This window comes from Oncorhynchus clarkii, chromosome 23, assembly GCF_045791955.1.
Source record: "Oncorhynchus clarkii lewisi isolate Uvic-CL-2024 chromosome 23, UVic_Ocla_1.0, whole genome shotgun sequence".
In the NCBI taxonomy this organism is placed as follows: domain Eukaryota; kingdom Metazoa; phylum Chordata; class Actinopteri; order Salmoniformes; family Salmonidae; genus Oncorhynchus; species Oncorhynchus clarkii.
The window spans coordinates 20995083-21283440 of NC_092169.1; the positions used below are offsets into that span (position 1 = coordinate 20995083).

At 42.5% G+C, this 288358-nt stretch overlaps 7 protein-coding genes and 1 pseudogene across 31 annotated transcripts; 3 read left to right on the plus strand and 5 right to left on the minus strand.

Moving 5' to 3' along the window:
* Positions 1 to 182: 182 nt before the first annotated feature.
* LOC139381992 (atlastin-2-like) lies at positions 183 to 20409 on the minus strand. Of its 3 annotated transcripts, none has more exons than XM_071125900.1 (13): positions 20241 to 20409; positions 13888 to 14255; positions 6844 to 6984; positions 6575 to 6679; positions 6335 to 6385; positions 6167 to 6223; positions 5960 to 6052; positions 5362 to 5500; positions 5040 to 5167; positions 4870 to 4926; positions 4682 to 4753; positions 4179 to 4610; positions 183 to 1428 (listed from the first exon to the last, which is right to left on the minus strand). In XM_071125900.1, the coding sequence occupies exons 1-13, from the start codon at positions 20317 to 20319 to the stop codon at positions 1315 to 1317; spliced, it is 1836 nt and encodes a 611-aa protein (XP_070982001.1). In that variant the 5' UTR covers positions 20320 to 20409; the 3' UTR covers positions 183 to 1314. The 3 variants fall into 3 exon arrangements, with proteins under 3 accessions (XP_070982001.1, XP_070982000.1, XP_070982002.1); XM_071125899.1 differs by having other exon boundaries at positions 6844 to 6987; XM_071125901.1 differs by having other exon boundaries at positions 6844 to 6987; positions 13888 to 14249; positions 20241 to 20382.
* A 15450-nt stretch (positions 20410 to 35859) lies between these two features.
* Positions 35860 to 92427, minus strand: LOC139381566 (heterogeneous nuclear ribonucleoprotein L-like). Its single transcript, XM_071125201.1, has 13 exons — positions 92053 to 92427; positions 53557 to 53675; positions 52218 to 52455; positions 45234 to 45319; positions 44880 to 44976; positions 44677 to 44749; positions 40597 to 40668; positions 39869 to 40080; positions 39530 to 39651; positions 38935 to 39136; positions 38315 to 38372; positions 38109 to 38207; positions 35860 to 37478 (listed from the first exon to the last, which is right to left on the minus strand). The coding sequence occupies exons 1-13, from the start codon at positions 92254 to 92256 to the stop codon at positions 37423 to 37425; spliced, it is 1638 nt and encodes a 545-aa protein (XP_070981302.1). The 5' UTR covers positions 92257 to 92427; the 3' UTR covers positions 35860 to 37422.
* Positions 92428 to 104151: 11724 nt separating this feature from the next.
* Positions 104152 to 126036, minus strand: LOC139381643 (galactose mutarotase). Of its 3 annotated transcripts, XR_011628569.1 has the most exons (8): positions 125633 to 126036; positions 124229 to 124383; positions 121178 to 121384; positions 120625 to 120706; positions 117678 to 117828; positions 117316 to 117490; positions 107006 to 107586; positions 104152 to 105926 (listed from the first exon to the last, which is right to left on the minus strand). XR_011628569.1 is itself a non-coding variant. In XM_071125321.1 (7 exons), exons 1-7 carry the CDS (start codon positions 125817 to 125819, stop codon positions 107509 to 107511), a joined length of 1035 nt encoding a protein of 344 aa, XP_070981422.1. In that variant the 5' UTR covers positions 125820 to 126036; the 3' UTR covers positions 105585 to 107508. The 3 variants fall into 3 exon arrangements, 2 of the variants coding, with proteins under 2 accessions (XP_070981422.1, XP_070981421.1); XM_071125321.1 differs by having other exon boundaries at positions 105585 to 107586; XM_071125320.1 differs by lacking the exons at positions 104152 to 105926; positions 107006 to 107586 and adding an exon at positions 107805 to 108023.
* A 4858-nt stretch (positions 126037 to 130894) lies between these two features.
* On the minus strand, positions 130895 to 143390 carry LOC139381257 (putative ATP-dependent RNA helicase DHX57; annotated as a pseudogene).
* Positions 143391 to 143841: 451 nt separating this feature from the next.
* Positions 143842 to 145710, plus strand: LOC139381811 (MORN repeat containing 2). 2 transcript variants are annotated; one of them, XM_071125587.1, is made up of 6 exons: positions 143842 to 144039; positions 144138 to 144170; positions 144301 to 144351; positions 144434 to 144540; positions 144673 to 144809; positions 144923 to 145710. In XM_071125587.1, the coding sequence occupies exons 1-6, from the start codon at positions 144033 to 144035 to the stop codon at positions 145023 to 145025; spliced, it is 438 nt and encodes a 145-aa protein (XP_070981688.1). In that variant the 5' UTR covers positions 143842 to 144032; the 3' UTR covers positions 145026 to 145710. The 2 variants fall into 2 exon arrangements, with proteins under 2 accessions (XP_070981688.1, XP_070981689.1); XM_071125588.1 differs by having other exon boundaries at positions 143859 to 144039; positions 144437 to 144540.
* A 2053-nt stretch (positions 145711 to 147763) lies between these two features.
* On the plus strand, positions 147764 to 170434 carry LOC139381825 (rho guanine nucleotide exchange factor 33-like). 4 transcript variants are annotated; one of them, XM_071125624.1, is made up of 15 exons: positions 147764 to 147908; positions 148856 to 148899; positions 150078 to 150242; positions 151342 to 151463; positions 151553 to 151686; positions 152029 to 152151; positions 158715 to 158841; positions 161443 to 161575; positions 164869 to 164976; positions 165461 to 165556; positions 167617 to 167801; positions 168098 to 168193; positions 168282 to 169101; positions 169358 to 169494; positions 169687 to 170434. In XM_071125624.1, the coding sequence occupies exons 1-15, from the start codon at positions 147887 to 147889 to the stop codon at positions 169796 to 169798; spliced, it is 2424 nt and encodes an 807-aa protein (XP_070981725.1). In that variant the 5' UTR covers positions 147764 to 147886; the 3' UTR covers positions 169799 to 170434. The 4 variants fall into 4 exon arrangements, with proteins under 4 accessions (XP_070981725.1, XP_070981726.1, XP_070981727.1 ...); XM_071125625.1 differs by having other exon boundaries at positions 168303 to 169101; XM_071125626.1 differs by having other exon boundaries at positions 167617 to 167765.
* On the minus strand, positions 170426 to 239886 carry LOC139381823 (mitogen-activated protein kinase kinase kinase kinase 3-like). 17 transcript variants are annotated; one of them, XM_071125608.1, is made up of 35 exons: positions 239647 to 239879; positions 206329 to 206386; positions 191902 to 191992; positions 191441 to 191505; positions 191075 to 191130; positions 190938 to 190985; positions 190757 to 190799; positions 190547 to 190619; positions 190194 to 190325; positions 189774 to 189836; positions 189567 to 189648; positions 189354 to 189470; positions 185613 to 185691; positions 184069 to 184127; positions 183575 to 183637; positions 181750 to 181802; positions 180782 to 180820; positions 180114 to 180176; positions 179064 to 179115; positions 177334 to 177640; positions 176761 to 176867; positions 176542 to 176583; positions 176292 to 176376; positions 176083 to 176162; positions 175921 to 175981; positions 175495 to 175612; positions 175337 to 175395; positions 175000 to 175103; positions 174581 to 174752; positions 174424 to 174492; positions 174202 to 174294; positions 173863 to 173933; positions 173665 to 173720; positions 173363 to 173413; positions 170434 to 172316 (listed from the first exon to the last, which is right to left on the minus strand). In XM_071125608.1, exons 1-35 carry the CDS (start codon positions 239740 to 239742, stop codon positions 172229 to 172231), a joined length of 2895 nt encoding a protein of 964 aa, XP_070981709.1. In that variant the 5' UTR covers positions 239743 to 239879; the 3' UTR covers positions 170434 to 172228. The 17 variants fall into 17 exon arrangements, with proteins under 17 accessions (XP_070981718.1, XP_070981717.1, XP_070981720.1 ...); XM_071125607.1 differs by lacking the exon at positions 173363 to 173413 and adding an exon at positions 189063 to 189137; XM_071125617.1 differs by lacking the exon at positions 183575 to 183637 and having other exon boundaries at positions 170426 to 172316; positions 177472 to 177640.
* Positions 239887 to 251178: 11292 nt separating this feature from the next.
* Positions 251179 to 255496, plus strand: LOC139381694 (transmembrane protein 178A-like). The gene is made up of 4 exons (XM_071125396.1): positions 251179 to 251791; positions 253011 to 253124; positions 255004 to 255141; positions 255243 to 255496. Exons 1-4 carry the CDS (start codon positions 251284 to 251286, stop codon positions 255494 to 255496), a joined length of 1014 nt encoding a protein of 337 aa, XP_070981497.1. The 5' UTR covers positions 251179 to 251283.
* The last annotated feature ends 32862 nt before the right edge of the window (positions 255497 to 288358 follow it).

Sequence of the window (288358 nt, forward strand, 5' to 3'; positions counted from 1 at the left end):
GTTCTTTACTTATGTATCAATAAAACCAGTGTAAATTGGGTGGGAGGTAGGTCAAAAACAAAGCTCTACGATGGTAAACCTCACTTTGGTGTTGAACTTCCACAGCTTCCTACTTAGTGTATTGACAACGTCAACTAGACTGCTGTGAAATCTGCCTTTGTCCCAATAAACAAAAAGTAATGAACAGTATATTGATTTTAATCATTAAGCTCAATGTACTCATTATTGAAAAATAAATTACAGTGAATTTAAAATGCAAAAAAGACATTCGGCCCACTCAAATTCCAGAAAGCGTTGTTCGAGGTGGAATTGAAGTGCTCTAGCCTCAAGTTTGTTTACATACTGGTATAGTAGAAAGAATATACGCAATTTTACATGTAAGACCAATCACAAAACATTCCATAACAAGTCACTTTTAGGCCAATTCCCCCCCCCCAAAAAGCCATAACACCAGAAAAATGTATATAAAGTTGCAATGTCAAAAACATCATGCCTTATTTGTAAAACAAAAGAAGACTGTACAAACTGGCACGTTCCTAGGCGAGACAGCTGTGGATGGAATTTGTACTAGGGTGTTGGCATAAATGATCAGTGCTGTATTAAGAGAAAAACATGCTAGATTTGCAATACCTTTGATCACTCCCACTATACTTGTGGGTTTTAGAAAAACAAGTTAAATGGTCTGAATACTTCCCCCCTAACCAATAGCTTGAACTCTAGGACCTATTCTAGCACTATGCTATGTTGACCTAATACCATGCAGTGGGTAATACTGGTAGGTAGACACTAAAGCAAGTTCAGTACCTTAACAATGAGACTCAAATGCTTCCTAAATCCACCACAGTTAAAAACCAAACAATATCAGAAGAGAGGGAGGAACAGACTGGCTTGGCTACAGTATATGACCATGCAGATAGTTCAGCTTGCTTCCAAAGGCACAGCGTCAGAGCTGCATTTCCCTGAATTTCCCTTGAAACCAAAGCAACTGCAATCAGTTTAATTACAGTATTAGAAACTAAAACCGGGCCAGCAAAACTGACAACTCTTCATAATTTAAAATCCTGGGTAGGGGTGGGGTTGCATCTACAAAATGGCACATTTGAGAAATGGGTCCAATTTTGGTAAAGGCAGGAGAAGACTGGCAAACTCCACTTAACTCACTGATTGTCCACCTCCCAACAGAAGGGATCTGATAGAGAAGCCAGCAGTAATACAGGACACTACAGCAGACGAGGCTGGCTATACTTTGGTTTGCACAGTTCTAGGACTTAGCACACTGAGTGGGTGAGCGGATGGCAGGGAGAAGGGGGGGGGTCAGTGTGACTTGACGTGCTGCGTGACCTGTTCTGTCAGACTGGCTCTGATGGAGTTGACCACAGTCTGTCTAACGTTATCCTCCATATATTGCTCACTCAGAGGCTTCAACACCTGGAGAGGAGAGAGCACAGGGGGACATGACAATCAAAATCAATAGAAAAGAACATGACAATAAGGACAAAGGGAGCGAAAGAAAGGAGCGAGAATATTTACCATCCAACATGCAGACCGAAAACAATCGTTTAAAACAAGAATGCAACTGAAAAAATATCTATGAAGTGTCAAGATGATTTATGCTGTATTTACAATCAGAAGAGTAGGTAGAGTGCCAACCTGCGCTCTACATGTAGGGTGAACCAGGCAGACAGCATCCCTATAATTAAGACCAGCCCCATAGGCCACAAGGAATGACAAGAGCGGAATGCAGATGCATTTGGAAATAAAGAGCCAAGCAGCTAGCCAGAAAGGCTAGTTAGTCAGTCTTGTCATTGTTGTTTGAGGATAGTCTCGTTCTCTGTGCTGCTGGTAGGAAAAAGCTCCATGTGATTTGACTCTTGGTCGACTCGAAGAGTTTGGAAAGCACCTGGAGACGGGAGGTAAGGAATTAGCAGAGAAGAGCAACGTCAGCAGAGACAACCAAACACTGAGTACACTGAACTGCACCAGGTACATGGGCAGGATTGGAAACCTCCACCTCACCTTTCCGGAAGTCCTCTGTGAGGCAGAGAGGAGAGGGAGAGCAAGATCAGATTAAAGAAGAAAACAGATCACCAGCCGATTGGACAGGGAAAGGGCAGGCTGAAGGCTGATTGGATAGTAAAGAAAGACAGTTAAACCTCACATGCACAAGTATACTTAAATGTCTTTCTTGCAAGCTCTAAACGCAACAATGCAGTAACCAATAAAGTACAACAAAAATAAAGTTAATAAAAACAAGTAGTAAGCCATAAAGTATTCAGACCCCATTTTTTCACGATATGGCCTTATTCTAAAATGGATTAAATTGCCCCCCCCCCTCAATCTACACACAGTACCCCATAATGACAAGGCAGAAACAGGTTTTGAATTTTAAGCAAATGTATAAAAATGAAATCACATTTCCTTAAGTACTTTGTTGAAGCACTGTTGGCAGAGATTACAGCCTTGAGTATAATGCTTCAAGCTTAGCACACCTGTATTTGGAGAGTTTCTCCCATTCTCTGCAGATCCTATCAAGGGCTGTCAGGGCGCTGCACAGATATTTTCAGGTCTTTCCAGAGACGTTAGATCAGGTTCAAGTCCGGTTCTGGCTGGGCCACTCAAGGACATTCAGAAACTTGCCCTGAAGCCACTCCCGCTTTGTCTTGGCTGTATGCTTAGGTTCATTGTCCTGGTGGAAGGTGAACAGTTGCCCCAGTCTGAGGTCCTGAGCACTCTAGAGCAGGTTTTCATCAAGGAACTCGCTGTACTTCGCGCCGTTCATTTTCCCTTTGATCCTGACTAGTCTCCCAGTCCCTGCCGCTGAAAAACATCCCCACAGCATGATGCTGCCACCACAGTTCCCCCTAGGGATGGTATTGGCCATGTGATGAGCAGTGCCTGGTTTCCTCGAGACGTGACACTTAGCATTAAGGGCAAAGAGTTCAATCTTGGTTTCATCAGAGCAGAGAATCTTGTTTCTCATCGTCAGAGTCCTTTAAGTGCCTTTTGACAAACTCCAAGCAGGCTGTCATGTGCCTTCTACTCAGGAGTGGCTTCCGTCTGGCCACTACCATAAAAGGCTTGATTGTTGAGAGTGCTGCAGAGATAGGAAAAACTTCCAGAAGCACAACCATCTCCAGAGATGAGCTCTGTCAGAGTGACCATTGTGTTCTTGGTCACCTCTCTGACCAAGGCCCTTCTCCCCCGATTGCTCAGTTTGGCTGGGCGGCCAGCTCTAAGAGCCTTGGTGGTTCCAAACTTCCTCCATCATTCATAAATGGAAGCCACTGTGTTCTTAGGGACCTTCAATGCTGCAATGTTTAAGATCTGTGCCTCGACAATCCTGTCTCAGAGCTCTATGGACAATTTCACCGACCTCATGGCTTGGTTTTTGCACGGACATGCACTGCCAACTGTGGGACCTTAAATAGACAGGTGTGCCCCTTTCCAACTCATGTCCAATCAATTGAATTTACCACAGGTGGACTCTAATCAAGTCGTATAAACATTAAGGATGAGCAATGGAAACAGGATTCACCTGAGCTCAATTTCAAGTCCCATAGCAAAGGGTCTGAATACTTATGTAAAGACTTTATTTTTAATACATTTTGTAAAAACTTCTATACCCGTTTTTGCTTTGACATTATTGGGGTATTGTTTGTAGAGTGAGGATTTTTTATTTATTGTTAAAATAGATGTCACAATTGGGCTGCATTGTAACAAAATCTGGAAAAAGTGAAGGGGTCTGAATACTCTCCGACTGCACACAGGGTCAGTTCCAATTCTATATTTACAATGTGCAGGGATACTGGACAGCTAGATGTAGATATGTATAGGGGGGGTGATGTGACAAGGCTAAACAGAGAGATGCAGTAGCATATATGATTGTATGGGAGTGTGTGTGTGCGTAGAGTCCTGAATGTGTGAATAGAGACAGGGCAACAACAACAAAAATACAAGGGTCAACTCAGTCCATGTAGCCATTTTGTTAGCTAGATCGAGTTCAGGGCCAATGGGGAACTAGAGGGCCACTAGAAATCTGGAATCTGAGGGAAGGGAATCAACGTCACAGACAGGGGAGACAACGAGGAATTCTGCAAAGTCACTCGTCCTAAATAAAAACACTTACAGTACTCTAATTCACTTATCCATACTTCTATCTTTAACATGAAAACACCCACCTGTTCCCAGAGTGTCTCTGCCAACAGGTCTATGATGGTGCCCACATCTCTGAACTCCCCTGAGTATTTTACATAGGCCCACATGCAGAGCATCATGAGGGCCACGCCCATGACCAGGTTGGCCAGCATGGCAATAGTGTTCATGCCGATGAAGCCGGTCAGCCCTGAGACGATGTAGGTGGCGAACATGACGACGAACAGCGTTGCAGGTGTGCGTGCGGCATAGAAGATGTTCTTGCCCTCGTTGTGCTTGTGGAAGTTGGAGTAGGCCTCATCCAGCTCACCCGCCAGCTGCTCCTGGTATTTCTTGCAGAAGTCCTCTCCGCCCATCTTCTTCACGGAGCGGAACTGACGCAACGAGCACTCCTTGACCTCCTCGTGGCAACGTTCCAGGTCTGCAGGGGCGATGTAGGGCTTGTCCCCTCCACACACCTACCAGCGAAACACCACAGTTCAGAAATCAAACAATATTACACTGACAAACTAGGGGTGAACAAACCTACCATCTCCATGCTTTTGCTGTACATGTCTTTTGCTCCAGCAACTGCTGTAAGGTTGTTGGCTTCAGCCGTTGCCTAGGTAACATGGAAGAAAATGTGAGCAAAGTCAAACTGAAGGTTTGAGCAGAATAAGAGACTCCACAGGCTTGCTCAAAACTATTAACATCAATGTTGAACAAACCAATACAGACCTGTAACATGGACTTGGGATGAGGAAGCTCCTCCCCTTGATAAATCTTTATATAGGCCTGGGAAGTAAATGTAGAGAAATTAATGTGTTGTAAAGAGAAGACATTTTTAGAATACTTTCAGGCATTTCCAGTATTCTTGTCGCCATGGGAGAGGCAGAGCGCTTACTCACCTTAAAATACTCCACTAGATCTCTGCAGGTCACTTTCGCCCCTCCAATCTCCTTCTCCACCAGGTTCTCAGGAGCCAGCAGTAAGGGCACCAGATTGCCCAGCGCCTCCTTGAAGTCACCATCAATGTCTACACAAACAGTCAGAAGCATCGTAAAGCCCAGAGCGGTCTCCTGCCGGGGTTAACTAAGCTTCCTCTCCACTTCAGTATTTCAGAAAAGGGTCAGGGAGTCACTGAGGATGGGATAATGTCAGGTGGATGGGATGTCATATGGACAGGGGTCAGGGGTGGAAAGGATAATTCTCTGTAGTGCAAGGCCTCACCTTTTAATCTTCCGTCAAACATGGGGTTGGTGGCCACCTTGAGGCCAGGGTGGGGCAGTAGGAAGCAACCGATGTTGGAGAAGCAGGAGTGGATATGTTTCCTCACGGTCTGCAGCTCCTCGTGCTGGTTCTGTTTCACCTGCAGAACCAATCGACACAGCTGTTACATAATATCCAAGACAGACACTGGTCTTCTGTCCAATGCTACCCCACAAGCGGCCGTTGGCCCAATTGGAACACGATACCAAACATAACACAAGTCAACGCTTCCATACACAAGGCTCAGCTGTTACATGCTACCCAATAAGACGGCTCAGCTGTTGCATGCTACCCAACACATGGCATAAGGTGGTATGATAGCTACACTTCCAGATCCTCTAAGAAGTGATACTGCAAGTCTCCTTCCATTCAGAGCTAAACTGAACAAAATTACTCATTGAATTCAAAATCTTGAACGAATTGTAAACTAATTTTGTTCAAAACTGTAGTGGAAATTCCTCTCCTGAAAAGCCACACTGGACTAGATACTATGTTTAAATTTGGAGCAGCCCATTTTAAAATTCTCCTTCACAGGCCTCATTCTCTCATCCAGACATACCTGCAGTCTCTTCTCTAGAAAGCGGTTCCCTCCCTCCAGTCCATAGTTGTGTTCGTATGGATAGCTCCAGTCTCGGATCAGGAACATGAGTGACTGGAACACAAACACAGGGTTACTGAGAATCAGTGCTCAGAAAGGACAAATGTGCTCGTCAAAACTGTTGAGTATATTGAAGAAAGCATATCCATTTTCAGGACAGTAACATACCTGAAAGGGTTTAAGATAGATTTCCTCCAAAGCAAGCCGGCCGTATTCTGTGAAGAGCTAAACATATGGAGTAAAGACAATGGATGTTAGTCATCATAGCACCAACATTGTTTTCAAACACTAACAAATGTGTAACCTTCTTATTGAGGTGAGGAATGACAAACATACCTGGAGATGCTGAAGGTCATCCTCCTGAATATTCTGAGACAGGTTATACACCTGAAAACACAATAATACCATTAAATATATTTTGTACATAAGCCAATTCATGACAACATACCATTTCAAATCAGCAACGAACAAATCAGGAACTCAACTGGCACAATGTGTGTGCGTGCACTCTTCTGAGTACATGATCAGTAAAACACTAATAACTCAGTCACAGGCAGGTCCATCCCATAGACTCACCTGTACAGAGCTGGTCATGGTGCTCAGGGCAAAAACAGTTGCACAGTCCTTTATGGTGGACTGGCTGTCAAAGGCTCCCTGTGTGTCCACTAACAGAACAGCAACCTGTCGAGGGTTAGGATACTGCAAGTCACCTTTAGATGATCAAGACATGATGGAAATCCACTTAAAGTACAGCCAATATGAGTTGCAGAGATGGACATAAGATCATAAACATATTAAGACTGTTCCTCTCAATTTCAATGGTTGTGTGTCAGAGTAAGGTTCACCTTGCTCCCATCTGGCTTGTTGACAACAAACACTTGACTCCAGACCTGGATCCCTGTGGTCTCCCTCTCACAGCCTCCTCTCCAGCTGAACCCTGTCAGAGGATCATCATCACCCCCCACCCACGAGTCTGACTGCTCCTGCTGCTGTGAGAGGACAACAAGAAAACAGTCATAGGTATAAACCTCAAATAAATAAGTTATTGATTTCTGTGGGAAAGTGTAGGTCATGTAGGTAGTGGTGAAAGCCCTACAGATTTATAAATAAAAATAAATAAAAGGAATTTAGTACATGCATTTGCAAATTACCACCGGAGGTCACTGTAGTATCATTCTTAGTACTAGTCCGCCTGAGATATCGGGGTAATTTTACAGAACAGCCTGTGCTGAATGCAACATGTCAGACTCCGTTCAGTCTAGGCAAACGTGTCAAACCCATTCCACGGAGGGCTGAGTGTCCACAGTCATCCCGTGTAATTGATTGATGAATTAAGTCCACTAATTATTAAAGAACTCCCCTCACCTTCACTTTAATAACTACCTACACGTACATATTACCTCAACACCTGTGCCCACGCACATCGACTCTGTACCGGTACCCCCCGTATATAGCCCCGCTATTGTTATTTACTGCCGCTCTTTGTTATTCTTACTTAAGGCATTTTCTTAACTACATTGTTGGTTAAGGGCTGGTATGTAAGCATTTCACGGTATGGTCTACACCGGATGTAGTCGGCACATGTGATAACATTTGATTTGACCTGGTTGTCTAGGTCTTAAGTTTTAAAAAATACAGACACTAGGCCTTCCATGGAATTCATTTGAACCCCCGGTCCAAAAAAACAACTTACGTCTGAAGAACACCAACAGGATAACAGCTGCTGTTAAGAAAACAAGGCCATTAGAAGTGTGCGTGTTACTCTACAAGTGCCGACAAATCCCTGTAGAAAATGGAAGAGTAATGCAATGTTGCAGGAGTAGTAGGCTTACAATGTGATTTGACTGACAAAGTAACTAATTATACAAAACTGTAGCTCCTTGGTGCGACAAGAGTATGCGGCCCAGTGTTTCCCCTTCTAAGCTAACACACTCAATTGTTTTAAGATGGTATGACCAAGGAACATTTAGACATAAGATTTGGAATTTTAGGACCCCTTTAAGTAGATTGTATGCGTTTTCTATTTGATTAAACATTCAGCCTCACTGCTATTAGCACATAACGCATTGAATAACAGATTCATGCACGGAAAAACAGAAGTAAAAAAAAATATATATATTCTAAAAGGAAGTTTGTTTTGAAGTGTCTGTACTATATCTGAGATGTATACCATAGACAAAAGGGTAACCCAGCCATGTCACAGGGCTATAATGCTAAAGCATCCATTTGAAATCTAGTGGCTTGCGAAAGTATTCACCCTCCTTGGCATTTTTCCTATTTTGTTGCCTTACAAACTGGAATTAAAAATATATTTTGAGGGGTTTGTATCATTTGATTTACACAACATGCAAAATCTTTGTGAAACACAAGAAAATAAGACAAAAACTTGAGCGTGCATAACTATTCACTCCCCCCCAAAAGTCAATACTTTGTAGAGCCAACTTTTGCAGCAATTACAGCTGCAAGTCTCTTGGGGTATGTCTCTATAGGCTTCGTACATCTAGACACTGGGACTTTTGCCCATTCAAAAACTGCTCCAGTGCCTTCAAATTGGATGGGTTCCGCTGGTGTACAGCAATCTAAGTCATACCACAGATTCTCAATTGGATTGAAGTCTGGGCTTTGACTAGGCCATTCCAAGACATTTAAAATGTTTTCCCTCAACTTCTTCGATATAGGGGGCGCTCTTTTAATTTTTGGATAAAAAAAACGTTCCCGTTTTAAACCAGATATTTTGTCACGAAAAGATGCTCGACTATGCATATAATTGACAGCTTTGGAAAGAAAACACTGACGTTTCCAAAACTGCAAAGATATTGTCTGTGAGTGCCACAGAACTGATGCTACAGGCGAAACCAAGATGAAATTTCAAACAGGAAACAGGAATGCCCCAGATTTTGAAGGCGCTGTGTTCCAATGTCTCCTTATATGGCTGTGAATGCGCAAGGAATGAGCCTACACTGTCGTTTCCCCAAGGTGTCTGCAGCATTGTGACGTATTTGTAGGCATATCATTGGAAGATTGACCATAAGACTACATTTACCAGGTGCTCGCTTGGTGTCCTCCGTTGCAATTATTGCGTAATCTCCAGCTGCGTGTATTTTTCCATTTGCTTCAGAGGAGAAACCCAACTGCCACGAATTACTTATCATCGAATAGATATGTGAAAAACACCTTGAGGATTGATTCTAAACAACGTTTGCCATGTTTCTGTCGATATTGGAGTTAATTTGGAAAAAAAGTTTGGCGTTGTAATGACTGAATTTTTTTTTTTTTCTTAGCCAAACATGAACAAAATGGAGCGATTTCTCCTACACAAATAATATTTTTGGAAAAACTGAACATTTGTTATCTAACTGAGTCTCCTCAATGAAAACATCCGAAGTTCTTCAAAGGTAAATTTTATTTGAATGCTTTTCTTGTTTTTGTGAAAATGTTGCCTGCTGAATGCTAGGCTTAATGCTATGCTAGCTATCAATACCTCTTACACAAATGCTTGTGTAGCTATAGTTGAAAAGCATATTTTGAAAATCTGAGATGACAGTGTTGTTAACAAAAGGCTAAGCTTGTGAGCCAATATATTTTTTTCATTTCATTTGCAATTTTCATGAATAGTTAACGTTGCGTTATGGTAATGAGCTTGAGGCTATGATTACGCTCCCGGATACGGGATTGCTCGATGCAAGAAGTTAAACCACTCGGATGATGCTTTAGCACTCTGCTTAGGGTCATTGTCCTACTGGAAGGTAGCCAGACGTGCTCAATGGGATTGAGATCCGGGCTCTTCACTGGCCATGGCAGAACACTGACATTCCTTTCTTACAGGAAAATCAGCCATACTACTCGTTCTGTGCGTGGTGGCATTGTCATGCTGGAGGGTCATATCAGCCTGCAGGAAGGGTACCCCATTTATTTCGGTGTTTTTCCAGACAGTAGAAAGGCCTCTTCAGTGTCCTAAGTTTTCATAACTGTGACCTTAATTGCCTACCGTCTGTAAGCTGTTAGGGTCTTAATGACCGTTCCACAGGTGCATGTTCATTAATTGTTTATGATTCATTGAACAAGCATGGGCAACAGTGTTTAAACTCTTCACAATTAAGATTAGGATTTTTACGAATTCTTTGAAAGAAGAAAAAGTTAAACTGATTTTTGTATTATGCTAATTAGAAGTGCATCACTAAGCTAAGGATCCTGGGACTAAACACCTCCCTCTGCAACTGGATCCTGGACTTCCTGATGGGCCACCCCAGGTGGTGAGGGTAGGTAGCAACGCATCTGCCATGCTGATCCTCAACACTGGAGCTCCCCAGGGGTGCGTGCTCAGTCTCCTCCTGTACTCCCTGTTCACCCACGACTGCATGGCCAGGCACGACTCAAACACCATCATTAAGTTTGCAGACGACACAACAGTGGTAGGCCTGATCAGACAACAACCAGACTATAGGGAGGAAGTCAGAGACCTGGCCGTGTGGTGCCAGAATAACAACCTATCCCTCAATGTAACCAAGACTAAGGAGATGATTGTGGACTACAGGAAAAGGAGGACCGAGCACGCCCCCAATCTCATCGACGGAGCCGTTGTGGAGTAGGTTGAGAGCTTCAAGTTCCTCGGTGTCCACATCAACAAACTAGACTGGTCCAAACACACCAAGACAGTCGTGAAGAGGGCACGACAAAGCCTATTCCCCCTCAGGAAACTAAAAAGGATTTGGCATGGGTCCTGAGATCCTCAAACGGTTCTACAGCTGCAACATTGAGAACATCCTGACTGGTTGCATCACTGCCTGGTACAGCAATTGCTCGGCCTCTGACCGTAAGGCACTACAGAGGGTAGCGCGTACAGCCCAGAACATCACTGGGGGTAAGCTGCATGCCATCCAGGACCTCGACACCAGGCCGTGTCAGAAGAAGGCCCTAAAAATGGTCAAGACTGTTCTCTCTACTACCGCATGGCAAGCGGTACCGGAGTGCCAAGTCTATGACAAAACGGCTTCTCAACAGTTTTTACTCCCAAGCCATAAGACTCCCGAACTGGTAATCAAATGCCTACCCGGATGATTTACATTGTGTACCCCCCTGTGATTTCAACAGGACCGCAGATATTGACTCGAGGGTTAAAAAGAGATCCTACAGTACAATTAAACAAGGATATTACAGTGTGTGCAAGAGCAGACTTTAGATAACAAGCTTTAGTTCTATTGTCTCTCAGTCTCCTCCCTCTGTGTATGTCAACCAGTCCAGTCAGTCAATCTAACTGCCACACACACAGAAGAGCAGACTCTCTCCAGCAGGAAACGTGACTGGAATGGAGTGTTCAAATTGTAGGCCGTAAAAAGAGCACAGATGTGCAGAGACCAGGAGGAAATTAAATGATTAATCTAAAGGTTATAACCTGCTGGAGAATAACATGGGGGACAATCCATGATCTCTGCAGTTCTTTCGGTTCATTCTGGACTAGAACTAGTGCAACACAGAGCAATCCTGAAAACCTGACCCTGGATGAGATTGAGTGCATCATCGTCTCAAAGAAACAATAAGCAATCACTGCTCCTCTGAGCCCACTGTGAGCCGTTTTTTCAGACTTTATTTCTGTCCTCAGCTCAGTCAGTGTGACTTGAGATGAACAGACCCAGGCAGGCAGGGAATCTAGCAGGAGTCTACAGTGACATTGAGTGTGAGGCTGCTTCAAATCAAATGTTTTGTCACATGTACTGAATACAACTAGTGTAGACCTTCCTGTGAAATGCTTACTTACAAGCCCTTAACCAACAATGCAGTAAAAAAAAAAAATGGTCAAGAAAATATTTAAAAATAAATAAACCATCAATAACGGGGGGGGGGGGGGGGGGGGGGTACCGATACCGAGTCAATATGCAGGGGTACTGGTTAGTCAAGATCATTTGTACATGTTGGTATGTGTAAATTGGATAAATAATTAACAGCAGTGTAAAAACAAGGGGGCGGGGAGAAATCAATTAAAAAAGACCGGGTGGCCATTTTATTCATTTTTAAGCAGTCTTATGGCTTAGGGGTAGCAGCTGATAAGGTGACTGGAGTATGAAAAAACTATTTATAGAGCAGAATATAACGATATCCCTTTCCCAAGTTCCCTGACATACACTACATCACTACATGACCAAAAGTATGCGGACACCTGCTTATCAGACATCTCATTCCAAAATCATGGACATTAATATAGAGTTGGTCCTCCCTTTGTTGCTGTAACAGCCTCCACTTTTCTGGGAAGGCTTTCCACTAGATGTTGGAACATTGCTACGGAGACTTGCTTTCATTCAGCAACAAGAGCATTAGTGAGGTCGGGCACAGATACTGGGCGTTTAAGCTTGGCTTGTAGTCAGCGTTCCAATTCATCCTAAAGGTGTTCGATGGGGTTTGTGCACAGGGGCATTGTCATGCTGCAACAGGGAAGTGCCTTCCCAAACTGTTGCCATAAAGTTGGAAGCATGAATCTAGAATGGCATTGTATTCTGTAGCGTTAAGATCTCCCTTCACTGGAACTAAGGGGCCTAGCCCGAACCATAAAAATAAAATACATTTAAAAAACAGCCCCAGACCATTATTCCTCATCCACCAAACTTTACAATTGGCACTATGCAGTCGGGCATGTAGCATTCTCCTGGCATCCGCCAAACCCAGATTTGTCTGTCGGACTGCCAGATGAAGCGTGACGCATCAAACCAGAGAACGCACTTCCACTGCTACAGAGTCCACTGGCAGGGAGCGTTACACCACTCCAGCCGGAGCTTGGCATTGTGCATGGTGATTTTAGACTTGTGTGCAGCTGCTCGGCCATGGAACCCCCATTTCATGAAGCTCCCGACAAAGTTATTGTGCTGAAGTTGCTTCCAGAGTCCGTTTGGAACTCTGTAGTCAGTGCGGCAACAGAGGACAACCGATTTTTACGTGCTATGCACTTCAGCACTCGGTGGTCTACCACTTTGCGGCTGAGCCGTTGTTGCTCCTAAATGTGCACTTCCAGTTGACCGGGGCAGCTCTAGCAGGGCAGAAATTTGGCATCCTATGACAGTGCCACCTGAAAGTCAGTGCCACCTGAAAGTCAGTGAGCTTGTCAGTAAGGCCTTCTACTGCCAATATTTTTCAATGTCTATGAAGATTGCATGGCTGTGTGCTCGATTTTATACACCTGTCAGCAACGCATGTGGCTGAAATAGCCAAACCCACTAATTTAAAAAAGGGGTGTCCGCATCCATTTTTATATATAGTGTGTGTGAAATGACATGAAGATAGCAATAATCTAGCAGTCTAGGAATGGAAGATGTATTTTGTGGGGAGTAAAGAGCCTGAAGGAATTTCACACCACTAAATTATTCCCAATGGATTTTTTTTATTTTTTTTTATAATATCCATGTAGAGCCATTAGCGGACTTTCCGTTTACAGCGGTTTTATAAACCCCTAGATGGACATTATGTGCAGCAGACAATAAGGTGTGTAAGTGTCTCATTAATCTGGGAATACAGGACTCTAATAAAGGGTTTATTCAGGATCTCCAAACTTCTTTACAAATGTTAGTATTGAACCAACAACCGAGAGATGACCCTGAAAAGGTGAGCAGCGTTACATAACACGTTTTAATTCACACTACCCTCGGGGTTATGTTAATGACTTGAAAATAGATTGTCTTTTCGCTGTGAACTGTGGTTAAAAGCACTTGCTAGCAGCATCAGTTGTTAAATTGGTCCTTGCTTAACAAAATCGTCAACCGGACCTGCCCTGAGTTTATTTAGCCTAATCTAGAAGTAGGGCCAGTTTTTTTTCCAGGTCAGGTCACATGGTCAGAAATATCAGTATTCTATATAAATACAGTGAATTGTATGTACTGTAGGTATGAGTGTGAACCTGGATATACCTGGTTGAGCATGTATCGGAGCATGAAGTCCAGCAGGAAGGACTTGCCCTTGCGGAAGGCCCCGGCGACAGACACCACCACCACATTGAGGTCTCTGACATCCTCCTGCAGTAGGAGCTTCTCCAGGGCCTCAGTGTCCAGCTCAAATTTGTGGTCGTCCTCGTGGGCCAGGACTATCTGGATGGGCCGAGCCTTCTCGGCCAACCCCACCACAGGCTCCTCTTCAATCGGCTGCTCCTTAACATGACTCAGCTCTGGGGCCTGTTCCCACTCGTCTGTTTCGCTGTCAGCCTCTGCCCGAGGCGCTATCCTGGAATGAGGTCTCCGATCTGGCAGGGACAGAGGAACATCCTCCACACCACCTGCACCTGACAGAACAGGACACACAGGTTTCATGCTGTTAAGAGCAGGGAGAGGTCAACAGTGCACATGGCGTTGTTTAAACTTTACACATCACAAGGAAAGGTTTCAGAGAGAAGTGTAGTCTGTCCTCTCAAAAAAAGTTAGTCATTAGTCTTATCTTAGAGGATTCCAGCATCTGAACTTCAAATCCCCAAGACATTTTCCATATTATTGAACATTCCATGGCAATTCCTGGCCATGGTATTTGTTGCATGCTGCCAGTACATTGCCACAGGCCTGCACTGCACACACTTGGGTATTAGGAAACGTATTGGCGAAAGGGAGACAAAAGCCAGGGGTATTGTGAGATGAATGTACTAGGCCTTCATATTTGGCCCCATGTCTATAGCACCTACACTACGCAGTATATTTTATGTATCAAGGCTATGACCTCAGGGAGATCAACGTCACAAAAGGAAAGCATTTCAAACAGCTTTCAGTTTTACCTTTACCAATATTTCCCGGAAAGGGTGTCTAATGGAAGGCATTCCCTTTCTAGAAACGTGTGGGAATCGCTCTACATCAGAGACGTCACTTTATCACAGTAGACAAACACCTAAACCAACACCCTGGGAACTGGTATGACAGGTAATTGGGACTGCTAGTGCTCATGCAAACAAGCATCCTACAACTGCCATCGCAATTAGACAAAAAAAAAAAAAGTTCTGTTTCAAGGAGACCTTTGGAAAGTATTGTTCACAACATACCAGAAACACCAAGCAAGACTCCAAGGAAAACATCAATCTGCCCATTGACATTTTCCTCAGAGCTGACAGTCTTACAAGACGTGTGATTTGAACACGAAGAAAAACCATCATACCTAATAACAACCCCATCCAAAGCTCAGAGTGAGGATTTGGTGTAAGGCAGGTTTGAACGCTGGGTGCTGGGCTGTCCTCTGCCGAACAGCAGTGGGCTGACTGGGAACTATGGCTGATGCCAGGAGAGGGTTTGCCGAACAGAAGGTATGAGAGAACAGGACAGCATTCTGTGGAGCATTCTCCGGAGCAGAGCTTACACCGAAGAGGCATCCTGCGGATTCTGGTATAATGACTGTCTCGTCTGCCAACAGACAGCATTCACTGTGGGTTTGAGACCGCTAGATAAACGCTGTACAAAAAAAAAAAAGACACTAAAATCACACCAAACAATAAGCCAGAGACTAACAGTGGTTTTATGAATGTATTCTACAGCTAGACAGACATCCATATCACAGAGTTTGTTTTTTAGCCTCAGTGACAGTAAAGCTGAATTTATATACAAACAAGTCAGGACAAAAGCTCCAGCTCCTGACACCTCAGTATTTCCACACATGGGCAGACAAGCAATTAACACCAGTCTGATTATTAATCACCTGCAACACATGCAGAGTAGCATGATAGCGGGTCAGGATGAGAAATAGAAGACTCGCTGGGAGAATCGGGTAAGGCCATCTAACTTGTTGCCAGACTGCTCTGAACTGAATTCACATATAAAAACGACAGTACTTAACATCCCGCGTCAGCCCAGCTTAAAAAGGATAACCCAAACATACACCTCTCTTAGCCCAATATTGGAATAAAGGACCCTAACGTTACTCCAAGGACACTACATATTCTGTTTAAAGGGTGAATTGGCTATGGAAGACAAAAACAGCCAAATTCACCATCTAAAATGTGAATGATTCTCAATTGCAGTAAGGTTCTAGAAAAAAATCTCTACACATCACAACAAAATCATTTCACAAATGAAAAGTAGTTTTAGCAGATGCAGCCAACAGTATTTTTCAGTGACCACACGTCTGGTGTCTGTCTTCGGTTTACACACAGGTGTTCAGAAAAGTAGATTGCCAATTAGCACAGGTAGTCCACCGATTTCCTTCTGTTTTCCCTAAACAAGCACTGTAACATGGAAATATGGCCATGTGGGTATCCTAACCCTATAAAGTTATGTATCAATTTAACCTTAATAACATGTCTCACCGATATGAAAGAGAAGGTTATTATGCTTCCAAAACCGTACCCCAAGTGATGTGTGTTAATGTTTAGACCGAGCGTCGCAGCGCTTGACAAAACTCCCCCCTATAGAAGACGCCTTCGTCCAATGACTCGAGTAATGTAACCGAGTCATGATCAAGGATTAGGCCCCTCTATGCATCTATCAAGGCAGTGGAATAAGTAGCTGTAGTCAGCAGAATGAAGTGCCAATGATGTTATAGGAGACATAGGAGATAGACAAAACAGTCACTACTCTACAGGGACTGGGCTGCTGAGAATTCCTATAGGGCTGATGGGAAGAAACCATTTACTGCGAGTGCTGCCGAGGGAAGCTAGAGGTCAGGCTAATACAGTCCAATCCCTCTACCTTTGAGCAAACAGACGTATCCAAAATTGTGCAGGCTTATCATTACTTTTATCTTTCCATAGTTCTCTCCTGTTGCATCGTATCAGCCCTGATCAGGGTCTATTGGCAGGCCATGTATGCAGGCAGTGGAGGTCTACATCTCAGTTCAGTATGTGAAACAGCTATCTCCCCTTTACTACATCTGAAGCCTTGAGAAGCCACGACAACACACTTAGCCACGTGTCTGTGGGAATTTTCTTCAGAGGAAAGGAACATTTCATACAACGCAAAACCCCAGTCCCACTCTCCTTTTTGGCGACACTGCGGACTGTTGCCAACTCCAGGAGACTACTCCCTCTCTGGACTGGAGTCAAGGAGGGTAAATGCTCAACTGCATTCTTGTTTTATTTTTTTATGAATAATCTATCATATCCCCCTTTTGCACAAAATACTTACTTTCCAACACGCAATACAATATTTCAACCACAAGCAGATGTGCATACGCATGGTCTAAAGTTTGCGGTGAGGTGAGCACATTCTCACTTCAAGTTAAATTGTTATAAAAGCCAACTTTTGCGTGAAAACTGGCGCATGCACATTTTGGGCTATATTTTATACATACGCACAGCTTATAAAATGAAGCTCATTTAACTCAAGGACAAAGTGCAGCCCCAGTGAGTGTTAAATATTGCCACAAACAAAGCCAGCTGTATTTTGCACTTATACAAGTGGCATGTCACAAGGCTAAAAGGATTTAAGAGACACACGTTACTGAAATGTCAAAAATAACCTGGGTTCTCTTCAGAATCTTCCATTTTCCTGCTGACTGATTTCTGTACACATCAACATTGGTACACAAATAATTGTGCCAGATTGTGACTGCTGTTCAGTGAGAAAGATGTTAGGTAGGGTTGAAAGGAATTTTCCCCATGTGTAACCAATAGATTAGAACAGCTGAGAAAATCTAGTTAAGGCTACACATCTATCACGTTACAATAGAGTTGACAGCCGTTACACCTGAGGGGGAGAGAAAACGCATCTGATGTTTTCTCCTTGCTTCAATCAAGGAATCTGACGCAAGGACACAGAATGGGCATACAAAACCAGAGAGGCAAAGATGTTCCTTTTCTATATATTAAGCCTACTTTGGTGACCAGTTAACATTAGGCCTAGTTGAACTGGGTTTCAGTTGCACTGCAAGAAGACTAAAGTCGTCACTGTCTATTTCAAGAGGGGAACATTAGATTCAAAGAAAAGCCAGAGGGTCCCTAACTTTACACAAATAACTTAAGAATGACTGGTTGTCTAAATCAAAAAGAAGTTCAAACTAATAACACCCCACTTTTAATATCCCAAACAGCAGAGTTAATAACTAGAAAATGTTAGCTAGCAAGAAAAGAAAGCTTGTTGTGCCAAGCTAGCCTGAAGAGGGATGTCATTGTTGTCATTGTTTTCAATTAGAGCATGACAGCAAATGCCGTTGAGGCTGGCGGTAAATGCAGTCAGACGCTAAGGTAGATGGGACTTGCCGCCAGACTTTAAATATTTCAACTTTTGCTGCAGCGTTGTTTTCTACTGGATGTTGATTTGCACTGTGTTTACTGAAATCACCATAGCAGCGCATAGCGTCGTGCCATCACCATCTTTCTTGTCCTGTTATGTCGACTGGTAGGACGTTTTTGCGGCCCTTGTCTAAAAGCAGCATCATGCTCTCAGATGTCAAATCTTATTAGCCAATGTCAGTCACGTGATCGGGTCATTCTCACAGGCATCACAGCTTCGAAGTAGGCTAATAGTAAAGACCGACACGTCGGTGATGCAACGGCGTGCGTCCTTCTCGATTTCTGAGGCACATATTGAAGACAGAAGAACTGTCCACATTGTCAGCAAACAAGAGTAATGAACAGCAAAAGCAGCAGCCTATGTCAGTCTACTATCCTCATATAGAATAGGTCAACTTTTGTACTTAGTATATTGGAATATTTATTTCTCGAATAGAACAAACAGACTCTGGGACAGATCCCAAATGAATACAACCACAGTATACAAAAAATAAGAATGTTTAAAAGCAATGAGGCTGATGCAACAGATCAAAACATTTAGCTTAAAATTAAAAACATAAAGGGCAGCAATGCTGCACACGGCTGGCTAAGCGTGAAGGTTCCAAAATGCAACTGGCAGGAAAACACCGTTCTCCAATGCGCCCCACAACTGTTTCATGAGAGATGAAAATATAATTTCTAAATGTTAAAAATGGGAAGATCTAAAGATGCAACTACCATGGGTTGTTCATATGACTAGGAGTGTGTATTTGGCTGCTGGACAATGAAAGAATGTTGAGAACATGAGAAATACTGGCGTCAATGGTATGAGGAAGTGTTCAAATAATCCTATTAACATGCCTGTGGTCGGAACACAGTAAGACATACCTCAAAAACATCCAGGTTTTATACAATTACGTTTCAATAGTGTAAACATTTTGACTCTAGGGCGAGGTGGTCGATGTTGCGGTGCACAACAGGCACTACCTTTCCTCTCCTATCTGAACAAACAGTGCCTCGAGTATGACATAATCAAGGCTTCAGAGTGGTCACCAACCTGTGTAGAGGACTTTTGCAGTCAAAAAGCAAACAGATCTACCATTCAACATTTATTTTTATTTTTAACTAGTCTTCAATTTTGACATGAATCTAATTAAAACAGTTCAGTTCTGTGCAGCATGCAGGACTAATACATTATCACAGCATATTGGCTATATGCCTGGTCTGACAATATCGTTCTTCTCAGATCATATTTCAAAACTCAAGCTATGATAACAAAATTGATCAGTTGGTGTAGCACTTGCAATGCACAGCTGAGTATAAGTTGAAATAATTTGCTTTTTTATTATACTGGTCTGATGGTACCTGCATCGGATGGTCATGGTGCTTTTCAAGAAAAACAACTAGGTTAAAAATATACATTTTAATAAAGTCAGTGATTTTCAGGTCGGAAAGTCGGGGCGTGTAAGCGTAACTGGGGAAGAAGTGTAGTTCATCAACTGGAGGCACACAGGGTATGTTTCTGCTACATTAATTGTATATTATCCTACTGATATGAAAGATATGGGCAGTATATTTTGAAAACGGCTTTGCAAGTGATTGACGTTTATAAACGTTGAACCCCAGTGAAACTAACCGCTGAAAACCCTATGGAGAAAACGGTTTTCGAGAGGGCTTGCTGCAAGGAAACTGTTACTGACAGCTGGTTCGATAACGTTACATTATTTAGCCAACACATGTCCCTACAACCATAGATGCATGTCAATTACAACTCTCGTATGAAATGCAAAAAGTACCCCAATGTCTGGGGCTGAACCACGGAACAGCGGGCAACACGCGCAGTCTGAAATGACAGACCAGGCCAGGTGAGGTGAGTCACGGTTGGTCTGCACAAGCGGGGACGAAATAGCTAGCCAGCTAAGCTACACAATACACCTTTCACTGGCCGGGTCCCTGAAAAGTAAAAACATAGCTTGGCTACTGGAGGTTGCGACACTCAGGAGAAGCAACGCCAAACGAGGTAGATTTCAGTTCGTCAGTCTCAAGCACATATCCAACTCCATATTTTCTTGTTATATAAAACGTTACCTTCGTCAAAGACGTGTCTTTTGTGGTTTTGTTCGAAATGATTCCTCTTACTCAGCCCGCTCAATCTCACCTCCGCCATCTTGTCCTGTTTAAATTGAAATAGTCACACGTAGCTGACGTCAAAGAACCCAGTTTCGCTGCTTTCTTTTAGGAAGTTCTCGTTGCCTGATGGTTATCCGCAGGGTCCTAAGAAAGATCCAGTGCAGTACACCATCAGTGGCTGATGTCCAATCAGTGTTTTAAAGTAACTAAGTAAAAATACTTTGAAGTACTACTTAAGTCGTTTTTGGGGGTATCTGTACTTGACTTTACTATTTATATTTTGACTAGGTCTAATTTTACTCCACTACATCAGTAAAGAAAGGGAACCGTGGTATATTGGCTATGTACTACAAACCCTGAGGTGCCTTAGTGCTATTATAAACTGGTTACCAATGCAATTAGAGCAGTAAAAATAAATGTTTCGTCATACTGGTGGTATACGGTCTGATATACCACGGCTTTCAGCCAATCAGCATTCAGGACCCGAACCACCCAGTTTTTAAGGAGCTATACAGAGCCCTCCTCTTTGTTACATAATACGGGAGGCGCACAGCGACGCGGTAGGGAGCTCAATTTGGCCTCTGCATGCCTTCAAAGGCTCCGCAATTGGAACCGCTGACCACATTTTCGGATCAAGCAGAAATAGCCTTTTATGCACTGATGCAATATAGCCTAAAATAACGAAAGACAAACTTAAATGCACAAGAATGATACCTTCATGGATTTTTTTAAGGTATTGTTTTTTCTTTATTCAACCCGGCCGCATCCCACCTTCCCTTCGTCCACACAATATGTAATGATCCTAAACCTGCCTGCCCTGCGGCAGGTTGAGTCAACCCGCGCACCACTAATGTTATCAATATATCAGTATACGGCCTCTTGTGGACTCTAAACACAAAATCCTGTGAGTGTTGGAGTGTGCCCCTGGCTGTCCATAAAATAAAAACAATACAATTGTGAGGGTAGAAGGAAGGATAGGAGTAATAACAAACAAAATATAACTACTGTAAAATAGATTGTGTCCGTAATATGTACAGTACCAGCCAAAAGTTTTGACAAGCCTACTCATTCCAGGGTTTTTCTTTATTTTTACTATTTTCTACATTGTAGAATAATAGTGAAGACATCAAAACAATGAAATAATACATATTTATATGTATTATAGATCCATCCCCATTAGCTGCTGCTCTTCCTGGAATCATGAAGTAACCAAAAAAAGTATTAAACGTTTTGATGTCTTCACTATTATTCTACAATGTGGAAAATAATTTTAAAAAAAATAAAAACCTTGAATGAGTAGGTGTGTCCAAATGTTTAACTGGTACAAAACTCAGCAAAAAAAGAAACGTCCTCTCATTGTCAACTGCGTTTAGTTTCAGCAAACTTAACATGTGTAAATATTTGTATGAACATAACAAGATTCAACAACCGAGACATAAACTGAACAAGTTCCACAGACATGTGACTAACAGGAATTGAATAATGTGTCCCTGAACAAAGTGGGGGTCAAAATCAAAAGTAACAGTCAGTATCTGGTGTGGCCACCAGATGCATTAAGTACTGCAGTGCATCTCCTCCTCATATACTGCACCAGATTTGCCAGTTCTTGCTGTGAGATGTTACCCCACTCTTCCACCAAGGCACCTGCAAGTTCCCAGACATTTCTGGGGGGAATGGCCCTAGCCCTCACCCTCCGATCCAACAGGTCCCAGTATAATGCTATTTTCTTCGACGATGAACGCAAATCCGACCATCACCCCGGTGAGACAAAACCGCGACTCGTCAGTGAAGAGCACTTTTTGCCAGTCCTGTCTGGTCCAGTGACGGTGGGTTTGTGCCCATAGGCAATGTTGTTGCCGGTGATGTCTGGTGAGGACTTGCCTTACAACAGGCCTACGAGCCCTCAGTCCAGCCTCTCTCAGCCTATTGCGGACAGTCTGAGCACTGATGGAGGGATTGTGCATTCCTGGTGTAACTCGGGAAGTTGTTGTTGCCATCCTGTACCTGCCCTGCAGGTGTGATGTTCGGATGTACCAATCCTGTGCAGGTGTTGTTACACGTGTTACACGATCAGCTGTCCGTCCTGTCTCCCTGTAGCACTGTCTTAGGCGTCTCACAGTACGGACATTGCAATTTATTGCAGCATGCCAAAGGCACGTTCACTCAGATGAGCAGGGACCCTGGGCATCTTTCTTTTGGTGTTTTTCCAGAGTCAGTAGAAAGGCCTCTTTAGTGTCCTAAGTTTTCATAACTGTGACCTTAATTGCCTACCATCTGTAAGCTGTTAGTGTCTTAACGACCGTTCCACAGGTGCATGTTCATTAATTGTTTATGGTTCATTGAACAAGCATGGGAAACAGTGTTTAAACCCTTTACAATGAAGATCTGTGAAGTTATTTTGATTTTTACAAATTATCTTTGAAAGACAGGGTCCTGAAAAGTGACTTTTTGCTGAGTTCATATATATATATATATATATATATATATATACAGTGGCAAGAAAAAGTATGTGAACCCTTTGGAATTACCCGGATTTCTGCATAAATTGGTCATACAATTTGATCTGATCTTCATCTAAGTCACAACAATAGACAAACACAGTCTGGTTAAACTAATAACACACTAAAAATGATATGTTTTCATGTCTTTATTGAACACAACTTGTAAACATTCACAGTGTAGGGTGGAAAAAATATGTGACCCTTTGGATTTAATAACTGGTTGACCCTCCTTTGGCAGCAATAAACTCAACATTTTCTGTAGTTGCGGATCAGACCTGCACAATGGTCAGGAGGAATTTTGGACCTTTCATCTTTACAAAACTGTTTCAGTTTAGAAATATTCTTGGGATGTTTGGTGTGAACCGCTCTCGAGGTCATGCCACAGCATTTGAAATCGGGTTGAGGTCAGAACTCTGACTGGGCCACTCCAGAAAGCGTATTTTCTTCTGTTGAAGCCATTCTGTTGTTGATTTACTTCTGTGTTTTGGGTCGTTGTCCTGTTGCACCAGCCAACTTCTGTTGAGCTTCAATTGGCGGACAGATAGCCTTACATTCTCTTTCAAAATGTCTTGATAAACTTGGGAATTCATTTTTCCATCGATGATATCAAGCTTTCCAAGCCCTGAGGCAGCAAAGCAGCCCCAAACCATGATGCTCCCTCCACCATACTTTACAGCTGGGATGAGGTTTTGATGTTGGTGTGCTGTGCCTTTTTTTCTCCACACATAGTGTTGTGTGTTCCTTCCAAACAACTCAACTTTAGTTTAATCTGTCCACAGAATATGTTACCAGAAGCGCTGTGGAACATCCATGTGCTTTTTTGCGAACTTCAGACGTGCAGCAATGTTTTTTTTGGACAGCAGTGGCTTCTTCCGTGGTGTCCTCCTAGGAACACCATTCTTGTTTAGTGTTTTATGTATCGTAGACTCGTCAACAGAGATGTGAGCATGTTCCAGAGATTTCTGTAAGTGTTTAGCTGACCCTCTAGGATTCTTCTTAACCTCATTGAGCATTCTGCTCTGTGCTCTTGCAGTCATCTTTGCAGGACGGCCACTCCTAGGGACGATAGCAACAGCGCTGAACTTTCTCCATTTATATACAATTTGTCTTACCGTGGACTGATGAACATCAAGGCTTTTAGAGATACTTTTGTAACCCTTTCCAGCTTTATGCAAGTCAATAATTCTTCATCTTAGGTCTTCTGAGATATATTTTGTTCGAGGCCTAGGGATTAACATACTTTTTCCAACCTACACTGTGAATGTTTAAACAATTTATTCAATATAGACAAGAAAAATACAACAATTTGTGTGTTATTAGTATAAGCACACTGTGTTTGTCTATTGTTGTGACTAAGATGAAGATCAGATAAAATGTTATGACTAATTTATGCAGAAAACCACGTAATTCCAAAGGATTCACATACTTTTTCTTGCCACTGTATGTATATACACTACCATTCAAAAGTTTGGGGTCACTTAGAAATGTCCTTGTTTTTGAAAGAAAAGCACATTTTTTGTCCATTAAAATAACATAAAATTGATCAGCAATACAGTGTAGACATTGTTAATGTTGTAAATGACTATTGTAGCTGGAAACGACAGATTTTTAAAGGAATATCTACGTAGGCGTACAGAGGCCCATTATCAGCAACCATCACTCCTGTGTTCCAATGGCACATTGTGTTAGCTAATCCAAGTTTATCATTTTAAAAGGCTAATTGATCATTAGAAAATCCTTTTGCAATTATGTTAGCACAGCTGAAAACTGTTATTCTGATTAAAGAAGCAATAAAACTGGTTGAGTATCTGGAGCAATGGTTGCTGATAATGGGACTCTGTACGCCTATGTAGATATTCAATAAAAAATCTGCCATTTCCAGCTACAATAGTAATTTAGAACATTAACAATGTCTACACTGTATTTCTGATCGTTATTTTCATGGACAAAAAAATGGCTTTTCTTTCAAAAACAAGGACATTTCTAAGTGAACCCAAACTTCACTTAAAAAAAACAATTGAATCCATTTTAGAATAAGTCTGTAATGTGAAAGAAGTCAAGGGATGTGAATACAATCTGAAGGCACTGTATGTGTATATATATTTTCCCCAAAATATACAGGACATTGGAAATGATGCAAACAATTACATTGATAGAGGCTTCAATCTATCTGCAATATTAAAGCTGATCTACACCCTAAAAAATGTATAATAATAATTGTGCTGACTGGTTTGCTTCTTATAAGGAATTTGATGTAGGGTATAGCATTTGCTTTTGACAATTGAACTTTATTTGTTTATTTTGGTTAGCTTTAATTTTAGATACCTAATTTCTAATATAGACTAATGTCTATAGAAGAGTCTCCTAAAAAATACAAATAATTTAGACTCTACACACCGATAGCTTTAGTTATTTAAGTTTCCAAATGCCTTTCTCGCATTCATAAATATCAGATGTGGAGGTGATTCTCAAATGAGAAGTTGCAGAGGAGACTGGGTCATTCAAACCAGGCCACACAGAAATTAAGTCTCGGTTTGGTTGAATAATGCTTCAGGCTTAGCAGAGCATTTTTAGAGGCAGAGGAGAGAATGAAATGAGTGCACTGTAGGCTACAAGTGTGGGATCTTAATTTGATCACCCCTTTGTTGCTGACACGTGGTTATATGAGCAGTATTGCTCTCTTCATGTAGTCAAAGTTTGGCCAGCTAATAGCATAACCACCACAGTATGTAGGTGTTCCTTCTGTATATACACCCAGAGAAGACTTAAAAGCTGAAGTTGTCTCTAAATGTACCCATATTTTTTACTTGGCCTATTGATTCTAGCAGCAGTGGCAGGTGGGGTTTGTGTTGAGGGGGAGAGAGAAAGAAACCCTTTTGTATTCTTCAAAGAGTAGACCAAGGATTGCTAGTACCCGCAGTGCACTTGAGAGAAACTGATAGATCTACTTACATCACTGTCCTCTGCTCACACTGCTCTCTAGACAATTAGAGGAGACAATTAGGTCAGAGAGGATGAGGTGGGAACTTGAGAGCTCTGTAGACCCACCATAGACCTACCATAGAGGGACTAAGGAAATCACATAGTCTACTGAAAAATGTGTATACTGTATATAGCCCATGGAACTGACTGGATTCTGTATCGGTTTATCTTTGTCTAGCCATTGTTGTTAGCAGTAGAACACATTGAAGCACTTTAAAAACCAGTACAACTCTTTGGTTTAGAGGTGCATTCTGCTATTTACCTCACTTCATATAATCTGCTTCCTGCTATCACTATTTGGATAAGAGCAGTAAACATCTAGTAACGTTGATTGAGGAAATGGTCTCCTTGTGGAACAGAACAAACACAATAAAACAGGAGCTGGCCCTCAAGATTGTTCAGGTCTTCACCTAATTCTGCTTCAGTTGTTTGAAAGTCAACAAAGTCATGGCATGGCAAAATAAATAAAATGTATGGAATGATGTCTATTGTTTATCTATCTATCTATCTATCTATCTATCTATCTATCTATCTATCTATCTATCTATCTATCTATCTATCTATATCTCTCTATATATCTATATCTCTTTCTCTCTCTCTCTCTCTCTCTCTCTCTCTCTCTCTCTCTCTCTCTCTCTCTCTCTCTCTCTCTCTCTCTCTCTCTCTCTCTCTCTCTCTCTCTCTCTATATATATATGTTAAGTTTGAATTAAATCAACAATACAATACAAAAACAATACGAATGGCCGCTCCCATCCGTCGATGCTCTGCCCAGTGGGTGAGCTTGGGCCACCCGCCCAGTGATGCCAGCAGCGCGAAGCCCCTGGCCAAAGTGATTTTTCAAGGGCGGGAAGGACCAAGCCTTGCCCGACGCCCGGGTGGACATGGAAGCAAGGGCACCCATAACCACCAGGACCAGCACACACACCGCTCACAGCATCAAACCAAAACACAAAACATAAATAACTAAACACAAAACATACAATAATCACAGCCCCACCTTCACCTCTGATTGGAGGACCTCTAACATTTGTTTGCAAAGCTGTCATCAAGTGTGCAAAGCTGTCATCAACGCAAAAGGTGGCTATTTGAAGAATCTCAAATAAAAAATATATTTAGATTTGTTTACCACTTTTTTGGTTACTACATGATTCCATATGTGTTATTTCATAGTTTTGATGTCTTCACTATTATTCTACAATGTAGAAAATAGTAAAAATAAAGATAAACCCTTGAATGAGTAGGTGTTCTAAAACCTTTGACTTGTAGTGTATGTGTAGGCTATGCATTTATCCAAACACTCATTAATTCTAACCTTCAGACAGCCACAGATAAATACCATCTTTCCCAGTAAATCATCATTCTAATATTTCCTCTTGCAATACATCCCTCCATTCTACCATGGTGTCTCGCTAAGGACTTGAATCTCCCCATCTGCAACATTTCTGCCGAAAATGCCCTGAACATTTTTTTTTTACCCAAGATCACAATATTTCCTATTAACTGACTATAGGTCTTCAAATCCCCCAACAATACAGTTTGGAGGTCCTGATGTGATGACATAACAATCATTCTTGGAGCTGACTACCAAAAAAAAGCAACCTATGGACAGTAGCCTACCAAAAGAGAGGCTCTATTGATTCTGTTTCCACTGACAGAGTCTGCACCGGTCTGACTGTTTGATGCCCCACATACTGAGCGTTCTTTTTGTAGCGATAATTTCATATAATAGCTTATATTGAAAATAACAAATTGATCCATCAATTGTTGTTTTGTTTATCAGTTCCTAGACCAAATGCCATGGTATTGGGATATCGAAAATCTGTTCCCAACTATCTTGAATTTTATGAGGCTATTGTTCGTGTTCACACTCGATTTCTTCTCTTGTGGAAAAAACAAGGGCAAGGACAAACCTCTGTCATAAATTCATTCTGAATAGGAGAGGTGACACAGAAGGGCATGCTAAATGTGATGATCAGTCACTGTACAGTGAGTGGTAGGTGTGGAGGTCCATAATGTAATGAATAGCTGTGAGTGTTTTCCAAAATGTGAGACATATGCATTATAATCCTTCACCACTGACACAATAAAAAGAACAAGCACAAGATAACCCTCTATTTGATTAATTTCAGCTAGTCAGACATCCACAAACTTGCTTTCGTAGCCTAATTTGTCAGATAGTGTGTTTGTATTGGCAGGGCTTGAACTTGGCTCTCTCCCCAGGGTTCATGGGAGTTATATAAATGAGTTCATTAAAAGTTGGGCAGAGGGTTATTAGGAAGTGAATATTTCTCCTTAAAGCTGTATCAACCCATTCACTTACCTCCAGTAGTCCTCTTTGACACTAGGGCCCAGCTTCACCCTGTCCATACAAAGTCTGCATTGCCGCACACACTGTAACGCTGCGTGCACACAGGATGCTCATTACATTGGCGTACGGTACATTTTGCGTAATTGTCGCAATCCTTGTGCCGCATTACAACAAAAAGGATCACGCTACACATTAGCACCTTCTGCAGTGGCTTATCTACTTTGTTTCTGATACCACACTGCAAAGCAACGCACAAGTTGTAAAAACCCAACACCTGCGACATACTGCACACACCACAACCTGGCAGATGAGTCGCAGCTGTGCGGCTTGCCTCTGAAATGAATGAACTTCCTGACCAGAGCTCACTGGTGAGTGATGCTGGACTGGCGTGGTATGACTGTCTGCCGGATGGCTCAAGGTGGGATTCACAGCTGCCCTCAAATAACCTCTCACAGTGCTATAAAAGATTTACTCAACCCAAGATAAAGGCTGCGGTCGGGTATCCGGGCAGGTGGCACTGGACCAACACACACTCTCAGGATACAGTAAACACACACATGTGATAAACTCACACATATGCCTACGCACACACACACACACACACACACCCAAAGGCCAGGACAACTGAGCCAGGATTAAATGTGGCATTTTGGTTCTCCTGAAGGACTTTTCCCATGTGTAACATGCTCCTCTGCCGTTATAAAATGTCAGCTTACAGGAGAGCCATCAAGCCTTGTACATGAGGCTAGAATCACAATGGATTTGTTACTGGGAATCTACTGTATGAAGAGACAAGGATCTCTTTGTGTATCTCTGGGCTCAACGGCACCTGTTTACGTAGATAGGTCTGGCTCCCCTATAAAACTGGGCCACATAGAGCTGAAGGACATCTGTGCTAATTTTGACTTCCTCATTGGAGTCCCTCTCTGCGCTCTTGTGAAGTCTGTGTAAGTTCATAGCTAATATCTTCCTCCTAAATCCTTGCTCTTGGTTTATATCACTCATAATACTTTAAGTGCTGACCATAAGACGCAGTGATGATAAAAACATGCATACAGCCTTAATATGCTAATGAGTCTTTGACCTGCACTGCGTTCCAAAGAGAAATGATGAGTGGGTCAGTGGCTAAATAAAGAAAATCAGGGAACTGGAAAAGGCCTCAGCAGAGAGAGGCTCAGGCTGGACTAATCTGTTCTACTTCTATTCTTAGAGTGTCGCAGCAGGCTAAAGAAATATGAGAGACCCACACAGGGAGAGCAACAGGCGCTGTTAATTTAGAGGGTCACTAGAGAGACCAGCACCCCCCAACGGGTTACTGGGTACCAGGGGTGATTTTAATAATAAAAATAATAATAAAAGAAAATGAGTGTGCAGAAAACAACATTTTTGTAATGTAACACATAATGTTCCCCTAATGTTTGAGTGTCCAGTTTTTCGTTAGTTAGGTGGAACATTCTATCTATGTTAGCAAAAACCTTCTAAGAACATTTGTAGCATGTTTTGGTGGTAAAGTTAGGAGAACATTGCCTTAATGTCAAACATAAATGATCTACAACGTGGTTACCATTTTCTAAGAATATACAACAGTAATGTCCTAAACACGTTTAAGGGACGTTGCAAGAACATGAGGTTGGCGGCGCCATAATTGGGGAGGACAGGCTTGTGGTAACAGCTGGAGCGGAATCAGTGGAATGGTATCAAATACATCAGTTTTCTGGGGGTTAGGAGAGCATTACATCAACGTCGCATCAAACATACACAGGACATGGTTGTCATGTTTTCACAATAGAAGATATTAATGTTCTAGACACGTTTCATAAAAACATTTCTTTGTATCAGTCCCAAATAAATATTCTTCCTCCCAAACAATTACAGTACACCTTGTTACTGTTTCCACAGCCATGAAGGACTTGAATGGTGAACTACTGATCCATTCACAGCTCTTTTTGCACGTTGGCAAGGTTAGGAATACTCACACACAGTGCTTTTAACTTGACATATTTGACACATGATTACATTCTGCATGTTCATTTATACAATCACTATTCTTCAATATGTGCCTAGGGGGGAGGGGTTAGGGTTTCTTCTAGACAGGGCCTAACTATACTGGCCCGATAAGCACATGACCTAAAGATGACTCTTTTTGGGACAGGTCATTGGTGCTGGTGGCCTGGGTTTGAGACCTGCTAGGGGAGTCACCCTACTCTTGCATTCTTAGTAATATATGTTTATATCATTATTTGGCAACAGTTACAACACACCTATCTTATCTAGAAAGATGGAAATCAGCAGTGGTGTGGATTCACGGATGCCAAAGAAAGCCAGGCTTCCCCAAAAATGTACCAATAAAAAATAAAAAAAGTTTTTCTTTTGTCTCTCTGTGTTTCATCATTTTCCTACAATTCACAAGAGATTGAATGTATCTCACAGGAAAAAGCAATACAGCGCCTCTCTGTCTTTCTATGTGTAAGACATCTATTTGATGTTGTCAGGTCCAAACGACTATGACCAAACAAGTTGCCGCCCATAGCATTGAAGGCAAGGGAAGCTGGCAAGCATCTGGCCTTCCTTGACAAAAGTATAAAAAATGTGCCAATCAGCGTTGAGCTCAACTGTGAAAAGTCCTGGCACACCAAAAACAATTGTCATGGGAAGCCATCTTGGATTTGGCATCACTCCTATCAAATACCATTGAGAGCATACATCGTTGACAGATATACTTGAATTGTTGCATCTCTGTTGTTGTCCTCCAGTGGCTAGCTTGTCACATATACATGTTTAGCAGATTATATTGTGGGTGTAGTGGAATGCTTGTGTTTCTAGCTCTAACAGTGCAGTAATTTCTAAGAAGTAATATCTAACAATTTCACGACAATACACACAATACACACAAGTCTAAAGTGAAGGAATGGAATTAAGAAAAATAAATATTTGGGCGAGCAATGTCAGAGCGGCATAGACTAAGATACTGTAGAATAGGATAGAATACAGTATATATATACAGTGGGGCAAAAAAGTATTTAGTCAGCCACCAATTGTGCAAGTTCTCCTACTTAAAAAGATGAGAGAGGCCTGTAATTTTCATCATAGGTACACTTCAACTATGACAGACAAAATGAGAAAAAAAATCCAGAAAATCACATTGTAGGATTTTTAATGAATTTATTTGCAAATTATGGTGGAAAATAAGTAGAGAGGAGGTTGGCATTGACATTTCTCTACAAGTAGGGTGAGTCAATATGTTTTTCTACTTGCACGAACACGCACGTACGTACACACACACACACACACACACACACACACACACACACACACACACACACACACACACACACACACACACACACACACACACACACACACACACACACACACACACAGAGAAATCAGAACCATGGACAGCCACATCATATTTAACTTATGTGGATTGGACTAAATTGTTTTTGGTATCTTTTATTTGCCACTGTATTAGACTAAGCAGAGGTGATTTGGTGATGTTGAAATGTTGAAGTTGAAATGGTGCTGGAATAGTGGAGGCAGCTCTTGTTTTCTTTGCGACTTGCGGTAACCAGTGTATTACTTACCTGCGAGTGTATGTATACATTATTTATTAAAGCCTTGTCTCATGCTAACGAAATTCGTGCTGTTGTCTAACTAATTTCCAATAGGCTATCAAGCTGAAAAAAATCTAAGAAAGATGGCAGCTGTATTACTGTCCCGTGTGCTCCCTCTACGGCCTCTAGGTCACCAGGCTACTCGTTTATGGCGCACACCTGTCACCAGCATTGCGTGCATTTGCGCATAATGACACTCACCTGGACTCCATCACCTCCTTGATTACCTGCCCTTTATATGTCACTCCCTTTGGTTTCTTCCCCAGTCGTCATTTTTTTTCTGTTTCTTGTCGGTGCGCTGTTTGTGTTTCTTGTTTTGTTTAGAACAGAACAGTTGAAACTGGAGCAGCAGCACAGTCAGGTGGACTGGGGACAGCAAGGAGTCATCATGTCAGGTATTCCTGGGGCATGGTCCTAGGGCTCAGGTCCTCCGAGAGAGAGAAAGAAAGAGAGAATTAGAGAGAGCATATGTGGGATGGCCAGTCCTCTTCTGGCTGTGCCGGGTGGAGATTATAACAGAACATGGCCAAGATGTTCAAATGTTCATAAATGACCAGCACGGTCGAATAATAATAAGGCAGAACAGTTGAAACTGGAGCAGCAGCACGGCCAGGTGGACTGGTGACAGCAAGGAGTCATCATGTCAGGTAGTCCTGGGGCATGGTCCTAGGGCTCAGGTCCTCCGAGAGAGAGAAAGAGAGAAGGAGAGAATTAGAGAACGCACACTTAGATTCACACAGGACACCGAATAGGACAGGAGAAGTACTCCAGATATAACAAACTGACCCTAGCCCCCCGACACATAAACTACTGCAGCATAAATACTGCATAAATATAGCAGAAACACATCAAACCTAATCAAGCTTCTGGAGGTTGTGCACAAAGGCATAAAGCTGGAAGCCAAAGTTCCATAAATGTGTGAAAGAGGAGACATCTATACACATTATTGTAATAAACAAAGATGCATAAATAATATTTCCAATTTCTAATGACATTTCCATATAAACAATCAAAATGTCTGATAAATGCAATTCAAAACATCAATAATGACATTAACATATACTGAACAAAAGTATAAACGCAACATTAAATCATTTCCACGATTTTACTGAGTTACAGTTAGCCTGCGGCTATGGAACCCTGACCTGTTCACCGGACGTGCTACCTGTCCCAGACCTGCTGTTTTCAACTCTCTTGAGACAGCAGGAGCGGTAGAGATACTCTCAATGATCGGCTATGAAAAGCCAACTGACATTTACTCCTGAGGTGCTGACTTGTTGCACCCTCGACAACTACTGTGATTATTATTATTTGACAATGCTGGTAATTTATGAACGTTTATGAACAGAACTTGGCCATATTATGTTATAATCTCCACCCGGCACAGTCAGAAGAGGACTGGCCACCCCTCATAGCCTGGTTCCTCTTAGGTTTCTTCCTAGGTTTTGGCCTTTCTAGGGAGTTTTTCCTAGCCACCGTGCTTCTACACCTGCATTGCTTGCTGTTTAGGGTTTTAGGCTGGGTTTCTGTACAGCACTTTGATATATCAGCTGATGTAAGAAGGGCTATATAAATACATTTGATTTGATTAGGACCTCATTTATGGATTTCACGACTGGGCAGGGGCGCAGCCATGGGTGGGCCTGGTAGGGCATAGGCCCAACCAGTCAGAATACTATTTTTTTCTTCCCTACAAAAAGGGCTTTATTACAGACATAAATAGTCCTCAGCGCCACGGTTGTGAGGCCAGTTGGATGTACTGCCAAATTCTTTAAAACAACTTATTGTTGTAGAGAAATTAACATTAAATTATCTGGCAACAGCTCTGTTGGAGATTCCTGCAGTCAGCATGCCAATTGCACGCTCCCTCAAAACTTGAGACATCTGTGGCATTGTGTTGTGTGACAAAAGTGCCCATTTTAGTGTGGCCTTTTATTGTCCCCAGCACAAGGTGCACCTGTGTAATGATCAGGCTATTTAATCAGCTTCTTGAAATGCCACACCTGTCAGGTGAATGGATTATCTTGGCAAAGGAGAAATGCTCACTAACAGTGATATAAACAAATTTGTGCACAACATTTGAGAGAAATAAGCTTTTTGTGCGTGTGGAACATTTTCTGGATCTTCTATTTCAGCTCATGACAAATGAGACCCACACTTTACATGATGCGTTTATATTTTTGTTCAGTATGTATTGCTAAGAATGTGAGAGTAGGGTGACTCCCCTAGCAGGTCTCAAACCCAGGCCACCAATTCCAAACACCCTAACCACTGCCCTAATAAGGATATCTGTAGGGAATGTGCTTATTGGGACAGTGTAGTTAGGCCCTGTCTAGAAGAAAACCTAACCCAATATTTCCCAAACTCGGTCCTAGGTACCCCAAGGGCTGCACGTTTTGGTTTTTGCCCTGGCATTACACAGCTGATTCAAATTATCAAAGCTTGATAATTAGATGATTATTTGAATCAGCTGTGTAGTGCTAGGGCAAAAAAACAAAATGTGCAGCCCTTGGGGTACCTAGGACCGAGTTTGGGAAACACTGCCCTAACCCCTCCTTCCTACAGTAGGCACTTGTGTAGATCTGAAACAACTCGATAGGTGTAAGCAATAGGGTGAATACACTTTGAAGTAAATCTCAGCTCTGTTAAAAGTACACTCAAGAAAATAGTTTATTGATCCTAGTGATTCAGGAGTGTCATTAAAACAGGTTGATATGCACCACCAAAATTAGACAACTATACGGAAAGCCCTTAAATTGTTGAAATAAGTAAATAAAATCAATGATGAGAGAATAGCCAGACTAACTGATACCTGGCATGGGCATGGTGGCGTAGCAGAAGGATCAGGATACCACGAACAAAGATGGTGTGACTGTAAATCATAGGTGAGGACATGTTGAAGAATGATTACTGTATAAATGAACATGCACAATGCAATTGTGTGTCAAATGCGTAAGTTTAAAAGACTGTATGTTAAAAACGATCCCTTGCCAACAGACAAAGAGCTATGAATGCATCAGTGGTTCATCAATCAGGGCATCGATTGGCTCGGCAACAGTGATGGGTAAAGACATTTCTTTTGGGACACATACAAGCTCTTGCAACGTTCCTGTGAAACATGAATATCTTGTGTTCTGAGAACATGACAACCATGTTCTGTGTAATGTATGTTTGGTGGGATGTTGATGGAGTATTCTCCTAACCCTCAGAAAAATGGACAAAGGATTGTTCTTGCAATATTCTCATGAAACACGCCTAGAACATTCATATTTTTTATTCTGAGAACATGGCAACCCTGTTATGTGTATGTTCAGTGGGACGTTGATGGGAGTATTCTCCTAACCCTCAGAAAACTGGACACATGAATGTTCTTGCAACGTTCCCAGTAAATGTCTCTATCACATTCATATCTTAAGTTCTGTGAGCATGGTAACCATGGTGTGGGTAAGTTCTATTTGACATTAAGGGAACCGTCTCTTGGGAACTTTCCTTGCACATCACGGGAACATTTCTGAGAGAACGTTAGTTAATATGACCTAATGAGACTGAAGGGAACATTCTCTAAAGTTGTGGGTAGAGACCAGGCTGGAGTGTGAAAGAGAGAGATTGTGTGGGGGTGGAGAGAGGTGTTTGTGAGTGTGTGCCACCTTGGGTTTGTATAAGTTTATGTTTTTCTTGGTTTTTCAGTTAAGAGAGCAAGACATGTTTGTTATTTCAGTACATGTCACTAGCTGTGCACAGTATCTCATCTGAAAGGAAAAATAACTAGCATGAAATGTTACTGTGTGTGTGTATGCCTCCGTTTCCATCCTTCCGTTTCCTCTTCTTTTGTCCCTTCCTCCCAACCAGCTCTCTCCACATTTAAATGTACATCTATGTTTTCTCAAGTCATGAAAAGCAAAGCTTTCGCTGTGTTTTTGACAATGTGGCTCTAGAAAGCCAGGCGGCTGCATTATTCTATTTGAACAAGTTATTCCCTCAGAGATACATTTGTGGGCAGAGGGATCCTCTGAAGTTTGTTAAAGAGGATTCGTGGGAGTGTGTTCTCAAAGCTCATAGGGCTGGAGACTACACAATCAGTAGTGTTCATGAAGATTTTATTCTGGTGTCACTCCAATGACTATCACTGGCACAGATTACCAAACTCAAACACAAAATCCACCACAAAGACACAGACACAACGCCATTTAATGACCAGTCAGACATGGACATCATGGGTACTACCTATCTGAACATGCGTGTAGTGAGAATTTTAATACCCTCCTTACGTTTGATGATACCATTAAATGAAGCACAAGACTGCTGTTTATGGGAACTCAAGCCTTTTGAAATGTAACTCACGACGTGGAACAATTATCGAATCATAAAGATGTAAGAGGATCTGAAGACTGCTGAATGTTTAATGAGTGTCACGCTCACAGCATGCATCCAGATCCAACCAAACCCTGATCCTGATGCCTGGATAACCCTTCACTGTAGTGGCAAAAACTACAATCTGCTACTTGCAGAAAGGTTTGAATAACACCTATGTATTTGCTCACGTTATACAGTAAAATATACAGAGTAGACCCATGGAATATGCTGTTAACGTGTCAGTTCCTTATTTTGCAAGTAAAATGGAATTCCACAATTCTTGTACAAAGCATCTGTACAATCATATTATTTGTTACCCTCTTTGGCAGGGCTGTTCCCAAATAACCTTAGGTATTTGAGGGTTTTAAAAATAAAACATATCTCTATAACATTGTTGCTATATTTGCTAATTAATCAGGAAAAGAGCTAGGGATGATGTACAATGATTATGGATACAGCCATTTGTGAACATAAGACATATCGGCGTGCCACTAAACACTAAAACAATCCGAATGTGCTAAACTACTGACACTGAACCAGTGCAGGCGAGCCATGATACTAACACAGTACTAACACTCAAACAGAGTGCCCCAAAACACTGACATACGACACAGACCATGGGCTCTTCATGTGTAAACATCATACAAAGGCGTCATTAAACAGTCCACTCCAAAGCAAAACACCTGCTGACACAATGTCTCCAAATAAGATTGATATTCCCCCTTCCCCCCCGTCCCACCCCTCCATAACAGAACTTCCATTTCAATTCTATACACCTTTACATATTATCACATTACAGTGTGATTTAAAATTCATATTGACACATTGTTCCACTGAAGTAACGACTGAGTTTTTGCTGCTCAACAGAATGTGCCGAGCATAAAAGCAGCGCTGTCAACCCATAAATATGGCGACCATCTTAGATATTCTTCCACAGCATGGGCATAATAGATGTCCTCTATCCAGTCTTCAAACACAACGCAAAAATGAACAAGTCATCTTATTCTGTCCACAACAAGTATTTTCAGGGGTCACCTGTTAAGGTACCATGCTCAGCCCCAATGGATGCCGGGAAGAGACAGGGTGTCATCTCTCAGTTCTTAGTTCTGATTGGCTCTCTCTATACAGAGAAAACAAAAAACGAAGAGGACAAAAAATACTCCAAAATAAGAGGTGCAAGATAAAAAACCTCTTCAGCAATCTCCAGTGTTTCACACATCTGTGTTTCAGTAGTCTTCTCCTCTTCAAGAGGAGCCAGTCAGTCTGGATGAGGGCCCTCTTTATCAGTGTCTTGTCAGCTTAGTAGTCTGTCCCTCCCAGTACCATCGCTTCTCCTTCTCTCCATCTCCATCTCTCCCTCTCCTGCTGGTGCACTGGTCTTTAGAGGTGAGAGGACGTGGAGAAGCACAGCTTCAGGGTGTAGGGGTTAGAGCCATCTGGAAAAGGTCAGACACACGAGGTTACACACATACTACACACAAACTCACACATATCTCCGCACATAAACAAACACACATGATCATATGGCATGCCCACACACATGCACACTCTGTTGGGGACATTGGCAGGGAGAGTTCTGAAGACGGGAGCGTTAAGTCCGGTCTGGGAAGAGAAAAGGTGTGCAGCAGATGGTGCAGACTCCTGTCCTAGTGTGCTCCCTCTATCTCACTTCAAGCACACACACACACAAGCACACACACACATCTAATCTCCCTCTCTGACAGCGACTGATTCCACAGGGCCAGGCTGAAACACCTGTGGTGCCAACCAACACAGACAGGAGAAATAATGTAAAAAAGAACCACCTGCTGCTAGAACAGACAGCATTGACAGCTTTCTCCCCTTTGGATTTTATAACATGTCCCTCATGCTATTTCACCCAGGAAAAATATATTTATTATTTTCAGGTCTTCATGTAAGTTTGGTCTAAATCCAATTTTATGGGCATTTCTCCGACTGTATGTGGCACTATCAGTTCTCATGCTGAGAGTGACTACTAACGGTTGAGTGTTTGGTGCTAGTATGCGGTCACTGTTGAGGAAAGCAAGGCCATCTTGGTCACTTACTTGGTATTCTGATCTGGTAGTGGTTTAGGACGGTCAAGACCTCGACAGCGTGTGTCTTGGAGTCAAACTCTAACAAGCCAGAAATGGTTTTGGAGGAGGCTGACAAGAAGAGAGGAGAAAAGGACAACTTAAGTATGACGGTACACTTATCTCCTTCAACAGCCGAACACACACAAATAGAAAAAGTAAAAAAAGCCCAAACTTACGCTTTGCATCAAACATCTTGAACTTGGTGAAACCTGGCACATCATGCTCTGAGCATAACTGTAAAAAAAAAAAAAAAGAACAGCTGAGATAAAGGTTGTTGCGAGACAATACTTCTGTTTTAACCACAACCACATGGTGGAGCTCTTTAGTCTCAGTCAAACTACAAACATATTTGACAGTGAGTGACAGGCAGAACCATCAGCGGTCGTCTTCTTCTATGCAAGCTATTTTAATTGTGCAGCAAAAGAGTAGCAGGCTAATTTCACCTCTTAGCCCTATTGACAAAATATTAGATATGCACCCTCATCCCAACCACCTATCCAAGATCCAGCTGGGCCTCTGAAATGTAGGGGGAGGGGCTTGTAATAGTTCAGCACACAGGATGAGTCCATGCTAAACCTTACCCCATACGGACCTCAGAAACCCTTCCCAATACCCTACCCTGCCATCCCAGCCATACCCTCAGCAGCTGCTTTCAGATGCCAGTACAAAGGATGGACTTCTGGGAGTTAATCGTTACCTTACTCCCTACATCCCGTCCCCTAGCCTTGACCTTCAACCCCTCTGTTCAGGCCTCTGCTCACACCCTCTCCACCAAAAAACCTTATCACAGCCCTACCCTCAGCAGCTGGTCCTCTGAGATGCAGGGGGGGACGTTGTAGTAGTGCAACACACAGGAGGGTGGCTGGATGATGTTCTTGGAGGCCTGGCCTTGGCTGGTGAAGCGGTTGTTCCTGGTCATGGCAAAGTCCTTATAGCTGCTGCTGCCGTCCTCCAGCTCAAACACCTGACTGGGAATGACCGCATGCTGCTTGGACACACTGGAGAGGGGGAGAGAGAGAGAGAGAGAAAAAGGAGGAAGAGAGAAATGGAGAGGGAGGGAGTTGAAGTCCAGGTCCAAAAAGCTCCTTAACAACTTCTACCCCCAAGCCATAAGACTACTGAACAATTCATCAAATGGTCACGCAGACTATTTACATTGTTTTTACAATGCTGCTACTCTCTGTTTATTATCTATGCATCGTCACTTGACCCCTACCTACATGTAAAAATTACCTCGACTAACCTGTACCCCCGCACACTGATTCTGTACCGGTAATTAGATTTGATAACAGAGAAAGAGTAATAAGATACTAGTAGGCAATAATATTAATTACGTGGTTGAATACTGCAGGTCCTAAGCTTCCCTGTAATGTACTAACAAGGACACTCACCAGACGTTGAGCCTCTTGCCAAACACCTTGATGCTGTTGAGGTGAGTGATTGCCCTGTCCACTGCATACTCATCCCCCATCTCTACTAGGGCAGTGCCTGGGACACTCTTCATGAACTTCACCTGCCACACACACAGTTTCAAACATTGTGTGCATAGCAATCCTCAAATAGATTCACGCACCTTCAGCTACACCTACTTCAAACATAAATACTTCAAACAGAATAACACCCCCCTCTCCCCCCAAAAAATATAAAATAAATGTTCATTCACAGACAAACTACCACAACACACACATGGATGCCCTTAAGTTCTTCCTCAGGTGGGTCCCCCTGCTGACCTTTTCAATGTTGCCATAGAGACAGAAGAGGTTGAAGATGCGGGTGCAGTTCATCTTGGCGGGGTGCAGGCCGCTCACCATGGCGACAGAGCTGGAGCCGTGGTTGTAGGAGGAACTCTGGGGCAGGGGGTAGGCCACCACCTCTGGGATGTCGTGGGAGCTCAGCTTGTACCTGCTGTTCCCTGGGAGAGGCAACAGGGGGCAGTGTGACCCTGGAATACATAACAAAAGGGGAAAGGAGGAGCAGGGGTTATAACTTTCACTTCCACCTGGGTTGTGCTCAGCAGGCACGAAACGGGAGAAAGCATTTTGAAATGAAGGAGATCAGCTACTACTTTATTGTCCTGTTCGGTCATCATGAACACAACCCTGATGGTGAAAGGAGTGTGGAGGTGTGTTTTATTTTTCTCTACTAGCCTCTTGGGAGGTCTCTACTCCTCTCACCTTCAGATAGGGTTGAGAATCTACACCCTCCATCTGAGCAGAAGGGGTGTGTGGGAAGTGTGGACAGAGTGTGGATAGTGTGGATAATGTGGCAGTCCGGGTGTGGTAACTCGTACGTCTAAAGTTTAGTAATGATGTTAGGTACAGTGGGACTTTTTGTAAAAGGGCTTTTTAAATGAAAACATAGCTATGTATCAACCTGCGTGACATCAAAGGGGGATATGGTTGGCACACTGAGTAATAGGGTAGTGTTTTGGTGCTGGGGTTAGGAGGGGGGACCTTACCGTATCCGTTGTCTCCGTAAGAGGACGGGTGCTCCCCTAGTATGGCCTGTCTCTGTCTGCCCTTCCCACGCTCTGAAACATCAACACATTGACAGCATAGGGAGAGAGTATGAGGAAAATGACTCTGGGCTACACATTCAAATAGGAGCTATTCAAATAGACATGCTGATAAAAAGGTCATTGGAGGTAAATAAGCCAAATATAATTAGAGAAGCGACAGAAGACCTGTGACATTACAGGTGAGTCTGAATACACTGGTGATACCCCAAGTCTGTTGACATTTAACATTCATTTACATAGTAACAGTACTATAGCCATTAGGCAACATATGGAAACAATGCTATTGATTAACACATGTTAGAATATAAATCCTGGTAATACTGTGCATTAGAAGGACTTCAATGCATCCACAGTTGTACCTTTACCATGCATTAGTACTATGTTGTACTATTTGAACAGTAGTACTATGTTGTACTATTTGAACAGTAGTACTATGTTGTACTATTACATACAGAGAGAAGGAGACACCAAGACACGTAGGCCTAAAGTAGGTCTACTGTTAACCACAATGGCAATTTACTTTACTAAATACAGTTGACATCCTTCAGCAATCTATAGACAAGGAACAGTGGAGAGAAGATTCAAAAATAGAAAGAAAAAACAAAGGGCACATTTTAAACAGGGGGGAAACGTTGTTACATTTTTATACAAAGATTGGTGGAGGAAAAGTACCTGAATTACATCACTAGGGTGAACAGTCAGCAACCCCTCTCACTGAGGTCTTGGCTTTACTGGCACAGGCTGTCTCTTTCAGGACAAGTGAAACAACATCAACCTGTGTTGCATCATCAGATAGTCAGTTCACAACTGGCACAGAATCACAGAGAGATACATGGAGGCACAGGATGGACAAAGAGCAGCTGCAGTTCCATCTCCCACAAGAGCAGTCCCAACTGAGCCCTAATTAGAAGACTAACAATACAGATGAAAAGATCAAAGAAACCTACTAGGCACAGAGGTCAATTCAGCATCTTTTCCACGTTGGTTCAAATGACGTTGATTCAACCAGTGTGTGCCCAGTGGGAACCTTCCATGTTCCATGAATCAGAGCTCCTGTTTTTCTACGTGGAAACGCAGATAATATCACTCCAATTATTCAGTTCAATAAGTTTACCTCTACAACTGAAAAGCCCCTCTATAACTTACAAGTAACCAGATCTCCTTTATTAGTCAGTAATGCTCCACTATAGCTTACAGGAACCCATCTATGTAACTATTGCAGCCAGGTCAGCTCTGTGGTTGGGGGGTTGGGAGATGCCGTGTGGTATCCACAACAGTCCCCCCAGGCCAAGTCACAAGACACTCTACTGAAATGCTACATGGGTGTAAAATGATAAGGGGGATTATTAAGAGAGAGAGCTTTCATCAGATAGTCAAAGTGACCTTCACTCACAGATTAGGGGTGTACAGCAGGGTTCACCGCCCTGTTTGCTGTGCCAGCGGAACTCATCATTACCCCCCCCCCCCCATCTCACCCTATGCCTCCCTCCACAATCAGGCCTCAAACAGCATCTATTATTATACCCTGAGATCCACCCCCACCCCCCATGCCTCACAAAAACCCTCTCTCCTCTGGTCGTCCTCTGGGGGGGAGAAGAAGGGAAAACTATCCATCATTAACAACATCCTCGGAGAGACTGCAGTCTCATGCTGTGCACTCAACCTTTATTTATCCAGGTAAAGTTACCAGAGAACAGATTTGCTTTGGCAATCATAATTCCCTGGCCAACTGGTGCACTGAGCATGATTAGAGAATTAAAGCGCTGCTTCTCTTCTTGGCTGACTATTCTCCCGTTTTTTACGGAATGATTCGTTAGAATTTCAGTTGAAATTGCTAGTTATTTACCCCACCCAAGTCGACTGCTATTTCCCCCAAAGGGGCCAGGGGATGAGAGTCACAGCAAAGTCTCCTTGCAGAGGACTGCTAGCTAAAAAGGCAGCTAATCTTCGCCGTGGGCAACAGCAATATGAACCCTGCTTTGGCTAAGGCAACTCACAGGGGACGTGATGTCACAGACAGCCTCTCTGGCTGGTCCCCATGGGATGTGAACCAGACACCATGTTGTTGCACGTAGAGCATCGAACTCTAACGTGTTGTAACACCACGTTGACACCTGTTCCTAAATGCCAGGGATATAGATTCTCTATAAGGAAAGGTGCTACAGACCAGATCACACAGTATATACTGTACGCGTGGGATACTTCATTATACAGCAGCTGATAGAACCATGACTTATACTTATGCTGATATACAATCCAATACCCAGTATAATAAAAGTGTGAGGGTGATTTAAAGTGAATCAAATATAAGTTCCTCTCAGGTAAGCGGAGAGCGGCATGGTACTGAAGCAGTCATTCCCGAGGCGAGGTGAGAGACGTCCACAGAGGACGCTGGAGGAAAACATTTGAGTGTCCTAAGAACGGCGCCACAGCAGGAGGCTAACTCACTCTCACAGGGCTTTCAAATGAGTTAGCATCTCGCCTGACTTCTCATTTAGCCATGTAGTAAAGGGTGATATTCATCATAGGGTGAACCCCCTCAGCAGTCGACTGTGTCCCCTGGTTAATTTGAGGAGATGGATGCACTAGGAGAAAAGGGGCTGACTTTCACAGGGCAATGCCTTTCAGATAGCGATATAAAGGTTGGGTCTCTGATAGAGGGCCTCTAAGGAACTGTGACTCTCTTCATCCACACGATGTACCCCCATTAACAGTGCATTCAAGAATAGACATTCAATGTTCAGGATTTAATCTAAGCAGTTCTCTTCTACTACAGTAGGCATTTCAACACATTGACACTGACAGAAATGCTATAATATCAAGTAGTTTACAGTAGAAGATAGTGTCACCTTGGTGTTTAAGTAGATTACAGAGCAGAGATGTTTTGCTTATTGTCTGACTTAAGACAAACGCCTAGAAGACAAAGAGAGAAATACACTCTTATGTTCACATGTCCAGACTAGAGATAGTATAGACTAATACATCGATATTTCTACTACTGATTATTTGGTGAGAGAATATAAAGGGTTTTAACCAGTCAGATAACTGACTGAATATGATCAGGACGCAAGCAAGAGAAGGAAATTGGTCCAGTCTAAAAAGTCTAAAAGCAGCCAGTCCTCCAGCCATGAGGTGGCACTGGCGGGTTGTCCTGGGCGTGTTGATGTTGAGGTTGCATGAGGTCAGGATGAATGAGTAGTCTCGCTTCCTCTCTCTTGAGGTTTGGGTGAAGATGGATGCATGTTGCTGTGCAGGGTCAGCCTGTCGTCCATCCCTCTTTTTTCCTCTCTCTCCCTCTATTCCCATGGGCGGCAGGTGCAGGCTTGTGAGAGACGGATGTGAGAGTGTGTTGCTTGGAGAAGGACGCGCAGTGGGTCGGTCTTGTGTTGGCTTGGTTGACTGCAGGTCTGTGGTCCATACTGGTCCTTAACCACCTCACAATAGGGGGCGCTACAGTCACAATGATGACTTCACATAGACGGGGTGGGATGGGGGGAGGGTGGTAAAGAGGGGTAGCCAACAACAGGCCATTTCTCTGCACTTTTTTCAAACGGCATCTTTGCTACTATAACATTCCTCATGCAATGATACAACCACAGTGCTCTCCTCAGCCTCTGACTCAGTATCTGGCTGTCTCAAGTTAGCATATTTAGCACAGGATAATGAGAAGTATCACAACTTCTCTGTCTCATTTCAGCTGACGCAGACTAAACTCAGGACAAACAGTCCAGTTCTCTCTCTCTCTCTCAGCTCAGAGTGTATCTATCTACAGCTTGTGAGGAATGAGAAGAGAAACAGCCACACTTCTTTGATATCCTTACCTCTCCTGCTATTCTGTTTGCAGCCTGGGCAGATTTCAGATAAAGGGCAAGGAAAACCTGACTCTGCCCTGCAGGCTGCCCATGGACACTCTGACACAATGGCAGCCCTATATGGCAGCCCATAGCCCTAACTCAGCAGCTTCTACACAATGAGATCACTCCATAGCCTACATACACAGAACAAGGAGCAGAATCTTACCTCTTCGAACCAGGTAAGGCTTTGTGTAGTCCCAGCTCTCGTTGTCATTTCTGATCACATTCAAGCGAGTTGGCTGTAGGAGGGAAACAACAGATATGTTGTTGCATGCTGAGGCTGATCATCAGGAAGTGTTCCAGCGTTTTAAAGAAAATCTATTTGCTAAGCGTTATGTATGTGATTGTGTGTGGTGAATACAGACTTACCCTTGCATATTCGATTTTTAAGGTGCAGCAGCCAGCATAGATGTCAGCTCCATTGAGAGCAGCCTTAGCTTTCTGAGCACACTCGATGGACTCAAATGTTAGGGGGGGCAGTTAAGGACAACAGCAACACAACCAAATAATCTCAAGCCTCAATCTACAATTACAAGTCCCCACATAGAAGATATAAAACCTCTAAAACCACCAACAAAAACAAATCTACGCTGGTTGAATAATTTGACCTGTGGATACCTTTTTTATGGTTACACCCTCCACACTCACACTCTAACAGGCAGCCAGGCAGCCAGGCAGCCAGCCAGCCAGCCAGCCAGCCAACCAGCTAGACAGAAAGGATATTCCACCATGGCCTGGATGCCGTTGCGTTTGAAGATGACGATGCGCATCACACTGCCTATGGGGTTGCACACTGTGTAGAGAACATCCTTGGAGACAAGAGACGGAGACACACGGAAGGCTTTAGTCAGCTCTCACCAAGGCTGCAGCTGGAAGATACATGTTCCAATTAAAACGGCACTTCTCCCTGACACCTACAACACCGGAGACAATACACCAGGCGGTGACAAATTTGTTCACAATATTTGAGAGGTTCCTGTGTGAAATTGGTGGAATAATGAGAACCAGTGTTTATGTGAGACTTCATCAAGTAGGAACATCTGTGTGTCCTTCGAGTAGAGAGGATGCAGCCTGGATGCAGGAACCTAAACTCAGCAAAAAAAGAAACGTCCTATCACTGTCAAATTTGTTTATTTTCAGCAAACTTAACATGTGTAAATATTTGTATGAACATAACAAGATTCAACAACTGAGACATAAACTGAACAAGTTCCACAGACATGCGACTAACAGAAATGGAATAATGTGTCCCTGAACAAAGGGGGGGGGTCAAAATCGAAAGCAACAGTCAGTATCTGGTGTGGCCACCACCTGCATCTCCTCCTCATGGACTGCACCTGATTTGCCAGTTCTTGCTGTGAGATGTTACCCCACTCTTCCACCAAGGCACCTGCAACTTCCTGGACATTTCTGGGGGGAATGGCCCTAGTCCTCACCCTCCGATCCAACAGGTCCCAGACGTGCTCAATGGGATTGAGATCCAGGCACTTCGCTGGCCATGGCAGAACACTGACATTCCTGTCTTGCAGGAAATCACGCACAGAATGAGCAGTATGGCTGATGGCATTGTCAAGCTGGAGGGTCATGTCAGGGTGAGCCTGCAGGAAGGGTACCACATGAGGGAGGAGGATCTCTTCCCTGTAACGCACAGCGTTGAGATTGCCTGCAATGACAACAAGCTCAGTCCGATGATGCTGTGACACACCGCCCCAGACCATGACGGACCCTCCAGAGTACAGGCCTCGGTGTAACGCTAATTCCTTCGACGATAAACGCAAATTCGACCATCACCCCATGTGAGACAAAACCTCAACTCGTTAGTGAAGAGCACTTTTTGCCAGTCCTGTCTGGTCCAGCGACGGTGGGTTTGTGCCCATAGGCGACGTTGTTGCCGGTGATGTCTGGTGAGGACCTGCCTCACAACAGGCCTACAAGCCCTCAGTCCAGCCTTTCTCAGCCTATTGCGGACAGTCTGAGCACTGATGGATGGATTGTGCGTTCCTGGTGTAACATTAAAGAATAATAGTGAAGACATCAAAACTTTGAAATAACAGATATGGAATCATGTAGTAACCAAAAAAGTGTTAAAGAAATCTAAATATATTTTATATTTGAGTAGTAGCCGCCCTTTCCCTTGATGACAGCTTTGCACACTCTTGACATTCTCTCAACCAGCTTCACCTGGAATGCATTTCAATTAACAGGTGTGGATTGAACTTTGACATTTTCTTCAAGTGCAGTCGCAAAAATCATCAAGCGCTATGATGAAACTGTCTCTCATGAGGACCGCCACGGGAAAGGAAGACCCAGAGTTACCTCTGCTGCAGAGGATAAGTTCATTAGAGTTACCAGCCTCAGAAATTGCAGCCCAAATAAATGTTTCAGAGTTCAAGTAACAGACACATCTCAACATCAACTGTTCAGAGGAGACTGTGTGAATCAGGCCTTCATGGTCGAATTGCTGCATAGAAACCACTACTAAAGGACACTAATAAGAAGAAGATACTTTCTTGGGTCAAGAAACACGGGAAATGGACATTAGACCAGTAGAAATCTGTCTTTTGGTTTGATGAGTCCAAATTTGAGATTTTTGGTTCTTTGTGAGACGTAGAGTAGGTGAACGGATGATCTCTGCATGTGTGGTTCCCACCGTGAAGCATGGAGGAGATTGTGTGGGGGTGCTTTGCTGGTGACCCTGTTGGTGATTTATTTAGAATTCAAGGCACACTTAACCAGCATGGCTACCACAGCATTCTGTAGCAATACGCCATTCCATCTGGTTTGCAATTAGTGGGTCTATCATTTGTTTTTCAACAGGACAATGACCCAACACACCTCCAGGCTGTGTAAGGGCTATTTGACCAAGAAGGTGAGTGATGGAGTGCTGCATTAGATGACCTGGTCTCCACAATCCCCCAATCTCAAACCAATTGAAATGGTTTGGGATGAGTTGGACTGCAGAGTGAAGGAAAAGCAGCCAACATGTGATCAGCATATGTGAGAACTCATTCAAGACTGTTGGAAAAGCATTCCAGGTGAAGCTGGTTGAGAGAATGTCATCAAGGCAAAGGGTGGCTACTTTGAAGAATCTAAAATCTAAAATATATTTGTTTAACACTTTTTTGGTTTCTACATGATTCCATGTGTGTTATTTCGTAGTTTTTTTACAATTATTATACAATGTTGAAAATAGTAAAAGTAAAGAAAATCCCTTGAATGAGTAGGTGTGTCCAAACTTTTGACTGGTACTTTACATTTATCAGTACTTTAGTGTGTGCTGTTATACTTCTAACACAGTGACTGTCTCTCTAATCAGACAGTTTGTCTCTGTTTGACTTAATAATAACACAATTCAACCCTATCTAGGTCTCTGCACATTTATCTTGGTTGTTGCGTGTGTTATTTATTCTCTGCTCACCTGGAGTGAGACAGCATAAGGCTGGATCCTTTCTCAGCCTATTTGTGCATCCCATATCTGAGGGAGACTGATATACCTGAGCTTCCTGGTATTCTTATCATCAGCCTAGGGCTGTCCTCGACCCAAAAAAAAGAATTGGTCGACCGAGAGTCGTCTGTTCTTTCGACCAATTTTTCCATATGTGTTTTAATTAAATCAACTATATGCACTGAGCTTGTCTGATGCTTTAAGGCAACTGTTTGATGAAATAATTAAGACACACAGATGACAAGAGGTAGTCCGACCGCAATTGACTTGATTGTTCCAGGCGAGGCTCAGAATTGATGCTCTGTGTTGATAAAAAAGAAAGCGAGTGACTGTGTGACTAGCACCCATTGTCACTCTCTCCTCCCTGCTGCAGCGACAACAGTGTTTATCGCGCTGTCCGTGTTGCTGAACCTGAAAAATAATTACAGCCATTTCTGACGGAAAAGTTTGGTTTCTGAAATCCCTCATTTGTCTCGGTTAAACATTCCCTATTCCCTCAACCCTTACTCTCGTTACCTGACACACGTATGCATCGCATGCACATGACCAAGAGGGCCTGACCTATAGCACAAACTCTGAACGCCAAAACACAAAATGTATGCAGATGAAGTGAGGAATAAACTCAAACTGTTTGGTTGCTCAGGAGGTAAAGGGGAAGTCAGATGTGTGGAATAAATTTGACTAATTGCTGAAAATAATGGAGATCAAGAAAAATAAGGTAAGGTGTGCCAAACAGGTGCTGTTAGATTACAATATAATTTTTCAGACTGTTTGAAACAATGTAAACAACAGTAATTCAATTATAAGCATACCAAAGAGTCTTTTGTAAGTCTTTTTTCATTAATTTTTTGAAAGCCTTTATTACAGCAAAGACTAAAAACAGTCGCATGAATTTGTGAATGCAATCGCCGAAATGGAACGGTTTATTTATTGTTTCCGCTAATTATTCAAGGTTTGCTTTGTTATTTGAAAACTAAAATGCTTGATTGCATTTCAAGTCATGAATGACTCGTATGCTGTGTGATGACATAAACGAATGAATTATTGATTGATACAGTAGCCTATATAAGTATTGAAATTACAGGCCTAAATTACGGGATTAAGACTAAACAGGATGTACTCTTTGGCCTACAGCTTGATGGTGGTTATACAAGGCTGCTATACTAAGCCTACTAATGATAATAACATTACTTATTATAATGATCATAATAATAATAGTAATAATAACAATAAGGAGATTAAAAAGGAGGGTTTATTATTATTATTATTTTTACTAAATGCAGCCGGAAATAACTTTTGGATATCAGAGCAGCGGTAACTCACCAGCATTACAACCAGGAATATGACTTTCCCAAATTGGATCCTTTGTTCGTAACCCCCAGGGCAATTGAACTTATTCCAGAAGCTACTCCAAAACACCTCCGGCGGAGAAGAGGTATTCGGAGTGGACTTCTAGTCAGGAGGCGTGTACACCATCTACCGCTCCGAGTTTATATCTCGCTAATGTTCAGTCTCTGGATAATAAAGTAGATGAACTCAGGGCGAGGATCTCCTTCCAAAGAGACATCAGGGATTGTAACATACTCTGTTTCACGGAAACATAGCTGTCTCGGGATATACTGTCCCCATCCATACAGCCAGCTGGGTTCTCAGTACATCGCGCAGATAGGAATAAAGAACTCTCCGGGAAGAAGAAAGGCGGGGGTGTCTGTTTAATGATTAACTACCCATGGTGTGATTGTGATAACACACAGAAACTCAAGTTCTTTTGTTCACCCGAACTAGAATACCTCACAATCAAATGCCGACCATAAGTGATTCGGTTATAGTCACATCTGTGTATATTACCCTTAAGATGATACCCCGACAGCCCTCAAAGAACTACACTGGACTTTATGCAAAATGGAAACCAAACATCCTGAGGCCGCATTTATTGTAGCTGGGGATTTTAACAAGGCACAGTTGAGGAAAACGCTACCTAAGTTCTACCATCACATTGACTGTAGTACTCGCTCTGGAAAAACATTGGACCACTGCTACTCAACTTTTCCAAATGCTTCCAAGGCCCTCCCCCGCCCTCCCTTCAGAAAATCTGATCACGACTCCATTTTTCTCCTCCCTTCATATAGGCAGAAACTAAAACAGGAAGTACTAAGGTTTATTAAATGCTGGTCTGACCAGTTGGAATCCATGCTTCAAGATAGTTTTGATCACGCGGACTGGGATATGTTCCGGGTAGCCTCTGAGAATAACATTGATGAATACATGGATACAGTGACTGAATTCATCAGGAAGTGTAAAGGAGATGTTGTGACTATTAAAACCTACCCAAACCTGAAACCATGGATAGATGGCAGCATTTGCTCAAAACTGAAAACACGAACCACCGCATTTAACCATGGCAAGGTGACGGGGAATATGGCCGAATACAAACAGTGTACACTAGTTATTCCCTCCATAAGGCAATCAAACAGGCAAAACGTCAGTACAGAGACAAAGTGGAATCGCAATTCAACGACTCAGACACAAGACGTCTGCTGTCCCCACTTGCTTCAAGATGTCATTCATTGTTCCTGTGCCCAAGAAAGCAAAGGTAACTGAACTTAATGACTAGCACTCATTTCTGTCATCATGAAGTGCTTTGAGAGGCTAGTTTTAAGGATCATATCACCTCTACCTTACCTGACACCCTAGACCCACTTCAATTTGCTTACAACCCCAATAGATCTGCAGCCAAAACCCTCACAAACCGTTACAGATGCACAATTGAGAGCATCCTGTCGAGCTCTATCACCGCCTGGTACGGCAACTGCACCGCCTGCAACCGCAGGGCTCTCCAGAGGGTAGTGCGGTCTGCACAACGCATCACCGGGGGCAAACTACCTGCCCTTCAGGGCACCTACAGCATCAGATGTCACAGGAAGGCCAAAAAGCTCATCAAGGACATCAACCACCCAAGCCACTGCCTGTTCACCCGCTTTCATCCAACAAAGCTGGGACCAAGAGACTGAAAAACAGCTTCAACCTCAAGGCCATCAGACTGTTAAATAGCCATCACTAGCCGGCTTCCACCCGGTTACTCAACTCTGCACCTTAGAGGCTGCTGCCCTATATACATAGACTTGGACTCACTGCCCACTTTAAAAATGGAACACTTGTTACTTTAATAATGTTTACATTTTGCTTTACTCATGTCATATGTATGTACTGCATTATATTCTACTGAATTTTAGTCAATGCCACAAGCATTTCACTACACCCACAATAATATGTGCTAAATATGTGTATATGAACCATAACATTTTATTTTATTTGGCTTTATTATGCACATAGCAACATGGTCTAGGATTTGGCAACAATTAAACAGCGCACTGATGTTTCAGAACCGCGGATATCGACCGCTATCAAACGCGGGAGAAAGCGCATTTGTTTTAAAATATTACATTTTTTATTGTTCTTATGTAATATAACCATACACATTTTCAGTAGCAAATGTCTTAGACTGATGGACTATACCATCCCCATGGCCTCCACAATGGATCAGTCCACTCAGACAGGCGCAAATCAGACAGGTGTCTTGTACACCATGACATTTTTATTTTGTGTTTGCTATATGCTCGACTAAAGAAATCTCGGTCGACCAACCGCCTATCGACCAGTCGACTAAATGGGGTCAGCCCTACATCAGACACATGCTATCTGAACACTACAGGTACCCCGCGGAGAGCCCTCTCTATCTTTCAATGCAACCTGAGAGGGAGGGAGGGGGAGAGAAAGAGAGCAGAGGGAGATGACAGAGAAAGGTGGCGATAGATGGGTGTTGGCAGGAGATATGTACAAACTCAGGGGGAAATAAACCTTGAAACAGCCACAAGATGCTTTTAAGCACTACTTTCTAAATGTAGCCTGACTGCTCCCATTAGGGGAGAGAGGTAGACAGAGAGAGAGAAAGAAAGAATGAAAGAGAGGGTAACATAGAGAGATAGAAAGGGAGCGAGAAAGCAAGAAAGAGTACAAATATAAACCCTGTAGTTCTATGATTATACACAATGTTTATAATTCATATATTCACATGACTACTGTTAACATGGGCAATAATGAGGTACTCTTGGTCAGTACTGTTACCATGGTGACAGTATAGCATGCATACAGTGCCAGGCGGGTGGCAACTACTGTTACTGCTGTGATGCTATTGTGTAATACAGTATGTATTTTCAGCACTGACTCATGCCAGGAGTCACGTACTGTTACCATGTTCTTACCGTGGTGATGGGGTAGAGGGGATTCTGGATCGAAAGGAGCAGGACTTTGTTGCCACTGTTGGGGTTGTCTGAGTTGGTGGGGCGAGTGATCCTCTTGCTGGTGGAGTAGTTGAAGAAGGCCTGCTGGCCTGCGATGTAGACGGCCTCGCTACTCCCACACGCCACACACTTATCAGCACTCTCCACCATCTCAAACTCCACCAGCGCCTGCCGCTTAAAGGGCATCATCATCACATAGCTGCCATCAACACAGAACAACAAGGAAGTCCATTAGAATTCAATTCACTGAGTAGAAAAATGGTCTATTACTCTAAATGGACAGTGGCTCAAATAAAACCACATTCCCTCTCTACCGTAGGGAACGACATTTGGTGCTAAAAGTAGAACACTATTGGAAATAGGGTGTCTTTGAAATTTGCCCGATGAGAACTCATGTCCTGAACTGACAGAATGAAAACTTTGCAAGTTTGTAATGTAAAACATTTCCTAGTTCAATTCTGAGGTTATGAGGTTATATTCTCAAACAATTCTACAAGAAAGGAAACCGCTCTATTTGTTTGTGGGGCTTTTTGTTTATACTTCCCCCCAAAATCACCTATGTTGGCTCAACATAGATGCACAAAAACAGAAGAGGGGAGGGAGTAAGTGCAGTTGTTACCATACTGTGGGCAGTGCTGGTCTAATTGGACAGTTACCATAGTTTCTACAGTTACCATGGTACGGTAGATTGTCTCTATGTTGTGGGTTAACCATGCTGTCGCAGCTCTCCTAGGTTTGATGGGACGTTACGTAATTAATATTGCACCACATAACGAGCCTGATTAACACTGAGCTCTCTCTGTTACTCAAGGTCTCTGTGATGTAAAAGCTTGGTTTGGCCACAAACACCTCCACTCCATGTGCGTGCTGGTATGTGTGTGTGTGAGTCGACTGTATACTGACGTGTGACTGTGAAAATGTTTGCGTGTGTCTGTGAGTATGTGTGTAGTTCTTCAAAGGAAGTGAGTTGAGCCTTCAGTATATGCTGATATACGTTTTTATTTCTACAGAACCCCCCAATGACTTCAACAGGATGAAAGGCAAGTCACTGGGGAGGCCTGAGGGGAAATGCCTCACACATATCCACACCACATTTACATGATCCATGTAGCTACACTCTAATCCACAGTCTTCCAAGTCACAGTACAGTGCATGTTCCATATTCGTTTCCCTTCTGTTTAACTAAAAGATGAGATAAAAGCCTTTTTATTTCTATGTCTTACAATGACGAAAACAGGGGGTTAAGGGGTGGGGGGTGGGGGGGGAACATATCATCCAACATATGTGAGTGGATTCTTACCATATAGGGCCAAACTTTTCCAGGGCCTCCACCAGGTCAGCTTCCACCACGGCCTCACACAGCCCCCTGACATGGACCACTGGGGACTGGGCAATTCTGTGGGAGTCATCCCCACTGTCCTGCAACACACACACACAATATTGGTTAGAGATCAGAACAAATACAATTCCTAGAATAGGGGCAGAGGTTCTGTTGATCATAAATCAACTGGCAACTCAAGTGCAATGCACTGTATAATACCTATCTAAAAAAGGAGTCATTTTGAAAAGAGTGGGTGTAGGGAGGAGGTTTCAGGCTGAATAATTTAACTGCAGCTCAAAATGGATGACCTCCAGTACAGCCTAACCTTCCCTAACTGGGACTGTACCCCTCTATGTGAGAGAGTGAGAGTGCATTGGAGAGTGCAAATGGGTGCCTTTTCATCCCTTTGATATTTTAAGTAGAAATTGTGCACCAATATTGAATTTTAAAAGCCTGTTATATTAAATGAAGTGCCCTTTACTATAGACCACATGCATAATTCAATAAATCAGATTTTTAATATGAATAAAGTAAATTCAGCACTTTGACATGTCCCTCCATCAACCCTGTGTCACCTTGAGGTAGATTTGAACCCACTTAACCCAACATTTCTCCAAGTTTCACCATCATTGTAAAACCCTAGTTATTTTGTTGTTTTGACAAAGTCATTTCTGAAGACTATTATTTTTTTCATGTGATTAGTGATTAATTTATTTGATGTGATTAGTGTCCCTCATTTTAAGGTCAACCCTGTTACATTAACTGAATTCTCATTTTAATTCATTTTAATTTAATGAAACTTTTCCTTTGTAAATAACATTTAAAAAAATGTTGAACATCTAATAGTCAAATCCTAGTGTAAAAGCAGGTGAGCTGGTTCTACTCTTTTTGGCCATTTTCTGTTGTTTTGTGGTGGAAAACTGTGCGGGCCGAGCATAACACATCAACCCTGATACCCATAGATAGACAGGCTAGAATAACACATCAACCCTGATACCCATAGATAGACAGGCTAGAATAACACATCAACCCTGATACCCATAGATAGACAGGCTAGAATAACACATCAACCCTGATACCCATAGATAGACAGGCTAGAATAACACATCAACCCTGATACCCATAGATAGACAGGCTAGAATAACACATCAACCCTGATACCCATAGATAGACAGGCTAGAATAACACATCAACCCTGATACCCATAGATAGACAGGCTAGAATAACACATCAACCCTGATACCCATAGATAGACAGGCTAGAATAACACATCAACCCTGATACCCATAGATAGACAGGCTAGAATAACACATCAACCCTGATACCCATAGATAGACAGGCTAGAATAACACATCAACCCTGATACCCATAGATAGACAGGCTAGAATAACACATCAACCCTGATACCCATAGATAGACAGGCTAGAATAACACATCAACCCTGATACCCATAGATAGACAGGCTAGAATTTTTTTAACAATTTCCTTGTTTTTTGTTGTGAAGCTTACATTTAATTGCAACTCCCTGTTGTGCACAACAAGCTTCCATTCCCTCTGTCACAAGGGGATGTATGGCTGATATCAGATTAAATCGTCAACCCTGTTATGGTCAACCCTGTTATGGTCAACCCTGTTATGGTCAACCCTGTTATTTTATTTAGCACTTAATCGGCACTTACTATAGTATTTTTTAAATTTAACCTCTTGAGATGGGAAAATGTGTTTTTAATTACATTGAGCATGTGATCTTTATGATAGAATGTTAAAATTAGGTGAAAACATGTATTTTTTTTGGAACAGGGAACAGGGATTCCTGACTGAACTGAAGGGTTAGTTCCACAGGTGAAAATGGTCAAATCAGCAAAAAATGCTCTCATATTTAAAGGCAAGATAAAATATTTAGAAGAAAAACCATGGCCTGCTCGGGGAATCTCAGATGAGTCTTTATTTCAGGCTGTAGCAACAGAACGATGCTTACACTACCTCTGTGATCTAATAGCCTCAGGACTGGGCGGGCTGAGTAACTGTAACTGGGCGGGCTGAGCTGAGCTGTAACTGGGCGGGCTGAGCTGAGCTGTAACTGGGCGGGCTGAGTAACTGTAACTGGGCGGGCTGAGTAACTGTAACTGGGCGGGCTGAGTAACTGTAACTGGGCGGGCTGAGTAACTGTAACTGGGCGGGCTGAGTAACTGTAACTGGGCGGGCTGAGCTGAGCTGTAACTGGGCGGGCTGAGCTGAGCTGTAACTGGGCGGGCTGAGTAACTGTAACTGGGCGGGCTGAGTAACTGTAACTGGGCGGGTTGAGTAACTGTAACTGGGCGGGCTGAGCTGAGCTGTAACTGGGCGGGCTGAGCTGAGCTGTAACTGGGCGGGCTGAGTAACTGTAACTGGGCGGGCTGAGTAACTGTAACTGGGCGGGCTGAGTAACTGTAACTGGGCGGGCTGAGCTGAGCTGTAACTGGGCGGGCTGAGCTGAGCTGTAACTGGGCGGGCTGAGTAACTGTAACTGGGCGGGCTGAGTAATTGTAACTGGGCGGGCTGAGTAACTGTAACTGGGCGGGCTGAGTAACTGTAACTGGGCGGGCTGAGCTGAGCTGTAACTGGGCGGGCTGAGTAACTGTAACTGGGCGGGCTGAGTAACTGTAACTGGGCGGGCTGAGTAACTGTAACTGGGCGGGCTGAGTAACTGTAACTGGGCGGGCTGAGTAACTGTAACTGGGCGGGCTGAGCTGAGCTGTAACTGGGCGGGCTGAGTAACTGTAACTGGGCGGGCTGAGTAACTGTAACTGGGCGGGCTGAGTAACTGTAACTGGGCGGGCTGAGTAACTGTAACTGGGCGGGCTGAGCTGAGCTGTAACTGGGCGGGCTGAGTAACTGTAACTGGGCGGGCTGAGTAACTGTAACTGGGCGGGCTGAGTAACTGTAACTGGGCGGGCTGAGCTGAGCTGTAACTGGGCGGGCTGAGTAACTGTAACTGGGCGGGCTGAGTAACTGTAACTGGGCGGGCTGAGTAACTGTAACTGGGCGGGCTGAGCTGGATTTCTCTAGTGGTAGTGGGCGGGACTCTATCTCTCTCTGATAGTGATATCCCGATGTTAACATGCATTCAATATGTGACATGCAGGAATAACGGTCAGGACCTATGCCGAATGGACAAGGTGGTTGTGCAGCATAGTGTTAAAGCTCACTTCTCTTTCAAACACCTCTCTTTGATTGATTTAGCAATACACATCCATTCCTATAGTGCAACAAAAACCTCCCACTCTTCCCTTTCAGATGTCCTATTCTACTCAAAGTCTATGAGGGGGAGCCAGGAAGAGGAAGAGGAAGCAAGGCAGGATGAGGAGGTTGAAAGTCAAAAGACAGCACTAAGAGAGACAGCTAGGGGTTAACGAAGAGATGCGAGTAGTTCAAGGAAGAGAGGCAAAGAGAGGGAAGGTTTTAGTTGTACAAATGAAGAGAGAGAAAGAAAGAGACTACAGCCTGTGCGGAGAGAGAGAGAGAGAGAGAGAGAGAGAGAGAAAGAGAAAGACTACTGACAAGGTAGTAAGATTAAATCCTTACTGGCAGGCTCTGTTCCCAAAATGAGATTGATTTCAAATGGCCGACAGTTCAGTCTCTGCAGACTCTGATAATCTATAACATCACATTAAATCATGTTATTCTTTCCATATCAATGTATTCATTCCCAGGGTCATGGAGAAGTTCCATTACATTCTCTTTCATACGGATAAGGGGGAGGCAAGGCTATATCATCAGTTTCTCTGAGCTAAAGAACCAATTAAATGACTCAGCTACTTGGTGACAATTAGGTAAATAGAATGTGGTGCCTTTAAGTGATGAAAATAGCGGAATAACACTCCTCTTTCTTGGGCTTTCTAGCTTAGTTGGTCCTCTCCTCTCCCCCTGTTCTATCTACATTCCCCATCACTTCTCTGTGAAATACCAACCTAGTGTGCAAGGATCAGTTGGCTGCCCAAGTGTGTGTATGTGTATGTGTATGTGTATGTGTATGTGTATGTGTATGTGTATGTGTGTGTGTATGTGTGTGTGTGTATGTGTGAGTGTATGTGAGTGTATGTACTGTATGTGCAGGCATGGCCAGATGGTTCCCAAGGTTAAGTGGCAGTCCTATCCATCAGCTGATTCATTTTCCCAGAGCGCAGTTTTTTTCAGTGTGTGTTAAAGTGGTGAGTGAGAGTGGCCTACTGGCCTTGTATTCCAGCTCATTCCTCACTCTAATCCTGAATAATCTCCACCCCAGCGCAGGTGACCAGGGCTAAAATGAGGTTAAATTACTCTTACCTTCTCACTCTCTCTACAGCACTTTATCTTTCTCTCTCTCCTCTCTTATGATGTGTGGATCCCACTTTCTTGCCGATGTCCTCAGTCTATTGTGTGTGCGAGTGTTTTACTGTGTGTTCACTAAGCCCCTGGCAGTCTCATAGGGAGGTGACCCCTGGCAGTCTCATAGGGAGGTGACCCCCTGGCAGTCTCATAGGGAGGTGACCCCCTGGCAGTCTCATAGGGAGGTGACTCCCTGGCAGTCTCATAGGGAGGTGACCCCCTGGCACACACATCAGAGCCTGGCGTTTAGTGAGTGCATGGCACCAGTATGCGCATTGAGAGACAGAATACATGTGTCTTCCCCTACACTCTTAGAAAAAAAGGTGCTATCTACAACCTATAAGGGTTCTTCGGCTGTTCCCATAAGATAACCCTTTGAAGAACCCTTTTTGTTTCAAGGTAGAACCCTTTTTGAGTTCCATGTAGAACACTTTCCACAGAAGAACCCAGAAGTTCTTCTACCTGGAACCAAAAAGAGATCTCCTACGGGGACAGCCGAAGAACCCTTTCGGAACCCTTTTTTCTAAGAGTGTACCCTCACTGTGTGTGTGTGTGTGTGTGTGTGTGTGTGTGTGTGTGTGTGTGTGTGTGTGTGTGTGTGTGTGTGTGTGTGTGTGTGTGTGTGTGTGTGTGTGTGTGTGTGTGTTCCTCTTCCCTCTCTCTAGTATTTATAGCACATTTCAGGACTGGCTTCAGAAAAAATGTAGGCCATGCAGGAAAAGAGCTGTTGCAGTGTATTGTGATAGACGACCAATTAGCTTCCTGTATAGGGAGGTGTGTGTGTTGTGTGTGTGTGGACGTGTTTAACTATTCTATAGTAAACTAACAAACATTTGACCAACTGGGGACATTTTGTTAGTCCCCACAAGGTCAAATGCTATTTCTAGGGGGTTTAACCCTAACCCCAATCTTAACCCAAAAACCTTAACCCTAACCCTAGCACCTAACCCTTAATGTAATTATAACCATAACGGTTAGAGTTAGCATACTAGTATGCTAATAAACCAGGGGTCAAAAAAACAAAGGTATTGTCATACAGCAAACATTTAATGAATTTAATTTACTTAAATCTTAGTATTATATTAACAATACTGACAGTTTTGCACGATTGCTGATATATTCCTATGTATCTTTGCTTTCAGAATAGCTGTTTTTAGTTGCTATATCGACAAGCGTCTATTTTGTAATAATCAATCCATGATTAAAGAGAATTACCATGAGCATGAGCAGTAATTGAAGTGGCAATTACTAAATGGCATACTTTCCTATATTTCCCTCACTGTAAAGAATAGGAAAACTTGCATATGATGTGATTATGTTTCTTTCAACCTCATCTTGTGTAGTAAGCAACAATCAACGCTAAAAACCAAACAATATAACACCATTTACATTTGCAGTAGCCAATGGCAAAACATTCCACCAATCATATTCACCTTCAGCATAAACTCTAAGGTTAGAGCTCAATGTGTGGGAAACATCCCAGACAGGCCCATGTGATAGCAGGACAAAAAAAGATTCAAGGCGTATTTTTGGGTTGGTGCTGTAGGTCTTCAGGCTCTATGGTGATTCTCTCTTCGGGATAGAATCGTACATCGAGAGGCGAGAGTCTCTCTGAAGGGCTGTGTAGGTGTCATCCTGTATGTCATCGTACTCATCAATGCCACCCTGTATGTCATCATAGTCATCAGGGTGAGCGTAGAGAGTATCTACGCTCTCCTCCTCACTCACAGCGGAGTTGGAGGCATCATTACTGACATAATGGACTCTCGGTGTATCAGCTCTTTCTCTGCGGTTTCTCTGTTTCAGTGTGTAGTAGCTGAGAATGAGAAGAGTTCCAGCAGTCAGGACAGCCACAACGCACAGTACAGGAGTCAAGACATTCACTAGTCTATCATCTGTGGTCAGGTCCCAGGTAGAGTTCTGAGCTCCAATCTCATTCTTAGCTTCACAGAAGTACTGGTCAATGTACCCAAGACTGACACTGGGGATGGTGTAACTTTCTGTTTCTCCCTGTAAGACGCTCACTTTAGTTCCGTTCCTTTTGTACCAGGTGTATTTCTCCATTGGTGGATTGGCATCGCTGCTACAGGTCAGAGTCACTGAACTGCCTTCCACTATTTTATTCTGATCTGTGCTGACCGTCACGGTGGTGGACCTTGGAGGATATCTCACAGTGAGTGTAGCTCCAAGGGAGGGCTGATTCTCAAGGCCAACCAATACACAGGAGTAGCTGCCTGCATCCTCACTGCTGACTGGGTCAAGGTACAAGACCCAGTGTCTGTTAGAGCTAGGTAGGCGAAGTTTGTCCTTGTAGAAGATGTAGTCAGTAGAGTTTTGCTTCAGAACGCAGGACGTTGAGCACGAGATCCAGACTTTCTCTCCCTCTATGACGATGTCGGGTCTAACCTTTACAAATACATCTGTGACAGACAGAGTGACCTGAAATGGGTCATTGTAGCTCCCCTGTTGTGTTTTGAATCTGAAACGGTAGTTGGCTGAGTCTCTCTCTCTGAGCTCTGTGATTCTCAGGGTGCAGTCAGTCTTCTTGTCTCCACGGTACTGCACACTATCTCCATACTCCAAGTCTTCAGGCTTCCCTTTAGCATCCACAGTTTTTGACCAGAGAGTCTGTGTGATGGTCTGACCACTGGGGTATGTGTAAGTGCAAGGCAGATCCACAGATGACCCGGTTATGGCGCAGATTGTCTTCTTTGCGTATTTCACCTCCCAACAGTTATCCAGGAGACAAAGTGAAGGAGAACGGAGATCATTTACAGCACAGGAGTAACTGCCAGAATCCGTAATGCTGAATGGGTCTAGGTACAGGCTGGTCTTCAGGGTCTTTGGGTTGGTTAGTCGTCGTCCATTCTTATACCAGATGTAAGTAAGGTTGGGGTTGTTACTCAGGATACACATGGTACTGCAGGTCAGTGTTACTTTTTGTCCCTCTTTCACAGTGTCCGGATTCTTAATCACCTTCAGACCTGTGACAAAAACAGTTGTTCCAGATTCGCTGTTCTTCCATCCTGAGTTCTGTGTGTTAAGTCTAAACTTATACTCAGCAGAGTCACTTGGTCTCAAATTTATGATCGTAGTAGTTAGGGAATATTGACTGAAACCCCCAACAGCACCATGTAACAAACGACCATAATACTCTGGGTCTTCACTCAGATCCTCCGGAATAGTTGTGTCCTTCCATTTCTTCCTGTTGTTGTTGTTAAACCAGTAGAATTCTTTTAATTTACGTCTGGTATCTTGGATTGTGAAACCGCAGGACAATTTTACAGACAATCCTTCTAAGACGCAAACACTCTTCTTTCTACAAAATAAAACTGCCACATCTTCAGCCAGTAGAACTGGTATAAAGAGGAGAAGTCCTGCAAACATACTTCCTGCCAAACGTCCACGGAATCCTAAACGTTTTGGCGGTGCAGTTGAACTAAATTCAAGTGTGAGGCAGGTAATGTTCTTTTTTAATACTTATTGGAGGCAGAGTGAACTGTAACTTCCTTCCCTTAAATGATCAAGTCATATCATGCTTCCTTACATGGTGAAGAGAAATTGAGAAATGCATCTTACATTCATTTTCTCAGAACTTTGATGAAACGATCAAAATGAGGATGAGATAAAGAGTACGGACTTGTTGAACATTCTTAATACTGTTGAACTTAATAATGTTGAACACTTAATACTGTTGAACATTCTTAATATTGTTGAACATTCTTCATACTGTTGAACATTCTTAATACTGTTGAACATTCTTAATACTGTTGAACACTTAATACTGTTGAACATTCTTTATACTTTTGAACTTAATACTGTTGAAAAATCTTAATACTGTTGAACATTCTTTATACTGTTGAACTTAATACTGTTGAACATTCTTAATACTGTTGAACATTCTTAATACTGTTGAACTTAATACTGTTGAACACTTAATAATGTTGAACACTTAATACTGTTGAACATTCTTAATACTGTTGAACTTAATACTGTTGAACATTCTTAATACTGTTGAAGTTAATACTGTTGAACATTCTTAATACTGTTGAACTTAATACTGTTGAACATTAATACTGTTGAACTTAATACTGTTGAACTTAATACTGTTGAACATTCTTAATACTGTTGAACATTAATACTGTTGAACTTAATACTGTTGAACACTTAATAATGTTGAACACTTAATACTGTTGAACATTAATACTGTTGAACTTAATACTGTTGAACACTTAATAATGTTGAACACTTAATACTGTTGAACATTCTTAATACTGTTGAACTTAATACTGTTGAACACTTAATACTGTTGAACACTTAATACTGTTGAACACTTAATACTGTTGAACTTAATAATGTTGAACACTTAATACTGTTGAACACTTAATAATGTTGAACACTTCATACTGTTGAACACTTCATACTGTTAATATTTATACACGTCATCATAATAAACCTAATACAACATACTGAGATAGTCTCTGAGATATGCGTACAGAATGTAAACGTAGTTAAATGTCCTTCATTTTTACTACCCTGAATTGACTGAAAACTGAATTGATGCCAATCCTGTAATCAACATCCAGATACACACATCCAGACACACACACACACACACACACATGCACACACACACACACACACACACACACAATACAACAATTACATAAGTAATCCACAGGTGGGGATTGGATTTTACATCAAACTTTCAAAGGCTCAAATTGAGTCCTGAAAGCTCATCCTTGTGAGAGCTTTGTGAGCCTTAAAGTCTCTATAGTCTCCTTCTCAGACCAGTCTCTCTACACACAGTAGCTAGATTAACTATACAGTATGTTGTCCTGGGAATACAAAGCAGATCAGATGCATACATCTATGTCAGAAAATCTATTAAAGCATGTAAGCTGATGGGAGAGAGAAATACAACAGATAAATGGTGAAGAGAGTCTAGAGAGACATATTGAGAATGATTAAAAGCAGTAAAGTAGCATAGTCTGTTTAAGAGGAGAGAGTGTGTAAGCGTGTTGGGACTCTGTAGTGAGATATACTGAACATGGGTTAACTTGGGGGAGTCTGTTAGCATGTTGAGAATCTATGAGGTCCAGGCCAGAGAGTACAGAGTAATGTTCCATGGACTGTGAACATCAGCTTTCCAGGCTTTCCAAGTGTGTGTGAGTAAGAGAGAGTTTGTGTTCAAAATCAGCTTTCCAGGGTTTGTTTCCTGGGGGCTTGAGCATGTTTGTTTATGTGTGTCTGTGTGTGTCTGTGTGTGTGTGTGTGTGTGTGCGCGCGAGCATGTGCAAATACGAGAAACATGAGTGCGTGTCTGTGTCCCTCCGTATGTGTTTGAGTGTTGAACATCGACTGTTGACGTTTTGCCTCCCAGGAGTCCCACCCCCCTCCCCTAAACGTCTGAGAGGAATATTATATCATCCACAGGTCAGGGATGTGTAAAAAACAAACTTCCCAGTGACAGCCCTACATTGCTCACTGAGACATATTCCTTAAGAATATGATTATTCTACTACAATATCCCATCCCTCTCCAATTCCACCTCAGAGTTCAACCAGGCTTTCGTTTAAATTAAACCATTTCATTCTGTACCAGACTGCATCCCTGAAACACACAAGGCCTTCACATTGAGCTTCGCCCTAAAAACAACATTTCCAAATGGACATTTTGGGGTATGGTTAAAATGAGGCTCAAAGGTAGCTTACCATACCATTTCACATGCCTGTCATGAATTGTTTAGAATCCCTCTATGTTACACGATGAGCCTTACAGCATGTGGACTAACAGACCTCTGCTTCAACAGAAATCTTCCCTGAATAATGATCATGATCCATCCTCAACTTCCTTGTACGAACAATAACACTTTCAAATGAAAGGTAGAGCAGGTGATAATTATTTGTACAAATTAGACTTTGACGTAATTTGTCATTCTGACATTCATGGTGCCAAAAACACTAACCATTTAATCAACAGAACACCACACTCAGAAGAAGCAGCTTTAAAGGGTAATGTTTCAGCCCAACCCTGCTCTAACACCTGCATAATTGTCTGAGAAGATTAGCCGTATTAGCAATCAAGTCTCATCAAGCCTGCGACAATAACTGGCCTCTCTCTGGCCTTTTCATAACTCTTTATTCTGAGTATGCACCTGGCAACGTTTGACATTCACGAATTCAATCAAATTCAGACCCATCGTTTACTATAGCAGCCAATTACTAGTGTTGTGCTGTTTTGGCTGAGAAGAGTCCTGCCGTTATCTGAACACGGGCGTACATTTTTAATGGTGTTTTCCTGATGCCTGTCAGGATGCCTCACTAAGGTGTAATGTCACATTAATTCTGCCTGGACACGCTGAGAGGGCAGCTGTTGTGAACAGACACACACGCATGCACACACACTTTCTTTTACACACATGTAATGTGACAGCATGAGTGGATGTGACTTTAATTGAATCCCTTCTTGCTCCACAGCACTGGGTGGCAAACACAGCCCCTCCATTTGACACCTGCAGCTTCTGTTAGGAGAGACATTTTGAAGGCATGTGGCGTGTGCCGAACACACTCAGTCTATCATGTATATACAGTGTTCCATTACCAAGAGAGAGAGAGAGAGAGAGAGAGATAGAGAGGCACACACACACACACACACACACACACACACACACACACACACACACACACCCTATATTAGTGTCAATCAATAAAATGGACTTTCTCCAGCAGGCCAAGGCTGGTGTAGAGTGAGGAGGGAGAAGGGAGAAAGCCTAGACACACAGACGACTCCACATCATAAACACAATGACCAGAGCAGGCAGAATGATAGGTCAACTTTACCATTAATAAAGACCAGGAAGGATAAAGAGAAACCTCCAGAAATATGTGTTAGATACAGTGCCTTGCGAAAGTATTCGGCCCCCTTGAACTTTGCGACCTTTTGCCACATTTCAGGCTTCAAACATAAAGATATAAAACTGTATTTTTTTGTGAAGAATCAACAACAAGTGGGACACAATCATGAAGTGGAACGACATTTATTGGATATTTCAAACTTTTTTAACAAATCAGAAACTGAAAAATTGGGCGTGCAAAATTATTCAGCCCCCTTAAGTTAATACTTTGTAGCGCCACCTTTTGCTGCGATTACAGCTGTAAGTCGCTTGGGGTATGTCTCTATCAGTTTTGCACATCGAGAGACTGACATTTTTTCCCATTCCTCCTTGCAAAACAGCTCAAGCTCAGTGAGGTTGGATGGAGAGCATTTGTGAACAGCAGTTTTCAGTTCTTTCCACAGATTCTCGATTGGATTCAGGTCTGGACTTTGACTTGGCCATTCTAACACCTGGATATGTTTATTTTTGAACCATTCCATTGTAGATTTTGCTTTATGTTTTGGATCATTGTCTTGTTGGAAGACAAATCTCCGTCCCAGTCTCAGGTCTTTTGCAGACTCCATCAGGTTTTCTTCCAGAATGGTCCTGTATTTGGCTCCATCCATCTTCCCATCAATTTTAACCATCTTCCCTGTCCCTGCTGAAGAAAAGCAGGCCCAAACCATGATGCTGCCACCACCATGTTTGACAGTGGGGATGGTGTGTTCAAGGTGATGAGCTGTGTTGCTTTTACGCCAAACATAACGTTTTGCATTGTTGCCAAAAAGTTCAATTTTGGTTTCATCTGACCAGAGCACCTTCTTCCACATGTTTGGTGTGTCTCCCAGGTGGCTTGTGGCAAACTTTAAACTACACTTTTTATGGATATCTTTAAGAAATGGCTTTCTTCTTGCCACTCTTCCATAAAGGCCAGATTTGTGCAATATACGACTGATTGTTGTCCTATGGACAGAGTCTCCCACCTCAGCTGTAGATCTCTGCAGTTCATCCAGAGTGATCATGGGCCTCTTGGCTGCATCTCTGATCAGTCTTCTCCTTGTCTGAGCTGAAAGTTTAGAGGGACGGCCAGGTCTTGGTAGATTTGCAGTGGTCTGATACTCCTTCAATTTCAATATTATCGCTTGCACAGTGCTCCTTGGGATGTTTAAAGCTTGGGAAATCTTTTTGTATCCAAATCCGGCTTTAAACTTCTTCACAACAGTATCTCGGACCTGCCTGGTGTGTTCCTTGTTCTTCATGATGCTCTCTGCGCTTTTAACGGACCTCTGAGACTATCACAGTGCAGGTGCATTGATACGGAGACTTGATTACACACAGGTGGATTGTATTTATCATCATTAGTCATTTAGGTCAACATTGGATCATTCAGAGATCCTCACTGAACCTCTGGAGACAGTTTGCTGCACTGAAAGTAAAGGGGCTGAATAATTTTGCACGCCCAATTTTTCAGTTTTTGATTTGTTACAAAAGTTTGAAATATCCAATAAATGTCGTTCCACTTCATGATTGTGTCCCACTTGTTGTTGATTCTTCACAAAAAATACAGTTTTATATATTTATGTTTGAAGCCTGAAATGTGGCAAAAGGTCGCAAAGTTCAAGGGGGCCGAATACTTTCGCAAGGCACTGTATGTGTATCAGAGTCATCTACTCAGGAGGACATTGTGTGGTGTCAAGTTGTATCAGCTGAATTAAAATGAGAAACTGATACTGATATACTTTCATATACACTAAGAAATACCATTAAGCATGAATACACAAAATATTTACACATACTATACAGACATTGGCTACGCACGTACATACACGTACAGTTGAAGTCAGAAGTTTACACATACTTAGGTTGGAGTCATTAAAACTTGTTTTTCAACCACTCCACACAACCACACAGAATGAAACAATGTGGGTAACAGGCAACTATCGCATAAATCATGGCCCTATACACACATGCACGTACGCAAACACACCTCCTAATAACCCATCCGCTAATAACCCATCCTCAACCGCCCAACTATATGTGATAAAGTGAAAATCTGAGGCCCGCACCGACCCTAACCCGCAAATCGAGAAAATTAGAAAATGCGCTGTAGCCTACAGTCAGAGAAGGCGGAACATTTTTTTTTTTACGTGGGGTGCAGTATTTTGTTGTTGTCTAATTTTTATATGTTTCCGCTTATAATACCAAACATTTTGGCAGGTTATTTGTTAGTCCTCTTGTCTATAATTAGATACATTACATGCGGCTTCTCTTCTGTCATTGTATGTTGCCCTAGAAGACTAAATAAACCCGTGCTCACCAGAATAATGTCATAAATTGATAGAATGAATGTGTCACTCTATTCAACACTGGTAAAGCCTCTGTCATCACTGCTTCTTTCACGATTTTCTGCAAAATTTCCAAATGACATCGGTTTGATCAGTTGTAAGGAAATAGAAAGCTGTGAAAACAACCCAACGTGTTTCTGACAAGATTTCAGATCGGCTTGGATGCATATTTTATGTGGTAGAAATACTATCAGCTTTTATGATGCTGATAAAGAAAGCATCTCTACAGACATCTACAGACAGGTATGTGACATAGGCCTATTTGAAGTCTAGTCTTACGGCTGTCGAATTTGTATAGCGCCTCACAATAATCACACATAACATCGCCGGCACTGGTATCATCCTCTTTTACCACTTCACCAAATCTTTCCCAAACATGACTTTTCTGGCCCTCCCTTCTCTTTATTTTCAAGCCTCCATTGTACAGCTTTTCTCTTACTGAATGAAACTCTGACATTGTCCTTTTTGCATCAGTGGATCCAACTTTTTCTGCCTGTTCCCAAAAGCCTTTAGGCTATTTTGTGCCGGTAAAGTTAGGCTCTGAAGTTTAGGCTTACGCACTAATGCCAGATAGCCTAAAGATAATGAAACTAAAACCTCAATGTAGTCTATAGATATAAATTGCACAATGATGGTACATTTATTACTTTTTTTAATGTACTGTTTTCTCTTTATTCAACCCGACCACATCACTGCTGAACACACACTATACACACGTACACATGGCAGCATTTGGATTTGCCGATCTGCAGTCAAGAACGCAGAGTTAATCTCAGCCTATGCTGCCCTTCAGTCGCTTGACTTTTTGGCCTGACGGAGACATGGATCACCCCAGAGAACACTGATATCCTAGCTGCTCTTTCTTCATCTGACCATGTTTTCTCTGATAGTGCAAGAGCATCTGGTTGTGTCGGTGTTGGCACAGGGCTACTCATTTCTCCTAACTGGATATTTTCTCTTTTCTCTCTCTCTCATCTGTCCATCTCCTCATTTTAATTCCATGCTGTCACTGTCACTTGTCCACTCAAGCTTATAATTGTTGTCATCTATCGCCCACCAGGTGCCCTTGGAGAGTTCCTCAATGAGCTTGACACCTTTATAAGTGAAAATGGAAGAAAACAAAACTTCTGGAGGACCTATCCTGCTGTCACTCCCTCCTCTCTAGCTTCTCTTCCTCTGTATCCACTGCTAAAGCCATTTTATATCAGTCTAAATTCCAAGCATTTGCCTCTAACCCTAAGAAATTATTTTCCACATTCTCCTCCCTCCTTAATCCTCTCCTCATTCACTCAGCCTATTGAGTCCACTGGTCCCACTCACACAGAACCCTATGCCTTGACCTCTTTCTCCACTCTCTCTCTCCAAATGAAATCCTGCGACTTGTGAGGTCTGGCCGCCCAACAACCTGCTCGCTTGACCCCATCCGCTTCTCCCTTCTTCCTACTTCCCTCATCAACTCATCCCTGACCACTGGCTGCATCCTCTCTGACTTCAAAATGGCCAGAGTCGCTCCCCTACTCAAGAAACCAACACTCAACTCATCTGACCCTAAACAGTCAGGCTTCAAGACAGATCACTCAACCAAAGCTGACTCTCTGTCCTCTGTTCTCATTCTCCTAGATCTATCCACTGCATTAGACACGGTAAACCATCAGATCCTCTTCTCAGGGCTGGGCGTCTCAGGCTCTGAACACGCTTGGATTCCATCCTACCTGGCAGGCCGCTCCTACCAGGTGACGTGGAGAGGATCTGTGTCTGCAACACGTACTCTCACTACTGGTGTGCCCCAGGGCTCAGTTCTAGTCCCTCTTCTCTCTATACATCAAGTCACTCGGCGCTGTCCTATCATTGCTATGTGGATTACACTCAACTACTTTTCTCCTTCCCGCCTACTGACACCCAGGTGGCAGCCCACCACTTCAAGCTCAACCTTGACAAGACGGAGCTGCTCTTCTTCCCAGGGAAGGCTTGCCTGCTCAATGACCTCTCCACCACGGTTGACAACTGCTCAGTGTCCCCTCCTAGAGTTCAAAAAACCTTGGTGTGACCTTGGACAACACCCTGTCGTTCTCTGCAAACATCAAAGCAGTGACTCGCTCCTGCATGTTCATGATTTACAACATCCATAGAGTACGACCCTGCCTCACACAGGAAGCGGCACAGGTCCTAATCCAGGCACTTGTCATTGCCCATCAACTTGCTGTTGGCTGGGCTCAGCACTTGTGCCATCAAACCCCTGCAAATGATCCAGAATGCTGCAGCCCACCTGGTTTTCAACCTTCCCAAGCTCTCCCATGCCACCCAGCTGCTCCGCACACTCCACTGGCTTCCACTTGAAGCTCGCATCCACTACAAGACCATGGTGCTTGCCTACGGAGCAGCAACAGGAACTGCCCCTCCATACCTTTAGGCAATGCTCAAACCCTACATCCCAACCCGAGCACTACGTTCTGCCACCTCTTGTCTCTTGGCTCCCGCTCAGCCCAGACAAAGTTCTTCTCTGTCCTGTCACCCCAATGGTGGAACCAGCTTCCCCCTGAAGCTAGGACAGGTGGGACCTTGCTGAAAAGTGTATTTACTATGCCTGTGATATGTGGCTGTCCCACCTAGCTATTTTAACATTAATAAATGTAAAATGTAAAAATACACACTCAATCCTTTCTCTGTTTGAAAACGTATTCAAGCCCGTGGGAAATCTAACACATATTTGCCCTGTTCTAATATTGGCAATCGTAGCTAGGTTTCCATCCAATTGGCGACTGATTTTAATCTGAATATTCTAAAATCTACATAAAAACAAGATGCGCATTTTCACACCAGAGATGTGTTTCCATCAAATTGCAGATAAAAGGCTGTGTGTGATGACGTAGTGCACATAAAAATACCTTTTGTGGTTAAATTCCCATGTACCGAATAAAAATACCAAAAAAGTAATGGGTTTCAAACGTATTTAACTCTACTAATGGTTTTCTCACAATAGTTTTTTGCCTTATATAGTGAATGTCTGATATTGGCATAATGTCTGATATCGCTCAAGCCAACAGCGTGCAGGATGCAGATACAGTATTGTATCTGCATGCTGTTGGCTTGAGAGCACGTACTGTGCATTTGGAAAGTATTCAGACCCACTTTTTATTATTTATTCTAAAATTGAATAAATAGTTTGTTCCCCCCATCAAATAGAGGTTCAATAATTTTTGTTTATGAAATTACCAATCTACACACAATGTATTTGGGGAGTTTCTCCCAGTCTTCTCTGCAGATCCTCTCAACTCTGTCAGGATTTGCAGTATTTCGTTTTTTATGTATTATTTCTTACATTGTTAGTCCAGAACAGCCAGGAAGAACTATTAGATTTCAGAGCGGCGTCAACTTACCAGCACTACGACCAGGAATACAACTTTCCCGAAGCGGATCCTTTGTTCGCACCACCCAGGGCATTGGAACTGCTTCCAGAGGCCGACCCAAAACAACGCAACCGGAGAAGAGGAATTCGGAGCGGTCTTCTAATTAGACACCACCCACCGCTTCTGAGTATATTACTCGCTAATGTCCAGTCCCTAGATGACAAAGTTGACGAGATCAGTTGAGTATCTGGAGTATCTGGACGAGTTGAGTATCTGGAGCATCAACATTTGTGGGTTCAATTACAGGCTCAAAATGTCCGGAAACAAATAACTTTCTTCTGAAACTCGTCAGTCTATTCTTGTTCTGAAAAATGAAGGCTGTTCCATGCGAGAAATTGCCAAGAAACTGAAGATCTCGTACAACGCTGTGTACTACTCCCTTCACAGAAAAGCGAGTACATTAGAGTACATTAGAGTGTCTAGTTTGAGAAACAGGCGCCTCACAAGTCCTCAACTGGCAGCTTCATTAAATAGTACCCGCAAAACACCAGTCTAAATGTCAACAGTGAAGAGGTGACTCTAGGATGCTGGACTTCTAAGCAGAGTTTCTCTGTCCAGTGTCTGTGTTCTTTTGCCCATCTTAATCTTTTTTTTATTTGCCAGTCTGAAATATGGCTTTTTCTTTGCAACTCTGCCTAGAAGGCCAGCATCCCGGAGTCGCCTCTTAACTGTTGACGTTGAGACTGGTGTTTTCCACAAAATGTGGAAAAAGTCAAGGGGTCTGAATACTTTCCAAAGGCACTGTATAGCCTGCATGATGAGATTATTATCGACAAAAAAGCAATATTATTTTTAGTTATCAAATGGCAGTCAAGCATCGATGATCATGTCAACAGGATAAGACCCTCAATATTTATTGGAAAGCAGCATCAAGCTCATCACCTTGCACTTTCACCACCCTGTGAAGTCACCACCCTCATAACTTATTTCATCTGTAGCCTAATAAACTGCATGCTTCTCCACGAGTCGTAGTGGGAGGACCACACAACATCACACAACATCGCGTGACTCCAAGTTTACAGACACAAAAAAATCCCACTTTGTCTGGCGTATTTTGTTTTGTCAACATTTAGAAAGTTTACCGAAACATGTACTTTATCTGACATGTACTTTACATGCATAAAAAGGTCGGATGGAAACCTGGTTAGAGGAAGACTTGAGATGATGTAGGAGAGGTCAGGAGGTCACTTTACAGCATGAAGGAGCAAAACTGGAGCAATATGAGAATATAGTTCCCTCTCACACTCTCTTTAACCTTACAGTGTTTAGGGAGAAGAGGAGATGAGGAGAGAGAGCACTGGATTCTGTCACTGAGGGAAGTCCCTTGGAGGAGCTTGTAATGAGAGGGGTGCGTAACAGCAAGAGGCTCCACTAGGGCTGTCCCCAACCCCAAAAATAATGGTAGACTGAAAGTCGTCTGTTCTTTCGACCAATCAATTGGTGGAAAGATACATTATTTATTGTATTATTTTCTTACCCCCTTTTTCTCCCAATATTGTGACTACGATGTTGTCTCATCGCTGCAACTCCCCAACGGGCTCAGAAGAGGCGAAGGTCGAGTCATGCGTCCTCCGAAACATGACCTGCCAAACCGCACTTCCTGCTCGCTTAACCCGGAAGCCAGCTGCACCAATGTGTCGAAGGAAACACTGTTCAACTGACCACCGAAGTCAGCCTGCAGGCGCCCGGCCAGCCACAAGGAGTCGCTAGAGCGCGATGAGCCAAGTAAAGCCCCCCCGGCCAAACCCTTCCCTAACCCGTGCGCCGCCCTATGGGACTCCCAGTCACCGCCAGTAATGACACAGCCCCAGGCTGTAGTGACACCGCAACACTGCGATGCACTGCCTTACAGTGCTGAGCCACTCAGGAGGCTGGAAAGATTTGTCAAAACATTGAGGAATTATTGTCATTCTCAATTGATGTAAAAACAGACTTTGTTTACTTGCTGTTTGATGTGAAGAAAACATTACTTTGAGAAGCTCCACAGCTCATTAGTGGTGGTGCGTTAAGCAAATCAGAAATAGGCGTACTATCAGATCCCCAAATGGGCACATTTATATGACTACATTTGCGAGCAGGTCAAGTAGCCTATAGGCCTACTTTTATGTGTAATCAGGTGCGCGTCCTTACTCAACATTGACAGGAGCGCTCAAAACAAAAGACGATGACTAAATTGACATAACTCGTAGATAAAATCTGCAAACCACGTGTCCACTCCGACAATGAGAACGGTAAAAGACTGGAATAATAATATTTGAATGCATTAACACTCATTACTGTAACCAAACACATATTGTAAATGAGAAATTATAGGAATTCATGGTAAATGTACTACTGGTGATATACAGTATATCACAAAAGTGAGTAGACCCCTCACATTTTTGTAAATATTTGAGTATATCTTTTCATGTGACAACACTGAAGAAATGACACTTTGCTACATTGTAAAGTAGTGAGTGTACAGCTTGTATAACAGTGTAAATTTGCTGTCCCCTCAAAATAACTCAACACACAGCCATTAATGTCTAAACCGCTGGCAACAAAAGTGAGTACACCCCTAAGTGAAAATGTCCAAATCGGGCCCAATTAGCCATTTTCCCTCCCCAGTGTCATGTGACTCGTTAGTGTTACAAGGTCTCAGGTGTGAATGGGGAGCAGGTGTGTTACATTTGGTGTCATCGCTCTCACACTCACTCATACTGACTGGTCACTGGAAGTTCAACATGGCACCTCATTGCAAAGAACTCTGAGGATCTGAAAAAAATAATTGTTGCTCTACATAAAGATGGCCTGGGCTATAAGAACATTGCCAAGACCCTGAAACTGAGCTGCAGCACGGTGGCCAAGACCATACAACGGTTTAACTGGACAGGTTCCACTCAGAACAGGCCTCGCCATGGTTGACCAAAGAAGTTGAGTGCACGTGCTCAGCGTCATATCCAGAGGTTGTCTTTGGGAAATAGACGTATGAGTACTGCCAGCATTGCTGCAGAGGTTGAAGGGGTGGGGGGGTCGGCCTATCAGTGCTCAGACCATATGCCGTACACTGCATCAAATTGGTCTGCATGGCTGTCATCCCAGAAGGAAGCCTCTTCTAAAGATGATGCACAAGAAAGCCCGCAAACAGTTTGCTGAAGATAAGCAGACTAAGGACATGGATTACTGGAACCATGTCCTGTGGTCTGATGAGACCAAGATAAACTTATTTGGTTCAGATGGTGTCAAGCGTGTTTGGAGGCAACCAGGTGAGGAGTACAAAGACAAGTGTGTCTTGCCTACAGTCAAGCATGGTGGTGGGAGTGTCATGGTCTGGGGCTGCATGAGTGCTGCCGGCACTGGGGAGCTACAGTTCATTGAGGGAACCATGAATACCAACATGTACTGTGACATACTGAAGCAGAGCATGATCCCCTCCCTTCGGAGACAGGGCCACAGGGCAGTATTCCAACATGATAACGACCCCAAACACACCTCCAAGACGACCACTGCTTTGCTAAAGAATCTGAGGGTAAAGGTGATGAACTGGCCAAGCATGTCTCCAGACCTAAACCCTATTGAGCATCTGTGGGGCATCCTCAAACAGAAGGTGGAGGAGTGCAAGGTCTCTAACATCCACCAGCTCCGTGATGTCGTCATGGAGGAGTGGAAGAGGACTGCAGTGGCAACCTGTGAAGCTCTGGTGAACTCCATGCCCAAGGGGGGTAAGGCAGTGCTGGAAAATTATGGTGGCCACACAAAACATTGACACTGGGCCCAATTTGGACATTTTCACTTAGGGGTGTACTCACTTTTGTTGCCAGCGGTTTAGACATTCATGGCTGTGTGTTGAGTTATTTTGAGGGGACAGCAAATTTACACTGTTATACAAGCTGTACACTCACTACTTTACACTGTAGCAAAGTGTCATTTCTTCAGTGTTGTCACATGAAAAGATATACTGAAATATTTACAAAAATGTGAGGGGTTTACTCACTTTTGTGATATACTGTATGTAATGGGGAAATTATAGACACTAACAGTCAAACGGAAACAACTCACACAATGAAGTTATGAAACAATGAATGTGCACAAATTGGCGGGAGTGAGTGCATTCTGGAGAGAGACGTGCATTGTGCAGCCACACTCCCCTTCTTCTTGAACTGTGCCCTTCCCATTCCCTCCGCAATGGATCAGTTTGCTAAAATGGGCGCAAATAAGACAGGTGTCTCGCTGCCCCATTAAAAAAGTGTGTGTATATAGATATATATTTGCTACTGCTCAACAAAAGAAATCTTGGTCGACCAACAGCCTAACGACCAAACAATTGACCAGTCGAATAATTGTGGTCAGCCCTAGGCTCCACACGCACGCATGCACACACGCGCACACACACACAAGCACTCTCTGTCAGCACTGCTAGAATTATCCAGGGCAGATTGGCTTTTACACCACTCCAAGTTTTAAGCACCTTTGTCTGAGGCAAACAAACAAAAAATACCTAAACCTAAAAAGACAAACTTAAAACTGTTTCTTTGCCCTTATGTTTTTTTATTCAATCTTTGATCCTTTGTTGTGCCTTGGATTTGAATGTCAATGTTTAATATATTCTGGCACACTAGGTAGGATACAAGGTCAATATCAATACTGTTGAGCCAGGTCACTTACCTCTCACACACAAACTAAACAAATACACAAAACTACACCACTGCACAAACCATAAATACAAATAACCACATTCGCACTACAAAAGCATACACTAATGTGCTCAGCAGTCATCAAAACAGTGTTTAAAGTGGAAATCAAACAAGACATCCAATATTGTTTTTCACTAATCTTGTTTTCACTGTTAAAGCGTCTTCCACTGTCACGTTCTGACCTTAGTTCCTTTATTATGTCTTTGTTAGTTTGGTCAGGGCGTGAGTTGGGGTGTGTAGTCTATGTTCTTTTTTCTATGTTGTATTTCTGTGTTTGGCCTTGTATGGTTCTCAATCAGAGGCAGCTGTCGATCGTTGTCTCTGATTGGGAATCATACTTAGGTAGCCTGTTTTCCCCATTTTGGTTGTGGGTGATTGTTTTCTGTGGTTTCCACACAGAACTGTTTCATTTTCAGTTTGTGTAGTGGTCAGTTTTGATAAAAAATATGACGAACACTTACCATGCTGCGTATTGGTCCGATCCTTCCTACTCCTCCTCAGAGGAGGACGAAAACATCCACAGACTTTTTAGACAACTTCAAAAGGTGCTGTGTTCTCTACTCGGTGCAGACTGTCTGTCTGTCTGTCTATAGCTTTAACCTCTCCCTTTATCAGACGCTCTCTCTTTTCCATCCTCTTCAAAGACGGTGTGAAATATAAAGACATTTTATGCCACAGGCTCAAACACCTTTAAATATATTTTTCTTAATAGTTTAGGTGTGACATTTAGTCATGGACTAAGTCATACGTCTCTGTCGCTATGCTGATAGGGAGCTCATTGACTTCCTGTATATCAAAATAAAATGCTTTATCCCCCTCTCTCTCTCATACCTCTCTTTCTACTTATTTCTCTCTCTCATACCTCTCTTTCTACTTATTTCTCTCTCTCATACCTCTCTTTCTACTTATTTCTCTCTCTCATACCTCTACTTATTTCTCTCTCTCTACCTCTCTACCTCTTTCTCTCTCTCTCTACCTACTTGTCTCTCTCTCTCTATGCCTTTCTCTCTGTCTTTCTCTCCGTCTTCCTGTCTCCAGTGTACGCTGGTTTTCAGTATCAGTCCCAGTTGTCATATTATCAGTAGTGATGACTCAGAACACACTCTCACATCCAGACTCTGTCCATATACCCTGTCACTCTGCATCACACAGCAGCACCCAGCCCACACACAAACACTGCAGGCAAACCTGGTATGTCTGCAGTCCACACTGCCCACAAGGTCGCTCTCTCTCTCTCTCCCTCTCTCTCACACACACCACACACACACACACACATCATCAATGAGGGGAGGGCCTAGCTTTTTCTGGACACTTTTAAGACACTCCAGGACTTACAGAGTGATTGTGTATAAATCATTGTTCATCTTTCTATCTGTGAAATACTAAAGACACGTACATAAAATTAATTTGACAACATATCCACAATTCCTTCAATACAAGTCTGGAGAATATATCTAAAGATAAGCCCACAAAATTAGATTTCATGAATATAGATGCTTCTGAAGAGTTCTGATGACTTGATGTGTGGGAAGGGTCTAACTTTCAGTGAACGGCAGTTAAAGAGAAATGCAATGAATTGTGCCTACCAATCGCCAAATGCCTATATAGACCCAATCACAATCTCTTCAAAATATGTTACTACATATTGTTAATTTTGTAACATTGTCTATGAAATGGGCTTTTAAATTATGCATGATTAAATGTAGTGAGCTTTGAAATGATGGATTTATGTCCATTTGAATGTGGTTAAAATGCATGACATTTCTATGACGGTGGCATGATAAACTGACAAGAAAGAAGAAACCCACACACTGCTCTTGATACACTGCTCTTGATAGTATCACTGCTCTTGATAGTATCACTGCTCTTTAATAAGTTTTACGTATCGGCCTCACGGCCTTCGTCAGAGCTTTTTTGTAGCACGATAAACAAAAGAAAATCTACATTTTTCATCAAATGTTGAAATAATTAATATTTAGGGACCAAAATACTCCAAAATAGATGTAAAAAAATGTCCTTTTAAACTGTGGTGCCTCGTCTTAAAGGAAAAATACACCCAAAACCTCATTCCTATTATTTACGGTGTTAAATAACACTAGCATCAGCATCCAGCACTCAGAAAGGCTCTCAGGGTAGGCCTACTGTATGCTACCTAATTGGGATGAATTGGATAGGCCTACAAAATAAAAACAGATTATCAATGGAGCCTATTTGACAGCATCTCATTTAAATGAAGGCTACGTTAAATTACACATGTGCATTGAAGCGCAAAAGGTAAAAAGGCGTGTTTTCTCCACATAGAATCACATTAGCATATAGAGCGCAATAGTAATGGGGTCTTTTTGTAGGCCTATGGGGAAATGAATGTTTTTTAGTTTTTTTTGGGGGGGGGGGTTTGGATAAATGCTGGACATATGGTCTGTGTAACACACAGGCTTAGGAAATCTTATGTTTTATTTTACAAGATAATCTTCATCGGCCAACGTCACTTTTTATGAATTCTGAAGCGTTTATTTAATCGTAACAAGCACATACAGTAAAGACTTCATCTATATATATATATTTTTAAAGATTTGTCACATGCTTGGTAAACAACAGGTGTAGACAAACAGTGTAAGGGTTTCTAGAATAAAAAATGATAGAACTTTGCTATATGCACGGGGTAACTGTACCGAGTCGATGTGCAGGGCTGTATGTACAGATACCTGTATGTACATATAGATAGGGGTAAAGTGACTAGGTAACAGGATAGATAATAAGCAGTAGTAGTAGCATATGTGATGAGTCAAAACAGTTAGTGCAAAAGTGAGTCAACGCAGATCGTCCAGGTAGCTATTTGGTTAACTATTCAGCTGCCTTATGGCTTGGTAGTAGAAGGTTTTCAGGGTCCTGTTGGTTCCAGACTTGGAATCAGACTTGGTGCATCGGTACCTTGGTGCATCGGTACCGCTTGCCGGTAGCAGAGAGAACTGTCTATGACTTGGGTGGCTGGAGTCTTTGACAATCTTTAGGACCTTCTTCTGACACCACCTGGTATAGAGGTCCTGGATGGCAGGGACCTCGGTCCCAGTGCTATATTGGGTCATACGTCTTACACTCTGTAGCGTCTTGCGGTCGGATGACAAGCAGTTGCCATTCCAAGTAGTAATAGTCATTCAAGATGCTTTCAATGGTGCAGATGCAGAACCTGTTGAGGATCTGTGGGCCCATGCCAAATCCTTTTTAGCCTCTTGAGGGGAGGAAGAGGCATTGTCGTGTCTTCTTCATGACTGTGTTGGTGTGTGTGGACAAGGTTAACTAATTAGTAATGTGGACTCAGAGGAACTTTAAGCTTTCAACTCACTCCACTACAGCACTGTCGATGTGGATGGGGACGTCCTCGGCCCTCCATTTCCTGTAGTCCACGATCAGCTCCTTTGTCTTGCTGATGTTGAGGGAGATGTTTTCCTGGCACCACACTGCCACACCACTGATCGCCTCCCTATAGGATGTCTCATTGTCGTCTGTGATCAGGCCTACCATCGTCGTGTTGTCAGCAAACGTAATGATGGTGTTGCATTCGTGCGCGGCCACTCAGTCGTGGGTGAATAGAGAGTATAGGAGGGGACAAAGCGTGCACCCCTGAAGGGCCCCCCTGTTGAGGGTCAGCGTGGCGGATGTGTTGTTGCCTACCCTCAGCACCTGAAGGCTGCCCGTCAGGAAGCCCAGGATGCAGTTGCAGAGGGAGGTGTTCAGTCGCAGGGTCCTGGGCTTAGTGATGAGCTTGGAGTGCACTCTGGTGTTGAACGCTCAACTGTAGTTGAACTGTAGTTGAACAACATTCTCACATAGATGTTCCTCTTTTCCATGTGGGACAGGGCAGTGTGGATTGCAATAGAGATTGCATCATCTGTGCATCTGTTGGGGCACCAATGCGAATTGGAGTGGGTCCAGGGTGTCTGGGATGATGGTGTTGTGAGTCATGACCAGCCTTTCAAAGTATTTCATGGCAACAGTTGTGAGTGCTATGGGGCGATAGTCATTCAGACAGGTTACCTTGGCGTTCTTGGGTACAGTGACTATGGTGGTCTGCTTAGAATATGTAGCTATTATAGATTGGGTCAGGGAGAGGTTGAAAATGTCAGTGAAGTCACTTGCCAGCTGGTCTGCGCATGCTCTGACTACGCGTCCTGGTAATCTGTCTGAATGTTAACCTGTTTAAAGGTCTTACATCGGCTACGGAGAGCAAGATCACACAGTTGTCCAGAACAGCTGGTGCTCTCATGCATGGTTCAGTGTTGCTTGCCTCGAAGCAATCATAGAAGGCATTTAACAGGTCTGGTAGACTCTCGTCACTGGGAAGCTCGCATCTGGGTTTCCCCTTTGTAAACCATGATAGTTTTCATGCCCTGCCACATCCGATGAGCGTAGGTGCCAGCGTAGCTGGATTTGATCTTAGTCCTGTATTGATGCTTTGCCTATTTGATGGCTCATTGTAGGCCATAGTGGGATTTCTTATAGGCGCCCGAATTAGTGTCCCGCTCCTTGAAAACAGCAGCTCTAGGCTTTAGCTCAGTACGGATGTTGCCTGTAATCCATGGCTGCTGGTTGGGATATGTACAGTACGTATGGCCACTGTGGGGATGACGTCACCGATACACTTAATAATGAAGCCGGTGACTGATGTGGTAAACGCCTCAATTTTATCAGATGAATCCCAGAACATATTCCAGTCTGTGCAAGTAAAACAGTCCTGTAGCTTAGCATCCACCTTCATCGGTCCACTTCCAGGTTTGAGTTTTTGCTTGTAAGCAGGAATCAGGAGGATAGAGTTATGGTCAGATTTTCCAAAGGGAGGGCGAGGGAGAGCTTTGTATATGTTTCTGTGTGTGGAGTAAAGGTGAATAAGAGTTTTGTCACCTCTAGTTACACTGGTGACATGATGGTACAAATTTGGTAAAATGTATTTCAGTTTTCCTGCATTAAAATCACCGGCAAAAAAAGCGCCGCCTCTTGATGTGCATTTTCTTGTTTGCTTATGGCCCTATAGATCTTGTTGAGTGTGGTCTTAGTGCCAGCATCAGTTTGTGGTGGTAAATAAACAGCTACGAAAAATAAAATTAAAACTATCTTTGAAAATATTATGGTCTGTAGATTATTATGAGGTACTCGGAACTCAAGCGAGCAAAAAATCTACACTTAACGTTAGAAATCGACACATCCCTCCCCTTTGTCTTACCCAAGGCTGGAGTCTTGTCTAGACGACCGTGGACTGTAGTGTGAAATTTTATTTATGTATTTATGGTTTGTGCAGTGGTGTAGTTTTGTGTAACTTTATTTATTATTTTGTTTTATTTCACCTTTATTTAACCAGGTAGGCCAGTTGAGAACAAGTTCTCATTTACAACTGCGACCTGGCCAAGATAAAGCAAAGCAATGCGACAAAAACAGCAACACAGAGTTACACATGTGATAAACATTGTATAAACACTAGTTTAGTTCCCAAACATTTAGTTCCCAACTAATGTTTAGCACCCAAACATTAGTTGGGAGTAGGGCTGACCACATTTACTCGACTGGTCGATTGTCTGGTCGACCAAGATTTTTTTTAGTCAAGCAGTGGCAAATACAGTGCCTTGCGAAAGTATTCGGCCCCCTTGAACTTTGCGACCTTTTGCCACATTTCAGGCTTCAAACATAAAGATATAAAACTGTATTTGTTTGTGAAGAATCAACAACAAGTGGGACACAATCATGAAGTGGAACGACATTTATTGGATATTTCAAACTTTTTTAACAAATCAAAAACTGAAAAATTGGGCGTGCAAAATTATTCAGCCCCCTTAATTATGCTAATACTTTGTAGCGCCACCTTTTGCTGCGATTACAGCTGTAAGTCGCTTGGGGTATGTCTCTATCAGTTTTGCACATCGAGAGACTGACATTTTTTCCCATTCCTCCTTGCAAAACAGCTCGAGCTCAGTGAGGTTGGATGGAGAGCATTTGTGAACAGCAGTTTTCAGTTCTTTCCACAGATTCTCGATTGGATTCAGGTCTGGACTTTGACTTGGCCATTCTAACACCTGGATATGTTTATTTTTGAACCATTCCATTGTAGATTTTGCTTTATGTTTTGGATCATTGTCTTGTTGGAAGACAAATCTCCGTCCTAGTCTCAGGTCTTTTGCAGACTCCATCAGGTTTTCTTCCAGAATGGTCCTGTATTTGGCTCCATCCATCTTCCCATCAATTTTAACCATCTTCCCTGTCACTGCTGAAGAAAATCAGGCCCAAACCATGATGCTGCCACCACCATGTTTGACAGTGGGGATGGTGTGTTCAGCTGTGTTGCTTTTACGCCAAACATAACGTTTTGCATTGTTGCCAAAAAGTTCAATTTTGGTTTCATCTGACCAGAGCACCTTCTTCCACATGTTTGGTGTGTCTCCCAGGTGGCTTGTGGCAAACTTTAAACAACACTTTTTATGGATATCTTTAAGAAATGGCTTTCTTCTTGCCACTCTTCCATAAAGGCCAGATTTGTGCAATATACGACTGATTGTTGTCCTATAGACAGAGTCTCCCACCTCAGCTGTAGATCTCTGCAGTTCATCCAGAGTGATCATGGGCCTCTTGGCTGCATCTCTGATCAGTCTTCTCCTTGTATGAGCTGAAAGTTTAGAGGGACGGCCAGGTCTTGGTAGATTTGCAGTGGTCTGATACTCCTTCCATTTCAATATTATCGCTTGCACAGTGCTCCTTGGGATGTTTAAAGCTTGGGAAATCTTTTTGTATCCAAATCCGGCTTTAAACTTCTTCACAACAGTATCTCGGACCTGCCTGGTGTGTTCCTTGTTCTTCATGATGCTCTCTGCGCTTTTAACGGACCTCTGAGACTATCACAGTGCATGTGCATTTATACGGAGACTTGATTACACACAGGTGGATTGTATTTATCATCATTAGTCATTTAGGTCAACATTGGATCAATCAGAGATCCTCACTGAACTTCTGGAGAGAGTTTGCTGCACTGAAAGTAAAGGGGCTGAATAATTTTGCACGCCCAATTTTTCAGTTTTTGATTTGTTAAAAATGTTTGAAATATCCAATAAATGTCGTTCCACTTCATGATTGTGTCCCACTTGTTGTTGATTCTTCACAAAAAAATACAGTTTTATATCTTTATGTTTGAAGCCTGAAATGTGGCAAAAGGTCGCAAAGTTCAAGGGGGCCGAATACTTTCGCAAGGCACTGTATATATAACAAATGATGGCACACGAGACACTTGTCTGATTCACGCCTGTCTAAGTGGACCAAACCATTGAGGAGGCCGCGGGGATGGCACACCAATATCACCAGTAGTACATTTACCGTTAATTCCCAATTTTTCTAATCTACAATGTTTGTTTGGTTACAGTCATTTCTGTTAATGCATTCAATATATTATTATTACAGTCTTACCTTTGTCATTGCAGGACTGGACACGTTGTTTGCAGAGAGTACAACCTAGGCTACACTTGTGAGAAAAATGTGTTGGTTTATTTCATTCCATTTATCGGTTGTCAATGTATTCATTGTGTTTTGTTTGGAGCGCTCCTGACCATCTTGAGTAAGGACACGCACCTGATTACACATAGAACTAGGCCTAGGCTACCTGGCCTGCTCACAAATGTAGACTTGTAAATGTGCCCATTTGGGGATCTGATACTATTTCTGATTGTCTTAACTCACCATCACTGTGGAGCTTTTCAAAGTAATTAGTTCTTCACCTCAAACAGCAAGTAAATAAAGCCTGTTTTTACATCCATTGAGAATGACAATAGTTCCTCGACGTAGCCTATTTGAAAAATCTTTCCAGCTCTTTCTCTCCCCTTCGATTACCACTCAGCATGAAAGGGGAAAAAAATATCATGCTCTGATCTGGTGGAAACGTTATAAAATAGTCCTACCTGATTACTTCTTATCCCTTGCCCAACAGCCTACAGTAGTGACTGTCTGTCCGGAGCTCACTGGTCTAGGAAACTCTGAAGGCCCAGAATATTTTATACAATGTTGCAAGTTTGCTAGCAGGAGTTTCAGGCCTGACCAAGTTAATACAATAGTTGATCATGTTTCAAGTTCCTTGCAGACAGGCCATGTGTAGCCAATGTGATTCATAGGACATTTATTTTTATCAGGATATTTTCTCCCTGTGGGCTGCAATGTTTTTATTTGGCTATCTTTACATATTGGCAATAGAAGTTACTTTTAGATGTGTCATTTTCATTTAGATTTTTATTAACCACCATTCAAGAAATTTAAAACCAGGAACAGATATAGCCCTTGGTTCTCTCCAGACCTGACTGCCCTTAACTTCTTGATTCTACTTGAGACGCATATGTCTCAAGTAGGCACCTGGAAATGCAAATGCGCTACGCTAAATGCTAAATGTACTCGTTAAAACTCAAACCTTGATCAAAATTCACAAGCAGGGTATTGAATTAAAGCTACACTCGTTGTGAACCTAGCCAACAAGTCAGATTTTTAAAATGCTTTTCGGCGAAAGCATGAGAAGGTATTATCTGATAGCATGCACCACCTGAAAATGCCTGAATGCGACGTAAACAAAGACTCTGCTTATCCGACGCAGCACAAAACGCAGAAATAAAATATAAAACATTCATTACCTTTGACGAGCTTCTTTCTTGGCACTCCTATATGCCCCATAAACATCACTATTGGGTCTTTTTTTCGTTTAAATCGGTCCATATATACCCAAAATAGCTTTCTATGGAAGCTGTGTCATTCAGAAAAAAACATTGTTTTTTAACGCTGCATCATTTTTTAAAATTAAAAAAGTCGACGATAAACTTTCACAAAACACTTCGAAATCCTTTTGTAATCCAACTTTAGGTATTAGTAAACGTTTATAATCTATCAAAATGATTACAGGGCGATGTATATTCAATAGCTCCTCGTCTGCAAATCAATGGCTGCCATTGTCCACATTTACAGCGTCCTGGTGGAGACTGGAAGAAACGGATGCCAGATACTTGGATTTTCCAACAAAAAATTCAATTGAAAATGACGACAATGGCGACATCGTGTGGAATTTGTATGAATTGCATGCAGGTCGATATTAAATTTTGTCCTCTTTTAACAACCCATGAAAGTGACTTATGGAAATTATTTTTAGCTTTCAGAGAGCAGTTTTTCTTGCGTTTTTCAATGAAACACACAATCTGTTATAGTCACAGCCGTGATTTAACCAGTTTTAGAAACTTCAGAGTGTTTTCTATCCACACATACTAATCATATGCATATACTATATTCCTGGCATGAGTAGCAGGACGCTGAAAAGTTGCGCGATTTTTAACAGAATGTTCGAAAAAGGAGGGGGTAGAAGTAAGAGGTTTTAACCAACACAAAAACATCCCATGGCGTTCTGCATTAGCATCGAACAGCCCCCGTGATATGCAACTTTTCAGGGAAGCTAGAAACCAATATACACAGGCAGTTAGAAAAGCCAAGGCAAGCTTTTTCAAGCAGAAATTTGCTTCCTGCAACACAAACTCAAAAGTTCTGGGACACTGTAAAGTCCATGGAGAATAAGAGCACCTCCTCCCAGCTGCCCACTGCACTGAGAATAGGAAACACTGTCACCACTGATAAATCCACTATAATTGAGAATTTCAATAAGCATTTTTCAACGGCTGGCCATGTTTTCCACCTGGCTACCCCTACCCCGGTGAACAGCACTGCACCCCCCACAGCAACTCGCCCAAGTCTTCCCCATTTCTCCTTCTCCCAAATCATGTCAGATGATGTTCTGAAAGAGCTGCAAAAGTCTGGACCCCTACAAATCAGCCAGGCTAGACAATCTGGACCCTCTCTTTCTAAAATGATCTGCCGAAATTGTTGCAACCCCTATTATTAGCCTGTTCAACCTCTCTTTCGTGTCGTCTGAGATTCCCAAAGATTGGAAAGCAGCTGCCGTCATCCCCCTCTTCAAAAGGGGTGACACTCTTGACCCAAACTGCAACAGACCTATATCTATCCTACCCTGCCTTTCTAAGGTCTTTGAAAGCCAAGTCAACAAACAGATTACCGACCATTTCGAATCCCACTGCACCTTCTCCGCTATGCAGTCTGGTTTCAGAGCTGGTCATGGGTGCACCTCAGCCACGCTCAAGGTCCTAAGCGATATCTTAACCGCCATCGATAAGAAACAATACTGTGCAGCCGTATTCATTGACCTGGCCAAGGCTTTCGACTCTGTTAATCACCACATCCTCATCAGCAGACTCGATAGCCTTGGTTTCTCAAATGATTGCCTCGCCTGGTTCACCAACTATAGAGTTCAGTGTGTCAAATCGGAGGGCCTGTTGTCCGGGCCTCTGGCAGTCTTTATGGGGGTGGCACAGGGTTCAATTCTTGGACCGACTCTATTCTCTGTATACATCAATGATGTCGCTCTTGCTGCTTGGTGAGTCTCTGATCCACCTCTATGCAGATGACACCATTCTGAATACTTCTGGCCCTTCTTTGGACACTGTGTTAACAACCCTCCAGACAAACTTCAATGCCATACAACTCTCCTTACATGGCCTCCAATTGCTCTTAAATACAAGTAAAACTAAATGCATGCTCTTCAACCGATCGCTGCCTGCACCTGCCCGCCCTTCCAACATCACTACTCTGGACAGTTCTGACTTAGAATATGTGGACAACTACAAATACCTAAGTGTCTGATTAGACTGTAAACTCTCCTTCCAGACTCACATCAAACATATCCAATCCAAAGTTAAATATAGAATTGGCTTCCTATTTCGCAATAAAGTATCCTTAACTCATGCTGCCAAACATACCCTTGTAAAACTGACCATCCTACCGCTCCTCGACTTTGGTGATGTCATTTACAAAATAACCTCCAATACCCTACTCAATAAATTGGATGCAGTCCATCACAGTGCCATCCGTTTTGTCACCAAAGCCCCATATACTACCCACCACTGCGACCTGTACGCTCTCGTTGGCTGGCCCTCGCTTCATACTCGTCGCCAAACCCACTGGCTCCAGGTCATCTACAAGACCCTGCTAGGTAAAGTCCTCCCTTATCTCAGCTCGCTGGTCACCGTAGCAGCACCCACCTGTAGCACGCGCTCCAGCAGGTATATCTCTCTGGACACCCCCAAAACCAATTCTTCCTTTGGCCGTCTCTCCTTCCAGTTCTCTGCTGCCAATGACTGGAACAAACTACAAAATTCTCTGAAACTGGAAACACTTATCTCGCTCACTAGCTTTAAGCACCAGCTGTCAGAGCAGCTCACATATTACTGCACCTGTACATAGCCCATCTATAATTTAGCCCAAACAACTACCTCTCCCCCTACTGTATTTATTTATTTTGCTCCTTTGCACCCCATTATTTCTATCTCTACTTTGCACATTCTTCCACTGCAAATCTACCATTCCAGTGTTTTACTTGCTATATTGTATTTACTTCGCCACCATGTATATAGGCTTCTTTTTCTACTGTATTATTGACTGTATGTTTGTTTTACTCCATGTGTAACTCTGTGTTGTTGTATGTGTCGAACTGCTTTGCTTTATCTTGGCCAGGTCGCAATTGAAAATGAGAACTTGTTCTCAACTTGCCTACCTGGTTAAATAAAGGTGAAACATTTTTTTTCTTTTTTTAAACACATGACATAGATTTTGAGATATGAAGACTTTATTATATATTAAATTAAACTGTTCCACGAAAATATGCATTCGAAAAACATTACTGGCACGCAAAGCAGATCAGTAGAAGTGGTACGGTAACTTAGCACTCCAAATGGAAAAGGTTGCTGACCACAGGTGTAGCCTAATACCGGCAACTTTAGGAGCATGACGAGGCCAGCAAGCTGCAGAGGGAGAAGTATGGTCGGGAACAGGATTTTTTCTATTGATCTCTGACACCCTCTTTAGTAATCTGTGTGTCTTCATTTTTAACCGCAGTGCTTAAAGCATCTGACAAGCTCGGTAGCCTAAATATAGTTGATTTTATTCAAACATAGGGTGTGTCTACAGTGGGGCAAAAAAGTATTTAGTCAGCCACCAATTGTAAAAGTTCTCCCACTTAAAAAGATGAGAGGCCTGTAATTTTCATCATAGGTACACTTCAACTATGACAGACAAAATGAGAAAAAAAAATCCAGAAAATCACATTGTAGGATTTTTAATGAATTTATTTGCAAATTATGGTGGAAAATAAGTATTTGGTCACCTACAAACAAGCAAGATTTCTGGCTCTCACAGACCTGTAACTTCTGTTATATAGGCCCTTTGTCCTGTTACCTGTACAGAGGTCACCTGTTTGAACTTGTTATCAAGGTTTAAAAGACCACAACCTCAAACAGCACACTCCAACTCACTATGGCCCGGGCGAGCTGTCAGAGGACACCATTGAAACAAAATTGTAGACCTGCACCACATTTCATCTTCAATGCCCTTGCTGATAGGTAAGGATGATCTCACCCCGTGGGGTCAAAATCTCACGATACATGGTGAGCAAAAATTCAGAACCACACGGGGGGACCTAGTGAATGACCTGCAGAGAACAGCCCCAAAGCATGAAGCCTACCATCAGTAACACACTAGTAGGTATAGTGTTCTTTGGATGCTTAAGCCAGTACATGTCCAGGCCCTCCAAAAATGACGAGTTGAGCATTTTGATCCAGAAAAGTTAAATTTTGGTCAGATGAAACCAAAATATAACTTTTTGGTAAAAACTCAACTCTTCATTTTTGGATCATCAAAAATGCTAAGTTGCATCCAAAGAACACTGGACCTACTGTGAAGCATGGGGGGAAACATCATGCACTGCAGGATTTGAGTCCCTGGCGGCGTAGGTGACCATGGTAGGCTTTGACTGATCCCAGCTCTCTGAAGGAATGAATGGGACCATGTGGTTCGTGAGATTTTGCTCACCGTTCATGTGATCATCCTTCCCCAGCAAGGGCATTGAAGATGAAATGTGGCTGGGTCTTTCAGCCATGCAGGACAATGTTTCTGGTGTCCTCAAACACTCGTCTTGGCCATAGTGAGTTTGGAGTGTGACTGTTTGAGGTTGTGGACAGGTGTCTTTTATACTGAAACCTTTCAAACAGGTGCCATTAATACAGAAAACGTTTGACCTCTGTCATTGCCAACAAAGGGTATATAACAAAGTATGTGAGATAAACTTTTGTTTGTAGGTGACCAAATACTTATTTTCCACCATAATTTGCAAATAAATTCATTACAAATCCTACAATGTGATTTTCTGGATTTTTTTTTCTCATTTTGTCTGTCATAGTTGAAGTGTACCTATGATGAAAATTACAAGCCTCTCTCATCTTTTTAAGTGGGAGAACTTGCACAACTGGTGGCTGACTAAATATTTTTTTGCCCCACTGTATATATGGAAAAATGCACGTTTTAAAATGTCGACCAATCTATTGGTTGAAAGTACAGGCAACCCTAGCTGGGAGAGAGTACAGATAAGGGGCATGCTCCACAGCCGGTTGTGACATCAGGCAGCTGAATCTGTCTTGCCGGTGGCGGATTCGCAGCTTTTTCTTGGTGATAAGGGGAAAAGCCGACCAACAGACTAAAGATCTGCACCGCCTGAGCTAGCAAAGACCAAAACACTGCATAGCTAATCTAGATAATGCGTTCAATGCCTCCTCATGCCGGGACCGTTCTTATGATAATCTGCTGAGAAGATGTAGCGGAGATAGGCCTATGCACAAAGAGCAGGGAGCTGGTTTCTCTTCCTGCATCTCAAAGCAAGGCACATACTGGGCTGCATTATGCACCCCGCAGAGGTTGAGATGACCTAAATCAGATCTAAAACATGAGTGAAAATCAGGATGCTCATTTTCACTGGACAATTCAGAAGATTATGGTTAACAATCCAAATACTCAGCTCCCCTTTACGCACTATTATACGTTTATAGACTATTTACTCTTAATAATAGTCAACTATTCATGTCCTGGTAAAGTCAGAGTTGCAGAGCATGAGCAGGCCTTCACATAATTTAATTCCAGACGTTAGACATCAGAAGTGGAGATGTTGACATTCGCATAACCTATCCAACCGAGCGACCCATGGATCACCATCAATAATGCACTGTCTAATGGTGACAGGTGTACAAGACTAGACTATACTCTGACAGTGTAGCACAGTCTACAGACTTAGCCTATGTAAGCCGTGCAAATCACCTTCACTGAAAAGATGTCATGTCACTATGCACTTTTACAAAAAGCAGCAGGTAGAGGACATTTCCAAACACACTGGGGATAATGAATAGCTCATGATCATGATATTAGGCTAAGGATATGACGGATATTACCTAACTTCACGAATGTCAGTCAATATTCATGTCACGGTTACAATAGTAGGCATACTACTACTATAGTCTATATAGGGTTCAGTATGTTTGTTGCAACATGATCTCAGAGCATTTCATATTATTCTGTATGTAAAACCAAGACACTCCATTTAGTGTGATATGTTAAGTTTCATATGGTGTGTACAATAGAAGTCGGATGTTTACATACACTTAGGTTGGAGTCATTAAAACTCATTTTTCAACCACTCCACAAATTTCCTGTTAATAAACTTTAGTTTTCGCTAGTTGGTTAGGATATCTAATTTGTACATGATCATTTTTCCAGCAATTGTTTACAGACAGATTATTTCACTTATAATTCACTGTATCACAATTCCAGTGGGTCAGAAGTTTACATACACTAAGATGACTGTGCCTTTAAACAGCTTGGAAAATTCCAGACAATGACGTCATGGCTTTAGAAGCTTCTGATAGGCTAATTTACATAATTTGAGTCAATTGGAGGTGTACCTGTGGATGTATTTCAAGGCCTACCTTCAAACTCAGTGTCTCTTTGCTTGACATCATGAGAAAATCTAAAGAAATAAGCCAAGACCTCAGAAAACAAATTGTAGACCTCCACAAGTCTGGTTCATCCTTGGGAGCATTTTCCAAATGCCTGAAGGTACCACATTCACCTGTACAAACAATAGTACACAAGTATAAACACCATGGGACCACGCAGCCATCATACCGCTCAGGAAGGAGTCGCGTTCTGTCTCCTAGTCGAAAAGTGCAAATCAATCCCAGAACAACAGCAAAGGACCTTGTGAAGATGCTGGAGGAAACAGGTGCAAACGTATCTGTATCCACAGTAAAACAAGTCCTATATCGACATAACCTGAAAGGCCGTTCAGCAAGGAAGAAGCCACTGCTCCACAACTGCCATAAAATATCCAGACTACGGTTTGCAACTGCACATGGGGACAAAGATCGTACATTTTGGAGAAATGTCCTCTGGTCTGATGAAACAAAAATAGAACTGTTTGGCCATAATGACCATTGTTATGTTTGAAGTAAAAAGGGGGAGGCTTGCAAGCCGAAGAATACCATCTCAACTGTGAAACACAGGGGTGGCAGCATCACTTTGTGGGGGTGCTTTGCTGCAGGAGAAACTGGGGCACTTCACAAAATAGATGACATCATGAGGCAGTAGAATGATGTGGATATATTGAAGCAACATCTCAAAACATCAGTCAGGAAGTTAAAGCTTGGTCTCAAATGGGTCTTCCAAATGGACAATGACCCCAAGCATTCTTCCAAAGTTGGGGAAGAATGGCTTAAGGACAACAAAGTCAATGTATTGGAGTGGCCATCACAAAGCCCTGAATCCTATAGAAAATGTGTGGACAGAACTGAAAAAGTGTGTGAGAGCAAGGAGGCCTACAAACCTGACTCAGTTACACCAGCTCTGTCAGGAGGAATGGGCCAAATTTCACCCAACTTATTGTGGGAAGCTTGTGGAAGGCTACCCGAAACGTTTGACCTAAGTTAAACGATTTAAAGGCAATGCTACCAAATACTAATTGAGTGTATGTACATTTCTGACCCACTGGGTGTGTGATGAAATAAATAAAAGCTGAAATAAATCATTCTCTCTACTATTATTCTGACATTTCATATTCTTAAAATAAAGTGGTGATCCTAACTGACCTAAAGCAGGGCATTTTTACTAGGATTAAATGTTAGGAATTGTGTAAAACTGAGTTTAAATGTATTTGGCTAAGGTGTATGTAAACTTCCGACTTCAACTGTTTTCATTTGTGGCTGTCCATCGCCCATTTCTTTTGATATGTTACGAATTACAATTCCTATTACATTATTATAAATAAGTAAGTAGTTGAAAAGTTGCTAATTAGCCTTTGCTAGATTGCTAGATGTTTGTGTTATATGCCCACCCATCCACCCTGACCGAATCTGTTTTATGTAACCATACCAAATGTCATTTCACTGTCCCAGATTTACATGTGCTATGTTACCTCTAGTCTATGAGACCAGGCTGGTTGAAACTCTGCAAAACACTTTTCTTTTTTTATGCAGTTTGATGTTATGCATAAACTGTCCAATAAATCAGTTATAATCCATGTCATGTGGATCATATTGCAATCCCGTTTTACTTCAACAAGTGTGCATCTTTTCTTAACAAGATTTACACCTTGTCAGAGTAGAAAATAACTGTAGTCTGCCAACGCATTGTATGATTTTTAGCTGGACAGTACCCTTCAATTTTACATGTAGTGCTTCAGACTGTCAACTGATATATTGACTGCAAAGGACTGACAGATTATCAATCGCAGAGGAACCCAATGAATTAATAAACTATATATAGGCTAGGCTACTATTCCAATAGCAACATTGTGATCATTGCCAGTTATTTCCAGTAATATTGCGAAACATTGTAAAAGATCAGATTCAGATGTTATATTATAATAAGGTCGCTTCCCTTACCCGTCTTTCAGGTCCGTATTTCGTTGCGGTCCACCGGGGCCTTTTATCGGCTCCTACATTCTCCACATCTCCGAGCAGCCCTGCAGACTCCGAGTCCGAATCCTCTCCCTCCTCCAGCTCCTCGCCCTCCTCCACCTCAGTGGTCTTCAGTCGCTTCGGCGCCCTCCCATACTCCCCTTCTTCGTATTCTTCAATAAGCGACATGCCTCTTCAAATGGAGAGATTGAATCCTTCTTGGACACAAGGCGTGAAGACGGACTAGTCGTTCGTCGAAAAGTCCTTCTCGTTCTTTTTTTCTAATGGTCTCTGGCGTTGTGTGCATCAAGAAAACCTGTATGTCATTCTGTAACGCGCCCTCCTTCGCGATTCTGTACCAGAGTGGCCCCGAGAAGGTGTGTGTGGAGAACCCACCCAGAACGTCCCTCATTGGACAGTCTGTGCTTGCTAATTAGGAATACAGATACCGATTGGCCAGTCTTAGTCGTTCAACAGAGAAAGCAAGCGCTCTCCAGTCTCCACATTCTGCAGCAAAGTACGCAGAGATTATTGCCACTACTCGAGCTGTCATATCAGTGCTTCTGCTGCAACAGAAAAAAATGTTTAAATTCGTAAAGTGTAACATTCTTACCGCAAGGTATCAGTGTTTAGCCAACAATAACCACTGAAATATATATATATATCAGTTCTAGTTTTCCATTTACACTTTTCTGAATAACTGAAGTGTATTCAAACTTGAGTAAAAGAAAGGGTTGAGTGGCAAACGTGTGACCGCTTGCACGATTTTCATTTACGCAAATATTCGTAATCAAAATGGGTATTTGCACTCCAACATTTCCATGCAAATAGGCGGTATGGTCACTACAGCTTCTCAGTCATTACTGCTACTCATGCACTGCACTATTAAACAACTGTTAAAATATTGTTGTAAATAAACAATAGGCTATTCAGCTAGGTGTCAATAGATGTCCTCAAATCACGAACAGCTGAGGTTCAATGACCACCACAAACAGATTGCTGATGTGAAATCTCTCTGAAACTCTCAATGCACCCATAATGATAACGATTTGACCTTATTTGATTCAATGATTCAATAGGCTACAGCCTCTATTATAAGTCAAACTCTTTTGGCAGCATGCATTTGACCCCCAAGCTCAGAGCACTGCTGTGACATGCCTCTCTCACACTGTTTTAAAAAAAAGGTTGGAGTAAGAAATGATAATGGAGCCTCCTCTCACTGTCTCTGGGGTTTGTACATTTGTGCTGTTTATCCTAGGGTCTCTGTGGGTTTCCTTCACTTCTTGTCTCACTCACTGCCGTCTGACACTCACTGTTATAAACCACACCTCATTCACACCATCGTCCTTGATATTAGATGCTGTGTAGGCTACCAGAGGGAATATCCGTTAGAGTGTGTTGCATTAGTCAAACTGATCATGATGAACATCCTGAACATACTCAGATTGTCATGTTGTTTGAAACCCTTTGACTCCCACTAGGGTACTGGATAGGGTACTGGATAGGGGGTCTGAGGGTAGTGTCCCCAACCTGTTGGTTAGCTGTTGCAGGTATATTCAGGAAGGAATCAGACTTGTTACACACCCACACACACACGTTCCACACCCTTCTTTACCCACACACTCTGTTATGTTAAGACAGAAAAAAACAACGGATTTCATAGATCTGATAAGCCATTCAATGGGCATTGGGCAGGAATGTCTTGTTGGAGGCTGAGATTGTGTAAGGACAATACCCATATATAGTAACAGGTGGGTGGAGTGAGTGATACACGAGCATGGATTAAAGCTATACTCAGTCAACCCCCCCACCGGTGTAAGCCTTTCACACTTGACTGCCATTGTTTAGAGCTGAGATTTCAAAACGTGTGTGAGACATGCTAGTCACACTTGTTGAGATCTACGTGGGAAGAAGTAAGACACATCAAGAAAAAGCATCTGAGCATGTAGGTTTGATAACGTTATTCTAACGTTATTAACAGTATCGTTATTCAAGGATCTTGAAATATCTTCAGATATGCACGTCTCAGGTTGAGATGAAGACATATAATCTATGCAAAAGTTCAAGTTAATATTAGGATTTCGGCCCTAATGTTTAAGTCATCCAACTGAGGAACTGCAACTGGATGAAAAAACATCTAGCACACACACTGAAGAGGAAGTGAAGAAATAGATGTCTTCACCATGTGTATCTGCGGTATCTGTATCTGTGGTATCTGTTTCTGTGTGTGTGTATTGTAGCACATTGTGATAAAACAAAGTTCACAACTCAAACTAAATTCTTCCGCTGCTCTATGTTCTCTACATTCTTCAGTCTGAAACTGCCATCATTGAAGTCGTTTGTGGTGACGTCAGAATTAGGGGTGTTGTACAACACAGTCATCAGCGATTGGATAATCTCTAACCAATCAGAGTATCAAAGACAATTACGAATTTTCACAATGCCACTTTAACCATTTGTCTTCTGGCTCTGGCCCAAACCATTGGTTTCTGGGGCCAATCAGAATGGTTAGAATGTGTTTGCGTTCTAAAAATCATTGAGTAGGTACTCAGACCCAGACTCATTGAGGAGAAAAAACTAACGACTGTGGCCATGGCTTAGCGTTTGGCCAGAACAAAGAGTTTGGGTAGCCAGGCAAGACTTCAAGGTCCTAGGGTCACACAGTACTCTGACGCATGCAGCTCGATACCTGACAAGTATCTCAAGAGGGAAGAGAAACAGGTGGACCATAAACGAAAAAGAACATGCGGGAAAGAGAGAGTGGGTGTAAACAGGCATAAGAGCTTTAAATATCACACTGTAACATTGCTTGGGTTTTTCTGACAATAGACCTATGTGTGTAAAAATCAAAACCTCAAATTTGTGGAGCGCATTGTGCCGTTGAGGAACAATGACACAAGGATTAAAGCTTTGATCTTGAAGATCTTGAATATCCTTTCAACGGCTCCTACATCAATGAGAGGAAATGAATTGTACAGACCTTTCGTACAACACTTATATGTAGTTCCTCTAGCCTCCACGCTACCGCCCCTACAATTTAGGCCTATATAACAGAACAGTGCTATACAATACATTTCAATGCAACACCTGCTTCCCTTTGTGCTAAGGTGTAACTCCACACTGACCCTGATTCTCAGGTCATGATGAGAGTTGGCATCAGAGCCAGGACTGAGAGACTGCGAGACTGAGAGACGTGGTCCTGGCATCAGAAAGACTGAGAAACTCTATCACTAGGCCATCAGTGTCACGTTCTGACCTTAGTTATTTTATTATGTCTTTGTTTTAGTATGGTCAGGGCGTGAGTTGGGTGGGTTGTCTATGTTCTGTTTTCTATGTTGTGTTTGCGTTTGGCCTGGTATGGTTCTCAATCAGAGGCAGGTGTCGTTAGTTGTCTCTGATTGAGATTCATTCTTAGGTAGCCTTTTTCCACCTGTATTTCATGGGTGTTTATTTTCTGTCTTTGTGTATGTCACCAGACAGGACTGTTTCGTGTTTCGTTTCGTATCAGTCTCGTTGTTATTTTTGTTTTAGTGTTCTGAGTTGAATAAATATCGTCATGAACACGTACCAGGTTGCGCTTTGGTCCGATCCTTGCGACTCCTCGTCAGAAGAAGAGGACGAGCGTTACAATCAGACTGTTGAACAGCCATCACTAGCCAGCTACCTGCCTGGTACTCAGCCCTGCACCTTGAGACTAATGCCTCATGTATATAAAGTAATTGAACACTGGTCACCTCATATTCTGTTTATACACTGTTTACCCACTGTGTACTGTATGTATATACTGTATTCTCGACATAGGTCATCCTATTATATACACCAGTGTACATACCATTTTATTTTCCAAATGACATTCGGTCTATACACACCACATTTATTTTATCGCTCTAATATATTCAATTGGAATGTTATTTCTTGTTTCAATTTTTTTGATTATTGTGTATTTGCGAGACATTCTACTGCACTTTTGAAGCTACAGTAGTAACATAAGCATTTCACTGCACCTGCAATAACACCTTCAAATCTATGTACGTGATCAATAAACTTTGATTTGATTAAAGCGGTTTTGTTTGAAGAGATAAAGGAAACAACCCAGTTGGTTGGCTCCTCTGTGTACAGGGCCATAGGATGCATTTGATGAGGTGATATCTCTCGCTTTAACAGGGTCTACTGGGGAGTGTCTCAGGGGTTTCAACATGACCCAGTTTATCACACTGAAGCCTCTGAAGCTTAACAAGCACCGCTTCCATGTCATCCTGGGACAGCTAGGCTCTCTCTGTGAAGAAGATAGGGTGGACATTGAATAAACATAAGGCATAGATTGGCAATTTAAACTAGTGTGTTTAGTGTTACTGAGGTGGGCAAAGAATCGAAAGTACACAAGGACAGCATATAAAACTAAAAAGGTGAGGAAATATTGGGTTTCATAATGTTACTGTACATGTGAACTGGACACACCCAAGCTTGAAGCATAGAGAGTCTGAATCCTTCTGTTTAGAGCTATTGATTTTGCAGAGGAGGACATTGGTAATGTGTGTTTCAGCAGAGCAAAACACCTTGGACATGTTCAGAATCAGGAGGCCCAATGCCCAATTTAAAACATTGGTTAGATAGACAGAGACCTGCCACATTTACTAGTTTAGTACTGAGGGAAGCACAGGTGCCTGTTGGGAACTTAATTAGGGAGGAAGAAATCATAGTAATGGCTGGAACGAAATGATTGGAATGGTCTCAAACACATGGTTACTCTTCACTTCATTCCAGCTATTATTTAGAGCTGTCTTCCCCTCACCAGCCTCCTATGGAGGGAAGGCTTCCTCCTGACTGTAGTTATGATTCTCAGTCAATAATATACCACTGTCTATAAGCCTATGGAGTGGAAAGCTGTTCGACTAAGCTGGAGGACCTTCTCAGCTATAGGATACATTCAAGTCTAGCATCTTAGTGGGAACTTTAGAGAACTAGATAACAGACTAAAGTATGCAACATATAGCAGGAGCCTTACAAATATGTGAACTCTAAATCGTGTGCTGTGGTAACACTTTAGGAAGTTTTGAAAATGGGTCCCAGTATGGTGCCTGAGGCTACGTTGGAGATTGGTTTGGTAGAAGGCCTGTGGTCTACCAGAGGAGGTGGATGGTGCTGTGATCGTTATCTCTCCCCAGCTGGGAGAAAAACAGCTTCTTCTGACACTTTTAGGAGATTCTCATCTCTGCCGCTATAACTTGGGGCAGGAGAGTTGTGTCAGAACTTCAGATCTTCTATCCCATCTGTGAAAGGCCCAAAGAATCATCACTGATTGCATTATGGCCGCTGCATTTCTAAATGTTTATCTTGTTAACAGCACCGACTTACATATACAGTATATCCCTGACAAATGAGGATTAAGTCAAAAGAGAGCAGTTACTGTTTCAGTAAGTGTGACATCATTTATGGTCCCCAAACAGTTACTCATACTGACCGCACAGTCAAACATTATATGAGTTAACTGTTAGTGCAGGAGAAGTCTTAATCTTCTTTTAGAAATGCATATGTAACTGAAGGCCACCGTGTCCTACTTGTTTGTCTCGGGCAGGAAAACCGTGCTAATATATCCTCCAAACACCGACTTCGAGGGCATTATCACTTGGATACAACGGGTTACCAACATATTCAAATAATGATTGACATATTTGCCTTAAATTTTTTATTTTAAAATTAATTTATTCATACTATTTCATCCTTCCACAAGATATAGTCCCGAAACAAATCTAGGGTTGCTACCCAAGCCGGCTGGTCGTTCGTTCTATTGGTTCGGTTGCCAGAGGCGCGACCCAGTCGTTCAGTCGTTTTGTTCTGTATCTATGGATGCGACCCAGTCATGCGTTCTAAATGTTGCATTGCCATACTGGCTGGCAACGTTCTTATTATTGCTAGCTAGCTAGCCAACTACGGCTAACTTACAGTCACGTCAAACAGTACAGACAGAATAACAACAGTAGCTACATTTGTTTAAACTGTTTTCTAGTGACATTTATTTGGATACATCCATAACAATGAGCTAATGGGGCACGATTTCGCCTGGCATAAAAAGTGCTCTCTCGTTAGGACACTGTTGTTCAGAGGAGCTAGACAACAACACAGCTAACAAAACAACTTCAAACTGAAGCTAGGAAGACTGTAAACTAGCTGCACTTCGTTTTGTTTGACCCTTTTCAATTTACATTTATTTGTATATATCCATAAAAATGATGCCAGCTGATTCATGATTTTGACTGGCTGAGAAACGCTGCCTGCCTCACTCTCTCATCCCGACTCCCGAACCCTACACGATCATTGCTATGGGACAGTCATAGATTGAATTGGAATATTGAAACAATGTTGCAAATGTCGGAGAGACAGACAGCAAGGTTAATACAAATGAAAAGGTGAGGAAATATTGGGTTTCATAATGTTACTGTACATGTGAACTGGACACACCCAAGCTTGAAGCATAGAGAGTCTAAATCTTTCTGTTTAGAGCTATTGATTTAGCAGAGGAGGACATTGGTAATGTGTGTTTCAGCAGAGCAAAACACCTTGGACATGTTTAGAATCAGGAGGCCCAATGCCCAATTTAAAACATTGGTTAGATAGACAGAGACCTGCCACATTTACTAGTTTAGTACTGAGGGAAGCACAGGTGCCTGTTGGGAACTTAATTAGGGAGGAAGAAATCATAGTAATGGCTGGAACGAAATGATTGGAATGGTCTCAAACACATGGTTACTCTTCACTTCATTCCAGCTATTATTTAGAGCTGTCTTCCCCTCACCAGCCTCCTATGGAGGGAAGGCTTCCTCCTGACTGTAGTTATGATTCTCAGTCAATAATACACCACTGTCTATAAGCCTATGAAGTGGAAAGCTGTTCGACTAAGCTGGAGGACCTTCTCAGCTCTAGGATGCATTCAAGACTAGCATCTTAGTGGGAACTTTAGAGAACTAGATAACAGACTAAAGTATGCAACATATAGCAGGAGCCTTACAAATATGTGAACTCTAAATCGTGTGCTGTGGTAACACTTTAGGAAGTTTTGAAAATGGGTCCCAGTATGGTGCCTGAGGCTACGTTGGAGATTGGTTTGGTAGAAGGCCTGTGGTCTACCAGAGGAGGTGGATGGTGCTGTGATCGTTATCTCTCCCCAGCTGGGAGAAAAACAGCTTCTTCTGACACTTTTAGGAGATTCTCATCTCTGCCGCTATAACTTGGGGCAGGAGAGTTGTGTCAGAACTTCAGATCTTCTATCCCATCTGTGAAAGGCCCAAAGAATCATCACTGATTGCATTATGGCCGCTGCATTTCTAAATGTTTATCTTGTTAACAGCACCGACTTACATATACAGTATATCCCTGACAAATGAGGATTAAGTCAAAAGAGAGCAGTTACTGTTTCAGTAAGTGTGACATCATTTATGGTCCCCAAACAGTTACTCATACTGACCGCACAGTCAAACATTATATGAGTTAACTGTTAGTGCAGGAGAGGTCTTAATCTTCTTCTAGAAACGCATATGTAACTGAAGGCCACCGAGATCGAATTGGAATATTGAAACAATGTTGCAAATGTCGGAGGACAGACAGCAAGGTTTATACAAATCCCTGCTGTAGAAAACTAAATGTTAGTCTGAAAGAAATGTGACATAATGTCTCGATGCTTTTTATAGTGGAGATCAAGTTTATAACTTCCCTGTCTGGGCTGATGAGACAGTGGATTGCGCAGTTAGTAAATAGGTATTTTCTGACTTTATTGAACAGATAGAGGATGACAGTGGGGAGAGATAGAGACAGGTTGTGTCAAAGAGCAGTAGGCCGGATTCAAACCTATGCCGACCGTGTAGACATGTGCCGCAGGCAGGCGGCTTAGACCGTTGGACCACCGTAGTCCATGAAAGTAGTACACTTAGTACATTTAGGATGTCTACATAGTGAAGAAAATGTATAGCAAACTTGTCTATTTATTTGACCAAAGAGACAATAATTCCCTCATAATTCGTTATATGGAATTTTACTAGACTATCTAGGTTATGTGATTATCTTCCATATTTCATATATCATGACTCTATACCATGGGTCATCAGCCAGTTTTATGTGAGTCAGGGGATTTTTTTAATGACGTGTTCAAACAACATATCCAGTGACAAACTCTCTTTCTAATCCCCTACACAGCACCACCAGTGTGTTGATGTGGTTCCTATAGTAACAGCTGTCATTTTCAAACTTCCATCGCCCACTCATCTGCTTTCTGAATAGTAATTTAAATATACAGTACCAGTCAAAAGTTTGGACACACCTACTCATTCAAGGGCTTTTCTTTATTTTAATTATGAAATAACACATATAGTGTTATGTAGTAACCAAAAAAGTGTTAAACAAATCAAATATATTTTAGATTTTAGTTTCTTCAAATAGCCACCCTTTGCCTTGATGACAGCTTTGCACACTCTTGGCATTCTCTCAACCAGCTTCACCTGGGATTCTTTTCCAACAGTCTTGAAGGAGTTCCCACATATGCTGAGCACTTGTTGGCTGCTTTTCCTTCACTCTGCGGTCCAACTCATCCTAAACTATCTCAATTGGGTTGAGGTCGGGTGATTGTGGAGGCCAGATCATCTGATGCAGCAATCCATCTCTCTCCTTCTTGGTTAAATAGCCCTTACACAGCCTGGAGGTGTTTTGGGTCATTGTCCTGTTGAAAAATAAATGCTTGTCCCATCAAGCGCAAACCAGATGGGATGGAGAATCGCTGCAGAATTCTGTGGTAGCCATGCTGGTTAAGTGTGCCTTGAATTCAAAATAAATCACAGTGTCACCAACAAAGCACCCCCACACAATCACTGCCTCTGACCACAAGGCACTACAGAGCGTAGTGCGTACGGGCCCAGTGCATCACTGGGGCTAAGCCCCCTGCCATCCAGGACCTCTACACCAGGCGGTGTCAGAAGAAGGCCCTAAAAATGGTCAAAGACCCCAGCCACAGACTGTTCTCTCTACTACCGCATGGCAAGCGGTACCGAAGTGCCAAGTCTAGGACAAAAAGGCTTCTCAACAGTTTACCCCCAAGCCATAAGACTCCTGAACAGGTAATCAAATGGCTACCCGGACTATTTGCATTGTGCCCCCCCTCCCCCTGCTGTTACCCTCTGATTACCATATATGCATAGTCACTTTAACTATAGATTCATGCACATACTACCTCAATTGGGCCGACCAATCAGTTCTCCCGCACAGTGGCTAACCGGGCTATCTGCATTGTGACCCACCACCCGCCAACCCCTTTTTTACGCTACTGCTACTCTCTGTTCATCATATATGCAGTCACTTTAACCATATCTACCTGTACATACTACCTCAATTTGCCTGACTAACCGGTGTCTGTATGTAGCCTCGCTACTTGTATAGCCTCGCTACTGTATATAGCCTGTCTTTTTACTCGTTTTATTTCTTTACCTACCTATTGTTCACCTAATACCTTTTTTGCACTATTGGTTAGAGCCTGTAAGTAAGCATTTCACTGTAGGTCTACACCTGTTGTATTCAGCGCACGTGAAAAATAAACTTTGATTTGATTTGATTACCTCCTCCTCCATGCTTCATGGTGGGAACCACACATGCAGAGATCATCCGTTCACCTACTCTGCATCTCACAAAGACACGCACATTTAGACTCATCAGACCGAAGGACAGATTTCCACCGGTCTAATGTCCATTGCTCGTTGTTTCTTGGCCCAAGCAAGTCTCTTCTTCTTCTTAGTGTCCTTTAGTAGTGGTTTCTTTGCAGCAATTCAACCATGAAGGCCTGATTCACACAGTCTCCTCTGAACAGTCAAAGCTGTGTAGAAATTATAATGGACCTTTGCAGCTCGCTAATAATCACCAAAATTAAAAATAGACAGTCAGGGATTATTGACAATTCCACAAATTATGGATTAAGGACAATCTTTTGCAAATTTTGGCTGTGAGGATAAATCAGTGCGGCCCTCCGGACCTTGTAGAAGACCGAATGCTGCCCCCGGGCAAAATTAGTTTGGCACCCCTGCTTTAGCTTACTTAAGTGAAATCAGTTTAGACTGTAATGGCACTCTTATCTCTGATGTTGGACACTGTTTTATGACAACAATGAATAATCATATTTACTTTCATAAAGTTAAGACCAACACAAATTCTACAGGTCACATTCTTTAGATTCAACCATTCAGAGCAACCTCAGAGCACCCGACTGAATAATATACTCTACAAATCTTGCCATTAGCCCGATGCAATAAAATATATATAGGTTCAAGAACAAGAATGGTATTCTAATCCAATTAAATCCAGCCCAACCACACACACCTTGTCTTCCTCCATGCTAGGAAGATGAACAGTGAAGCAAAAGTAGATTTAGCAACCTGTTAAAATTCAACACCCCCATCTCTCCAAGAGACTAAAAAGGCTTAGGACTGACTTCAGAATTTAAAGTTTTTGTAAATTGAACCAAGGAGAGTTACTATAGCAACACTGCTGCCAATGGCCTTTGACTTGAGTCTCTTAGCAGATTTGACAAAAGGGTAGTACTCACTTGGTTCAGATGAGAATGAACTCACACTGCTTACAGCTAGAGTAGCCACAAATTGAAATAGGCCACGTGAGATGAATCCAAAAGTGTGACAGGCGCAGACGGAAAAAATACTACTGGGATTTCATTTGTATTCAATGATGTGCTGAAGGAAGTTAGTTTGACAGGCAACTCATTTAGGATGCCACCCTTTCCATTTTGTCCATGATGGTATGGCACAACGAAACACTCCACCCTATATCTGAGGAGACTCACTGACTTGTATTTGCTCATTGGTTAGAGTGCCTTGGTTCAGCCTTTGCCTAAGATACACAATGTTATTTTACTTGTGGTAGAAAACAAACACAAGTAGCCATTCTTAGGCCAGATAGGCAGGTGTTTTCTCCTGATTTCCCCAACAATTCTCAACTTCTCCTGAGGCTTTTCCTTACACAGCCCATCACTGTAATACAATTTTTAAAACAAACTACAACCACCAGACAGACCTGCCGTGGTGATATTTCATGTTTTCCAGTTGAACGAGGAATAATTAATGTTTTCTGCTCTGACAATGAAGAACTCCAATTAAAAGATTGTAGCAAGTGAATGTTAAATTGTAGTTCTAGAAATGAGACAAATATATACAAACATTGCCATCTACAGCATATCAAATTGAGCTTTTTAAAATTGGATAAACGGTCCTTCTTGCCAGACAGTGACTGTGGGAAGAGAGACTACACTAGGGCTCTCCAACCGTTCCTCGAGAGCTACCGTCCTATAGGTTCACTCCAACCCTTATCATCACACATTATTCTAATAATTAGCTGGTTGATAAACTGAATGCTGTTAGTTACAACTTGGGTTGGAGCGAAAACCTACAGGAGGGTAGCTCTCCAGGGATAGGGTTGGAGAGCCCTGGACTAGACAAGTACTGCCATTCAGAGGAACAAAACACAAAACATGTAATTTAATTCTCTGAAGGCTCCCAACAGTAGTTTGATATGGATTCATTCAGAATCATTCAGTTAAGAAGTTTGTGGAACTGCAACCTGATTTACCATCCATTGAGTATATGGGCCCCTACACACTGGTTATACCAATGCTTAGAAGTGTATTCTAGTTCTATTGCCCAAAAACAGTCATTTCTCCCTTTTTATGGGCATTTTTCTGGTCTCTGGACTAAATGGAGAAGTCAGAGAAATGTTGAAAAGGGGAAGGAAGGGGAAACATAACGCTCCCACAAACCTGATGGTTCATTTACTAGAATGTGCCTTCAGAAAATATTCACACCCTTGACTTGTTTCACATTTTGCTGTGTTACAAGTTAGGATTCAAATGTATTTAATTGTATTTTTTTTGTAAATGATCTACACAAAATACTCTGTAATGTCAAAGTGGAAGAAAAAATATAATATTTATATTCCGTATCTTTATAATACATATTTTTTTAAAGTCCTAGTCCTTGTCGATGACAAGCATACACATAACATGATGCAGCCAACACGCTTGAAAATAAGAAGAGCGGTACTCAGTGACACTCAGTGTTTATTTTATTTGATTGAACATATAAAACATACAATCTACTTGCAGTGAAGCCACTCAATATATACATCACATTAGTCATCAACAGTGTCCCATCCAGAGCGACCCACAGATGAAACCAGTGTCAAAAATTCAAAAACCAAAGGACAACAAAAATCATAACAGCAAGGCCAACTGAATATGTTTGAGTGCATTTGTGGCACTATTTACATGTGTGCACGTGTTTGCATTTGAATGAGTGTGTGTGTGTATATGCATGTGTACAAACACCTGCACGGTATCAGCCTCAGGCAAACAGGCATTAACTCTAACAACACTGCCTCTCAGTGTCTTTCAAACATACTTTTTGTTATGTTTTATTTAGACTTTTATCTTTGACCGTCATTCTAGCCCAGCAACTCCACTCCCACTTGTCTCCAATTCCACATCCCAACCCTCAGCTTCTCTCAGCCCCTCCCATCTATCTCTGCTGGCCACCCTCTTCAGATTTCTTCGCACAATTTGAATCTAATTTAATAGAATCCACAGATTGCAAGTTAAAGATAAATACTTTCACTAAGATTATTAGTATATTAGTAATTGACTGACCCGGTCTCTCCAGATCTCCCAACAATGCTATTTCTACAGTTAATTTTAGATCAATGTTATTCATTTTCAGCCATTCCTGAACCTGAGACCAGAAACAGGCTGAGGGCAATACCAAAACAAATGGTCTATTGATTCTGTATCCTCACAACAAAATCTGCAGAGCTGCGATGATTGTATGCCACAAATATTCAACATTTTGTTGGTGGCAAGAATTCTGTACAATAATTTTAGCTGAAAAGCAAAAAGGCTTAAATCTTGTGTCATTTTATATATCAACGGATACTACCTGTACCATGGAATTGGTTCATCAAAAATCTCTTCCCAACTATTTTGCAATCTGTATGGCATAGCTGTCAACATGTGTTGTGTTGAATTTACCCCAAATATAACCCTTTGTATTCAGGACATCAAGTTAAAAAACAAATGACCACATTTTTTGCAGTGTTACTTTAGTGCCTTGTTGCAAACAGGATGCATGTTTTGGAATATTTTTATTCTGTACAGGCTTCCTTCTTTTCACTGTCATTTAGGCTACTATTGTGGAGTAACTAAAATGTTTCATTTTTACCCATCTACCAATAGGTTCCCTTATTTGCGAGGCATTGGAAAACCTACCTGGTCTTTGTGGTTGAATCTGTGTTTTAAATTCACTGCTCAACTGAGGGACCTTAAAATTATCTGTGAGTGTGGGGGGTACAAAGATGAGGTAGTCATTCAAAAATCTTGTTAAACACTTATTGCACACAAGTGAGTCCATGAAACTTATTAAGCACATTTTGACTCACATACTTATTTGGGCTTGCCATAAAGGAATTGAACACTTGTTGATTCAAGATATTTCAGCTTTCATTTTTTATTAATTTGGAAAACTTTCTACAAACATAATTCCACTGACATTATGCGGTATTGTATTGACACAACATCTCAATTTAATCCATGTTAAATTCAGGCTGTAACGCAACAAAAAGTGTAAAAAGTCAAGGTTTGTGAATACTTTCTGAAGGCTCTGTACGTCAAGGTAGAAGAGGTAATATAATGGGTGTTTTCATTGAATTGCAATATAGTCCAATATTGAGTCCCATAATCAAAGATCACTCCAGTGAATACCAATGAGATACACAATTAATACATTCCAGGGAGTTGAATACATACAGTAGCTGCCAAATAGATTGTCACCCTTGCACTTTTCCTAAATAATTCTCTATTTATTTTCAAATAAATTACATTTAAATAAAACTGTCACCACACCTTATTGGATTTTCAACATTGCGAAACCAAATGTATTTTTGCTAGCTTAAGTTACAAATTCATTGTAGCCATCAATGATCTTGTTGCACCTTTCTACTGGCAATTTGGCCCAATCTTCAGTTTTTGGACGCTGGGTTGAACATTGGACTCAAACACCTGATAATCTGCTGATTTCATGATGCCATGCGCACTTTCAAGGCCCCCAGTATCAGAGGCAGCAAAGCAAACCCACAGCATTATCAAACCACCCTCATCTTTAATTGTGCTCTTTTCATTGAATGCTTAATTTGGTCGTCAATAAACACAGCACTGATCTGTATTGCCAAAGAGCTTTCATTTTGTTTCATTTGTCCACAGAACATTTTCCACAGGATTAAGGCTTGTTGAGATGGGTTTTTGAGAAATTCAATCAGGCTATCTTGTGTCTCCTTCAGCAGTTTAGTCTTCCTATTTTTACCTATGACCAAATTAAGCTTACAAAGAAAAGAACACCCTCCCTACAATCAAACATGGGGGAGGTTTGATAGTGCTGTGGGGTTACTTTGCTGTCTCTGGTACTGGGGGCCTCGAATGTGTGCAAGACACAGTATCATGAAATCAGCAGACTACCAATGTTCGACCCAGGGTCCAAAAACATACTCTGTTGAAGGTTGTGGGTCTTCCAGAAGGACAACGGCCCTAAACACACATCAACAACACCATGGAATGGTTTAAGAAGAAACACTGGACTGTTTTAGAGTGGCCAGCGAAGAGATGAGGTCTGAATCACATCCATAACCTATGGCGAGAGCTGAAAACAGCAGTTGGTGGAGGGCATCCCTCAAACATTGAAGAATTAGAACAGTTTTCTGCTGAAGATTGGGCCAAATTGCCAGTAGAAAGGTGCAGCAAGCTCACTGATGGCTACAATAAGCATTTGTTGGCAGTTATCAAAAGTTATTCTAAATATAAAATGATTTGATAAGAAATAGGGAGAAAAAGTCCAAGGGTGACAATATTTTGGGCCACAACTGTAAGAGTAATGGAGCAAAAGAGACCCTGTCTACCCAAAAACAAAGGAAAGTGGAAACTAATTTACTTATGCATGTACTGTACTATTTATGTAAGTTTAAAGCCTAATTTGAACAGGGCCCAAAGCCAACTTCAAATGGTAGTGGATATTACAATGTTTAATGCAGTAAAAGTCCAGCTGTAAAGAGGGGAACAAAGCAATGTGGAGGATATTGAGAGTCAAATTGGTACTGTACCTGTGCGTCTTTATAAACTCATCACCTCTAATCATATCATCATCATCATCATCATCATTTTCATTTCAAAATCATTACCTGTCCATCTCAGATTGGTTCTTGAATACTACAAAATCAACCTTCTGATTTGAGTGTAGACAACTCCTGTTCCGTGTTGCTCCATCCTTTCATCAGCAAAGGATCAGCTCTGATCAGTGGCTGGGATTCTGATTGGTCGCTCCCTGCTTGATGCTGACCCCTGATCCCCCCCCCCCCCCCTCTCCGTCAGGCGGTGGAGAAGGTGAAGCGGGTGACATGGCGGTACTGCTCCCCTGGTCTCAGCAGAGCATCGGGGAAAGAGGCCTGTACATAAACATAGGGTCACAACGTCAAGGTCCCACCTGAAGAACAGGACACAGGAGGGTCACATTGAAGACAGAACCAAGGTTTCTGTCTGTGTCGTCTTTTGGGAGACTCATTGGCAGGCTAAAACTGGTTGCTAGGTGCATGCAACTGTAGAATTGGTTGCTAGGAGGTTAGGAGTGAATATGGAGGAGGTATTTCTGTTGGCCCAATGTGTGACATGACAGACAGCTACATTGAGTCAGTATCTCAATGTGAGGTTCAATGGATGTGCTGAACGAACAAACACACCCCACTGGGCACAGACCTCAATTCAACGTGTATTCCACGTTGGTTCAACCAGTGTGCGCCCAGTGGGACACAAACAAACGTACACCCGCACCCATGGTGTTTCCCATCACATGGACATGGTCAGGTTTAAGGAACTGGAGAAGTATCTGAACAGAAAAAGGGAACTGAGGTTAAAACATGGACTGGCTGACATTGTTCAGTCTGAAGAAGACAAGAGGCAGAGTTCAGTTCAAACCTCTCCATGTGAGGGTGTGTGTGTGTGGCTACCACTCTCTCCTCATCTCCTGTTTTGACTCATCCTGCACCCTGTGTTCCCACCCACACTCTCCTTTCCTCCCCCTCACCCTGTTTGCTCCAACTGCAGTGTTCTCCTGCTCCCGTATGCGCAGCGGTTTGATACTGTATGTATGTATGCATGTATGCAAATAGAAGTGCTTCTCAATCTGTCATTTGCCTGTGCACTTTGTTCTTGAGCTCAATCCAATGCAAATGGCCGTATCTCTGCATGGGTCCCTGCCTCTCCTACAGTACAGAAGGGCAGGGGCCAGACCTGGCGCTAGCGAACTCTGAATGTGACCCACGTAGCGGCAGGCAACTCAAATGGCTGTAATTACCGGACAGCAAACCCACCAGCAGCTGTTAAAATCTCAAGCTGACAGCACTTTTGCACTGTTTTCACTGTAGCTGTATCCAATCTACCAAGACGGCAATATTTTAAGGGTACTGTACACAAGTCCTCTACTGGCAGCTTCATTAAATAGTACCCGCAAAACATCCGTCTCAACGCCAACAGTGAAGAGGCGACTCTAGGATGCTGGACTTCAAGGCAGAGTTCCTCTGTCCAGTGTCTGTGTTCTTTAGCCCATCTTAATCTTTTTTTTTTTTGGCCAGTCTGAGATTTCTTTGCAACTCTGCCTAGAAGGCCAGCATCCCGGAGTCGCCTCTTCACTGTTGAGGTTGAGATTGGTGTTTTGCAGGTACTATTTAATGAAGCTGCAAGTTGAGGACTTGTGAGGTGTCTGTTTCTCAAACTAGACACTCTAATGTACTTGTCCTCTTGCTCAGTTGTGCACCGGGGCCTCCCACTCATCTTTCTATTCTAGTTAGAGACGTTTGCGCTGTTCTGTGAAGGCAGTAGTACACAGTGTTATAAGAGATCTTCAGTTTCTTGGCAATTTCTCGCATGGAATATCCTTCATTTCCCAGAACAAGAATAGACTGACGAGTTTCAGAAGAAAGTTATTTGCTTTTTGCCATTTTGAGTCTGTAATCGAATCCACAAATGCTGATGCTCCAGATACTCAACTAGTCTAAAGGCCAGTTTTTTTGCTTCTTTAATCAGAACAACAGTTTTCAGCTGTGCTAACATAATTGTAAAAGGGTTGCTGATAATGGGCCTCTGTATGCCTATGTAGATATTCCATAAAATCTGTAGCTTAAAAACTACAATAGTAATTTACAACATTAACAATGTCTACACTGTATTTCTGATCAATTTTATGTTATTTTAATGGACAAAAAAAGAAGCTTTTCTTTAAAAAACAAGGACATTTCTAAGTGACAACAAACTTTTGAACGGCAGTGTATGTATTTAGGGATGTGTGTGTGCATGCCTTCATGAGTGCTTGTGATTCCCTCTGTTTAAGCTAGCCTTGTTAGCCAGGTTTCAAACACTCTTCTTGCCTATATGCAAATACCCACATAGAGTACGTAAACACTTACGTAAACGACAGAAATGGGGCTCATAGACCTGTACAGTTCAAATAAAATGTTATTGGTCACATACACGTGTTTAGCACTCATGAAGGCATGGCAAGCGGTACCGGAGCACCAAGTCTAGGTCCAAGAGGCTTCTAAACAGCTTCTACCCCCAAACCATAAGACTCCTGAACACCTAGTCAAATGGCTACCCAGACTATTTGCATTGTTGGTTAAGGGCTTGTAAGTAAGCATTTCACTGTAAGATCTGTTGTATTCGGCGCATGTGACAAATAAAATTGGATTTGTTATTGTGGGTGTAGCGAAATGCTTGTGTTTCTAGTTCCGACAGTGCAGTAATATCTAACAATTTCACAACAAATACCTAATACACATCTAAGTAAAGGAATGGAATTAAGAATATCTAAATATATGAATGAGCAATGTCAGAGCGGCATAGACTAAGATACAGTACATAGTATAGAATACAGTTGTACTGGTCCTTCCTGCTGCTCATATTTAATTCACTCTACTGACACTGTGGGCAAGAAGAGAAGCTGTGAAACTAATCTCCACAAGGCTAGCACAGCAAGAGGAATGGAGCGGCATAGACTAAGATACAGTACATAGTATAGAATACAGTTGTACTGGTCCTTCCTGCTGCTCATATTTAATTCACTCTACTGACACTGTGGGCAAGAAGAGAAGCTGTGAAACTAATCTCCACAAGGCTAGCACAGCAAGAGGAATGGAGGAACAGGATTTATGGAAATCAACCTCATGCAGCCTTCTCCTACTTAAAAGGCCAGTCTTCCAGCCCAGAATTCAATTTCTCAGAGTTTGATATGGATGGATGTAAAGACAAAGAGAGCCTAGAGAGAAAGATGGATAGAGGTGAGGCAATAACGTGCAGGGCAGGCGAGAAAGAAGAACAGAGAGAGGGAGAAACAGTGATGGAGAGAGAAAGAGAGAGATGGGGAGGAGAGAGAAGAGACAGTCCAGGCGAGGGAATGAGTTACAGTGAGGACAGAAGAGAGGAGTATACAGTGCTCAGTAAATCTTTCATGGTCTCCATAGCAGGCACTCCCGTTATAAGCTGATGCTGTGATTACTCAAGCAACAATTACTGCCATATATCTGCTGGCAGCACAGGGGGCCAGCAGAAAGAGAGGGGCAGAGTGCATTATAACTACAGAGGAGGATTGGACAGCCTTCACATTTTGCTGCCTTAAAATGAAATCTAATAAGGTATTACATTATATTGTTTGTCCTATAGATTTACACAACCTACTCCACAAGTGAAAGAAAGTTAGAGAACATTTTCCAATTAATAAAATAAATGAAGATGTCTTAATTGCGTGTCTTATTGTCTTCACACCCCAGAGCTAATACTTGGTGGAAGCACCTTTGGGAGCCATTACAGCTGTGAATCATTTTGAATCAGATTCTACCAACTTTGCACAACTCTTAGCTAGGGCTGTGGCGGGCACGAAATTGTCAGCCGATGATTGTCAAGCAAATAACTGGTCGGCCTCACGGTAATTGACCTCTAATTAACATAAACACATTTAGCTTCTCCTGGCTTCCACACATTAGAGTTAAGAGAATGCCAAAGCTGTCAAGGCAAAGGTGGCTACACTGAATGATCTAAAATAGATTTAGATTTGTTTAACACTTTTCTGGTTACTACATGATTCCATATGTGTTATTTCATAGTTTTGATGTCTTAACTATTATTCTACAATCTAGAAAATAGTAAAAATAAAGAAAAACCATTGAATGAGTAGATGTCCAAACTTTTGACTGGAACTGTATATTCCTGACGTAAATCTGCTTAAAACAAATGAAAGACAAGCTTTGCATATTGCTGTCCATCAATGATTCCCAACCAAATTTACTGAGCTTGATCAATTTTTACAAAGTGTGCCTTCAGAAAATATTCATACCACTTTGACTTATCCCACATTTTGTTTTGTTACAAAATGGACTTAATATATGTTTTTCCTCACCCATCTATACACAATACCCCAGTGAAAACATGTTTAGACATTTTTGCAAATCTATTTCAAATTAAATACAGAAATATCTCATTTATATAAGCATTCACACCCCTGAGTCAATACTTTGTATTAACACTTTTGTAGAGATTACAGCTGTGAGTGTTTCTGGGTAAGTCTTGGGTAAGAGCCTTCCACACAGATTGTACAACATTTACCTATTATTCACATCAAAATTCCTCTGTCAAATTGGTTGTTGATCATTGCTAGACAACCATTTTCAGGTCTTTCCATAGATTATCATGTAGATTTAAGTAAAAACTGTAACTCGGCCACTCAGGAACATTCACGGTCTTCTTGGTAATCAACTCCAGTGTAGATTTGGCCATGTATTTTAGGTTATTGCCCTGCTGAAAAATAAATGAAATGAATCTCCCAGTGTCTGATGGAAAGCAGACTGAATCAGGTTAATCTCTAGGATTTTGCCGGTGCTTAGCTCCATTCTATAGATTCTTTATCCTGAAAAACTTCCCAGTCCTTAATGACTTCAAGCATACCCATGTAATATGTTCTATTGGACTGAACACTTTGTATTCAGGACACAAACAGATGTATTGCTTTGCCACATTTTTTGAAGTATTACTTTAGTGTCTTGATGCAAACAGGATGCACGCTTTGGAATGTTTATATTGTGTACAGGCTTCCTTCTTTTCACTCTGTCAATTAGGTTAGTAATGTGGAGTAACTACAATGTTGTTGATCCATCCTCAGTTTTCTCCTATCACAGCCAATAAACTCTGTAACTGTTTTAAAGTCACCATTGGCCTCATGGTGAAATCCCTGAGCAGTTTCCTTCCTCTCCAGCAACTGAGTTAGGAAGGACGTCTGTATCTTTGTAGTAACTGGGTGTATTGATACACCATCCAAAGTCTAATGAATAACTTCACCATGCTCAAATGGATATTCAATGTCTGCTTTAAAAAAAAACTCATCTACCAGCAGAATACCACCCTGTATCCCACTGCTGGCTTGCTTCTGAAGCTAAGCAGGGTTGTGGTGGTTGGTCCCTGGATGGGAGACCAGAAGCTAAATACCCAATCTAGCACTCATATGGTCACCTAATCATCCCCAGCTTACAATTGGCTCATTCATCCCCCTCTCCCTTGTAACTACCCCCCAGGTCATTAATGTGAATTTCTTCTCAGTCAACTTGCTTGGTTAAATAAAACTCAACCAATAGGTGGCCTTCTTTGCGAGGCATTGGAAAACCTCTCTGGTCTTTGTGGCTGAATCTGTGTTTGAAATTCACTGCTTGACTGAGGGACCTTACAGATAATTGTATGTGTGGGTTACAGAGGTGAGGTAGTTAAAGCCAGCACCATCCCACTGCTGGCTTGCTTCTGAAGCTAAGCAGGGTTGGTCCTGGTCAGTCCCTGGATGGGAGACCAGATGGTGTAGGAGGGCCAGTAGGAGGCACTTTTTCCTCTGGTCTAAAATAAAATATCCCAGGGCAGTGAGTGGGGACACTGCCCTGTGTAGGGTGGGATGTTAAACAGGTGTCATTAAAGATCCCATGGCACTTATTGTAGGGGTGTTAACCCTGGCTGAATTCCCAAGCTGTCCTTCAGACCATCGCAGTCACCTAATCATCCCCAGCTTACAATTGGCTCGTTCATCCTCCTCTCCCTTGTAACTATTCCCCAGGTTGTTGCTGTAAATGAGAATGTGTTCTCAGTCAACTTACCTGATAAATAAATAATTAAAAAATCATGTGAAACACTTATTGCACAAAGAGTGAGTTCATGGGACTTCTTAAACACATTTTTGCCCTAACAAAGGGGTTGAATACTTGTTGACTGAAAACACTTCAGCTTTTCATTTTTAATTAATTTGTACAAATTTCAAAAAACATCATTCCACTTCGACATTATGGGATATTGCGTGTAGGGCAATGACAAAAAAGCTCAATGTAATCCATTTTAAATTCGGGCTTTAACACAACAAAATGTGGAAAAAGTCAAGGGGTGTGAATGCTTTCTGAAGGCACTGTATGTTGCCCTAACAGTTGTGCAAGGTTGGTAGAATCTGAATCAAAATGTTTCACAGCTGTAATGGCTGCCAAATGCGCCATTAGTATTACCTCTGGGTTGTAAGCACATATGCAATCAATACATCTTTCACTTTGAAAATGTGAACTAGGTTGTGTAGATTGATAAAAACATTTACTGTGCAAGGGGTTTGTTGACTTTCACTAGTGACTGTATGCTGTCTATATGGGCAGTATACATATGGGCAGAATATCAAACATTAGGAACGCCTTCCCTCACAACCGCTTTAATTCGTCGGGGTATGGACTCTATAAGGTGTCGAAAGCGTTCCACAGGGATGCTGGCCGATGATTCCAATGCTTCCAACAGTTGTGTCAAGTTGGCTGGATGGCCTTTGGGTGGTGAACTATTCTTGATACACATAGGAAACTGTTGAGCGTGAAAAACCCAGCAGCATTGCAGTTCTTGACACAAACCGGTGTGCCTGGCACCTACTACCATACCCGGTTCAAAGGCACTTCAATATTTTATCTTGCCTATTCACCCTCTGAATGGCACACATACACAATCCATGTCTCAAGGCTTAAAAATCCTTATTTAACCTGTCTCCTCCCTTTCATCTACACTGATTGAAGTGGATTTAACAAGTGACATCAAGAAGGGATCATGGCTTTCACCTGGTCAGTCTATGTCATGGAAAGAGCAGGTGTTTTTAATGTTTTGTATAATCAGTGTATATGATTTGCTGCGTTCTGCAGCACACAAACACAACCTCAGATGTAAAAAGTATATCAATAACAAATGTCTGGTTCTTTAAAATGCATGATTACAGGGGCCAAAGTGTACATGTACAGAGCAAGGGCAAATGTTTCAATAATAATTCCATGAAGTCCATGAGGCTCTCATCTCTCTATACTGTATTTCCAACCTATGTGTAAAACTGTACTAGTGAACTGCCGGTCAGCTCAGCCATGCAGGAGTGTAACTCTAGCCAAGGGCAGCCAGCTCACTGATAAGCTGAAGGTGCCCAATGAATCAAGAGCACAAGAAGTCAAAGCACTCTATTACATTGCATGCTACAGGGGTTAGGGGCTCTGGCGACAAGGAGAAAACTCAATACTTGGGCTGTCCCCGACTAAAAAAAAAAAATATTGACCAATCGATTGGTCGAAATGTTTAAACTTATTTTTGCATATATAGGCAGACACACCCTATGTGTTTGAATAAAATCAACTACATATGCACTGAGCTTGTCTGATGCTTTAATAAGCACACGGTTTTATCAAATAATTAAGACACACAAATGACTCAAGAACGAGCCCAACAGTCACACCATGTTAAAAAAATAACAGTGAGTCTGCTCTAACGGGAAAAAATTGTAAAGCCTTTATTATAACATATCAAATATTAAAAACAGCCAAATCTGTGACATTGCTTTATCCGACATTTTGCCGTTGCATGAGGCTTGGTGCTCACGGAATCACTAGGCTATTAAACAAACACTCAAACAGGTAACAGAAGCTAGCCTTATTTCTATAGATATACATGGACGATTTATAAAGCCAGGAAGTCTATTGATTATAAACCTAATTAAATTGGGGTTACCTCTCTCCTCAATTTTCTTAGACAATTAGGCTAAGGCCAGGGCTGTTTCCTCATCTCTGCTGCTGCTGCCTCATTGTTCTCAATCCTAATGTGCTGATTTGTTATAAAATAATATTCTATTTATTAGTGTTGAACACACCCAGTCACACACGCGCACCTACACACTTTCCACCCGTTCTCCATTCCCATTTTACTGCCTATACACCAACTACAATCTCCACATTATGTTTTTACTGCCTATACACCAACTACAATCTCCACATTATGTTTTTACTGCCTATACACCAACTACAATCTCCACATTATGTTTTTACTGCCTATACACCAACTACAATCTCCACATTATGCTTTTACTGCCTATACACCAACTACAATCTCCATATTATGCTTTTACTGCCTATACACCAACTACAATCTCTACATTATGCTTTTACTGCCTATATACCAACTACAATCTCTACATTATGCTTTTACTGCCTATACACCAACTACAATCTCTACATTATGTTTTTACTGCCTATACACCAACTACAATCTCTACATTATGTTTTTACTGCCTATACACCAACTACAATCTCTACATTATGTTTTTACTGCCTATACACCAACTACAATCTCTACATTATGCTTTTACTGCCTATATACCAACTACAATCTCTACATTATGTTTTTACTGCCTATACACCAACTACAATCGAGTCACGCCAATCGAGCCGTGAAACGTTTCTGCTCTCATGTATACCATCTTCTAACTATAACTGACTGCCATTGCCTTTAGGTTCTGCTTTACACGGAACCCAAACCGGCTGTGCGCGTGCGACATCGTGCATAAATGTATTTTGTCCCCCCACACCAAATGTGATTACTACACGCAGGTTAAAATATAAAAAAACAAACTCTGAACCAATTAAATTAATTTGGGGACAGGTCGAAAAGCATTCAACATTTATGGCAATTTAGCTAGTTAGCTTGCACTTGCTAGCTAATTTGTCCTATTTAGCTAGCTTGCTGTTGCTAGCTAATTTGTCTTGGGATATAAACATTGAGTTGTTATTTTACCTGAAATGCACAAGGTCCTCTACTCCGCCAATTAATCCACACATAAAACGGTCAACCAAATAGTTTCTAGTCATCTCTCCTCCTTCCAGGCTTTTTTGTCTCTTGACTTTATATTGCGATTGGCAACTTTCATAAATTATATGCATTACCGCCACTGACCTCGTTCGTATAACCAATGAGGAGATGGCACGTGGGTACCTGCTTCTATAAACCAATGAGGAGATGGGAGAGGCAGGACTTGCAGCGCGATCTGCGTCACTATTTCAGCCCATGGCAATGCAGACGCTCGTTGTCGTGTGCGAACAGTGTTGTCAGCCTGTTAGACTTCAACTCACCCGTTACAGCTCATCAAAGCATTACACATAATTACAAAGCAAGAATGATGAGGATGATTCCCCATATGAAGGTCTGTTGATCAGTATAAGTCCATTTGATTTTACTTTCATGAGAAACATCTGTATGTAACTAAACTGCTGTGCATTTACAATGTTAGATACAAAGATAATCTAATGAATTTCTAGGATTAATTTTTCAGTAGCAGTGTCATTTATCATTTAGTTAATGGACACATCATTAATGTCGTACCTTAACAGTAGTTATTCAAAAAAAATACTAGAGTGGTGAATTAAGACGTCAAGTCTTATTAGAGATAATGGGCTGTGAGGAGAAGGCTCAGGAACAATTCAAATGTGTGTGTGTGTGTGTGTGTCTTAGCAGCCTGCCTTGCAGTGATTAAAATACATGTCGACCCACCAGACTTAAATAGGAGAACAGTACTGACAGTGTGTAATGTTCCTTGTCAATACAAAGTCTACAGCAGCAGTAGTTAAGCTCATAGGCCATTTGCAAACCACGACTGTGGCTAAACATCAACTTTCATTCTGCAAGTATTTCCATAGTTGATCTCTATGGTTGCAGCCTACACAGACTACTATTATTGAACCATGGCCAAGTTAGCTGGCTCTTGCTCTCCCCTCTACCGCTGATCTACTCCATGCATTAGTGAAGGACTACCTTAAAGGACAGCGTACCTGGTTGACAGCGTCAGGCCAGTTCTGTGTTTCCAGGCAGAAGGCACTGTGTTTAGGATAAGAGGCTCCACCCTTTCCTTTAAAAGAGCCATCCAAGAAGTTGGCTGTGTAGAACTGGACGCCGGGCTGAGTGGTGCTGACCTCCATAACACACCCACTCGCTGGGTGAAATACCCTAAAAAGAGAGAGGGAGGGCAGAGGTGAGGGTATGGTAGGAGAGAGACAGTCACTCAGTTATCCAAGGTTGTAGCTCGGGCACTGTGCAGTGTTCATGCATTTTCTATGCTCTGAAAGAGCACTACTGATGCTTTATCAAGAAACAGCAAGACTGCACTGTACAGCCCAACATAGTTTGGCCTCACCTTGCACACATGCGCTCTGTCCAAGCATCTCCAGGTGATGACAGGCAGAAGTTGTGGTCGAACCCAGGCCCAGGCACTTCTTTCAGCCGTGGGCCAATCAGAACTGGCCTCCGAAGGTCAAAGGGTGTGTGCTCCACTGGTCTGACCTCGCCTGTAGACAGAGCAGGGATAGAGCTGGGTATGACAGTTATGACATGAATAGGGCTGAGGACCTGGACACATCACCTAAATTAACTGGCAAACATCCAACGCCAATAGGCTTTCAAATTCATTAGCAAGGAGACAGAAAATGAACTGAGAACGACACACATCACTATTGAAACAGGATATTTGATTATGTCAAACCATCTAAAATAAACCAACATTAAGCTCCCAATTCCTTTGAATGTATTCTCTCTTTCCTTTAGGAAATACCTTTGTAACATATAGAGTGACTTTAGGAGGTGGTATGAAGGACAAACAGCCCCTTTCTCCTTGACAGCATACTAATGTCAGATCACATTCTCGGTCTTATTAAATGCTGAGCAACTCAAAGGCTTCTCAGAGAGCCTGCCCACCCCCAAACCACCTCCTCGTTGATCCCCTTGCAATTTCACAGGCCAAAAATATCGCCATGACGAAAGTGGCTATCAATCAGATCGGCTTCCTCATTTATCCAGTGTCTCAACAGGAACTGAGACAGGAAATTAAACTAGTGACATGATACAGAGGGCCTTTTACATGCACAACAAAAAACTATCCAAACAGACAACACAGAGAAGAAACAAATACAACCACAAAGATGACTTAATTAAGTGATTACGTTTGAAGAAAAATAACGTGAAGGCTCCTCAAGGTTCTATCAAGTGGCAAACTGGTTTGTGGGATGTATTCTAGTCTGGATCAGTGAGTTGTAAACTGGTTTAGAGTGTTTAGGGGCTGTTGGTATAGCGCTTGATGTTCTGGTATGGTAAGAAGCATCTTAGTATGGACTAGAGGGCAGCAGGTGCATTTGTTTGGTGGGAGGGGGTGGGGGGGGTGGAAGGGATAATGGATTCTAGATTAGTGTCTGGTTTTCCATTCCGATTTCGATTCATTTTATGTTTTTGCAAGGACACAATCGCTCATTTTCTCTCTCGATCTGGAGGTATCAGTCTGGGTTCGCATCTGACCACCTGACCTCTAACCCCTGGGCCATTCAAAATGAAAAATACACAGGTGCTCCAACAGGCTCTTACTCTCAATTTCAAACAAACAAACAGAGGCATCAGCTGGAGCAAGCAGAACATGTATCTAGAATCTCCATGGACTAACATTTACTCTAAATCCCAAAGCCCAATTTACTGCGGCTCCAAAACCGACTCTAAAAATAAACAGTCATTAACTATTCTGTCTGCACCATTAGGCCGTCCCACGGGGCGGACTGGTAATTGAACTGTAATGAATGTGTTTATTTAAAGGTCTGCAAGAGCTTGGATAGGTTAATCTGGAGTACGTTAATGATTATTCTAAAACTCAACAGCGTTAGACCTCTGTCTAGTAGTGATAGTCTCATCTTTAGGAGAGGAGAAAGAGAGAGAGAGAGAGTGGAAAAGGAGACTGACATTGATAAAGACAAACAGAGTCAGTAGAGAGAGATAGATGACTCCTGTATTTAGGAGAAGAAGAACTGGCTGTCAGTCACTCTGCTATAATGGCCATTTATCCCTCCTACAAACAAAAAAAAGACTAGGATTCACCATCTAGTCCTCCATACCTGTGGTATTACCATTCAAATGACCCTGGCAACATTAACCAATAGGCCAAAGGCCTAACCAACTTCTATTCTATCCGTTCCTAGAGAAAAGATGACTGTTCTGTGCAAATCATTCACATTTTCATTGCGGACTGTTTTTGTGTAATTTAGGCACTCTAGGAAAAGATGGAAAAATCATTATTTCACACTACATTTTAGGCAGTGCTGTGGTCCCTCCACTCATGTGGGTGAAACATATCTGTTTCTCTGTGGCGTAACGTCATGCAGACATTGCTAATGGAGCGACGCTTGGACTCCCTACTAAATTATTACTGAGTCGTGCTGCTCTGCCCAGCTGCTCTCGCTCTGCTGATTAAGCCTGATGGAAGATTACAGCCTGAATCCCATCAATCCACTTCCATTATGTTGCACTGTGTCAAGTCTTTGACATCCAGTTAACAATCTATAGTCTTATTCAGGCGATCTAGTATTGTCTAGCCGCATGCTGTGCCCTAAATGTTATACTAAAGTCAGAGAGAGGGAGAGAGCGAAAGATTACATTTTGGCTGAAATTGCTTTCTGCTATATAATCAATTCGGTCAACTGATAAAGTAGGGGGTTCTTATCAGTGTGTGTTGATGCAGACTTTTAAGGCCTTAACCTAAATCTTTCCCAACAGTTGTTTAACCATTTTTTTTGTTACTCTTCTACAGATTATAATTTGTAGAGCGAGAAACAGTGCGAGGGTCCTGGAACACACTCAATCTGAAGACTGAAGGGAAACACTGCTATCTGATGCATCTGACTCTAACATGCATCAGTCAGAGTCGTATTTCTGAGTTTGGAGAAGATTGTTATCACAAATTTGCTCTCCTAGAACAGAGGCCCACAGGTTGTGTCTGTCTGTCAGTAAGAAAATATAACCACTGCTTCCTGACAGCTCAGTGTGTCTGTCTGCAGCGTGAGGGTCACACACAGGTCAACACCTCATCCTCATTATACACCTCAACAGGGTAGGAGACGTGATGCACACAGAGTAAAGGCTAACTTGACTAGTGCAAACATTCTCTCTTTAATACAAAACTTATTCCAATTAAAAATCATTCAGCTGAGTCATGTTGTGTATGTCTGACATGCTCACTTCTGAGAGGTTGGGGTTAGGATAAAGCAGTTTTTTTCCCTTGTGATACAAATATCATTTATTTAAAATAAAAGTGTATTTTTTTCTCTTACCAGTGGGGATCATGACATCATCTACAGGCAAATATGTTGGAGCGTTGATGGACACTTCATGGTCGTATATGTCAGCTGAGCCCTGTGCACTCACACACACACACACACACACACACCTTGTTACCATGCTGATGGATGCTATTAAACAAAGCTCAGTTAGCGTTAGACTAAAAAGCACCTCAATCTCAGCCCATGCACGCTTCTGAGACACTGTCACTCAGAACGTGCACTCTCTTGAAACACTTTCATTCAATAACCCCGTTACCACTCCGTTGACAGCAGAAGAGACAAGGAGATACTGAGGAGGAGGTGCGTATGTGTATTCCACAACATAATGCCTGTGGGCAGTCAATAACCAATCACACTGCAATCCCACGATGACGTCTGATTTAAATACTGACACAGAATAACACAGCCAACTATATAGAAAGAGTCTGCTTTTCTCTGCCACCAAGGAGCCTTACCAGTGATTGGCTGGTTCTATCCATACATTTTTAACATGATTTCACTGCATAATTGTCTGACAGAGGACAGCTCCTCCTCATCGTCCTACCTGTCCAGCCAGGTTGAAGTAAGAGTGGTTGGTGAGGTTAATGGGGGTGGTTCTAGTGGAGCGGGCCTGGTACTGAATGCTCAGTGTGTCCCCCTCCAGGGTGTAAGTGACAGAGGCCTGCACCTCCCCGGGGTAATTCTGGTCTCCGTCTGGGCTGGTGAGGGTGAGCCGCACCCCGCCCTCCACACCCTCACTTCCCCATATCACCTGGAACACAGCACAGCACAGGGGCAAATCAATAAATCAATTACATTTGAGTCCTTTAGCAGACGCTCTTATCCGGAGCGACTTACAGGAGAAATGTGGGTTAACTGCCAAAAAAGTGATTCCCCAGTTCTGCCTCAAATCCATGAGCTAATCCTGTATGAACTAGAGCTGAATTCAAATCTTACAAACAATGGAACACCTTTGTTATCATCTCCCTGCATTATTGTGTTTGACCTTAATCCACCGTCTAAATGTTCTGAAAACGTTCTGATCCTCCATGGCCCACACTGCAGCTGAATGTTATACTAGGCACTTTCAGTTACTAGAGAGAGGAAGGGAACGAGAGGAAGGGAGGGACAGAGAGACAGAGACAGAGAGGAGAGAAAGGGTGTGATGGGAGATAGACAGCTAGAGGGAGAGAAAGAAAGATAAGAGACAGCGGTAGAGGGGCATAAAGGGGGGGAGGGGGGCGACAGAGTAGGGTGAATTGGTCATAGGAGGAACCTGTCAATAGGGAGCCTGAAGCGCAAGGACATGATGTACTAACAACAAGCTAAAAATGGGGTAGCATGCATCTGCAAGGCTCTGATACATCTCCTGGAGCTAATCTCTCTCCAGCCTTCCTTCTACCCCCCCCCCCCCCACACACTTTCTCCATGCCCATTCTCTCTCTTGCTTTCTTTCTGTACCACAGCAATTCTTCCACCTCTCTCTCAGTGGAGTGCACCGTCAAATCTCCCCAGCAGCGCTTATAAAAATAAGTATTCGCTCCACTGACAGCAGCCAATGTCAAACACTGCCTGCAGTTAATGCGAAGCCCCTTTGATTGACAGCTGGCTCTGGCCCTCTGTAGCTTACTCTCAGCTTGAAATAGGAATGTCATCAAGACTTAAAGTATGATGCAATCTTCTGTTTGCCGCTCCTTTTATAACCCATCAGTTTGTCATCTCCATCATGGTGCTACCAGTGCTACCTGCTATTTACAACTAGCAGCCCTTCAGGGTGCTAGGGGATGAGTCATGGTGTGATCTGGAGGACACCTGTGGCTTGGCAAAAAGAACAAGAGTGGCCTCTGCACCTGTCTGTTAAAAAAATATTTCCATGCTAATTGAGAATGCGACAGTTGCTAAGTGACTACAGTCAGGCCTGGTTGCCATCTCTCTTCAGCGATTACATTCCATTACTTGCCACTCCATAACAGAAGCCCACCATGTCATTGTCGTGTGGCCTTGGTTTCTATCTACAACAGATGTGAATGAGATCAATCTGTGGTCCAAGACAAGCGTGTGAATGGAATGGTGACACTGATTTGTAACCAGAGGACTTCTAGCTGAGTTTAAAAGTGTGGGCTCAGGATTTTGGGCTCATGAGTAATCAACTTGACCTGAAGAAACATCGGGCAATATGGGGTCTATGGGTGTATGAATAAAAAAAGCCTGGATGAGACATGATATGAATAATTCATGATGTTATCTCTTGTATCCTTGGTGATAGGAACAGGAATGACGACAATTTGAATTTATATCATGCAATTGCAGTGTTCTTGGCGCCGCATGGATAATAGAGTCCGACCCCCGAGGTGAAAATGGAATGATGAATATGACTGATCTATTACAACTCAGTCTGAGCTCTGGTTTATCAAATATCACTGCTCTTCCCTGGATAAAACAAAATATATTATTTTAAAAGTTGTTGAAAGAAAACTAGGACTGCTTTTGACTTTAACAATATTTCTGTTGTTATACCACATTTTCACACTTCTGATACAATCTCCCAGGGAGACGTAATCAAAGAGAATAATCGGTATGTGAATATTCGCAGCAGACTTCAAAGGCGCTAATGTTTGATCAAATCTGGGAAAGATGGAGCTGAATCTGCTAAAAGACTATCCACAGACATCTCACCAGCCAGATGGAACTATAGAAAGGCTGTTGTGTCTGTCCTCTCTCTATCTGGAGAGTGCAGGGGCTTAGATAGCTTTCTCTTTATGGAGCAGTTAGCAGATACTATAGCCGAGTGCTATTTCCGGGGGCCATTAGCCGAGTTTATAATGCCTATAATTGATTCAGTTGTAATGACGCAGTAGTGAACACTGAGGACAACGGTTGGATGGTAACAGTGTTTTGTGCAGCACAGCTTAAAGTGGATCCATCCATGGCTTCCATACAGGGCTGATTAAAAGGCATGTTGTGTGACCGACGGGGGAGAACACTCATAATGTGCTGACCACAGAGAAAAACACAGGAAGCATTTATGTCTAGCAGATTATTGAACTCATTCATATAACAACAACAAAACAAAAAATATATGTTTTATTTAAAAAAGATTGATCCTACTGCTGCAATAAGGCATTTGAGCTCTTTATTCCTGTGTATTCTCCTGAAGTCACAGCGCAGCGCCGAGATATGAGGAAAATCAAGGTAATCATTTAGAATGGACTGCACCTCCTACACACTGCAGAAGACAGATTATACCCAGGTCCTCTAAAGAAAGGTTAAGAAAATGTCTCCTGCCCAGTCATTCAGGCTTTTAACAGCACCAGGTTGCTGTCATCATGACACACATTACATTGATTACACACTACCTAGACACTTCAATTGCTCTTTTGCACACTTGTCCAGCACTGTAATTTTTTACTTATTTTCATTTGGGGTTAATCAAGAACGATCTCAACTCATCTGTGTAAGATAATTGTCAATACAGTAGTCACGTTGACGTCTACACTACGATAGATAGTGTTAGTGAATCCTGTCTTAATATGCAAGTGCATTCCATCGAGATACTTCAACTTCCATTTCTATGCTGCAGTCTGTGTGTTTCCATGGTTCTGTTGGTTGTTTTTACCTTGCTGAAGCCCCTCAGTCCTCCATGGAGGGAGTTAGGTCCATTATTGATGGCCAGTTGATAATCCTTCCCGTCGACCACAAATCTGCCCTTGGCGATCCTATTGGCTACCCGGCCGATAACAGCACCAAAGTACTTGGGGTTGGCTAGATAGCCTGCAATAAAACAGTTGAGCCGTGTCATTGTTTCTCATTCAAGAGTCACACAGATATCGCACATAAAACAGCACATTGGCTCAGTGTTTACCATGCGCATCACATAAAACACTCTAGAGACTTTAATATTTGAAATAAAACTCTTAGCAATAATCAGCACAAGCTACACACTCTCTCCCTCTCGATTGGTGCACCATCCTGTTATCAATTCCTCCCACCTTTCAGTTTTGATGAAACCATACATTTTTTCATTTTCAGAGGCTGACTTCTGTGTGTCTTCTGCTGACTTCAGTATGTCAGAGACACACTCACATTAGCACTTTAAAACTAATTTCATAAGTCATCAGGAGGTCAGTAGGTCAAAGGTCTGATTATGCCCCGCAATATGTTATGAATTACAATTTGTATTATTAGCTAAATGTGCAATATGTTATGAATTCTAGCTTGGTCGCTAGGTGGCTAACGTTAGCTAGCTGGCTAACATTAGCTAGACTAGGGGTTGGGGTTAAGTTTAGGAGTTAGGTTAAAGGGTTAGGGGGTTAGCTAAAATGGTTAAGGTTAGGGGAGGGTTAGCTAAAAGGGTTAGCTAAAAGGGTTAAGGTTAGAGTTAGGGGAACGGTTAGCTAAAAGGGTTAAGGTTAGGGGAAGGGTTAGCGAACATGCTAAGTAGTTGCAAAATAGCAAGTAGTTGAAAAGTGGCTAATTAGCTAAAATTGTCCTTGATGAGATTTGAATTCGCAACCTTTGGCTTGCTATATGTATTAAGTAGCTTAGGAGTTAGATTAAGGATAGATGAAGGTTTAGCTAACATGCTAAGTAATTGTAAAATAGATTTAAAAAAGTAGTTGAAAAGTTGCTAAAATGTCCTTGAGATTTGAACTGGGCGGTCGTTGCTAGAAGTTCGCGTTATACACCCACCCTTGTTTTTGTATTAAGTAACCATCTGTCCTATGTAACCATACCAAACATAACAAATCATCCAATTGAGTGTCCCGGATTTACATTTACTATGTTACGTCTAGTCTATGAGACCAGGCTGCGAACACTGGAAACTTAGTTATTTCGCACATTAGTTAGCCATTGGCTCGCTAAACTACCTCTAACTTCCTTCATACTGGACACAGACACATATAAATGGTATCCACGATTTCATCTGACTCTGGGGAAGTAGATAAAGGAATCATTGGCAAAATCCCGAAGTATCCCTTTAAGTCAGCTAAGCATGGAGGAATTCAAGATCAGCACTTACCCTCAAGATCATCATAACCCAGAACGATGTCATTGACCTCTCCATTCTTGCCTTGACACTTGATGGCTGTTATGATGCACCCTAGTGTTATGATTTCCACTGTGATGTTAGACGATTTCAGAATCCATTTTTGTACACGTCCTTCTCCCGGTACCTCACCGAATTCCTCCATTAGTACCAGTGCCATGTTGCCTCAACGTCAGACTTATCTTTGACACGATTTCTCACTTTGATCATATGAACTTGCACACGGAAATGGTAAATTGTCGTCAATGGGCAATAAAGAAACAATAGGCTAGTAACATTCTCACGTCACAAGAAACTTTATTGCAAGTTCCAAATGAAAACACGTGCGTAACACAAACCATGGACTTTGCAATACAATGTACAAATGTTCAATGTTTATGATATTTGCGTCCGTATTTTATGACGTAATGATTGATGTCATCAGAAGAGGACAGAATATTTGTAGTTCTATACATTAACAGGAGGTTATTGCAGTATACCTACAATACATATCAGTATATGTATTAGTAAGTAAACGTAACTATTTTCACACGATTAAGTAGACCCACAATAAATGTAATAATATACATCTTATTCAGAGATTAAACTGACAGAACCAAGAAATGAATTAATTTGATCTGTTTTCCAAGTTCTCCATTCCTGTAAATGACCTCATCAGTCATTTGTGTGTTGCGGTCCCAGATGCCCTTTCCTGATGGCCATTATGGCAGCACATGTTTTAGGCAGCTGTGCTCTTGCAGGATCTAATCCCATGGTCCACTGCATCTGATGATCTACTTTCCCTGTTGCTCGGCCATGCCTTCAGTAGAGGGCACAGAGGGCAGATCCAGTCATCTCTCCCCAGAGAAACAGACAGGGTGTTGAGATGCCATGAACAACAATGGGTTTTGTCATCTGGTGTGATGTAACAATGTTAACTCCACATCCACTGGAGATGTCATGTCACACCTGAGGGGCTTTTTCCTACCCACATGACAAAAACAAAGCACATGTCTACCACTCAACAACACATGGAAGCATTCTGAGGGTGGAGCACAGTGAGTGATGTTTTTTTAAAGCTCCCCCTCTTCCCTTCCTATCAGCAGCCGTGGTGGAGACCGAGGCCAAATTGGTTCAATTAAGATAATCATTATTTTAATCAGGTAGCAAACCACTCAAACAGCCTCCTGAGACGGACAAAGACTAAAATAACCTTTAGTCAGAGAGAGAGAGAGAGGGGGGTGGGGAAAGAGGGACAAAACGAGAGGGAGGGTTATATCTGAACTCTGACAGAACAAAGCATCAGGCTGACCACTTACAGATAGAGAAATTAATTGCTGATTTATAATTATGTCAAATGCAATGCTTTACTCTTCTACACTGTGCTGATAACCACAATTATCCCTTCAAAAATGTGTGTGTCTGTCTCTGTCTGATGTGTGTCTAACTACAGATATCTGTATGGGAACCATCAAAGAGCAAACATTCCCAGAATTGAGCTAGCAGCTGAATCACAGTCTGAACTGCAGCCCCTGCCATGATGTAGCCTGCTAATCCAATACTCACTGGCAGGGATGGTGTATCAAAGGCGCACAGTGACACCTTAATTTTCACATCACATGGATGGAGAATAATAATGTGTTGTGATTCAGCTATACCTACAGTGCCTTGCAAAAGTAATCATCTCCCTTGGCGTTTTTCCTATTTTGTTGCATTACAACCTGTAATTTAAATGGATTTTTAATTTGGATTTCATATAATGGAAAATAGTCCAAATTGGTGAAGTGAAATGAAAAAAAAAAACTTGTTTCAAAAAAATTATACAAAAGAAAAACAGAAAAGTGGTGCTTGCATATGTATTCACCCCCTTTGCTATGAAGCCCCTAAATAAGATCTGGTGCAACCAATTACCTTCAGAAGTAACACAATTAGTTAAATAAAGTCCACCTGTGTGCAATCTAAGTGTCACATGATATGTCACATGACCTCAGTACATCTACACCTGTTCTGAAAGGCCCCAGAGTCTGCAATACCACTAAGCAAGGGGAAACACCAAGTAAGCGGCACCATGAAGACCAAGGAGCTCTCAAAACAGGTCAGGGACAAATTTGTGGAGAAGTACAGATCAGGGTTGGGTTACAAAGAAATAGCAGCAACTTTGAACATCCCACGGAGCATCATTAAATCCATTATAAAAAAATGGAAAGAATATGGCACCACAACAAACCTGCCAAGAGAGGGCCACCCACCAAAACTCACAGACCATGCAAGGGGGGCATTAATCGGTGAGGCAACAAAGAGACCAAAGATAACCCTGAAGGAGCTACAAAGCTCCACAGCGGAGATTGGAGTATCTGTCCATAGGACCACTTTAAGCCGTACACTGCACCAAGCTGGGCTTTATGCAAGAGTGTCCAGAAAAAAAATCCATTGCTTAAAGAAAAAAATAAGCAAACATGTTTGGTGTTCGCCAAAAGGCATGTGGAAGACTCCCCAAATATATGGAAGAAGGTACTCTGGTCAGATGAGACTAAAATGGAACTTTTTGCCCATCAAGGAAAATGCTATATCTGGCGCAAACCCAACACCTCTCATCACAGTGACGCATGGTGGTGGCAGCATCATGCTGTGTGGATGTTTTTAATCGGCAGGGACTGGGAAACTGGTCAGAATTGAAGGAATGATGGATGGCGCTAAATACAGGGAAATTCTTGAGGGAAACCTGTTTCAGTCTTCCAGAGATTTGAGACTGGGACGGAGGTTCACCTTCCAGCAGGACAATGACCCTAAGCATACTGCTAAAGCAACACTCGAGTGGTTTAAGGGGAAACATTTAATGTCTTAGAATGGCCTAGTCAAAGCCCAGACCTCAATCCAATTGAGTATCTGTGGTATGACTTAGATTGCAGTACACCAGCAGAACCCATCCAACTTGAAGGAGCTGGAGCAGTTTTGCCTTGAAGAATGGGCAAAAATCCCAGTGGCTAGATGTGCAAAGTTTATAGAGACATACCCCAAGAGACTTGTAGCTGTAATTGCTACAAAAGTTGGCAGCATGGGGGGTGAATAGTTGGGGGGTGAATAGTTATGCACGCTCAAGTTCAGTTTTTCTTGTCTCATTTCTTATTTGTTACACAAAAAATATTTGCCATCTTCAAAGTGGTAGGCATGTTGTGTAAAATGATACAAACCCACAAAAAAATCTATTTTAATTCCAGGTTTTAAGGCAACAAAATAGGAAAAATGCCAAGGGGGGTGAATACTTTCACAAGCCACTGTACCAACAGGGGAAAAATGTGTCTGAATCAGTGTTTCAGATACCTACTTAAGAAGTTCTGGCACTGGAATTATGTGACAGAAAAGCGAGTGCCCTTTAGAAAATACAGTCCGCATAGGAATCTGGTGTGCACTTAGCAGACTCTACATCAGTTTCTTTCATATTGGTTTTTGATACATAGCAGCAAGCTTATTTCAAATAAATTCATACATACAGGACTGCCAACAGTTCCATTATCAAAATATGTCTGTCTTCATCAAAATACACAGAGGTTGAAGTCTAGTCTGTGCGGTTTTGAATGGACTGTCAGAGGAAATCATATTGCTGCATCGATCATTAATTAATCAGCACACAGATCTCTTAAAACTGACACTTAAATGGGTGAATAGACAATGTAAAATATGCAATACCATATTATAAATGTGGGTATGTTGAGCCAAAATAACTTTTATCAAACATTTGAATAGAGCAGATGCTGTGTTTTTGAACTATGTTCAAGTGACTTTACATTACCTTGGAAAAAAGGATTAATTGTATGTTTTGGTGACAATCAATATTTTAATGCAAATGCTTGCACTTGCGAACAAGTACCTGCACTGGTATCAGTCAGTGGTAAATGAGAGCCACCCCAGAGTTTAGTTCAATAGCTCCATCTGTTGATGGGATGTGTTCATGACAAAACAACCCCCTGGGTATTTTGTTGCCGTAGGCTATCAATTTCACATTCCGTTTCCACTACAAGACCATGGTACTTGCCTACGGAGTCAGAGGAACTGCCCCTCCCTACCAGGCTATGCTCAAACCCAACACCCCAACCCGAGTACTCCATTCTTATAAAAACATTTTAACCGCTTTTTGTCCCCAATTTCGTGGTATCCAATTGGTAGTTACAGTCTTGTCCCATCGCTGCAACTCCCATACCGCCTCGGGAGAGGATAAGGTTGAGAGCTGTGCATCCTCCGAAACACAACCCAGCCACTGCTTCTTGACACAATGCACATTTAACCCGGTAGCCAGCCGCACCAATGTGTCAGAGGAAACATCGTACACCTGGCGACCGTGTCAGCGTGCAATGCACCCGGCCCGCCACAGGAGTTGCTAGTGCACAATGGGACAAGAACATCCCTGCCGGCCAAACCCTCCCCTAACCCAGACAACACTGGGCCAATTGTGCGCCGCCCCATTGGTCTCCCGGTCGCCTGCAACAGAGCCTGGACTCGAACCAGGATCTCTAGTGACACAGCTAGCACTGCGATACAGTGCCTTAGACAACTGCGCCACTCGGGAGGCCCGAGTACTCCATTCTGCCACCTCTGGTCTCTTGGTCCTCCCACCCCTCCTTGCGGGGCAGCTCCCGCTCAGCCCAATCAAAGCTCTTCTCCATCCTGGCACCACAATGATGGAACCACATCCTTAACAGTTCTGCCAACAAGAAATTCTGCTCCCAGACATTGATACAAAGCAACAAAACAACTAGGGCTTTACAATGACGGTGAAGACATAGGAAAATCTTGGGGTTAAGTGCATTAAAATCTTCCTAGAATTTGGACGTATATAGTGTTGGACATGCCAACATTCTCAGAAAAAATAAATATCTTATTTGAATGAAAACACACTGCTATTGGAAATTTTAACATAGTTTAGTTAAAGCATCGGTGTATGTGATCTAACTGCTAAATTGAATGTTTGATCAAAATGTATACACATATAATGTCTAGGGACATAAAATACTATTTGTGGAATGTCCCAGTTGATTCCATACCTTTCCAGTAACAACAAATTCTGATCCCCTTTCATTTCTTTCTGAAACGTTCACACAAGAGACAATCGTAATGTCCATTTTCATCTGCACGACTGAATAATAGACTACTATATCTATCTCTGAAATACAGCTTGAAGAGATTCAAGACATTGGCAAACAGTTTTGAAGAATATGGAAACATGGTAGTATATTTCTTGGAATGATTTCCGTCCCTTGGCTATGAGCCACTGTCACATGTCTCCTACACAGGCATTGGGTGGAAGTAAAACACCTGCTGTACATAGTGCTCCTTTCCAAAGAGCAGTAGTACTGATTTTATGTAGCGGCTGTAGACAAGGTACTCTTTCCGGGGAGATGACGAACTCTCCCTTCTGCAGCTCCACGTTAACCTGTCCCCCTCCGAACATAACCACGGGGTACACTGACACCATGCTGCAGTCTCTGATGAACACATGGCTCGTCTTCACCTTCTCATGGTACACCATGTAGGGGCTGTCATAGTGGCCCCGGAAACCACCACTTGACCAATAAACAACTAAAACAAAACAAAAAAATAGCTTGTGTGGTTGTTTTGGATTAACTTTTTAGTTACTGTAAAATAGTATTGGTTATGTCTCTGTAGTTTATTCTCACTGTGCGGAAGTTGTAACGTGTAGTTGACGGAGGAGGGGTGTATGTGGACACAGCCATCATTCTAAGGTACATATACTGAGCAAAAATATAAAACGCAACATGTAAAGTGTTGGTCCCATGTTTCATGAGCTGAAATAAAAGATCCCAGAAATGTTCCATATGCACAAAAAGCTTATTTCTCTCAAATGTTGTGCACAAATTTGTTTACATCCCTGTTAGTGAACATTTCCATTTTGCCAAGATAATCCATCCACCTGACAGGTGTGGCATATTAAGAAGCTGATTAAACAGCATGATCAGTACACAGGTGCACCTTGTGCTGGGGACATTAAAAGGCCACACTAAAATGTGCACTTTTCTCACACAACACAATGCCACAGATGTCTCAAGTTGAGGGAGTGTGCAATTGGCATGCTGACTGCAGGAATGCCCACCTGAGCTGTTGCTAGCTAAAGCTTAATGTTAATTTCTCTACCATAAGCCGCCTTCAACGTAATTTTAAAAATGTGGCAGTACATCCAACCGGCCTTACAACCGCAGACCACTTGTAACCACGCCTGTGGGATCGTCTGAGACCAGCCACCCGAACAGCTGATTTAACTGTGGGTTTGCACAACCGAAGAATTTCTGCACAAACTGTCTGAACCCAGGGTCTTAACCTGACTACAGTTCGGCGTCGTAACAAACTTCAGTGGGAAAATGCTCAACTTCGATGGCCCCTGGCACACTGGGGAAGTGTGTTCTTCACAGATTAATCCCAGTTTCAACTGTACAGGGCAGATGGCCGACAGCATGTATGGTGTCGTGTGGGCAAGCGGTTTGCTGATGTCAACGTTGTGAACAGGGTGCCCCATGGCCCATGCCTGGAAGCTGAAAATGTCCCAGTTCTTCTATGGCCTGCATACTCAGACAAGTCACCAATTGAGCATGTTTGGGATGCTCTGGATCAACGTATACGAAAGCTTGTTCCAGTTCTCGCCAATATCCAGCAACTTCGCAAAGCCATTGAAAAGGAGTGGGACAACATTCCACAGGCCAGAATCAACAGCCTGATCAACTATGCAAAGGAGATGTGTCGCGCTGCATGAGGCAAATGTTGGTCACACCAGATACTGACTGGTTCTCTGATCCATGCCCCTACTTTTTGTTTAAGGTATATGTGACCAACAGATGCATATCTGTATTCCCAGTCATGTGAAATGCATAGATTAGGGCCTAATTTCCTATGAACTGTAACTTTGAAATTGTGGCATGTTGTGTTTATAATTTTTTTCAGTGTACATTATACAAGTACTGAGCTGTTGATCATGCTGGATGGGTAAAGGCTCACCTGAACTAAATTGGGATAAAGGGCAGCACAGAGCAACCTGATGTTGTCAGAGTTGAGGTTGGCCTGTGGAGAGAAAGAGTGAATTAACTTGCATGATTTATGAACAGATTTTATGTGACAGTGCAGCATTTAAATGAATCATTTGCAGCTCAGGAACGAGTCGTTCTTTTTGAACTACTTTTTACTGACTCGAGTCACGATTCCTTTTTCTGAGTGACACATTCATTTTAGTTGTTCATTTAACCTGTTGGCTGCAATGAATCCTACAGCAGGATTAATATGCGCTCCCCCGGCTAAGCGGCTCCGGAGACCACCAACTGTCTATCTCGGCAAGCGGTACCAATACACCAAGTCTGGAACTAACAGGACCCTGAACAGCTTCTACCCCCAGGCCACAATACTACTAATCAAATGGCTAACCGGACTACCTGCATTGACCCTTTTTTTGAACTAACCCTCTTACACGGACTCTATTCTATGCACACATACACATATGCGTACTGACACCACACAGGCTGCTGCTACAGCTCAGTCTATTATCTATTTAGTTGTCTAGTCACTTTACCCCTACTGATATGTACATACAGTGCCTTGCGAAAGTATTCGGCCCCCTTGAACTTTGCGACCTTTTGCCACATTTCAGGCTTCAAACATAAAGATATAAAACTGTATTTTTTTATGAAGAATCAACAACAAGTGGGACACAATCATGAAGTGGAACGACATTTATTGGATATTTCAAACTTTTTTAACAAATCAAAAACTGAAAAATTGGGCGTGCAAAATTATTCAGCACCTTTACATTCAGTGCAGCAAACTCTCTCCAGAAGTTCAGTGAGGATCTCTGAATGATCCAATGTTGACCTAAATGACTAATGAGGATAAATACAATCCACCTGTGTGTAATCAAGTCTCCGTATAAATGCACCTGCACTGTGATAGTCTCAGAGGTCCGTTAAAAGCGCAGAGAGCATCATGAAGAACAAGGAACACACCAGGCAGGTCCGAGATACTGTTGTGAAGAAGTTTAAAGCCGGATTTGGATACAAAAAGATTTACCAAGCTTAAAACATCCCAAGGAGCACTGTGCAAGCGGTAATATTGAAATGGAAGGAGTATCAGACCACTGCAAATCTACCAAGACCTGGCCGTCCCTCTAAACTTTCAGCTCATACAAGGAGAAGACTGATCAGAGATGCAGCCAAGAGGCCCATGATCACTCTGGATGAACTGCAGAGATCTACAGCTGAGGTGGGAGACTCTGTCCATAGGACAACAATCAGTTGTATATTGCACAAATCTGGCCTTTATGGAAGAGTGGCAAGAAGAAAGCCATTTCTTACAGATATCCATAAAAAAGTGTTGTTTAAAGTTTGCCACAAGCCACCTGGGCGACACACCAAACATGTGGAAGAAGGTGCTCTGGTCAGATGAAACCAAAATTGAACTTTTTGGCAACAATGCAAAATGTTTGGCGTAAAAGCAACACAGCTGAACACACCATCCCCACTGTCAAACATGGTGGTGGCAGCATCATGGTTTGGGCCTGCTTTTCTTCAGCAGGGACAGGGAAGATGGTTAAAATTGATGGGAAGATGGATGGAGCCAAATACAGGACCATTCTGGAAGAAAACCTGATGGAGTCTGCAAAAGACCTGAGACTGGGACGGAGATTTGTCTTCCAACAAGACAATGATCCAAAACATAAAGCAAAATCTACAATGGAATGGTTCAAAAATAAACATATCCAGGTGTTAGAATGGCCAAGTCAAAGTCCAGACCTGAATCCAATCGAGAATCTGTGGAAAGAACTGAAAACTGCTGTTCACAAATGCTCTCCATCCAACCTCACTGAGCTCGAGCTGTTTTGCAAGGAGGAATGGGAAAAAATTTCAGTCTCTCGATGTGCAAAACTGATAGAGACATACCCCAAGCGACTTACAGCTGTAATCGCAGCAAAAGGTGGCGCTACAAAGTATTAACTTAAGGGGGCTGAATAATTTTGCACGCCCAATTTTTCAGTTTTTGATTTGTTAAAAAAGTTTGAAATATCCAATAAATGTCGTTCCACTTCATGATTGTGTCCCACTTGTTGTTGATTCTTCACAAAAAAATACAGTTTTATATCTTTATGTTTGAAGCCTGAAATGTGGCAAAAGGTAGCAAAGTTCAAGGGGGCCGTATACTTTCGCAAGGCACTGTAGCTACCTCGTACCCCTGCACATCAACTCGGTACTGGTGCTCCCTGTATAAAGCCATTTCATATTTTACTCGTTATTGTTAGTCACTGTGTACTTATTCCTCGTTTTACTATTTATATATATTTTTTATCTTTAACTCTGCATTATTGGAAAAGGACCCGTAAGTAAGCATTTCACTGTTGTTTACGAAGCATGTGACAAATAAAATTGGATTTGATTTTACATGTGCGCGCAGGAAAATAGATCATGCTCCAGGCAGATTAGAGAAGACCAATACATGTTTTGATAATTGATGGCATGGTTCAAGAATGAAATTGCAATGTTATTTATTATTGAATGTTATCAATGAACACAGCTTTGCAGAACCAAAACATACACAGCCTGCCTCTGCTCAAAAAACGTGAACTTGGGGGCTGCTGCAATTTGCGAACGATGTTGTGCAGAAGTCAAGCAATGGCATTCTGCCATTGAGTTGTTCACAATCTAGTCCGGTTGCGGCAGCAACTAGACCTTGTTTCAAAGGTATACATGATGTTATTTGTATGCCTAGCAATCAAAAATGTACATTGCTTGAAGCACACTTTTACAAGTCTCAGTCACAAATGACAGCTCCTATATGCCCCTACGGTGAACGAGAGGCTTGAAGAATCCGAATTATTTTGTTTATTATTCATTGTTCGCTGGTAGTGTCCTGCGCGCTATGGGCATTACAGAATCCAATGAACTAAATGAGTCTAAAGATTTGTTTGTTTGACTAAACGAGTTGAAAAGATCCAAGTCAGTAAAAAAAAACGAACTTCCTATCACTAATTTCTATCATGGATATATCTTAGGTACTGTATAATTCTGATTGAAACATATGTGTGTGTGTGTTCTACCTCGCAGCCCCTAGCCTCCAGGACACCCTCAATCCATGTGGCAGCCATTCTCTCCATGACTCTGGCCCTCCGTCCCTCCTTGACAAAGCCAATGTCAGACAGCAGCTCCGTAAACTGCCTCTTCAGACTGGTTATCTCCTGCAAACCACAAAGCACATCTCAGACTCTTGCAAGTACCGTACAATACAACACTGTAATAATGCCACCTGTCAGGAAAGATGGCACAGAACAGTATCTGACCTGTAAGGCCCTGCCAAGCAGGAAGTTCTCTCAGCAGTACTGAAACCAAGCCTGGTTCACGTTCTTGGCTGCACCACACCAGCCGTGTGCAACAGCAACACATTACATTAGACAGTTACATGTCCACAGCAGATAATCTGTATTCTACCCGGTGTTTTAGTTGGTTCTACATCTTGCATTGCCACTCAGAACATGTACATCTGTGTCTCAAGGCAAATGCAATTTTTCATAGCTGGTTCAGGTATCATTTCAGTATTTCTGGCATTAGTGTTATAGTGCTAGTGTGTGTTAATATTCGTGACATGGCTAGGGGATAAACAGTAGAGAGAGGTTCAGGTCTGCCCAGTGTGCCCAGCCCCAGTGTGTCAAGTACAGTACCTTGTATCCTTGCAGCAGGACCAGATGGTCACTGTTAGCCAGGGCGTAACTCAGCTTATTCTCATTGGCCTCCTCCCTCTTATCCCAAGGAGACACCTGGCCACAGGAAGAAAACACTGCAGGAGGAGAAAAAGAAGAGGATAAAAAAACAGGAGAGTGAAGCTTGTGACCGTCTGTGTGAAAATGGAAAGCCTCACGGAAGTTCACATTTCTACTCATTCCAATTCAACCCAAAGGCTCTGATAGACTGCCATTAGTAAACTCAGGCAAACAGTAGTAAAAAGTGCATTTTGAAGGGGGAAGGCCAGTCTGGCAGCGTCTGTGAGGGCAGGGTCCAGGCAGCGGGAGATGGCACCAAACAGCATGAGTTTGCTAATGCGGACGTCCATGGGCAGACAGGCCAGGTGGGAGTTCAGAGGGGTGAGCTTCTCGTCAGCCGTCAGAGCCCCCAGGTCTTGCAGACATTGCTGGGCCGCGTCCAGACTGCCCATGGCTAGGGGCATCCTCCGAGAGAACAGACTCCAACAGCCGCTCCACAAACACACGCAGGGTCTTAATCCTGAGAGAGAGAAGGAAAGTGGGGATAGAGAGAGAGGTGGAGAAAGGGGGCAGTGTTGGGAAATTTCAAAGTGAAAATATGTTTGCATTGGTGACAACATGTCATGACTATCTACATTGAAAATCCAGGGAAGGTTCAAATGAATGTCAGTGGTTAAATAGAGAGACAGTGCCTGGTACATGAGTAAATAACACAAATTGGTCACTTAAGAGCACCATAGGCACAGTGCTGTAGTTAGGTGACATTAGAAATTATTTAACTATTATTTAACCAGGTAAGTTGAATGAAAACATATTCTCATGTACAGCAACAACAGGGGATGATTAGGTGGCCATGATGGTATGAGGGCCAGATTGGGAATTTAGACAGGCCACCGGGGTTAACACCCCTACTTTTACAATAACTGGCATGGGTGACCACAAAGAGTCACGAACCACGTTTAACATCCCATCCGAAAGACGGCACTCTACACAGAGCAATGTTCCCAATCATTGCCCTGGGGCATTGGGATATTTGTTTAGACCACAGGAAAGAGTGCCTCCTACTGGCCCTCCAACACCACTTCCAGCAGCATCTGATCTCCCATCCAGGACCAAGCCTGCTAAGTTTCAGAAGTCAGCCAGCAGTGGGATGCAGGGTGGTATGCTGCTGGCAAAGGATTTTGACTAAGTTGTTTAAGTTGACAATTATTTACTGGAAGACTGGAATTGGTCAGTAGAGCAGTCCTCAGTAGAAAAGGAGCGGACTTTGGTGAGAGCAACAGTCGAATTTTCAGTGTCAATGGTGTATAAAATTCCTTCATTGTGAATCTCGGCCTTCGAGATTAGGCAAATTTTACTCCCGATGTAGGGAGAGTCCTGTAATGGTCTGCTTGCCTGAGGCAGAGCTGCTCCGAGGGGACTCTCTGGATCTCTGGCAGCTCTGTTCAGCCAGCTGGTGTTGGAAGCAATGGATGGTGAAGAAGTGGAAGCAGACCCCCGAGGCCAAATGGCCTGCTCACCCCCTCCTCTGCAGGGCATTGGCATGGGTCACTCACGACTCCTCCAGGCTCCCCATGCTCTTAGAAGCGTTGTAACGGAGGGGAAAGACAGCAAAATAACACTCACATGCCGTCTAGCTCAGTGTGTATTATAAGCAGCCAAATATCCACTGCTATCAATTAATTGGTTCACTCCTTATAACAGGTTAGTATAGAAAATATATGAGTTGTACACATTAACATAGTTTGCACTTATCGAATGTGCTCTCATCAGAACTTGACAGTTATGGAAACCAGTTGAGAGTATTGAAACATGGCCCCTGTCTGCAGAGACATCCGAGGGTTTAGAGGTCAGAGGTTACAGTACCTTTTCTTTTCCTTTATCTTCCCCGAGTCGACCACATAGACCATGTCATTGATAGTGAAGGAGGTCTCTGCGAAGTTGGTGGTGATGATGATCTTGGTGACCAGCTGAACACAGCCTGCTGCTCCTCGTTAAACAGGGGCGAGTGATGCAGGGGTTTAAGCATCACTACAAACCCGGGTTCGATCCCAGGCTGTGTCACAGCCGGACGTGACCGGGAGACCCATGAGGCAGCGCACAATTGGCCCAGCGTCGTCCGGGTTAGAGGAGGGTTTGACTGACAGGGATTTCCTTGTCCCCTCAAGCTCTAGTGACTCCTTGCGGCGGGCCGGGCGCCTGCAAACTGACTTCGGTCGCCAGCTGGACGGTCATTCCACCGACACATTGGTTCAGCTGGTTTCTGGGTTAAGTGAGCAGTGCGGCTTGGCAGTGACGTGTTTCGGAGGACGCATGACTCTCGACCTTCACCTCTCCCGAGTCCGTAGGGGAGTTGCAGCGATGGGACAAGACTAACTACTAATTGGATATCATGAAATTGGGGAGTAGAAGTACAAAAAAAATACTCAAATAAATAAATAAATAAAAATGTAAAGAAAATAAAAATACAGTGATGAGTAGAGCTGGTACATCACACACCTGACACACAATCACACGTACTTTACTACACACACACAACCATATCCACAACAAACATAACCCATCTACAGCTGTACCAGAACACACACACCTGTATAAAAACTCAACCCATCACAACCACATATTTATGCAAAACTCTACAACTCATAATTCTAGCAATCCTGCAAATTCATCCAGTACAGTGCTCCCTGTATTTCCCTACCTGGCTCTGTTCCGGTTGTTGAACATCCTGTTGGTCTGGAGCTGCTCATAGAGCGTCTTAATCTCAGCCAGGCCCAGCAGCACCTGGACAGGGAAGGAGACATGGTCGATACTGGAGATTTCCAGTGTTAATACACGGATACAGCATAACTTCATGTAAAGTGTTACCTAAAGGGAAATCAAGAAACTAAACGTTCACTGTGTGACTATCCATCTGCCATTCCATCTGTCTGTAGTGCTCTCTCACCTGGAGGGTAGCTATTGTCCCCATCCACCATATACTCCAGGTCCAGGTCCACCAGGTCCAGATCTTATCCAGGCAGAGCTGGTCTTCAGCACAGACGTCTTGGTGTCTTTAAACAAACAAAAACATCCTGATTAACATTCTCAGGGTAGTAGTGGACTACAGGGAATAGGGTGCCATTTCAGACGATGACACAGTGTGGAGTATTTAGCTGAGGGGACAGGGAGATCAACAAAAGCCTCACCTTTGATTTGATTTGTATTGGAATAGTGAGTTCCTGCAGGCTGAGCTGCTGGTCGGGGATGGAGTCTTTAATGAAGTCTTTCTTTTGAAGGTTCCTGATGGATCACATGTTGTCTCCCAGCTAGTCCACAGGGTCTTTGGCCCCGCCTCTGTCCCTCCTGCTGCCCGATGAGGACTTGTCACCCCCCCCCCCCCCCCCTGAGTGCATTAACGGACTGAGAGAGTATAGGTGACTTACACCTGAAGAACAGAAACAATACCTTGTGGGGTTTATGGTACAATATTTTAGGGTTGGGAGTGTGATATTTACCAGGTTTTGAAAAACTGGTAGACAGGGAAAGTGTGTCCTGGAAAACACAAGAGATCATCATGATGTAACTGCTGACTCGTCTAACTATTCTGTTATATCCACTTTGCCCTACATACACCAAGAGGCTTGAAGGATGTGGATGGTGTGTGGTGGGGTAGATAGTGTGTATCAGTACCTGGTATGTAGATGGTGTGTGCTGGGGTAGATAGTGTGCATCAGTACCTGGTATGTGATTGGTGTTGCAGTTGTTGTAGTACAGGGAGAAGCGGTCAGCTTTCAGGGTGGCACTCATCAGGATGAACTTCAGTTCTGGGCTCTGGACCATCAGATCCTTCTCCACCAGCAGGAGGAAGTCACTGAGGGAGAGAGAGAGAGAAAATCAGGATGAGACAACCGGCACAATAGTGAGTAAGTCTATATGCTGTTGGCTTACGAGGGGCACCTCATCCACTATGATACGAGAGATCCCTGTGAGGTCTGCGTCCCCCCCAGCAGCACTCCTGTGGTGCAATACAGCAGCCTGGTAGAGGGAGGAAGGAAGGAAGGAAGGGGGAGGCATAGAGAGAGAGAGAGAGAGAGAGAGTGTGAGAGAGAGAGAGTACAAGCTTAATTGAAGTTCAACAACAGCTTTAACTAGAATGTAAGGTTATGCATGTGAGCGTGTGTACAACATTGAGTTCCAACTGACCCCGATGGTCTCCAGACGGATCTGGTAGCCCCTGAGTTACCGAGGCGTTCTGTACCGCTCCTGTGCCACCCGGTCGGCCACAGAGATGGCAAAAATACGGCAGGGCTGGGTGCAGATGATGTTAGCCACCTGGTCGGCAGGCCCACTCAGAGACGCATCCAAAGTGAACTAACGGATCTGGGTGGTCTTACCACACCTGTAGAAGACCATGACAAAGACATCAGATCTTAACACCAAGTTAATATCAAACATAGAACACTGCAGCATGCAACAAATCTAATGCCATCATTTCACATCAGCAGGTCCTTCTCATTCCAGTCAGCCAGCTTGAGTCTCTGCTGCACCATGGAGGTGAAATGCCTGGATGACTGGCAGACAGAGGAACAGTAACAGGGGATTAGGTGGAGCAAACAGACATTCAAATATCATCACTAGGGACATGACCACTTATGATTTTAGCTGTAAGATTTACAGGCATGACTAGTATTGGACAGGACTGATAAATCGCAATTCCCCCATAACACCAATAGATGGGGCTAAATAGCATGACAGGCTGTTTACGTTTCTCTCTTGTTCTGTTGTCAGCTTTAGTGTTGTACTGTTGTCAGCCTTAGTGTTTTTTCGGGTCAAATAAGTCTCTCAGCTGCATGGGAAAATGTGTCGAATTGCAGGAAATTTACTTAAAACAACAAAAATGTCTCTCAGCTACATGGAGAAATTATATTAATTACAGAAAATTGGCCCTGCTACGCCCCCACCACCTAAACTTTTTACCCCTTTTTCTCCCCAATTGGTAGTTCGTCTTGTCCCATCGCTGCAACTCCCATACGGACTCGGGAGAAGTGAAGGTCGAGAGCCATGCGTCCTCCAAAACATGACCCTGCCAAAATGCACTGCTTCTTGACACACTGCTTGCTTAACTCGGAAGCCACCCGCACCAATGTGTCGGAGGAAACATTGTCCAACTGGCGACCATATCAGCGTGCATGCGCCCGGCCCACCACAGGAGTCGCTAGAGTGCGATGAGACAAGGACATCCCGGCCAGCCAAACCCTCCACTAACTCGGATGACGCTGGGCCAATTGTGCGTCGCCTCATATGTCTCCGTCGCGGCCTGCTGCGACACAGCCCGGGTTCGAACCCAGATCTGTAGTGATTCCTCTGCAGTGCCTTAGACCGCTGCGCCACTCGGGAGGCCCTAAGACCCTTTTTGATCCAGAAAAAACCCTGGTAGTAACAGCCCAGAATGAAGTACACTCTCTACTCTACCTGTTTTCTCCTGAATTCTCGACCCAGTTTGGTGTTATCTTGCTGATGGCCCTCTGTCTTCTCTTCATGCCTTTTCACCATCTTTTTCCTCCGGTTGACATACAGTGCCTTCGGAAAGTATTCAGACCCCTTGACTCTTTCCACATTTTGTTACGTTACAGCCATATTCTAAAATGGATAAAAATTCTCAGCAATCTACATACAATACCCCATAATGACAAAGCGAAAACAGGTTTTTAGACATTTTTGCTAATTTATAAAAACATAAAATAACAGAAATACCTTATTTACATAAGTATTCAGACCCTTTGCTACTCGAAAGTGAGCTCAGGTGCATCCTGTTTCCATTGATTATCCTTGAGATGTTTCTACAACTTGATTGGAGTCCACCTGTGGTAAATTCAATTGATTGGACATGAGTTGGAAAGTCACACACCTGTCTATATAAGGTGCTCCAGCTCATACTCTGTAAAGCTGAATTCAGGCTGGCTCGCACTGGGTCTTGGGGGCCCGAGGCGTTCCCCTTGGTGGGCATCTGGTGCTTATACTTGCACTTGGTTCCAAATCTGCAGCCGGCAGATGTCCCGAAAGTGAACGGGGGCCGCCGGTGATAGTGCAGGAGGTCTGGGTCCAGAGTGATGGTCCACATACTGTTGGCAATACGCTCGGTGAAGCGGTTGCCGTAGATGGCGGTGAGGGCCAGAGACTCCTGCTGATACCTGCAGAACTTTCCTATGGCAAACAGTCCTATGACTGGCTTGGGTGTGGGCCACCGTTCGTCCTCTGAGTCAGGATCATAGACAGGGCTCTCCACAGGCTCATTAGGTTCCAGAACTGCACTTCCTATTGGTAATCCAGCTAGTCATACTCTTCCTCTTCATTATACTCCTCTGCTTCTTCACTGAGAAAGAACAGGTGGGTTAAGATTGTGATGTTATTAGTCTGTTCCAGTCAAAAAGGTGAGTGACACCTGATACATCACAGTGCAACTACACAAACCTCTGCAGAGAAGAAAACAACAACCCCTGAATACCAACACATTTTCCAATTCTTCCAATATTATACAGAGACCCCAGTATTCTGAAGGCACTCAAGTATACAGGCTCTCTTCCTATGTTATGAGAACACTCACTCATAAGGCTTGTTGTCATAGTCCTAGGTCTGCAGCTCTCTCAACAGCTCCTTCACCTGTTCCTGGTTCTGCCAGTGCCCCTTCTGACTCTGCTAATCCGGGCCTGCACCACCGCTGCCCCCGCCACCCATTCCTCTGCCTGTGGTGAGAGAAAGAGAAATTTGTTTATTATTCAGGTTTATTCCACAGTTCAAAGGATAAGAGCTAATATCTAACTCATTATTTTAGGAGGAGTGCAGTATTAAACCTGATTGACTATTCAATAGCACAACGCATTGCCAGCCAACTATGTTATGTGGATTATGCGTCAGACATACTACTTGCATTACTGTAGCACTAGGTTATTTTGCAGTTGCTCATTTCACTTCCTAATCTGGATTTCAGTTTTCAGTTCAGATGACACATACAGTAGAGCAGGTGGACATCATTTTTGCAAGGCACGGTGTCGGTGCCTTGAAAGTAGTAGGAACCGGCTAGCTAAAATGTTACTTTATGGCTGACGAGGCACACGTTTACATCGTGTTTAGTTCATAACACTTCTTGGGTTGTCGGCAAACTAGATAATTGACCAGAATGACCACTCAACAGTGCATTGTCACAGCCAGCTAGGACGGAGGATTGCTAGCCATTAGCCATAAAATAGATAGGTCGGGAGGCACATTGTTTCTTTCTGTATGGGCAAGAGGACAATTAGTCAATTATTTTGCTATTCAAAAAAAACAATTTACTATCGAGAAAAATAATGCATAAGAGAAACGGATAGCAGGTTATTTATCCAGAGACCAAGACAATTTACAACTTCACCGTCTTTCTCATTGGTTAATCAATCAGAGGTCAACGTTTATTTTCCGGTAAAGGCTGTGTAGAGTTACCATGGTAATATAAAGTTTAGGAAATGCATCGCAACAACATCAGCTAGACCAGCACGAAAAAATTGAATAAGATATAGCCATAGTCATGTTTGAACTAGCAACAAATCCGAAATGTATTGCCTAGCTTGACAGCCAGCTAAAGTTAGCTAAAAGCTCTAACTATATTGAGTAAATTCAATTTGACGAAGCATTACTAAAATGTCAGGTGAGTAACGTTAGCCAGTTACCGTACTGTATAGCCAGCATAATACCGAAATAGCATAGCTACAACATAATGTCATTATTAAAGTGTTTTTCCTGCAGAGAAGAAAAAAGGAAAGGTCACAGAAAGCGAAGGTAGGCAGAGACCAGACTTGGACATCTCAAGATATCTGCTTTTTTTGGTGTGTAAATATTGTATGTTTGTGCTTAAGGCTAACTATTAGCCTATGTCGCAGTCTTAAACTCCACTCACATTTATTTTCAGAGGAAGGGAATTTGCAAGTATCCTACATTTTCCCAAATGGTGACAGATATGGTAAGTGCTCATATTGACACAGTAACATTAAATTAATGATTATAACTGTTATAACGAGCTGCATTACTGTGGTCATCACCAGAAGGAGAGTGCTGCGGGTCCACAGAGGGAGGCGTGGTGAGGCGTGGTATGGGCAAACACACCTCAGCCAGTGGTGTCACCTACACTGGAGAGTGGCATGATGACAAGGTATGTGTGTGCGAGTGCATGGTCGGGTGTAGGCCTATGTTAGGACAGAATTGATAGGGATTGGTATTTGGATTAGCGGGTCATAGTTTTTGTGATGTCTGCTGTGAGTGACCAGTGCTCCCTCTATTCCAGATGAATGGCAGAGGGACTCTGGAGCATCCCTCTGGGGCCCTGTATGAAGGGGACTTCAAAGACAACATGTATCACGGCACAGGGACATACAGCTTCTCTGACGGGACCAAATACTGCGGCAGCTTCAGCAAGAACAGGTGAACCCATTACTTTAGCGTGTTAACATTTTCCTATCGTATTTTGATATGCTAGTGAATAATAGGTTAGGCCGATGGCTAGTGAATGATGGCTCTATTGTTTTTTTTTATAGGTTGGAGGGTGACGGGGAGTTCACTGACTCTCAGGGACTTGTTTGGATTGGAGGCTTCCACAACAAGGCAGCTCCTGGATTGAAACTTAAACTCAGCATGTAACCCATGACATAATGTGAGATAACATAACTCTAATTTCTCTTAACTTTATGAACATTTATTGAATATAGATAAATATATATATATATTCAAAATAATAAAATTAGACTCCAGTAAGAGATTTTAAAGGCACCAAATGAAATGAAACACACAATGTCCTTGTTCATCCCATAACACTCCTGCAGTGACACCTGGTCTCTTTTACTTGTAGGAAAGACTTTAGTAGTCAGCGTATGACAGTGTGGTGAATACACCTCATGGCACCGTGCAATGAATGAGTCATTGCTTTGAGTCACACAGCCAAGAGTCCTCTTTGGAGGTGCTGAAACACAGTCTGTGTGTGTGTGGCTGTGTAAGCCTCAGTTAACCAACAGTGTTAGGCTAAAACTATTTCTACTACAGTTTATTTGGAATCTTTTAACTCTTCATAAACAGCGTACAAATCTAGATCGGTGGAGGAATCCATCAATGTTCTGTTTCTTGAACGCCAACAAGAATGTCTCTTTACTCACACTGATGTCACTATAATGTGTGTGTGGTATAATTGATATAGTTCTTTTGCTTAATGTGTGCATCTGGTGTTAACTTTGTTCAACAAATTCCGTTATGTGATGAATTCCTCAATAAGATGTGTGGTGGTTATGTCCATAAGTGTCTTCAATAAATCATCAAACATCTGCTGAGAGCATAGAACTGTTTCCTTTTCTTTCGTAGTTGCGTATTTTGAGTAATGTCTTTTACATTTAATTTTTTTTTTACCCCTCTGACTAAACAAGCAGAGGTCAGAGCATCGCCTGGCCTTGTCCATTTGTCGTTCACAGATGTTGGTCCTTCCCCCTCCAACCCAAAGCTAGCCTAGAGTGCTGGGGGTGGTTTGTATGGTGGGAGGTAGCATGGCGCATGTACTGCATCACCCAACCAGCGTATCAGATCGGTGGAGAATATTCCCATACGCTTATTAGGGTAGTACAGCACTCCACAAACACACAAAGAATCAGAACATTGTTCACAGGAAGGCCTTGATTTGTGGGAATAGTATGCTCTTCATTGAAACACACATCCTTTTGTTGAGCATCTGAACTAGCTTTTCATCCCCAGTGGACCTGTGCTGCAGCCTTCCAAGCACAAGGCCAGAACTTGTGACACTGGTAATAAGGCTATGCTACATAAGGAGAGGCAACACACACAACTTCCTGTTTTCTTGGAAGACCGCAAGCTGTGGAAGGAGTGATCAGTTCTGAGATTTGAGAAACTGTGCCCGCTGGCATCATAAGGCACGTAGTCCTCTCCTGCAGTCAATGACCAAAAGTGCCGTTATTAATATTTTTTGCAATTACATAATTAATAAAGTTTTTTTTTTTTTACTGACGGAAATCCTGTGTTTCTATGTCAAACAGTTGTTATATTTCAGTCTTCTCTGATGTAAATAAAGTTTAATATTGGGATGCAAACTCCCAATTGAATACATTTCAACTCTATCTGAAGTGGAACAGGTGTCTTTAAAAAATAAAAAAATGTAAGCCCATAATCATGTATGTGTGTCAATTTGTTTAAGATAAGCTCCCGAGTGGCGCAGTGGTCTAAAGCACTGCATCTCAGAGGTGTCACTATAGTCCCTGGTTTGATTCCACGCTGTATCACATCCGGACATGATTGGGAGTCCCATAGGGCAGTGCACAATTTCCCCAGCATCGTCTGGGTTTGGCCGTGGTAGGCTGTCATTGTAAATAATAATAATAATAATAATAATAATAATATTATTATTATTAAATTGTTCTTAACTGACTTGCCTAGTTAAATTAAATATCTATTTTTAAAAGACTACCAAGAATCACTGTGTGACCCTGATTTAGCCTACTGCAGTAAAAGGCTAATCACACTGACTCACACAACGCTGACAGAATATAATGTATTACATTTGTACAGTACTTTTCATTATACAGAATCTCAATTTTAAAAATAAACAAGAAAAAACTAGACAGGGCAACTGACACAGAACACAGCTGACGCTACAAGGGACAAGGAGCACAGCTATCAACAAGCCTTTCTAAAGAGAAAGGGGCTAAAAGCCTGATTCCCCCAAGGAGCTGAACTTGGTCCTGGGGGCGTGGAGGAGCGTAATGCCATCACTATATACAGTATTAACATTAACCCCACTAGAGTCTGATACCAATAACACACTCATTCATAGAGACCCACACAGTTTTAAAAAAACATTGGGGAAATGTGAATCCTTGTGTGTATCAGTGAATTCAAAACACATACCCACTATACAGTAGAAACACTGCACAAACATGCTGAAGTAAAAATATACTACAGCATCATATGCAATAGGCCTACTTAATTGTGTTCATAACACACAACACACTGAAACACATCACTGTTTCTAACAGTAACATACAGACACAGTCATCAAGTAAACTTGGCCAAATACTGTATGGAATCACATAGAAAATGCACAGTGACTAAAATGGCATCATATCCTGACTACCTTTTGCATGTCACCCGCCTGAGCTGACCAAATCCTGTGTCACAGTTCTGTTTGATCTTTTCTATGAAATTGGGCATTCATGTTAAGGGGAAATCGAATCAGCTGTTCAATTGTCTCCTCATGAAGGAGTGTCAAAAGCCCTTAAGCTCTACCCCTCTCTTCCATCTCTCTCCCTCTCTCTGTCTGTCCTCTCCCACCATCATTCCACTTACTGTACACAAGGGCCCTTTTTGTGTGGAGGATCATCAGACTCACATGGTTTAGAGCGAGGGTTCGGCAGGACAGTGTTCAGAGGAGGACAGAACAAAAGAGTGCCTTGAACACTAAAACTACACAACCCTGTTTGTGGTCTAGGTAGGTGGGCACAGGAACCATGGAAAACAGCAAGACAGAAGGTAAATTCTGGTTCTATAATCAAGATGTCACCTTGACTACATGTATCACCAATATGGTTTTGGTAGATGGTTTTGTGTTTTTATGATTTGTTGGTAGTCACATGGTTTATAGAGATGCTACAGTAAAGAAAAATAATTGTATTGTTGATGTGGAATATCTTTGGGGTGCTGTGCGTAACAGATTGTTTTATGTGTTTGAACTGGTTACATGGACAAATACGCTTTTTATGAAACCTGTTGTTGATGGACAGTTATTGGAAAAATATTGAAACAAAGTTGGTATGCTTGAACTTCTCATTCAATGTTCTTCGGCATTACATGACTATCTGACTATCCAATGTCTTAAGAACTGGTTAAGTGGCAAAACTCTGACGCATGACACAACCATTGGAAGACTTCAAATTTGGTCCAAATTAGTTGTCTTGAATTATCTTTTACATTGTTATTTTTTCAGGAAATTTGCTATACGTGTATTCCTGTTCAGAATATGTAATTCCAACACAAGCTCAAATGCATAATGTATGATAAGCAGACATTTAAAATGACCTTTAAATGCTGCTCGCTGATTGGACATTTGGCATTTGAACAGAAACAGATTGAGTTCAGTAGGGTATTTCCACTATGGTACAACTGTTTGATGACACAAGCCTTGTCTACCTTAACATTATATGTAGAATTTCAGTGTTTGGGTAACTTGTAAGGGTTTACTCTTACATTATTTACTGTGCATAGGCTGCAAAATGAGACATTGTGTTGGACATCCCACATGACTATATGATTTGTCTTTATCATAGTCTATTTTGTTCTGTATCTCCAAATAATGGTTTGTGTATAATTGGGAGCTGTGTCTGAGTAACTGAGGATTTTCTCCATAGTGATGTGTGAGTGACAGGGAGCTACAGTAAATCCATATTGATGTGTGATTAACTGATGGCCTTGACTTCTAGAACAAAACCAGGAAATGGAGGAGGCCAACCTAGAGATTTTTCAGGTAAACAGCTCTATAGTCAGTCCCTTTGCAAGAGACACACTGCCAGAGAAATGGGAATAGCCTCGGCTACGGCCTGTCTCTAATCTTATAATATGTAAATGCATGTCAATGGACTGGTATACATGTTCTAACAAAATGCTACAGATATGTAAAATATCGTAACAGTACTGGACAGCTGTAAGGTACAATATAATACACAGACGTTGTTGCACTGCTGTAAGGTACTGTTTGTGTTGCGTATGTACTGCATTGTTATGCACTCTAAAGGAGTGAGCAGAGGCAGGGTATTGCACAGCAACACAGAGATAACATCTGTACATCTGTAAAGAAGGGCAGCTGCCCTAATGAATCTGCAGCCTGATGGCTTTCACATGACCGTATCCACAGAGTAGAGGAGTGAAGAGAAGATGACTGGGGCTGGCAGCAGCCTGAACCCCTGTCTGTTCACATGAGCTGATTCACTTATCTCTGCAGACTAAATTCAATAACCCAACATCCTAAGAACGGCAGCTACACCAAAGGAGAGAAAAAAGGGAAGCACTGCTGGCATATAACAGAAGGGGAAAAAGAGAAATTGGGGCACTCCAAATGACAACAACAATGAAAAAGATAACGAGGATAATGTGACTCAGTGGAGAGCGTTGTAGGAAACAAACCCTGTGGCAAAATGAGCTGTGACCTAGCTGATCGCTGATACACTCTTAGAAAAAGGCTTTTTGGGCTGTCCCCATACGAGAACCCTCTAGAGCGTTGGGCCAGTAACCGAAAGATCGCTAGTTCTAATCCCCAAGCCGACATGGTAAAAAAAAACTGTCCATGTGCCCTTGAGCAAGGCACTTAACCCTATTTGCTCCAGGGTCGCTGTTGATAATTTCAGATCCTGGCCGTGACTCCACTCTCCGAGGGTGTCGCAGGGAAAAAAATATTTCCGATTCACGCATGCGTATTAATACACACTTGTACATGTGTAAAGTAGGACAAATATAAGCACCCACAAAATTATTACTACTATGGTTAAAACAGCTAAGTCATTTATTCACTCACACATATGGAACCAATGTAGCATTTCACAGTTATGTTCTGGACATTTTGGAGCCATTAGCAATGTCACAAACAATCATATCACTGTAGTAACGGTTGTTACATCCTGACTGCTAACCTCTGACCTGGTGCTCCAGCTGCAGTCCTTGGTGGCAGAGCTGCGTACGTTGCTCCAGGGGGTGTTACAGGACATGGCTGCACTGCAGCAGAGGGACAGCAGTCTGGAAGAGAGGGCTCAGGCACACCAGAGAGACCTGGATGACAGGATCATGGGAATCAGGAACTCCCTCAACACGTTTAAGGTACCGTACTCCCCACATGACTTAACGGATCCTCACTGATATCTGAAACCAAAAAATGTGCCTGTTTGTCATTCTGCTCATACCATACAAGTGGACTACAGTAAAACCAGTAACAGTTTCTAGCAATTCAAGCAGGATGCTTAACACACACAAAAAAGTGTTGCAGTATGTAGCTATCTGGTACATGGTACATGTGAATGTACATTGTGAATGTAGCTAGATATCATAGTGATGTCATTGTGCTATACACAGTGGCCAATTTATTAGATACACCCATTTACTACTGGGTCAGACCCCCTTTGTCTCCAGAACAACCTGAATTATTTGGGGCATGGAAACATTGCTCAATTGGTATCAAGGGACCTAACGTGTGCCAGGAAAACATTCCCCACACCATTACACCACCGCACCAGCCTATACTGTTGACACCAGGCAGGCTGGGGCAATGGACTCATGCTGCTTATGCCAAATCCTGAATCTGCCATCAGCATGACGCAACAGGAACCAGGATTTGTCGGACTAGGCAATGTTTTTCCACTCTTCAATTATCCAATGTTGTTTATCACGTGCCCACTGGAGCCACTTCTTCTTGTTTTTAGCTGATGGGAGTGGAACCCGGTGTTGTCATCTGTTGAAATAGCACATCCGTGACAATGATCGATGAGTTGTGCATTTCAAGATGCTGTACTGCGCATCACTTGCATGATTCTTGCCATTCCCCTTTGACCTCTCTTATCAATGAGCTGTTTTCGCTCACAGGACTGCGTCTGACTGGATGTTTTTTGTTTGTCGCGCCAATCTTGGTAACCCTAGATACTGTCGTGCGTGAAAAGCCCAGGAGGCCGGCCATTTCTGAGATACTGGAACCGGCGCGCCTGGCACCGACAATCATACCACGCGAAAAAGTCGAGAGTTCCCTCGTTTTGCCCATTCTAACATTCAATTGAACAGTGACTAAATTCCTTGATGCCTGTCTGCCTGCTTTATATAGCAAGCCAAAGCCATGTGACTCACTGTCTGTAGGAGCGAAACCATTTTCGTGAACGGGGTGGTGTACCTAATAAACTGGGCACTGAATGTATGTCCTGGTTGTGTTTAGGAGGACCTGAGCAGTGCTCTAACCCAGATCAAAGAGGTTAGCAGCAGACAGAAAGAGCTACAGGATGGCCTGGAGTTCCTCCAATCAGAGACCGGCAGAGAGATCCGGCCCGTTCAACAGAGGTATGTGACACACATGTAGCATGCACAAACATTCACACACATACTTTCTTCACCTGAAATTAACTCACCATTCCCCTTGATTTTGTCAGAAAAAGCTCCAAAGGGGACTGCCATGGGGAGGGCCATGAGTGTCTCTCCAACCAGACAGAGCTCAACGTCATCCAGCATTACTTTGCCAGCCTGCCCAGCATCTCTCCACACAGGAGCATAGCCTCGACACAGAGTGAGTTATACCTCTGAGGGACAGACAGAATCCATAGCAGATCCTGTATGTGTGTCATCGATGTACTGACTAGCTGGTCCTTACCCATTGGGCACAGACGTCAATTCAACGTTTATTCCACGTTGGCTCAACGTCATTTCATTGAAATGACGTGGAAAACATTGCTTCAACCACTGTGTGCCCAGTGGGTTAGGGTTAGCCATTGAACATACTTGCTTTAGCTGAATCAAATACCCGTCGGCTGTATAGGGATGTTACAGCACATGAAATCAATCAGAGACCGCGGAATCGCATTGACAATGCTTGTGTTTTTTCCCTGTGTATGTACTGTGTGTGGTGCAGCCTCTAACTCAGAGCAGGAGGCAGCCAGTGGCCTGCCCCAGAGGGGTCAGTCTAAGTCTCCAGTGTGGACAGAATCGAAAGAGAGCCGGAACGACACGGATGCACAGAGTGCCTCAGAAAACAGTGAGGCACATCACCACTGACATTACACACAGTGACTTATTCCCTTGTTACATTACAGAGCCCTACATTAAATGTTTTTGTAGTCAATAGACTTATTCCCATTTAATAGGTCACAGCTGTGTAAAAAGCACACTTATTTTTATTAACCTTCATTTCCAGTGGTGGCCTGAGAACAACAATTCAAACAATGTGAGCAACACATTCAGGGATGATCACTACAAAATTACAGTTACGACATTTCAAATAAAATACATTACATTCAAAAAGGGTAGTAGAAACGAATATATACAATCAATCAAACAATCAACATACAGTGCCTTGCCAAAATATTCGGCCCCCTTGAACTTTGCGACCTTTTGCCACATTTCAGGCTTCAAACATAAAGATATAAAACTGTATTTTTTTGTGAAGAATCAACAACAAGTGGGACACAATCATGAAGTGCAACGACATTTATTGGATATTTCAAACTTCTTTAACAAATCAAAAACTGAAAAATTGGGCGTGCAAAATTATTCAGCCCCCTTAAGTTAATATTTTGTAGCGCCACCTTTTGCTGCGATTACAGCTGTAAGTCGCTTGGGGTATGTCTCTATCAGTTTTGCACATCGAGAGACTGACATTTTTTCCCATTCCTCCTTGCAAAACAGCTCGAGCTCAGTGAGGTTGGATGGAGAGCATTTGTGAACAGCAGTTTTCAATTCTTTCCACAGATTCTCGATTGGATTCAGGTCTGGACTTTGACTTGGCCATTCTAACACCTGGATATGTTTATTTTTGAACCATTCCATTGTAGATTTTGCTTTATGTTTTGGATCATTGTCTTGTTGGAAGACAAATCTCTGTCCCAGTCTCAGGTCTTTTGCAGACTCCATCAAGTTTTCTTCCAGAATGGTCCTGTATTTGGCTCCATCCATCTTCCCATCAATTTTAACCATCTTCCCTGTCCCTGCTGAAGAAAAGCAGGCTCAAACCATGATGCTGCCACCACCATGTTTGACAGTGGGGATGGTGTGTTCAGTGTGATGAGCTGTGTTGCTTTTACGCCAAACATAGCGTTTTGCATTGTTGCCAAAAAGTTCAATTTTGGTTTCATCTGACCAGAGCACCTTCTTCCACATGTTTGGTGTGTCTCCCAGGTGGCTTGTGGCAAACTTTAAACAACACTTTTTATGGATATCTTTAAGAAATGGCTTTCTTCTTGCCACTCTTCCATAAAGGTCCGATTTGCCTTGCAAAAGTATTCGACCCCCTTGAACTTTGCGACCTTTTGCCACATTTCAGGCTTCAAACATAAAGATATAAAACTGTATTTTTTTGTGAAGAATCAACAACAAGTGGGACACAATCATGAAGTGGAACGACATTTATTGGATATTTCAAACTTTTTTAACAAATCAAAAACTGAAAAATTGGGCGTGCAAAATTATTCAGCCCCTTTACTTTCAGTGCAGCAAACTCTCTCCAGAAGTTCAGTGAGGATCTCTGAATGATCCAATGTTGACCTAAATGACTAATGATGATAAATACAATCCACCTGTGTGTAATCAAGTCTCCGTATAAATGCACCTGCACTGTGATAGTCTCAGAGGTCTGTTAAAAGCGTAGAGAGCATCATGAAGAACAAGGAACACACCAGGCAGGTCCGAGATACTGTTGTGAAGAAGTTTAAAGCCGGATTTGGATACAAAAAGATTTCCCAAGCTTTAAACATCCCAAGGAGCACTGTACAAGCGATAATATTGAAATGGAAGGAGTATCAGACCACTGCAAATCTACCAAGACCTGGCCGTCCCTCTAAACTTTCAGCTCATACAAGGAGAAGACTGATCAGAGATGCAGCCAAGAGGCCCATGATCACTCTGGATGAACTGCAGAGATCTACAGCTGAGGTGGGAGACTCTGTCCATAGGACAACAATCAGTCGTATATTGCACAAATCTGGCCTTTATGGAAGAGTGGCAAGAAGAAAGCCATTTCTTAAAGATATCCATAAAAAGTGTTGTTTAAAGTTTGCCACAAGCCACCTGGGAGACACACCAAACATGTGGAAGAAGGCGCTCTGGTCAGATGAAACCAAAATTGAACTTTTTGGCAACAATGCAAAACGCTATGTTTGGCGTAAAAGCAACACAGCTCATCACACTGAACACACCATCCCCACTGTCAAACATGGTGGTGGCAGCATCATGGTTTGGGCCTGCTTTTCTTCAGCAGGGACAGGGAAGATGGTTAAAATTGATGGGAAGATGGATGGAGCCAAATACAGGACCATTCTGGAAGAAAACCTGATGGAGTCTGCAAAAGACCTGAGACTGGGACGGAGATTTGTCTTCCAACAAGACAATGATCCAAAACATAAAGCAAAATCTACAATGGAATGGTTCAAAAATAAACATATCCAGGTGTTAGAATGGCCAAGTCAAAGTCCAGACCTGAATCCAATCGAGAATCTGTGGAAAGAACTGAAAACTGCTGTTCACAAATGCTCTCCATCCAACCTCACTGAGCTCGAGCTGTTTTGTAAGGAGGAATGGGAAAAAATGTCAGTCTCTTGATGTGCAAAACTGATAGAGACATACCTCAAGCGACTTACAGCTGTAATCGCAGCAAAAGGTGGCGCTACAAAGTATTAACTTAAGGGGGCTGAATAATTTTGCACGCCCAATTTTTCAGTTTTTGATTTGTTAAAAAAGTTTGAAATATCCAATAAATGTCGTTCCACTTCATGATTGTGTCCCACTTGTTGTTGATTCTTCACAAAAAATACAGTTTTATATCTTTATGTTTGAAGCCTGAAATGCGGCAAAAGGTCGCAAAGTTCAAGGGGGCCGAATACTTTCGCAAGGCACTGTATATATATGCCCCACAGTTCACTTTAAAACTAGATTTTTTGGTCCCAAAAGGGGAATATATATTATCAGAGCCCTAAATTCCAATTTTGGGACCAAAAAAATCTAGTTTTAAAGTGAACTGTGGGGCATAGTAACTGAAAGCAGACTTCCCTAAAGCAGAGGAGATCAGTGGAACCTCTAGTACCAACCAGTCTTGAGAGTGAGTATCATACTTACTCAATTTCCAGTTTAGAAGTGAGGTGAGGTAGTATGGGAGTTTATGGAGAAGTGCTTTATATATGAATCATAGCCGATGTTGGGCCCTTCTGCTAGTCAGAGACACCCAGCCAACAGAACTACAGTATATACAGTTGAAGTCGGAAGTTTACATACACCTTAGCCAAATACATTTAAACTCAGTTTTTCACAATTCCTGACATTTAATCATAGTAAAAATTCCCTGTCTTAGGTCAGTTTGGATCACCACTTTATTTTAAGAATGTGAAATGTCAGAATAATGGTAGAGATAATGATTTATTTCCGCTTTTATTTATTTTATCACATTCCCAGTGGGACAGAAGTTTACATACACTCAATTAGTATTTGGTAGCATTGCCTTTAATTGTTTAACTTGGGTCAAATGTTTCAGGTAGCCTTCCACAAGCTTCCCACAATAAGTTGGGTGAATTTTGGCCCATTCCTCCTGACAGAGCTGGTGTAACTGAGTCAGGTTTGTAGGCCTCCTTGGTCGCACATGCTTTTTCAGTTCTGCCCACACATTTTCTATAGGATTGAGATCAGGGCTTTGTGATGGCCACTCCAATATCTTGACTTTGTTGTCCTTAAGCCATTTTGCCACAACTTTGGAAGAATGCTTGGGGTCATTGTCCATTTGGAAGACCCATTTGCGACCAAGCTTTAACTTCCTGACTGATGTCTTGAGATGTTGCTTCAATATAGCCACATAATTTTCCTGCCTCATGATGCCATCTATTTTGTGAAGTGCACCAGTCCCTCCTGCTGCAAAGCACCCCCAAAACATGATGAAACCACCACCATGCTTAACAATTGGGATGGTGTTCTTCGGGCTTGCAAGCCTCCCCCTTTTTCCTCCAAACATAACGATGGTCATTATCGCCAAACAGTTCTATTTTTGTTTCATCAGACCAGAGGACATTTCTCCAAAATGTACGATCTTTGTCCCCATGTGCAGTTGCAAACCGTAGTCTGGCATTTTTATGGCGGTTTTGGAGCAACTGAAGGTTGCTGAGCGGCCTTTCAGGTTATGTCAATATAGGACTTGTTTTACTTTGGATATAGATACTTTTGTTCCTGTTTCCTCCAGCATCTTCACAAGGTCCTTTGCTGTTGTTCTGGGATTGATTTGCACTTTTCGCACCAAAGTACGTTCATCTCTAGGACGCATCGCCTTCCTGAGCTGCGTGGTCCCATGGTGTTTATACTTGTGTACTATTTTTTGTACAGATGAACGCGGTACCTTCAGGCATTTGGAATTGCTCCCAAGGATGAACCAGACTTGTCTTTTGATTTTCCCATGATGTCAAGCAAAGAGGCACTGAGTTTGAAGGTTGGCCTTGAAATACATCCACAGTTACACCTCCTATTGTCTCAAATGATGTCAATTAGCCTATCAGAAGCTTCTAAAGCCATGACTTAATTTTCTGGAATATTCCAAGCTGTTTAAAGGCACAGTCAACTTAGTGTGTGTAAACTTCTGACCCACTGGAATTGTGATCAAATCAAGTCAAAGTTTATTTGTCACGTGCGCCGAATACAACAGGTGTAGATCTTACAGTGAAATGCTTACTTACAGGCTCTAACCAACAGTACAAAAAAGGTATTAGGTGAACAATAGGTAAGTAAAGAAATAAAAACAACAGTAAAAAGACAGTGAAAAATAACAGTAGCGAGGCTAAATACAGACACCGGTTAGTCGGACTGATTGAGGTAGTATGTACATGTAGATATGGTTAAAGTGACTATGCACATATGATGAACAGAGAGTAGCAGTAGCGTAAAAGAGGGGTTGGTGGGTGGTGGGTGGCGGGTGGCGGGACATAATGCAGATAGCCCGGTTAGCCAATGTGTGGGAGCACTGGTTGGTCGGGCCAATTGGGGTAGTATGTACATGAATGTATAATTAAAGTGACTATGCATATATGATAAAGAGAGAGTAGCAGCAGCGTAAAAGTGGGGTTGGGGTATGGGCACACAATTCAAATAGTAATTTGATTACCTGTTCAGGAGTCTTATGGCTTGGGGGTAAAAACTGTTGAGAAACCTTTTTGTCCTAGACTTGGCACTCCGGTACCGCTTGCCATGCGGTAGTAGAGAGAACAGTCTATGACTGGGGTGGCTGGGGTCTTTGACAATTTTTAGGGCCTTCCTCTGACAATGCTTGGTGTAGAGGTCCTGGATGGCAGGCAGCTTAGCCCCAGTGATGTACTGGGCCTGCCTTGCGGTCAGAGGCCGAGCAATTGCTGTACCAGGCAGTGATGCAACCATACCTCTCGATGTTGCAGCTGTCAAACATTTTGAGGATCTCAGGACCCATGCCAAATCTTTTTAGTTTCTTGAGGGGGAATAGGCTTTGTCGTGCCCTCTTCACGACTGTCTTGGTGTGTTTGGACCATTCTAGTTTGTTGGTGATGTGGACACCAAGGAACTTGAAGCTCTCAACCTGCTCCACTACAGCCCCGTCGATGAGAATGGAGGCTTGCTCGGTCCTCCTTTTCCTGTAGTCCACAATCATCTCCTTAGTCTTGGTTACGTTGAGGGATAGGTTGATATTCTGGCACCACCCGGCCAGGTCTTTGACCTCCTCCCTGTAGGCTGTCTCGTTGTTGTCGGTTGTGTCATCTGCAAACTCAATGATGGTGTTGGAGTCGTGCCTGGCCATGCAGTCGTGGGTCAACAGGGAGTGCAGGAGGGGACTGAGCACACACCCCTGGGGGGCTCCAGTGTTGAGAATCAGTGTGGCAGATGTGTTGCTACCTACCCTCACCACCTGGGGCCGGCCTGTCAGGAAGTCCAGGATCTAGTTGCAGAGGGAGGTGTTTAGTCCCAGGATCCTTAGTTTAGTGATGAGCTTTGAGGGTACTATGGTATTGAACGCTGAGCTATAGTCAATGAATAGCATTCTCACATAGGTGTTCCTTTTGTCCAGGTGGGAAAGGGCAGTGTGGAGTGTAATAGAGATTGCATCATCTGTGGATCTGCTTAGGCGCTATGCAAATTGGAATGGGTCAAGGGTTTCTGGGATAATGGTGTTGATGTGAGCCATTACCAGCCTTTCAAAGCACTTCATGGCTATGGACATGAGTGCTACGCGTCTGTAGTCTTTTAGGCAGGTTGACTTTGTTTTCTTGGGCACAGGGACTATGGTGGAAGAGGAACACAGTGAATACACTGATACAGTGAATTAAAAGTGACATAATCTGTCTGTTAACAATTGTTGGAAAACTGACTTGTGTCATGCACAAAGTAGATGTCCTAACCGACTTTCCAAAACTATAGATTGTTAACAAGAAGAGGAGGAGTGGTTGAAAAACAAGTTTTAATGACTCCAACCTAAGTGTATGTAAACTGACTTCAACTGAAAGTCAGTGTGTTGCTTCTTTTTGCACGTTGTGTGTGTGTGTGTGTGTGTGTGTGTGTGTGTGTGTGTGTGTGTGTGTGTGTGTGTGTGTGTGTGTGTGTGTGTGTCAGGTAAGAGGCAGATGGCTGCCCTGGAGCTGTTGGAGTCAGAGAGGGTGTATGTGTCATACCTGTCTCTCCTGCTGAAAGCCAACATCACCTTCAACAGCACAGAGGACCTCCACACCAAAGACAAACGGTACTGTATCACTGACGGTTATTATTTACACATTTATGTGAGATGTACAGTGCCTTGCAAAAGTATTCATCCCCCTTGGCGTTTTTCCTATTTTGTTTTATTACAACTTGTAATTTAAATTGATTTTTATTTGGATTTCATGTAATGGACATACACAAAATAATCAAAATTGATAAAGTGAAATTTAAAAAATAACCAAAAAATTATTTAAAAAAAAAAACGGAAAAGTGGCATATGTATTCGCCCCTTTCATGTGAAGCCCCTAAATAAGATCTGGTGCAAGCAATTACCTTCAGAAGTCACATAATTAGCTAAATAAAGTCCACCTGTGTGCAATCTAAGTGTCACATGATCTCAGTATATATACACCTGTTCTGAAAGGCCCCAGAGTCTGCAACACCACTAAGCAAGGGGCACCACCAAGCAAGCGGTACTATGAAGTCCAAGGAGCTCTACAAACAGGTCAGGGACAAAGTTGTGGTGTCACGGTCGTCATAATGAGGAGACCAAGGCGCAGCGTGATAAGCATACATAACTATTTTAATGAAAAGAACGAACACTGAACAAACTATACAAAACGAACCATGAAGCTATTTGACTAGTGCAAACAGGCAACTAAACATAGAATAACAACCCACAAACTATCCAAGGAATATGGCTACCTAAATATGGCCCCCAATCAGAGACAACGATAAACAGCTGCCTCTGATTGAGAACCAATCTAGGCAACCATAGACATAAAAACACCTAGACTAGGTAACCCCATAAACATACAAAAACCCCTAGACAATACAAAAACTACACAAACCACCCTTGTCACACCCTGACCTAACCAAATAATAAAGAAAACAAAGATAACTAAGGTCAGGGCGTGTCATGTGGAGAAGTACAGGTCAGGGTTGAGTTATAAAAAAATATCAGAAATTTGAACATCCCACAGAGCACCATTAAATCCATGATTAAAAAATGGAAAGAATATGGCACTAAAACAAACCTGCCAAGAGAGGGCTGCACACCAAAACTCATGGACCAGGCAAGGAGGGCATTAATCAGAGAGGCAACAAAGAGACCAAAGATAACCCTGAAGGGGCTGCAAAGCACGTTTGGTGTTCGCCAAAATGCATGTGGGAGACTCCCAAAACACATGGAAGAAGGTACTCTGGTCAGATGAGACTAAAATGTAGATTTTTGGCCATCAAGGAAAATGCTATGTCTGGCACAAACCCACCACCTCTCATCACCCCGAGACACCTCCCCACAGTGAAGCATGGTGGTGGCAGCATCATGCTGTGGTGATGTTTTTCATCGGCAGGGACTGGGAAACTGGTCAGAATTGAAGGAATAATGGTTGGGCGCTAAATACAGGGAAATTCTTGAGGGAAACCTGTTTCAGTCTTCCAGAGATTTGAGACTGGGACAGAGGTTCACCTTCCAGCAGGACAATGACCCCAAGCATACTGCTAAAGCAACACTTGAGTGGTTTAAGGGGAAACATTTAAATGTCTTGGAATGGCCTAGTCAAAACCCAGACCTCAATCCAATTGAGAATTTGTGGTATGACTTAAAGATTGCTGTACACCAGTGGAACCCATTCAACTTGAAGGAGCTGAAGAAGTTTTGCCTTGAAGAATGGGCAAAAATTCCAGTGGCTAGATGTGCCAATCTTATAGAGACATACCCCAAGAGACATGCAGCTGTAATTGCTGCAAAAGTTGGCTCTACAAAGTATAAACTTTTGGGGGGTGAAATTATGCATGCTCAAGTTTTCAGTTTTTTTTTTGTCTTAATTCTTGTTTGTTTCACAATAAAAAATATTTTGCATCTTCAAAGTGGTAGGCATGTTGTGTAAATCAAATGATAAACCCCCAATAATCAATTTTCCAGGTTGTAAGGCAACAACAACAAAAAATGCCAAGGGGGTTGAATACTTTCACAAGCCACTGTAGTAGCCACACTGTGGCTGAACTGTTTTGTTATAGTTCACAGCAACAGAGCCAATGGACCACTATTACATAAATATAGGCTTTGTAGGAACCAATTAAATTAGGTTTGTACATTTGTCGCACTGGGCCAGTGCTTTAAGGTTCAGGGTTAGGGTTTAATAGTGCACTATGACTCGTTGAAGCAAATTACATTTTAACTGTTGTTCTCAACATTGACCTTGGTAGAACCCTTAGGTTCGGGTTCATAAACAACGAATGATAAATTACTGCTGCAAAATATAAAATACTGCTGTGAAACATGCTATTACTGTCAGCATGCTATGACTGTTACTTACAGTGCAATTACTATTACTAGCCTACTCCCATTATTATAATAACAACTTTCGCTGGTCCATTTACCTCAGTATTCTGTCTGCTAACACCATCATGTTTAAATGCATCTTCCAATTCCATCATTTCAATTCTGTCGTCTCCTTTGTCTCTTTCTGTAGTTAAATGCATCTGTTTCCCTCTCTCTTTCATCCATCCAGCCTTCATATCTTTTCAAATTTCTCCAGTTCTGTTTGAGCTTTTATCAACCACTCTTCTGAACCTCTCTCTCCTCACAGTGTAATGTGGTGTGATGTGTTTTATATCCTTCTCCTTTGTCTCTCTCCAGGCCATTCCCCAGTTCTCTACGTTTCCTCATCCAGCAACACCTGGAGCTGCTTCACACCCTGCAGGAGAGGGTGCTCAAGCGCCAGTGGCAGGGCATCATGGGAGATGTATTCATGAGGCTCACCAGCAAAGAGGTATTCATTTTTTCTCAGCCAACAATGACCCATGAAGTCATGGAAAGGAGCCTTCAAGGGTTTAACCCGGACCAGGTAAACTGACCTAGAGAAACTCAGGGCTCTACTCTAGTGATTGTGCCACAGTCTGGCTGCAAACTACATTACCCCTCACATACAGTATCCAGTCTATTAGGTGCTTGTTGTATTAGGACCAATGTGATTTAAGTGGGTGGGACTGATTGAACGAGGGAAATTAATTGATTGGTGGCGTTAGCAGTTAGGGGCCCCAGAGGAGACTGTCCAGGGGAAAGGCTGTGACTCAGACCTGGCGCTAGGATAAAGTGACTAAGGGGGGCAGTTGAATTCGGTGAGGCGGCACAATTTTGGGGGGTTCTTGCATTGGAATTATATTGAATTCTGCTTATGTCACACTAAACATAAAGTGCCAAGACTCTAAACATTCAAATGCCAAGACTCTGAGACTATTGATTGAGTGCTTGAGTGGCAGGTTTGGCGTTTAATCTGTAGCCTATCATCCCTGCACTGTATCAGCACAATGGACAGCGCCTTACACACTAAAGTATGTTTCAAACTCATTCCACGGAGGGCCGAGCATCTGCGGGTTTTCGCTCCTCTCTTGCACTTGGTTTATGAATTAAGGTCACTAATTAGTAAGGAACGCCCCTCAACGGTTGTCTAGTTTTAAATTGAAAGGAAACACTAAACACTTGCAGACACTTGGCCCTCCGAGGAATGAGTTTGACACCACTGCACTCAAGCAAGTACATATTGGTAATGAACACAGGCTACAAGATAGATAAGGTAATTCACCTATTACAAACAGCCTATGTGAATGCAGCTGTACACACTGCTGTCTTACCAAAATAATGCAAACTAAATGCTGAAAGTACTGGCCTAGTCATTTATGCATAAAAACTAAAATACTGAATAGCAGTTTGCCTTAGAATACTGACAACTGTGAATGCAAACCGAATAAAACAGCGGTGCCAAGTAGTAGCGGTGCCAAAATATCAGATCAAAAAGGCATGACAATCTATATTTAGGCTAGTTACATTAACAGTAAACAAACACAGTAAACAAAAGGTGAATGGAGATCCAAATTACCAAAATATAGTCTACAGTGAGATGCAGCCTGGCTTGACAAACAAATAAGCCTACAGGCCCGCTTCAAACATGGAAAACCATGTCGCTCATGAGTACAGCAACACATTGTTATATGGCACAATACACTTCTGTAATTCAAATTTGACCCAAGTAATCAATTAAGCAATGCTGGCCTACCTTAAACATGTTTCCAATACATACAGTTCCATTTACAACCATGAAAACCAATCGGCTACCAAGAAATCCATAATAGAATGTATCTATTTCTATGATGAAACATACCGATATGTAGCTATACCCAGGGGCATCATTCAGCAGTAACCAAGTATTCCAGCCCTCTCAAGGGTGGCAGGTAGCCTAGCGGTCAAGATTGTTGTGCCAGTAACCAAAAGGTCACTGGTTCGAATCCCTGAGCTGGCAGGGTGGAGAAATCTGCAGTTCTGCTACATGTTTCTAGGTTTTGTAGTGAGGTAGATAAGTGTTTCCAATTACATCATCATCAACCAATAAGTAGGCAATTGATAGGCAATAATTGGTTAAAATCACACAATGCACACCAATGATGTCAAAACACAGAAACACACAGTTTTCACATATATTAATGTTGGGGTCATGCTGTTGGGGTCATGCTGTTGGGGTCATGCTGGAGATGATGAATATGAAGTTGAAATATAAAAAATGTCCCTTTAACCCCCAACAACAACTGCTACCCTGGCGGCCGATGACAATTAAGGCAGCCCCCGCACCTCTCTGATTCAGAGGGGTTGGGTTAAGTATGGAAGACACATTTAGGTTGAATGCATTCAGCTGTGCAACTGACTAGTATCCCCTCTCATCACTGCTGAGCTTGGCGGCTGCCTTGGTGGTTTGATGCTGCTGCTCATTAATGTCTTTCTCCTTCTTTGTTTGTGTACTTTGGCAAAGCCAATTTCTGATATCCATCGTGGCAGATTAGCTGGTTTGGCTAATAACACTAATGCTTTTTACAGCTAACTAGCTAAGAAGCTATCTAAACTCTGTTGTGGTGGGGCGTGAGGCAGAGATAAGTGAAGCAGCTTCAACATTACCACGCCCTTATAAATCGAAATCAAACGTTACACATTTTTCACTTAGCCTACCTCAGATGAGAAGTGTTTTTCCCCGCTTTTCATGGGAACCCAAAGGAGTCATACCTAACCACACCAGTGGCTTTACATAGCCCCCCCCCCTACACACATTCTGTCCATTGTGCTGAAACAGTGCAGCGGAGATACAGATTTTGTGCCTACCTTCGTTTAATAATTTGTACTTTTTTGCCATTTTAATGTAGGGACATTAAACTAAAACTGAGGGGTCACAAGTTTCAACTAACGGGTCTAAGCCCCATTTTTTCCCATCGTGGAACCGTGCCCGCTGTGACACAGTGCATCTCCTCACCAATTACACCATCACATGTTGAGTCCTTAAAATTAATCACAAGATCACATCTGACACTCAGGAGAGACATGGGGATTGGGGAGAGAGGATAGATTTAGTCTCTGTCTATGTTCCAGATCATTTCTCTGTCTGTCTACACTCTAGTCTAGACTATGACTCTATCTACTGAGTTTCAATGACTAACTGACTGACTGTCTGTCTGTCTACACTTTTAAAGAGACTTACCCCAAGAGAATTGCAGCTGTAATTGCTGCAAAAGTTGGCTCTACAAAGTGTTGACTTTGGGGGGGTGAATAGTTATGCACGCTCAAGTTTTCTGTTTTTTTTGTCTTATTTCTTGTTTGTTTCACAAGAAAAAATATTTTGCATCTTCAAAGTGGTAGGCATGTTGTGTAAATCCAATGATACAAACCCCCCCCCAAAAAAAATGTAATTCCAGGTTGTAAGGCAACAAAATAGGAAAAATGCCAAGGGGGTGAATACTTTCGCAAGACACTGTATTGAGTTTCAATTGCTGACTGACTGACTGACTGTGTCTGTCTGTCTGTCTACACTCTATGACCCTATCTACTGAGTTTCAGTGACTGACTGACTGTGTCTGTCTGTCTGTCTGCACTCTATGACCCTATCTACTGAGTTTCAGTGACTGACTGACTGTGTCTGTCTGTTTGTCTACACTCTATGACCCTATCTACTGAGTTTCAGTGACTGACTGACTGGCTGAATGTCTGCCTGTGTTTCTAATTCTCCATCTTGACTGTCTTCAACAGAGTGATTTCCTGGACTTCTATGTGTCGTATCTGAAGGAGCTGCCTGAATGTCTGTCTGTGGTCAACATGTTGACCACCACCTCACTAAAAGCAGCCGGCCTGTTTGAGGTAAACAAAGAACGCTGAACAACCAGGCAGTATTGACCGCAATCATGGCCATGGGAAGATGTTTTGGGTTGGGGGTGTTTTAGCTTGGGTTACTCCGCTCATACAGGAGTAATATAGGCCTAGTATTTTTATTTGTATTTATTTCATATGCAGCACCCTCAGTACGACCCTATATCCACAATCACTGCATAGAGCTACCCACAGAGAACAACTCACAGTAGTGCAGTTATCCAGAAAGAAAGGGTTATTTCAGGAAATCCTGTTACGAATGATCGTTTAATAAATCTCTGACATTTCAATGAACAAAGAGCACATGATGAGCATACCTGAGTGAAGTTTATTATGACTTAGTTTTTTTTTAATGACATCTTATCCCCAGTCTTTATTACTCTGTAAACCTTTCCGACAATTGATTTCACATGACTTCTGTGTGGACTTGTGCCAACTGACGGTCTCTTCTCTGATTGACTGTCTGATGTTCCAGGGTGACATCAACGGGGACGAGACGACACGCCCCTCTCTCCACACTCTGCTTCTCCAGCCAGTGCAAAGGATCCCTGTGTACCTTCAGCTGCTGCAGGTCAGGCTCCATGACACTCACATCTGATACATACAGTACACCACCAACACACCATAGGTATTTAGAAAAGAGAGTCGTCACCATCACAGTATGTTATCTCTAATCAGAGTGGTGGTGACTGTATAAACTGCTCAGGTTAGTGCCAGGTTCACATCCCAGCTAGCACATTTGATTGGTTGGAAGTTGTGGGAATGTATGTTTTTTTCATATTGGTTGTGGAACAAAGCTATATGTTTCCTGAGAACAGAAGTAAACATTTGGCTGTTCTGGTAATGTACATTTTTAGGTTGCAGGGAGGTTCTGAGAATGTTTCACTCCGGTTCCCTGTTTCACTTAGGTTTTATTGCCACTCTGATAATGGACATTATAGGTTATCTGAAGGTAATTAAATAACTTAAAACTTTCCTTGAATGTATCAATAAGACTTTTAATAACACTGCTAGCTTATTTTGGGTTCACTTTTTTTGAACGCCAAGCACAGATACAATAGGATACATGGAAATGAATTTGCCTAGGCATTAATCATGCAAACAGTTATTTTGTTATTGTGACCAGTGGTGGAAAAACTATCCAATTGTCATACTTGAGTAAAAATAAAGATACCTGAACAAAAAATGACTCAAGTAAAAGTGAAAGTCACCCAGTAAAATACTACTTGAGTAAAAGTCTAAAGTATTTGGTTTTACATGTTCTTAAGTATTAAAAGTTAATGTAATTGCTAAAATATACTTAAGTATAGATTTGTTTACAGATAGCACAGGAATATTCCAACACTCAGGCATAATTTACAAACAAAGCATTTGTATTTAGTGAGTCTGCCAGATCCTAGGCAGTATGGATGACCAGGGATGTTCTCTTGATAAGTGCATGAATTGGACCATATTTCTGTCCTGCTAAGCATTCAAAACGTAACGAGTACTTTTGGGTGTCAGGGAAAATGTATGGAGTAAAACGTACATCGTTTTCTTTCGGAATATAGTGAAGTAAAAGTAGTCAAAAATATAAATAGTAAAATACAGATTCCTCACAAAACTACTTAAGTAGTACTTTATAGTAGTTTTACACCACTGATTGTGGCATCAGAAAGATTCAAACCTATGATCTTCTGTTCTCGATCCCTTCTGTTCTCTATCCCTAGTCCACTGAGCCACCAGGGTGAAGCTAGATGTTTTTTTCCACATACATAGCTGTTAATTTTAGTCTGTTCAACCAACCAGGAAACAAGCACTCATTAAGATCAAGTTTCACCAACACACATGAACACACCTAACAAGATAGAGGATCGAGAGAGATTTCCTGACCCTGAGAATGGAATGTAAATGTTTTTAAATAAAATCATAATTTTTTTCTGAACGTTACTAAAGTTTTCTTCATGTTCTTAAACCAGAATGTATATGTTTTTAAATAACATTCTTAGAACGTTTTCTGAACATTAAACATTTTCTTGTGGTTTTTCTGGAACATTTTCTTCATGTTCTGAGAATGGAATTGAGTTAATTGATGTCAATATGTAGAATGTAACTTTTTTGAACTGTCCCAGAATATATCCAAGAACTGACATAAAAGAGAACCATACATTCACTTAAGTTACATTTATTTTGTATTTTTTTAGAACATTCCCAGAATGTAGTAAAAAATATGACATTAAATAGAACCTAATGGGAACTTGTGTGGAATGTTCTGTGGAAGTACTGAAATTCCTACAGAAGAACATTGTTTCGTTTGCGGAACTATTTGAGAACATTACCGATATCAAACCAGTTGGAGTACATTCCTAGAACATGACCAGAAATTAAATTAAATGTAACCATGTTTGAACTTTTAGGAAACATTGTGTTAAAGTAATTAAATACCAAGAAAGAAAAAAAAATCCTTAAAAATGTGCTGAGAATATTCAAAAGCCAAGCAACTATCCTGCACTATTTACAGAAAGTTGTGGGAACGTTGTATGCAAAATAACCACACTCTCACGAAGCTTTAAGAAACATATGTTTCTCAGAACGTTATGTGCTAGCTGGGATAAGTCAATAGCATCCCTGTGTGGCCTGTTTTGGTTTCAGACTCTGTTGAAGCAGACGGATGCAGAGCACCCTGACTACTACCTGCTGCTGGTGTGTATCCAGCAGGTCAGAGCCTTCACCACCCAGTACGCCCACCTACTGCAGCACAACAAAGAGCTGCTCCTGCACAACCGCAAAGAGCTCAAGAGGTCAGCTTCTGATCCAGGCTCAGATTTGGTGTTTTGGTAAGATTGTGCAGATGGGGACAGGATTCAGATGGACTGCTCTGAGGACAATGAACTGTGATGATATACCTTACAGACATTCTCCTGTGAATATGACCAAATAAAGAAGAATTCTTTGTGAGGCTAATGCCACGTTCACGTGCTACTCGGAACTAGGAAACTCTGAAATGTCCAACTTGCTAACTGGTTGAACGTGGCACATGTATAACTACATACAGTCGAAAATGTCAGTTTCCTAGTTCCAACTATCATGTGAACGAAGCACAAATATAGTTCCAACCTTGTTCTTGTTGCAGGTCAACTATGAAGCAGTTCTTCAAAAATGTGGACTGTGGTAACGTTATGCAAGCCAATGAGATGGGCTCCCCTTACCCCACCAGCAACGCAATACTGTGAGTTATGTTCTGACTACACTCAGCCATTAATATTAGCAGTCAGTCATTAATGCATTGATTAACTAACTCTCTGTCCCGCTGACAGCCTCTCCCTCTCCCCTCACAGAGAGCATGGAAACCAGGTGAAACGCAGCAAGCAGAGGCACCTGGAGCAGATCCAGTCTAGACGCTTCCTGGACTGGGAGAGCGAGGCCCACCACTCCGACTCCCCCATCCCATTTTTCTCCCCTGACACCAACCCTCGCCTCAAACCCCCAGGCCTGCAGAGTATCCCTGAGATGGGGTCATCAGAGCAGCTGCCCGGCAAACGGCTGACCCCGGGCTCAGCCCTGTCCGATGCTCAAGGTGAGTTCCTTCGCCCTGGGGACCCTCCAGGCTTGGAGGGGCTGTATGAGGATGCGGACTCGTCCCTCCACAACGTGTCCCTGTTCGACCACTACTCCAGTGCTTCGTCCGACTCTAGTATCGACATCGCCTTTGTGCGTTGCCCTAAGAGCCATCACGCTGTTGGCGAGGTCTACAACAGAGGGGGCAGTCGGGGGAGCAGGTACAAGCAGCTGCCTGGCCGGGGTTGCGTGTCGCCGGACGAGGCCCAAATGATGCAAGCTCACCACCACCGCCCCCTGCAGGCCGCTCAGTGTAAGAGCAAATCCCTGAACGGGTTGCAGCTGGACAGCACTGTGAGTGGGGACAGTGGCCACGGACATCTGTCTGACCACCTGAGGGACCACGGGGCCCACCAACATGCCAAGCTAGAGAGGCAGTCCAGTAATAAATATCACCCACGCAGCAGCAAGGGCCAGAGCAGCAGCAACAGCCCCATCAGCCCCCCGCAGCACAAAGCAGAACCAGAAAGACAGATAGCAGCCACTGACAAGGAGCTGCATAACAACAATCACAACAAGGTGGGCATCAGGGAGTGGCTGGATGGAGCCCACAGTTAACAAGCAGTGGGGTTGAGTTTATGAGAAGCCCTAAGACTGTTGTTCATTTTTAGATGGAAAAGGGGTGGGTCAGCCATAGAAATAAATGTGAGTGCTATGCACTGCTGGGAGGTGTGTGTGTCAATTTGGGGCCTATTTGTGACTAGTATGTACTATGTGTGTGATATTGTTATAGACCTCTGGGTGTCTGTATAACAAATATTACTCCTTTATGTAGGACTCTGGGAGCCCACCCTGGGGGGAGGAGCCAAGATGGAAGGCTGAGGCGAATTACCACACCCCCTTCAGTGAGAGGAGCCGGAAACAGGAGAAGGGAGGCTTCCGTAGCTCCTTCAAGAAGCTCTTCAAGAAAAAGTAAGATACACTGTATCTGCTGACCAAAATGTCACTTATCAGCAGCACTTTACACCACCACGATTCATTTGAAGTTGAATAAACAATGTTTGTCAAATACATGATGGAATGACTAAAGTAATGCTGTATGGGGTATCAAGTTTTTTCGGACTATTAGCGTTGCAGTAACCTCATATATACTGTGTCCTCTAGGTCGGGGGGAGGAGAGAAAGACAAGACAGACAGCCAGAACTCTAGTGATCACGAGGCAGGCAAGACCCCAAGAGTCACCCACCTAGGCATCGAACGTGGGACTGCCGTGTGAAAAGTGTGACTAGAGCGTCACCAGCAGAGAAACACATTGCTCTGAGAAAGGCTTCAAATAGGTGCCAGTGAAATTCTAGGGGTATATAGACAGTGTACAAAGCATTAGGAACACCTGCTCTTTCCATGACAGACTGAGCAGGTGAACGCTATGATCCCTTATTGATGTCACTTGTTAAATCCACTTCAGTGTGGAGGAGACAGGTTAAATAAGGATTTTTAAGCCTTGAGATATGGATTGTGTATGTGTGCCATTCAGAGGGTGAATGGGCAAGACAAAAGATCTAAGTGCCTTTGAATGGAGTATGGTAGTAGGTGCCAGGCGCTGAACTGCAGCGCTGCTGGGTTTTTCACATCCAAGTTTCCCATGTGTATCAAGAATGGTCCACCACCCAAAAGACATCCACTGTGGGAAGCATTGGAGTCAACATGGGCCAGCATCCCTGTGGAATGCTTCCAACACCTTGTCGAGCCCATGCCCTGACAAATTAAGACAAAATGTTTTGAGGGCAAAATGGGGCCCACCCAATATTAAGGTGTTCCTAATGTTTTGTGCACTGTGTACAGTGCAATACAATCTATGTATATAAAACATGCTGGAAGACCAACAGACATTGACCTGTAAAAATGCTGTATAGGTTTCTTTATTTTTAAGTTAGTAGTTTCCAATTTGAGATCTCTTTAATATCCACGGAGAAAATATATTTTGCATACAGTATACTCATTAACATAAAAAAAATGTGCCATCAAGAAAATCTGTATCCCCAAATCAAAATAGAATGTAAATTGTGACAAGACTTAAATTAAACAATAAGTCTGTTGTAATCAATATGTTATACCTCGTCATAACCAAAGAATGTCTGAAAACGATCACACATTAGTGGCTGCTTAACAGTTCTTCCCTTTGAAAAATGTGCAACTTATCTACAAGGCTAGCAAACTAGACAATGTGAAACTTATTCAACATTTATTTTGCATTTCAATCAATATTTCTCTACGACAAACAGACACACAAGCTTCAGTTCCTTCTTTTAATGTGTTAACTTGTTTCATAAATCTGTTACACATTTGAAACAAAATATAGGCAATTATACAGTATGTAAAACCAACAGATTTTATTTTACACTATATACATATAATGTGCATTGCAATATGTAAATGGTAATGCGCCAGAAAGGAAGTTAGTTTGTCCATAATCATTACACATTCCTACTGTGTAAATTAAAACCAACATGAATCTTGTAGTGTTTTTACGGACTTTGTTTTCGTCTTCTACACAACTCTTTTCCTTTTGTTCAACATTGCACGAGGTAGAGACACCGCACTAATTTTGGCCATAAATCGAGAACACATTTTGGCATTACATTACAAAAAAAATGTAACATTCATATTATTTTTACATCTTCACGGAGTCCAACAGTAAGGAATGTGTTTTGTCCATTTGACTATAGTGTATATGATCGATATTACCATTGAGAATTACATGAAACGGTGGTGATCAAAACAGTACCGCTAGAGTCTGTTTAAGTTTGACCTCCACAGTCTCATTATGGTATTTCAGTAATGTTCAGTGAGTGTTCCATAATAATTCTACCTATGCTAATGCAACCCCTGTGTCACAGCTTGTGAGAACATATGTATGTATACTTAAAGTTTACAAGCACATATACAGTTACATACAACGGCACTTTTCTTTTCTTCAAATACCTTTTTGTGCAAATTTTAACACCAGTGATCCCACAGTATTAAAAAAAGCATACAACTTAGCTGGGAAGTAAGCCTGCAATTAAAACAGTTTGAAATGTTCATCTCATAGAGTTATAAATGGAAGCTAAGAATGAAATGGTTGATCTCCCATTAGATATTTCTCAAAGCGAGCTACAAAGGGAGTTCCCACATTTGGGATGACGATGCGTGCAGAATGACATTACCAGTAAGTGGTACTTCCTTTCTGCTCAGACTTAGCCAAACCTTAGAGGGGATCAAATCCTGTCCCTGGTCACATGATTAGAGAACAAGAAGTCATTTTTAGTGCTCAAACTGACCCCCTGAACCACCCTTTTAAATCTTTACAGTCTCCATACCGGTACAGAACACCTATCTACATGACCAGTCTTTAGTTTACAACCCCGGAGTAACCAGGGTCCCTTTCTGCGAAAAAAATACTACATTTATATTTACAATTAAATAGAGGTCAATTAAGCACTTGTGTGGTATGGGCTAAGATGCTAGCAGTGGTGGCAACACTTCATTCTAAAATGAAATCATATAGAAGTCATCCAGTTCTTTGTTACATGCCACAATAAATATAGGTGTTAAAAGGAAGTAAGAGGCAAGTTGGAAGTGGACCCTTGAAGGATCAGTCTCCTGTGAAGCTAAAGCAGTAGTCTGTCTGTAGTGTCTTGTGTAACCAAGATGCTGTGTGGTGTGATCAGTAGCTGTTCTCGTGTCCAGCCAGGATGTAGAGGTTGCTGGCTGCTGTGGGGTTGTCGGTCGGCCTGCTTTCCAGCACCACCACTCTGAAACACAGGTTCAGTTCAGACTCACACTGTGAAAATATATGTCCCAGAGGGGACCAGGAGGATTACAAATGTAAGCCTCACAAACAGAAAATGCATTTTCACACACCAACAGACACCAACAGACACCAACACCCCCCCCAACATGCACAATCCCAAATCCTACCAATAGACTACTCAAGCACCATAGGCAAAGTCCATCATGTTAAGGTCAAAGTGCTGTAACAGAGTAGTCACTGACCTAAGAAAAAAGTAAGCTTGCCAAGCATTCATTCCAACTCTATGAATAAGAAATCCTGACACTTCCATGCACTGGCCACCAGAGTACCCTTTCCGCAATCATAGGTTTACTCCCAGTAGGTGGTGTTACCAGAGTAACCCAGCAGGGGGAAACATTGAGGGAGATGTGTTAAAGTAACTGTCCAGTGAAAATCTAACTTTTAAAAGTTCATATTCTGTTAACTGATACCCAAACAATGTTGTTGAATCATCCTGTTCTCATTTGTGCCAAAGCATAACTTGGAGAGAAAAAACCCACACAAAAAACACCTACAGTACAGGTCAAATGCTTGCCACTTCCTCAGAGGATGAGCTGGCCAATCTGTGGTCTACCTGCATGAATATTTTTAACGACTGGTATACCCCCACATTATTTTGCTGTTGGGGTACACACACACCATTCCAACACCGAGAAGCTGCTTTTTAACATACTCCATTAAAACATTTTGGAAGGACTATTTCACTCATATTGTAATTAATTCTAGGTCATATTTAATACATTCTGGAAACAGCGGACAGTTACTTTAAAGTGTGTTAAAAACAAAAAGATATCACAAACTCCAAACCAATAGGTTCAGACAAAATTGGAACATTAGAGTCCCAGTTCCCTCCTCCCCACACACACACACACACACACACACACACACACACACACACACACACACACAGATGGGATGAAATCCAGGGTCCCCACAGGGGACATCCATGGATCAGAAAGCTTGTAGGCTAGGTGAGGCCTGGAGTGACCCGGGGAGCAGTGAGTATACCTGGGCAGATTGGCGGCTCCCTCCTGCCCTGAACTGTCGTGCTGAGAGTTTCTTCATTCACAAAATCAAACAAGCCATTAAGGAGACAAGCAAGCATAAAACCAACAACTAACACCAGAGAATTCAGGCAATTAGGATTCTATACTACTGCAGTAGATCGTTAGAAAACAAACCGGGCATCACGACGACACCCATGTTAATATCATTGCCAGTGTAAAAACGAGTGGGAGTGTGTGTAAGTCTATCTTGAGACAGGTGTGTCAGATAAGGTGACCTTGAGCATCATGGACCCCCTTACCCACCTGTCAGATCCAAGCAGGCTGAAGATCCGCGTGTTATCAGAGATCTCCTGGGTGATCTGGGGTGGAAACAGATCATATTCAAAACATATACAACAGAATTAAATGGTTTCAAGTTATAAAACAGAACCGGGATTGAACATAGTTTTTTTTAAACCCTCCGTGTACACAAACAGACAACTAACAATGCCCTCAACTTACCTCATTGGTTTTGAAACTCCGCCCTTGCATGCCATGCCTCCAAAATGCCAGAACGCTATCTTGGAGACACACTGCAAAGACATGTGGGTGTTACACTGAACCATAAAAAGCACAAGTAGGAGGTGAGATAAATGCTTCACGGGAAAAACGCTCAGGATATTGAATTATCTTTCTGCATAGAGCTCTATACACAGATGGAAATATCCAACTTTAGCACAACAGAACCGCGTCTTTGAAATAAATCCATAATCATTTAAAATGTAGATTTAATCAAATAACCCCATCTTTGGTGTCTTTGGGCTGGGTAGAAGTGTGAATGACATGGTTATGGAAACGTACCTATCGCCTCGATCTGGAAGTTAAACGTCAGCTCAGCAGACAACTTCCTGCTGGACTTCAACTTTCCTTGTAGGTTCACTATCTTTATACACCCTGATCACAGAAAAGAGTTCATCCATAATGGTTACAGTAACATATTCATAAGTTGGAATTTCTAATTTGAGTGAGAAGAAAATCATTATTTGGGTTAGTTCAGCGGATGGGAGGGGGGGTAAAACGTACTGTCCAGACAAACTAAGATGGTGTCCCTCTCCAACTGGGTGACGTGGATAACACAAGTCTGGGGCGTATCTGAGTGGACAGAAAAACATCTCATCATCAAGAACAATCAATGTCCTAATGAAGATAATCATCATCGTTGCGACCACGTGCCACTGACCGGCCTCTGTGAACCAGGAGGAGGTTGAATTGGGGTTGACCGTGCCGAAGCGGACCACTTGGCTGAGCTCGATGCCCTTGCTGACGGCCACACAGATGAGCGGGTACTGCTGATCCGGCACCACCAGCATCTCAAACACCTCCAGGGGACAGGGCAGGGGGAAGTCGATGTTCTACAGGAGAGACCAGAGGAGATAGATCAAGCATCCTGTCCCACAAGAAATCACCCATTATCATGTACTGACAGGAATCATTTCAACTCAGATTGAGAGACAAGCAACTTTGACATGCTATTTTAGCTAATCGAATCAGCTTTCCATAACAGGACTGTGTTAAGTTTATCCAAACATAAAAGGTCCCATTCTAACCCTTTACATGGTCAGTCTGCCCCAGAATAACCTGAACCCAACGCTGATTTACCTTGATGAGCATAAACTTCTGCATGGGCTCCACCCACTCCAGCAGAACCACACTGGACTGGAACGCGCCACACAGGTACTTGTGACCCGTGTAGGGATTCCTCACTGCACACAAACACACATTCAAGGTTTTTCACAAATCTCTTTCTGAACTCTGAGCTATACTCGATCAAAATGATGTCTTGTGCATTATTTCAGACGTATCCTCAACTTCTCTTATTCAGTTGTACTGTAAGTCAAGAACAACGCCATGCAGCACTTGATAATACATTTAGCAGACGCCATCATCCAAAGTGTGCATACATTTTTATATGGGTGAACCACACATGTGCACTTACCCACACAGCACTTTTGGCACCCTTTTGTGTCTGGAATCTTATTGGATATGGCAAATTTCCTATGAGGACCATAAGGAACAAGAAATCCGTTTTTTATGCATCATCTAAAAACCCCTAAGTTCAAACCCAAATTAATGAAGAGGCCTTAGATAGCCTACCGTGGAATCATCTTGTCTGGGAGTTTGTGTGTGGGAATGGCCATGGGTAACTTCTGCATTTGCCGGGCATGCTCGAACAGACCAGCTACGTTATGAGAGTAGAGCTGAGAGGCTTTTCCTGAAAGCAATAACAAAAGCATATTTTCAGCCAGACTTCTAAACCTTTAAAGGGCAATTTATGACACAGTAAAGAAAGAGAGAAAAGGTCTGCCTTCAAAACACACAGATTACATCTTCAGAAGGGCCAGACATGTTTCAAACAAAGAAAGTCCGGACAAATTTTCCAAAGTCAAGGTTTTAAAGGCAAGTGCCTCTCTTCAATGTTGATCTTTTTTTGCCAGAGGAACGTCAATTACAGCAAAACCATTACTAGATACAGAACAAACAACAAAAGTAAGACACAGCACAGGTCCAAGATAGTCTTACCAGATATAGAGAGCAGACAGTTGTTCATAACATAAAGCCAAGTGCACCGGCGGGGAAAGAGCTGGGGACAGACGGGGATGGAGAGAGCCAATGAAGAGTTGATAACAACATTCACAATCCTCCATTGAAGAAGAAATATATAAACCTTCAACCAGAACAAACCTGCTCCATGGACGTCTCGTGCAGTTCGTTCAGGTTTAAAGTGTAGATTCCCTCCTCGGCACCAAATATCAAATATTGGTCTGAAACGACGACGAAACAAAGAGCCTTTTAGTCATGTTCATCCAAATAATCGTCTTGGCAACGATTCCTGTAATAAGTCATGACAATAAAGATGTAAAAAACGAGTTGTTTTTTCCCCAGTGTCCTACCTCTGGTGTCTGGGTTGATCCAGGACGTGGCACAGTGGATTTTCAATGGGCAGCCGTTGAACACCTTGGAGAAACAGGCCCCCATCTGAGCAGCAAGGAGAATGGAGGTTGGAAAATTGGAGGGAAGCCAAACATGACAGATTTTTCTTCAAAGCTCTCGTCTTGAAAGCTTTATCTGAGGGGGCAAAACGCCTATTTGACGTTGGTTCATAAGATCATGGTGTGTCTGTAGAGAAGGCATCATACTCACATGGACCTTGGGTGTGGGTGGGAGGCCATTACTGATAGGCTTCTGAAAAACAGCGGGAGACAAAGGGCGAGACAGATAAGGTGGATGATCACTGGACCACATTCGTTTTAGACGAGTGGTCGCTGATGAACGGCTTTAACAACAATAATCAGTGTGGCGATGCCCTAGTGTGAAACGTCACTGTTCATAAGGTGAGTGTGTGGGATCAGGGGGCATTACCGTAATGTCCTTCTTGTCTTTCCGTATGGGGACACTAGGGGGCATGGTGGACTGCCTCTCTGTAGCACTGTCCTTCTCTCCATTCTGGTGAGAGTTCAATCCATTACCTGCAGCGGGAAACATGTTTATTACACACATCTCGGTGTGTGTGTGTGTGTGTGCTTGCGAGAGAGTTCTCCACATGCAGTACATACTGGAATCTAATCACAGCTAATCAATAATGGAATATGTTTTGATGGGATTACAACAGTAATCAAACTAAGTGATTCGACCGTGCTAACACACTGAACGGAGAATGCATTCCCAACGCTTGATTACATTCAGAGGGTCGGATTACATTTTGATTGCCTCACTGAGAACATGATGTCAACGATGGGAGGAGGCGGCTGGATTTTGGTGACAGACAGGGTCACATGACTGCAGCAACAACACTGCACTATGTAGATCTACAGACAGACAGAAGAAAGGGAAGGAAGGATGGGGGCGCGAGTCTCTATGGACACTGATTGATGGGAATAACAACCAATCAGGGAAGGGCGATAGGCTATGGGGCTACCAATTGGCTGGCCTTACTCTCATCCTCCTCCTCCAACACCTCTTCCAACTCCTCTTCTGTGTGCGGGGCGTGAAGCCACTCCCAGAAATGCCTAAAGCTCCCATCATCATTCCCCTCGGGCTCTGAACCAGCCTGGCTCTGTGTGCTCTCGTTACCTAGGCTACTGCGTCTGTGGGGGGGCAGGCGTGGGGGTGGAGGGCGTGGGGGTACGTTTGAGGAGGAGGTTCGGGCAGGGCTCTCGGGTACAGGGCAGCGCTTGATGGTCCCCCCTCCATCATCATCTCCCTGGGACGGGCTCTCCTGGGGCAGACAGATGGACTTGGGCTGGAGGGAGAGAAAGAGACAAGAGAGAGACACAGAGATAGAGAGACGCGAGAGACACAGAGCGAGACAGAGAGAAAGAGCGAGAGAGAGAGCGAGAGAGAAAGATTGAGAGAGAAAGAGCGAGAGAGAAAGAAAGAGGGAGACAGAGAGACAAAGGTCGACAACAATCTCTAGCGGTTGAACCTCTTACTTCTACCCCCTCCTTTTTTGAAAATTCTGTTAAAAATCGCGCAACTTTTCAGCGTCCTGCTACTCATGCCAGGAATATAGTATATGCATATGATTAGTATGTGTGGATAGAAAACACTCTGAAGTTTATAAAACTGGTTAAATCACGGCTGTGACTATAACAGATCGTGTGTTTCATTGAAAAACGCAAGAAAAACTGCTCTCTGAAAGCAAAAAATAATTTCCATAAGTCACTTCCACCAGTTGTTAAAAGAGAACAGAATTTAATGGGAATCTGCCTGCAATTCATACAAATTCCGCACGATGGCGCCATTGTCCTAATTTTCAATTGAATTAATTGTTGGAAAATCCATCTATCTGACCTCCATTTTCCCAGTCTTCACCCGGATGCAGTTGAGGGAGATATCAGATGGCATTGTTTTTGAAGTGAAGACCTATTGAAGAGACATCGCCCTGTAATCATTTTGATAGATTATAAACGTTTACTAATACCTAAAGTTGGATTACAAAAGGATTTCGAAGTGTTTTGTGAAAGTTTATCGTCGACTTTTTTAATTTTAAAAAATTACGCAGCGTTTAAAAACGATGATTTTTTCTGAATGACACAACTTCCATACAAAGCTATTTTGGGTATATATGGACCGATTTAAACGAAAAAAAGACCCAATAGTGATGTTTATGGGGCATATAGGAGTGCCAAGAAAGAAGCTCGTCTAAGGTAATGAATGTTTTATATTTTATTTCTGCGTTTTGGGTAGCGCCGGCTATCGCAAAATCTGTTGTTTACGTGTCGAGCTGGCATTTTGGGGGGTGCATGCTATCAGATAATAGCTTCTGATGCTTTCGCCGAAAAGCATTTTAAAAATCTGACTTGCTGGCTAGGTTCACAACGAGTGTAGCTTTAATTCAATACCCTGCTTGTGAATTTTGATCAAAGATTGAGTTGTAACGAGTACATTTAGCATTTAGCGTAGCGCATTTGCATTTCCAGGGGCATACTTGGGACGTCTGCGTGTCAAGTATTCTCAAGAAGTTAATGCTTTCCCTAGTATTACTCATTTGTCAAGCTCGGTTTCCCATCTAACAAATAGAACATTCAACATCAATAGTTTCAATTAGATTTGAGAGAAAATATTGGTGTTTGCAAATCTGAATTTAGCTTGAGGGTCCGTTCCGCAAAGTCTCTGATTATGACCCAAAACGCGGCAGTATGATAACATGCTAGTGGTCCTACCTTGGGGGGCAGTGGGGGTGGGACTTTGGGCCTCATGATGGTACTGTGTTTGCTTGAGGGAGAGATTGAGATGGGTTAGGTTTGTTAGATAGTGGCAAGGTTCCACACAGACAGTTATAAAACATGTTTTTCAAAAAAAGTGTATACACAGTGTCACATAGCAGAGTGACAGATGAATAAACCCAGGAGTGTCTAATATCACACAGCGCAGTGTTAGACAACAGACAAGTGTTGGACAAGACAACAAAAAGGTGTCTGTCAACCACCACCAGTCAAATGACACCATCAGTCAACTGACACCACATGTTAGCATTTCCTTGAACAGGATATCCCAAAGGCCCAATGTAATGTGTATGTACAGTCTGATCCAATCAGTAACCACCATCAACCCCTCAATCATGACGGATATAGACATGGCACCAATCAAACAGCGTAACAAGTTTAAGTCGCCAGGAGAGAGCACAAACCTCAGAGTGGCACTCGGGTTAAACAGGTGGGAAGGGTTAAACCAAGAGGGTTGGGAGGACCCCGAGACATCTATGGCGACAGAGGGGTGAGGATACAAGCAGAGAGAACCACACATCGGGAGCAGATGGCAAACAGGCAGTAAAGAACACACACACACACCGAGATCAGCAAGCATGTAAGCAGGTGGCACAGAATGATGAACACACACCAGGAAACAGATGAGGAATGGCAGGGTGCAGGGTGACGCACAGTTGGTGAGCACTGAACCCAAACATGACAACGGTTCATCGTCTCACAGATGTAAGCAAATGGGAGCCCAGTTAGACTGACTGCTTAGGGGAAGCAACCTGAAATGCATCAGAAGCTTTCCATAGTTCTGCTCAACGTGAACTGTGGCAGGGAAGCAGGGCTACCGGAGGCGCAGAGAAAGACGGAGACGGGGTATTTGGTAAGGGAGGGAGACGCAGGGGCGTGATGGTGGAGCATGCGGCATGAAGATGCGTGAATGAAACTGGAGAGGTAGCCTTCCCTCTTCCCCCTCCTCAGAGAGGGCGGCTAGACTAGAACACGAGAAGGACTTACTGTTGAGTTTCATCACCATCATCACCACCATCATCATCGGTCTCTAAATGTGTCATGTGACCCCTGAGGAGACGGAGATAGATTGGGGGTGGGGTGGGGGGGGAAGAGCGGCTCAGTGGGACTCACAGCAACAGGGAAAGTCAGAGCTGCTCTCCTCTTTCACCCACTGGGAGGAGGAGACACTGGCGGAAATGAACTCCACTACATTACTCGCAGAACGAAATAAACTACATAAAGGTAGAGTTTAAAGAACTACATGGCTATAGAACTGCACCAAACAGAAATAGTGCTATATTTAGCTAATTTTACTCATCTTCTGTATAGCGCTTGGTGATTTCACTACACACTAACTGGAGAAGGCTTAGACTAAGTCATTAAGTCAGTATATAAGCCATGCGTTGTCAAAGTGCGCTGTGTCTGGTGATCACACAGCGCAGCCTGTCCTGTTTGTAAGCACTGAACAGCAATGGACAAAACAAAGCAGAGTCAAACCATAACGGCAGCAGTCGGAGCAGATTAGCTTTGCGTGACACTGATTGGCTGGATTAGTCCTGCGTTAACACTGATTGGCTGATGGGGGGGGGGGGGCGGGGGTGGTTAGGGTATGTCCGTGAATCAAATACCAGGGCAGTTGGAGGTGGAGCCCTGAGGGGCGTGGCCTAACTCACCTCTGCTTAAGCTCCTCCTCCACTGATTTGAGAAGACTCCTGTCGGAAAACGGGTGGAATGAACAAGGGAGAAGTGAAGAAGAGGAGAAAGAAAATAACTCTGTGACAGAATTGCACATGACATGAGTAAAGGCTCTCCCTCTCTCAGAGGGGGGGGGGGGGGGGGTTGACCTAAATTAACATGGCATTCATTCTTTAAGGCTACAGGGCAAAAACACATGGAAACCACAGCGTGTTGGCGTGTGTGAGAGTACGTGAGTTTCATCACAGCTGAGCGGACATCACAACCCATCCAACATTGACCTTAGCTACTCAAAGCTGTACACTCACCGGGGATGTGTGAAGCTGTCAGGTCAGCTGTGTGTAGGCAACAGTGTTTGTGTACGCAGGTGGGCGTGAATGACAGAGAAACTGAGAATATAAACCCTATGAGGCTGTCCGGTGAGAGAAGGGCAAAGGAATGTGGACATCAATTGTTCAGGGATCAAATAACAGAGTGCCTCAAATCTGATCGGTGTATTGAGTTGAGTGGCTTCTCAATATCCTCTCGCCTGATTTACTCCATACACTTATGAAAACACCATCTATCATTCCATCCCATCCGGTTTATGGAGCTCATCCTTCTAAATACACATGGTTTAAACAGCAGCGAGTCTTGTCTCTTGCCCTTTCACACACACAGTGCTTACAGCGCACTTCTTCTGAGCCGACCTGCGTTCCAGGAAAGGTGTCATGAATAAATGATCAGACGCCTTTCTCTTGACAGGAAGCCACCTCTCAGTACCACACCACCATCTGCTAGGGCTAATCCCTTTGTACAGATAAAACAAGAGGAGGGGGTGGGGCCAAGGCAGGGAGATCGGGGGAGGTGAGGAGATTTGAGAGAAGGAGAGAGGAGAGGCAAGGGGAAGAGAGAGGGGATAGGGAATGGGTGGAACAGACGTGGAAACCCAGAATGAGTGACTTACTTGTTTTCTCCCATTAGGCTTGGAGATTCCTGTCCATACTCCAGTTGAAGGTCCTAGAGAGATACACATATCAAAATGACATGATTGTTTCTAAAACACAATGACACACACACAATGTGGAAAGTTACCATGGCTGAGGTTACCTACTGTACGGCATCAACTATGTTAGAGCTGAGACACACATACACACCACACCTAAAAACACGTAGAGAGAGAAGACTGGTGGAACCCCAGTGACTCCCAGGTCACATTGATGACACTCATGAGCAGGTCATACAGGACATTACAGGACCTTGACTAGATGAGAATAACACCCTTTGGGCGGGCAGACAGAGCGCCCACAGAGAGCTGAGGACACCACAGGTCAGAGGTCACCACCGCTGTTGCTTAGAGAAACACCGCTTTGATTTACGATAGATGTTTCTAACGTGCATGTGTGATAAACGTTAAGGGATATGACAGCATTATGCACTATGGATCTGCAACAAGTAGACCAACAACCGTTCAGTGGGTGCTTATATTTCTCCTATTGTACAAGTGTATGCATATGTGAACTGGAAATGTTTTGTTTGCATATCCCAACTCCCCCCGAGACACCCTCGGAGAACGGAGGCCAGGGTCTGCCGTTAGCAACAGCAACCCCGGAGCCAGTTACTGGCCCAACGCTCCAACCGCTAGGACACATGCCGTCCATGACTAGATGAACATGAATGACATGAATGGAAACCATCAACGCTATGTGAAGGTGTAGCAGTGCACGGGGCCATACAGAGGCATCTCAGCACAACTAGCTGCAAAGGTATGGGCGAAGGGCGGGTTTCATGGTATGTGTGCGTGCGCACTGCAGCAATGCGGCTGACTTTACTGAACACTTATTGGCTGACACTGCGGGTCCATCAGCTCAGTGGACATATTGATTTACCAGCGAGGATATAGATACCTGTATTCCCCTTTCACAACCAAGTGACCGACCCCACCGCAAAACGACACGTCCATACTACATTGAGCCGGAGAGAGCTATGTTAGCCGGCTAACATATTCTTACTTATGCTGACAAACTGACATATCCTGCGGCCTCACGTCACATCAATAAATTCCCCAGTATGGATATGTGACAAAGGAACAAGAGGTCTAAGTTTAACAGTGACTGGGGTCAGTGGTCTGAGTCAGCGATAATATTTGGGCAGGAGGAGACAGCGTGAGACTTTTGATGACAGCTTAGGGCTTGATCTGGTCCCGCTCTAACAGGCCACAGACTCAGGGTTCCAAGTCAGTCACACATGTTTTCCCCAAGGAGGTGGTTCATCCACCCAAATGCTGTCCAGAGATATCACTCTCCCTAAATCCCTCCAGACATCCCTTTAATCCCTCCATTCCACTCACTCTTGAAATTGTTTTCTTCAATCCCTTACACACACACACACACACACACACACACACACACACACACACACACACACACACACACACACACACACACACACACACACACACACACACACACACACACACACACACACACACCGCCCCCCCTAGAGCCTTCGATGTGCTGGTGAGGTCTAACAGGTTGTGTGGCCGAAGGCTATACAGTAAAAACATCATAAAACAGGAATAACAATGAAAAACACCAGCCAATGAGGCGAAGACAGCTTCACAGACACAAATGAACAAACAGTTACTGACATCCAATAAACGTAGACACTGAAAAGAAACACGAGCGAGACAGGAAAAGGGCCAACTGAAAGAGGACGGTTAAGCGTTACGAAGCAGAGAGACGAAGCAGAGAGACGACCCAGAAGGAGAAATGGAGAGATGAGGAAAATACCAGATTAGATCTCGCAGTGTAGTACAGCTCTTCTGCACAGTCCAAAAACGGGTCAGAGTCAGGCTGTTCAACAGGCAGAATGAGAAAGTCCCGTTAATTCAAAAGTTAATGCCATCCAATCAGAGAAAGGCATTAAAGCATAGGAGAGGAGGATGGGTAAGAGAGGTAGGGAGTGAGGGATGAGAGTGGAGGGGAGAGAATAGGGGTGGCCATGCATGCCGTGTGTTAACCCTGCACTGAAACATCAGCAAGAGGTGCAGGTTAGTACCAGTGTGAGTAGCATTCAGACAAATTTAGGAGACAACGTCAAGAAATATGCTACACAGGGAGATGGATCACGTGGATGACTTGAGATGAGATATGCAGTAATTGTGAGCGTGATTTAAAACTGTAGCAGAGTCTCAACTAAAGGGGCCTGTCCACAAGGTTGTCACCTACACACAGGGTTTAGCCACAGTAGTATCAGGGGGACACTGCAGGACCAGGTCACTCACCGGCTCATGATGGGGCTCTGTCTCCTTCCTCAGCGGAGGGTCAAACTTCACCTGGCCAACTGGGGGTGGGAGAAGAAAGAGCGATCGAGAAAGATACAATTATAGAGTGGGGAGGGAGAGAGAGAGGTAGGGGAGAAGACAAAGAGGGAGGGAGGGAGGGAGGGAAAGAGAGAGGAACATCAGCCATGTACTCTAGAAAGAAACAAACCTGTCGGAGTTGACTGGTGTTCTAGTAGGAATTCAAGTTTAACTGTGCAGCTGCAGGTTAGAAATAGATGAGTGAGAGTGCTGAGGTGCTTTAACAGGAGAGTGTGTGTGTGTTTCTCTCTGTGGTCCTTCACAGCATGGTTTGAGGAGCCATTAATCTATGGAAGCTGAAAAACAGATTATACTCATGCCAATGTTAATCCTGACAGACAGAGGTTAACTAAAGTATGATTATCATGAACTTGCAGAGAATTTAATGTGCCAGATTAACTTCTCTAGGGTAGGAATTTTGGATGAAAAGCATGCCCAAATTAAACTGCCTGCTACTCGGGCCCAGAGGATATGATATGCATATAACTGGTAGATTTGGATAGAAAACTCTAAAGTTTCCAAACTGTTAAAATAGTGTCTGTGAGTATAACAGAACTAATTTGGCAGGCGAAAACCTGAGAAAAATCAATTCAGGAAGTAGTTTTTTATTTGTATTTTTCTATTCAATGCCATTACAGTATCCATTGACTTAGGACTCAAGTTGCAGTTCCTATGCCTTCCACTAGATGTCAACAGTCTTTAGAAATTGTTTCAGGCTTCTATTCTGATAAATGAGGGAGTAAGACCAGTCTGAATGAGTGGACCCTGCCGTGTCACAGAGCTTCTTCATGCACAATCCCGAGAGCGCGCCTTTCTTGTTTACCTTCTATATTGACGACGTTATTGTCCGGTTTAAATATTATCGATTATTTAGGCTAAAAACAACCTGAGGATTGAATATAAACATCGTTTGACATGTTTCTATGAACTTTACGGATACAATTAGGATTTTTTTGTCTGCGTTTGAGCCTGTGGATTACCATATGAAGATCAAAGGGATTAATTTGATCTCTATTTCTGATTTGTGTAACTCTTCTACTTGGCTGGTTACTGTTTGTAATAATTTGTCTGCTGGGCCATGTTCTCAAATAATCGTAAGGTATGCTTTCACCGTAAAGCATTTTTTAAATCTGACACCGTGGTTGGATTCACAAGAAGTTAATCTTTAAATCCCTCCATTCCTATGTAAAATATGTTTTGTTTTCTGAATTTTTATAATGAGTACTTCTGTATTTGGCGCTCTGCAATCTCACTGGATGTTGGCAAAGTGGGACGCTAGCGTCCCACATACCCTAGAGAGGTTAAGCACAGTGCAAAACCAGCAGACTGGGATAAAACTGAATACACCATAGCCACAGACTGAATGGAATCCAGATGATTCACAAACTAAGCATGATTTGTAGTCCAGGAGTAGGCTCAATCTGGGTCCGGGAAACAGGCCCTTAGTCACACATATAATAACTTACAGTTGATCTCAGACAGCGTCTTCCCTTCCCTGGTGCTCCTGCTGGTGGAGCGAATCCGATGGGGAACAGACACTGGAGACTGTCCGGAAGAAAAAACATACGACCTTAACAGACAAGATCATCATCATCATCACGCACAAAAAACAAAAACTGCATTCCTCAGTCCAATAACTGTAGTCTTATTAAATCCTGTGCAAACTTTGCTACATGGTAAAAAAACGTTCAACATCACTCTCATTGAGGGGAAAGGAGAGTGCTGATCATAATAGATCTTACTGTCTCTAAGATGTGTATATTTCATATGTTCTCAATCTACAGGTGTCTCAAACCCAGTCTGTTTTTTAGGGTGAGAAGGGACTGAACCCGTTCTGACCTCTGACCTACACTACCAAAATTATGTGGAAACCTGCTCGTCGAACATCTCAATCCAAAATCATGGGCAATAACAGCCTCAACTTTTCTGGGAAGGCTTTCCACGAGATGTTGGAACATTGCTGCAGGGACTTGATTCCATTCAGCCACAAGAGCATTAGTGAGGTCGGGAACTGATGTTGGGCGATTTGGCCTGGCTCGCAGTCGGCGTTCCAATTCATCGCAAAGGTGTTCAAGTTCTTCCACACCGATCTCGACAAGACATTTCTGTATGGACCTCGCTTTGTGCACGGGGACATTGTCATGCTGCAACAGGGAAGGGACTTCCCCAAACTATTGCTACAAAGTTGGAAGCATAGAATTGTCTAAAATTTAATAGTATGCTGTAGCGTTAAGATTTCTCTTCACTGGAACTAAGGGGCCTAGCCCAAACCATGAAAAACAGCCCCTGACCATTTTTCCTCCTCCACCCAACTTTACAGTTGGCACTATGAATTGGCGTATGTAACATTCTCCTGGCATAAGCCAAAACTAGATTCAGCCGTTGGACTGCCAGATGGTGAAGCGTGATTCATCACGCCAGAGAATGTATTTCCACTGCTCCAGAGTACAATGGCGGCAAGCTTTACACCACTCCAGCAGACGCTTGGCATTGCTCATGGTGATCTTATGCTTGTGTGCGGCTGCTCGGCCATGGAACCCCATTTCATGATGCTCCCGACGAACAGTTATTGTGCTGATATTTCTTCTAGAGGCTGTTTGGAACGCGGTAGTGAGTGTTGCAACCGAGGAACTCAACGGTCCCATTCTGCGAGCTTGTGTTGGCTACCGCATCGCAGCTGAGCCGTTGTTTCTCTTAAGGGTTTCCACTTCACAACAGAACTTACAATTGACTGGGACAGCTCTAGCAGGACAGAAATTTGACAAACTGACTTGTTGGAAAGGTGGCATCCTATGATGGTGCAACATAGAAAGTCACTGAGCTCTTCAGTAAGGCCATTCTACTGTCAATGTTTGTCTATGGAGATTGCATTGGTGTACTCAATTTTATACACCTGTCAGCAACAGGTGTGGCTGAAATAACCGAGTCCACTAATTTGAAGGGGTGTCCACATACTTTTGTATATATAGTGTATGAGTCAGGGACAATGAGAACAATGACCCAGTCACAACAACCTCAATGGCAGCAACAGAACACAGCATAGACAGACCGCACTGAAAGCAGGCAAATAAACCATGGCAACGCAAGGCAGCAATAGATGTCTTAGCAACAACACATGCAGATTAAGGAGAGCTCAAATTCACATCAGTGGACATTCCTTTTACCAGTCTTCTGAGACCAAACACATACTAATTTACACATAACATACTTAAAATATGTTCTTTGGTGATTTGTTTTTAACTTTCCTGTTGAAAAGTGATATCCCAAGCGCAAATACAGTCAATTACACTGAAGAGTAAACATTTTGAAAACTGAAAACTTCAAGGAGATGGTTTGTTGGGAAGTCGTGATGTCATCAGCCTGCCCCTTGCTTGAGGACCAATAGAGGAGCAATAGAGAACAAAAGAGGTACTTAACAAAAGACGTGTCAAAAGATGTGTCAATGTAAATGGCCTGGGTGGCCATTTGATTCATTGTTCAGGAGGAGTCTTATGGCTTAGCGGTAGAAGCTATTAAGGAGCCTTTTGGACCTAAACTTGGCTCTCCGGTACCGCTTGCCATGCGGTAGCAGGGAGAACAGTCTATGACTTTGATGGCTGGAGTATTTGACCATTTTTAGGGCCTTCCTCTGACACCGCCTATTACATAGGTCCTGAATGGCAGGAAGCTTGGCCCCAGTGATGTACTGGGCCATACACACTACCCTCTGTAGCGCCTTACAGTCGGATGCCGAGCAGGCTGTGACGCAACCCGTCATGATGCTCTCGATGGTGCCGATTAGAACTTTTTGAGGATCTGGGGACCCATGCCAAATCTTTTCAGTCTCCTGAGGTGGAAAGATGTTATCGTGCCCTCTTCACGACTGTCTTGGTGTGTTTGGACCATGATAGTTTGTTGGTGATGTGGACACCAAGGAACTTGAAGCTCTCGACCCGCTCCACTTCAGCCCCGTTAATGTGAATGGGGGCGTGTTCGGCCCTCCTTTTCCTGTAGTCCACGATCAGCTCCTTTGTCTTGCTCACGTTGAGGAAGAGGTTGTTGTCCTGGCACCAGGTCACTGACCTCCTCCCTATAGGTGGTCTTATCCTTGTCGGTGATCAGGCCTACCACTGTTGTTTTGTCAGCAAACGTAATGATTGTGTTGCAGTCGCGCTTGGCCACGCAGTCGTGGGTGAACAGGGAGCACAGGAGGAGACTAAGCACGCACCCCTGAGAGGCCCCCGTGTTGAGGATCAGCGTGGCAGATGTGTTGTTGTCTACCCTTACCACCTGGGGGCGGCCCGTCAGGAAGTCCAGGATCCAGTTGCAGAGGGAAGTGTTTAGTCCCAGGGTCCTTAACTTAGTGATGAGGTTTGTGAGCACTATGCTGTTGATCGCTGAGCTGTAGTCAATGAACAGCATTCTCACATTGGTGTTCCTCTTGTCCAGGTGGGAAACAGCACCTCAGTTTGACCTCACCTCAGCATATCAATCAAGTTCTAGTTTCTATATGTTTATGCACCAAACACACCCTTGGCCTAGCTAGACAAATCACAAGCTTGTTAACATTAGCTTTAACAAACGAACGCACATACAAAATAGAAGGCATGTACAATATGTAACAAACATGTATATACACAAGAAGGTGTGTGAGAGCGAGACATTAAAGTGTTACATATAGTATGCCATCTGAATTTATTCTCACAGTTTAACTGTGCCCCTATTCATGCCTAAAACACACCCAAAACACTCTTCAAAATCCCACATGCAGATACATTTAACAAATGAAGTAACAGCAACTCCATAAGCAAGGTTCAATGACGAGACCCAGTCCAGTCTACCTGAGCACACACAGAGCGGTGTTAGTTAGTTCTCTGTTTCTACAGGTACTGATCACAGTGGTACTGGTGCAGTTGTAATGCTGGCCACATTGGTACCTTCTTGCGCATGGCAAAGCGAGGTGCTCGCCGAGCACCTGGGGTGATGGGAAGGAAGTGGCCCATATATTTAAACTGAGGAAGAGGATGAAGAAGAGCAGAGAGAAGGGTAATGGAAAAGGGAGGAAAGATGTAGAACTCTGACAGTTAAGAGATCAGCATGATTGGACGAACTAAATGCGTAGAGACCAATGAGGACAGGTGTCAGTCTTATCCTGCTATTAGATTTGAGAAACCTGAAGAGATGGAGAGGTTGGAGATGTGGGTTAGGGTGGTGGGGGGTGACTCTACCTCTGGTTCTGGGTCGTCATCGTCAAAGTCGTTGTATGTGGTGTGGTCTGGGTTGTTGGATTTGTCCAGCAGTTCTATGGCCAGGGTTCGACTGAGAGGCTGTGACACAAACGGGTGCTGTGGACACAGGAAGGGAGCGCGAGGTCACAGCCTACAGACACTCATATCCTGACAGACACTCATATCTAGTGTTTCCCTCTAGACTGGGAGTACCTGTAATAGTTTCTCTGCTGTTGGCCTCTTCTTGGGATTTTTCGTCAGGGACAATTTGACAAAATGATGGAAATTATTTCCCCTTTCATAGGAGGAGATAGAAAATATACATGTCAGAGCATTTAAGTTTATAATATGAAGAGAAAATTGTTAAACTGAGAATTAAACCTGTTCCTCACTATTCACAGAGGAGAGGTGAACACTTACCATTTCACTTTGTCTTTCAATTTGGGTGGCTGGAAATTACTCTTTGTCATCAAGAAAAGGGCCCTAGGAAGAAAGGAAACAGACTTGGTTTCTAGAACAAAGTACATTAGTCGCAACAATGTGATTTCTAAGTAAATGGAGAAATCTACCACTGGGTGGTTTGAGCCCTGGGTATAACAAAACATTATCTTAATTTTTAAGTACATTGGTAAACAGTTTATAATAGCAATAAAGCACCTCTGGGGTTTGTGGTATATGGCCAATATACCACAGGTAAAGGCTGTATCCAGCCCTTAGAACAGCACTTAGCCGTGGTATATTGGCCATATACCTCACCCCCTCATGCGTTATTGCCTAAATAAATATCCAGCATCACAGTCATAAGGCTTAATTCGCACATCCCCCTACACACAGACTCACCTCATAGGGTGCAGGTCGAACATGGGAGGCTGCAGCTCGGCAAGCTCGATAGCTGTGATGCCCACGGCCCAGATATCACACAGCTGGTTGTAGCCCCCCTTCCTCTCCACGGCTGCCACCTCTGGAGCCATCCTGATAGGATGAGAGGATGGAGGGAGGCGAAAGAGAAAAAGAGAGAAAAAAACAGTACTTATCAGGCATAGACCAACAATCACTCAAGTCAATCAAATACAATCATAACACTGTCCAGAGCAATATGAATGGTCTGTCACAATAAGTCAATGAACCATAACATCATGTCAGAGTCTATCCAGAGTATGACACCGAGGGGAGGGGCCAGGGGAGACGCTCACCAGTATGGTGTTCCAATGAAGGACTTCCTCTTAGCCAGCGTGGCAGTGATCTGTGCTGATACACCAAAGTCAGCTAAGGAGGGAGAGGGAGGAAAATGAGCAAAAAGATCAGATGTATTGTGAGATCTCATTCTAATAGGTACTCAAGGTGAGGCTTTGGGAACTGACATGTCTGATTGAGGGGAAAGTAGTGGTTGTCCGTGGCCTTACCTAGTTTCACATAGCCGTTGTCTGTCAATAGAATATTTGCTCCCTATGAGGAAAAGTAATAGGGCCAGGCAAAAAATACCATCAACATTTCAGAGATATCTTTTGCAAAGATGAGTAAGGAGTGAAAGGCAAACGTCTCTACTCAAAAGCATGCTTATTACTATCACTGACATGGCTTTACCTTAATGTCTCTGTGCATTTTGCCTTTGTTGTGGAGATAGTACAAACCCTGTAAGTAAAAAACAAACAGCAAAACACGTTTTCATTCAATCTGACCCATAGATGCCCATGGCACTGGCAGCAGGGGTAAAAACATACCTGGAGGGTTTCCCGTGACATATACGCAATCTGAGACTCAGACAGAGGCCCAGTCACTGGACAGGAGGGAGGAAGATATGAGAGTTTAGAAGAGCTATCCAATGTGTATCAAGCAATTCATACACAATTTAGAGTTCAACACCAGTTGATTCACTTAGAGTGCCATTTACTGTGCTGGCTGGCTGGCTTAAGTGTGTGAGTGAAAAATGTGGATATTGATTGCAACAAGCTTTCATTTATTGTGCTTCATGGTCTGTTTTTAGATGAAAACACAGCTATTATGTTAGGGTGACTGTGAGCATGGGTGAATGCATAGGTTGCCACAGTGTGAGTGAGTTTGTGAGTGAGAGAATGTGTGTGTCCTACCATGATAAATATCCTGCAGAGATCCTCCTCCGCAGTACTCCATGCTGATCCATAATTTATCCCTCCTGGAGAAGGGAAGTGATACACTCCCTGTCAAAATCCCTCTCAACAGACCACAAGTCAGCAAGACTGGGAACGCAAGACTCAAAGCTAGAGCTGGGCAATACATCTAATTAATTTGAATTTTTTGTATGTATTCCCGCTTGTTCTCATGTTGTCTTTTTGGTCTCTTCTCATTCGCTCCTTTTGTACACCTATCCATTTGCACCAGAGACCTGTATATAATGACGAGATGCTCACGTCTCCGCCCTAACAACGGGAATGGTCGTCCAAAAGGCGAGAAGGCAGGCAACAAGCTTAGATTCAAAATAAGCGCATGAAATAGCTGTTTTATTTGAGTCCAACTTCAGAGAGAGATGTACTGTCTATCCATACCTGATCTATCAGTATGCCAGTCTTACCGGAGATAGCTACCGAAGTAGGCCACGATGTTGGAGTGTTTGCAGTCCTTCATCATGATGATCTCCTGCTGCACCACCTCAAAGTCCTCACCTGTCAATCAAATAGTCAGTCAGCCGATCAGTTACATGTTCATTATTACATGATCAAGCCATAAAGCGTTAGCCTGGTGGCTAGATCCGTTTGTGCTTTAGCCAACTCCTCTGACATGTTGTCGTCATGCCGTACAACAGAGATGGTAGTTTAAGCAGAAACAGACATGGCTACCAGGCCAATACAGCCGATTTTCGTCTCAGGATACAAACACCAACACGTTACATCATTTCAAATTCATGCAGATGGTAAACATGATAGAACTTGTTTTGAGGCTGTAGTGTCTACAGTAAATATATTGATGCAGGAAGTGAAGGCACTGCAGCACTAACTGCATCAGATCCAGCTATTTTAGGACGCCTTCAAAACGCTGGGACATGACTAAGAGCCCGGACTTATACAAAATGACAGCACATCTCAGCATGGATAAAATAGCTAAAATACCATTTCAGCGGGGTACCTGCTTAGAAGTAATCTTATTTAAATGTCAAAACGTCTATTTCTCCATATACATTTGAGTAATTTAGCAGACACTATTACCCACACAGGACCATCTATATGCTGTATACACTTTTAAAGTGAGACACACACATCCATCCACACTCAGAACCATATTTGACAACAGTCAGAATGGATATGGGTGAATATTGTTGAGTTGGCATCTCCACACATGGGCCTACATAGCCCCCTTAACGTCATCACATCCTTTGACCCCGAGGTGAAGCGCTACCGTCTGATGGATACCCTGGCTCTGTGTGTCACATGTCAAGCCCTTCAGATCTGTGAATGTCTAAGCGAATTAGTGCCCTTCCTGACCCATATCTCCAAGGCAAAGCTCTGTTACTATGGTAACGAGTCTGACCCCAGGGCCCCAGCAGCTATACTGACAGGAATTGTTGAAGCACATAGTGGACAAAAAGGCATACATGCTAGGACACATCTACAATCATTCACATAAGCCTTATAAACTAGTTATGTATGGAGAGGTTTAACCCTTTCCAGTCATTAAAACCTGCTATAAATTCATGTGGGACAGTTGACAAATTATTAAATCATGCCAAACCCTGAATAACCACCTATATATATCCTTCTAGCGCCCTGAGCTGTCAAGCAGCCACACAGCTTTCTAAGTGCTAACACTGTCACATGATAGGTGGGGCTACAGTACCTTCAGAAAGTGTTCATATCCCTCGACTTATTCCCCATTTAGCTTTGTTAGCCTGAATTTAAAATGGATTACATTTTTTTCATCACCCAACTACACACAATACCCCATAATGAAAGTCAAAACATGTTTTTTTTGCGCAAATGTATTGAAAATGAAAAACAGAACTGTCATTTACATAAATATTGATACGCCTGAGTCAATACATCACCTTCGGCAGTGATTACAGCTGTGAGTCTTTCTATGTAAAGTTTAAGCTCTGCAACACCTGGATTATACAGTATTTGCACATTATTTATTTTTTTATTCTTCAAGCTCCATCCTCAGTTCTATCACAGCCACGAAACAAACTGTTTTAAGGTCACTATTGGCCTCATGGTAAAAATCAATGAGTGGTTTCCTTCCTCTCCGGCAACTGAGTTAGGAAGGACGCCCGCATCTTTGTAGTGACTGTGTGTATTGATACACCATCCAGAAGTGTACTTAATAACTTCACCATGCTCAAAGTGATATTCAATGTCTGTGTCATTCATTTTTACCCATCTACCAATAGGGGCCCTTCGTTGCGAGGCATTGCAAAACCTCCCTGGTCTTTGTGGTTGAATCGGTGTTCGAAATTCACTGCTCGACTGAGATAAAGATAATTGAATGTATAGGGGACAGAGATGAGGTAGTCATTAAAAATAATGTTAAACACTATTATTGCACCCAGAGTGAGTCCATGGAACTTGTTACGCAAATATTTACTCCTGAACTTATTTAGGTATAACAAAGAGTTTGAATACTTATTGACTGAAGACATTTCAGTTTAAAATGGGGTATTGCGTGCAGGCCAGTGACACAAAATCTCAAATTAATCCATTTTTAATTTAAGCTATAACACAAAAGGTAGAAAAAGTCAAGGTGGGTGAATAATTTCTGAAGGCACTGTATGTCCTCCAGCTATACCACAGTGTTTACACCCCGATGCGGCAGCATGACAACTTGGCTCTGTGTCAGAGATGGCTGTGATGGGTCACCGCTCAAGCAATACAAAAGGGCAACAAAAAAGGAAAAAAAATAAAGAAATAAAATTCATAGGTTACAGCACAGAGGTAAAAGGAGGATTGTTGGGCAAATCCTGAATGAGATCCAATTGCCGTTTACAGGCTTTTGCCTAAATCATGCATTGACGTCAATAAGATCTTGACATGAACATTTGGAGTTGTGCACGCGGATCTCCGAGGACTCAACCCTAGGAGAAGTCAAATAAATCTGAAGATGAAGTGCAAACACAGGGCCGTGTTATTAGGCTTCCATGTTTGTCTTTTAATGCCCGCGGAAAATGACAGGTGCACCGCTGCAAAGGCTTATCAAATGAAGCTCAAGATTTTTAAAACCTGTGTCAAGGTAATGATACATAGCTTACCAGTGGGAGAGTTCATAATCACTGAGAGGAGCAGAGAAAGAGAGATTTCAATTGGATAGGAAGTATTTCACATGAAACATTTCAGGAGAATTGATAATCCTCACTGCAGGGTTCAGTCATTCTGTTCCTGCCTTTGAAATCCATACCCAGCCCATCAGATGCTCCGTCCTGCATAACTAACATTCCAGACAATCAATCACTTAAAACTGAGCAAAAACAGTACTAAACACTGTTCTGGCATGCAAACACTCCTTGAAATACTGTATAATTTGATCTGAGAAGTTAAGCAAATGTATTGCACCCAAATTGGCCATTTTAAATTACAGGGTTCATATAATATTCAATAAATGTAGTACCTAAGATTCAAATTGGACCAAACATTCTTCTAACAATTATTAGACATTACAAATACAAAGAAATTGTAAACCCCCCCCCCCCCCCAAAAAAACACGGAGAATTTATACTATATACATGTCTGACAAGTAGTATCGAGCTTTGGCTCGGAACATTGTTTCTTCATGCTATGTAATGTACAGTGCATTCGGAAAGTATTCAGACCTCTTGACTTTTTCCTCATTTTGTTACGTTAGAGCCTTATTCTAAAATGGATTAGATTGACAAGGGGGGGGGGGCGACACAATACCCCACAACATTTACATAAGTATTCAGACCCTTTACTCAGTACTTTGTTGAAGCACCTTTGGCAGCGATAACAGCATAGTCTTCTTTGGTATGACAAGCTTGGCACACCTGTATTGTGGGAATTTCTCCCATTCTTCTCTGGAGATCCTCTCAAGTTGTCAGGTTGGATCGTCGCTGCACAGCTATTTTCAAGTCCCTCCAGACATGTTTGATCGGGTTCAAGTCCGGGCTTTGTCTGGGCCACTCAAGGACATTCAAAGCCACTCCTGCGTTGCCACTCCTGTGTGCTTGGTGTCATTGTCCTTTTGGAAGGTGAACCTTCGCCCCCAGTCTGAGGTCCTGAGTGCTCTGGAGCAGGTTTCATCAAGGATCTCTCTGTACTTTGCTCCGTTCATCTTTCCCTCGATCCTGACTCGTCTCAGTTCCTGTCAATGAAAAACATCCAGCGCATGATGCTGCCACCACCATGGTTCACCGTAGGGATGGTGCAAGATTTCCTCCAGGCGTGATGCTTGGCATTCAGGCCAAAGAGTTCAGTCTTGGTTTCATCAAACAAGGGAATCTTGTTTCTCATGGTCTGGGAGTCCTTTAGGTGCCTTTTATCAAACTCCAACAGTTTGGTGTGGAGGCCAGCTCTAGGAAGAGTCTTGGTGGCTACAAACTTATTCCATTTAAGAATGACGGAGGCCAGTGTTCTTAGGGACTTTCAATGCTGTAGAAATGTTTTGGTACCCTCCCCCAGTGCCTCGACAATCCTGTCTCGGAGCTCTACGGACAATTCTTTCGACCTCATAGCTTGGTTTTTGCTCTTACATGCACTGTCAACGGTGGGACATTGTATAGACAGGTGGGTACCTTTCCAAATCATGTCCAATCAATTGAATTTACCACAGGTGAACTCAAAGTAGTAGAAACATCAAGGATGATCAATGGTCTCATACCTTATTAACATTAGTATTCAGACACTTTGGTATCTGTTTTACATGTTTAATACAATTGCAAAAATGTCTAAAAACCTGTTCTCTATCATAGTGTGGTATTGTGAGTACATTGATGAGGAAACTATTGATTTAATCCATTTTAGAATAAGACTAACGTAACAAAATGTGGAAAAAGTCAAAGGGTCTAAATACTTTCCGAATGCACTGTATTCCCTGTTAATTTTGGGATGTTTTCTTTTACCCTACCCGTTCAATGAAATTAGTCAAAGTTGTTAGGTTTATGTCAAATCAAATGGTCACGTACACAGATGTTATCACAGGTGCTGAAAAATGTTTGTGTTTCTAGCTCCATAATACCTAGCAATCCAAAAAGTAAAAAAGGAATTAGGAAATGTCAGAGTCCGTCTCATATATATCACACACACACACACACACACACACACTGCTAAAACAAATAAAGGGAACACTTAAACAACATAATGTAACTCCAAGTCAATCACACTTCTGTGAAATCAAACTGTCCACTTAGGAAACAATAAATTTGACAATAAATTGCACCTGCTGTTGTGCAAATGGAATAGACAACAGGTGGAAATTATAGGCAATTAGCTCCTGATGAGGTGGCGGATGGTCTCCTGAGGGATCTCCTCCCAGACCTGGACTAAAGCATCCGCCAACTCCTGGACAGTCTGTGGTGGATGGAGCGAGACATGATGACCCAGATGTGCTCAATTGGATTCAGGTCTGGGGAACGGGCGGCCCAGTCCATAGCATCAATGCCTTCCTCTTGCAGGAACTGCTGACACACTCCAGCCACATGAGGTCTAGCATTGTCTTGCATTAGGAGGAACCTAGGGCCAACCGCACCAGCATATGGTCTCACAAGGGGTCTGAGGATCTCATCTCGGTACCTAATGGCAGTCAGGCTACCTCTGGCGAGCACACGGGCTGTGCGGCCCCGCAAAGAAATGCCACCCCACACCATGACTGACCCACCGCCAAACCGGTCATGCTGGAGGATGTTGCAGGCAGCAGAACGTTCTCCACGGCGTCTCCAGACTGTCACGTGCTCAGTGTGAACCTGCTTTCATCTGTGAAGAGCACAGGGCACCAGTGGCGAATTTGCCAATCTTGGTGTTCTCTGGCAAATGCCAAACATCCTGCACGGTGTTGGGCTGTAAGCACAACCCCCACCTGTGGACGTCAGGCCCTCATACCACCCTCATGGAGTCTGTTTCTGACCGTTTGAGCAGACACATGCACATTTGTGGCCTGCTGGAGGTCATTTTGCAGGGCTCTGGCAGTGCTCCTCCTGCTCCTCCTTGCACAAAGGCGGAGGTAGCGGTCCTTCTGCTGGGTTGTTGCCCTCCTACGGCCTCCTCCACGTCTCCTGATGTACTGGCCTGTCTCCTGGTAGCGCCTCCATGCTCTGGACACTACGCTGACAGACACAGCAAACCTTCTTGCCACAGCTCGCATTGATGTGCCATCCTGGATGAGCTGCACTACCTGAGCCACTTGTGTGGGTTGTAGACTCCGTCTCATGCTACCACTAGTGAAAGCACCGCCAGCATTCAAAAGTGACCAAAACATCAGCCAGGAAGCATAGGAACTGAGAAGTGGTCTGTGGTCACCACCTACAGAACCACTCCTTTATTGGGGGTGTCTTGCTAATTGCCTATAATTTCCACCTGTTGTCTATTCCATTTGCACAACAGCATGTGATATTTATTGTCAATTAGTGTTACTTCCTAAGTGGACAGTTTGATTTCACAGAAGTGTGATTGACTTGAAGTTAAACACAATGTAAGTGTTCCCTTTATTTTTTGGAGCAGTATATAAAATGGTGTGTAGACAGCATACGAGTAGAAAAGGTGTTTACAGCAGTAGTTATATAGGATGAGCCATGACTAGAAAACAGTATATACATTACCACTAAAAGATTTGGACACACCATTCAAGCGTTTCTCTGTACTTTTACATTTATTTATTATTTTTTACATTGTAGAATAATACTTCAGAGATTAAACTTACAAAATAACACATATGGAATCATGGTGTAAACAAAATCAAAATATATTTTTAGATTCTTCAAAGTAGCCACCTTGATGACAGCTTTGAACCCTCTTGCCATTCTCTCAGCCAGCTTCACCTGGAATGCTTTTCCAACAGTCTTGAAGGAGTTCCCGCACTTGCTGGCTGCTTTTCCTTCACTCTGCGGTCCAACTCATCCCAAACCATCTCAATTGGTTTGAGGTTGGGTGATTGTGGAGGCCAGGTCATCTGATGCAGCACTCTCCTTCTTGGTCAAATAGCCCTTACACAGCCTGGCGGTGTATTGGGTCATAGTCCTGTTAAGAAAAAAATTATATAGTGGGACTATGCCCAAACCACATGGGATGGCGTATCGCTGCAGAATGCTGTGCTGGTTAAGTGTGCCTTTAATTCTAAATAAATCACAGACAGTGTCACCAGCAAAGGGCACTGTCACACCTCCTCCTCCATGCTTCACGGTGGGAGCCACACATGCGGAGATCTTCCTTTCACCTCGCCCGCGTCTCACAAATATCAGACCAAAATGACAGGTGTCCACCGGTCAAATATCCATTGCTCGTGTTTCTTGGCCCAAGAAAGTCTCTTCTTCTTATTGGTGTCCTTTAGTAGTGGTTTCTTTGCATTAATTCTACTATGAAGGCCTGATTCACACAGTCCCCTCTGAACAGTTGATGTTGAGATGTGCCTGTACTTGAACTCTGAAGCATTTATTTGGGCTGCAATTTCTGAGACTGGTAACTCTAATGAACTTTTTGCAGCAGAGGTAACTCTGGGTCTTCCTTTCCTGTGCGGTCCTCATGAGAGTTTGAAAATATAAAAGAGAGCCGCACACTCTAGGAGCTTAGATGCAAAAATGTAATTACCAAGGTTTCGACAGCCAAGCTGTCTTCATCAGGGTAGAATTATAAAAGTTCATTTGTGGAATTTCTTTCCTTCACTTACAAATGTGTTTGAGCCACTCAGTTGTGTTGTGACAAGGTAGGGCTGGTATACAGAAGATAGCCCTATTTGATAAAAGTCCATATTATGGCAAGAACAGCTCAAATAAGCAAAGCGAAACGACAGTACATTATTACTTGAAGACATGAAGGTCAGTCAATATGGAAAAAGCATCTTCAATTGCATTTGCAAAAACCATCAAGCACTATGACACTCATGAGGACCACACAACCACACAGAACGGGACCACCGAGTGCTGAAGCGCGTAAAAAAACCAAACACCTGTCCTCAGTTGCAACACTCCCTACTGAGTTGCAAATTGCCTCTGGAAGCAACATCAGCACAATAACTGTTCATCTGAGCTTAATGAAATGGGATTCCATGGCCGAGCAGCCGCAAACAAGCCTAAGATCACCGTGAGCGTCGGCTCGGGTGGTGTAAAGCTCGCCTCCATTGGACTCTGGAGCAGTAGAAAAATGTTCTCTGGAGTGATGAATCGCACTTCACCATCTGGCAGTCCGACGGATGAATCTGGTTTGGCAGATGCCAGGAAAACAATACCTGCCCCAATGCATAGTAAAGTAAAGTTTGGTGGAGGAGGAATAATGGTCTGGGGCTGTTTTTCATGGTTCGGGGTAGGCCCCTTAGTTCCAGTGAATGGAAATCTTAACACTACAGCATACAATTACTTTTTTTTTTAAAGTAACCTTTATTTAACTTTGCAAGTCAGTTAAGAACATTCTTACTTACAATGATTTCCTACCAGGGAACAGTGGGTTAACTGCCTTGTTCAGGGGCAGAACGACTGATTTTTACCTTGTCAGCTCGGGGATTTGATCCAGCAACCTTTCGGTTACTGCCCCAACGCTCTAACCACTAGACTACCTGCTGCCCCATTCTAGACGATTCTGTGCTAACTTTGACAACAGTTTGGGGAAGGCCCTTTTCTGTTTTAGCATGACAATGCCCCCGTGCGTAAAGCGAGGTCCATACAGAAATGGTTTGTCACGATCGGTGTGGAAGAACTTGACTGACTTGCACAGAGCCCTGACCACAACCCCTTCGACACCTTTGGGATGAATTGGAACGCCAACTGCGACCCGGGTCTAAATCACCCAACATCAGTGCCCGACCTCACTAATGCTTGTGGCTAAATGGAAGCAAGTCCCTGCAGCAATGTCCCACCATCTAGTGGGCCTTCCCAGAAGAGAGGAGGCTGTTATAGCAGCAAAGGGGGACCAACTCCATATTAAATGCCCAGGATTTTGGAATGAGATGTTCGACGAGCAGGTGTCCACATACTTTTGGTAGTGTCCCAGCTTCGATGCACCTGTACGGTCTACTCCTTTTAGATGGCAGCGGGGTGAACAACCCATTGCTCGGGTGGATGAGGTCTTTGATGATCTTCTTGGCCATCCTGTGACACCGGGTGCTGTAGGTGTCCTGGAGGGCGGGCAGGCAGTGTGATGAGTTGGGCTGACCACACCACTCTCTGGAGACCCCTGCCTTTGTGGGTGGTGCAATTGCCATATCAGGTGGTGATACAGCCAAACAGAAGGCTCTTGTCATTATTGGTAATCAGGCCTACCACTGTTGTGTCGTCAGCAAACTTGATTCAGTTGATGGGTGAACAGGGAGTACAGGAGAGGGCTGAGCACAGACCCTTTGGGCCGCCTGATATTACCAGGTTCTGACCACGGTGCTGGTTTCAGCAATGTTAAAAGGGATAGTTCACCCAAATTACATATTGATTTCCTGACCCTGTACGCAGTCTATGGAGAAGGTATGACAGGTACCATAACTAAAGCATGGGTTGCTATGTTAGCATTTTCACACTTTGTCCAAATAACCCATAAGTATCTAAATGGATTGTGTAACTCAATGGCGTTACTTATAGATGATTTGGATATGCAGTGTAAAATGCTAAATCTGTACCATTGATTTGTATTGGATTTATTCCATAAATGCTAAAAAGTTAGCATTTAAAAACAATGACCAGGTAAACAAAACCAAAGAACGTGTTGCAGTCATACCTTACCAAATTGTAGGAACAGGACCACCTTGTGGTCAGAACCGGGTAATATCAGGATGTAACAACTTTAATTACACATTTCTCTGAAGGAAAAGACCACAAAAACCCCCCACTAAATTCACTGAGAACACATTACATAGGATGAATAAACAATACTCCGAGCCGCAGTTCCACACTACTTGTCAGACAGAGAGAACCAGATAATGTATACTTGTTGTTTGGTTGGGATTGGCATGGGGAGGGGGTACGTGGGTGGCTTTTGTACATTTCTTTTGATTCCTCGTGTTACTCATTGTAAGAAAAAAGCTTGGTCCCAATCAGATGTTATGTACTATATTTATTCAATATTCTATGAATCCTATAAATTAAAATGTTGAATGTGTGCAATCAATTAGCTCATATTTCAACAAAATAATGTTGCAGGAATCTTACCTGTTTCGAAATACAGAAATAATTTCAGAACAAAATCGGATGGTGTGTGTGTCATGGCTTGCTGAAATGACATGGAACGACCCTGTGGCCCGTATAGGACTGGATTCACCTAGAATCAATAGTAGCCTGTTCACTGTGAGGATTTAAAATGTATCTTCATCACACACTAGTTTGTTATTCAAGAACCCAGTAAATCCTGACATGTTCTGATGGGTGTTCCAGTCCAAACTGCCAAACATACGTAACACCCTGGTGGTTCCGTAGGGACACTTATGTTTAATCAGTCTGATACCATTAGCAGTTTCACTGCAGAATGCTGCTGCAGGTAGAGGAACCTTACGTAACACACAGCCTGCCCCCTGACAAAGTATTCAAAACAAAAAGTCTAACTTTCTTCTAAATAAAATGTATGGCAGCGGTGTTTGTTGGGACAGTGAGACCTGTAAGGATTTGCATACGGAAACGTGGAAGGATGAGAAAAACACCCCATTTCAGCTGCTTATTCCAGCTTACTGTTCGAGAACTGTCTGAAGTCATCAAAGCTAAAGACCTTTTCTCAAAGCTAAGCAGCGCAGTTGTCAACAGAAGGGAAGCTTGAGAATAAACCTTGAAGCATGTAAGAAAAAGCACAAGTCTGAAGTATGACATTTCCATATCTCCTGAAGCCAAACTCCATAAGCTTGTGCTGTAGTCACCCCATTATATAAATACAGGGCGAGGGTAACACACACCAAACATAAACATACACCCACATCGTGACAAACCTACTAAGAAGCACAGACATTTGAAAACGTGCACACACACACACGCGCAAGAGGGAACGGAGACACTGGAAAGAATGGGAGTACATTCTCAAACACCCTTAAGAGAAAACTAAAAATAAAGTTATAGCTCCAGTGAAGAATAACATAATCCTCCGACTGTGACAACTACATTTCCATGGAGTATGCATCCGCAATGGCCTTTTTACAGGACGACCAGCCTGACAGCTAGCCTGGCGACAACACAGAGAGAGAAGAATAACAACAAACCACAGATGGATCGTTCCCCTCTTAACGCTCAACGTGTGATTAAAAGTTGAACATTAAGACAACACAAACATCGTGTCTCTGTGTAGGAGAAAGCAAAGGAGGTGTAATATACAGCCTCAATGAGTTGAAGACAGTTTAGGCTAACAAGCTGACCCCACCACTCGCGGTGCAAAATAAATGTACACATACACTAAAAAATTAGGGGTTCAACAAGGGTTCTAAGACCCTCAATGTTTTTTAACAACCTTAGGGTTCTTGGCACTGAAAATTGCCCCCAAAAGGTTCTTCCAAGAACTCCATAGGTGTTCATCGAGGAACCTCCTTAGTGGGGGTTCTTGCAGGAACATTGAATTTGAAAAGGACAACAGGTGCAGGCACTTAAGCAAAACATTAAAAAAGAAAATCTCCTCAGTTTAAGGTCTGTCCCTTGTTTGATCTAAACTGATAGTTTTATGATGATACCACCTATCTTTTCATATTTTGTGCAAATCTTTCTAAAACAGAAAATTGACAATTCAATAAATATCAATCAACAAAGGAATATGTTGAAGGCTAGCTGTATTGGGTGCAGATGACTGAACTGCTCACTTTTGTGTCTGTAGGTATACAGACGAGGAGGCATACAAAGGTATACGAATTGGTACGTTATGCAGATCACAGTTACCATCCTCCTCCCTCACCTCGTCAATAAATATCCCATAGGCCTCTACATTATGGACAAGGTATGTGCGTGAAAACTATCATCAAAACTGTTTTTTATATTCACATTTACCACAAAAAAACAAGTTATGAACACTGTCCTGTGCATGTTTTGTTAATCTGTATAATTGCAAAAACAATTTTTATTCATTCACAAACTTCACCCTCCCTACACCTCTGATGAATATAACATGAAACCTGCTCATTCACCATGCACTGCTAAATCATTCTGGATACGGATACGGAGAACATCACCACGCCAGAGGATAAACCCATTGGACAAAGGCCTCTGCTGAGACTTGACCTCATATTTTGATTTTTTTTTGTCACTAAAATCATAATGAACACGGACAGTGTTGTTATGCATATTAATAATAATAATAATAATAATAATAATAATAATAAGGGACGGGGGGTAGTTAAAAATTGAACCCCAATATTGGGGTTGTCTTGGTGGTCTCAAACTTCTTCCATTTAAGAATGATGGAGGTCACTATGTTCTTGGGGACCTTCCATGCTGCAGAAATGTTTTGATACCCTACCTCAGATATGTGCCTCGACACAATCCTGTCTCGGAGCTCTACAGACAAATCCTTCGACCTCATGGCTTGGTTTTTGCTCTGACACACACTGCCAACTGTGGGACCTTATATAGACAGGTGTGTGCCTTTCCAAATCATATCCAATAAATTGAATTTAGAGAACACAGGTTTTTGTGTGACTCAAAATGGGTCAAAATTCTAAAAAAAGATCCAGGAAAAAAAAGTGCATTTCAGGAAAATCAAACTTTATTTGTCACATGGGCCAAATACAAAAAGTGTAGACCTTACTGTGAAATGCTTACTTACAAGCCCTTAACCAACAGTGCAGTTCAAGAAGAGTTAAGAAAATATTTACTAAATAACAATAACAAGGCTATATACAGGGGGTACCGGTACCAAGTCAATGTGCAGGGGTACAGATTAACCGAGGTAATTTGTACATGTAGGTAGGGGTGAAGTAACTATGCATACACAAACAGTAAAATAATAACCCAATGTTTATATCACAGGACAAATTAGCTAGCAACAGCAAGCTAAATGTCCATTAATGTTTCATGTGTTTTGACCTGTCCCAAAATGAATATAGTTGGTTCAGAGTTCGTTTTGATATTTCAACCTGGTGTCCTGATGGCGTCTGGTGTGGATGTTCAAAATCAACATCTAGACAGTATGTAACGCTAGGCTAAGATATCAAACGTAATGCTATTGAAAACCACTGGCCGTCAGCTCTTTTCCCACATTTAGGTCATGGCTCTAGGGTTTCAGCTGGGCATGACAAACTGACATACTGCACTCCAATAGAGTCAGCAATAAGATCCAACCGGTTTTCAGGGGCAGGTGAGCAGGGGTTTCCAAATAGGTTCTAAAAGGAGAGGTGAACCCATGTGGGGGTCAGTCTACCTGCACAAACTCTATGTGACTGCACAGTCTCCTCAGGTGGGAAGCAATGATGCAGAGTGTGCAGAAGGGAGAGTGTGTGTGTGTGTGTAGCGAGTATATTCAACACTGCACTAATGCAATCTGCAGGCCTGCTACTGAGCTGTCCCTATCAATCAGCTGAGACAAGCCTGACTCCACCAGGGCATCACTGCAATCGCTCCCAGCGTGAGCGTGTCACATCAGCCACGGTTCCTGGCTTCTTTTGACCCCCCTTAAAAAAGTACCATTAAAAATGGACACAGACTAGCGTTCTCCATGTGGCAGCCTTTAAAAAATTGATTTCACTGCCAATTAAAGCAATGTTGAAAGCATTCCATGTGTTCCTAATGTCTTATCTGGTACCTAGCATACACTGGGTGCATTCCAATTCCTCATCTCTCTTAATGTTTCATCTTTAACTATTAGGCCTATAACAGAGACATTAGGTGGCAAAGCTCATTCTTTCCTTCAGATTAAATTCATAGCAACTGAAAAGATAGACTATATTCAAAATATAAATCTCAAAAGATGTGAACATCTTTCGTCAAGTTAGATGCAGAGGGACAAGGCCCACATACAGGCAATAGTGTCTGAAAAGCATCTTGGTACAGTAGACAGACTAGGCTACTCCTTCACTTCTCTACAGATGCATCTCTTAAGAAGATCACGCCATCAAAATACTCAGAGGGGATTTAGTCTACTTAAACTGAAAAACTGAGATCAGGATGTTATCTTGTAAACTAAGCCTCATCCTCTTTGTGATGCAAGAATGAAGATTCATGTGCTCAACAAAAATATTTTTAGTGTGCAACAAAAATAAACTCAACAGGCAACACACATTCAACAAAGCTTTCAGTGTGGGAGGAATGTAAACCAAAAAAAGATAGATAGACCGTTCTATGAAGGAGGAAGCGGAAACTGGGACACTGCGTGCGAGTTTGCACATGCTGCATGATATTTCCTTTGGCCCTCGAGCTGTGCTGTAGACTTGGGAAACTGACCGGAATGTACCGGCCACGATACACTTCCATTAAAGGGCTTTGAATATGTGGCTCAATAATTCAATATAGGCAGAAAGATCAACACTAGAGGAGAGATGTTTGAATGACGATGCTCATAATTTACAAGCAAAAACATCAAATAAATGTTTAAAGTTCCATTTAATCATTAATTCAGTGTACTGTGAACCAACATCTGGTCGAGAATCATAAAATGCACACATTAGACTTCAATTGTTCACTAAGACAGAGACAAGACCTTGTCTTTCTAAGGGATAATTAGAATTCAGCTGCTGGTGAGATTAACAAAATAACCAATTGGTTATGACTCTGCAACAGAAGGTGACAAGAGATGGCCGACTGTAAATGGGTTTGTAAAAGACTGGTGAAAACCCGGGTAACAGTGGATGACAGACCGGGATAAGAGACGAGAGAAAGGAGAAGGAAGGAAAAAGAGAAAGGGGAAGAAATTAGAAGTCGGGAGAGGGAAATGTTAGTGATGATGACACATGGCAGAGAGAGAAGAGGGCTTACCAGGTTCCAGCTTAATGACTTTAATGGCAGCCAACTCCCCAGTGTTGACATTACGGGCCTGGAGAACAGATGAGACAAAAAAGGAGAGCATTTATTAGCCAGCTGTCAGTAAGGGGTAACACAGTGGGCTTTAGAGCGCACTGGCCTCTGTCAGACCAACACTGTTTTTAAGCCCGAGAAAGTGTGTGCTCGATCAGTGAGCAGGCTGCTACTGTAGGATAACATTGCTTACCTGCCAACTGGCCTTGCAGGCTAACACAAGCACATGTATCCAAAGTATTGTATGATAATAGAATAATATATTTTTGTAGCTTATGCCAGAATCTATGCAAAGAGATGCGTGTGAGTTCAAGAGGCAAGTAAACAGTCAAACCGATTTGTTTGAACATGGATATTAATGAAGATGGATGATTCACCTTTGAAAAGCAAATAGGCTCATAGACATTACAACACTTAATCAGTTAGCAGTCATCAATTCAAACAGAAGCTTATTGCCTTCTAAACATCAGACTGAGAATGTTAGTCGTTGCACAAATCACACAAAACACAAACAGAGATGGAAACAGACTGAAAACAGTGGCATTCCTTGACTGAAAGTCCATTTTTATGCCTCAGAGAAGTCTAACATGAGCTAGGCCTCTATCCAACTGGAGACAGATTTTTCACGCCAGTATTCTAAAACTTGCATAAAAACAATATGCACATTTCCCAACCAGAGAAGTGTTTCCATCAAATTGACTTGTTGCAGATGAAAAGCTGTGCGGTGATGACATAGTGCACATGAAATAATGAGGTTAAATTCCCATGTATCGAATAAAATAATACTTCAATGGGTTTCCATAGCACGAGCGCTCTAGGCAACAGCTTGCAGATACAGTTATTATGGACAAAAAGCTAGACTGATAAAAACTTTGTCAAAACAGCAGCCAAGCATAGATCATCATGTTACCAGAATAAGACCCTCAATATTTATTGGAGTATCAACCTCATCACCGTGCACTTTCACCGCTCAGTGAAGTTCCTGTCTCATTTCATCGGTAGCCTAATAAAAAGCATACTTTCCTGAGTTGTGACTCCAAAATTACTTGGGGGGGGGGTCACAATTGTTTGTAGACTTGTTTACATGAATATGCATCTTAATAAAAACCTATCTGAAACAAGCCATTACACTTCGTATACTATTACTTATAAATATTAATTAACAAATTAATAAATGCCAGGTTGGAGAGGATGTCGCATTTTCATGTTGACAACATTAACGGAGTCAAAATTAAGATATATTTCGTAACTTGTTGGCTTTTCTGCATCTAACATTTTTTAAATACATTTCCTATTTTGACACACAAAACCATTTAAACAAAGTCTAATGGGTTTTCTCCCACTTTTCCTGAAATATTTGCATATCACAACTCCTGCTGTTGTGGTCATTCGATGGCTATGGCATATGTTCTTCAAAGATAGATAAATAGTTTTGCCTAAGCTACTGAAAATAGGCCTTTTACAAGATTAAAATCAAGACAGGAGCGTTTGATTCTTATTAAAAAAAGGATGGAGTCCAGACAGGCTAATTTTGGAAACTTTCTGAATGGACATGGAGGCCGAGAGAGAGAATCAGGCGAACTCAAGCACCCTCCCGTAAAAGCACCTGTCAATCAAAGCCACCAGCGTGTCAGACACGCTTACAATGTATTTTAAAAAACCTAGGCCTACCTTAGGCTTTCCAAAAGTAAGCTATAATGAATTGACAAGGGAAGTATGAAGGTGACAGCTATGCTATAGTAAAAACAACAACTTCACCATAGCCTATTTATCAGCGATGCTGATGATCGAGGGGCGAGTGTTAGAAAGATTTTTCAAATACTGAGGATTATAATAATTTGAATGGAAGAAAAAGATATATACTTTGTTGACTTACTGTGTGATTTTTATTTGATTAGGATCCCCATTAGCCGGGGGGATCCTAATTGTTCTGGAACTGGGGACTGTGAAAGTGAAAAGACCCATGGTGGCATGTCTGGTGGAGTGAGTGAGGTGTCAGTGTTGTGTGCATGTTGACTATTCAAACAATTTAGACATTTCCAGAACAATGTTTCTTAAAAAAAAAAAAAAGTGACTCAGTCAAAATCATTGGCATATACAGTACCAGTCAAAAGCTGACACACCTACTCATTCCAGGGATTTTCTTTATTTTTACTATTTTCTACATTGTAGAATAACTATGAAATAGCACATATGGAATCATGTAGTAACAAAAAAAAAAGTGTTAAATATATTTTATATTTGAGATCCTCAAAGTAGCCACACTTTGCCTTGATGACAACTTTACACACTCTTGGCATTCTCTCAACCAGCTTCACGAGGAAGTCACCTTGAATGCATTTCAATTAACAGGCGTGCCGTGTTAAAAGTTAATTGTGGAATTTCTTGAGCCAAATCAGTTGTGCTGTGACAAGGTAGGGGGGGGGGGGGGGTATACAGAAGATAGCCCTATTTGGTAAAATACCAAGTTCATATTATGGCAAGAACAGCTCAAATAAGCAAAGAGAAATGACAGTCCATCATTACTTTAAGACATTAAGGTCAGTCAAACCCAAAAATGTCAAGAACTTTGAACGATTCCTCAAGCGCAGTCACAAAAACCTGATGAAACTGGCTCTCATGAGGACCGCCACAAGAAAGGAAGACCCAGAGTTACCTCTGCTGCAGAGGATAAGTTCATTAGAGTTACCAGCCTCAGAAATTGCAGCCCAAATAAATGCTTCAGAGTTGAAGTAACAGACACATCAACTGTTCAGAGGAGACTGCATGAATCAGTCCTTCATGGTCAAATTGCTGGAAAGAACCCACTATTAAAAGGACACCAATAAGAAGAAGAGACTTGCTTGGGCCACAAAACACAAGCAATGGACATTAGACCAGTGGAAATCTGTCCTTTGGTCTGATGAGTCCAAATTTGAGATTTTGGTTTTCAATCACTGTCTTTGTGAGACGCAGAGTAGTTGAACGGATGTGTGTTCCCACCATGAAGCATGGAGGTGTGATGGTGTGGGGGTACTTCGCTTGTGACACTGTTGGTGATTTATTTAGAACTCAAGGTACACAACCAGCATGGCTACCTCAGCATTCTGCAATGATATGCCATCCCATCTGGTTTGCGCTTAGTGGGACTATCATCTTTTTTCTCAACAGGACAAGGACAACACACCTCCAGGCTGTGTAAGGGCTATTTGACTAAGGAGAGTGACTAAGGAGTGCTGCATAAGATGACCTGGCCTCCACAATCAAGCAAACTCAACACATTTGAGATGGTTTGGTATGAGTTGGACCGCAGAGTGAAGGAAAAGCAGCCAACAAGTGTTCAGCAAATGCAGGAACTCCTTCAAGAATGTAGGAAAAATCATTCCCCGTGAAGCTGGTTGACAGAATGCCAAGAGTGTGCAAGTCTATCGGCAAGGCAAAGGGTGGCTACTTTAAAGAATATAAAATATATTTAGATTTATTTAACACTTTCTTGGTAACAACATGATCCCATGTGTGCTATTTCATTGTTTCTATGTGTTCACTATTATTCCACAATGTAGAAAATAGTAAAAAGTAGTATAGTAAAAATAAAGCAAAACCATTGAATGAGTAGGTAGGTCCATACCTTTGACAGGTACTTTACATTTATTTAAATTTATTTTATTTAACTTGGCAAGTCAGTTAAGAACAAATTCTTATTTACAATGACAGCCAACTAATTACTCTTACAGAATTTCCACTTGGGCGAGGATAATAGAAACGCAATCAAAGCCTATTGGATAACAAGTTGGTTTTAACCAGGACAGAATAATTTATAACTGACTTTCTCCAATATAACATAGGTACAGCAGATCCATTTATTGTAGGGGACATTTTTAAAATGTGCATTTATTCAAAACTCATTTGTAAAACAAAAGCAATTTATGTCACAAGTTCATATTAACAAAGGAAATTGAGGGACTATCAGTACAGATGGCAATAAAAACTACCATATGAGGCACAGAATAAGTTAGAGAAAAAACAAAAAAAACTGAAGGAACTGGGTGCCTTCGGAAAGTATTCAGGCCCCTTGACATTTTCCACGTTTTGTTACGTGACAGTGTATTCTAAAATGGATTAAAAACAAAAAAGCCTGAGCAATCGAAACACAATAACTCATAATGACAACATGAAAACAGATGTTTAGAAATGTTAGCAAATTTATTCAAAAGTGCAGTGCATGTCAGAGCAAAAACCAAGCCACGAGGTCGAAGGAATTGTCCGTAGATTTCCAAGACAGGATTGCGTCGAGGCACAGTTCTCGGGAAGGGTACCAAAACATTTCTGCAGCATTGAAGGCCCCCAAGAACACAGTGGCCTCCATCAATCTTAAACGGAAGCAGTTTGGAACCACCAAGACTCTTCCTAGAGCTGGTCACCCAGCCAAACTGAGCAATCGGGGGAGAAAGATGGACAGAGTAGAGTACAGAGAGAATTGATGAAAACCTGCTCTAGAGTGCTCAGGACCTCAGACTGGGGGCAAAGGTTCAGTTTTCAACTGGGCAACGACCCTAAGCACACAGCCAAGACAACACAGGAGTGGCTTCGGGACAAGCCTCTGAATGTCCTTGAGCGGCCCAGCCAGAATCCGGAGCTGTGCAGCGACGCTCCCCATCCAACCGGACAGAGCTTGAGAGGATCTGAGGAGAAGAATGGGAGAAACTCCCCAAATACAAGTGTGCCAAGCGTGTAGTGTCATAACCAAGAAGACTCGAGACTGTAATCACTGCCAAAGGTGCTTCAACAAAGTACTGAGTAAAGTGTCCAAACTTTTTTTGCTTTGTCATTATGGGGTATTGTGTGTAGATTGCTGAGGATTTATTTGTTTATTTAATCCATTTCAGAAGAAGGCTGTAACGTAACAAAATATGGAAAAAGTCAAGGGTTCTGAATATTTTCCAAATGCACTGTATATGTTTTGACCGGGACAGTTTACAATTGAAGGTAACACCAAGTAATATAGTCTCCTCAACTTGTTCAACAGCAACACCATTTATTACCAGATTCAGCTAAGGTCTAGAACTTAGTGAATGATTTGTACCAAATACAATGCTCTTAGTTTTAGAGATGTTTAAGGCCAGTTTATTACTGGCCACCGATTCCAAAACTGACAGACTCTTTGTTAAGGGTTTCAGTGACTACATTAGCTGTGGTTGCTGATAAGTATATGGTTGAATCATCAGCAAATATGGACACATGTTTTGTTTAATGCCAGTGGCAGGTCATTGGTAAAAATAGAAAAAAAGAGTAGAAGGCCTAGAGAGCTGTCCTGCGGTACACCTCACTTTGTGTTTGACATTAGAGAAGCTCCATTAAAGAAAATCCTCTGAGTTATATTAGATTGCCATATCATGGATTCAGAGCTGAGGTTGAAAAGCCATAACACAAGTTCTCTCAACAACCAGGTTATGGCCAATAATATCAAAGGCTGCATAGAAATCTAACAGTATAGCTCATTATTAATTTCAGTCAGTGCAGTACACATTGAGCCCCCTTCTCTAAAAGCATGCTGAAAGTCTTAATTGTTTTACAGAGAAATAGCATTGTATTTGGTCTAAACCATTTTTTCCAACAGTTTGCTTAGAGCTGGCAGCAAGCTGATAGTTCTGCTGTTAGAACCAGTTAAGGCCGCTTTACCACTCCAGGGTAGTGGAATGACTTTGGCTTCCCTCCAGGGCTGAGGACAAACACATTCCTCTAGGCTGAGGAAAAAAAATACAAATACTGAGAAGCCCAGATGGGCACTTTCCTACATTTGATATTTGTGAGAAGCAGGCCAAGTACTTCTATGCGTGTTCAGGGGCAAGCTCTCCGTCAACATCAACAGGACAGAGAAACCAGACACACGCTCATTGTTCATATGGAGCGCGGAAATGACATGAAATAAATCAAAACTTGTTTCTCACAAGTGTAGCAGGGTGTGAACTAGAGGTCGACCAATTAAATCGGAATGGCCGATTAATTAGGGCCGATTTCAAGTTTTCATAACAATTGGAAATCGGTATTTTTGGACACCGATTTGGCCGTTTTTTTTTTATACACCTTTATTTAATATTTATTTAACTACGCAAGTCAGTTAAAACCTCTTCAGTCTCCCCCCTCCTTTTTCGAACATTCTGTTAAAAATCGCGCAACATTTCAGCGTCCTGCTACTCATGCCAGGAATATAGTATATGCATATGATTAGTATGTGTGGATAGAAAACACTCTGAAGTTTCGAAAACTGGTTAAATCACGGCTGTGACTATAACAGAGCGTGTGTTTCATCGAAAAGCGCAAGAAAAACTGGTCACTGAAAGCTGAAAAAAGTATCCATGCGCCACTTTCATGTATTGTTTAAAGGACACCAAATTAAATATGGACACGGATGCAATTCCTACAGCTTCCACACAGCTTCCACAACAACGTCATTTTCATTGACAAAAATCCTTTGAGACATGACCAATAGATCCGTCATTCTATCCAGCCTACAACAATCGATTTTGGAAGATTGAAAAATGGACATTGTTTTCTTGAGTAGCTGCTATTGAATACAGATCGCCCAGTGATCAATTTGATCGCTTATTAACGTTTACAAATAACTAAAGTTGGGTTACAAAAGTAGGTTGAAGTGTTTTGTCAAAGAATATAGACAACTTATATAATTTTTAAAAATGAGTTGCGTGTTGGAAGAGAGCTTTTTTCCTGAACCAGACAGGCTATACAAATGGATATTTTGGGCATACATGGACGGATTTAAAATCAGGAAAAAGACCAATTTGTGATGTTTATGGAACATATAGGAGTGCCAACAAAGAATATCATCAAAGGTAATGAATGTTTTATATTTTATTTCTGCGTTTTTGTGTAGCGCCGGCTACGCTAATTCTTTTGTTTACGTCCCCTTCAGGTATATTGGGGTGTTGCATGCTATCAGATAATAGCTTCTCATGCTTTTGCCGAAAAAATCTGACTTGTTGGCTAGATTCACAATTCAATACCCTGCATGTGTATTTTAATGAACGTTTGAGTTTTAACGAGTACATTTAGCATTTAGCGTAGCGCATTTGCATTTCCAGGTGCCTACTTGAGACGTCTGCGTCTCAAGTTGGATCAAGAAGTTAAGAGCTAGAGGTCGACCGATTAGGATTTTTCAACGCCGATACCGATAATTGGAGGACCATAAAAGCTGACACCGATTAATTGGTACATTTATTTTTTATTTGTAATAATGACAATTACAACAATACTGAATGAACACTTATTTTAACTTAGTATAATACATAAATAGAATCAATTTAGCTTCAAGTAAATAATGAAACATTCAATTTGGTTTAAATAATGCAAAAACAAAGTGTTGGAGAAGAAAGTAAAAGTGCAATATGTTCCATGTAAAATATGTGCCATGTAAGAAAGCTAACGTTTCAGTTCCTTGCTCAGAACATGAGAACATATCACAGCTGGTGGTTCCTTTTAACATGACTCTTCAATATTCCCAGGTAAGAAGTTTTAGGTTGTAGTTATTATAGGAATAATAGGACTATTTCCCTTTACCATTTGTATTTCATTAACCTTTGACTATTGGATGTTCTTATAGGCACTTTAGTATTGCCAGTGTAACAGTATAGCTTCCGTCCCTCTCCTCGCTCCTCCCTGGGCTCAAACCAACAACACAATGACAATTAACGCGCGCTAACTAGCTAGCCATTTTACTTCGGTTACACGAGCCTCATCTTGGGAGTTGATAGGCTTGAAGTCATAAACAGCGCAACGCTTGACGCACAACGAAGAGCTGCTGGCAAAACGCACAAAAGTGCTGTTTGAATGAATATTTACGCGCCTGCTTCTGCTTACCACCGCTTAGTCAGATACTTGTATGCTCAGTCAGATTATATGCAACGCAGGACACGCTAGATAATATCTAGTAATATCAACCATGTGTAGTTAAGTAGTGATTATGATTGATTCGTTTTTTATAAGGTAAGTTTAATAATAGCTAGCAACTTACCTTGGCTTACTGAATTCGCGTAACAGGCAGTCTCCTTGTGGAGTGCAACGAGAGAGAGGCAGGTCGTTATTGCGTTGGACTAGTTAACTGTAAGGTTGCAAGATTGGATCCCCCGAGCTGACAAGGTGAAAATCTGTCGTTCTGCCCCTGAACAAGGCAGTTAACCCACTGTTCCTAGGCCGTCATTGAAAATAAGAATGTGTCCTTAACTGACTTTCCTAGTTAAATAAAGATTAAATAAAGATGTAAAAAAAATAAAATAATAATATATATATATTTTTTAAATAGGCAAATCGGCGCCCAAAAATACTGATTTCCGATTGTTATGAAAACTTGAATCGGCCCTAATTAATCGTCCATTCCGATTAATCGGTTGACTTCTATTAAGAACACATTCTTATTTTCAATGATGGCCTAGGAACGGTAGGTTAACTGCCTCGTTCAGGTCGGGGGATCCAATCTTGCAACCTTACAGTTAACTAGTCCAAATCAAATCAAATCAAATTTTATTTGTCACATACACATGGTTAGCAGATGTTAATGCGAGTGTAGCGAAATGCTTGTGCTTCTAGTTCCGACAATGCAGTAATAACAAGTAATCTAACTAACAATTCCAAAACTACTGTCTTGTACACAGTGTAAGGGGATAAAGAATATGTACATAAGGATATATGAATGAGTGATGGTACAGAGCAGCATAGGCAAGATACAGTAGATGGTATCGGGTACAGTATGTACAAATGAGATGAGTATGTAAACAAAGTGGCATAGTATAGTATAAAGTGGCTAGTGATACATGTATTACATAAGGATACCGTCGATGATATAGAGTACAGTATATACGTATGCGTATGAGATGAATAATGTAGGGTAAGTAACATTTATATAAGGTAGCATTGTTTAAAGTGGCTAGTGATATATTTACATCATTTCCCATCAATTCCCATTATTAAAGTGGCTGGAGTTGAGTCAGTGTCAGTGTGTTGGCAGCAGCCACTCAGTGTTAGTGGTGGCTGTTTAACAGTCTGATGGCCTTGAGATAGAAGCTGTTTTTCAGTCTCTCGGTCCCAGCTTTGATGCACCTGTACTGACCTCGCCTTCTGGATGATAGCGGGGTGAACAGGCAGTGGCTCGGGTGGTTGATGTCCTTGATGATCTTTATGGCCTTCCTGTGGCATCGGGTGGTGTAGGTGTCCTGGAGGGCAGGTAGTTTGCCCCCGGTGATGCGTTGTGCAGACCTCACTACCCTCTGGAGAGCCTTACGGTTGAGGGCGGTGCAGTTGCCATACCAGGCGGTGATACAGCCCGCCAGGATGCTCTCGATTGTGCATCTGTAGAAGTTTGTGAGTGCTTTTGGTGACAAGCCGAATTTCTTCAGCCTCCTGAGGTTGAAGAGGCGCTGCTGCGCCTTCTTCACGATGCTGTCTGTGTGAGTGGACCAATTCAGTTTGTCTGTGATGTGTATGCCGAGGAACTTAAAACTTGCTACCCTCTCCACTACTGTTCCATCGATGTGGATAGGGGGGTGTTCCCTCTGCTGTTTCCTGAAGTCCACAATCATCTCCTTAGTTTTGTTGACGTTGAGTGTGAGGTTGTTTTCCTGACACCACACTCCGAGGGCCCTCACCTCCTCCCTGTAGGCCGTCTCATCGTTGTTGGTAATCAAGCCTACCACTGTTGTGTCGTCCGCAAACTTGATGATTGAGTTGGAGGCGTGCGTGGCCACGCAGTCGTGGGTGAACAGGGAGTACAGGAGAGGGCTCAGAACGCAACCTTGTGGGGCCCCAGTGTTGAGGATCAGCGGGGAGGAGATGTTGTTGCCTACCCTCACCACCTGGGGGCGGCCCGTCAGGAAGTCCAGTACCCAGTTGCACAGGGCGGGGTCGAGACCCAGGGTCTCGAGCTTGATGACGAGCTTGGAGGGTACTATGGTGTTGAATGCCGAGCTGTAGTCGATGAACAGCATTCTCACATAGGTATTCCTCTTGTCCAGATGGGTTAGGGCAGTGTGCAGTGTGGTTGAGATTGCATCGTCTGTGGACCTATTTGGGCGGTAAGCAAATTGGAGTGGGTCTAGGGTGTCAGGTAGGGTGGAGGTGATATGGTCCTTGACTAGTCTCTCAAAGCACTTCATGATGACGGATGTGAGTGCTACGGGGCGGTAGTCATTTAGCTCAGTTACCTTAGCTTTCTTGGGAACAGGAACAATGGTGGCCCTCTTGAAGCATGTGGGAACAGCAGACTGGTATAGGGATTGATTGAATATGTCCGTAAACACACCGGCCAGCTGGTCTGCGCATGCTCTGAGGGCGCGGCTGGGGATGCCATCTGGGCCTGCAGCCTTGCGAGGGTTAACACGTTTAAATGTCTTACTCACCTCGGCTGCAGTGAAGGAGAGACCGCATGTTTTCGTTGCAGGCCGTGTCAGTGGCACTGTATTGTCCTCAAAGCGGGCAAAAAAGTTATTTAGTCTGCCTGGGAGCAAGACATCCTGGTCCGTGACTGGGCTGGGTTTCTTCCTGTAGTCCGTGATTGACTGTAGACCCTGCCACATGCCTCTTGTGTCTGAGCCGTTGAATTGAGATTCTACTTTGTCTCTGTACTGGCGCTTAGCTTGTTTGATAGCCTTGCGGAGGGAATAGCTGCACTGTTTGTATTCGGTCATGTTACCAGACACCTTGCCCTGATTAAAAGCAGTGGTTCGCGCTTTCAGTTTCACACGAATGCTGCCATCAATCCACGGTTTCTGGTTAGGGAATGTTTTAATCGTTGCTATGGGAACGACATCTTCAACGCACGTTCTAATGAACTCGCACACCGAATCAGCGTATTCGTCAATGTTGTTATCTGACGCAATACGAAACATCTCCCAGTCCACGTGATGGAAGCAGTCTTGGAGTGTGGAGTCAGCTTGGTCGGACCAGCGTTGGACAGACCTCAGCGTGGGAGCCTCTTGTTTTAGTTTCTGTCTGTAGGCAGGGATCAACAAAATGGAGTCGTGGTCAGCTTTTCCGAAAGGGGGGCGGGGCAGGGCCTTATATGCGTCGCGGAAGTTAGAGTAACAATGGTCCAAGGTCTTTCCTCCCCTGGTTGCGCAATCGATATGCTGATAAAATTTGGGGAGTCTTGTTTTCAGATTAGCCTTGTTAAAATCCCCAGCTACAATGAATGCAGCCTCCGGATAAATTGTTTCCAGTTTGCAGAGAGTTAAATAAAGTTTGTTCAGAGCCATCGATGTGTCTGCTTGGGGGGGGATATATACGGCTGTGATTATAATCGAAGAGAATTCTCTTGGTAGATAATGCGGTCTACATTTGATTGTGAGGAATTCTAAATCAGGTGAACAGAAGGATTTGAGTTCCTGTATGTTTCTTTCATCGCACCATGTCACGTTAGTCATAAGGCATACGCCCCCGCCCCTCTTTTTACCAGAAAGATGTTTTTTCCTGTCTGCGCGATGCGTGGAGAAACCTGTTGGCTGCACCGCTTCGGATTGCGTCTCTCCAGTAAGCCACGTTTCCGTGAAGCAAAGAACGTTACAGTCTCTGATGTCCCTCTGGAATGCTACCCTTGCTCGGATTTCATCAACCTTGTTGTCAAGAGACTGGACATTGGCAAGAAGAATGCTAGGGAGTGGTGCGCGCTGTGCCCGTCTCCGGAGTCTGACCAGAAGACCGCCTCGTTTCCCTCTCTTTCGGAGTCGTTTTTTTGGGTCGCTGCATAGGATCCACTCCGTTGTCCTGTTTGTAAGGCAGAACACAGGATCCGCGTCGCGAAAAACATATTCTTGGTCGTACTGATGGTGAGTTGATGCTGATCTTATATTCAGTAGTTCTTCTCGACTGTATGTAATGAAACCTAAGATGACCTGGGGTACTAATGTAAGAAATAACACGCAATAACGACCTGCCTCTCTCTCGTTGCACTCCACAAGGAGACTGCCTGTTACGCGAATGCAGTAAGCCAAGGTAAATTGCTAGCTAGCATTAAACTTACCTTATAAAAACCGATCAATCAATCATAATCACTAGTTAACTACACATGGTTGATGATATTACTAGTTTATCTAGCTTGTCCTGCGTTGCATATAATCTGACTGAGCATACAAGCATCTGACTGAGCAGTGGTAGACAGCAGCAGGCTCGTAAGCGTTAATTCAAACAGCACTTTCGTGCGCTTTGCCAGCAGCTCTTCATTGTGCATCAAGCATTGCGCTGTTTATGACTTCAAGCCTATCAACTCCCGAGATGAGGCTGGTGTAACCGATGTGAAATGGCTAGCTAGTTAACGTGGTGCGCGCTAATAGCATTTCAAACGTCACTCGCTTTGATACTTGGAGTGGTTGTTCCCCTTGCTCTGCATGGGTAACGCTGCTTCGAGGGTGGCTGTTGTTGTCGTGTTCCTGGTTCGAGCCCAGGGAGGAGCGGGGAGTGGGACGGAAGCTATACTGTTACACTGGCAATACTAAAGTGCCTATAAGAACATCCAATAGTCAAAGGTTAATGAAATACAAATGGTATTGAGAGAAATTGTCCTATAATTCCTATAATAACTACAACCTAAAACTACTTACCTGGGAATATTGAAGACTCATGTTAAAAGGAACCACCAGCTTTCATATGTTCTCATGTTCTGAGCAAGGAACTTAAACGTTCGCTTTCTTACATGGCACATATTGCACTTTTACTTTCTTTTCCAACACTTTGTTTAAGCATTATGTAAACCAAATTGAACAGGTTTCATTATTTATTTGAGGCTAAATTGATTTTATTGCTGCATTATATTACGTTAAAATAAGTGTTCATTCAGCATTGTTGTAATTGTCATTATAACAAATACAAAAAATATGTATACATTTTTTTTTAAATAAAAAATTAAACGGCCGATTAATCGGTATCGGCTTTTTTTGGTCCTCCAATAATCGGTATCGGCGTTGAAAAATCATAATCGGTCGACCTGTAGTGTGAACTCTACATTTCCACTGCGAGAATGAGAATGGTAAGTTACTGTAATTGACACATGCATTAACATAAACTAATGTATCCAAATGACAGGGATTAACTGTAAATTGTCTGTTTTAGAAACAGTAGGCTACCACATGGGCATTCATAAAAGTGCATTGCGGTCCGACACTATAGCCTAGGCCACTATCCTATTCAGGTCGCAGTTGTAAATGAGAACTTGTTCTCAACTGGCCTACCTGGTTAAATAAAGGTGAAATAAATGAATACAATTGCGTAGATAAGAGGGCGGCCATTTTATTTGTCTCACCTTGGGTGGCATATTGGCCAGGACCTGATTAGAGTCGATTAGTCTATAAATTAAGAAAAGATTCCGTATCAAATTATACCATGCCAGGTTGGCGAGGATTGGTGCATTGTCCATTTGACACAAGAATTGAACATTATAGACCTCATTGCCAGAACAACCTTGTTGACTGCTGTTGAATAATTAATTAAGTCAGACACATCAAACCTTCTTTTGAAGACCGATTTATTTAAGAGCAAGCAATAAAAAAAGTGCATTGTATAAAACAAAGCCCATACATAATTTTTTTTTTTACTGAAGTGACGTAGCCTATAGCACTCCACACCCCTGCACATCTAGCGGTTTAGCTGCTCGAGCATCAAACGGACAGTTGGAAAGAGGAAGAGATGTAGACAGTTTAATAGACAAAGCTAGCAAAACAATTGCTTATTAGTTTAGTAATCAGTTACGGTATTAGGTAAAGTTAATCTACATTAACTTTAATTTAATCTATTTGTTTTTTAATCCTAAAAAATGTAGGCCTATAAACGTTTGACGGTCATTTTATTTTCATGACGGTCTTAATCCTTAACCGTCAGTTACACAGTTATTCAGTTACCGTCACAGCACTAGCCGGTCCTTAACCGTCAGTTACACGGTTATTCAGTTACCGTCACAGCCCTAGACGGTCCTTAACCGTCAGTTACACGGTTATTCAGTTACCGTCACAGCCCTAGACGGTCCTTAACCGTCAGTTACACGGTTATTCAGTTACCGTCACAGCCCTAGACGGTCCTTAACCGTCAGTTACACGGTTATTCAGTCACCGTCACAGCCCTAGATGGTCCTTAACCGTCAGTTACACGGTTATTCAGTTACCGTCACAGCCCTAGATGGTAATTATATCAATATTTGCGCATTAAAAAGGCGTTTCCACAGCCTTTTCTCACATAATTTGTTTTACGACAAAACAATCCCAACTTGTCTAATGCATTTAGTTTGGTCAACATTTGGAACGTTTACATACAAATTAGCTGTTTCCATCAGGCATATCGTGGCAATTTTTATCCGACGTACTTTGATTGCAAAACAAGGTTGGCTGTAAACCTGGTTATGGTGAGTGATTTTAACTCGTCCCCTTATGTCAAATGTCTAAGCCACTCCAAACACTCCCTTTGACTCTGATTCTAACTCATCAACACAGCACACCAGAGTAGGCAAGATGACTCACTCTGTGTTAGTCTTTTCAAACCCCACTCAGTCAGGCTTCTCTGTCTGAAGAGAGTTGATTCAAATCTTGTGAAAGCTTGATGAGCAAAATTCATAGTTTACTACCCCTCCACATCACCCATCCTGGCTTAGGCCTAATGCAGTTAAGACTGGACACAAACAATAGATTATGAGTTAATTTAGGAACTGCTTGGAGGAAGGAGGAGAATCTTATCAACCCTGTAATATACATCCAATATCGCATTAGTCTTCTGGTCTGACAATGCATAATTTCATAGCCCACCCCTCCATCTTTATGACACACTGATTGTTGATGTCTGTTCAACATCAAGGTCACATTCTGGAGGGTGCCACAAACTGAACCCTGCAGCTATAACTGTAATGAATAGAGCTGATTCCTTTGATGTAGACTATTCTACATAATATATCTGAACGTTGCACAACAGCGTTGAGCCTTACTGAGCGCCCTGTCATCATCATTCAAGCTAGCTAAGCTCAATCATTTTAAATCTTTCCTTCCCTCCCCTCTCCACCAGTCTCGTTCTCGCTCTCCCCTTCCCTCTTGGAAGCTGATCCTTTAATGCTGTACATATACTCTCAGGGTAGCTCCAGTAGCCAAGCCCTGTGCTGCAATATCCAGATCAAGTCTTCTCAATCATCACACACACACACTGGGTAGTCACTCATGTGACTACACATTACTCCTCCTAACCGTGTTCACTTGACTCCACTCATTACAAAAAGCGCAGATGAAGACTGGGCAAGCAGTAAGCTCCTATCAGCACTCTGCTAACACATCATGGGAGCACTGAGCAAGTCAATCGCAAGGTCAGAGTTCAGCTACCACAATCACTGGGGGGCAGCATTTACATACCTTATGCATGCTCCCAGCATCAGAGGAGAGAAAACAGCATGAGCATCCAGGTATACCGATCACTGGATGAATTACAGGAAAGCAAGTTACATAGTCAATGATAAAGACTGAGCTGCACTTTTTTATGAGCCAGCATGGTTCAGAAACCAGCATAAGGGTCATTCCACCCCAAAAAGAAATTGTACAAATGGTAAGATAATCATTCCTGAAACTTTTTGTTTAAATATAATTTGATCTAGGAAATTGTTATTTACAATGACGGCCTACCGTGGAACAGTGGGTTAACCACCTTGTTCAGGGGCAGAACGACAGATTTTTACCTCGTCAGCTCGGGGATTCAATCCAGCAACATTTTGGTTACTGGCCCAACGCTCTAAACACTGCTACCTGCCACCCCAAAAGATTCCTATAATTTTCCCAAACATCCGATTTGGACCATCATTTTTCTTAACAATGAACAAGACATGAGGAAAATGTTCCACTAAATACTGCTGTTCCTGCAACACCACTTTATCCATTTTGCTGGTCTCTTGTGAGTATTAAATGGACCACAACATTTTCTTTGCAACTTTGGGTAGAAAACCAATAGATCTTACTCATGATAAAATAAATTGTGTAGTTATTCTCAAAATTCAAGTCAGACCTCCATGAAAGCAAATCAGTTTGTCCTTCTCTTAGGCTTAATCTCTGTCCAGGAAACAGCCCATGTGTTGCGTGGTTTACACTTATGTGGATTAGTAAAACCATTCCTGGTGAACAAGCAAACCATTGAGCTACTGCAGTTCTAATGGTTTCAATGTTATGGTCTGTAAAATGTCTTCAAAATGATAAAAGTCCCAAACAATGTATAGTGGTTTTGCAATGGTAATGGGTTGGCTTTAATGGGAAATGTCACTAAACACACTACGTATAAAGATATTTTCTAATTTTATTGAAAAACATGACTGCCATACAATTGTTTGTAACGGCATTATTTTTTTAGGGCTATCAAAGTTAACGTGACATTTACAGCATAAAAATAGCAGCATAAAAATCTCCACTTTGTCACTGCACGGATGCCTCGATTCAACCAACTTCCCACATTGATATTAAATCAGAACAGGACATCCATTCCATTTAACTACTGTTGTATTTTATTTATTTATTTCATGTGATCTTTTTCACCCATTTTTGTCCCTATTTTCGTGGTATCCAATTGGTAGTTACAGTCGTCTCGTCACTGCAACTCCCGCACAGACTCAGGAGAGGCAAAGGTTGAGAGCCGAGCGTCCTCCGAAACACAACCCAACTGCACTGCTTCTTGACAATGCCCACTTAAACTGGCTGCACCAATGTGTCGAAGGAAACACCGTACACCTGGTGACCGTGTCAGCGTGCACTACGCCCTGCCCGCCACAGGGGTCGCTAGTGCGCAATGGGACAAGGACATCCCTGCCGGCCAAACCCTCCCTTAACCCGGGCGACGCTGGGCCAATTGTGCACCACCTCATGGGTCTCCCGGTCGTGGCCGGCTGCGACAGAGCCTGGACTCGAACCCAGAATCTCTAGTGGCACACCTACCACTGTGATGCAGTGCCTTAGACCACTGCGCCACTAAATAAAATGTTCATGTTGGACTATTCAAAGAGAATTAGGTTGAAGCACAAGAGACAAGCAAAATTGATACAAGGGTGTTGCAGTAGCAGGAACAGAGGCATTTGTGGGCAAAACCTGATACTTCCACACCCATTCATGGTAAATAATGCAAGCAACTTCAAATGGCAAAATTCGGGGGGAAAAAACATCCACCAGATTCACAGGGAATATTGTACATAGGATGAAAAAGCAATACTCCAAGCATCAGATCCACACTACTTGTAGGGATGGGTATGAGTGATCAAGTACTCAAATTGAGATATCATATTTTTCAAATAGTGTAAAACAATTTGGTCTAAAATTTGTCGAAGACCACGTTAATTTGCTTTGACTGTTCAATTTGTACATGTGCATTTGCGGGACACAAAAAAATAAACCAAGCAACACAGTTCAGCTCATTAAATCCCCTTTCCCCCCTGTCTCACAGTCAGACCTTCTGACCTCTCTGTCTAGACACGCGTGCTTTGTGTAGTTACAGAATGAAATGCCTATAAAAACATAGTTCGGAGGCGGAAGAAACGCACACCTGTTTAGGCAAGATGCTGGTTAGCGGAGAAAAACACTTGGGGGGAAAAAAGGAGAGCCGCACAGGAGCTCAGATGCAATAATTGAATAACCATCATTTCAACAGACAAGCTGTCTTCATCAGGGATAGTGAGCTCCTAGGGTGTGCGACTCTCCTTTTTCAAGTTGTATAAACATTTAGTTACCACAGCCACAAAGTCAAATTTGGTTATATAGTAAAAATTCATGAAAACAAACATATGCTTTTTGGTCTTAATGTAAGGTTAGGCATAAGGTTAACAGTGTGGTTAAATCAGATTTAAGAAGCAAACATTTTTTACACAGGCACGGTTTATGACTTTGTGGCTGAGGTAACTAACATTAGTGACGACCCTACAGTACTTTGCGAACTGCTAGTGGCATTTAGAATTGGTTAGCCTAGGCTATTACCTCCCTAAACATACAGGCTCCACACTGAAAATATGCAAAAGCATTAGTTTTATAAAGACAAAGAGCGTATTTTTCAGAATCACTTAGCCAAGTCTACTCACCAAACAGATGTCCTGGCCATAATTCATCGCCATGCAGTGTTTAATGTAGAATAGTTACAGTCCAAGGAACATAAACTCAAATCAAACATCTGTACATCGAAAAGACAGATTTACAACCTTGAAACTTTTAACTTTCCAAATTGAGCCCAGTTTCAAATTAAATACCTCTTTTAGACTACCTGTTTCAGGCGCAAATCATTTCAACACTATGCTGTTAAATTCGATTATATTCCATTGTGTTTTTTACTAGAAAATAGGTGTCTTGGCTGTGATAAGGGCTTGGGAACTAAGAACGTTGTGTCTGCTAAATTAACAAAAGGCTGTGCCATTGCACAGCCACAGGCTTCTACAAGCAAGCGCCACACTGCTGAGGTTACTACCCTTTTGAAGATTGAGTTCCACGATATACTAACCTGTTGATATTAGTTTCAATTAATCAATCTTAAAATGGCACTTATTTGTTTTACTGACTGAATATGAGGAATTTGGCAATTAGGATTCGTTATCTGTAATGGTTACGATAAATGAGGCATTGTTGTTCACTGTTGGCATATAGATAAATGCTCCACATATCTTTTTTCCAGTGCCACTCGTTGTAAAAATAGCTTCTTTTTTTCACCATTCGAATAATCGAAAAAAAATAAGTACTTGGTCAAAAAGTCAAATGCCTATCCCTAACTACATTGAACAAAAATATAAAAAGCAACAATTCATGATTTTACTGAGTTACAGTCAAGGACTGCAAGGAAGAAGCCACTGCTCCAAAACCACCATAAAAAGCCAGACTTCAGTTTGCAACTGCACATGGGGACAAAGATCGTACATTTTGGAGAAATGTCCTCTGGTCTGATGAAACAAAAATAGAACTGTTTGGCCATAATGACCATAGTTATGTTTGGACGAAAAAGGGGGAGGCTTGCAAGCCGAAGAACACCATCCCAACAGTGAAGCACGGGGTGGCAGCATGGTGGTGCTTTGCTGCAGGAGGGACTGGTGCACTTCACAAAATAGATAGCATCATGAGGACGGAAATCTATGTGGATATATTGAAGCAACATCTCAAGACATCAGTAAGGAAGTTGAAGCTTGGTCGCAAATGGGTCTTCCAAATGGACAATGACCCCAAGCATACTTCCAAAGTTGTAGCAAAATGGCTTAAGGACAACAAAGTCAAGGTATTGGAGAGGCCATCACAAAGCCCTGACCTCAATCCTATAGAAAATGTGTGGGCAGAACTGAAAAAGCGTGTGCGAGCAAGGAGGCCTACAAACCGGACTCAGTTACACCAGCTCTGTCAGGAGGAATGGGCCAAATTTCACCCAACTTATTATTGGAAGCTTGTGGATGGCTACCTGAAACGTTTGGTCCAAATTAAACAATTTAAGGGCAATGCTACCAAATACAAATTGAGTGTATGTAAACTTCTGACCCACTGGGAATGTGATGAAATAAATAAAAGCTGAAATAGATCCCTCTCTACAATTATTCTGAAATGTCACATTCTTAAAATAAAGTGGTGAGCCTAACTGACCTAAGACCAGATTAATTGTCAGGAATTGTGAAAAACTGAGTTTAAATGTATTTGGCTAAGGTGTATGTAAACTTCCGACTTCAACTGTATATTTTTTTTTCTTGTGCATTTTGCTATTTTCCTCATGACTCCTGCATGCTATGTTGACTATGAACTTTCTTTACCAAACTGTGGGACAGACTTTTTTCCCCCACACTCGGGACTCTTGACTATTGGTTACAGTCTTTTGGCCTCCCATCCTAGTCTAACCACCTCTCGCCGGCTTTGTATTCATGTTACCTGATGAAATTGCTGAACAATATGATCTTGTTGCCATCTGATGCACATTCAGATGTCATAAATCAGCACTGCAGAGCTCTCTCTGTCCTATGAGCTCTCCCCGTACTATGCCGTGCCTTGATTGTATTACTGTTGATGATATCTGGAAATGTGCATGTACACCCTGGCCCATCTATAGTTGCTAGCCCCAATTCGGACTTGTGCTCTGATATCTGCTTCACTGATTTCTGCTCTCGTAAAAGCCTGGGTTTTCTGCATGTTAACACTAGAAGCTTATTATCTAAAATGGATCAATTGAAAGTGTGGGTTCACAGCTCCAATCCAGATGTGTTGGTCATTACTGAGACGTGGTTAATAATCTTTTTGGGATAGGGGGCAGCATTTTCACTTTTGGATGAATAGCACGCCCAGAGTGAACTGCCTCCTACTCTGTCCCAGATGCTAATATATGCATATTATTATTAGAACACTCAAGTTTCTAAAACTGTTTGAATGATGTGTGAGTATAACAGAACTCATATGGCAGGCGAAAACCTGAGAAAAATCTGAGGTTTGTAGTTTTTAAAAGCTTGGCCTACCGACAACACAGTGGGATATGGATAAAGTTGCACTTCCTACGGCTTCCACTAGATGTCAACAGTCTTTAGAAACTTGAATGAGGATTCTACTATAAAGGAGGGGCTCATGAGACATGTTTGAGTCAGTGGTCTGGCAAGTGCCTCAGGCTCGTGACGTGCGCTCCTTACCTCTCGTTCCAGTGCTTTTCTTCAGACATAGGAAATGTCTGTTTGGAACATTATTGATGATTTATGTTAGAAACATCCTACCGATTGATTCCATACATCGTTTGACTTGTTTCTACGACCTGTAACGGAACTTTGAGTTTTTGTCTGGAAGAAGTGCTCGCGCCTCATGAAGATTAATTAAATTACATGGGTGGGCCTGGGAAAGCATAGGTCCAGCCACTGGAGAGCCAGGCCCAGCCAATCAGAATTAGTTTTTCCCCACAAAAAGGGCTTTATTACATACAGAAAAACTCCTCAGATTCATCAGCTGTCTCAGTGGCTCGTCTCAGACCATCCCGCAGGTGAAGAAGCCAGATGTGGAGGTCCTGGGCTGGCGTGGTTATATGTGGTCTGCGGTTGAGGCCGGTTGGACGTACTGCTAAATTCTCTACGACGACATTTCTCTCTTATCCTCTTGAGTGTAGGGGGCAGCATATTGATGTTTGGATGAAAAACATACCCAAATGAAACTGCCTATTTCTCAGGCCCAGAATACGCATATAATTGTCAGATTAGGATAGAAAACACTCTAAAGTTTCCAAAACTGTAAAAATATTGTCTGTGAGTATGAACTGATATTGCAGGCGAAAACCTGAGGAAAATCCAACCAGGAAGTGCTGTTTTTCCTGAAACCTCTCTGTTCCACTGCATGCCTTCCATCCCTTTAAAGGGATATCAACCAGATTCCTTTTCCTATGGCTTCCACATGGTGTGAACAGTCTTTAGACATAGTTTCAGGCTTTAATTCTGAAAAATGAGCGAAAAATATCACATCGCGTCATTGGATGGCTGGGTGCCAGCAGAGTTTTGCATGCGTGAGCAGCTTGGAGCAAACATTTTCTCTCTCACTCCTATTGAAAATGCTACGGTCCGGTTGAAATATTATCGATTATTTATTGTAAAAACAACCTGAGGATTGATTATAAAAAACGTTTGACATGTTGCTACGAACTTTACGGATACTATTTGGAATTTGTCTGTCCCGTCGTGACCGCTCGAGCCTGTGGATTTCTGAACAAAACAACCAAATGGAGGCATTTTGGATATAAAAATAATCCAGATGATACTAAATGAGCATTTATTGTGTAACTGGGAGACTCGTGAGTGCAAACATCCGAAGATCATCAAAGGTAAGTGTTTCATTTTATTGCTTTTCTGACCAATCTACTTTGCTGCTAGCTGTTTGTAATGTTTTGTCTGCTGAGAGAGAGATATCCTAACATAAACTCTTGGATAGCTTTCCCCCGAAAAGCTTTTTTGAAATATGACACGCCAGGTGGATTAACAACAAGTTAAGCTGTGTTTTGCTATATTGCACTTGTGATTTCATGGAGATTAAATATTTTTAGTAATTTAATTTGAATTTGAAGCTCTGCAATTCAGCGGATGTTGACGAAAATGATCCCGTTAACGGGATGGGTGCGCCAAGAAGTTATGGTAGAGAAATTAACATTGATTCCACCTGACAGGTGTGGCAGATCATCTTGGCAAAGAAGAAATGCTCACTGACAGGGATGTACACACATTCGTGCACAAAATGAGAGAAATAAGCTTTTTGTGAGTATGGAATATTTCTGGGATCTTTATGTATTTCGGCTCATATAACATGGGACCAACACTTTACATGTTCCGTATTTTTCTTCAGTATACTTAGACAAAGAGAACTGATACTTTATACTGGTTGTTGGGGTGGGATTGGCGTAGGGTGTGTGTGTGTGTGTGGGGGGAGGGGGGGTGGTGGTAGGTGTCATGGCTTGCTGAAATGACATTAAACGACTCATAACTAAAACATAGCTTTACATTAAAATCCATAGCCTATTTGTGGTAGGCTATATTGCCCGTGTAAATTAGAATATTTAAAACAAGAGCAGATAGACTTCCTTATTTTATGGCAAGAACTGTTTCAAAAACGTGCACCTACGCTGGCACACACACACACACAAACGAGTGCATGTTCGTGTCTCCAGGTGGAGCTCACAGTACGACGGCTCAGATCTGGCCCAGACGAGAGATTAAAGGGGGAACAAACAGAACCACAGGGACTGGACTACTAGAAATACCACACTATTTACAATTACAAATAACAAATCTTTAGGCTATTCACTACAGACCTACTTCCTATTGTTAAAAATATGAGTCTGTAACCATAAATAAAGTCAACACATGAGCATAACATGTGCAAGACCTGTTAAAAATATAAATAATAATATGCACAGTATTAGTGGGATAGTGGTGTTAGAAATAGTGTGGTGGGAGGAATAACATATTACACATAGTTAAGAAAGTATGTGGCCTCAGAACGTTGGGTGGAAAAATATTTCCTCCACAGAGCTCTGGCATTTACAGAGTCTGCACACACTGCAGACAGCAGAGTCAGTTCTCTCTCATCCCCTCTTTTGCAACAGATTCAACTCTTTACTTGAGTGAGACTTCACCGTCACCCTCATCAGCACTGGTTGTTTACTTTAAACCCTGGTACCAGGTTTGAGCCTGTTAGGGTGTATCCTATCCTTCCTATAACAAAGCACAGTATATTGTCCACCTTTTCCATAACTACAGTATAGACCAGTGGAGGCTGCTGGGGGAGGATGGCTCATAATAATGGCTGGAACGGCACGAATGGAATCAAACTATGTGTTTAATGTATTTGATACCATTGCAATGACTGCGCTCCAGCCATTACCACGAGACTATCCACCACAAGAGCATTAGTGAGGTCGGGCACTGATGTTGGGCGATTAGGTCTGGCTCGCAGTCGGCATTCCAATTCCTCCCAAAGGTGTTTGAAGGGGTTGAGGGCAGGGCTCTGTGCAGGCCAGTCAAGGTCTTCCACACCGATCTCAGAAAACCATTTCTGTATGGATCTCGCTTTGTGCACGGGGACATTGTCATGCTGAAACAGGAAAGGGCCTTCCCCAAACTGTTGTCAAAAGTTGGAAGCACAGAATCGTCTAGAATGTAACTGAATGCTGTAGTGTTAAGATTTTCCTTCACTGGAACAAAGGGGCCTAGCCCAAACCATGAAAAACAGACCCAGACCCTAATTCCTTGTCCACCAAACTTTACATTTGGTTCTATGCAGCCGGGCAGGTAGTGTTCTCCTGGCATCCACCAAACCCAGATTCGTCTGAGTGAAGCATGACTCATCACTCCAGAGAATGCGTTTCTACTACTCCAGAGTCCAATGGCATCAAGCTTTACACCACTCCAGCCGACGGTTGGAATTGGGCATGGCGATCTTAGGCTTGTGTGTGGCTGCTTGGCCATGGAAACCCAATTCATGAAGCTCCCAACAAACAGTTATTGTACTGACGTTACTTCCAGAGGCAGTTTGGAACTCGGTAGTGAGTGTTACAACCAAGGACAGACGACTTTTACATGCTACTCTGCGGTCCCGTTCTGTGAGCTTAACAGCACTTACAGTTGACCGGGGAAGCTCTAGCAGGGCAGAAATTTTATGAACTGACTCGTATGAAAAGTGGCATCCTATGACGGTGCCACATTGAAAGTCACTGAGCTCTTCAGTACAGGCCAATTTCATGTAATTGTCCTCTTGCTCAGTTGTGCACCGGGGCCTCCCACTCCTCTTTCAATTCTGGTTAGAGCCAGCGCTGTTCTGTGAAGGGAGTAGTACACAGCGTCGTATGAGATCTTGCTTTTCTTGGCAATTTCTCGCATGGAATAGCCTTAATTTCTCAGAACAAGAATAGACTGACGAGTTTCAGGAGAACGTTCTTTGTTTCTGGCCATTTTGAGCCTGTAATCGAACCCACAAATGCTGATGCTCCAGATACTCAATTAGTCTAAAGAAAGCCAGTTTTATTGCTTCTTTAATCAGAACAACATTTTTCAGCTCTGATAACATAATTGCAAAAGTGTTTTCTAATGATCAATTAGCCATTTAAAATGATAAACAGGGATTAGCTAACACAAACGTGCCATTCGAACACAGGAGTTGGTTGCTGATAATGGGCCTCTGTACGTCGATGTAGATATTCCATTAAAAATCAGTTGTTTCCAGCTATAGTCATTTACAACATTAACCATGTCTACTGTATTTCTGATCAATTTGCTGTTATTTTAAAAATGGACAAAAAAATAAGGTTTCCTTTCAAAAACAAGGACATGCCCTAAGTGACCCCAAACTTTTGAACGGTAGTGTATATCATATAGCCTACTGGTCTGAGATTACATTTTGTTTGAGGTTTGTACATTTGTTAAAAGGCCGTCACTCAACATTCCATTTTCCTTGATCACCCTTACAGTAAGTTAAGCTGCATCTCACTAGCATTTACTATTCACCGACTTGTTCCTGAACTGAAACCTTGAAGCCTCTATCACTGAGGGACACACTACTGGAAAGACAACATTCTAAATGATCAGACAGAATGGGATACACCAGAACAGCCTGTCTACTAGGACAGGTATGAGAAAGTATGAAGACTGACATACACAGAAGCCATGTGACATTATATTTAACCTCTCATTAAGGCCATTATTTGAGCAGAAACCAGTCATGGAACATCTGCCTTATTAGATTCACCAGCCTTCAGATTCAGACAAACACTGAGGGCTCACTGAGCATAACGAACAAAGCCATATTCATAGATACGAAACACTGCACTACTCCAGCATCCCAGAATAGTTGGCAGGCTGACTAAAAAGGCTTTAGTTGTGATGTCACCATTGAGCGAGGCAATGATGGAAAGATCGAGAGGGATAGAGCGAGACAGGGAAAGACAGAGAGCCCGCCATACACCCATGGGAGGACAAGACAAGGCAAAGAGAAACAAAGGCAAAGAAATAACTATTTCAACAGACAAGTTCTGATCAATAGAAAAAGCTCCACAGACAGCCAGCAAGATCTACACTATGCCACATATATCACCGATGCTGAGATCGACAGGCATGTACTGTAGATACACTGAACACTGATGTAGACTGCAGATGCCAACTTGCCTTTTCCCGGCAGTGGGTCCATTCTAAATATAGGAGGTGGCCGTTGTGGTGGGAGCGTTACAACTGACTAGCTGTGATCGGGGACCAGCTTCAGGACAGCAGCCCTGCAATATTCATGAAGCCAGTGGAGCTCATCATGGTATGGAAAAAAGGAGTACAAAGTGTGGAAAAAAAGGGACGTGGTACATGGAAATCTGGGAACTTGGTTCATGGAAAACCAGGTATTTAACATATGGAAAAGGAGACACTTTTTGGGAGGGAAAAAAAGCAGCAGGCTGACACTCCAGGCAGAGAGCTGTATGAGGGCTACAAAGTAGACATGGGCCTAGCTGGCAGGGCAGAGGACTGCAGAGGCTATAGTGGAGGCCAATGTTGGCAGGCATGCTAACTGCCAGCCTACACCTTAATCTATAGATCCCATGAACGCAAAATCTGAAAGTGCAGCAAGACATCAAACACAGCACATTCATTTGAGAGGGGGAGAGAGAAGAGTAAATTAGGTGTGAAAGGTGTGTGTGTGTCCTGTGTCTCAAAAACAGGAGGCTGCTGAGGGGAGAACAGCTCATAATAATGGCCAGAACAGAGAAAACGGAATTGTATCAAACACTTGGAAACCATGCATTTGATGTATTTGATACCATTCCACTATTCTGCTTCAATCATTACCCCGAGCCCCTTCTCCCCAATTAAGACGCCACCAACCTCCTGTGGTCTCAAACGTTTCTGTGGTCTAAACCCACAGGTTCATTAGCTGGGCTATGAGCGAATATCACCTTAAAAGGCCATATGCATTTCTGGGTAACAATTAAATAATTTCTTGGTAACAATTAAGAAGCTTACTGTGATTGTTTTAAATCAACAAAAATAGCTTCTTAGCAAAGAGCAATTTCTCAAGCAAGAATTTTGCTTGGACCGTCTGGAAGTGGTCTGAGTGGGAAGAGGAAACTCATTAGTTATTGGCAGAGGTTTGGGACTCGATTATTGGTCGATCAATTAATGTACCGCCTGGTAATGTCTCCATCCCACTGAAATGTCATGCAGTCTTTTCAAAAACAGCTCTTACACTAAAAGGACATTATCATAATTTTCACAGTATTATTCCAACCTCAGTGTAGAAATATACACTCATCGGACAGTTCATTAGGTACACCACCTCATTCACGATAAGGGACCGCTCCTACAGACGGGGAGTCAGGTGGCCTTGGCTTGCTATACAAAGCAGACAGGAATCGAGGTAGTCAGTAACTGTTCGATTGAACGTTGGGCAAAACAAGTGACTTTAGTGACTGAGTATGGTATGATTGTTGTTGCCAGATCAGCATGCCAAAAATGGCTGCCCTCCTGGGATTTTCACGCACGCCAATGTTTAGGGTTTACAGTAGAGGTCGACAGATTAAATCGGAATGGCCGATTAATTAGGGCTGATTTCAAGTTTTCATAACAATCGGAAATCGGTAATTTTGGACGCTGATTGTGCAGATTTAAAAGATATATATATATTTTTTTTTACACCTTTATTTAATCTTTATTTAACTAGGCAAGTCAGTTAAGAACACATTCTTATTTTCAATGACGGCCAAGGAACGGTGGGCTAACTGCCTTGTTCAGGGGCAGAATGACAGATTTTTTACCTTGTCAGCTCAGGGATTCAATCTTCCAACCTTATGGTTAACTTATCCAACGCTCTAACCGCCTGCCTCATGAGGAGCCCGCCTGTTACGCGAATGCAGTAAGAGGCCAAGGTAAGTTGCTAGCTAGCATTCAAATTAATCAATCATAATCACTAGTTATAACTACACATGGTTGATGATATTACTAGTTTATCTAGCGTATCCTGCGTTGCATATAATCGATGCAGTGTGCAGTCGCGAAAAAGGACTGTTGTTGCTCTAACGTGTACCTAACCATAAACACCAATACCTTTCTTAAAATCAATACACAGAAGTATATATTTTTAAACCTGCATATTTAGCTAAAATAAATCCAGGTTAGCAGGCAAAATTAACCAGGTGAAATTGTGTCACTTCTCTTGCTTTCATTGCACGCAGAGTCAGGGTATATGCAACAGTTTGGGCCGCCTGGATCATTGTGAACTAATTTGCCAGAATTTTACGTAATTATGACATAACATTGAAGGTTGTGCAATGTAATAGGAATAATTAGACTGATGGATGCCACCCATTAGATAAAATACGGAACGGTTCTGTATTTCACTGAAAGAATAAACGTCTCGTTTTCGAGATGATAGTTTCCTGATTCGACCACATTAATGACCCACGGCTCGCATCTCTGTGTGTTATTATGTTATAATTCAGTCTATGATTTGATCGAGCAGTCTGACTGAGCGATGGTAGGCACCAGCAGGCTCATAAGCATTCATTCAAACAGCACTTTCGTGCGTTTTGCCAGCAGCTCTGCTGTTTATGACTTCAAGCTTATCAACTCCCGAGATTAGGCTGGTGTAAAGATGAGATGTGAAATGGCTAGCTAGTTAGCGTGGTGTGCACTGATAGCGTTTCAAACGTCACTCGCTCTGAGACTTGGAGAAGTTGTTCCCCTTGTTCTGCGTGGTAACGCTGCTTCGAGGGTGGCTGTTGTCGTTGTGTTCCTGGTTCGAGCCCAGGTAGGAGCGAGGAGAGGTACGGAAGCTATACTGTTACACTGGCAATACTAAAGTGCCTATAACAATATCCAATAGTCAAAGGTATATGAAATACAAATGCTATAGAGAAATAGTCCTATATTTCCTATAACTACAACCTAAAACTTCTTACCTGGGAATATTGAAGACTCATGTTAAAAGGAACCACCAGCTTTCATATGTTCTCATGTTCTGAGCAAGGAACTTAATTAAACGTTCGCTTTCTTACATGGCACATATTGCACTTTTACTTTCTTCTCCAACACTTTGTTTTTGCATGATTTAAACCAAATTGAACATGTTTCATTATTTATTTGAGGCTAAATTGATTTTATTAATGTATTATATTAAGTTAAAATAAGTGTTCATTCAGTATTGTTGTAATTGTCATTATTAAAAATCCTTAAAAAATATATATATTATATTTTTGTTTTTATATATATTTATTTATTTTAAATTGGCCGATTAACCAGTATCTGCTTTTTTTGTCCTCCAATAATCGGTATCGGCGTTGAAAAATTATAATCGGTCGACCTCTAGTTTACAGAGAACGGTGCGACAAACAAAAAAACATCCAGTCAGTGGCAGCCCTGTGTGCGAAAACAGCTCGTTGATAGAGGTCGAACAGGTCAACATAACAGCGTTGAACAACAGTGGTATACAGAACAGCATCTTGGAATGCACAACTCGTTGATCCTTGTCATGGATGGGCTATTGCAGCAGACGACCAAACCAGGTTTCATTCCTAGAAGAGGCTCCAGTGGGTACATGATAACCAACACTGGACAATTGAGGAGTGGACAAACATCACCTAGACCATGACAGTGAGTTCAGTTTATTTGAGGTACCTGCACAGTCCCCAGACCTCAGCCCTATAGAGCATCTATGGGATGAGATGGAACGGGCGGTTGTTTCACAGCATCAATGTACCGTCGTCCAATCTGCAACAACTGTGTGATGCCATTGCGTCAGCATGAACCAACATCCCTGTAGAACGTTTCCAACACCTTGAAGAATGCCCAGAATAATTCAGGCTGTTCTGGAGGCCAAAGGGGGTCCGACCCAGTACTAGATGGGTGTACCTAATAAACTGTATATGAAACAGGACAATCACGTTTTTGACTGCACTGGGACTTTAAGCTACAGCTCAGACTTTCTGATCCACACCCATCACACCAGGTTTACATCCTAAAGCCAGAGGGACAAGCACCTCTCTGTTGAAGGCAGAGTGAGAACACAAAATGTAGTCTGTAATCAAAGACGTAGCTATGTGGCAAACATAGGCCTAATATTTCTGCCCAGCACAGGCCTGCTACCACTTGTCCCTGGCAGATGAGTCACTTGAAAACACAAGACACATTTAGGGCCTATAGGTTACACAAGCCTTTGTTGACTGTGAGCCTTCCCATTGACAGGCTAATTTAACCCTAATGTTGGCTGGATAGACGTGAAGTAGTAGGCCTAGGATAATCCTTGGATTAAAATCCACTTCCCTCCCTCCCTTTCTAGGTCTCTCCCTCTCGTAGATGTCTGGCCCTCCACTGGTGATGCCTTTTCAGTGATGACTCAAGGTATGACGGTTCATAACATGGTGCTTTGTGTGGGAGGCTCGACGCCATGAGCACTGCCAAGCTGGGCACTGAACACATGGCGAACATAAAGCGTACCGAAATGAATAACAGTTAGGCATTTGGTTTACCCTCTTTTTCCTGGTCTCTCTCTACAGAATAAGTATGAATATTGCCATTCAAAATGTGGAACTGCACTGGGCTGAGTATCTAGATCTAGGCCTACATCCATATTTGTGGCTGTGAGCTTTCAATAAACTGTCTCAGTAAGTTTGAAGGTTTAAGTGATTGTATCTCTTGTGATTGTGGGGGACCATTGGACCGAGAGCCATGATGCCCAGCGTCTGTGAGCTCATTCCGTGCAGGGATAAAATCCAGGCTGCAAGTTTGGCTCCCTCGCTCAGTTCAGGCAGCCCGCCTTAAAATCCAGGCTTATCCTGGGAAAACTGGGTCACTGAACTTTCCCCCTATCTGCTACAGAAACAGGAACCAACCACACATCAGTCAGTCATTGGACCACAAATGTGTATGAGCCAAACAAACATAACTTTAATGGAAATAAATAGAAAGCACCCAACAAATGCACTTTTAAACTTAATGAATAACAATTGCACTTAAAAAGCCATATCCCCGACCTGGCACCACCACATCTTAAACACCTATATATAGGCCTCCTTGCCCTAGACCCTGAAAAAGAACAGGTGATCTGAGTGAGAAGGGCCTGTAAAGTGCTCCACCTGTCCTCCCACCAACACACACCCCACAGAGAACACTTAAGGGCTGGAGACAAATGCTATCTGACAAGCAAGACAAGAGCATGCAGATGCTAGCTTGGTCTCAGTGTGTGCGGCAGGTGGGGAGTGAGCCGTCTGTGGGTGCGCGCAAGAGACTTGTTTCCAGTTTCTCTCCTCCCTAATGCATGTTTAGGCTTAATACCTAGATCCTATAAAAACAAGCAGATAGACCTATGGAATCACCTACTGGATGGCCAGAACAATAAGCAGCGAGTCAAGCTAAGACTGAGGATATATTAAAGCATGGACCGTGCACTGGCAACTTAGGACAAAGCATGAACACACATCCAATCAGACATCTCAGTGGTCAGTACATGGACAGCATTCAATAGACTCTCTGACAGCACTTCACTCCGTGATGAATGGCCTAACCAAAACACCCTCTTCCCAGTCTTGTACTGGGCTGTGAAGTTTCTTATCCCACACTTCACAAGTGGACGCTACGTTAGAACAGTGTGTGAATAGAGGCACACGCTCCGAAAAGAAGGAAATGCTAAACTCCTGAGGAACCCCAAGAAAACAATCCCCTACTGTGTGTCTCACCTTCTAACCCTGTCATTCACATACAACAGGCCTATTAACCTGCTTAGAACAAACTAAATTGTCTACACTGCCAACCTTATAATGCCCTGCTCCCAATCCAACCCAAAAAACCTTACTGAACTTCTGACCTCCTAAACAGAAACAGTAAGCATGGAACCAGGGCAGTAGAACATAGCAGTCCAGCATGATATTACTGCATCGATATTCAAATATATGAATGCTGTTATGGGGGGGGGGGGGGTTAAAAACCTAATTAATGCATGTTTTATAACATCTTATCGAATGGAATTGACAATGAGGTGACATTTTGAAAGAGAAGCACGGCTATCTGACCAACACAGCTGACAAGACAACAGTGACGCACTGTAGCCCACAGCAAACACATTCTTATTGGGACGGGAGGAAGATATCACCACCCTGTCATATCTCCTGATTCTCTCCCCATTGTCCACACCTAGTACTGGTCTAAATCGGCACAGTGGCGAACCACACTGAGGGTGTATGAGCAACTTCATTGCCTTATGGGAGGAGAAATGCTTGGCTCAACATGTTTTAGTGTGTTGTGTTTTCTTGTGGATCCAAGGTAAAACATATTAGGCTGTTACTGTACATTGCACTGGTACAATAGATACAAAAAGACAAGGAACATGCCTGAAGATAGCCAAAAGTGAGTTTGGACTTATGTCCAACAGTTCTAATGAGCAAACAACTAGAATAAAACAATCCTGGTCCAAACAGGATGGCCACTGCAGACGGTTCTGCAAGGTCTGATTGTGAACACATCCAGCTGAGGGTCTGACCAGGCTTTCTCCTCTAAGACTGATCCTGTAAAGGAAGAGGTAAACAATGGATCGCACAGTCGCACGCACGCATAGGAAGTCAGGACCACTGCATTCTAGACCATGCCTGCCGAGCTGTGCCGCGCACATTTCACATGCATTCACTATGATCAAGGGGATAACAACTCCATTCTTAAAAGCATAGCGCGGCAAATGCCATTAAGCTAAAATGTCTTCATCTGTTGGCTACATTTGATAGGGTCATAGTCTATGCTCTGTATAGTTATTGGTTACTGTAAACAAAGGCCTACATTGTAGGCCTTCTTCAAATTCCTTTTAATCCAATGAACTGTCATCCAATACTCGAAATACTTTGACAAACCACTAGGGATGGGCAACTCCTGTCCTCAGGGGCCAGAGTAGTGTCACACTTTTTCTCCATCTCTAACAAACAGCTGATTAAACTGAAGATCATGACTAGTTGATTATTGGAGTCAGGTGTGTTAGCTGGGGCCAAAGCGTGACACCAATCAGGCCCCTGAGGACTGGAGTGTCCCATCCCTGCATCATGTCAACAATATTGTTAATGGGCCTACTCTGGGTGAAGTGAAGATTATACTAGGTAGACAAATAGCTAAATATTCCAGTTGTTTATTTGACTGAACCTTCATAATGAATCAGTGTTTGAAGATGTAATCTGTAATGGTTGTCCCTGCCTCCCACAATATTGTGGTTCATTTATAACAAGTAGGAGTGAATCTTTTAATCAACAAAAGGAAAGACGGTAATTGACACCATAATCAGTATTGCAAAGTCCCAAAACATATCATTGTGTTCATTAAATAGAATCCAATTTACTGTTTTTAGGGCTAAAATCTAATTGAACTTGAATATTCATAGCTTTCCCTTGTTGCCCGATTGAGCCTGTAGGCGCTGGGCCTTGTCTGTTGTGTGGAACCAGACTGAATCCTTCGGGGATATTCTACCACAATATAAAGACACTAACAAAAAGGCACGCAACATTGTAACCCCCACCCAAAGACCAAGGGTGACTACGGGCTGTGTAATTATGTTGATCAAAACAGAACGAGAGGAATGATCTGTTGGGCGCTATTGCGATATGGAATTCTGGCCAGGGAGGGTTACCTTCCACCGCTCCAAGCAAAGCTATTCACCAGCACTTGAGCGACAGGTTTTTAGTGTCAAACCCGTAGTATGCTTTCTAGTGTGTCATTAGGTAAGTTTGAATACTCTGTCGTAACAATAAATGTAACGTGCGTGTTGTTTTTACTGTAACAATGTATCAACATAGCTAAACAAGTTAGCTACTGGCTGCTATTGCTGCAGTTACCTTGTAGACATCTCCGTATGTCCCGCTTCCTATCCGCTGAATTAGCTCGAAATCCTCCTGCGGATTGCGCCTGGATAGGTCGACGCAGGAATTCATCTTTAGAACTCCAATTTATGGTTCCGAATGGTATGGTTGAACGTCACCAATACTAAAAAATCGAAGAAAACAAACCTAAAAACATACAGCGTCAGAAAAGCACAGCCAGCCACTGAAACTTCAACATGGCTTCCAATGCTCAATGGGCATGCGCAAAAATGCAGCTCACATTCTCCATTAAAAAAAAGCAGGCTGAGCGAAAGTGTCCAGCAGCTTTACAGTGCGGTGGCAGTCTAGTAGATGGCTGACTAACAATAAAGACTGAATGAAATAGGCTATGGCCGGAAAATTATATGGGCCCCAAACTCTTTGGCTTTTATAAAAATGTAAGATTGGTGTAGGCTGGTGCTTGGGGCTTAATTATTTCTGATTGCATTTATGGAAGGGCTTTTGAGAGTGATTTCGACAGGAGACCTATAAGATGTCCACAAAACTGGCTAGATTTAAAAACTTTTTTTTTTTTAAACACATTTAACCGAGCCCCCATGTTTGTGTATTCAAAGGTCTTGTTCAACTGCATTATTAAGTCAATCACTACTACTATTACTCAATTGATCATATAAAATTCTATACATTGGTTGGTGACAAGAGGGATAGGGTTAATAGTTGAAGGGGAGATGAGCAGGAGATCATTATTGTCCTCTATAGGGGGTGTTAGTCCACGGCTGGGTACTTTCATTAGCCTCTTAATGGTGTGTGTGTGTGTGTGTCACATGTTGGTTACGCAAGAAGAGCTGGGCCAACTGGTGCAACCTGTCAATCTTTCGCCACTCATCAACCCCCAGTCAAGATGTTTCAAGGAGGAAGTCTCCCAAGGAAGATTGGAAGGGAAAATCAGTCAACCTTTAATGCAGGGGTGTTCGAACTCATTTTGCCCTCGGAGGGCCTCCCTGAAAATGTGTTTTTCCTTGCCGTCAAAATGTGCAACAAAAAAATAGTGGTCTATTTATCGTTTTTTTGCATTTTTTATACTCCCCGGCTGTCTAGTGATTATTAGTGAGCTGAAGAGTCAAGAAACTGTATGAATATAGGTCCATTATCATTTCTATACAGATTTGATTTGAGTAATTTTAAAGTATATTGAGTTCGCTTCCCCGCAAAAAGTGTACAAAAATATACTGAGTGTACAAAACATTAAGAACACCTGCTCTTTCCATTACAGTTTGACCAGGTGAAAGCCATGATCCCTTATTGATGTCACTTGTTAAATCCACTTCAATCAGTGTAAATGAAAAAGGGAGGAGACAGGTTAAAGAAGGATTTTCAGGCCTTAAGACATGGATTGTGTATGTGTGCCATTCAGAGGGTGAATGGACAAGACAAAAGATTTATGACATTCAAATTAGAATGGTATGTTAGCGTTTGGTATGGTTACATAAGACAGGTTACTTAATGCAAAAATGGAGGGTGGATGGGCCGGCGTATAACCCAAACGTCTAGTAACCCAAAAGGTAGCGTGTTCAAATATCATTACGGACAACCCTCACCCCTAACCCAGCTAAAGTTAGCCATATAGCTAGCGTTAGCCAACTAGCTAACGTTAGCCACAACAAATTGCAATTTGTAACATATCACACAAATTATAATTCGTAACATCATATGAAATGGATGGACATCCACAAATTAATACATACCATACAAAACAAACAAATCCGAGACACTCCGTTTAGTTAATGCACAGAATAATACCAAATGCACTGTGACCAGGTTGCGGGGTATGGTAGTAGGTGCCAGGCACACCAGTTTGTGTCAAGAACTGCTGGGTTTTTCATGCTCAACAGTTTCCCATGTGTATCAAGAATGGTCCACCACCCAAAGGACATTCAGCCAACTTGACAACTGTGGGAAGCATTGGACTCAACATGAGCCAGCATCCCTGTGGAACGCTTTTGACACCTTGTAGAGTCCAGGCCCTGACGAATTGAGGTTGTTCTGAGGGCAAAAGGGAGAGGTGTGTGCAACTCAATATTAGGAAGATGTTCTTAATATTTTCTGTGTGTGTGTGTGAAGCAACTTCAGCACAGGAACTGCTCGTCGTGAGTTTCATGAAATGAGTTTCCATTGACAAAAAGCCGCTCACAAGCCTAAAATCCCCATGCTCAATGCCAAGCGTCGGCTGGAGGGGTGTAAAGCTCGCCGCCATTTGACTCTGGAGCAGTGGAAACGCGGAATGATGGATGAATCTGGGTTTGGCAGATGCCAGGAGAACGCTACCTGCATGAATGCATAGTGCCAACTGTAAAGTTTGGTGGTGGCTGTTTTTCCTGGTTAGGGCTAGGCCACTTAATTCCAGTGAAGGGAAATTTTAAAGCTACAATGTAAACGGTTCTGTGTTTCCAACTTTGTGGCAACAGTTTGAAGAAGACCCTTCCTGTTTCAGCATGACAATGCCCCCGTGCACAAAGCGAGGTCCATACAGAAATGGCATGTCGTGATCGGTGTGGAAGAACTTGACTGGCCTGCACAGAGCCCTGACCTCAGCCGCATCGAACACATTGGGGATGAATTGGAATACCGACTGCGAGCCAGTCATCAGTGCCCAACCTCACTAATGCTCTTGTGGCTGAAAGGAAGCAAGTCCCCACAGCAATGTTCCAACATCTAGTGGAAATCCTTCACAGAAGAGTGGAAGCTGTTTTGTCGCAGCAAAGAGTGGACCAACTCAATGTTCGACAAGTAGGTGTCCACATACCTTTGGTCATGTAGTGTGTATATATGTATATACACTACTCAAAAAAACAAAGGGAACACTAAAATAACACATCCTAAATCTGAATGAATGAAATATTCTTATTAAATACTTTTTTCTTTACATAGTTGAATGTGCTGACAACAAAATCACACAAAAATTATCAATGGAATTTATCAACCCATGGAGGTCTGGATTTGGAGTCACACTCAAAATTAAAGTGGAAAACCACACTACAGGCTGATCCAACTTTGATGTAATGTCCTTAAAACAAGTCAAAATGAGGCTCAGTAGTGTGTGTGGCCTCCACGTGCCTGTATGACCTCCCTACAACGCCTGGGCATGCTCCTGATGAGGTGGCGGATGGTCTCCTGAGGGATCTCCTCCCAGACCTGGACTAAATCATCCACCAACTCCTGGACAGTCTGTGGTGCAACGTGGCGTTGGTGGATGGAGCGAGACATGATGTCCCAGATGTGCTCAATTGGATTCAGGTCTGGGGAACGGGCAGGCCAGTCCATAGCATCAATGCCTTCCTCTTGCAGGAACTGCTGACACACTCCAGCCACATAAGGTCTAGCATTATCTGGCATTAGGAAGAACCCAGGGCCAACCGCACCAGCATATGGTCTCACAAGGGGTCTGAGGATCTCATCTCGGTACCTAATGGCAGTCAGGCTACCTCTGGTAGCCCCCAAAGAAATGCCACCCCACACCATGACTGACCCAGCGCCAAACCGGTCATGCTGGAGGATGTTGCAGGCAGCAGAACGTTCTCCATGGCGTCTCCAGACTGTCACGTCTGTCACATGTGCTCAGTGTGAACCTGCTTTCATCTGTGAAGAGCACAGGGTGCCAGTGGCGAATTTGCCAATCTTGGTGTTCTCTGGCAAATGCCAAACGTCCTGCACGGTGTTGGGCTGTAAGCACAACCCCCACATGTGGACGTCGGGCCCTCATACCACCCTCATGGAGTCTGTTTCTGACCGTTTGAGCAGACACATGCACATTTGTGGCCTGCTGGAGGTCATTTTGCAGGGCTCTGGCAGTGCTCCTCCTGCTCCTCCTTGCACAAAGGCGGAGGTAGCGGTCCTGCTGCTGGGTTGTTGCCCTCCTACGGCCTCCTCCACGTCTCCTGATGTACTGGCCTGTCTCCTGGTAGCGCCTCCATGCTCTGGACACTACGCTGACAGACACAGCAAACCTTCTTGCCACAGCTCGCATTGATGTGCCATCCTGGATGAGCTGCACTACCTGAGCCACTTGTGTGGGTTGTAGACTCTACCACTAGAGTGAAAGCACCACCAGCATTCAAAAGTGACCAAAACATCCACCAGGAAGCATAGGAACTGAGAAGTGGTCTGTGGTCACCACCTGCAGAACCACTCCTTTATTGGGGGTGTCTTGCTAATTGCCTATAATTTCCACCTGTTGTCTATTCCATTTGCACAACAGCATGTGAAATTTATTGTCAATCAGTGTTGCTTCCTAAGTGGACAGTTTGATTTCACAGAAGTGTGATTGACTTGGAGTTACATTGTGTTGTTTAAGTGTTCCCTTTATTTTTTGGAGCAGTGTGTGTGTGTATATATATATATATATATATACACAAACACACAGTACTGTCAAAAAGTTTTAGGCAAGTGTGAAACAGTACTGTAAAGTAAGAATGCTTTCAAAAATAGACCTATTAATAGATTATATTCATCAAATAACTAAATGTAAAGTGAGTGAACAGAAGAACAATCTAAAAACCAAATCCATATTTGGTGTGACCTCCCTTTGCTTTCAAAACAGCATTAATTCGTCTAGGTACACTTGCACAAAGTCAGGGATTTTGTAGGCATATACAGTGGGGCAAAAAAGTATTTAGTCAGCCACAAATTGTGCAAGTTCTCCCACTTAAAAGATGAGAGAGGCCTGTAATTTTCATCATAGGTACACTTCAACTATGACAGACAAAATGAGAAAAAAAAATCCAGAAAATCACATTGTAGGATTTTTAATGAATTAATTTGCAAATTATGGAAGATAAGTATTTGGTCACCTACAAACAAGCAAGATTTCTGGCTCTCACAGACCTGTAACTTCTTCTTTAAGAGGCTCCTCTGTCCTCCACTCGTTACCTGTATTAATGGCACTGTTTGAACTTGTTATCAGTATAAAAGACACCTGTCCACAACATCAAACAGTCACACTCCAAACTCCGCTATGGCCAAGACCAAAGAGCTGTCAAAGGACACCAGAAACAAAATTGTAGACCTGTTCCAGGCTGGGAAGACTGAATCTGCAATAGGTAAGCAGCTTGGTTTGAAGAAATCAACTGTGGGAGCAATTATTAGGAAATGGAAGACATACAAGACCACTGATAATCTCTCTCGATCTGGGGCTCCACGCAAGATCTCACCCCGTGGGGTCAAAATGATCACAAGAACGGTGAGCAAAAATCCCAGAACCACACGGGGGGACCTAGTGAATGACCTGCAGAGAGCTGGGACCAAAGAAACAAAGCCTACCATCAGCAAGGGCATTGAAGATGAAACGTGGCTGGGTCTTTCAGCATGACAATGATCCCAAACACACTGCCCAGGCAATGAAGGAGTGGCTTCGTAAGAAGCATTTCAAGGTCCTGGAGTGGCCTAGCCAGTCTCCAGATCTCAACCCCATAGAAAATATTTGGAGGGAGTTGAAAGTCCGTGTTGCCCAGCAACAGCCCCAAAACATCACTGCTTTAGAGGAGATCTGCATGGAGGAATGGGCCAAAATACCAACAACAGTGTGTGAAAACCTTGTGAAGACTTACAGAAAACCTTTGACCTCTGTCATTGCCAACAAAGGGTATATAACAAAGTATTGAGAAACTTTTGTTATTGACAATACTTTTTTTCCACCATAATTTGCAAATAAATTCATTAAAAATCCTACAATGTAATTTTCTGGATTTTTTTTCTCATTTTGTCTGTCATAGTTGAAGTGTACCTATGATGAAAATTACAGGCCTTTCTCATATTTTTAAGTGGGAGAACTTGCACAATTGGTGGCTGACTAAATACTTTTTTGCCCCACTGTAGTCAGGTGTATGATTAAACAATTATACCAAACAGGTGCTAATGATCATCAATTCAACATGTAGGTTGAAACACAATCATTGACTGAGGAACTGGGATTACATGAAGAGAGAGAAGCATCCGAGGCTGCCTAAATCCACAGAAGATCTGTGGATAGTTCTCCAGGATGTTTGGGCCAACCTACCTGCCGAGTTCCTTCAAAAACTGTGTGCAAGTGCACCTAGAAGAATTGATGCTGTTTTAAAGGCAAACGGTGGTCACACCAAATATTGATTTGATGTAGATTTTTCTTCTGTTCACTCACTTTGCATTTTGTTAATTGATCAATTTAAACTATATAACATCTCTATTTTTGAAAGCATTCTTACTTCACAGCATTTCTTCACACCTGCCTAAAACTTTTTCACAGTACTGTGTGTGTGTATACAGTTGAAGTTTACATACACCTTAGCCAAATACATTTAAACTCAGTTTTTCACAATTCCTGACATTTAATCCTAGTAAAAATGCACTGTCTTAGGTCAGTTAGGATCACCACTTTATTTTAAGAATGTGAAATGTCAGAATAATAGTAGAGATAATTGTTTATTTATTTCATCACATTCCCAGTGGGTCAGAAGTTTACATACACTAAATTAGTATTTGGTAGCGTTGCCTTTAAATTGATTAACTTGGGTCAAATGTTTCGGGTAGCCTTCCACAAGCTTCCCACAAATGTTGGGTGAATTTTGGCCCATTCCTCCTGACAGAGCTGGTGTAACTGAGTCAGATTTGTAGGTCTCTTTGCTCACACACACTTTTTCAGTTCTGCCCACACATTTTCTATAGGATTGAGGTCAGGGCTTTGTGATGGCCACTCCAATACCTTGACTTTGTTGTCCTTAAGCCATTCTTCCTTGCTGAGCGGCCATTCAGGTTATGTCGATATAGGACTCGTTTTACTGTGGATATAGATACTTTTGTACCTGTTTCCTCCAGCATCTTCACAAGGTCCTTTGCTGTTGTTCTGGGATTGATTTGCACTTTTCGCACCAAAGTACGCTCATCTCTAGGAGACAGAACGCTTTGTTTTTCCTGAGCAGTATGACGGCTACGTGGTCAGATGGAGTTTATACTTGCGTACTATTGTTTGTACAGATGGATGTGGTACCTTCAGGCATTTGCTCCCAATGATGAACCAGACTTGTGGAGGTCTGCAAAAAAAAACTCTAACTGATTTCTTTTGATTTTCCCATGATGTCAAGCAAAGAGGCAGGGAGTTTGAAGATATGCCTTGAAATACATCCACAGGTACACCTCCAATTGACTCTGATGATGTCAATTAGCCTATCAGAAGCGTTTAAAGCCATGACATAATTTTCTGGAATGTTCCAAGCTGTTTAAAGGTACAGTCAACTTAGTGTATGTTAACTTCTGACCCACTGGAATTGATACAGTGATACAGTGAAATAATCTGTCTGTAAACAATTGTTGGAAAAATTACTTGTGTCATGCACAAAGTAGATGTCCTAACCAACTTGACAAAACTATAGTTTGTTAACAGGAAATTTGTTGGAGTGGTTGAAAAACAAGTTTTAATGACTCCAACCTAAGTGTATGTAAACTTCTTCAACTGTATATATAGTACCCGTCAAAAGTTTGGACACACCTCCTCATTCAAGGGTTTTTCTTTATTTTTACTATTTTCCACATTGTAGAATAGTAGTGAAGACATCACAACTAAGAAATAAAATATCTAGAATCATGTAGCAACCAAAAAAGTGTTAAACAAATCAAAATATATTTTAGATTCTTCAGAGTAGCCACCCTTTGCCTTGATGGCAGCTTTGCACACTTGGCATTCTCTCAAACAGCTTCATGGGGATATTTTCCCAACAGTGTTGAAGGAGTTCCCACATATGCTGAGCACTTGCTGGCTGCTTTTCCTTCATTTTGCGGTCCAATTCATCCCAAACCATCTCAATTGGGTTGAGGTCGGGTGATTGTGGAGCCCAGGTCATCTGATGCAGCACTCCATCACTCTCCTTCTTGATCAAATAGCCCTTACACAGCCTGGAGGTGTGTTGGGTCATTGTCCTGTTGAAAAACAAATTATAGTCCCACTAAGCTCAAACCAGATGGGATGGCGTATTGCTGCAGAATGCTGTAGTAGCCATGCTGGTTAAGTGTGCCTTGAATTCTAAATAAATCACAGACCATCACACCTCCTCCTCCATGCTTCATGGTGGGAAACACACATGCAGAGATTATCTTTTTCACCGACTCTGCATCTCACAAAGATATGGCGGTTGGAACCAAAAATCTCAGTTTTGGACTCATCAGACCAAAGGACAGATTTGCGCTGGTCTAATGTTCATTCCTCGTGTTTTTGGCTAAAGCTAGTCTCTTCTTCTTCTTAGTGTCATTTAGTAGTGGTTTCTTTGCAGCAATTTGACCATGAAGGCCTGATTCACGCAGTCTCCTCTGAACAGTCTTGAACTCTGTGAAGCATTTATTTGGGTTGCAATGAGGTGCAGTTAACTTTAATGAACTTGTCCTCTGCAGCAGAGGTAACTCTGGGTTCCTGTGGCGGTCCTCATGAATGCCAGTTTCATCATAGTGCTTGATGGTTTTTGCGACTGCACATGAAGAAACGTTCAAGCTCTTGATATTTTCCAGATTGACTGACCTTCATGTCTTAAAGTCATGATGGAGTGTCGTTTCGCTTTGCTTATTTGAGCTGTTGTTGCCATAACATGGACTTTGTCTTTTACCAAATAGGGCTATCTTCTGTATACCACCCCTACCTTGTCACAACACAACTGATTGGCTCAAACGCATTAAGAAATAAAGAAATTCCACAAATTAACTTTTGTAACGGTTGTCGTTGGTGGAAGAAGGAGAGGACCAAGGTGCAGCGTGGTACATGTTCATGATCTTTTAATTACACTAGAACAAAACGGAACAAACAAAACAGTCCTGTCTGGTACAGAGACAGAAAACTACTACCCACAACTCAAGGGCGAAACCAGGCTGCCTAAGTATGGTTCTCAATCAGAGACAACGATTGACAGCTGCCTCTGATTGGGAACCATACCAGGCCAAACACATAGAAATACAAACATAGAACAAAACATAGAATGCCCACCCCAACTCACGCCCTGACCAACCTAAAATAGAGACATAAAAAAGGAACTAAGGTCAGGACTTGACAACTTTTAACAAGGCACACCTGTTAATTGAAATGCCTTCCAGTTGACTACCTCATGAAGCTGGTTGAGAGAATGCCAAGAGTGTGCAAAACAGTCATTAAGGCAAAGGGTGGCTAATATAAAATATATTTTGATATGTTTAACACTTTTTTGTTACTACATGATTCCATAAGTGTTATTTCATAGTTATAATGTCTTCACTATTATTCTACAATGTAGAAAATAGTTTTTTTTTAAAACCTGGAATGAGTAGGTGTGTCCAAAATTTTGACTGGTACTACAAATATATAAATTTTACTCAAACCACCCGTGGGCTGGATTGGAACCCCTCGCGGGCCAGATGTTTGACTCCTGTGCTCTAATGGGTTTTAGAATCTAATTTGTCTACTTTTTAGTCTGGATGTTGTTGACTAGTATCTTGGAGCCCAAGTCTGATAAGCTTGGCATATAATTCTCCTGGGCTTGTCAACCACATTCCAACTACTACTTCATGAGTAATCCCTACTGACTATTACACCAATTATCTCCTCTCTCTATTTTACATCCATACAATTAACCTTTTCATGTCTCATTCACAGCGTAGAGCCTACATAGATAACGACCATATAATATTACCAATACTGACCCTCAATAAGTTCTTATACTTATGAAGTACTGTAAATATGGAGGTCAGACAGCCATGTTGATACACCGAAGTTAGACCACACAGACATGTTCTCTATCTAGCCAACGTATTATGACTGTTGTCTGAATCTGAACATAGTCTTGTGATGAAGTGCTATGTAAGAATTATGACAAACCAAGTCGATGTCCACGGGTACAATTGGAACATAGGCTACTGTAGCTATTGTGTTACAAGTATTTAAAGAACACCCTTTGTACTCAATTTCACCCCGTGGTGGTGCGGCAGAGTACTCCGTATGCACTCTTGAGTTGGGTGGAGGAATACCCTTGTGTAGGACTGTCACTGAAGCTGCTTGCCAACACACTCCATAGTTGCTTTTACAATTTTGTAATTAGAGTACATTATCTTTTAATTATGCAACTCTACAAATGCAAGGAAAGCTTTCATTTTACTTGTCTGCCTGTCTCAATCAACACAACAACAGGGAAGAGTAAATATCCTCAAATGTTATACCTAATAGCTGGAGTAGTTTATTTCTGCTGAATACTCTGGGCAGGAATCCAGCCTTTTATTTAATGGATGGTTGTTCAACATAGCAGGGAAAGGATAAACTGTGCACCTATGTTAGTGCACGCACACAAACTGGGCGAGAGAGAGAGAGAGAAAAGAAAAAGATGGAGGGGTAACAAGGTGAAAGTCAAGCTCAGGGTAAATGTTGATTAAAGAGAGCTCAGAAAGAAAGATGTATTGAAGTTCCACTCCCTAATGATGTAGGCTACATAAACTTGCTCTTACTTTACAGAGGGCCGGTTGATACACTGGGCCCTGCTGAGTGCTTATCACCAACTCCCATTGAATGAGAAATCAAATATATATGTGTTATAATAAATCTTCATAAGCACTTCCTCTATGCTCCATGTCCAGAGATGTCCATGTCCCCATATCGCTCAATGCCCTGCCTGCTGATGCAGCGGACTGGAAAGGAGCTGTCTCTGCACAATGCCATTTTGCAGTATCATTGATCTGACAATTCTAGAAAATCATGTTTATCAGTAAATAGCCTACCCTTCTATTTTAATGCACTATGATGAAGTGTTGTTCTGTGCTTTAACTATGAAATATCTGAAGGCTTGATGAAAACAAGTTATGATAGTGACCCCCCAAAATCACATTGTTGCTATTAAAGTGGCAATCTGCAGCTCATGCAATTACAAAGTGATACCCCGACCCTGTTTTGGTAAACAGCTGAGGGTTGGGGCTGTAGAAATTGTACCATTCTCAAATTCATACATATCTATATGGATGCAAGTGCTTAACTTTGAGAAGAAAATGATCGTTTTAAACATGATTTGAAGCTGTTTGTTTAGAATTGTTTAAAAACAACGGAGTAGCTTAAAAATAAGCGTATATTTTGTGTTGTGATGGGGTACACACATTTTGTAAACTGATGAGGTAGTTATATTCTTCAAGAATCAATGGGTAGCCTAAATGTAATTTATTTAAAAAGTTTAAAAAACGTATGTAGCCTACAATCGCAGATTGACCCTTTTTAAATAGGCTGTAATAACAATAATCATCATCAGTAGTATTATTGTTATAAATATCATAATTCTCATGCCACAGGGACTTCTATTGGTAATGACACAAGCAGCTGCACTGACAGGAGAGCATGACAGCTTTGACATTTTCATCGCGCACTCTGTGCACCGCGCCTCTTTTTCTTATCAACGCAAGCCTAGAAATCAGAAGCGCACAAAACTCGCCCGCGCACAGGATTACATATATACGCACACACACCTCTTCATCCCATGTTTATAGGATATACCGAAGTAAGGGAATCGACACAGTGGGAGAACAGGAACACTGGTAGGTTATTCTTGTGGCGGAACACGGGTAGGTTATTCTTGTGCCTGCACCCAGCCGGAGATGCCAGGACCTTACAGCTTTTTCGGCATCATGTAGAACACGATGAAGCCCTGCAAGCCCGTGTTGATAAGGAGGAGTGAAGTGGACGGAGTGACGGATACTTCCCTGACCGAATCTTCAAATGTTAATGCCGGCAAGATGGAGAAACAGACCTTGGTGACGGCTATCAGTTTGTCCATGAGCCTGGCATCTCTGGCACTTCTCATCGCCGCTATCATGACCGACCACTGGTACGAGACGGACACCACACAGCACAGGCAGAACTGCGACCAGTTCGGGCCGGACGCCAACGACCAGAAGAACCGGCGGATGCCCATCTATCACCTGCCCCTGATGGACAGCAGCAATCCTCGGAGGAACCAGGCACTGCTCCGGGCGATCCACGTCGGGAGTAGAGAGGAGGAGCTCCTGGAAAACTGGAGGTCCATTTTGGGAATGGGAATTTTAGAAACGGAATGCGGGCGGCCTCTATTCTCCACTTACTCTGGACTTTGGAGGAAATGTTATTATCTAGGAAAGGACAGGGACATCGACAACCTCATTGCCAAGGGTAAGAGATGCTGTGGGGAATTTGACCCGGGGTCCAGTGCGGTGCAGTGAAACCGCATCCCTTGGAGATATAGGCCTAAACATCTGGCAATGGTAGGCCTATATGTAAATGCTTAAAAAGTTACATTCCGTCATATGCACTGCTGTTTAATGGTCTTTCAATTAATTAGATAATACATACACTGACCCTTGAATAATAAACTCATGAGCTTAGTACAACTGACTTAACCCATCACAACTCAAGATGTAAAGTTGTTTTTGTTGTTATTTCAGTGTGTGCAAACAACAGATGTAGCTTCAAAACATGTTTTAAACTATCATGTTGTCCTCGGGGAGATGTGTCGGTCTAGCCTATCTGTAAACCATGGGCGTGCAAAGTTCTGTCTATAACAAATCTATTCATTCGGATAACTTCCATGGCCTATGTACATAGATAGGCAGGTTGCATGCGCGCTTGCGTGTGTCTATCATACAGACCTCAAAAGAAGCTCTGGTCTGATCAGTTTTAGACTGCATCGGACAGAAAATCAACGTTATTAACTTTGACCTGACACGAAAGGTATTTCCACCATGCTAGCCCAGTGTGCACTTCACACAACGAGGGAGCGTTGCGTGTTAAATATCAACTATTATATTCCTATGATCCATATAATTTGCATGAGGATGGAAAGTGCATCAATATACGTGATTAATTCCGTATGTACTAAATCCATAGACACGCTAAAATCAAAAGCTCGGATTCTCAAGTCAAAATGTTGTTGTCCAATTAATATAGCAAGTGAAAACGAAAATGTTATTTGGACAACGTTTTGTAATATTGGTAGAGCTATAGTATTTGTGGAAGGGGAGCAGGTCAGATCCCTGCCATAGTTAGTCTTCTTTGCTGCCTCTGAGAGAGGGGACAATATTACATTGTTGTTACCCATCAGAGATATAGGCGGAATTTCCCTATGGTTGACTTCCGTGGTATCTTCTCACAGCCATGTGTAGAGGCTTTCATAGTGCTGAGGAATATGTATATCATCTGCAATCTTGTGGGAAAATACACATTTACAGCCTCGAAAACCTTATTATGAAGTATGTTCATGAAACAGGGGAGTCCACTTTATAAATGAATACTTAATTAACAGCCACAGCTTTTCTCAAGACAAGTCTCCTTGAGAAACACTTGCCCTTTTCTGCTACTCGTTATGTTCACAAAAGTTCTTGTCTCTATGCAGGTATAGCCCAGCGATGCATCACCATCAAGTACCATTTCTCCCAGCCCATCCGGCTCCGCAACATCCCGCTCAACCTGACCCGCACCATTCAGCAGGATGAGTGGCACCTCTTACGTATACGCATTTTCTCATTATGAAAGATATTCCCCAATGAGAGTTTCATTAAATGAATAATCCAGACACCTATTACTCTCCTACTACCTTCCATTCAAAAAGGAGGGCATATGTTAATTTACATGATTTACATTTAGCAATTTACCAAAGTTACCATAATCTTCAGTATTTTTGGTAACATCTATGGCAATCGACTTTAATACCCCCCCCATTTATTTTTTATTTTTATTCATATATATATATATATAGAGTGGGGCAAAAAAGTATTTAGTCAGCCACCAATTGTGCAAGTTCTCCCACTTAAAAAGATGAGAGGTCTGTAATTTTCATCATAGGTACACTTCAACTATGACAGACAAAATGAGAAAAAGAATCCAGAAAATCACATTGTAGGATTTTTAATGAATTTATTTGCAAATTATGGTGGAAAATAAGTATTTGGTCACCTACAAACAAGCAAGACTTATGGCTCTCACAGACCTGTAACTTCTTCTTTAAGAGGCTCCTCTGTCCTCCACCCGTCGTTACCTGTAATGGCACCTGTTTGAACTTGTTATCAGTATAAAAGACACCTGTCCACAACCTCAAACAGTCACACTCCAAACTCCACTATGGCCAAGACCAAAGAGCTGTCAAAGGACACCAGAAACAAAATTGTAGACCTGCACCAGGCTGGGAAGACTGAATCTGCAATAGGTAAGCAGCTTGGTTTGAAGAAATCAACTGTGGGAGCAATTATTAGGAAATGGAAGACATACAAGCCCACTGATAATCTCCCTCGATCTGGGGCTCCACGCAAGATCTCACCCCGTGAGGTCAAAATGATCACAAGAACGGTGAGCAAAAATCCCAGAACCACACGGGGGGACCTAGTGAATGACCTGCAGAGAGCTGGGACCAAAGTAACAAAGCCTACCATCAGTTACACACTACGCCGCCAGGGACTCAAATCCTGCAGTGCCGGACGTGTCCCCCTGCTTAAGCCAGTACATGTCCAGGCCCGTCTGAAGTTTGCTAGAGAGCATTTGGATGATCCAGAAGAAGATTGGGAGAATGTCATATGGTCAGATGAAACCAAAATATAACTTTTTGGTAAAAACTCAACTCGTTGTGTTTGGAGGACAAAGAATGCTGAGTTGCATCCAAAGAACACCATACCTACTATGAAGCATGGGGGTGGAAACATCATGCTTTGGGGCTGTTTTTCTGCAAAGGGACCAGGACGACTGATCCGTGTAAATGAAAGAATGAATGGGGCCATGTATTGTGAGATTTTGAGTGAAAACCTCCTTCAGCAAGGGCATTGAAGATGAAACGTGGCTGGGTCTTTCAGCATGACAATGATCCCAAACAACAAAGGAGTGGCTTCGTAAGAAGCATTTTAAGGTCCTGGAGTGGCCTAGCCAGTCTCCAGATCTCAACCCTATAGAAAATCTTTGGAGGGAGTTGAAAGTCCGTGTTGCCCAGCAACAGCCCCAAAGCATCACTGCTCTAGAGGAGATCTGCATGGAGGAACGGGCCAAAATACCAGCAACAGTGTGTGAAAACCTTGTGAAGACTTACAGAAAACATTTGACCTCTGTCATTGCCAACAAAGGGTATATAACAAAGTATTGAGATAAACTTTTGTTATTGACCAAATACTTATTTTCCACCATAATTTGCACATAAATTCATAAAAAATCCTACAATGTGATTTTCTGGATTTTTCTTTTCATATATTTTACCTGTGATAATCTCAAGTACCCAAATAGGGCCACTAGATTTGAAAGTTTCTAGTAATATACCCTCCCTTTGCAACCCTAGTGGTTACAGAGAGGGAAACAGTGTCTCTTGCATAAGTGCTCACCCGCTTCTCCCCTCCTCTTCCTTGAATCAGATCTGCGGCGGATCACAGCGGGGTTTCTGGGTATGGCAGCAGCCGTTCTGTTGTGTGGCTGCATCGTGGCGTCTGTCAGCTTCGCCTGGGAGAAGAGTCTCACTCAGCACGTCTCTGGGCTGCTCTTTCTCATGGCAGGTACAGTTTACCACACCTACTGATACCGTTTTCTTAAATAAACACAGATTCTCTCTCACACACACTCTCCTCCTCTCCTTGGGGTCCCTCTTCCTTCTCAGGGATCTTCTGCACCATCTCCCTGTGTACCTACGCGGCCAACGTGTCCTATGACCTGGCCAGAGTCCCTCCCTTCATCTACGGGCTACCCGCTGACGTGGAGCATGGCTACAGCTGGTCCAGCTTCTGTGCCTGGCTCAGTCTGGGACTGACAGTGGCGTCTGGATGCCTGTGCACTACTTTCCCCATCCTCAGCCATAGCAACAGCAAAGCCCAGCAGGGCAAGGGTAAGGCTGCACCCAATGACTGTGTTTGACACACCTTACTGCGTTTGATAAACATTTTGATGTGTGTTACACCCCCCCCCCCCCACCCCCCCACCCCACACACACACACAAACCACACACCACACACACACACATACACACACACACACCAAGCCTCAGCAAGGGCCTACAGGCAGTCTAAGATGTCTGTGTCTACTGTGTTTACTGAGTCTGACAGAAACCTCAACGCATTTCACACCTCTTACTGCATCTTTCACATCAACTCTGAGCTGCAGCAAGGGCCTGCAAACCAACACCCCCAGACACCTGGCTGACTAACCCATAAACAGCTGCAGCAGGCGCCTGGGACAATGCTGACTCCTGCATTTTCAGTCTGAAAACACTGCTGCGTCAACCATGCTTCCACTAGACCCTGCATCTAAATCCATGGAGCAAAACGTCCTGGAATTATGGAACCATAATATATACAGTGAGCTCCAAAAGTATTGGGACAGTGACAGATGTTTTGTTTTGGCTCTGTACTCCAGCACTTTGGATTTGAAATGATACAATGACTATGAGGTTAAAGTGCAGACTGTCATCTTTAATTTGAGGGTATTTTTTATCCACATTGGGTTAACAGTTTAGAAATTACAGCACTTTTTGTACATAACCCCCCCCCCCTCCCAATTTTAGGGGACCAAAGGTATTGGGACAAATATAAGTGTGTATTCAAGTAGGAAAAGGTTAAGTATTTGGTCCCATTTTTATAGCACGCAATGGCCACATCAAGCTAGTGACTTCACAACATTTGTCGGATGCATTTGCTGTTTGTTTTGGTTGTGTTTCAAATTATTTTGTGCCCAATAGAAATTAATGGTAAATAATGTATCGTGTCCTTATGGGGTGACTTTATTGTAAATAAGAAGAGAACATGTTTCTAAACACTTCTACATTCATGTGAATGCTACCATGATTACTGATAATCCTGAATGAATCCTGAATATTGATGAGTGAGAAAGTTAGACACACATATCATACCACCAAGACATGCTAACCTCTCACCATTACAATAAGAGGGGAGGTGGTATGATATGTGTGCGTATCATTTCAAATCCAAAGTTCTGGAGTACAGAACCAAAACAAAACATCTGTCACTGTCCCAATACTTTTGGAGCTCACTGTACATGCCATTTAGCAGACGCTTTTATCCAAACTACCTAAACCTTAACTACACCCATGCGTCCATGCTTTTTCTATGGTCTTTATGTGATTATGTTTGTGATTCAGCCTACTGCTACCTTTGCACATATGTTTTATGTATGCTCAGAATTCTGTGTAAATGTAAGTAATTGTCAAACAACTGGGGGGGGGGGGGGATAGAGGCCTTGGCACATCATCTATAATGACAGACAAAAACAGTTATTTGAAAGGAAAGTAACTATAGAAAATAATATAAAATTATAGAAAGATGTGGCCCAAAACTGACATGGACATGTACTCTGACTATAATGGGTATATCAGAATATACCTAGAATAGCAGAGGCCTTATCAGATCTCTAACCAAAACTGTAAGGAAACCCATCTGTGGATATTCATTAGTTCTCTTATCATTGGAAACAGACCAAACCCCTGTGCATATGTGCCGAAACCCAAGTCAAGACTTCCCCTCGTCAATGGATATTAACCTGATCGCAGTGGAGACAGACCAAACCTCGGTGGATATGCACCTAAATCGAAGTCCACATCTCCCTCATTAATGGATATTAACCCCGATCCAAGTGGACCCTAATCTGAGTGTATTTACCTTAGATTACAGAATACATCCACTGAAACTATCAATGAACATTTGCCATAACCCCAGACAGTGGATATTTGTTGGATGTGCGTCATGCAGTCTGATTGGTAAATAGAGTTGGAGAATTTCAGAATACGCCTCCTGAAAAGAGAAACTGAGGAACTCTTGAAAGATGCATTATTTCCTTCAAACCATTTGCAGTCAAGTCAATGAAATCATAAATAAAAAGTATTACCAAAACTGGGTTTGACATACTATGACTTTTATGCATTTTGCTTCATATCGTGGTAACTAGTAGAGTAGAAGTTGGTAAAATTCTAACCATGCCAAAAGGATGCAATGATTTTCTGTGTTGTACAAGTAGTCTGTGTGAGTGTCTCTTGAATCCAGTGTATCCATCTCCTAAAAATTCACACTCAGGATCCACAAAGCAGGTGTTGAGTATGTGTTAGCAGCAGTCTGTATCTTGACATACTTGTGGATGAGGGCGTCTATAGCTCCCAGGCTCACTCTTTGGGAGCCTTAAGGCTTCCATAAGGGGAAAAAGCTTGGGGTGAGTGAGGGGTCCACATCAGTTCCTAACCCCACCCCAGTATCCTCTCCCTGAGTGTGTGAGGGTACCGGTCAGGGGGTCATAGATTTTCTTTTCAGCAGGCAGGAAGAGCTGGGGACTAAGCAGCAGAACCAGGGTCCCACCCACATGGAGAACACAAGCGCCCACACATGCATTTTGTTGATTTTAATCAATCAATAAGCAATTCCTCTCAACTTTTGCTGTATCCTGAATGTTTATTTGAGCCCTTCTGGAATTGGGATAAGTGATAATACAGTTAGTTAACACTAGAACCGCCTGGCCTTTCAGCATATAAGTACCCAGTAGAGAACGTTGCCGGGCGTCCTCTTTAGCATATACATATCAACCTGCAAGGCACGCAAACATGCTTGATAATAAATGCTTGAAAAATAGTGCATAAACTATTGTAAATGATTAATTGCAGGAATAAATATTAAATGGACACGAACCACAACAAAATAGTTATTTGTTAGATTGATTATATGTTTTGTATAATTCCTAGAAAAAAACTTATATACCCCTATAGCCTATTTTAGTTTACCTTACAATAAAAACATTACAGTGTAATCGATTTGATCAGCGTTATTTGCAGAATCGATTAGTAATAGAGTTAAGTAATAGTAGTTCATAAAGTTCAGTTACAGCTTCTTTTGACAAAGTATAAATGAAAAAGATGATAATAATAATAATAATAACAACCAGCCAGGTGCACAGGTGAAATTATTTGCTGTATTCCTAAACGAAAGCATCAATGGATGAACAATTGTAAAGGATTAATTGCATAACTAAATATTTGTGGAAATATATGCATGACAAGATATAAAAACAGTCATTTGTTGATTGTGCCCTTATACTCGTGCCTTTACACATTAATCATTCGCGTCTTCTCTTTATGCTTCGGGTCCACAGTCAAAAATTATGGCAAATGAGCAGTGTCAAATACAAACATTTAGGAAAAGTCAGAGGAGGAGGACAACGTAGCTTTTTTTTTTGTCAATTTTTTTACATTTACAAAATCAAAAGTCAGTGGCCATTGGCGGTTCTAGTGTTAAAGACTTATGTAGCCAGGTGGTAAAAGCACATAGCGGTATTAGTTTATTTCCACTAGATGGCACTGTCCCTTTAAGAGATCAGTAAATAATGCGTGCAAGGTATTCTTGGATATCGCATGTAGAGTGAGAGGCTTGTTGGTAGCAGCCAAGCCGCCTGAGAATGTTTGGGGTCCATCGTGGCTTCTCGTGAAATGTATGGGTAAATATTACTCTTAATGCAGCTTTGTACAGTTATACATATTAAGCATCCTTTGCTATGTACAACAGTTCACTTTGTAATATTTAGTTAGGATGATTAAATTAGACTTGATGTTTGCAGATTGTAATCATATGTTGGTGGTTAGCTACTGCTGGTTGCATTAAGTTACTCTCGAAAACACGTTGTTGAGTTTTACAAGATATCTGAAGTGTGACCTACATTTCAAAATGAAAATTTATTCATGGTCATTTTCAGTTTTGAGGGAAAATATTATCATTGCTGTGATAATGACATTAAATGGGGTTTATCATTTTTAAAATTCTAGAGAGGAGAACATGACCCGTCCCACGTGTGCACATTTGTCGTGGCCCGTGGACAGTATTGTACGTATTTACTTGTTAAAAAGACAAGATGTATTCTTGACAAGGTTATTGTGAACTGTTAGCGAGGCAAACCGAGTGGTTTTTGTTTTGTTTTCTTATTTTACAGAACCGTTTCTTATACACTTTGACTTGATACATTTTGTTTAGTGATTGGATTCCCTAATACCAAAGTAGGTCCAGAGTTTTTGACTCATTGTACTTTTGTTTCTAGCACTTCAAGCTTATTCAGTAAGCAGGTTAGAAAAAACAGTAAAGCAATTCCTTATTATTGTAGTCTATATAAACTTTATTAAAATAACTTTCCAAGTATAATCTATTCAAATATACAGTAGGATGAAAATGAGGAGGAATTAACGCAGAATAATTTACTGCATGGGAGTAAACAAATATCATAATGCATACAGTAAATGAGGAAAACAACGACTAAAACATTTGATCTCATCTCCATACTTCAGAATGAACCACAATTATATAAAGTCATACATACAGTGCATTCGTAAAATCCTCTCACTGTCAACTGCGTTTACTATCAGCAAATTTAACATGTGTAAATATTTGTATGAACATAAGATTCAACAACTGAGACATAAACTGAACAAGTTCCACAGACATGTGACTAACAGAAATTGAATAATGTGTCCCTGAACAAAGGGGGGGTCCAAATCAAAAGTAACAGTCAGTACCAGCTACATTAATTACTGCAGTGCATCTCCTCCTAATGGACTGCACCAGATTTGCCAGTCCTTACTGTGAGATGTTACCCCATTCTTCCACCAAGGCACCTGCAAGTTCCCAGACATTTTTGGGGGAATAACCCTAGCCCTCACCCTCCGATCCAACAGGTCCTAGATGTGCTAAATGGGATTGAGATCCGGGCTCTTCGCTGGTCATGGCAGAACACTGACATTCCTGTCTTGTAGGAAATCACGCACAGAACGAGCAGTATGGCTGGTGGCATTGTCATGCTGGAGGGTCATGTCAGGATGAGCCTGCAGGAAGGGTACCACATGAGGGAGGAGGATGTCTTCCCTGTAACGCATAGTGTTGAGATTACCTGCAATGACAAGCTCCGTCAGATGATGCTGTGACACACCGCCCCAGACCATGACGGACCCTCCACCTCCAAATCGATCCCGCTCCAGAGTACAGGCCTCGGTGTAACGCTCATTCCTTCGACGATAAACGCAAATCCGACCATCACCCCTGGTGAGACAAAACCGCGACTCGTCAGAGCACTTTTTGCAAGTCCTGTCTGGCCCAGCGATGGTGGGTTTGTGCCCATAGGCGACGTTGTTGCCGGTGATGTCTGCCTTACAACAGGCCTACAAGCCCTAAGTCCAGCCTCTCTCAGCCTATTGCGGACAGTCTGAGCACAGATGGAGGGATTGTGCGTTCCTGGTGTAACTCGGGCAGTTGTTGTTGCCATCCTGCAAAAATGTATAAAAAACTATTTTTGTTTGTCATTATGGGGTATTGTGTGTAGATTGAGGATTTTTACAAATTTAATCCATTTTAGAATTAGGCTGTAACGTAAACAAAATGTGGAAAAAGTCAAAAGGACTGAATACTTTCCAACTGCTCTTTCCTCAGTGAGTGTATTTACTTTCCTCAGAAGTCTCACGTGATAGACCCAATGTGTGGAGTGGGAACTATCACACAAGAGCCAGGTTGATTGAGAGAGTAGAGAGGAAACATTCAGAACACACCTGGCCAAGAGAAGGACGTGAGAACAAGATGTTTGGGCCTTTTGATGTTAGCACAGAACACGACCAAACATCAAGAGAGGAATATATTCAGAGAGAGAAAGATGAGACGAAACACATAAACTCCTTCCATGCCCTGTGGTAGGTACCTTGATGTCAGACAAAGGCCAGGCTATAGTGGATCTCAGCTCAGTAGTCTTCATAGTCTTCATATAGCTCCAGTTGGCTAAAGGAAGCCTGGAGAGCTAGATGAAACCATACGCTATTAGAAATACTCAACTAGAAGAGATTAACAAAACAAAACCATAAACATTAAATATGGTTGACGACACAGAGGGCATCAGAACACGTTCTGATGATGTCACCAACCTGAGGAGAGGACCCAGTGGTCATCGCATATTGTACATATTACCTCAACTACCATGTACCCTCCTTGTATATAGCCTTGTTATTTTATAGTGTTACTATTTCCTTTTTTATAAAAAAAAAAAAATTCTTACTCTGCATTGCATTCTGCGCATGTGACAAATACATTTTGATTTGATATTCCTGGAAAATGTGGGTAGGTACAACATAACACAATAAATGACAAGGGTTTGAGTGAGAGGACTCCAAGTTGCCACAGACACCTACCTCTCCAATGTGTAATTCAGTCATTTCAATGCACTTTTATGACTCAAAGAAGAGTCTTCAACTATAACGTGCTTTCTTGAGCTCGCCAAGCTAACTAGAAAGAGAAAGCTACTTGTAGTAGTTGTTTTGTTTGGAATGCAACCCTGCATCACACAATTACTATTGTTGTTTACGCATCACAAACATATAAATCACAATCTGGGTCAGATGGGCATCATTTGAAACCTTGTTATATTATCAACATGATAATCAACATATGTATATATAAAAACCTTACAGTGTTAGGCTTTCACAAGGCAATTCAAAGAAACTAATTGTAATTTGTGCACAAAGAAAAAAGTAATGAGTGCATACAGGTGCGTGTTCTGCAGCAAAGTTTCTTCACAATAGATAAACAATTCAGATCAGAACAACCCAGGGTATGACACCATCTCATCTTGTAACTGCACATCAAGCATAGTGATCATAAACGTTGACACGGAGTTTTATGATATGGAAATGTGAAATGCACATTTAGACTCCCTCACGGGTGTTTGGGTTGCTTGTATGACATCAAAGCGGTATGTATTATAATTCTCAACGTATCATCTCTCTAAATACATTGAGTCCTCTGAATTTACAGCATTTCCCTCACTCAAGACAAAAAAAAGTTGCAAAAGTTGCCCAGTTAGCAGGAGGGATGGGGCAACTTTTTGTTGCATGAGGTGCTCAAGGTAAGACTAGTTGTCAGTCAAAACCCATACAGTGCTGTGAAGCGTAGAGCCTAAACTCTGTCATTTATAGCATGCTACTGAACAGCTCACTCTGAATAACACTGTTTTGCGTACATATTCTTATTCATTCCTTTACACGTGTGTGTGTGTATAAGGTAGGTGTTGTGAAATTGTTAGGTTAGATTAGATGTTAGGTTAGATATTACTGCATGGTCGGAACTAGAGGCACAAGCATTTCGCTACACTCGCATTAACATCTGCTAACCATGTGTATGTGACAAATAACATTTGATTTGGGATGTCTTTCTAACACCGCTGCCTTCTATAATGTAATACAGTTCCCACTTCTAGTCTTCTATTGATGACATGTGATCCCTGCTCAGTCCAAACCCTCGGCTGTCTCCATCTAGTGCCTGCTTCTGTGTTCCATTTGGTCAACAGAACTCTCTTTCTCCTTCTCTTCCTCCCTGGTAGGACCACCCTCGCGGTACAGTCACTTCTCATTATCAGCGCCCTCTGCAGGCGCCTCCATGACAGCACAGCTCTGGTCCAGTCACTCCCATCACCCATAAGCCTTAACTGGATCTGAGACGCTGTTGTAGATGAGAGTGACTGAAAAAGAAATACTGTGAAAGACAGTAAAAAGTCCAAAACATATAATTGCAGCTTCCTCCTTTCAATCAGAAAGTATACATATCCCTCCATTGGGTAGGCCTATCTGTATGGGCAGAGAGGCGAGTGTTGCTTTAGAAGTAGAAACAGCCTCTGCAGTTTCAGCTCCCTCACTTGCTTTATTCCAACAGAGGTGGTGAAGAACACTTGTCCAGTGATGTGATCCACCTGTGCAACATTATTAATTTAAGTGTAAGATAAGAATAACTCAATCACTTGTTAAGAAGAGAATATGAATCCCGAGCCAGGATTAACAATTGGCTTTATTACAAGTAGCCTACGCAAAACGGATGTGCAGTCATTGCCCAAGCTTCCAGCTAGATTGCTGACTGCTTCGATGAGGACCATTTTACAGAAAAGGAAGCTATTTACTTTATTGGCTCGTGTTTCATAGATTACTTGCACATTATTACTGGCTAGTCTAATATTGTAGCCTACTCACCGGTGCTTGACTACTGTCTAGCTCCTAACATCTTGTTTGGCTGCAAATTTGGTCCTCACCTCTTGAATCAGGAAAGACTCCAAGCGCTTCCGGGCGGTACTGTAGAGCATACAACTGACAAGTTGAGTATTTCATACTGAGGAATTTAGAAATGCTAAGCTGTGAAAGCTATAAAAGTACAACTCAAAGCAACTCAATGCCAGTACACTTTTCATGGCAGGTTAGGAGAGCATTTTAGCTAACCCTTTTCCTAACCTGCTGTGTAAATTATCTTAACTTGCTACGGAAAAGGTACTTCTGGTCGTACCTGTACTCCCTCTACTCAGAACCGACAGGAGGTTTGCATCCAATAAATGTTGCATTACCGCCACCTACCAGACTGAAGTATAACTCCCTTATACTTTGCTTGAAAAAAAAATTAACAAATATCCTACTATCTAACATTACCCTACTCCACTATTTCAATATATTTAGTCCTCCCCCAGGTCATCAACCTGAAAGGATGGCTTGATTACCAACAACAACGAGACGGCCTACAGGGAGGAGGTGAAGGCCATCGGAGTAGGGTGTCAGGAAAATAACCTCTCACTCAACATCAACAAAACAAAGGAGATGATCGAGGACTTCAGGAAACAGCAGAGGGAGCATCCCCATTGACGGTAGAGCAGTGGAGAAGGGGGAAAATTTTAAGTTCCTTGGCGTACACATCACGGACAAACTGAAATGGTCCACAAACACAGACAGTGTGGTGAAGAAGGCGCAACAGCGCCTCTTCAACCTCAGGAGGCTGAAGAAATTTGGCTTGTCACCTAAAACATGCAAACTTTTACAAATGCACAATCGAGAGCATCCTGTCGGGCTGTATCACCGCCTGGTATGACAACTGCTCCACCCACAACCGTAAGGCTCTCCAGAGGGTAGTGCGGTCTGCACAAACTACCTGCCCTCCAGGACACCTAGAGCACCCGATGTCACAGGAAGGCCAAAGAGATCATCAAGGACAACAACCACCCGAGCCACTGCCTGTTCACCCCGCTATCATCCAGAAGGTGAGGTCAGTACAAGTGCATCAAAGCTGGGACAGAGACTGAAAAATAGCTTCTATCTCAAGACCATCACTGTTAAACTGCCATCAATAACATAGAGTGTCTGCTGTCGACATACAGACTCAAATCTCTGGCCACTTTAATACATTTCATAAATTGATTTAATAAAGGTATCACTAGTCCCTGTAAATAACACCACACCGCACGGCCATCACTCATCCATATATTTACATGTACATATTCTTATTCATCCATTTCCATTTGTGTGTATAAGGTAGCTGTTGTACATTTGTTAGATTACTTGTTAGATGTCACTGCACCTTCGGAACTAGTAGCACAAGAATTTCGCTACACTCACATTAACATCTGCTTACCATGTGTATGTGACCAATAACATTTGATTTGACCCCCACTTAACACACCCTGTAACTCTTCTGATGTCAAGTCTCTCATACCCAAATACCTCTCTGCAGCTGCCACCACAACCTCAATTTTATGCGATTTACGTTCGATCCCTGCAGTACAGTTGATAACCATTGCTATTAATGCTAAAAATCCAATCTTACTGAATCAAATATCACTTGTTTGGGTTATCCCTCTGTTCCCAGTACAGATCTACTACTCACACCACTCCTCTCAGGATCCCTCCACCTTGACCCATATTCCTCTACTTTCTTCACTGCCTCAGCATATGATAACTTCTGCACTACTTTAACCCTGGAAACCTCAACCTGCCTCTCGCACGGGACATTTCTGATCGACAGCACCTCCATGGTCTACCAAGTTGTTTTGTTTACAGGGGAACACAAGGGGAAGCAGCTTGGTGCTGGTTATTTAAAATATGACCAGCAGAGGTCGCTCGTGCGCTACAAAAGAGCCTCAACAACAACTGAGAATTGGGTTAAAAGTGAAAAAAAAGGATATAGCGCATACATTTATGTCATCCTTTAAATATAAAAAATGTTATCGAGTTGCTCATGCTTGACATAGATGGCTTTCAAATAAAATGCCGTCATTGTAAATAATAATTTGTTCTTAACTGACTTGCCTAGTTAAATAAAGGTTACATTTCAAATGTAAAAATCAATACTAAATTGGATGTACTGCAAATAAGTTTCCATTCAGGCTCTGGCATTGAAAGCCGTGATTAATTGGGGGGAACTTTCTCTTCATCTTTTCAACTCTTTTCATCATTAATCTTGCTTTGTGTGTTCCACTGACATTCTGAAGAGATATTTGCATATTAATGCTTTGTCATCTCTCTGACATTTAATTTAAATATGCAGGCCTACTTCCATACTTCTGACCTGTGCATTAGATTGAATGAGCACAATTAGATTGAAAGACCCCTCAAAAAGTGTTGCTTCGTAGAATCGAAGGATCCTTGTTGCTATAAAATCCCTCAACACTGACAGGAAGAGCAACCCTGTAATTTATGGGCTAATGACATTGTAACATTGTATAACGTTATTGTAAGATGAACATTTGACAGAATGAGTTACAGTTCAACCAAAGTGATTCACTGAGGAATAGCCCTATTTTTTCCTTAAAAATGTCTGACCAAGGCCCCTCTTCCTGGTAGAGTAGTTGACTTGAACTTGTATCTTTCTGGGCCCTGTAAATAATATATAACAATAATAATAAAAATGCCCTTTAGCAGACGCTTTTATCCATAGTGACTTTCAGTCATGCATGCATACATTTGACCTATGGGTGGCCCCAGCGGAAATCGAACCCAAGCTACATGTAACGGTTTTCTTGGTGAGAAGGAGAGTCTGACCAAAATGCAGCGTGTAGATTGCGATCCATGTTTAATGAACAACGTAAACACGAATTAACACAAACACTACAAAACAAAGTAATGAACGAAAACCGAAACAGCCTATACTTGTGTAAACAAACACAGCATAAGGACATCAAGACACTAAGGACAATCACCCACGCCAAACTCAAAGAATATGGCTGCCTAAATATGGTTCCCAATCAGAGACAACGATAAACACCTGCCTCTGATTGAGAACCACTTCAGACAGCCATAGACTTAGCTAGAACACCCCACTAGCTACAATCCCCATACATACACACCACATACAAAAACCCATGCCACACCCTGGCCTGACCCAATACATGAAGAAAAACACAAAATACTTAGACCAGGGCGTGACTCTACATGCTCTACCTATTGAGCCACGCAGGACCACCATGTGACAATGGGTTGTCATAGTTATCATATTGTTGTCATTGAAGGGAAACCATTTTTGGAGACAGAATCACTGGAGCAAACAAAATCTAATTTCAATTCAGACAAAACTCTAATGCTCATGTCATGAAGTCATGTTCTATTTGAACAACATCTTTGAATTTGAAATCTAGGCTGACATCTCTGCATGTTTTTACACCCAGTTCTTTCTCTTTCTATTTAAATTGCAGACTTCATCAGTGCATAATATTGGATGTATCCATGTAGAAACGAAACATTAATACTCTTACATAAGCTGCCATTTGAAATAATTAGCTTCATTCTCATGGTCAAATGCTACATTGTTTAAATGGCAGACCATCCTTAGAACGGTATGATCTATTGAGATGCATTGTGTTTTTATTCTCTATGTCCCATAAAGCAAAGAAGGGACTGGAAAGTACTGAATATTAACAGTGCAAGTATACAACTTCATCACCACAGCCAATTACTGCATGTTAGTTGGGAAATATTTATGCACCGTTACGGGAAAATGAAGTCTGAGTGAGATGTTTTCACCATCTTGACATCGTTTGACTGATTAATTCATCCGCCAATTTGATGACCAGTTAATAATCTCTATGGCGCCTGTATTGTATGCCTAACTGGGCACCAAGGGGCCATATACACCAATTCATTTTCTGTTTGCTCTGAGCCTTATTCTCCAACATTACACTTAATTCGTTGGGCCAGTAACCAAAAGGTTGCTGGATCGAATCCCTGAGCTGACAAGGTTCTGCCCCTGAGCAAGGCATTTAACTCACTCTTCCCCGGGTGTTGAAGACGTGTATGTTGATTAAGGCAGCCCCCCCGCACCTCTCTGATTATGGTTAAATGTGGAAGACACATTTCAGTTGAAGGCATGGTGGTGGCAGCAACATGCTCTTGGGGTTGTTTTTCAGCGGCAGGGACTCGGAGACTAGTCAGGATAGAGGGAAAGATGAACGGAGCAAAGTACAGAGAGATCCTTGATGAAAACCTGCTCCAGAGTGCTTCAGACCTCAGACTGGGGCGAAGGTTCACCTTCCAACAGGACAACAACCCGAAGTGCACATCCAAGCCAATGCAGGACTGGCTTCAGGACAAGTCTATGAAAATGTCCATGAGTGGCACAGCCAGAGCCTGGATTTGAACCCAATTGAACATCTAAAAGCATAACATTCTCCAGATCAGTGACTGATATAAAATACTTGACTTAATCTATATTTCTTAGATGATAAAAGCAGGACTGGACAAGCTTCTTTACATGCAGCTCGAGGCTTAGGTCAGGGTCAAAGAAGACACTAAGGTTTCTGGCCGTAAGCTTGACATTGGTGGACAAATGACAAAGGTTATTTCCAATCTGGGTTCAGCAAGGTGGGGGCCAAATAAAACAATCTCTGATTTCTTATCATTGAGATTTCTTAAAATTAACATTTCACATGTAACATTTGATGTCAGCAAGACAGTTGTGAAGGGCACACGTAGCTACGCTAGCTTGGTCACTGTGTCTGACTGGTAAATAAAGCTGCATGTCGTCCGTACAGCAGTGAAACTGAATGTTATGCTTGTGGATTATGTCACCAAGTGGATGTACAGTGTGTTCCCTGAGCATGTACAGGGAAAAAAGGATGGGGCCCAGAATTGACCCCTAAAGGGCACCATAGTGAATAGGTTCTGGGGATGATACTGAACCTCCTATGCTCACTGAGAAATGTCTGCCACATAGATATGACCTGAACCAGTCGAGGACAACGCCAGAGATTCCCACCTACCTCTCCAGACAGTCAACAAGGATGTTATGGTCGATAGTATCAAACGTGGCACTGAGATCCAAAATAACTAGAATATAGTATTCACCGGCATCGGCAGCCAACAGAAGAAGGTCATTACTGACTTTCAATAAAGCAGATTCCGTGCTGTGAAGTGAGTGTAAGCCTGACTGGAATTGTTTTAATAAGTTGTTGATAATCAAATTAGCCACTAATAGCTTGAATTTTTTTTTCTAAAATCTTGTATGAAAAAGGAAGTTTATAATTACTCAGTGAGGAGGGTTCTAGATTGGGCTTTTTAAGGAGAGGTTGGACCAGAGCCGTTTAAAAATAGTCTGGAAAGGAGCCAGAGGTCAGAGAGATATTTACAACCAATCTTAGTGTCTATCTCTTCTCTACTAACCTTGTTCTAACCTATCCTTCACAAGCTGTTGCTCAGCCTCAGAGACAAGACCCATAGCTCAGTCTCTCTCTCTCTCTTTTTCCCTCTTTCTCTCTCGCTTTAGATATACTGATTCTCAAGATGTCAACAAAGCAGTGTTTCACACATTAAATAATATACCCAGGGTTTGAAGAACAGAGTTCAGATGTGCTTGTAGAATCTGTGTGCTTATGGACAATTCCTATTTCCTTTAGAAAGGGGATGGGAGTGGTCTGAAGCCAGCTCTGATCCACTATAGTGTACTTTTACTCATACTTGAGTAAAAGTAAAGATACCTTAATAGAAAATGAATCAAGTAAAAGTCACCCAGTAAAATGATCTGCCGAAATGTTGCAACCCCTATTACTAGCCTGTTCAACCTCTCTTTCATATAATCTGAGATTCCCATAGATTGGAAAGCTGCTACGGTCATCCCCCTCTTCAAAGGGGGAGACAATCTGGACCCAAACTGCTACGTACCTATATCTATTCTACCCTGCCTTTCTAAGGTCTTCGAAAGCCAAGTTAACAAACAGATTACCGACCATTTCGAATCGCACCATACCTTCTCTGCTATGCAATCTGGTTTCAGAGCTGGTCATCAGTGCACTTCAGCCACGCTCAAGGTCCTAAACGATATCATAACCGCCATCGATAAGAGACATTACTGTGCAGCCGTATTCATCAACCTGACTCCGTCAATCACAACATTCTTATTGGCAGACTCAACAGCCTTGGTTTCTCAAATGACTGCCTTGCCTGGTTCACCAACTACTTCTCTGATAGAGTTCAGTGTGTCAAATTGGATGGCCTGTTGTCCGGATCTCTGGCAGACTCTATGGGGGTGCCACAGGGTTCAATTCTCGGGCCGACTCTCTTGTCTGTATACATCAATGATGTCGCTCTTGCTACTGGTGATTCTTTGATCCATCTCTACGCAGACGACACCATTCTGTATACCTCTGGCCCTTCTTTGGACACTGTTAACTAACCTCCAGATGAGCTTCAATGCCTTACAACTCTCCTTCCGTGGCCTCCAACTGCTCTTAAATGCAAGTAAAACTAAATGCATGATCTTCAAACGATCGCTGCCCGCACCTGCCTGCCCATCCAGCATCACTACTCTGGACGGTTCTGACTTAGAATATGTACCTAGGTATCTGGTTAGACTGTAAACTCTCCTTCCAGACTCACATTAAACATCTCCAATCCAAATTAAATCTAGAATTGACTTCCTATTTCACAACAAAGCATCCTTTACTCATGCTGCCAAACATACCCTCGTAAAACTGACCATCCTACCGATTCTTGACTTCGGCGATGTCATTTATAAAGTAGCCTCCAACACTCTACCTAACAAATTGGATGCAGTCTATCACAGTGCCATCCATTTTGTCACCAAAGCCCCATATACTATCCACCACTGCGACCTCAATGCTCTCGTTGGCTGGCCCTTGCTTCATACTCGTCGCCAAACCCACTGGCTCCAGGTCATCTACAAGTCTCTGCTAGGTAAAGCCCTGCCTTATCACTGCTCACTGGTCACCATAGCAGCACCCACCTGTAGCAGGCGCTCCAGCAGGTATATCTCACTGGTCACCCCCAAAGCCAATTCTTCCTTTGGCCGCCTCTCCTTCCAGTTCTCTGCTGCCAATGATTGGAACGAACTGCAAAAATCACTGAAGCTGGAGACTCTTACCTCCCTCACTAGCTTTAAGCACCAGCTGTCAGAGCAGCTCACAGATCACTGCACCTGTACATAGCTCATCTGTAAATTAGCCCATCCAATCTACCTCATCCTCATCCCCATACTCTATTTATTTATTTATCTTGCTCCTTTGCACCCCAGTATCTCTACTTGCACATTAATCTTCTGCACATCTACCATTCCAGTGTTTAATTGCTATATTGTAATTACTTTGCCACCATGGCCTATTTATTGCCTTTACCTCTCTTATCCTACCTCATTTGCACATGCTGTATACAGAATTTTCTACTGTATTATTGATTGAATGTTTGTTTATTCCATGTGTAACTGTGTTGTTATATGTGTCGAACTGCTTTGCTTTATCTTGGCCAGGTCGCAATTGCAACTGAGAACTTGTTCCCAACTAGCCTACTTGGTTAAATAAAGGTGAAATAAAAATAAATACAAATACTACTTGAGTAAAAGTCTAAAAGTATTTGGTTTTAAAAATACTTAAGTATCAAAAGTAAATGTAATTGCTCAAATGTACTTAAGTATCAAAAGTATAAATCATTTCAAATTCTTTATATTAAGCAAACCAGACGGCACATTTTTTTAATATTTTTTTATTGACGGATAGCCAGGTGCACACTTCATCACTCAGACAAAATTGACAAATAAAGCGTTTGTGTTTCGTCAGTCCGCCAGATCAGAGGCCGTAGGATGACCAGGGATGTTCTCTTGATAAGTGTGTGAATTGGACAATTTTCCTGTCAAAATGTAACGAGTACTTTTTGGTGACAGGGAAATTGTATGGAGTAAAAAGTATATTATTTTATTTCAGAATGCAGTGAAGTAAAAGTTGCCAAAAATATAAATAGTAAAGTACAGATACCGCAAAAAATACTTAAGTAGCACTTCAAAGTATTTTTACTTAAGTACTTTACACCACTGGTAAAAACATAGCTCATTTATCTCCCTTTCTTTACTGACCATTCATTGGATAAAAAATAAAATAATACTATAACTGACAAATGTGTGATTTTTATGGGCAAGATTAGTGCTGTCAGTTTTGTTCTTTAATAGGGCGGCAGACTACTTTGTTCTTTAGTTTAATGGCAAATGTCATGAAATGTTAAACATCTCTTCAACTGTCAAGCAGTACAGTATATCTGCAAAACAACTTGTATATTGACTAAGTGCGTGATTTACATTCAAAGCGTAATCAGTCGAAATGTCAGTGAAGGTGTGAGTGTATCCAGAGTCTGGCTAATGACTGAGCACATTCAATGTGAATGTGAGTGACTCAGTGAGTGAATTAGAGGGTTTGAGCCCATTTCCATGCTCTGCTTCCTGCTAAGCTGCTCTTCTGTTTAAAGCTTGTACTACGCCGCCTCTCCACTTCACATGGAAATGAGACCTTTCACTTTGGCGTAGGACCCGTGAGAGAGAAATAGAAGACAGCGAAGACGTGACAGCGATACACAATACCAGAGGAATCTGGGATGGTAGTGGGTGCAGAGAGACCAGATACGATGAACCATGTGCGGCTGTTCATGTTTGCAGCCCTGGTAATTGTAATGTATGTCACTATTGTCACCCAGAGTGATAGTATCATTGCTGCTTCTAAGATCTCTGCCCTCTAGTCTAGTGTCTACCCTTTTGACGCTCTGGTCTTTCTCTGGCCTTTGCCATTCAAATTGCTATCATTATCACCAGTACTATGACAGGCACTGCTATCCCTCATGCGTCATCATCTTCATGCAGTGTCGCAGTATCACTGTTGTTGTACATCCAGTGTTGTCAAACTATTTCATTAAAAAAATATTTTGTTGTTGTTGTTGTAGCTTAGACCCTATTTCACATCATTTCAGTTTTTAGTGTTGTGCATGCCATCGGTAGAGACACATGGTCTTGAATACAGGGTGGGTGTCATTTAAATCATAGAAATAGAATCCATAGAATTTAGCTGGTACACCATTGAAATGTAAGGTGAACTGAAATGTTTTCTTCTAGGGCCTCTCGAGTGGCGCAGCGGTCTAAGGCATTGCATTGGAGCGCTTCAGGCGTTACTACAGACCCGGGTTTGATCACAGGCTGTGACACAACCGGCTGTGACCGGGAGTCCCATAGGGCGGCGCACAATTGTCCCAGCGTCATCAGGGTTCAAATCAAATCAAATGTATTTATATAGCCCTTCGTACATCAGCTGATATCTCAAAGTGCTGTACAGAAACCCAGCCTAAAACCCCAAACAGCAAGCAATGCAGGTGTAGAAGCACGGTGGCTAGGAAAAACTCCCTAGAAAGGCCAAATCCTAGGAAGAAACCTAGAGAGGGCGGTTCGCTGCTCCAGAGCCTTTTCGTTCACCTTCCCACTCCTGGGCCAGACTACACTCAATCATATGACCCACTGAAGAGATGAGTCTTCAGTAAAGACTTAAAGGTTAAGACCGAGTTTGCGTCTCTTACATGGGTAGGCAGACCGTTCCATAAAAATGGAGCTCTATAGGATAAAGCCCTGCCTCCGGCTGTTTGCTTAGAAATTCTAGGGACAATTAGGAGGCCTGCGTCTTGTGACTGTAGCGTACGTGTAGGTATGTACGGCAGGACCAAATCAGAGAGATAGGTAGGAGCAAGCCCATGTAATGCTTTGTAGGTTAGCAGTAAAACCTTGAAATCAACCCTTGCCTTGACAGGAAGCCAGTGTAGGGAGGCTAACACTGGAGTAATATGATATTTTTTTTTGGTTATAGTCAGGATTCTAGCAGCCGTATTTAGCACTAACTGAAGTTTATTTAGTGCTTTATTCGGGTAGCCGGAAGGTAGAGCATTGCAGTAGTCTAACCTAGAAGTGACAAAAGCATGGATTAATTTTTCTGCATCATTTCATTTTTGGACAGAAAGTTTCTGATTTTTGCAATGTTACGTAGATGGAAAAAAGCTGTCCTTGAAATGGTCTTGATATGTTCTTCAAAAGAAAGATCAGGGTCCAGAGTAACGCCGAGGTCCTTCACAGTTTTATTTGAGACGACTGTACAACCATTAAGATGAATTGTCAGATTCAACAGAAGATCTCTTTGTTTCTTGGGACCTAGAACAAGCATCTCTGTTTTGTCCGAGTTTAAAAGTAGGAAGTTTGCAGCCATCCACTTCCTCATGTCTGAAACACATGCTTCTAGCGAGGGCAATTTTGGGGCTTCACCATGTTTCATTGAAATGTACAGCTGTGTGTCATCCGCATAGCAGTGAAAGTTAACATTATGTTTTCGAATGACATCCCCAAGAGGTAAAATATATAGTGAAAACAATAGTGGTCCTAAAACGGAACCTTGAGGAACACCGAAATTTACAGTTGATTTGTCAGAGGACAAACCATTCACAGAGACAAACTGATATCTTTCTGACAGATAAGATCTAAACCAGGCCAGAACTTGTCCTTGTAGACCAATTTGGGTTTCCAATCTCTCCAAAAGAATGTGGTGATCGATGGTATCAAAAGCAGCACTAAGGTCTAGGAGCACGAGGACAGATGCAGAGCCTCGGTCTGATGCCATTAAAATGTCATTTACCACCTTCACAAGTGCAGTCTCAGTGCTATGATGGGGTCTAAAACCAGACTGAAGCATTTCGTATACATTGTTTGTCTTCAGGAAGGCAGTGAGTTGCTGCGCAACAGCCTTTTCTACAATTTTTGAGAGGAATGGAAGATTCGATATAGGCCGATAGTTTTTTATATTTTCTGGGTCAAGGTTTGACTTTTTCAAGAGATGCTTTATTACTGCCACTTTCAGTGAGTTTGGTACACATCCGGTGGATAGAGAGCCGTTTATTATGTTCAACATAGGAGGGCCAAGCACAGGAAGCAGCTCTTTCAGTAGTTTAGTTAGAATAGGGTCCAGTATGCAGCTTGAAGGTTTAGAGGCCATGATTATTTTCATCATTGTGTCAAGAGATATAGTACTAAAACACTTGAGCGTCTCTCTTGATCCTAGGTCCTGGCAGAGTTGTGCAGACTCAGGACAACTGAGCTTTGAAGGAATACGCAGATTTAAAGAGGAGTCCGTAATTTGCTTTCTAATAATCATGATCTTTTCCTCAAAGAAGTTCATTAATTTATCACTGCTGAAGTGAAAGCCATCCTCTCTTGGGGAATGCTGCTTTTTAGTTAGCTTTGCGACAGTATCAAAAAGGAATTTCGGATTGTTCTTATTTTCCTCAATTAAGTTAGAAAAATAGGATGATCGAGCAGCAGTAAGGGCTCTTCAGTACTGCACGGTACAAGCTAGTCGGAAGACTTCCAGTTTGGTGTGGCGCCATTTCCGTTCCAATTTTCTGGAAGCTTGCTTCAGAGCTCGGGTATTTTCTGAGTACCAGGGAGCTAGTTTCTTATGATAAATATGTTTAGTTTTTAGGGGTGCAACTGCCTCTAGGGTATTGCGCAAGGTTAAATTGAGTTCCTCAGTTAGGTGGTTAACTGATTTTTGTCCTCTGGCGTCCTTGGGTAGACAGAGGGAATCTGGAAGGACATCAAGGAATCTTTGTGTTGTCTGTGAATTTATAGCACGACTTTTGATGTTCCTTGGTTGGGGTCTGAGCAGATTATTTGTTGCAATTGCAAACGTAAAAAAATGGTGGTCCGATAGTCCAGGATTAGGAGGAAAAACATTAAGATCCACAACATTTATTCCATGGGACAAAACTAGGTCCAGAGTTAAGGGAGGGTTTGGCCGGGGGTGCTTTACTTGGTTCATTGCGCTCTAGTGACTCCTTGTGGTGGGCCGGGCACCTGCAGGCTGACTTCGGTCATCAGTTGAACAGTGTTTCCTCTGACACATTGGTGCAGCTGGCTTCTGGGTTAAGCCGGCGGGTGTTAAAAAGTGCAGTTTGGTGGGTCATGTTTTGGAGGACGCACTTCACCACTCCCGAGCCCGTTGGGTAGTTGCAATGATGAGACAAGATTGCAAATGGATATCACAAAAAACAGGGGTACAAAATAAATGTTTATTTCTTATTACTACCACAAAGATGTCCACCCACCCACCTTCGAATGTCAACTTATATGGTCATGTCTATTATATTATCTACAGTATAATGTCCAGATTTTCTATTTCAATAGGTTTCCTATTGAGGATTGACAGTATAATTTAAAACAACAGATATTCCTTTTAAGCTCAACATTCACTGATGTCGGACCTCCAACCATCTTTGTGGTATCATTTCAAAGTTCAAAGTGAGTGCATTGAGATACCCGATGGGTTGGCTTTCCTCGTCAATCATCTTGAAAAAAATATATACTTGAAAACTGGAAATCAACTAGTCCTCCATCGTTAATACAATGGAAAGGTAAATGCTTTATTAACTAAATGTTGAAAGTGCATGTGTGACGGAGAGAAACAAAAAGGTGCAGTTTGAGGGCATGTGGTGGAGAGAAACAAAAGGGTGCAGTGTGAGGGCATGTGGTGGAGAGAAACAAAAGGGTGCAGTTTGAGGGCAGGTGGTGGAGAGAAACAAAAGGGTGCAGTTTGAGGGCATGTGGTGGAGAGAAACAAAAGGCTGCAGTTTGAGGGCATGTGGTGGAGAGAAACAAAAGGGTGCAGTTTGAGGGCATGTGGCAGAGAGAAACAAAAGGGTGCAGTGTGAGGGCATGTGGTGGAGAGAAACAAAAGGGTGCAGTGTGAGGGCATGTGGTGGAGAGAAACAAAAGGGTGCAGTTTGAGGGCAGGTGGTGGAGAGAAACAAAAGGGTGCAGTGTGAGGGCATGTGGTGGAGAGAAACAAAAGGGTGCAGTTTGAGGGCATGTGGTGGAGAGAAACAAAAGGGTGCAGTGTGAGGGCAGGTGGTGGAGAGAAACAAAAGGGTGCAGTTTGAGGGCAGGTGGTGGAGAGAAACAAAAGGGTGCAGTGTGAGGGCATGTGGTGGAGAGAAACAAAAGGGTGCAGTGTGAGGGCAGGTGGTGGAGAGAAACAAAAGGGTGCAGTTTGAGGGCATGTGGCAGAGAGAAACAAAAGGGTGCAGTTTGAGGGCATGTGGTGGAGAGAAACAAAAGGGTGCAGTTTGAGGGCATGTGGCAGAGAGAAACAAAAGGGTGCAGTTTGAGGGCATGTGGCGGAGAGTGATGCCGGCGCTGGAGGTGTGAGCAGATGGGTCTTGCAGGTGTGATATCATTGATGTTTGTGTGTGTGTGTGTGTGTGTGTGTGTGTGTGTATGTTGTCGTTTGTATGTGTATGTTTTATATTGTTTAAAAAATAACATTTTTTTATTTTTTATTAAAAAATGTAAGTAGGCATTTCTATTTTATTCCCATTTTAGTACATTGATCAGCGAAAACATGACACCCACCCTGTATTCAAGAGCATGTTGTGTCTCCACTGATGGCAGGCACAATACAAACACCTCAGATGATGTAAAATAGAGTCATATACAAATATGAAAATGTTTACGTGTTTTTAGGCAAATGACATGCACGACAACCCTGTTTTTAAGCTTTTAAATTATATCAATCTCAACCGTTGATCTTTTCCAGTGATGAAGACATGGGGGCAATTCCACTGTAACGGAATTACGCTGTAACTCAGTTGTTTTCACTTACAAATGTATACCAAACAAAAACCATTGATTTCAGTTGAACAAACCATAGAACTCTATGCACAAGGACTACCTTTAACAATTCCCACTCAAAAATGTACAAAAACTAATTTAATTTAATTTACTGTAATGGAATTACGGTAAAATCTCCCTCAGTTTTTTAATGTGACCACAAAGACTGCTCTGGAATTAAGTTTTTGTTAAATGTATTTAACCAGGCAAGTCAGTTAAGAACAAATTCTTATTTTCAATGACGGCCTAGTGGGTTAACTGCCAGAACGACAGATTTGTACCTTGTCAGCTCTGGGATTTGAACTTGCAACCTTTTGGTTACTAGTCCAACTCTCTAACCACTAGGCTACCCTGCCGCCCCAGTGTAGAATGGGAATGGGGCGTCAGCTATGACATGACACCTTGGGTTTGAAGTGAAGTGGATTTACACCCGGTAACGGAATTACAGTTACGGAATTTCATCATGGGTCCCTGATCTGTACTACACAGAAATGTGTAATTATGGATATGAATGTCATTCTCCTCATGTTTTACATGTTTGGACATCACAGTGCAGTACAATACAGCACAGCAAAGCAGAGTAGAGTAGAGTTCAGTACAGTAGAGTACAGTAAAGTATAGATCAGTACAGTAGAGAACAGTACAATATATTCTATTCTACTCTACTCTACTTTTCTCTACTGTACTTTATTGTACTGTACTATACTGCATTGAATTGTATTGTACTGTACTCTACTGTGCTCTACTCACGTTACAGTACTGTGCTGTACTGTACTCTACTCTACTTTGCTCTACTCACTGTACTGTACCATATTCTCCAAACTTGTGAAACATACGTCTATAATAGGTTCAGAGGTGGCATACACTGGAGAGTGAGGGAGAAAGGCAGACAGAGACATGGGGAGAGAGGGACTCAATGTGTCATAAAAAAAGCACCCCCCTCCCAAATTATTTATATTTTTGTGCATTATACTCCCCTTGTACTGTAAAATAGATTGCACGACCTCCCCCCTCATAGAATTAACTCAAAATAAAGTTTACGACCACAAATAACAATAACTGTAACAACTCTGGGTTTATAAATGTGGATATTGACTTTGCCATTTCAGCTTGCTTTTGTGGCACAGTTGATGCCACACAGGACTACAGCCCAGAAGGTTGAGGATTCGCCAATCACCACAGACGAGCTCACTCTCCCACACACGAGCTCACTCTCCCTGCCTGTTTCATTACACTACGATCAGAGCAGACAATAATCAGCTAGGGAGAAATCCGATTTTCTAAATTTTTGTGCCAATGCTTCTGTGCCAATGCTCCACATAACCAATAAACAAAGAATACCGAATTCGGGCACTTCAACATCATGGTTTGCATTTTCAACACCACAATAAATAGACTATGTCAATCTCAGCTAACAGAAAAAACGTCCCTCCCTACCTTGTAGCCATAACCAGTATCGAAGGCCTGGCAATCTCCTAATGTCATTAAAGTTTTTGGTGTTTTGCAACAGACGTCTGTTTCCATACATCGCTGCACAGATTGATTGATTGATTTTATGTCAATAAAAAAAAACATACACAGTAATATCATTCAAATGACGTGGAAACAACCAGAGTGCGAATTACAACATGACATTCGGGTTTCTCTGTATTGAGTGCACTCGCTTGCGAGTCCACACATTTTTTTATGGGCCTAATAATAAAGACGTGATTGCAACGTCATTTTTCTTCTTTTAATGTGGCATGAATACAATCAGGCATGATATTTCCATCTGATTGTCAAACAAATCACTTCAAAAAGTATGCATGTTAGTCCAAAATAATTCCAGCATCCAAACTGGAAATAGACATCTGATACAAAACAGTGTGCCGAAGGACAATCAGCAATTAAGTTTGCAAGTTTGCTGACGCAATGATAGTGGTAGGCCTGATCACCGGCGACGATGAGACAGCCTACAGGGAGGAGGTCAGTAACCTGGCGGTGCGGGGCCAGAACAACAACCTCTCCTTCAACCACAGGAGGTTGGTGGCACCTTAACTGGGGAGGACGGGCTCGTGGTAATGGCTGGAGGGGAATTGGTGGAATGGTATCAAATACATCAAACAGGGTTGGGTAGGTTACTTCCTAAATGTAATCCGTTACAGTTATTGTTACCTGTCCAAAACTAAACTCAGTAACGCAACTTTTGGATTACCCAAACTCAGTAACGTAATCTGATTACATTCAGTTACTTTTAGATTACTTTCCCCTTTAAGAAGCATTAGAAAAGACAAAAATGTATGTTAGCCAGCCCTACTCTGTTTATTATGATTTTGTTGTCATGTAGGACTTATTGGGCTCATTGATTCAAGTTATTGTTATGTCATTTTCTTATGTTACTTTTTGATTATAATTGTTTTTTTTCACTTCAGTTTATTTAGTAAATATTTTCTTAACTCCATTTCTTGAATTGCATTGTTGGTTAAGGGTTTGTAAGTAAGCATTTCACGGAAAGGTCTACACCAGTTGTATTCAGTACGTGTGACAAATAACATTTGATTTGATTAGAAAAATAAATGCTGCGCTCATGGAATAGTATGCTTTGAGCACTGCTGGAAAATATTATTTCAACGTGAGAAATTAACGCCATATGCTGCATTTGCTATAGGCCTATTGTTTACCTTTCTGTTAGTGACACTTTGATATCTTGATAACATGCAGCTGTTTAAAGGGCAAATCCACAAATGAAACAGAAATAATAACAAAATGGTCGCCTCGCCTCTGTTTTGGTAAAAAACTGAGGGATGGGCCTGGAAAAATGTAACCACTCAGATGAGTAGACAGAGCTATGGACTGACCATCCATGATATCAAAATGATTGTTTTAACCATGTTATGAGGCTATACAGAGTTTGAGCATGTGTCCATTAGGGCTATGGATTTGTTTTTTATCAGCATCAATTAAAAGCCCCAGTTTTATTCCATAGGCTGGGATCCACAATATGAAGCTGTTGCAAGAACGCATTTTTCACTGGCTGTCCACCAGTTTCAAAAACAATGGTTGATAGGCAGCTTAAACTTCTTGAATTAAACCATTATTGGGTTCAAATACACATTTAGATTTGTGAACAGCCATCCACAAAAACCACAATCTGTAAGGTGCAAATAACTTAATGAGAGAGCAGCAGTGCGATTCACATCAATGCGCTATGTAGATATCAATAATAAGTGATATCCGTATCGCCGTAGACTACACCACTGCTGTCATCCTTACTTCCAAGAGTTTATTCAAGGTGGATAATCTTTGGATGCTGACAGCAGTCGCACCATTGGAAGATATAGCTTGGACTGTAACCTTGAACAAAAGCCTATTCCTGCTCTCCATCAAACACATCTGGTGTGTCATCATAGTGGTCTCTGACTTGTGGTCAGACTCTCTCATGTGGAACAAACTTAAACTTGCACCTTTTTTCAATGCTGATTTGAATGTCATTGAGACAACAGAGAAGTGTCAAAGATTTGTTTTCCGCAAACATCCTTTCAGAATGATAAAGTAATCCTCAAGGTAATCATCTAGTTTTCAAAAGTATCTGTAATCTGATTACAATATTTTTGCCAGTAACGTAACGGATTACAGTTACCATTTTTTTGTAATCCCTAACATGTAACGGATTACATTTAATCCATTACTCCCCAATCCTGACATCAAACACATCATTCGTCATTCCATTTGCTCCGTTCCGGTCATTATTATGAGCCGTCCTCCTCTCAGCTCTACTGCCCTCAACGTCGGTAAGACGAAGGAGCTGATCGTGGACTACAGGAAACGGGGGTCGAGCATGCACCAATCCACATCAATGGTGCTACAGTATAGTGGGTCGAGAGATGCAATTTCATCTGTCTCCAAATCACTAAGAACTTAAAATGGTCCACACACACGCACAGTGAAGAAGGCGTGACAGCACCTCTTCCCCCTCGGGAAACTAAAAAGATTTGGCATGGGTCCTGAGATCCTCAAAAGGTTCTACAGCAACATCACTACCCGGTACAGTAATTGCTCGGCCTCTGACCGCAAGGCACTACAGAAGATAGTGCGTAAGGCCCAGTACATCACTGGGGCTAAGCTGCCAGCCATCCAGGACCTCTACACCAGGTGGTGTCAGAGGAAGGCCCTACAAATCAAATGTCAAATACCCCAGCCACCCCAGTCATAGACTGTCCTCTCTACTATCGTATGGCAAGCGGTACCGGAGTGCCAAGTCTAGGACAAAAATGCTCCTCAACAGTTTTTACCCACAAGCCATTTTTACGCTGCTGCTACTCTCTGTTTATCACATATGCATAGTCACTTTAACTATACATTCATGTACATACTACCTCAATTGGGCCGACCAACCAGTGCTCCCGCACATTGGCTAACCGGGCTATCTGCATTGTGTCCCACCCACCACCCGTCAACCCCCTATTTTACGCTACTGCTACTCTCTGTTCATCATATATGCATAGTCACTTTAACCATATCTACATGTACATACTACCTCAGTCAGCCTGACTAACAGGTGTCTGGGTCTGTATGTAGCCTCGCTACTTTTATAGCCTCGCTACTGTATATAGCCTGTCTTTTTACTGTTGTTTTATTTGTTTACTTACCTATTGTTCACCTAATACATTTTTTGCACTATTGGTTAGAGCCTGTAAGTAAGCATTTCACTGTAAGATCCTGTTGTATTCAGCGCACGTGACGAATAAACTTTGATTTGAAACACTCACTCTATCATTTGCTAACACATACATAATATGCACATACATTTATACTGACTCTACACAGACGAACACCCACTCACATGCAATGATCATATGCACTGCTGCTACTCTGTTTCTCATAAATCCTGATGCTTAGTCACCTTACCCCATACAGATCTACCTCTATCGATTCAGTATCCCTGCACTTTGTATGGTACTAGAACTGACCCTGTATATACAGTGCATTCAGAAAGTATTCAGACCCCTTGACTCTTTCCACATTTTGCTATGTTACAGCCTCATTCTAAAATGTATTAAATAAAACAATTTCCTCATCAATCTACACATAATAACTCATAATGACAAAGGGAAAACAGGTTTTTAGATATTTTTGCAAATGTATTACAAGTAAAAAACAGAAATTCCTTAGTATTCAGACCCTTTGCTATGAGTCTTGAAATTGAGCTCAGGTGCATCCTGTTTCTACTGATCATCCTTGAGATGTTTTTACAACTTGATTTGAGTCCAGCTGCGGTAAATTCAATTGATTGGACATGATTTGGAAAGACACACACCTGTCTATATAAGGTCCTACAGTTGACAGTGCATGTCAGAGCAGAAACCAAGCCATGAGGTCAAAGGAATTGTCCGTAGAGTTCCGAGACAGGCTTGTGTCGAGGCACAGATCTGGGAAAGGGTACCAAAACGGCAAGGGCATTTTGATGGAGGGAAACTGGGTGGATTATTGACTAAAGCACGCCAGCTAAAGTGAGTTTTATGGATATAAAGAAGGACATTATCGAACAAAAGGACCATTTGTGATGTATCTGGGACCTTTTGGAGTGCCAACAGAAGAAGATCATCAAAGGTAAGGCATTTATTATATTGCTATTTCTGACTTTTGTGGTGCACCTGCATGGTTGAAATATGTTTTTCATGCTTTTGTATGCGGGGCGCTGTCCTCAGATAAACACATAGTGTGCTATCACCGTAAAGCCTTTTTGAAATCTGACACAGTGGCTGGATTAATTATTTTGATGTATTACACTTGTGATTTTATGAATGTAAAAAGATTTATAATTCTGTAGTTTGAATTTCATGCTCTGCAATTTCACTGGATGTTGGCCAGGTGGAACGCTACTGTCCCACCTGCCCATAAGAAGTTAAGTGGAAGAAGTCTGGAACTATCAAGACTCTTCCTAGAGCTGGCTGAGCAATGGAAGGAGCCAAACTGAGCAATCGAGGGAGAAGGGCCTTGGTCAGAGAGGTGACCAAGAACCCCATGGTCACTCTAACAGAGCTCCAGAGTTCCTCTTTGGAGATGGGAGAACCTTCCAGAAGGACAACCATCTATGCAGCACACCACCAATCAGGACTTTATGGTAGAGGAGCCAGACAGAAGCCACTCCTCAGTAAAAGGCACATGACAGCCCACTTAGAGTTAGCCAAAAGTCACCTAAAGGACTCTCAGACCATGACTCAGCCCCTGTAATAGGGTCAGGGGCTGAGAATCCCAGTGGAGCGATTCTCTGGTAGGAGCAAGCCCATGTAATGCTTTGTAGGTTAGTAGTAAAACCTTGAAATCAGCCCAGTACTTAACAAAAAGCCAGTGTAGAGAGGCTAGCACTGGAGTAATATGATCACATTTTTTGGTTCTAGTCAAGATTCTAGTAGCCGTGTTTAGCACTAACTGAAGTTGATTTAGTGCCTTATCTGGGTAGCCTTCCACTTCCTTATGTCTGAAACACAGGCTCCCAGGGTAGGCAATTTTGGGACTTCACCATGTTTCATCAAAATGTACAACTGTGTATCGTCCGCATAGCAGCGAAAGTTAACATGTTTCCGAATTACATCACCAAGAGGTAAAATGTATAGTGAAAACAATAGTGGCCATAAAACAGAACCTTGAATACTGAAATGTACAATTGATTTGTCGGAGGACAAACCATCCACAGAGACGAACTGATATCTTTCCAAGAGATAAGATCTAAAAAAAAAGCAAGAACTGGTCCGTGCAGACCAATTAGAGGTTCCAATTGCTCCAAAACAATGTGGTGATCGATGGTGTCAAAAGCAGCACCAAGGTCTAGGAGCACAAGGATAAATGCAGAGCCTTGGTCTGACACCATTAATTTACCATCTTCACCAATGCAGTCTCAGTGCTATGAAGCGTTTCGTATACATTATTTGCCTTCAGGAAGGCAGTGAGTTGCTGTGCAACAGTATAAAACATTTTTTTGAGAGGAATGGAGATTTGATATAGGCCAATCGTTTTTTTTACATTTTCTGGGTCAAGGTTTGGCTATTTCAAGAGAGGCTTTATTACTGCCACTTTTAGTGAATTTGGTACACATCTGGTGGAAAGGGAGCCGTTTGTTATGTTCAACATAGGAGGGCTAAGCACAGGAAACAGCTCTTTCAGTAGTTTTGTTGGAATTGGGTCCAGTATGCAGCTTGAAAGTTTAGAGGCGATGACAATTTCCATGAATGTGTCAAGAGATTTAGGATAAAAAAACTTGAGTGTCTCCATTGATCCTAGGTCCTGGCAGTGTTGTGCAGATTTAGGAGAACTGAGCTTTGGAGAAATATGCAGATTCGAAGAGGAGTCCATAACTTGATTTCTAATGATCATGATTGTCATGACTCTCCTGGCTGAAGATCCAAGGCCTCAGATCAGCTTGGCAAATGGCTGACGATGACCAGACCCCTCTCACCCACAGAAGAGGAAAGGGGGGCTGGGCCGGATTTGACACCTTAACACTCTGTCATAAATTAGGGAGGAGGGAAAACCAAAAAGTGAATGCTGGAACAATATTTCTAAGATAGGAATGTAAAGAATGGTCAGTGGGGATCTAAAGAATAATCATGTCATATTGCTTGTCATTTTCTGATGTTATTAAAAAACTGTATGAACCAAATACTGTAACTTAGGAAGGAAACGCCCTTTGGCTGTCAAGTTTCCATCCAATACATTGTGAATACAATATGACAAACTATGAAACAATTTTTGTTAAGAAAGGAATGATTTTAGTTTTCACATTAATGAAAGTCACGGCATGAACTTTTCGTGAAAGAAGTTCATGAATTCATCACTGCTGAAGTGACTGCTGCTTTTTAGTTAGCTTTGCGACAGTATCAAACATACATTTTGGATTGTTCCTATTCTCATCAATTAGGTTGGAAAAATAGGATGGTCGAGCAGCAGTGAGGGCTCTTCGATATTGCATGGTTCTGTCTTTCCAAGCTAGTCGGAAGACTTCCAGTTTGGTGGAGCACCAGTTCCATTCCAATTTTCTGCTTCAGGGCTTGGGTATTTTCTATCTAGCAGGGAGCTAGTTTCTTGTGAGAAATTGTATCTGTTTTTAGTGGTGCAACTGCATCTAGGGTATTACGCAAAGTTAAATTGAGCCTGGCTGAAAACCTACTGCCTGGCCTGCACCTATCTCATTGTGGAGCTAGAGGAGTTAAAGCCCTGTCTCTGACTCGTGCAGTGGAGGAGATCTTCGTGGGCTATAATCAGCCTTGTTTCAGGGTAGTAGGTTGGTGGTCTGCTGATATCCCTCTAGTGGTGTGGGGGCTGTGCTTTGGAAAAGTGGGGGAGGGTTACTGGTTGGCCCTGTCTGGGGGTATCGTCGGACGGGGCCACAGTGTCTCCCAACCCCTCATGTCTCAGCTTCCAGTATCTATGCTGCAATAGTTTGTGCCGGGGGGTAGAGTCAGTCTGTTATATCTGGTGTAATTTTGTCTTATCTGGTGTCCTGTGTGAGTTTATGTATGCTCCCTCTAATTCTCTCTCTCTCTCTCCCTCTCCCTCCCTCCCCTCCCGAAATACCTGAGCCATAGGATCATGCCCCAGGACTACCTGGCCTGATGACTCCTTGCTGTTCCCAATCCACCTGGTTGTGCTGCTGCTCCAGTTTCAACTGTTCTGCCTGCGGCTATGGAACCCTGACCTGTACACCCTGACCTGTTCTCGCTCTACCACACCTGCTGTCTCAAACTCTGAATGCTCAGTTACAAAAAGCCAACTAACGTTTACTCCTGAGGTGCTGACCTTTTGTGCCCTCTACAACCTCTGTGATTACTATTATTTGACGCTGCTATGAACGGTTGAACTGGTCCACCTGGCTGTTGAACGGTCCACCTGGCTGTGCCATGTTTGTGTCATTACATACAGCCGGGAAGAACTATTGGATTACGACCGGGAATACGACTTTCCCGAAACTGATCCTTTGTTCGCACCCCCCCCCCCCCCCCCCCATGGCTATTGAACTGATTCCAGAAGCCGACCCAAAACAGCGCAGGCGAAGGAGAGGTACTCGGAGTGGTCGTCTAGTCCGCACACCACCATCCAGCCAATTGGGTTCTCAGTTCATCTTGCAGACAGGAATAAATATCTCTCCGGGAAGAAGAGGGGTGGGGGTTTCATGATCAATGACTCATGGTGTACAGTGCCTTGCAAAAGTATTCATCCCCCTTGGCATTTTTCTTAATTTGTTGCAATACAACCTGTAATTTAAATAGATTTTTATTTGGATTTCATGTAATGGGCATACACAAAATAGTCCAAATTGGTGAAGTGAAAATTAAAAAATTCTACAAAATAAAAAACGGAAAAGTGGTGCATGCGAATGTATTCACCCCCTTTCATGTGAAGCCCCTAAATAAGATCTGGTGCAACCAATTACCTTCAGAAGTCACATAATGAGTTAAATAAAGTCCACCTGTGTGCAATCTAAGTGTCTGTCACATGATCTCAGAGTATATACACCTGTTCTGAAAGGCCCCAGAGTGTGCAACACCACTAAGCAAGGGGCACCATGAAGGAGGTCTCCAAACAGTTCAGGGACAATGCTGTGGAGATGTATAGATCAGGATTGGGTTATAAAAAAAGATCCAAACTTTGATCATCCCACAGAGCACCAGTAAATCCATTATTAAAAAATTGAAAGAATATGGCACCACAACAAACCTGCCAAGAGAGGGCTGCCCACAAAAACTCACAGACCAGGCAAGGAGGGCATTAATCAGAGAGGCAACAAAGAGATGAAATATAACCTTGAAGGAGCTGCAAAGCTCCACAGCAGAGATTGGAGTATCTGTCCATAGGACCACTTTAAGCAGTACACTCCACAGAGCTGGGGTTTAAGGAAGAGTGGCCAGAAAAAAGCCATTGCTTAAAGAAAGAAATACGTTTGGTGCTCGCCAAAAGGCATGATGGAGACTCCCCAAACATATGGAAGAAGGTACTCTGGTCAGATGAGACTAAAACATAGCTTTTTGGCCATCAAGGAAAACCCTATGTCTGGCGCAAACCCAACACCTCTCATCACCCCTAGAAAACCATCCCTACAGGGAAGCATGGTGGTGGCAGCATCATGCTGTGGTTATGTTTTTCATCGGCAGGGACTGGGAAACTGGTCAGAATTGAAGGAATTATGGATGGCACTAAATACAGGGAAATTCTTGAGGGGAAACCTGTTTCAGTCTTCCAGACCGATCCTGTAGAGTTTAAATAGCCATCACTAGCACAGAGATGCTGCTGCCTATATACATAAACTCGAAATCACTGGCCACTTTACTAAACAGACGGACTGGTCACTCCTCAGATCCTGGTTCCTCTCTATGTTTATTCCTAGGTGCTCAGACTGGGCCATAGGTTCACCTTCCAATAGGACAATGACCCTAAGTACACAGCCAAGACAACGCAGCAGTGGCTTCGGGACAAGTCTCTGAATGTCCTTGAATGGCCCATCCAGAGCCCGGACTTGATGCCGATCGAACGTCTCTGGAGAGACCTGAAAATAGCTGTCCTCATCCAACCTGACAGAGCTTGAGAGTATCTGCAGATAAGAATGGGAGAAACTCTCCAAATACAGGTGTGCCAACCTTGTAGTGTCATACCCAAGAAGACTCAAGGCTGTAATCCCTGCCAAAGGTGCTACACAAAGTACTGAGTAAAGGCTCTGAATACTTATGTAAATGTGATATTTCAGTTTATATATATATATATATATATATACAGTATATAACGTATACATTTTCAAAAATGTTGTTTGTTTCCATAAGGCTATATCATAACAAAATGTGGAAAAGTTCAAATCACAGGGCTTTTGTGGCGTTATTCAAATGACATTTTCACTGCAGCCTAGAGTAGAATTTTGTACTCATTTGAAAACAATATGCAATTATTCATTGTAGGCGAATCTAGGCAGGATAATTGTATTGTCCCTAAACAAGATAAATCGGGAGCTTTTTGAGCTGTGTGTCTCTCATGT

Coding starts and splice junctions, on each gene's coding strand:
- LOC139381992 (XM_071125899.1), bottom strand. CDS start 20,319: ATGGCGGAGGTGAGATTGAGCGGGCTGAGTAAGAGGAATCATTTCGAA. Junction 6,053..6,166: donor TCTATCTTAAACCCTTTCAG/GTATGTTACTGT, acceptor TTTGTGTTCCAG/TCACTCATGTTCCTGATCCG. Junction 5,168..5,361: donor GTTTGACGGAAGATTAAAAG/GTGAGGCCTTGC, acceptor CTGTTTGTGTAG/ACATTGATGGTGACTTCAAG.
- LOC139381566 (XM_071125201.1), bottom strand. CDS start 92,256: ATGTCGCTTATTGAAGAATACGAAGAAGGGGAGTATGGGAGGGCGCCG. Junction 44,750..44,879: donor TAAAAATCGAATATGCAAGG/GTAAGTCTGTAT, acceptor TCCCTCCTACAG/CCAACTCGCTTGAATGTGAT. Junction 37,479..38,108: donor CTACCAGATCAGAATACCAA/GTAAGTGACCAA, acceptor GACCTTTTCCAG/ATGGCTCTAACCCCTACACC.
- LOC139381643 (XM_071125320.1), bottom strand. CDS start 125,819: ATGGCACTGGTACTAATGGAGGAATTCGGTGAGGTACCGGGAGAAGGA. Junction 121,385..124,228: donor GACTGAGGGGCTTCAGCAAG/GTAAAAACAACC, acceptor GCTGTGTTCCAG/GTGATATGGGGAAGTGAGGG. Junction 108,024..117,315: donor GGCCTGACGCTGTCAACCAG/GTACGCTGTCCT, acceptor TTTTCTGTTCAG/ATACTTCTCCAGTTCCTTAA.
- LOC139381811 (XM_071125587.1), top strand. Junction 144,352..144,433: donor CCCAAATGGTGACAGATATG/GTAAGTGCTCAT, acceptor GGTCATCACCAG/AAGGAGAGTGCTGCGGGTCC. Junction 144,541..144,672: donor GAGAGTGGCATGATGACAAG/GTATGTGTGTGC, acceptor CCTCTATTCCAG/ATGAATGGCAGAGGGACTCT.
- LOC139381825 (XM_071125624.1), top strand. CDS start 147,887: ATGGAAAACAGCAAGACAGAAG. Junction 158,842..161,442: donor CTCCACACCAAAGACAAACG/GTACTGTATCAC, acceptor GTCTCTCTCCAG/GCCATTCCCCAGTTCTCTAC. Junction 164,977..165,460: donor AAGCAGCCGGCCTGTTTGAG/GTAAACAAAGAA, acceptor CTGATGTTCCAG/GGTGACATCAACGGGGACGA.
- LOC139381823 (XM_071125605.1), bottom strand. CDS start 239,742: ATGAATTCCTGCGTCGACCTATCCAGGCGCAATCCGCAGGAGGATTTC. Junction 177,641..179,063: donor CACCCCCACTGCCCCCCAAG/GTAGGACCACTA, acceptor CTCTCCCTCCAG/CCCAAGTCCATCTGTCTGCC. Junction 176,163..176,291: donor GATCAACCCAGACACCAGAG/GTAGGACACTGG, acceptor TCGTCGTTTCAG/ACCAATATTTGATATTTGGT.
- LOC139381694 (XM_071125396.1), top strand. CDS start 251,284: ATGAAGCCCTGCAAGCCCGTGTTGATAAGGAGGAGTGAAGTGGACGGA. Junction 253,125..255,003: donor GGATGAGTGGCACCTCTTAC/GTATACGCATTT, acceptor TCCTTGAATCAG/ATCTGCGGCGGATCACAGCG. Junction 255,142..255,242: donor GCTGCTCTTTCTCATGGCAG/GTACAGTTTACC, acceptor CTTCCTTCTCAG/GGATCTTCTGCACCATCTCC.